General features: G+C 41.7%; 3 protein-coding genes and 2 non-coding genes across 6 annotated transcripts; 1 reads left to right on the top strand and 4 right to left on the bottom strand.

Moving 5' to 3' along the window:
- Positions 1-38,771: 38,771 nt before the first annotated feature.
- On the top strand, positions 38,772-166,163 carry GTF2F2 (general transcription factor IIF subunit 2). 2 transcript variants are annotated; one of them, XM_077811694.1, is made up of 9 exons: positions 38,772-38,947; positions 42,457-42,530; positions 43,030-43,048; positions 44,637-44,781; positions 61,985-62,023; positions 91,719-91,800; positions 141,106-141,205; positions 151,277-151,420; positions 165,331-166,163. In XM_077811694.1, the coding sequence occupies exons 1-9, from the start codon at positions 38,882-38,884 to the stop codon at positions 165,448-165,450; spliced, it is 789 nt and encodes a 262-aa protein (XP_077667820.1). In that variant the 5' UTR covers positions 38,772-38,881; the 3' UTR covers positions 165,451-166,163. The 2 variants fall into 2 exon arrangements, with proteins under 2 accessions (XP_077667820.1, XP_077667828.1); XM_077811702.1 differs by lacking the exon at positions 61,985-62,023.
- KCTD4 (potassium channel tetramerization domain containing 4) lies at positions 78,922-79,695 on the bottom strand. The gene has a single exon (XM_077806836.1). The coding sequence runs from the start codon at positions 79,693-79,695 to the stop codon at positions 78,922-78,924; it is 774 nt and encodes a 257-aa protein (XP_077662962.1).
- Positions 166,164-185,538: 19,375 nt separating the features above from the next.
- Positions 185,539-185,673, bottom strand: LOC144259725 (small nucleolar RNA SNORA31). The gene has a single exon (XR_013344872.1). It is a non-coding gene; the product is annotated as a small nucleolar RNA SNORA31 (small nucleolar RNA).
- Positions 185,674-186,523: 850 nt separating this feature from the next.
- Positions 186,524-191,605, bottom strand: TPT1 (tumor protein, translationally-controlled 1). Its single transcript, XM_077811683.1, has 6 exons — positions 191,443-191,605; positions 191,095-191,168; positions 189,989-190,176; positions 188,777-188,882; positions 188,056-188,172; positions 186,524-186,749 (listed from the first exon to the last, which is right to left on the bottom strand). The coding sequence occupies exons 1-6, from the start codon at positions 191,468-191,470 to the stop codon at positions 186,747-186,749; spliced, it is 516 nt and encodes a 171-aa protein (XP_077667809.1). The 5' UTR covers positions 191,471-191,605; the 3' UTR covers positions 186,524-186,746.
- LOC144259787 (small nucleolar RNA SNORA31) lies at positions 186,803-186,934 on the bottom strand. The gene has a single exon (XR_013344920.1). It is a non-coding gene; the product is annotated as a small nucleolar RNA SNORA31 (small nucleolar RNA).
- Positions 191,606-207,185: the final 15,580 nt, after the last annotated feature.

Genomic DNA, 207,185 nt, shown 5'->3' with positions numbered 1-207,185 from the left:
ATGGCTGGCTAGTCCTGGCTGAGGATCAATTACATAGCCTGAAGTGCTTGGTTTTCTTTGTCTCCTGTGGTGAAGGATAACTTAAGGGATCTCCTCTTCCCCTCCCCCTTTTAATAGTCCAGTAAACATTTGAAATGTATAATTCTGAAGTGCGTCCCCAGATAAAGTTCCTTTCCCCTGCTGGCTCCTCCCCCAGTTGTGACTTTTACAATGCACATGATCTTCTTGCAGTCTACGATACAAAAGGCCGGCCCACTTTCCCTTGCCACACTTGACTTGAAGTGTCAGTCCCTTTCCTTTGTCTGGAAAAACCTATGTATCAATTTCTCCTGATATGCCTGGTGTAGACATTTTTAGTTACTTATTTCCAGCACATTTAGTATAATTCTTTGCAGGTTAATTGTACATACATCATAATATTAATGACCAGTGAGTTATTAGTTTTCTGAGGACATTAAATGCCCCCACTGGATTTAGTGTGAGGTGGACTGAGCTGGCCAGGCCAGCTGAGATTCATTGCTCCATACTAGGGAGCTCCATACCATCTGGCACTGGGGTGGCTCCTAGGGTCAGAGTTATATTAACTAAGTGCTGATTTAAAACTGGCCTTACAATAGCGTTGAAAGTTTTGGGTTTTTTTTCCCTCCTGGGTTCTGAGATACTGGGTCTGATCTGAAGTCCAAGGAAAGGCTTCCATTGATGTCAGTGGGTTTGAATGGCTAGGCAGCAGTTCTGCGGAAAAGGACCTAGGGGTGACAGTGGACGAGAAGCTGGATATGAGTCAGCAGTGTGCCCTTGTTGCCAAGAAGGCCAATGGCATTTTGGGATGTATACGTAGGGGCATAGCGAGCAGATCGAGGGACGTGATCGTCCCCCTCTATTCGACATTGGTGAGGCCTCATCTGGAGTACTGTGTCCAGTTTTGGGCCCCACACTACAAGAAGGATGTGGATAAATTGGAGAGAGTCCAGCGAAGGGCAACAAAAATGATTAGGGGTCTAGAACACATGACTTATGAGGAGAGGCTGAGGGAGCTGGGATTGTTTAGCCTGCAGAAGAGAAGAATGAGGGGGGATTTGATAGCTGCTTTCAACTACCTGAAAGGGGGTTCCAAAGAGGATGGCTCTAGACTGTTCTCAATGGTAGCAGATGACAGAACGAGGAGTAATGGCTTCAAGTTGCAGTGGGGGAGGTTTAGATTGGATATTAGGAAAAACTTTTTCACTAAGAGGGTGGTGAAACACTGGAATGCGTTGCCTAGGGAGGTGGTGGAATCTCCTTCCTTGGAAGTTTTTAAGGTCAGGCTTGACAAAGCCCTGGCTGGGATGATTTAACTGGGAATTGGTCCTGCTTCGAGCAGGGGGTTGGACTAGATGACCTTCAGGGGTCCCTTCCAACCCTGATATTCTATGATTCTATGAATCAGACTGTTATAGGGCACACTCATCCTTGGAGTGCCCCCTTGCCTCAATGCCTAATGTCACCCGTATCCTCAGCTCCAGCACCTCCTGCAGGCTGCCTGCCTCTTGCTGGGTCTTCCATGGTTCAGCCATCCAGCCAAGCCCACAGTTCAAACCCCCTATGAGTACTCAGAGTCCCAGTTGACAAACAAGAGTTCCTTCACCCTTCCTGGGCTCAACTCAGTTCTTTCTCACTCTTGTTGGAGTGTCAGCTCCCCTGGCTTTTCCCTTGCTGGGAGTCCAAATACAACAAACCAGTGCTCTGCCCCTGCTGGCCTTCTTTTCCTGTTCCCTGAAGGCCCTAACTCAGGGCTCCCCCAACCCCAGAAGCCTAGCCTGCTTGCATTGGCCTCTTCTGTTACCCCCTTGGAACACCACCCCACAGCTCTGCTCCTACTCTTGTAGTTCAGCTCTCCAGCCCTAAACTGCTGGGAAGCACCCAAAAGCTGGCCTCCCAGACATGACAACAAGCATCCCCTACTGTCCCCCTGCCCTAGTCCCTCGACCATCTTCCTTTGGGGATCTTCCTCTAAGCCATAACTCAGGGCTCCTCCCTTACAGGAGCTAGCTCTGGTTCTCCCTAGCTGGTAGGCCAAGGCCCTGCGTAGGAAGAGTACTTTCCTTCTTCCTCACACCTGGGATCTCCCTTCCTACCTGAGCAGCTTCCTAATTATGCTGTGCAGGCAGTCTTATAGAACTCAGCTTCTCCCTTGCTAATTGGCTAACAAGCCACCATCTGGAACAGGTACCAGCTCCTGGGTGTAGTTTAGAGGGGCATCATGGGCCAGTTAGGCCTTGATTCTCCCTGAAGATCCGCCCCACCGCCTTCCCGGCTCTGTATCACCTGACTGGAGTTGCCGCTGACAAATATAAAATCAATAGCAGCTTCCACCTGATGAAAAGATACTGTTTTTCTGAAAATTGTGTGTCTATATATAATTCTTAAAGTAGTGTATGTAATCCTCATTTTTCTTTAAGTACTCTTCAAGGTAGGAGCTGAAGAGTGGTTCTGTTAGTCTTCAGTGGGCTTGCCCAGATGTAACAAGGCATAATCTGGTCTGCAAATCTTTGTATTAATCGTGATATATGAGGAAAAAAGAACTGCTTTTAACTCCAAGCCTGTTTTGAGTTTGCAGGATCAAGCCATGGGCAGGGGGTGAAGCTTCTTTTGGGGAGGCTAGCCCCCTCCCCGCCTTTTCCGCCCGAAACCTCACCCCCACTTGCTGCTCGCCTCCCACAGTGGCCTTGACCGGGGCGGGGGTGCTGAGAGCCACAGTTGGCTGGGACCATGGCAGATCTATCTCACCTGGCTGGAGCTCTGAGCCCCTCCCCATTCCGCCCCTTCTACCTGCGGCCCCACTCATGGCCCCACTCTATTCCATCCCTTCCCCCATGATCCTGCTCCTGTTCCGCCCCCATTCCACCTCTTCCCGCCCCTGCGGCCTCACCCCCCGCTTTTTCCTTTCCCCCTGTGGCCCGAGACCAGAAAAAGCTCTGTGCCCCCGCTGCGGCTCAAAGGCCGCAGCAGGGAGTGAGAACTTCTCCAGCCCTGGGCCCATGGTTGGGGGGAGGTTTCTCAGAGGGACCCAGATCTGTGCACCCCGCACCCCCTAGCAGCATTACGTGCCACCCATGGACCAATCTAATTTCCTTGTTTGACAGGGTTAGTGGCCTAATGGATGTGGGGGAAGCTGAACATAAGAACGGCCATACTGGCTCAGACCAAAGGTCCATGTAGCCCAGTATCCTGTCTTCCGACAATGGCCAATACCAGGTGCCCCAGAGGGAACGAACAGAACAGGCCATCCTCAAGTGATCCATCCCCTGTTGCTCATTCCCAGCTTCCGGCAAACAGAGGCTAGGGACACCATCCCTGCCCATCCTGGCTAACAGCCATTGATGGACCTCTCCTCCATGAACTTCTCTAGTTCTTTTTTGAGTCCTGATATTGTCTTGGCCTTCACAACATCCTCTGGCAAAGACTTCCACAGGTTGATTGTGCATTTTGTGAAGAAATACTTCCTTTTGCTTGTTTTAAACCTGCTGCCTATTTTGAGCGGGGAGGGCAGAAATCTGGGACTGGATTTGGGTCTCATGCTGGTAATCTTTAAGGCTGTAACAGCCAAGAGGTGGCTGGCTGGCTGGCTGAAGCACACACAGACATAGCTGGGAGTGACTTGCATGCTGGAGGCTGTTTGATTGTGAGTAGTCCAGGTTGGTTGCTACAGCAGTAAGGCATTGTAAAGGGCATCCCACGTCACACAGCAGGGGTGACGCAGCTACTCACTGGTCTGGATTGTAGTCGGGTATGTCACATCTGGGTCTGGTCCTATTTAATATTTTCATGAGTGACTTGGATAATGGAATGGAGAGTATGCTTCTACAATTTGTGCATGACACCAAGCTGGGAAGGGTTGCAAACATTTTGGAAGACAGGATATAAGGATTCAAAATGACCTTGATAAATTGAAGAACTGGTTTAAAATCACTAAGATGAAATTCAGTAAAGAGAAGTGCAAAGTATTTCACTTAGGAAGGAAAGATCAAATGCACAGCTACAAATTGTGGAATAACTGGCTAGCCAGTAGTTCTGCTGAAAAAGATAAATTGAATATGAGCCAACAATAGAATCATAAGACTGGAAGAGACCTCAAGGGGTCATCTAATTCAGTCCCCTGCACTCAAGGCAGGAGTACATAATAACTAAACTATGCCTGACAGGCATTTGTCTAACTTGTTCTTAAAAACCCCCAAGGATGGAGATTCCACAGCCTCCCTAGGTAATTTGTTCCAGCGCTTAACTACCCTGACAGTTAGGAAATTTTTCCTAATGTCCAACTTAAGCCTTCGTTGCTGCAATTTAAGGACATTGCTTCTTGTCTTGTCCTCAGAGATTAAAGAACAATTTTTCACCCTCTTCCTTGTAACAACTTTATATGTACTTGAAAACTGTTATATCCTCCCCCTCAGTCCTCCACTCTAAACAAACCAAATCTTTCCAATCTCTCCTCATAGGTCATGCTTTCTAGATCTTTAATCATTGTTGTTTCTCTTCTCTGGACCTTCTCCAATTTGTCCACATCCTTCCTGAAATGTGGCACCCAGAACTGTATACAGTACTCCAACTGAGGCCTTATCAGCTGGGAATAGAAATTAATAGGCAGCAGGTTTAAAACAAACAAAGGGAAGTATTTCTTCACACAACACATAGTCAATTTGGGGAACTTGTTGCCAGGGAATGTTGTAAAGGCCAAAAGTATAAATGGGTTCAAGAAAGAACCGTATAAATTCATGGAGGATAGGTCCATCAATGGCTAATAGCCAAAATGGTCAGATATACAACCCTATGCTATGAGTGTCCCCGAGGGACTAGACAGGTGATGGATTTCTCTCTCATTTCCCTGTTCTGTTCATTCCCTTTGAAGCATCTGGCACAGGCCACTGTCTGAAGACAGGATATTGGGCTAGATAACTATTGGTCTGACCCAGTATGGGCATTCTTATGTTCTTGTATTATCTTATGTTGCCTCTCTAAATAAAGTCATTGAACTTTTGAAGATATAAGCAAGGAGAGAGGCCATCTTTGGCATCCATTAGTGGACAGACACAAGGGGCCAGAGCTCTGCAAGCTGAAAAAGATGGGCCCTTCAATCAAGAATGGGCTGAAGCCACTGGAAACTGAATATAGGTGAGAAACCTGCTTAGGCCAAGACCTTTCACCTAAGAAGACAAAAGTAGTAATCGGCTTAACCTGCAGCACAGAAGTTATATATTAATTAGGAAATCCTTTCTAACTATAAGGATAGTTGACTACTGGAATAGGTGACCAAGGGAGGCTGTGGAATCTGCATCATAGATGTTTTTTAAAAACAGATTACACAACTGTCAGGGATTGTGTAGGTTTACTTGGTCCTGCCTCAGCATGGAGGCTGGACTAGACCTCTCAAGGTCCCTATGATTCTAGGTCTATGATTCTATGACTTCCATAAGAAAAAAAACAGTTTGTATTTGTAAATTGAGCAAATTTGATTTGGAAATCAAAACATCATAAACATGAAGCCTTACAATTTCATTCAGTAACTTTAGTACATAATCACACTTTAACCTCAGCAAAGGAAGGAAATTTGCAGTTACATCTGAAAATCCAGGCCAGCACACAAACATTCACTTATGTCCTTTTATCACTCTTACCGCTCTTTCTTGTGTAACAGCATAAGCAAAAGTCAGTGAAATAACCTGTATTATTGACATTAACTCTATTTTAAAATAGCTTATGAACTTGAAGCAGACGTTGTCTTTATTTTAATTCCCCTGATCCTTTTTAAGGAGGCATTGGGAGAACCAAAACTTGTCCATGTATATACTTTGGTAAAAAAAGACTTTAATGACTTATTTGAAGATGATGTGAACTTTTCAATTATTACATGTTAAATACAGCATGGCTCATGCCATAGTTCGGAAAAGTTACTGTGATATACTGTATCTGGGTTTTTTTTACCTCAACAGATCAACAACCTACACACTGCCATGTTTTTAGTCAGTTTATTGAGGTAATACATAGGTCCTGAGAGCGCGGTGAATCTGTGTGCTGACATTTTTTGTCACTTTTAATGCAAAAAGTTAATGTGCACAATAGTTAATTTCTAAAACAATAATTGAAAAAACAATGTAGCCTTATCTGCAGAACATTGTTGTTAAAATAAATTGGTTTTGAGGTAAAGCCTCTTAGTTTTTCAGGGGAAAAGAAGGTTTGTGTTTAAGGATTAAACCACCAAAGAGATTTTTTTTTTTCAATAGGCTTAAATCAGTGGTTCTCAAATTTTTGTCACAACAAATTACACCTCAATAGGCCATTGGCTTCTGGACAATCTCCATTCTCACTAGTGATTGCAAGAGCTACCTCCCCTCCAGTTAGAGATTGAACAACATTCCTGTGGCAACTACAACATTGCTGACATGGAAGTGTAACATTAGGAAAATATTTAATATATTTTAACTTCTTTGGGCATTATTTTTCAGCTAGAAACAAGGAGGAGGAGCTGCATTCTCTGAACAGCCAATTCTTTATGGCCCACAGAAAATGCTCTTCAAACCACAGTTTGGGAACCACTACCTTAGGCAAATCCTTTCTGTATCAAATGTCATTTTATGGCTGAGGTACTTGACTGAGGGCCCCTTAAATGAGGATTTCTCATATGAGTAAGGTTTGCAGGATCAGGTCCTTCACCATAAAAAGTCCCTTGATGTTTTAGCTTGGTTGCCGTTGAAGTCAATGAATAAACTCCTAGTGAGTTCTGTGCGAGCTGCATTTAGTTTATTCCTGAAGTGGAGGGTTATAACAAAAATACTGACAGACCTATAGCTACAGCAGCACAAACAGAGCATTACAGTCATTTTGCACTGCTTCAGCCAGTGCACCTTGAAGTGTAGGGTACACAATTCTAATTATCAAAGCCTTGATATAAATTTGGGAAGTCATTTTCACTGATCTGATTTTTTTTCCCGATGCCTCACTTATTCTGGCTCTGATGAAGCACATGTTATAAACATCAGTGGGTGAAATAGCTGAATTTTTATTGAGAGTTTAAGCTTTTCATTTCTTTGTGTAAATTGAGTGAACTTTCAAGTTGTATTAGTACACAAATTAATCTTCCCCTAGTAATGCCAAATCATCTCCAACCCACTCATTAAAATAAACAGTAACTCACTAAATTAAAAGCTCTGAAAGCTTTTATGTGAAGAGATGAGCTGTTCTCTACAATTTGGGCAAACTGAATAGCATTTGTGCTAAAACTCTACAGGGTGATATTCCGAATCTCATTTAAAAACCAGCGTTTAGGTCATGAAAAATCCCCAGTATAATTTCTGGGTAACATTTGTGGTAACCAGCTCCTAAAACATATGTAATAGCCTCTGTTGCTATTCTATGTTGCCAGGCTGTATGGTAGCATATCAATCTCTGACTGGTCAGGAAATGTCAAAGGCAGGTTTAAATGGACTTATCCTGGGTTTAAAATGCTTATCTCTGTTTTGTGGCGCTGTACAGTATATTTTTAAATGCCTTCATTCAAAACAATTCACAACAGTGGTAGCCTCCTTTTGTGAACTATACTTTTCAAGACATGCTTGGAAATCCAACCATAGTGAAGCCAATAGAAAGAAGCATGCACTGTGTCAGGTAAGATGTAAATGAAGAGGGTTAAGAAGGAATATTAAGGGTGAATGGCTGGATACACAAATAAAATAAGAACATTGTTTATATCAGAAGCCTGTAAGAGCATCCATTGGTGGGTCTCCTATGTTACCAGGAAGCAATAAAGGAGAAAAAGGACATCTCAGAGACTTTAAATAATTTGTTTGCATTGTCTTCACCACAAGGCAGTGAGATACCATGAGGAACAGAATAAAGTAGACTGAGCTGTCGATCTGCATTTCCAATATAAACATGTCATCTCTGGCATGCAGTTACAATGTGTGTACTACTCAAGTCAGTTTCACTGGATATGTGAACTTTACAAATAGTAAAGAGCTAATGAGGAAATGCAGATTTTAGGCTCTGATGGTGTAATTTTGTCTGTAAATAAAGGTTAATTTAAATTTCTCAGGTGAGCAATGTCATGGTGTTTTGTTTTTTGATTATGCATTTCTGTTTAGTAGAATTTCTTCCTCTCAGAAAAAAAGATTGTTCCAGGAATTGCTTGTTAGGGTTATTTCTACTGTGTAGAACTTCTTTCTTTAAATGTGAATTGTAATATTAACTCTATACAAAATAACTACACAACTATATCAACTGTACACGGAGACTGAACATGATAATTAGCACTTAAAATTCAGAATTTGCCAAAGTTAAAGTTGGGCATATGCATTATGAGGCTTCAGTTATATGATTATACATTATTCTCGCATAAAATAGAGTATACATGTTTTTTATAACTGGATGCAATGTATAGTATCTTGTAATATGTTTTTCATTCTTGTATGCTTACATTATTTTAATTTTCATGGTGGTCTGATATTTCATATTCAATTTTTAAGGCTCCGAGCTCAGCCAAAATCTAAACCATTGTTCACGGGAACAATGAAAAGCATGCCTCAATGTCATTGTTCTTTTCCCAGCTATTTGTCAAAAAATATTGCAAGAATTTTGTTGTTTGAATAATATGGAGAATGCTAGTGCTGCTGGCTAGGGCTTGGCATTGTTTTGACAAGCACTTGTAAAGCTTCCCTGTGTGATTCTGCCAGTGCAGATGGTGTCTTTGTGTCTGAGGTCATTCAGGCGTGAATGTACTACCCTAAACCTGCCCTAAAGTTACATTCCTATTAAAGGCATTAGAATCTCCTCTGATGCTCTCAGCCCCATTAACCAAACGGAATTGTAGTTTTGATGAAAGCACAGAAATTCCAGATTCATATGGCAGATTTTGTTTCTGCCACCCGCCCCCCCCCACCCCGACATGGAGCTCCAGGCATTTACCTCCATTTACTCATAGTTGAGTTAGTTTTTCCACATTCTCTTGTGAGCTGCAACCAGCTCTCCAAATTAATTGCTAAAGCCCTTTCTCCAAAAAGAGACAATCCTGTCCTTTGTTACACATTAGAGGGCCTGATTCTCCACTCTGATCCACTGCTTTTAAACCCAGAATACATTCAATTACACTCCTTGAAAATGTAGCAGTTTAAAATCAGTGTAACAGTAGTGAAACAAGACTTTTTTTCCCCCCACCACCAGTCTTTTAGAGTTGAATCTTAAGGCTTCCCAGATACATAGCAACAGAGAATGCTGTCAGGCTACCATGAGCAGCTGCAGCTGTAATTTCTTTCAAATGACAATCAAATTTATAAATATTCCAAGTGCAACTCTCATAAGTGGACTTTGAGAAAGCAGTTATGCCCCACACTCTCAGCTGGTGTCAATCAGCATAGCTCTGGAGCTCCCAGCACTCCAGAACACATGGAATTGCATCAGCTCGGAATAAGAAAAGGAGGACTTGTGGCACCTTAGAGACTAACCAATTTATTTGAGCATAAGCTTTCGTGAGCTACAGCTCACTTCATCAGATGCATACTGTGGAAACTGCAGCAGATGTTATATACACACAGAGAATATGAAACAATACCTCCTCCCACCCCACTGTCCTGCTGGTAATAGCTTATCTAAAGTGATCATCAAGTTGGGCCATTTCCAGCACAAATCCAGGTTTTCTCACCCTCCGCCCGCCCCCCCACAAACTCACTGTCCTGCTGGTAATAGCCCATCCAAAGTGACAACTCTCTACACAATGTGCATGATAATCAAGTTGGGCCATTTCCTGCACAAATCCAGGTTCTCTCACCCCCTCACCTGGGCCTGATCCTGAGAGGTGGTGAGTCAATTTACAGCTACTTCTCAGGATCTGGCCCTCACTAGACTTTCAGAGACAGTTTTTATAATCATCTGCCTGTGGAGCCCTTTCTTTCAATTTGAAATGGCTGCTAAAGAATACTGGTCTACCCTATAAGGTGACAAGATAACCATTGTGTCCCCCTCCGGTATTCAGTCATGTACACAGAATTAGCAGAAACTTGTGATGATTTGTTTAAAAGCATCTTAGCTATATAAATTAAGTGGATGTTTCATCTCACTGTTTCTCAGAGCATCAGATCAAAATGAGATGTTTTCTGCTGTCGTAGCACAAGGGTGACCAAAGTGGAGGCTGTTGGCTACCCATTGTGTTAGTAAAGCTGTCCTGGTAGAGAATTCAGCACTGCATTTAAATGGTCACATGAGACACATGGTGCTGAGAGCACCTGTACTGCAGAGCCCCCCTTGCTAGGGACCTGCTTTTTCTGTGGCTTTAGAGTCAAATCGCTCCTTTTAAAAATCTCTGGATCGCCGCAGAGAGCACCTCATAAAGCACTGTGCTGCAGGGAGCAATCCTGCACAAGCAGCGAGGTAAAGTGGGTGGCCGAACCATCTCTAGAGCCTATTATCCAAATCCTTCCCTCCCTATGTCAAGCCCATGTTTCGCCATGTGAAGAGCGAAACATGAACCATGTGAGTGGAGGTCCCTACATTCCACTGGACATTCCTCCCTAGCGTAACATAAATGTGGCGGGGGTAGGGCTGGCACATAAGCAGACGCCAAGGATTCACGAGCCTCTAATCCAGGTGATTTCTAGACCGAACATGTCAGCTCGCTCTGTCTCTGTATATACCTCCCACTTCCTCCCTCAGTGCTGGAAGCACAGCTGTCACTTGTGCTCCCTTGGCAAGGTGCGCCTATAACCCTGTCAATGGGAGCATATGTGGGGTGTGAGTCGTTGCCAGCAGTACGGCTTTGTACCGCTGATTCCGACATCAGCCACAGCAGTTTGCTCATGGAACATGGAACATCAAACAGCAGTTCCCTGTCACCTTTCCCTTCTGTCTCACTATAGCCTCCCTGTGCTGCAGAACGGATTTGCAGTGGAAGTACAGCAAAGGAATTGTTGGTGGCTCCGTATAGCCACTCCAGCCAGACAGGGTTTAGAAGGACCTGATCAGATGTGCTGGGAGTTGGATGGTGCTCAGCCCTTTGCCAGATTAGGGCCAGTTTGTATTTCCCCTTTGTACTGCCCTGTAGCAGCAGGCTTAGTTGTTGGCATCATTAACATCAGAGCATAGTGCCAACTATTCTATATCTCGCTGCAAAAGGGAGGGGAATGTATGGCCCTATGGTTTCTATCTAACTCTGAATTTAACTTAACTGATTTGACTACGTTAACCATAGAGGGCCTGGTTCTTGTTTAGACTGAAACAACTTTTCACTGTTCTGGTAGTTAAAGGGCCTGATCCTTTCCCCCTCCGTCTGGTTGCTTTGCAATGCTCCTTCTGAGAGCCAGTGGCTTGCAGTGACAGTTTTAGTAAGGCACGAATCAACTTGCTTGCCTTAGGGGATCCAAAATGGTGTCTTCCATGCAGCATGACTCCCTCATATGGTGCATGCGAGGTCATGCTGTGTGAAGGATGCCATTTTGTTCTGGAGGCCAGATGGAATTGTCCGGTGGGCCACCAGATGGACAATGCACAGCCAGTCAGGCACGCAATGCATGCCTTGCTTACATAGATGGCATGCCCCCTGGAAGCAGCTGAGGATTCCCTTTGTCTAGGGAAGTGCCTAGGTGGTGTCGGACTAGCGTAGACAATTCTATACTACCCACTCCTCGTCCCTCCCACCACCCTTACCTGCACTGGGGGCATGTCTAGGGCAGGAGTGCGCCAGTCATCCTGGGTCAGCAGAATGGTCCCTAGGAGGATGGTAGAGCCATTGCAAGTTAGCACAGCCATTTTGTGTAGTATTTCAGGAAAAAAGGAGTACAGTAGGGAACAGCAGCTTCTTCTTACAACCTGTTTCCTGATTTCTACAAAACGATGTCAGCCTGGAGGAAACCGTTCTGCGACCAACAAGGATTCTTTCCAGTTTCTAAGGTAATTTGTATCTTTTGTGAGCCAGATGAGGCTCAGACTTTCAAACCACTATGCAGGCTACAAATAATTTGACTGAAATGAAAAGCAAGAGTAAGGTTTAATATGGATGATCTGCTTTAGGGTATCGTACTGACACAAGTTAAGTATTTGAGTGCCTCTCCGGTAACTAGATTGGAATAACACAGTCTTCATGGAGTTTCTGCTCTTTTGCCTTTCCTTGCTTACAGGAAGCTCTATTTCCTTAAAATGTTTTTCAGAGGTGAGCAAGTAACCATCGAGTATGATTCCAGATATCCAAATTCCCCTTCTCCAAAAATCCTAGTTATCTGAATCCAGAGTGTGTTCCCCCATGTTGCCCTGTTAACTAGTTAGTTCATCACTTATGTTTATCCAAACGCTTGGGTGTCCAAAAGTTTTGGATGTCTCCCAGGCCATTCAGATACATGGGAGTCTACTGTATTTAAAACACTGCATTGCCTGTTACCTTCATGTAAGCACAAATCTATTCCCCACATGTGCAAAGAGACAGACATGAAAAAACCTTCAAAGAGGTTGTAAACCTGCACACAACATTGCGCAGCTTGCTCAAAATTTTACTTAAAATGAAAAGGCCTGAACCTACAAACTGCACAGAGGACCCAATTGTGCTCTGACTGAATTCACTGGGAATTTTATAGAGTACAGCTATAATTTTCCAAGAAAATTTGTGTGATCAGGTGCCATTCTGGTTAAGCCACCAAAACCCATAACTATGAAACATCATATTGCCTAGACAGTACTAAAATGTAGCTAGAATAACTTGACTCACCTATACCTTTACTAAAACGATACTCGAGTTTGGACTAGCAGAATGTGTCATTCAGATATGAAAGGAGCCGACAGAGTGCTCAGATACTGACTGCCTGAAGAATTCCACTGGGTATCTCAGGGAATGAAAAAGTCAAGACCACCAAAACTTTGTGTCAGGCAATATGATGAAGATGACAGTCTCCCTAGCAACCATCGAAAAATTCTGCTGCTATACAATGAAATCTAAATCGCTATTTATTCATAAGATCACATGGGTCAGATGTTGTTTATCTCTCTACCATCTATTACAAAAGTCACTGGGCTTTTAATTGCCTCTTCAAAATCAGCAGGAAAGAAGAAAACAAGAGAGACAAAAGTAGGCACACCTGGGCACAAAGTGAATGTAGTATTTTAGTGAATTTTTTTTGAAGTTTGTACTATTGTAAAATGCCTCAGCACTGTGTTCCCAAGGGTAGTGAAATCAAGGCTAATGCAAAAAGCTTTGCAAGCTTCATACAATGCTTGTATTCATTATTATGCTGTGTACATGAGCAGAGCTTATTATGTGAATGTAAGCTTCTGGTAGAGCTTGTGAACGTACATTCAGTTGTTTAGCAATTATACTGTTCCCTAGTCAAGTGTTGACATTTAATTGCTTTTGTATGGCCTGGGGACTTGGCTGTACAAGGGCAGCAGGTATACAAGCTCCAGTCTGAGTTTTTAAAACAGGAGCCAGGCAATAAGACCAAGGCAATAATACTCCATTTCGGAAATGGCATAAGTCGCAAATGATGGGCTGTGTTCTGGCATTAGTCCACACACAGGACTCCCCAGTTAATTCAATGGAGAGTTCTGCATAAAATAGAGGGGAGGATATAGTCTGATGCATGGGGCTTGTGTCTCTTCATGAATTATAAACAGAACTAGCAGTGATGCCTGTAATTAATGTTGCCTAACACTTTCCATTATCAGAGGGGTAGCCGTGTTAGTCTGGATCTGTAAAAGCGGCAGAGTCCTGTGGCACCTTATAGACTAACAGACGTATTGGAGCATCAGCTTTTGTGGGTGAATACCCACTTCGCGCATGCATCTGACAAAGTGGGTACTCACCCACGAAAGCTTATGCTCCAATACATCTGTTAGTCTATAAGGTGCCACAGGACTCTTTGCCACTTCCCATTATAAGACTGTTTTCAGTTGCTTATAACTTTGCCAAATAACTGCTTGGCCTGAAATTTTCCATGCCTCGGCTGATTTTTTTCTCTTTTAAAGATTTTTGCAGAGAAGAAAGTTGGCATTTTTTTTGCCAATGTTAAAAAAGTTCTTATAACCCTTTCATTGAAAAGTTCTTCCTGCTCCAGTGGATGGAGGTGTAACTACAGATTTGGTGAGGAAGGTGTCTTTCCCTGGAATCCAAAAAGTACCTTTTGCTGTCCATGTGAAAATCTACCCAAATTTGGCCAGGTAAGGAGCCTCTGAAAAAATCTCAGGTTGCACATGCTCAGTAGAGACTGGTTAGAGTTTGGCAGCTAAGTTCTTTTTAGATTCCTTCTGCACTGGGATACTGCAGCCCAGGGTGACAGGCTGAGCAGGACGGCTCCTCCCACTAGCCAGTGTAGTGCTCGGCAGCAGATTTGTGAATGTGGAGACTGTCTCTCCTGGACTCTCAGTGATCTTGCTGCTGGTGCCCATGAAAAAGAAGACATCCCCGCTTATGTCTGGCAACAAAATCTTGTGGTCAGCTGTATCAAAGGATATTGATATATCTAAAAGAATCAGCATGAACAGTTTGTCTTGTCCATTGCTAGGAGGATATAATCAGCAAGCACAACCAGTGCAGTTTCTATCACATACCAAGGCTTATAACCAGATTGCCCAGAGTCAAGGAACTCTGAGGAATCAAGAAACAGCCAGCGTTGCCTTGTCAGAATATTCTCAGTAACCTTCCCTAAAAACGAGAGATGGGACACAAGTTGATCATCAGGCTTTTAACATCAAGAATTGATTATTATTTTTTTAAGTGTAGGCCTCATGAAAGCTTCTGTCAGAGCTGCTGGAATCCTGCCACCCATTGTGATGGGGTGTCCACCAAACCGAGGATTGGAAAGGATTAAGGTGTCCAGGTTTAAGGTGTCCAAGATTAAGGTGTCCTGCACCTAGAGGAAGAGAGCGGGAGCCTGGAATTGATTGCAAGCAAGATCAGCTGGGCAGCAACAGGTAGGGCCTATAAAGCCAGGTACCTTGCAACAGATAGAGCAACTGAAAAAGGCAGCAGTCACAACCTGGGCGGAGGGTTTGGAGCTGATACTCCCAGCGAAATGGGGGAACCAGGAGTGGTAGGAAGTAATCTAGGGAAGAAGCAGTGAGGACTAGAAGAGTAAAGCCCAGAACTACTAGGTGGAGGGTCCCTGGACTGGAACCTGGAGTAGACATTGGGCCTGGATTTTCCTCCCAGCCAGTGAAGGAGTGGTACCTGAGGTAGTGAATGGGAAGACTGCATAGAATTGCTGAAGAAAAGATTTTGATTACCCTAGAACGGGGGGATGCTGAGTGACTGGCTGGAGGGCTGAGTCATGGAAAGGATGCTCTGGTTCATGGGATGAGAGAGGAGCTACAGACCTGAGAGAGAGATGATGTGATGGCATGTGACCATGGGAAGGGGTGTTGGCCTCGAGAGCTAATCCCCAGAGTGATCTGAAGGCGATGCGGTGAGTGGTGCACCCAATCACACCCATAGAGAAATGCTAACACTCATAACAATTCCACTGTGCCACACTTTGCAGGTGCTATGTTAGGAGAAAAGAAACATAGCCCAGGCATAGAATCTTACAATCCCAGGATGCTGCAATTGATATAAAGTACTTCAGAAATTCTAAGTAGTTTGAAAAAATCAGGCCCTAAGTGTCTCATGTTGGACACTCAAAATTAGTATGTACTTTTGTCTACTGGGGCCTTAGTTTCTCCATGAGTCCATTCCCCATCTGTAAAATGGGGATAATATTACCACCTCACTGCAGTCTTGTGAAGACAAATATTTATGAAGAGTTTTTTTATTTAAGCCACAATGGCCAGTTACTCTAAACCTAAGGTTTCAGAGTAGCAGCCGTGTTAGTCTGTATTCGCAAAAAGAAAAGGAGTACTTGTGGCACCTTAGAGACTAACCACTTCATTAGTCCCATCTTGGTCCTGTAGTATGTCATAATCCTCAACTGTAGGGCACAATGCAAAAAAATTATCTTTTTTTATTAATACAACTTTTTGCCATTCCTTTACATTTTTCTATACTAGGCTTTTGAATTCCTATTTATTTAAGGGTATTTCTATGTCAATCCTTCCTTTTCCCCCCCGCCACAGAATTTTTAGCTGCTTTGTCTATCGTTTCATTCCCTGCTATCCCAATATGCTCTGGGATTCAAGCTAATGCTACATGTATCCCCATCTGTACTAACTCTGTTATTACACATAAATTCATTAATTAAATCACATACAGAGACACCCATTTTTATTGCCATATGGCCTGAGATTGAATCTGAAAAAATGACAGCAGCTGCGGGGTGTACATCCCAGAGCCAATTTAATGTTAGCATTATTGCTTCTAGTTTGGCTGTCATGACCACTAAATAGTACATCTAAAAGAATATCTGACGGTTTTGGTATACAATGTGCTGTCCCTATTCTTCCTGGGTTTTCTTCTTCTTTTTTGGACCCATCTGTATATATTTGACAAAAACAACTCCACTTTTCATCTATACACTGATACATTTAATAAAAATACAGTATGTATTAAAAATGAAATTTATAAAATCTAAATCCACATTTGGACACGTGACTTCCCATCCATAAATAGTTTTCCCATGGCTAAAAGTTTTGACTTCATTCAGCTTTTCCTTGTCTTTCAGCCCCTGCATCCACACTTTAACTCAAACAGCATGTAGCGTTCTAACATCGTGTGCTATATATAGTTCACCTATCGAATTCCCAACAATCCTCAAATGTGTTTGGTACTTCATCATTGCAGTTCCCATTAACTTTGGCTCAGAAAGTTAGGTCCAGTAGTTTCACGCATAGCGTAACTGGCATTTCCCTAGATAGCACACATAGGTGTTGTAATAAATGCATCACATGCAATTCATGGTGCCTTGGCTTGTATTAAATCTAATTTTTTAAGTTCTGATTTTGATGCTGACCCAAAACCTTGTCAGCCATAGTTAATAATTGGTCTACTTAAGGCTCTGTATACCATCAGTAGTGTTTTCTTATCTGTCTCCCAATTAGTCCCAGCAGGACTTTTAAGCAGGTCAATCCTTCCTGTATATTTATCTTTAACATAGTTTATATGATCTTTCCAAAGTAATATCAAATATCCCCAGGGGTGAAAGTTACTTAAAGGACTTACCGGTACGCCGGAGTCCTGAGCAGGGGGCGTGGCCTCAACCAGAAGAGGCGGGGCCTTTAAATACGCAGGCCCTTTAAATCAAGATTTAAACTCCCTGAGGCTCTGGCTGAGGTAGCAGTGGCTGGAAGCCCCTGGCCCTTTAAATCACCCGCCAGAACCCTGCCGCCGCTACCCCAGGGCTCCGGCAGCAGGGCTGGAGTGGCGATTTAAAGGGCCCAGGGCTCCCCGCAGCAGCTGGAGCCCCAGGCCCTTTAAATTGCCGCCTGAGCCCCGCTGCCGGAGTCCCTGGGATAACGGTGGTGGCCCGGGGCTCTGGTGGTGATTTAAAGGGCCAGGGGCTCTTGCCGGTACACCGTACCAGACCATACTGGTTTACTTTCACCTCTGAGTATCCCTAAGAACTTGAACCTTTTAACCATATCTATTTGTTCTCCATACAGATAGTTTTATATTCCTTTGTAACTTTCCTTTTTGTAAAGATCAGTCCTTTGATTTTAGCAATGGAGAACTTGAAACCCCATGCATTTCCCCAGTCAGAGGTCTCTCATAACACTTCTGTTTTCTGACACCTCAGTATTCCTGCTCTTAACCCACAGAGCACAATCATCTGCAAATAGAGTAACACCTACCCTAGCATTTATTTATTCTGGGACATCATATATCAAATATTAAATAAGGTTGGGCTGATAACACCTCCCTATGGTGTACCATTTTTAATATTATCTATATTTGACATAACTTTCCCAACTCTGATTTGCATGGCCCTGTAGTGGGGCGGTCACCCCGCTCCGGCTCAGAAGGGTTTAAAAGCCAGCCCTTGGAGAGGGCCGGTGCTGAGAGAAAAGGCTAGGCTGATGGGAAGGTAGCCACAGCTGGGGCCATGCCCCAATCAGGCCACAGCAGGCCCTATAAAAGGGCTGTGAACGGGGAGCTTAAAGAGACTCTCCCTCTAGCTGTAGAGAGAGAAGGACCTGGCTGCCTGGAGCTGAGGAGGGTACTGGAGTGGAGCAGGGCTGGGGAAAGGCCAGAGGAGCTGGAGAGCTCCAGCCTGGAGAACCCCCAGGCTACAGGCCTTGCTGAAGGCCCAAAGCAGGTACTGGGGTTGCAGAGGGGCAGCCCAGGGTTAGACAAAGGCAGCAAGTCCAAACCCTCCTTGCTGATGATGAGTGGCTTACAGCTGCAGTCTGCCTCAGTGAGTGGGGGCTAGATGGTGACTGGCAGTAGCCACTGAGGCAAGGTGGGGATAGAGGGTTGGGGGTTCCCCTGGGTGGGGAAACCCAGATTGTGGGTTACTGCTGGGGAAACCAATAGCATTACAGATAAGGTGCAGAATGGTTTTAGGGGAGGAAGATGTTGAAAAGGCACATGATGTGCTATGGAGGAGAGGCTTGCTATACAGAGTAGGTGTAATAGGGATAAGGAGAAGAATGTATGGGTGGATTAGAGAATTTTGGAGTAAAAGGGCCTATAGCGAGGTGGGACTCACCAGTGCGGTGCCTCCTGCTGGTCATCTCAGGAATTAGCTCTTCCAGCCCAGAGTGCCCTCTGCAGGCCGGTGTCTCACCTGCCTCTGGCCCCCATGTCCCTCCCGGACCTTTTATAACTGCCATTTTGCACTCCTCATTCCACCACGGAAATGAGGTTTTGGGGTACTTCAGTAACCTAGTCTGGCTACAGAAGCTGCTGCTAGTAATCCTTTTGTTACATTATCACTAAAATTTTGTCATCACTCACAATGATTATTCACAAATTCAGTACATTTACTTGTAAATAGCTCCCAGTTAGCTTTCTTAAACTTACAGGTGAGTAATTTTCCATTACCTTCAACCTTACCTTGCCCTTGAAAAGTAATGAGCATAGGGAAATGATTTCTCCCCATTCCTTCTTCCTTATATATTTTCTATTTGCATATACTTCCAATACCTTCTGTTATAATTCCCAGGTCTAAGCAGGGAAAACTACTATCTGCTGCATTTAAATCTGGTTGGGGTACAGCTGTTTAAAATCAGTGACCTCTAAGCATGCACCATTTATCAGTTGTCTTGCTTCCCCACAATTTATTATGACTATTTAGGTCATGACATGTAGTACATGGTCTTTTAGTATTCTTCACTGTTTCTTGTTGCTCTGAACTTTCTAATTCCCACATAAATTAAGGATTTATAGTGTCTATAAAGAAATATTAGTCTTCTGCATTGTGACCTCAACAGCATCATAGTTGAGGCTTAATTCTTCATTCTCTACTGCTATGTAGTGTATTCTTTCCCTTATGAAAGTACAAACTCCTCCTCCTTGTCCTAGTTTTCAGTCTTGCCTAAAGGCAATATACTGTGGAATTTGAAAAGCAAGCTTTTCAACCAACCATGTTTCCTGGACATATGCGCCGACTCCGTAGGTGCTCCTGGGCTGGAGCACCCACGGGGAAAAATTAGTGGGTGCTCTGCACCCACCGGCAGCCAAGCTCTCCTCCCTGCCTCACCTTTGCTCCGCCTCCTCCCCGAATGTGCCATGTCCCTGCTCCTCTGTCTACCTCCCAGTGCTTGCCGCTGCCAAACACCTGTTTGGCAGCATAGCAGGCTCTGGGAGGAGCAGCAGGAACGTGGCGTGCTCAGGAGATGAGGCGGGGCTGAGGTGGGGATTTGGGGAAGGAGTTGGAATAGGAGCAGGGAGGAGCAGAGTTGGGGTGGGGACTTTGGGGAAGGGGTTGGAATGGGGGCAAGGGAGGGGTGGAGTTGGGGCAGCGGCGGGGTCAAGCACCCACCAGCACGAGCAGAAGTTGGCGCCTATGTTCCTGGATACATAAAACATCTGGTTTAGTTTTCATTTCCAGGATATTTTCTTGACCATGTGCTATCAGACTGTGCATTCCAACAAGATTGTGATCCCCATACTAGTCATATTCATGCAATTTTGAATGAAGGTAATGGTGAAATATGGTCCATCGACAAGTTGCTAACATACAAGTATTTTTCCACTGCCCTTGCTATAGTTTTCATTTTTTTATTCCCCCCGACCCCGCTGCCTCATTTGTGATGGACACTTTATCACTTCTATCATAAATGCAATAAACCTTTCTTTTTTTCATTACTGGTAGATCATTGCCTATTCCTTCTGCACTGTTTAGCCTCATTCTACAAAGAACATGGTGTCTGCAGGTCCCCTTTTCCTGTGCTGATTGTCTCTTCCTTCTCCTCCTGATGCTTTGAGTATCCTTACAGCTTCTGCAACTTTTGACTTCATCTCTTTAGCTTCCTTTCCATGATATACCCGCTATATGTTGGATTGTAATTACCACTGCAATTACTAGATTTGACCTCTTTCCCTTCTATGTAATTTTCATAAGAGTATTCTCCCCCACACTTACTGCATCTTGTTTTCCCTTTACAGACAGCTACGACTTGCCCATACCGTTGGTACTTATAACAAGAGCTGGTTTGCTCTGAGTATAGTATTGTCATCAAATTTAAGTACACCATCACCACTGTGAGTCTGAATCCAACCCAGGGCATAAATCTGAAATAAGAAAGAGGGAATCTACCTCTGTCAAAGGGTATATTTTATTTTGGAGACATGTAATCTGTGTACAGCAGATTAGTTAAGAGGCCCTGAAACTACTATTTGAAAAGGGGTGGTGGTGGGGAACAGTACAAGCAAATGCTTACTGGGAGGGGAGAGTGATTGGTTGGAAGAGTAGGTGGGAATGGGGGGAAAGGGATTGGGTGGTCAGGTGATGGGGAGATGTGGGACAGAATACATACGGATGAGTCTTCTCATCCATGGAGAATAGTGGCAGCCCTACATTCCCCTTCTATGTGCCACAATCTGGGGGCACCCAGCTCATCTCCTGAGGTGTGACCCCCCCCTTTCCCTGCTGTAACAGGGCAGGACTCACCACCACAGCACCTCTTGCTGGCAGTACTGGGAATTAGCTCTTGGTTGCCAGTGCACCTTCCTCTAGTGGTGTCTCAGCACTGTCACTTCTGCTCCACCTCTAAGACCCATGTGACTCCCTGGACCACAGCATCCTCTTCTGGGCTCAGACCTCCAGCTGTGCCCCACTCTGCTTTCTCCCACATTCCAGGGGAACTGGCTGCCTAGTCCATCCACCTGCTGCTGTGGCCTCCTGCAGCTTTTGGTCTAGCCCCTCATCTCCAGGGGCAAATTGCAGTCCGAATACTGGCCACACCCATCTGTGGCAAGTGGGGAAAAGCGGGGGAGGGACCCAGACCCACCCGCTACTCCAGGCTCTGACCCAGGGACCCTATAGCCAGCGGTCACATGCTGCAGCTCCTCCAACTCCCACCACCTATTTCCCTGGGCTACTTTCCCATAGCCCTAGCACCTTCCTGGCCCTCTGTATCAGGGGTCTCAGTCTAGCAGTCCTCAGGCTGGAGCTTCCTATTGCTCCCCTGCCCAACACTGTGCTATCTAAGGGCTCTTCTAAGGCAGCCAGTCCTTCTCCCTTACACTCTCAGGAGAGACTGCCCCTGCTCTGTTGAGCAGCCATTCTTACATGGGCTCCCCCAGCCCTGATTGGCTGTTCCAACAATCCTTCTCCTGACTCTCCACAGGCCCTCCTCCCATTGCTTGGGTTTTGCGCAGCCTCCAAAGGGCTGCTTTAACCCTCCATCTACCTGTGTGGGGCAGCTGCCCCACCACACCTGCTTATGTCAGGGGTCTGAGCCCCTCCCCTGTTTTAGCTGGCATCTGGGGGTCCTGAGCCCACTTCCTGCCCTTGTGTGTTTCCAATATAAGGGGTCCCTGCCCATCTGTGGGGGTCTGACCCTCCTTTCTTACTTCACAATGTGAGCCAGGTTCTGGGTGGGGCTTGCCTTTCTGGAGGTGTCTGAGCCCCTCTCCTTATCCCACCTCATGTAAGCTGGAATCTGTGGTGGCTAAGGGGGCTTAAGCCCATCTCTCTATCCCACTCCTGATGTGAGCCAGGATCTAGGGAAGCCCTGCTTGGGGGCAGCGGGAGAGAGATAGGAGCTTAGACTGTAGATTCGTAGATTCCAAGGCCAGAAGGGATCATTTTGATCACCTAGCTTTACCTCCTGTTTAACCCAGACCTTCCCCAAAAATAATTCCTAGTGCATATCTTGTAGGAGAACAGCCAATCTTCATTTAAAAATTGACAGTGATGGAGAATCCAACATGACCCTTGGCAAATTGTTCCAATGGTTCATTATCCTCACTGTTAAAAATCTGCTTTTTGAATATGCCTAGCTTCAACTTCCAGCCATTGGATCATGTTATACCTTTCTCCACTAGACTGAAGAGCCCATTATTAACTATTTGGTCCCCATACAGGTACTTACAGACTGTCATGAAGTCATCCTTTAATATTCTCTTTATTAAGCTAAATAGATTGAGCTCTTTGAGTCTATCCCTATAAGACATGTTTTCTAATCTTTTAATCATTCTCGTGACTTTTTTCTGAGCCCCTGCAATTTATCAACATCCTTCTTGAATTGCAATTATGGGGCACCTGATCCAGAGGGGCTGCAGGGACCATGACGATTTCTTGGAGGCTAGATTATTGTGGGACATAGAAAGAAACAATTCAAGGTGGTGGTTGTTGTTCATGGAGCAGCTGCAGATGGTGGAGTACCAGTTCTGTACCTGAGAAACAAGCACTGAATGGTGGGATCACATTGTAATACAGGTTTGGGACGATGAGCAATGGCTGCAGAACTCTTGGATGCATAAGGCCACATTCACGGATCTGTGTGCTGAGCTCGGCCCAGCCCTCCAGTGCAGTGACACCAAAATGAGATCTGTCTGACAGTGGAGAAGTGAGTGGCGATCGCTCTGTGGAAACTTTCAACGCCAGATTGCTACTGATCAGTTAGGAATCAATTTGGCGTTAGGAAAATGCACTGTGGGGGTGGTTGTGATGTAAGTGTGCGGGGCTATTCATCGCATCCTGCCATAGAGGACTGAGACTCTGGGCAATGTGCAGGACCTAGTGGATGGTTTTGCAGCAGTGGGGTTCCCAAACTGTGGTGGGGTGATAGATGGCATGCATATCCCTATTTTGGCCCCAGAACACCTTGCCACAACGTACATCAACAAAAAGGGCTATTTTTCTGTGGTACTGCATGTGCTGGTGGGTCACTAGGAATAGTTTACCAACATCAATGTGGGCTGATCAGGGCAGGTGCATGATCAGCTAATGTAGTGCCAATCTTTAAAAAAGGGAAGAAGGAGGATCCTGGGAACTACAGGCCAGTCAGCCTCACCTCAGTCCCTGGAAAAATCATGGAGCAGGTCCTCAAAGAATCAATCCTGATGCACTTGCATGAGAGGAAAGTGATCAGGAACAGCCAGCATGGATTCACCAAGGGAAGGTCATGCCTGACTAATCTAATCGACTTTTATGATGAGATTACTGGTTCTGTGGATGAAGGGAAAGCAGTGGATGTATTGTTTCTTGACTTTAGCAAAGCTTTTGACACGGTCTCCCACAGTATTCTTGTCAGCAAGTTAAGGAAGTATGGGCTGGATGAATGCACTATAAGGTGGGTAGAAAGCTGGCTAGATTGTCGGGCTCAACGGGTAGTGATCAATGGCTCCATGTCTAGCTGGCAGCCGGTATCAAGTGGAGTGCCCCAAGGGTCGGTCCTGGGGCCGGTTTTGTTCAATATCTTCATAAATGATCTGGAGGATGGTGTGGATTGCACTCTCAGCAAATTTGCGGATGATACTAAACTGGGAGGAGTGGTAGATACGCTGGAGGGGAGGGATAGGATACAGAAGGACCTAGACAAATTGGAGGATTGGGCCAAAAGAAATCTGATGAGGTTCAATAAGGATAAGTGCAGGGTCCTGCACTTAGGAAGGAAGAACCCAATGCACCGCTACAGACTAGGGACCGAATGGCTAGGCAGCAGTTCTGCGGAAAAGAACCTAGGGGTGACAGTGGAGGAGAAGCTGGATATGAGTCAGCAGTGTGCCCTTGTTGCCAAGAAGGCCAATGGCATTTTGGGTTGTATAAGTAGGGGCATAGCAAGCAGATCGAGAGACGTGATCGTCCCCCTCTATTCGACATTGGTGAGGCCTCATCTGGAGTACTGTGTCCAGTTTTGGGCCCCACACTACAAGAAGGATGTGGATAAATTGGAGAGAGTCCAGCGAAGGGCAACAAAAATGATTAGGGGTCTAGAACACATGACTTATGAGGAGAGGCTGAGGGAGCTGGGATTGTTTAGCCTGCAGAAGAGAAGAATGAGGGGGGATTTGATCGCTGCTTTCAACTACCTGAAAGGGGGTTCCAAAGAGGATGGCTCTAGACTGTTCTCAATGGTAGCAGATGACAGAACGAGGAGTAATGGTCTCAAGTTGCAGTGGGGGAGGTTTAGATTGGATATTAGGAAAAACTTTTTCACTAAGAGGGTGGTGAAACACTGGAATGCGTTACCTAGGGAGGTGGTAGAATCTCCTTCCTTAGAGGTTTTTAAGGTCAGGCTTGACAAAGCCCTGGCTGGGATGATTTAACTGGGAATTGGTCCTGCTTCGAGCAGGGGGTTGGACTAGATGACCTTCAGGGGTCCCTTCCAACCCTGATATTCTATGACGAGCACAACTTCAAGGACGCAGGCCTGTCCAGAAAGCTGCAAACAGGGACTCTCTTTCCAGACTGATGGATTACGACTGGGGATGTTGAAAAGCCAGTAGTGATCCTGGGAGACCCAGCCTACCCCTTACTCCCATGGCTCATGAAGCCATACACTGGCCACCTTGACAGCAGCAGAGCTTCAACTCCAGGCTCAGCAGGTGCAGAATGACAATTGAATGTGTCTTTGGCTGTTGGAAAGGTTGCTGGCACTCTCTAGTCATGAGATTAGACCTCAGTGGAAAAAAATATCCCAATGGTGTGTCCTTCATAATACCTGTGAAGCAAAGGGAGAAAAGTTTCCGTCAGGGTAGATGGCAGAGGTGCAATGGCTGTCTGTTGATTTTGAGCAACCCGATACTCGGGCTATAAGGAGAACTCAACGCAGAGCTATTTGGCTCAGGGAGGCTTTGAAAGACTATTTCAATAGTGTGCTGTACCTGGCATTGCTGTTTTGCATCCCGGTATAAACCTTGTAATGAGTACTGTGTGTGCAGTATTCTAACATTGCAAATGCACCTACTGCTATTATCAGTGAATGATGTCAGCTCCAACAGCATATGTTGTGAACTAATGAGGATGAATTAAGTTTCCATAAATAGACTTTTATTCCAAACCTATGCAAACAGACCCGCTCATAACTGAATAAAACTTAATAAATAAAGGAGAAAGAACAGTCCTTTCCATTTCACAATCACATACGCTGACCTGTGAGACATGGTTGGTGTATTTGCAGCTGTGATTGCCTGTACTCTCCCCCGAGATGGAGTGGAAGGGGTAGTGCAGTGGCCCTGGACACCATGAGGAGGGTGGAGGGGCATCCGGGAATGCTATTCTCTGTGGGGTACAGAGGGAGGATAGCACGGGACTGTTAAACCAGAAGGTTAACAAGAGTCTGCAGCATCTCTGTTTGCTGCTTGAGAAGCATCTCCTGATGCACGTTCTTCTTTTCCTGTGCCTTTCTCCTCTCCACGCTATCCTTGGCCATGCTCTCTGTAAGGGCAATTCTCCAAGCCCTGTGCTCGGTATCCAAAGCACCAGAGGCTTGCAGGCTCTCTTGGAATATGTCATCCCACTTCCTCTTCCTTCTCTTCATTATCTGACTGAGCTGCTCTACAGGCATGGATGGAGAGACCCTCAAGGCCACATTTCCAGCTACAAAAGGTACAATGCACAGAGGTACTACTGTGAATGTATTCACGAGATAAATGGAAACTTAGTACACTGAACTCGCTCCTCTTGATCCACACTAGTTACAAACATTACATTTTCACCTCTTCTTGGGATTGATAGCGCATGGGGACAGTCCCAGCCATGGTGAGTAGGGCCCAGAGGGAGTGCAGGGGCGAGTTGATGCAATAAGCTGGGGAATTGGTCATTGGCCTGAGTATATGTGGATAGGACAATTGAACTGAATACTAGCACCGTTTTCCACAGGCAGTGGTGATTTTAGTGGATATCTCACTCTTGAGAGTAACGGGGGCTGAAAGGGAGCAGCTCCTGCATATGTCTGGCTGCAGATCGGGTCCGCATGCTGCTAGCTTGTGTGCTGCAATGGTGTCTGAAGTAATTGCTGAGGGGCATGGGAAAGCGTCCTACCGTGATGGAAGAAATAAGGCAGCCCTCCCCAGAATCCTTTGACAGAGAATTGCCGATTACCTCCAGGAAAGTTTCCTCAAGGGCTCCATGGAGGATTCACGGGACATCCCAGTGCACATTTCTGCAAGAACCCCCTCTGCCTAACTGTACAGGGGAATGAGAAGCAGATAGCAACTCTACCTTTATTTGGTTATTTCACTACCTCTTCTACCATGATTAATAAAGAGTAAATGAACAGATGTGTCCCTGCAATATCAAAGCAAATTGCTTACTTACTAGAGGTTCCCTCTCTTACATGAGGCTCGCCCATGCTGGACTGTAGGGACTGACTCAATTGCCCTGAAGCCAAAAACAGGTCCTAGCTCGCTGCGCCATGAATCCCTGGTTGCCTGTCCCCCATACTTCTCTTCCTCTTTGTCCAACACCTCTTCCTGACTGTTCACTCGGGGGACCTGTGACTCTGGCTCCTCTGAAGTAGCCACAAGGCTTTTGGGGGTGGGGTCTCTGCCCAAGATGGCATGCAGCTCTTTGAAAAAGCAGCATGTCTGCAGCTCAACACCAGCATGACTGTTAGCATCCCTCGCCTTCTGGTACACCTGCCGTGGCTGCTTGGCTTTCATGCAGCACTGCTGCACATCCCTCTTGTAGCCCTTCTCCCCCATGCCCCGAGCAATCTGCTTGTAGATGTCCATGTGTCTACGGTTGGCTGGCTACCTGCACAGCATCTTCTCCCCACAGATCCAGCGGATCTACCTCCTCCTGTGTACTCCAGGCACGAGTGCATCTGCAGCATGGAACTGGCATGAGGAGCTGGGTGAGCTCTCCACGCTGGGCAAACAAGAAATAAATTTTCAAAAATTTATAGGGATTTAGAGGGAAGGGGTGTATATCTGTATAGCTGGCTGCCGGGCAGCAGAGTTCAAAATGGTGATCAGAGTGGTCACAGTGGGGCATTGTGGGACACCACCTGGAAGCCACTAAAGTCAACGTAAGTAATTCAGTGTCTACTGACACTGCATCAGTCTAACTATTTTGACCTAATCACTACACCTCTCACGGAGGTGGAGTTATTAAATTGGCATAGTATGTGAGTTACATCAGCCGGAGCAACATTGTAGTGCAGATGCTTACAAAGTTAGGTCTTCATAAGCTGCCTTATGTCGATCTAACTCTGTACTGTAAATCAGGCCTAAGCGCTCTAAAGTCTGCCTGCTTACACAGCTTGCCTTGAAATTTGTTATGCCTCATGGGAGTGCAGGGTAGGGTTAGTAAGCCAAATGGGAGATCATTTAAGAAAGAGTTTCCTAAGATTCAGCCCCCAGGAAAAAAAAAAACAAGCATTTCATTAAGTTGAAGTTTGAAGACCACCCTGGGCAGAAATCTGAGAATGCACTGTAATCATTTGGGAAAAATCTACCTCTGTGAAGTCCGTTACATTTCTTAAAAAAATATCTGAGTACAGCAGAATATTTGGAAGGCAGCAAAAATATTTTTGAAAGGACAATATATTATACATGCAAACACTTGCTGGGATGGAAGGGGTGATTCAGGATGCAAGAGGAGGTGGGTTTAGGGGAGAGGAGTTTGGGTGTGCAGAAAGGACAGGAGTATTAGGGCAATGAATGGATGGTAGTTGAGGGAAGAAGGGTTAGGGGTTCAGGTAAGGGGTAGGGATTGGGGAAGTGCGAGGGAAGAGGCTGGTGAATAGGAGAAGTAGTAGAGGAATTTGGTGGGTTAAGGGAGAGGGCTGTCTGCTCTGAATTCTCCCCTTCCATGAGTGTTCTGAGATATGAGGGATCCTGCTCCTCTTGGGGTGTCGGAGCACCTCTTCCAATCCCTCTATGTGAGCTGGGATCTGGAGTGAGGGGAATTAAGGTAACACAAATATAAACTTCATTTTCAGGATTTCAGATGTTAAGATACATATTCCTCTGGGTGGTGGTGGGGGACAGGGGAGAACTGGCCAGTGTGTGTGCGGGAAGGGTCTGCTTTGGAGGAGGCACAGACTGGGAGGACCTGGGGTATGACTGAGGAAACCTGGCTGAAGCAGGAGTCCCAGCTGGGATTGGGTAGTGGGAACGAGGGGCCCAGCTCAGTGTGCAGCTCAGGCTAAATAACCAAGGTACCATGCAGCCCTCCAGTAAGCTGCTGCCTGTGATGTTTGTATGCAGCAGCATAGGGCAGGAGACAGAAAATAGCAACTTATATGTTAATGGCTTCTATAGATGGGAAGGGGAGCAGGAGCTGGAAATGTTGGTGGGGGAGGTGCACTACATGGTGCAGTGAATAGTGGGGTAGGGGGTGGAAAAGGAGAGAGACACACACTAGACTTCTCACATGCTTAAAGTCACTGTAACAAACATTGTTACTGTTTTGGGACCATAGACCATCGATAAGAACATAAGAATGGCCCTACTGGGTCAGAACAGAGGTCCATCTAGCCCAGTATCTTGTCTTCCAGCAGTGGCCAGTGCCAAGTGCCCCAGAGGGAATGAACAGAACAGGTAATCATCAAGTGATCCATCCCCGGTCGCTCATTCCCAGCTTCTGAAAAACAGAGGCTAGGGACACCATTCCTGCCTATCCTAGCTAATAGCCATTGATGGACCTAGTTAGTTTTTTAACCCTGTTATGGTCTTGGCCTTCACAACATCCTCTAGCAAGGAGTTCCACAGATTGACTGTGCGTTGTGTGAAGAAATACTTCCTTTTATTTGTTTTAAACCTGCTGCCTATCAATTTCATTGGGTGACCGCTAGCTCTTGTGTTAAGAGAAGTAGTAAATAACACTTCCTTATCTACTTTCTCTACACCAGTCATGATTTTATAGACCTCAATCATATCTCCTCTTAGCCCTCTTTTCCAACCTGAAAAGTCCCAGTCTTACTAATCTCTCCTCATACAGAAGCCGTTCTATACCCCTAATAATTTTTGTTGCCATTTTCTGAACCTTTTCCAATTCATCTTTTTGGAGATGGGGTAACCATATCTGCACATAATTTTCAAGATGTGGGCATACCATGGATTTATATAGAGGCAACATGATATTTTCTGTCCTATTATCCGTCCCTTTCTTAATTATTCCCAGCATTCTGTTGGCTTTTTTGACTGCCGTTGCACATTTAGTGGATGTTTTCAGAGAACTATCCACAGTGACTCCAAGATCTTTCTTGAGTGGTAACAGCTAATTTAGACCCCATCATTTTATATGTATAGTTGGGATTATGCTTTCCAATGTGCATTACTTTGCATTTATCAACATTAAATTTCATCTGCCGTTTTGCTGCCCGTTCACCTGGTTTTGAGAGATTCTTTTGTAGCTCTTCACAGTCTGCCTGGGTCTTAACTATCTTTAGTAATTTTGTATTATCTGCAAATTTTGCCACCTCTCTGTTTACCCCTTTTTTCCAGATCATTTATGAATATGGTGAATAGGACTGGTCCCAGAACAGACCCTTGGGGGACACCACTATTTACCTCTTTCCAGTCTGAAAACTGACCATTTATACCTACCCTTTGTTTCCTATATTTTAACCGGTTACCAATCCATGAGAGCCCCTTCCCTCTTATCCCGTGGCAGCTTACTTTGCATAAGAGACTTTGGTGAGGGACCTAAGATGAGACTTTTCTCACCAATCCTGAATAATTACACATTGTAAACATTTCAATGCATGACCGTTATCCCCATTCCACTATTACAAAATGTATAGGAGGTGGGAGGAGCACTGAGGAATCACACAGGCCTGGTTGACACTAAAAATTTTGATCAACTGTCATACCCCTGAGCACTGTAGCTACACACCGACCTAACCCTTTGTGAGGCTGCAGCTAGGCCAGTGGAAGAATGCTTCCATTGAACTAGCTACCAAGGCTCGGGGAGGAGGAATTCCTACAGAGATAGAAAAACCCCTTCCATTGGTGTAGGAAGCATCTGCACTATGTTTTTATAGCCGCATAGCCACAACGCCATAGCTGTGCCACTCTATTCCTGTTGTGTAGAGATGGCCATAGCAACCGCGTGGCCTAAAGATCACTGGACTGCAACTATTACTAGCTCTGCCACTGGCCTTCTGGGTGACCTTGGGCAACTCACTTCACCCCTCTGCCTCAGTTCCTCTTTGTTAAAAGGGGATAATGATGTAAAGTTCTTTGAGATCTGCTGATGAAAAGCACTATATCAAAGCTAAGTCTTTTGATCATTACCTAGCTCTACAGTAGCATATCAACTGCAAACCCAGGTGAAACTACAACTGCCTAAATGTCCACTAACTCCTACCAACAAACATTTCCCTTTCTGTTTAAAAAACCTAGGAAATAAAATGGCAAAAAAGTTCATTAGTGCAGAGCTAAGGTTGCCCAGCGGGAGCTCATGCCCTTCCACAATGCTGAGTTCAGCAAAACTCAAACTTCTGAAAATCAGATAATACAGAATTAAGGTAAATACCCACACAACCTTAACTCTGCCCTCTTTGAGCCATACTCCAATTGCCCATAACACACACACTCCTACTCTCCCTTTTCACTGTAATGGACAGGCACAACCTGCACTTGCCCAACTACACTCAACCATTGAACCTATCCCCCGAGATCATACCACAGTTGTAAAATTTAACAACCATATCATAACCTTTTCCAATCCCTTCATATTTGCACACAAGATACCTATACTATACCTAAACCTATACCTCCCCTACCCATCATTAAATCCACACACTGTTCTCATATCTCAACTCAGTACTCAGAATAGCCATGGCAAGAAGACCCCAGTGCCTTGCTATTGACACAATCTATCCAATTCAATTCTGTATTGAAATGATGCAGACTGGAACCTCAGGGTACACATGCACCTCAAAGGAAAGATCCTTTGATAATACACAGGCGGGTACTCAGACCCAGATCTTCTCAATCACACCTCCTTCCTACCTGCTCCAGCTTATTCCTCCATCATTCAATACACCTATACTGAACACAGTAAATGCAGCTGCACTGAATGTAGATAACTCCCAGTGGCTCTTGCCAGCTGGGACGTGGAGGGGAGAGAGTTAAGGTTGTGTGGGCATTTACCTTAACTCTTCATTTCCTGACTCTTGGAAGTTTGAATTTTGTTGAACAAAATATTCTGGAAGGGCACAGGTGATTGCCAGACAACCTTAACAATGCACTAACAATATTTTGCTATGTTTTTTCTGCTCCAGCTTCCTTCTGCCCCTCTCTCCCTTTCCATCGTTCCAATGCTAGCTTCACTCTCCCTTCTCCCTGAATTACTGATCAGAAGCTTAAACCCTATTTAACATAATCTGTCAACAAAATCAAATAAGATGTCATGTGATTTTTAAGTAGTTAAGATTTTTCATTATTTCACATATATCCAATTTGATTTTGTAGGAAAATACTTTCTTTTTTAGGGTAGGGAGAGTGGAAAGTTTTACTCCTATCATTAATACCAATATTAGCATATGGAACAAAGAGATGTAGTGCTGTAATTAACAATATTTAATAGACTACGAGTACCATTTTAGAAAATTACCACCAACACACACTCAGCAACAACAGCACTAAAAGCAAAAGATCATTAGGCTCCAGAAGTAGAAATCCTAAGAAAGAAGCTGCATTTAGTTAGCAAGAATGATTCAGATTAATCATCTCACTTAAAACAAAGAAGGGGAAAAAATCTATTGAAAATAGATTTACTTTGCAGCTAAACAGAAAATGCCTCTCATTCTATCATTACTTAGAACTAAAGATTGTTGTGTCATCTGAGACATGTGACTTTACTGCTCATGGTGTATAAAAATAAATTATCACAAAACTACTGACCTATTATGTTCGCAGGCAGTATCTCTAAAGAAAAAATGAAAATCAAAGGAAATGTAAATGAATCAAGAAGCCAACAGCAGATAGAAGAGAATTTAGTTATATAGCATCCTCCATACTTACAGTACAAAAAAGCACTTTAGAAACTGATAAGCTACATAGAGCGCACATGATCAGCCAAATAATAGCACAAAGAGAACGTTGGACTTTGAAAACCTCTTAGTGAGAGAATGCTTGTTTGGCCAGTGAACTTTTCTTGAGAAGTGCTAATACTTTTAACAGCTAACTGGACATACACCAGAGAGAAGCAGAGGAGAACTTGATTAAAAGGGACACTGTCAACTTGAAATCTAGTCACTTTTAAAAAATTGGATAAAATAAAATTCAGATACGACACCCACCCTTTTAGTCCCCCTGATATTTTTTGTGATTTTTTTACAGCCACATCATCCTACTTTTAAAAATATTTTTTCTCTTCCATGCCGTTGTGTGAAAGATTCATTCAAACAACAAGGTAAGTTATTTATAGTAAAACTGATTGTACACAATGCCCCTGATTCAGGGAAGTATCCCTAGTCAAGAAATCACTTAAGCACATGCTTAAAGCCCCAATGAAGTAGTCCATGGCATCAGAGTTCAGGGCAACTGCAGTGTTATTCCCCTTCTTTGGTCCAGCAAGGGTACTCACTCTAGGCTTCTGGCTTCCGAGCTCTTGGCTGTCTTGGGTGGAGACATGTGTCTCTCTCTCTTCTGTTCGCAGTATTTTCAGGCTGTACAGTCCCCTGATTGTATTGTGATATCCCCAGCAAAAGACAGGTTGCCTAAGCAGGCTTCTTTTGCCTTCTCTTCAGAAATGGTACACAGTGTAATTGTCATGGGTATACATTAAGACACATCATTTTTTTTTTTTTGGATATTTTCTACATTTTCAAATATATTGTTTTCAGTTACAACACAGAATACAAAGTGTACAGTGCTCACTTTATATTTAATTAATGCATTCTTTTTTTAACAATTATCATCAGCATGGAAGCATATCCTCTGGAATGGTGGCCGAAACATGAAGGGGCATACGAATATTTAACATAACTGGCACGTAAATACTTTGCAACGCCGGCTACAAAAGTGCCATGCAAATGCCTGTTCTCACTTTCAGGTCACATTGTAAATAAGACGTGGACAGCATTATCTCCTGTAAATGTAAATAAATTTGTTTGTCTAAGTGGTAGTTTTACATTGTTTTGTTTTTGAGTGCAGTTATGTAACAAAAAAAATCTACTTTTGTAAGTTGCACTTTCATGATAAAGAGATTGCACTACAGTACTTTTATGAGGTGAACTGAAAAATACTATTTTGTTTGCCATTTTTTAAAGTGCAATTATTTGTAATAAAAATAATATAAAGTGAGCACTGTCAACTTTGTATACTGTGTTGCAATTGAAATCAATATATTTAAAAATGTAAAACATCCAAAAATATTGAATACATTTCAATTGGTATTCTATGGTTTAACAATGCAATTAATCGTAATTAATTGTTTTGAGTTACTCACATGATTTAACTGTGATTAATCGACAGCCCTACTAATATTCTGTACTGCAGAGTCAGCTCCAGATATGAACTCAATATCATTCCCTAGACTGCTATGCAAGTGCTGTTTGGATTAAGTATTACTACTTTGTGTTTGATGGGAGCAGTATTGTTAATGTACTGGTGACAAGCAATCCTGAAAATTCATGGCTGCAAAAAATATTTCCACTACCTCTAGAGGAGCATCCTGAAAATCCTTGGTTGTAAAAGGATAAGAAACAGACCCAAGGTTAGATGGTCTATATTCTGTGCTAGGAGTTAGTTACTTTGGGACTCCTCTCATCCCAATGTACATGATCATACTCTACATGGACAGACTGTTCTCTCTTGGTAGTTTATCCCCTTCTTATTCCACATAATATAGGGTAAACACAACAGCTGAAAGAAGAAATGTCCTTATTTTGGCTTAATAACACAGCTGTTACTCTGACAGCTTTAAGAACACAGGACTGTTCAGGAAGCTGCAAGTGTAACCCACACACCTCCTGGGTGTGGTGTTCTGTCCCATTTGGTGGCACCAAGACCACTTAGAGCAGGGGTGGGCAAACTTTTTGGCCTGAGGGCCACATCGGGGTTCCAAAACTGTATGGAGGGCCGGGGAGGGAAGGCTGTGCCTCCTCAAACAGCCTGGTCCCCGCCCCCTATCCTCTATTGGTCATTGTGAGACAGCTACTGAAGCAGTGTTAGGGTAGCGTGTAAGATAAGAATAAGGATAATGACACCTGAAGATCTGCCCCACTGTCTGCTAAACCAAGATGATGAGGAGGCAAAACCTGGCATATTTGATTGAGGAGGACATGAAGCTCTTTGGCAGCCAAATTCCATTAGTTTTTTTTCTCTGAAACTGCTCAGCACTTTTTTCACTTTAATTTGTTCATGAGGAGTTTGCTGACAAGAATGAATGAAGTAAGAGCATCAGCTGTCCCTGGATCAGTTTTCTTTCTGATAAAATGCCTGTATCACTCCTGCTTTGAATGAAAACCTATCATCTCTCCCTTTTCTGCTTTGGTTAGATATTTGCCTGAGCTGTGGAGTTCAGATCCAGACCCAAATCTGAATTTTCCCAAACTCTGGGGTGTTCAATTTCAGTGCCCTTTTCACAGGTCCCTTACAGAGATATGCCTCAGGCATGACAGCATCCAGAACCAGAAACCATTCAGATTCCACAGCAAGAGGTAATGTATAAAAGCATAGATAGATCATCAAAATTCATGAAGAGGATGGGTGCATCTAGTGTTCTTGTCCTGACCCATCCCTAGGTCTGGTGAAATTTTTTTAACAGCCCTATTAATAATAATATCTTACATTTAGATAGTATCTCTCATCCTGAAGTTGCCAAAAGCCTTTATGAACTATATACATGCACCAATCAATCAATTGATGCAACCACCTTTGAGATGAGAAGCACCAAACAGACAATTTGCACACAGGAATAAATGAGGGAGGAAATAAAATATTGCCTAATTGGTGAGCAGAGGAAAGTAAACTGCCAGGAGATCCTGAATGTCCATGTTGAGTAGACAGGACCCTCAGGTTTTAAGGGAGGGGTATGAAAAGAATTAGACGTAAGTGAAGAAAACATAGCTTGTTGAATGTTTGAATTTGAATTACCCCCGTACTTTCCTGAAATATATATGGCTATCTTCCAGGAACTGACAAAATACAATTCCTCTGGTCTGGTCAAGCTGTACTTGGCACAGGACCCAAAGGAGGGAATAACAAAAGTGGCTTTTTGTTGCTTCTCAATTGTGGGGCTGGCTGGGGATGCTTTGGACCTCAGCACAACTCTAAGCAGCTTCAGAGCTGCTCTAAATTGCCTGTGGTCTCCAAAGCTGTACTGGCAGCCATAATCACGGAGGTATAGCAATACATTGGCCATGCCCCCTTTTGTTCTGGGAATAACCTTTACAGTTAGCACGGGGGGGAGGGGGGAGGGCGTAGTGTAGAACCGGTGTAGTGGTTCTACAGCACCCTGGAGGTTTTCTCTACATGGAAAAACTCATTTGGCCAATAAAGTTGAATTCACAGTCCCTCTGTGCCAGTAAAGCAGTACAAATGAGCCAGTGGGGCTATGAATCTGTCCTTCTGTCTCTTAGAGCAAGATTCTTCTGTTCTATTATTACACACCCACTTTATGGAAATATTTTTTCATTAATATTCACTGAGCACCGCCTGCTTTGCTTATAAATCCAAACACAAGTCAAGAGACATCTGTTTAATATAAGTCAGCACTTACAGGTTTGTGTGATTATATCTGATCTGTTTGATCTACCACGTCAGCACTGTTTGTTAACTGTAATTTTATCTGATGTGGAAAACTCTAGAATGCTTGCAAAAAGAAATCTCTCTATATATGCATTCCATTACATTGTAAAATAACAATTACTGTATGCTATGTTTTATTTCCTTTCTACACACAACAGCTCACTTTCCTGGGGAGTCCTCTAAGTAAGGGGAAATACTGGAAAGGTATGTTTGATTAAACATACCAACATTTGTAAAACAAATCCTCATTGGTTTTTTTTTGGGGGGGCGGGGCTAGACATGGGAGTACAAGAACTATATTTAATCATCCGGCAGCTAAAATTTACAGGACTGGAATAAAGAAATCTTGGACACCACAAGGGTTACCTTGTGGGGTTTCCTCTGTATACTGCCCCCCAGGAGCAAGGAATTTTGGAGCCCTTGAGGAGGCAGCGGGCCTGGTCTCCAAACTCTGGGGATCAGTACTAGGAAAGGAAGCTGCGACCCATGGTGTGCTATACCTTCCATTGTGATAGCTGAGAACTGCTCCCTCTCTGTTGCCATTGCCTTCTCTGCCTGCATCTATGCCACCCCTTCCCCTCTCCAATGGGGCTGCTGACATAGTGCAGGTTGGACAGTGTTAATTCCTATAAGCGTATTTTCCCTGATATCCTCTTGGTTCTGAGGGAAGCATACATAAATTTGTGGTCCACAACAAAACTCCTATTCATTTTAACGGTACAGGATCAGGCCATTTATGTCTGTAGATTATTTTTATTTTATAAATCAGCACTGCCAGTCCTTAGACTTCAGGCAGCACCTGAAAGTGACAAAGGGAGGTCCTTCTCAGAGGCTTGCTACAGTGCAATCTATTGATCCCACTAGGTGGGATGAAAAAAATCAGAAGCAAATGTTCTGTAATTTAAAACCTTGTAATTTATTTCCCCAATTTGACATCTGTTGCATATAAACAGGAGCAGAAATGGAAACACAGAGCTCCAACTCTCAGCTATTGCCGACTGGTTTCTGATTCTTCATCCATGGAAAGAAACACTGGAATGGCAAACATAAGGTTAGGATTTTAAATGAGGCATTAATGAAAATGCTTCTTACTTTGTTGCTGCCCTTAATGTAGTTTCCATGGAAACAGGACTGGAAAGGCTGCCTGTAGCATATAGCTGGGAAGGAAATCTCTGCCTTGTCAGTTTCAGCTCTGAGCTGGTGATATTGCCAGATTTTTTTCCCTACTGTTTTTAGCACCTTAAATGAGAACAATGATTTCTCACAGGGCAATTTAGGTAACAATCATGATTTGGCCAGTTATGTTGGTTACTTGTGCACTTGGCCTACTTAATTCCTCTTTTTAAATTTTTACATTAGTTTGGTAGTGTCAGTAATGTATATTAGAACTATTGACTCATGACACCAGATTATTGAAAATGTCACTTGAGTTGAAGACATTCATTCCATGTCATTTTTAAGTAGCGGCAGGTGCAGTCTGAGCATATGGCATGAGCTAGACACAACTCTGCCATTCATTCGCTTTTTGATGAATCACACTGGGCCTGGTGTTGAAAGGCACTGAGCTCTTCCTACCTTCTTGTGCTCATCACTTCACACTCAGTCCCTACGCCTCAATTAACAATCATCTGTAAATCCTGCCGCTTGCAGAACTTCGAGATGCTAAATATCCTCCCCACTGAGTTCAAATAAGAGTGTCCACACAAAGACTTGCACTGAAATAACTAAAAGTGGGAATTACAAATAACTTAGTTGTTAGGGTTCTAGTTTCCAGGGAGACAAGCCCTGCATTTCACTTTCAGGCTTTTAGAGTTGCAATGCTGGGGTTTCAAACACAGCAGTGGGTGATTCTTTGTTTAAATATACGTGTACCTAGTGAGGTTTTACTTTAATTTGGGGAACTGTCACCAAAGTGTTCTAGTAAAAGCTTGCTTTTAACGTGAATTTTGGGCCAAATCTGAATTGACAGTTCGAGCCTGATTCCACAGTCCTACCCATGTTCTGGGGATGCTGTGAAGTAGCTGACTTTTACACTATTGACGTAAGGGTGACCAGATGTCCCGATTTTATAGGGACAGTCGTGATTTTTGCACCTTTTTCTTATATAGGCTCCTATTACCCCCTATCTCCTGTCTCCATTTTTCACATTTGCTGTCTGGTCCCCCTAACTGATGTTAACCATTATTGATTAAAACGGCATGCATGTGACTTCCTCCTGCTGGAATGGCTACCTCGGCATTTCTAGAACCCTTGCTTCGTTTGTGCCAGGTACATCCCGGGCACCTCTAGGTGTGGCACTTCATATCCCACCACCTCTGGGTGGCCACATCAGTTATGAAAGTAAACCATTGCTTCAGCCCTGGCACCCCTTTCATTACAAATTAAGCACCGTCTATAGCCCAACTCGTCCAGGGGCCTCTCACTCAATCCGCCAGGGGCAAGGCCAGTGCCTGCTTTTCACCTCCTCCCTACCCGGGCAGCTTGGGTGGCGTCAAACCCGGCGCTAGGGCTTACTGCAGCACGCCGGGCCTCCCCGCTCCAGGTGCAGCCCGCAGCGAGGGAAACACCCAGGCGGCCGCCGCCGCGCGGTGTCAGTCACCACAGTGCCCCTGGCTCAGCCCTTGTTACTGCCCCGCCCCTACGCCTGCCAGAGGAAGCGCGAGGGACCAGGTCCCGGAGCGCGGGAGTCCACGCGCTTCCCTCTTCGCCCTTTCCCGGGGGAGGCGAGGAACGCTCTCCTCGCTCCGCTTTACCGCGGAAGTTTGGCAGCCTGGGGCCGCCGTAGACGGGTGAGCTGCTGATTGTTGTCCGGGTGGATGCAATCGCCGTGGTGGGTGCGGGCGCCTCGAGCTCGTTCGGCGTGTCCCTGCGTCCCCGCCCGCGTCCCCCGCCCGGGCCCGGGCAGCCATGAGTGAGCGGGGGGAGCTGGACCTGACCGGGGCCAAGCAGAACACGGGCATGTGGCTGGTGAAGGTGAGAGGCCGCCCGGGCCCGGCTAGCGACTCATCCTGTCCCCCCGCGAGGGAGGCCCCGCCATGGGCTGGGGCGGCTCCTTCCCTCCCCGGGGCCAAGACCCGGGCTCGCCTCGAGACTACGCCGGGGCGGGAATCCCTGCGGCGGGGGCGGGGTTCCCCGTGGGGGCGGCGAGGGGAAGGTATGTGGGGGCGGGGATCCTCGTGGGCCGGGGCGGAGCGGGGGAGAGATTCATCTGGGGGGCCCGAGGAAGCGGGATGAAGGGCGGGGGAGGGGGGTGGCAGCAGTTCCCTGGTTCTCTTGCTTTTGGGGGGGTGGGCGGAGTGACTTTCCCACTCGCCTTGGCGGCCTCTACGGTCTCCGCAGGAAAGCAGGGGCTCGTCTGGTTTCCCTGGAGCTGCGGAGACCTCGGCGGGCAGGTCCCACGGCTGCTCTCTGCTCTGCCAGTACCGTGCCCAGAGAGCTGCGAGACTCCAGCCCCTTCAGTGGCTGTGTGTTACCATACACACTGTAACGAGAGTGATCAGCTAAGGTGAGCTATTACCAGCAGGAGAGAAAAAAAAAAAAACCTTTTGTAGCGATGATCAAGGCGGGCCGTTTCCAGCAGTTGACAAGAACGTGTGAGGAACAGGGAGTGGGGGGGTGGGGAAATAAATCTGGGGAAATAGTTTTACTTTGTGTAATGACACATCCACTCCCAGTCTTTATTCAAGCCTAATTTAATGGTGTCCAGTTTGCAAATTAATTCCAATTCAGCAGTCTCTCACTGGAGCCTGTTTTTGAAGTTGTTCTATTGCGACTTTTAGGTCTGTACGATTACATTAGGCTTGAATAAAGACTGGGAGTGGATGTGTCATTACACAAAGTAAACCCCCCACCCCGTCCCCCCAGTTCCTCACAAGTTCTTGTCAACTGCTGGAAATGGCCCATCTTGACTATCACTACAAAAGGTTTTTTTTCTCTCCTGCTGGTAATAGCTCACCTTACTTGATCACTCTTGTTACAGTGTGTATGGTAACACCCATTGTTTCATGCTCTCTGTGTATATAAAATCTCCCTACTGTTTTTTCCACTGTATGCATCCGATAAAGTGAGCTGTAGCTCACAAAAGCTTATGTTCAAATAAATTTGTTAGTCTCTAAGGTGCCACAAGTACTCCTTTTCTTTTTGCGGATACAGATTAACAGCTGCTACTCTGAAACCTACAATTAGTTGGGCATTTTTACCACTGTGTAATCACAGGCTAGATGATACAATGGTAAAAACATGTAAATTCTGCCCAAGTTAAATTTTTTACCATTAACATAAGAACATAAGAATGGCCATACTGGGTCAGATCAAAGGTCCATCCAGCCCAGGATTCTGTCCACCGACAGTGGCTAATGCCAGGTGCCCCAGAGGGAGTGGATATAACTGGTAACGATCAAGTGATCTCACTCCTGCCATCATCTCCACCGTCTGACAAAGAGGTTAGGGACACCATTGCCGCAACACTTGTGAATTACAGCTATAAAGTTTGCTAGTGTAAAAGGGTTATGCATGGTTTTCCCCTACTGTCCTGGTTTAAAATCCAATTCAGACCCGAAGGAGAGATAGCAGACCTGCTTCAGGTCTGAACTGGAATTTTAAACCAGGGCAAACTTTTGTAAGTAGGTCCCCCAACATGTTAAGAATCACAACATAGATGGGACTTAATCAGTTTTGCTACAATAATATGATCATTTGGTGGATTTAATTAAAAAAAAAAAAAGACTTCTCTTTAAACAATAGAATGTTTTGTGTAGTGCTGCTTTACCACAACAGTTCACAACACAATTTCCCTGGCTAATGAAGAGCAGGCATAACAATGTTGAAATTGTTAATTAATTTCTGGGGAAAAGACTTGCTGGAAAAACAGTTCTGGCTAACCTGGTTTCCCTTTAGAATGTGTGGAGCTAATATAGAAAGTATCCCAGAGAGAGACAACTTAATAGGTAATAATAGCCCAGATATTACAGTGGTGGGTGCTTTAGGAATATATGCAATAAAAGTAAGTACAACTAAGGCTGTGAGGTTTTAGAGTGCAAAATATAGAAAAGTAGGTTGTGCTAATTAGGGAGTATTTTATTTTGAAATGGTATTGCTTTATGTCATCTCTTTTCCCACATGGTCATGGTGAGGGAGAAGTATTATTCCTACCTACACAGCCAAGAATAAAGACCATGTCTCTAGAATCTTAAGTATTTTATATATGTTTTGTTCAGATGCTGTGAGTTCATTCGTGGCCTCGGGTCAGACCTTAACTGGGGAATCCCTTTTCCAAAATCCAAGTTAAAATTATTTGAATTCTGTTTTTGTTTATAGAAACAAATTGCAATGTTTCCATACACTATATTCGGGATTGTTAAAGGATTTTTGAAAACTGATCCTCCTAATTGTTCTTGCTAAAATTAAAAGAAATCCGCCATAGTGGGTGTTGTATTGTGTAAAACATTTCCTGTCTTCCTGTAGATTGCATAATCCCATCCACTATACAACTACAGATTTAGCTGAGTGAAGTGAGGCCCTACACTTAATGGCATCTTTTTTTTGTTCTGTGTGTAACGTGACAACTTTTGAACATGTTGTATCAATTCCAAAATTTCAGAGAATGTTCTGAACAGCAATAGGCAGAACCCTGTTGAGGTTGGTGAAAATGTAAATCTGGAAAAGCTTGATTTCTGCCGGTATAAGTGAGGGAAAATCAGGCTCACCAAGTGCCTGATTGGTGCTGCAGGCAGATAAATCTTACTGATGCCCCCTGATACTGCCTATACATCACAGGTTGTGGCTTAATATTATTATTTAATATTTGTATTCCATAGCACCTACGAGCCATAGTCATGGATCAGGATCCCATTGTGTTGGGTGCTTCTCTCTCTCATTGGGTGTGCAGCTCTTCCTACATAAGCAACAAAGTAGGCAGTCCTTTAGTTGTATATACTTTCAACAGTGGCTATAAATGCAAATATGGAATGACTTTACTGTACTAGTAAAACCCTAGAAAGTGATTGCTACAAAACTAAAAATAAAAGTGGATTTTCTGGAGTTTCTGATGCATTGTGAGTGTCAAAAGAAGAGCATAAAAAGAACATTGTACATCAACGCTTTTTTAGTGTATGGCTTTGGGGTTAGTAAAACGTGACTTCCTTTTTTGTTCCACAAGTCAGTCAGATGTCCTGTTAAGTGTTAAGGCTGCAATATGTAATCACCTCTTTTAGTTTCATTTAAGTCATACATCTTAGGCTATGCTTGGTAGGTTTTGGAAAGTTTAAATATGATCAGTTTTTGGTGCTGACTTCTTCTGTTTGCCTTCCCTAGCAAAGAAATACACTGGAGATTAATATTTTGATTGTTGTAAAGAAAGCAATACAAAAAAGATGTTATTTTTTTAAATTAAAAAAAAAACAATAATAAAATCTTGGATATAACTATCTGTTGCATAGTTACCTGAATTTCTTTTTCTTTCTTTCTTTCTTTTTTTTTTTTAGGTCCCCAAGTACTTGTCACAACAATGGACTAAAGCTTCAGGAAGGGGTGAAGTAGGGAAGCTGAGGATTGCCAAGTAAGTAGTTCACCATACTTTTTTTTGGTAGGATTTCTTAGAATTATTACAGAAGTAGAAAAAGTTATGTTTAGTGTACAGTAGTGTATTGCAGTGAAGTACTACTTATATTGCATAATATTTATTGAAAGTACAAGTTGGGTTTATTTCTATGAAATTAATAAGCTTGAAATATAGCTGCCTAGTGATTATCATTGTATATTCTAAACAATATGAATACAAAATATTATACTGGTGTGTGTGGATATATTTTAGAACCCCATTTCTGATTTCATAGACATCGGCAATAGGCCCATCTAAATAAAGAATCTCCATCAATTTATTTATATGCTATTGTGTTGCTTCTATTTGCTCCTGCTGATTTTCCCATTTGTCCTTGGGTAGCTCAGGAGTGAAGACAGTAACAAAGCTAGAATTTGAGGTTGCTGCTGTTATCAGAGGAGCCAAACCTGTGAAATTAGATTATGGAAACTAAAATATTATATATTTTCTTTTACAGAAATCAAGGAAGAACAGAAGTAAGTAATTACCAAATCCAAAGGCTATCAATGTGTTATATTTTGAACTTTAGTGTTGCTTAAAGTAGTGTACATTTCTCTTATAGTACTTGTAATAGAGCACTGGACTGGGAGTTGGGAGATCTGGGGGACTGGCTCTGTCACTGGCCTACCGTGTGACCTTGGGCAAGCCACGTATCGCTTAATGCCTCAGTTTCCCCATCTGTAAAATGAGGATAATGATGCTAATATCCTTTGTAAAGCGCTTTGAGATCTACTGATGAGAAGTGCTATATAAGAGCTAGGTATTAATATTAAGCAGAAAAAGTTGGAAACAAAGGAGTAAGAGTTCAGAAATATACCATATCATATTTGGTATTAATTCATTAGTTTTGTTAAATATAAAGTATTAGGGAATTTGAGGGTCTTTTCATCTGCAAAGGCAGTTGATTAATTTCTTTTATTAGCAATTGAATGAATAATAGCTTTACCAGGTATTTTACCTTTCATGTTAGATGGGAAGGTAGCAGCATGATTCAGTAAACCCCAGAGCCAACCAACACATTGAATTGGAAGAGACTTAACAAAAATTCAGCAGTGGGGAAAAGCTGAATATACCATCTTAAAGTCTGATTTAACTCTCATTGGAATACGTGGAGAGACTCCAGTTGTCTTTGGGATTTGTTCAGGCTCATAGCTGGCTGTAATATATGCTGCTGACACTTTCTCAAAAGTGAAGGTAGCTGTGTGAAATGTTTAAAATATCTACATTGAAAGGTATAACTATCTTAGGTTCTCAAACATTTTTAAAAATAATGAAATGCAATTAATTGTTCTCTGACATCAAGAATCATAGAATATCAGGGTTGGAAGGGACCCCTGAAGGCCATCTAGTCCAACTCCCTGCTCGAAGCGGGACCAACTCCCAGTTAAATCATCCCAGCCAGGGCTTTGTCAAGCCTGACCTTAAAAACCTCTAAGGAAGGAGATTCTACCACCTCCCTAGGTAACGCATTCCAGTGTTTCACCACCCTCTTAGTGAAAAAGTTTTCCCTAATATCCAATCTAAACCTCCCCCACTGCAACTTGAGACCATTACTCCTCGTTCTGTCATCTGCTACCATTGAGAACAGTCTAGAGCCATCCTCTTTGGAACCCCCTTTCAGGTAGTTGAAAGCAGCTATCAAATCCCCCCTCATTCTTCTCTTCTGCAGGCTAAACAATCCCAGCTCCCTCAGCCTCTCCTCATAAGTCATGTGTTCTAGACCCCTAATCATTTTTGTTGCCCTTCGCTGGACTCTCTCCAATTTATCCACATCCTTCTTGTAGTGTGGGGCCCAAAACTGGACACAGTACTCCAGATGAGGCCTCACCAAGAGGAGATAATAAAAATCTGTTGAGTAAATTGTATAAATAATCCTATGTGAAAATGTTGAATAAAATATTTCAGAAGATTAGTATATTAAAAATTAGATCCCCGATGTATATTTGAACAATTCAAAATTGTATTGTACTATTTCATTTTTCTTTCGTTTCCTGTTTCCTAAGCTCTAAAATCTATGTAGTTAAAAGGTCTATGTACTAATATTATGTTCATTGTGGGTGTTAGGTATCATTTACTTTGAATGAAGATCTTGCAAGTATCAGTGATATTGGAGGAAAACCTGCTTCAGTCAGTGCACCCAGAGAACATCCATTTCTTTTGCAAAGTGTGGGAGGACAGACGTTAACAGTGTTTACAGAAAGCTCAGCAGGTAAGTTAGAATGAAAATTATTTGTTAATATAATTCCTGTCATGCATGTTTGCGTAGATTCATAATCTCAGCATGATAGTTGGTTAAAAGGACACCATCAAACTGACGGATCTAAAATAAAGACCTTTCAGCTTTGTTTTATGGTCACATGCATGCACATAACACTTCATTCTAGTTGACTATTTTTCTTCTTTTAATTGAGTAAGAGCCTGAAATGTCTCCAGAAAGGATTGTATTGTACATTCCAATACCAGCCTGCTGAACAGCTCAGAGAGGAAGAATGGAGTACAGTACAAAACCTTTGGGTTTCATCACAACTTGTGCTTCTGATAGGATGACCCAGCAGAAAACTGCTGCTTTGTTCAACACTTCTTTTGGAGGAAAGGATAGATTTGTCAGGAATCTAGCTACAGTGTGATGAAAATCAATTTTGAATTATGTTCATTTTTTTCTATCAGTCTTGATATAGTGTCTTGTTGACCAGTGAATATTAACGGTTATTCATCGAACTTTCCAGTTGTTTACTTTGTCAGAAAGTGTAATAGTAGTGTGGTATTTGGCATGCAGGAAAAATAACTGTATTTTTGTCCATTGGATTCAAATTCCTTGACCTACATTATGTGTAGGTCACTGATATTAGAGTAGCAATACATGGTAAGTGTGGGACATTTTCAGGATACCACATTCTATGAGCATGTTAGGCCTAAATTATATGATGGAAACATCAAAATTATGATATGCCCTCCCTTTCACTGCTCTCCTTCCTCTTGTGGAATAGTCAGTATATTTTCCCTTTGCTGGTTGGCTGTTCTGATACTAAATTAATGTTATGTAGTCCCCAAACTTTGTGTGCTGCAGATTTATGTACTGTAAATGTATGGCAGCATCATAGAAAATAAGGCGGGGGAAAAGAGAGATTGGATGCCTTGAAAGCTTAGTATAAGATGCTAAGGCATCTTGGAATGTTTGGGAGTCCCCATCAGGCAAATAAAGTTTATGATGCTTTCCCTCCCCTTTTTGGGCAGGGTCAGAGGAGTACATTTGGATACGCTAGATTTTTGGATGGTTTGAATTCTTCGTTTTCGACTCCCGCAAGGCTGGCCAGGAACCAGCTGTCCCTGTTGCATCTTGCCCAAATATCTGTCACTATATCTTAGAGTGGATAAACACATTCCCTGAATATGAATGCTCAACAATGGAATAGTTAACAGTGACATTTGAAGTGTAATAATTAGGCTTCAGATTTGACATCATAAAAATATGGGATCGTTCACAAGTCTCTGAGATACTGTTTTGTTTTTTAAAAAAGGGTAAGGGACAGACCTACTTATTGCTATGAACTGATGGTGATACAACATGTCCCTGTAAGGCACACATTTATGATTGCATTGTGTCTATCATAAGGCAATGAAATGGAAAAATTTAAATTTCCGCATTAGAATGGGTAATTATATGAGAGTGATTCCTATTACACTTTCCATCTGCTATCTGACTAGGTGTATCCTAGAGACCGTCAGATAGATTAGACAATAAGGTGGGGTAAGAAAAAAATACCTGGGGATAATACTGATTCTCATTTTTAATGGAGAAGAATGTGTAGAAAGGCTTTTTGAGCCACTTTCTCCCCTGATTTACGTCTTGTGCAATCTTGAAGTGTAAGCCAGACCAGAACTTGGCATTAATGTTTTAGCTAAATCTGAGGAGTCTTTCACGATAAAATAAATGATCATCAGCTTTACTTCTTATGAAGCACTGCTTGCCATAAATACACAATTCTGATCTCTCAGAATGGGTTATGCCCTTTTGAAAGAAGGGAAGTCCACTGAATTGCTAAATATTCTAAGTTTTACAGTCTAAGTTAGTATAAAGTGTATAGTTAGCAGCAGACTGGGTGGGTTCCTTTAATATCCATTCGGTGATTAGTATGCTAAGTCAACATAATGGAAAATGTAATTCGATAAACCCAAAATCAATTGCTAGAGGAATTGTGCTTCGGTTAGCAAAGACAGCATGGTACGCAGAAAACTGATTTACAATGTATACAGAAAGGTTGGTAGAATGGTTTAGTTTTCTGTAAATTGGAAACTAAATTCATTTATTCAGTAGGTGAATTTTTTTGTTTCATTCAGTTGTCAACACTGATATTTTTTTTCTGATGTGATCACCCCTAAGTACTTACATCATAATTGCTCTACCATGCATTGTTTCTGAGTATGAAAAAGTTATTCCATTTCATACTTGTTCTTTAAGGGAAAAAAGTTCTGCAAACAAGATAAGGAATCTATATCCCTATGCCTTTTTGTTTAGGGGCAGTGGGAAGTCCTCAACGTCAATTTTAAGAGCCAAGTTGATTAATAAACTAAGAGCAGCAGCAACCAGTATAGTTAAAGTTGTGAAATGGTTAATGTTCTGACCCCCTGTTTTTCAGACTCTTACAACTTGCTGTAATTTTTCAAGTTTGGTCTGTACTTTAAGATGAATATTTGTTTAAACATCCCAAAATAAGATTCAACTATTTTTGCTTATAAGTGGGGGGGAGGAAATCCTTGTTACTGGAAAAGTAAAAGAGAACCCTTGCAACCCTCTCTTGTACAATTGTAGTATCAAAATGGCGTGGGATATTAAACTGAAATTTGGCATGGAAATAGCTACCATTGACAGTGCACCTATGGGTGTTCTGCTGGAAAAGTTAGTTTTGATTTAACCAAATTACAAGCCTTTGAAAATTCTTTGTGTATGATGCAAAGAATATCTTGTGTGACTTTTCTTAAAACACACTCTAGCAATATTCTGAGTAAAGCTGGCTGCATTGTGTATTCATGTATGGCTAACTTTAAAATTACATTTTTTTTTCTACAACCCAAGCTAGCGTCTTTTGATTGTGTATTCATCTGTGTATGCTGTATGAACTGAATCCATGAAAATCATTTATGTGAAACTTAGTTACATCCTGATTCTGTAAAGTCTTAGCCTGTGTAACTCTACTCATATGAGTAGTTCACTGAAAGAAGCACTGTGACACATCATTCCACTTCGGTCTATATATGCAACCACCAATAGGATCATCTTTGATGCTCGTCAGGTGATGTGGTCAGAATCTATATGGGAATCCCTCTGTCTTCTATACCACATCAAGCTCAAGCTTCTTGCAATAGCCTTCAAAGCCCTAAATAGCCTTGACCCATCTCTCATGACATGAACCCACCTCCCCACCCCCCTGTGATGTGTTGATACACAATTTGTCCATTTACCCAACAACAGTCTGTGCTTCTTCCATGGCACTCTCTATGCATGCAATGCAGTTTTCTGGGTTGGTTTGTAAAGTCACTAATGTCTCATTTAAATCCTTCCTGAAGACCTACTTTTCCCACAATGCCTATTTCATTATTTATCTTATGTATGAACTGCTAATTTATTTGAAGAGAGTGGCCTACAGACACTGGAGCTGAATCTAGAAATTACCATGACAAATGATGTGGATTGAATTGTGGAGGGAGGAAAAGAGGGTAAGGGGTAAGGAGTTTATTGCCTTGTTTAATTTGAAAACAAATGTAAGTAGCAAGAGGTACCTGTCATCAGCCAGATTAGTTTGCTTGGGTATTGTTTCCCCCCTCCACACACTTCCTTTCATTGTCTTCTTAGAGTGGTGGATGCTCTTTGGAGCAGGGAACTCTATTTCCTCTGTGTTTGGAAAGTAGCTAGTGTATTTCATAGAATCATAGGATTGTAGGACTGAAAGGGACCTCAAGAAGTCATCATATCCAGTCCCTTGTGCTGAGGCAGGACCTTGTCCAACCTTTTCTTTAAAATGTCCAGTAATGGAGATTCCACTCCCTTAGCAGTCTAGTTCAGTGGTTAACTACCCTTATAGTTAGAAAGCATTTCCTAATATCTAACCTAAATCTCCCTTGCTGCAGATTAAGCCCATTAGTTGTCCAGTCTTCACTGGACATGGAGAACATTTGATCACTGTCCTCTTTATAACAACCCCGAAAGTATTTGAAGACTGTCATCAGGACCCCTCATCAAGATGTTATTCTTTTCTCAAGACTAAACATGCTCAGTTGTGGTTTTTGTTTTTTTTTTAAATCTTTCCCTATAGGTCAGATTTTCTAAACCTTTTATATTTTTGTTGTTCTCTTTTTAACTCTCCCCAGTTTGTCCACATGTTATGATTTGGCACCCAAAACTAGATACAGTACTCCAGCTGAGGCCTCACCAGTGCCAGATTGAATGGGACAGTCGCCTCCCATATCTTACATTTGACACTCCCATTAATCCAGAATCATATTAGCCTTTTTCACAACTGTGACTTTTTGGGCATTGCTGCAGTTGTGGAATATGTCTACACTGGGACCAGGGATCTGATTTGCAATTTGTATAGACTACTCACACTAGCTTTAATTTAGCTAGCTTATAAAAAATAGCAGTGAAAGTGCAGTGGCATGGGTGGCTCAAGTGAATATGTACCTACGGGGTTAGGTGGGCTTGAGCAGCCCAAGCAGAAGTCCACATTACCTCTTCCTTGCTACTATTTTTAGCAAGCTAGCTAGATTAAAGCCAGCACTGGTATGTCTACGAGAGTTGCAAATCACACCCCGATCTGCAGTGTAGATGTACCCTTCACAGTAGTAATTTTCGTCTGTTTTAAGGTTTGTCTGTGTTCAAAAGGATTTTAATGATACAAGCCCTGATCATGCTTCTGTTGACTTCAGTGGGACCTAACAGCATGTCTGTCTGACTAACACTGCTTAGTGAAGAAATAACATAAAAAATATGTGATAGGCTTGTATACGGATATGTATTATGTTAGAGCCTGCAGGTGAGAACCCAGTTGTCAGAGGCACTGTGTAGATTTATAGGAAGATATCCCCTGCCCCAGTGAGTTTATACAAACTTAGTTTAAGAGGCAACAAATGGGTGAATTATGTGAGCATTCATAAACAACCCTGATTTGTGCCTCTCGCTAAGCCCAGACCATTGAATTCTCATGTGTGGATTTTTTGTTACATGCTTATAATAAGTTGTGTGATGATATACACTTAAGCCAAAAATGTGCTTATTGGAATTACTGTTATTTATGTAGGGTATTACCATTGCACCAATTTAACCATAAATTCCTTTATTAAACCCAAAGGCTGTATGGTATTTACACAGTTGCGCTAAACACGCCTAAATAATAAGCAATTTACTACCGCCAAACAGTAACAAAACACTTATAAGTATTTGATTAAGATACTTACAAATGGGGAAAACGCAGGGGTCCTTAAATCCATATTGGTCAGCTCTGACTTGGGCAGCAAGTATTAACCCTTTTATGAGTTTACTTTTTTATACCCTTTAACAAACAAGTGGTGTCGTTGCCAATTATTAGACCCTAGCTAAGGCCAGATGAAGGAGTTTCTTATACATCCAATTATTTACTGGACCTGGTACCCAGTTAACCATATTTATTTCTGTTACTTTAGCTATTTTGAAGGCTCATTACAAGTTTAACACAACAGCTCTTCTTTCTCATGACTTCTTTGGTTGCATGCCGTGAGTCTATTGCTCAATTCCCGCTATTAATCCCAACTCAATTTAAAGCCAGGGTTCATCCATATCTAATGTGGGCCTACATTCCTGCCATGCGTTTTTTTGTTGTACTTTAATTTTATTTTATTAAGTTTAAAAATCAAGTAACTTTGGTAAAATACGATGCTTATGAAAACTGGGGACTGATAGCACTAGTTGGTGCCAGGTATACAAACTATGAATGAGCGTTATGTCAGCTTCCAGAAACAGTTGTGCTAGCTGACCTCAATCTAGATTTAAAACAGCCCTTCCATGGTACTCCTGTTCTGGGTCTCTCTTGACAAGAGATCGCCAGTTCTTTCACATTGAGTAATGTAGACATACGTCCTCTGGCATCTTTAGGTAATTTCCATTAATTTTGTAACTGCGCCATCTTTATATCCACTTCATCAGAAGTGTCTTGTTTTTATTTTTTAAAGGAAAAATAAGCTAGTACATCAATCCTCTGTACCCATTTCTTCAATTGGAGAAGAAATGAGGTGCTTAAGATTTGTTCTCTTAATTTGTTTAATCTTCAGGAGTGCATGCTAGAGATTATACACAGTTATAAGGTCATCTTTTGTTCTTATACTGACAAATAATTTGGGGGATGCTAATCTGTTCATATCAAGTAATTGAGTAAAGAAATATTAAAGCTGGCTGGACAGAGTTGGAGTATTCAGACCTTATATATTGAGTGGGCTGAACTAACATTTAACTTATAACTTCGCCACTTTTGAGATCCATTGATATAAATACTTGTTTTATTCATTAATGTGAATTGTAAAATGTAGCCAGTTTGCCATACAAAGGTTTGGAAAGACGATTTCTTACAGTTAACTAGAATTCAAGCTTTCTTTGGCTTCTGCTGTTCCTTTCCTTGAAAAACTAATTAATGTGTTTCCTCTTAAAATATACTTATTTTCCCATTGTTTTTAGGCTGGCTCACCAAAAATTTGCTTCTGAACTCACTACCATTATAAAATTTTGCCCTTGGCTTTCCTACAGCCCTAAAAGTATGCAATGAGTAATCGGCAGTATTGGCTCAGACTTTGGGGAATCAAGTATATCTAGATAATTAACTGATTTGGACTTGCACTCATAAACCATTGGAGAAATCCTAAGGAAGAATATGCAGTTTGTTTCAGGGCTGGTCTATGCTACCAAGTTAGGTTGACTTAACTTCATAGCTCAGGATTATGAAAAATGTCACACCCTGCGTGATGTAATTAAGCTCCAGTGTAGACGCTGCTGGGGTGACAGAAAAATTCTTCCGTCAACCGAATTAAGGCATCTCGTAGAGGTGGATTTTACTACAGTGATGGAAGAACGCTTTCCGTTGCTGTAGTACATGTCTACACTGTTGTGGCAGAGCTGCTGCTGTAGTGTTTCTAGTGTAGACACTAGTCCCTGGGCTTTAGGTTTTTATATGGGTAGAGCTACAGTATTTATAAAATTGTGTATCATGCTGGTAGCCTATGGAAATCTGTACAGAGAATATGCTGCACTCTGTACCTGTTTGGTGGATTAGATTGTGTATAGTTAAACCTCAGCAAAGCTATTTGAGGATATTAGGGATTCACTGTAGGGCTAAACCAGCATTGATAGTCTGCTTCTATAATTTGTCCATCATAGAAATCTATAGAGTGCTACTTGGAGTTCTTTTCACACTTTTACACAGTACTACTCTCTCAACTTGGTGGTTTTTTAATAACTGCATAGTGTTTGTTGAAGGCATATGGCTCTACTGAGTAGAATTTGCAGTGTTTATCAGGAACAAACAGTCTAGTGGAACAAGTGTTCAGGGTGATGAGTGAAGAGAAGAATTAAGTCATTGAATGACTTTTATTTCCAGTCTCACTGCTGGGAAGAAAAACAGGCACAAGCACATAGTTTTATCAGCCACTTGGAGACCTGGCAAACTTGTATAAACATTGGGCAGTTAGGACATTGCTTTTAATTGCAGCTTTGGTCACAGCCTTAAAGCAGTGTTGCAAAATACACAGTTTTGGCTGGGTAAGTGAGACTTTTATTAGCCAGAAGGAAAATGGAGAGGGATAGGAAAGAGAAGTAGTAAGGTGGGAAAGGAAAAGATGGGAAGGGGTAGGAGACACACTGAACTTCTCACATCCCAGGTGGTGGTTGGGATACATCTGGAGCCAGTGGAAGCAGAAACGTCATCTGAGTCCCTCTCTTGGCCTGGTTTGGTCGGGACATCTCTCAGGATTAGGATGACAAATGCCCATTGGTGTCATGATGGATCCCAATGTCCCAGGAGGTGGTGAGGGTGGCAGCCATAATGGTGAAGCTTCCCCCCCCCCCCTTTTTTTTTTTTTTTGGAAAATATGCATCTGATGAAGTGAGCTGTAGCTCACGAAGGTTTATGCTCAAATAAATTTGTTAGTCTCTAAGGTGCCACAAGTACTCCTGTTCTTTTTGTTTTTAAAGTGTCTGTCACAAACTGCACTACAATTAACAAGAATGCTGGTAGAAGTGCCAATCTGAGCAGGTGACCCAAAAACAAAATTAGCATGGAGATCATTCTTCCATTTGAATGCTCCTTCTGAGTCCGGGTTAAGACATTAGTAAAACAGTGTGGGTGAAATGCATTTGTTCTGTAGATAAATGGAGTACTTCATTTTCCAGTGCTTTCAAGTCAACACCTTTCCTAAACACAGTACTAGTTTTAAAACAAAATGAAACAAAAAAACTTATAAAAACCCAATTGATTAAATGTACAGTACTTCCTCTTTCTTTTAGAGTATGTTCATAGCCCAAAGATATTTCCTTATTTCTCCCTCCTCTTCCTGTGGACCTCAGGAAAGTGACCATCCTTTCTGGCTGAGAAAGGAGGGATGGAATATAGCTGCCTCTGAATTCTGCCATTGCTACTTTTAACAGTGGCCAGAGAGAGGTTACTACACAGATTTAAGGCACTTCAGCCACTACTTCACCTTGTTATTTCTCTGTGGACCTCTCTGAACAAGGGATCAAGGGGTAAGGGATCAAGCTTGAGGAATAATAGATGATCCTCCACATAGTATCATGTTGCATAACTCCCGGACTACTGCGAGAGATTTCCAGTTCTTGTTCTTGTCATGATAAAGATGGTTACTTAAAATCTGTTAAAATCTGGAAGGTGAAAAAAAGTGAACCCACTTTGATTCAGACAATGTGTCCATATGTAAGTCTGCTTACTGATCATACGTATGTATCCATGTAAGTTGTATGTAATGGAAGTTAGGTGTCTAAATCCTTGTGAAAATCCCATTAAGTGCCTATCTGCATCTTGAGGCACTGAAATACCTTTAAAAATCTAGCCCATCCTACCTGTATGCTTCCAAAAAGCATATTAGGCTTTGTGTGTTGATGCATTTCTGGGACCTTCCCTGTCCCAATCAGTTTAGTTTTGCACATATTGTCTATTGTGTTGAACAATATGAAGCATTGTACTGCATTCCAAAACACCAGGTACAAAATACCAACCTAATTTGCTGTATTGTCCAACTACAGAATAACAATTGAAATATCTATTTAGTGTAGGTTGATACCTCTCAAAAATGTTATTTGGCTGGTTTGGCTTATGCAGCCTTTTTTGGTAAGGATACTAGTGTATGTATCCTACTGCTCGGTAAAACACTAATGCCTGGGTAAGGTTCCTGAAGATCAGTTTACGAAACCTGTGTAACTGGAAGGTGTGGTTTCTATGATTGTTGCACAGGGAACCCAAAACACAATTGTTTCTCTTGCTGCTTGCTGTCTAGGCTGATTTTTGGTCTTATTTTTGCAATAAATATGAACTATATCCTGTTCCATAAACATCACCATATGTACATCACTAGTTGCTATGCAACAATGCTATTTGTGTTTCCAGTCATTTTGTCTTATCTTTGTCATCAGTTATCATAGTTGTAATTTTTTTGGGGGGGTGGGGTGGGGAGGGGAAGGTGTGGGGGGGTGTTTTTGGAGGTGTTTGCATTCCAATATGCTACACTGAGCAAAATTAGTGTGTTTTTGTTTTTTTTAATATGTGGGTAAGTTTTCTCTTTTAGATTGGACATGTTTGATTAAAATTGTCATTTCTGAGCTTTCTCCTGACAGCCACCATGGGGCTAGAAAGCAGCATTATTTGACAGTTTCAATCCTGGATCAAAAATTGAAAGGTGATTGTGTTAAATATTTAGCAGTACACTTTCTTTTCTGAATGTGAGTATAAATCAGTTCCCATCCTATTTTAGTAGCCCCTTACATCATTTTGTGACAGCAGGTAGCTCAGAAATGCTGACTCTAAATTTTAACATTACTTTCAAATATTTGATTTATGGATGATGAAAAGTGCTTTTCTTACTATGTTAGATCTTGGGTAGAACTGCTTTGAAAAATGTGCTACTTGTGTGATTCAGAACAGCGGGATCAGGCCCAACATATGGGATATGTGTAGATTTTACACTATGGGCCAATTCAAACCTAGTACAAGGTGGATAGTTCCAGTAAATTGGGTGGAGTTGGTCCCATTTACATGGAATTTTGAGGTTTGGCTCCATAGATCCTGGACTTTCTCTTTCTAATGACCTGTTCCTAGATGCAAGTAAAATGCTACTTTTTTTTTTTTTACTCTAAACTTACTATATGTCTGAAATATTTGTAGATCAAGCTGCCACATTGAGTTATAAAATGTGGTGTTAATGTTTCTTTTTAAAAGTGGGTGGAAAAATCTAGGAAATAGCTTTAGTTTTAAGAATTTGGTTGTCTAGGTTCTTATATGGCTTAGTGTGGTTTCTGAACACCTATCAGTAATTTCTACCTTCTAATCTTATGTAAGAAATTGTTTCTATTGAACAGTCATAGTACAGAGAATTCCAACATAAACAGCACAGAAAATAACTATATTATCTATTTATCTCCAAGAGCCATTCAGTGTTCTATGGATTGATTATGTGTACTATCATGATCTCCAGTCCTTAACAAAAATGCAGCTGCTAATATCATCCATGCCAGTTTTTTCTGACTGATACTCCTCTCTTAGAGACTTTCCAGTGCATCAAATTCAAGCTTTTTGTGATTGCATTCAAAGCTCCAGGTAATTCTGTCCCTCCCTCTTCATCTGGCCGTGTCTCTTAATATGTCACACTCAATGTCTCTCCACCCTCACAACGACTTAATTTTCTTTTTCCACAACTGACTTTGTCTCTTTTTCCATGCTAATTCCCACGTGGAAAGCCCTTTCTGAGCTGGTATGCAGAGCTGCTACTGCAGTATTAGATTCTTCACATGCAATTTTGTACCAACCAGAATTAATATTCACAGTTTGTACTTCGGGTTTGTTGTGACCAGTTGACATCTTTGAAACCTCAGACGTACCAACCATTTTAAGAATTTTGGAGAAAAGATTTCCTTATAGAAAGTGATTACAGTCCTAGAAAAATGTTTCTTCCCTCTTTCATTAAAGTAATGCTGCTAACATGACTGTAATTACTTTTTTTTGTTTTCTATAAATTCCTCAGTTTTCAAGATTTTTAGCATCTTGTGTTATTATTTCAAACCACAGTTAAGCTAAATGATGGTCTGTGATTTTTCAGTTCAATTGTTGTTGCTAAACAAAATAACTTCTGCCGCATTATTGAAAGCTGCTGTTTTTCTTGATACCTGTCTAACCCCCTTGGAGGGCAGGACACTCCCCACGTCTTCCACCCAGGATAAAATGAAATATGAAATTTCTGAAAAATAAAACAAAAAGTTGTAAAAAAGAGAAAGATAGAGCGCCATAAAATTATATCCTTCCTGCTCATGCCACCGTTTCCAGCTGTCTGTACTCTTGTGATTCTAGCACTTAGCCACACATTCTGTTGTCCAAGATACCTCTGAGGTCTCATTTAATACCTTTTTGTTACTTTATGTACTTGAGTTTTTTACTGACTGTGGAGCTGTAGCAGCAGGAGGAGAAAACCTATTGACAGCCAAATGATTAAAAGAAATAGAAGCAACAGTAGCCTTTTAGATCTATCTCGTAAATGCAGATTACAAAATATTTGCAAAGATCATAAAGAAGTTGCATTCTATTATCAGAAAACCAAAAATACTACTCCAACTGACTTCTTTACAGACTGCATTTTGGATGACACCAGGCCTTCACTCACTTTGGGCAAGTCACCAAATCTCTCTGCCTCAGCTTCTCCATCTGTAAAATGGGGATGGTGTATGCTCACCCTTCCCGATGGGTGTGGTGAAGATTAACAGATGTTTATTAGCTGATCGAGTGTGGCTGACTGTCAGGGGTAAGCTATTGTTTCATTGCATTTTAGTTTTTTTAACTAGAATGTCCTGAGCCTTGGATAGGCAACCTCTTCAATTCTTGTATAAGTCCAAATAAGACATTTTGAGGATATAAAGTGCAAAATAAATGTTAGGTGGTGAAGGTTGATTCACTGAGTGGGGAATGGGGTTGGCAACTTCTTTACTGCAGTAACTTTAAAGATTATGTAGCTACTTTGGTGTATGAGAGGTTCCCAGAACGTTGGGCAATAGGATTTGGCATTTTTTACTCCTACATCAATGAGACTGAACAAATCTGCAGTGATTAAAATATACTTAGTAACTAGGCAGAAGAGCTACTTCCTCCAAGGTCTGTCTGAAGTTAGTACTGAAAGAGGTACTTTTTCTAAGACCGGAATTCTAGTTTTATATCTGCTGTTAAGGGCATATTCTGTGGCTAAGTAAAAGCAAACCCACTCATCCCGTTTGTAGAACTTGATTGCTTAATCTAGAATCTAAAACAGGGATGGGCAAACTTTTTGGCCTGAGGGCCACATCGGGTTTCCGAAATTGTACGGAGGGCTGGTTAAGGGAGGCTGTGCTTCCCCAAACAACCAGGCGTGGCCCGGCCCCCGCCTCCTATCTGACACCCCCTCCCCCCCCGCCTTTCGCCTGCTAACGGCACCCCCCAGGACTCCTGCCCCATCCCCCCCCCCCAGCTCCCTGTCCCCAGACCGCCCCGGGACCCCCGCCCCTGACTGCCCCCCCTGCCCCATCCAACCCCTCCTCTCATTCCTGACACCACCCCTTCTCCCTGTCCCCTGACCACCCCCGAAACCCCTGCCCCTGACTGCCCCCAGTCGCCCCATCCAACCCCTCCTCTCCTTCTTCCTGACTGCCCCTGCCCCCATTCAACCCCCCTGTTTCCTAACCTCTGACAGCCCTGCCCCCTATCCACACCGCCACCCCCGTCCACTGCCCCGAACTCCCCTGCCCTCTATCCAACCCCCCCCGCTCCCTGCCCCCTTACTGCACTCCATGAAGCACCAGTGGCTGGCAGCGTTACAGCTGTGCCGCCCAGAGCACCAGGACAGGCAGCCATGCCGTCTGGCTGGAGTCAGCCACGCCACTGCGCAGCACAGAGCACCAGGACAGGCAGCCATGCCGTCTGGCTGGAGTCAGCCACGCCACGGCGCAGCACAGAGCACCAGGACAGGCAGCCATGCCGTCTGGCTGGAGTCAGCCACGCCACGGCGCAGCACAGAGCACCAGGACAGGCAGCCATGCCGTCTGGCTGGAGTCAGCCACGCCACGGCGCAGCACAGAGCACCAGGACAGGCAGCCATGCCGTCTGGCTGGAGTCAGCCACGCCACGGCGCAGCACAGAGCACCAGGACAGGCAGCCATGCCGTCTGGCTGGAGTCAGCCACGCCACGGCGCAGCACAGAGCACCAGGACAGGCAGCCATGCCGTCTGGCTGGAGTCAGCCACGCCACGGCGCAGCACAGAGCACCAGGACAGGCAGCCATGCCGTCTGGCTGGAGTCAGCCACGCCACGGCGCAGCACAGAGCACCAGGACAGGCAGCCATGCCGTCTGGCTGGAGTCAGCCACGCCACGGCGCAGCACAGAGCACCAGGACAGGCAGCCATGCCGTCTGGCTGGAGTCAGCCACGCCACGGCGCAGCACAGAGCACCAGGACAGGCAGCCATGCCGTCTGGCTGGAGTCAGCCACGCCATGGCGCAGCACAGAGCACCAGGACAGGCAGCCATGCCTTCTGGCTGGAGTCAGCCACGGCGCAGCACAGAGCACCGGGACAGGCAGCCATGCCGTCTGGCTGGAGTCAGCCACGCCACGGCGCAGCACAGAGCACCGGGACAGGCAGCCATGCCGTCTGGCTGGAGTCAGCCACGCCACGGCGCAGCACAGAGCACCAGGACAGGCAGCCATGCTGTCTGGCTGGAGTCAGCCATGGCGCAGCACAGAGCACCAGGACAGGCAGCCATGCCGTCTGGCTGGAGTCAGCCACGGTGCAGCACAGAGCACCAGGACAGGCAGCCATGCCGTCTGGCTGGAGTCAGCCACGGTGCAGCACAGAGCACCAGGACAGGCAGCCATGCCGTCTGGCTGGAGTCAGCCACGGTGCAGCACAGAGCACCAGGACAGGCAGCCATGCCGTCTGGCTGGAGTCAGCCACGCCATGGCGCAGCACAGAGCACCAGGACAGGCAGCCATGCCGTCTGGCTGGAGTCAGCCACGCCATGGCGCAGCACAGAGCACCAGGACAGGCAGCCATGCCGTCTGGCTGGAGGCAGCCATGGCGCAGCACAGAGCACCAGGACAGGCAGCCATGCCGTCTGGCTGGAGTCAGCCACGCCATGGCGCAGCACAGAGCACCAGGACAGGCAGCCATGCCGTCTGGCTGGAGGCAGCCATGGCGCAGCACAGAGCACCAGGACAGGCAGCCATGCCGTCTGGCTGGAGGCAGCCACGCCACGGCGCAGCACAGAGCACCAGGACAGGCCATGGCTTTGCAGCTGCGCTGCCGCCCGGAGCATTGCGCCAGCAGCGCAGTGAGCTGAGGCTGCAGGGGAGGGGGAGCAGCAGGGGAGGGGTTGGGGGCTAGCCTCCCGGGCCAGGAACTCAGGGGCCTGGCAGGAGGGTCCCACGGGCCGTAGTTTGTCCACCCCTGATCTAAAACCTCTCAGAACGATGTGAACTACCTAAGTGTGTTGCCTTTTTATGCAGTAGTCTTAGCTGAATAACAAACCTTACATTGCTCAAATGCTGAGAAATGACCTGTGGTAGAGTTTACTTGAAGACTTTAGTAGTATGAAGACTCTGGAATTGTGAAATAACTTTCTCTAATGACAGGTTTCAGAGTAACAGCCGTGTCAGTCTGTATTCGCAAAAAGAAAAGGAGTACTTGTGGCACCTTAGAGACTAACCAATTTATTTGAGCATAAGCTTTCGTGAGCTACAGCTCACTTCATTGGATGCTTATGCTCAAATAAATTGGTTAGTCTCTAAGGTGCCACAAGTCCTCCTTTTCTTTCTCTAATGATCAGTGCTTTAAGAAAATTGCAGGCCATAATTTTGTTGAAGAAACTGCAACTTTTTATAGTTGCTGTAAATTTGACTGGCATTGTGGCCCAGTGCACCAGGTCACAAAGCCACTCACTCAGATTTGGCCTGTTTGCCCTCCATCATGTTTGCCTTCCAGCGCCAGGTGGGGGGCACAGTGTTCTGTTCTGCTTTACTGTCGTGGAAGGGAGGCTGTATGGCTTAGTGCGCACCAGAGCTGGTGCTCCTTCTGGGGTTCCCTGGGGGAGAGGGGGCGTGTCTTCATTCCTTGTCAGGAAACAGGTGAAGAGGAAGCCTGAGACTTAACCCTCATGGGAGTGTTGTCTTGTGAGTGTCTCCATGCTGATGTTTCACTGCACTAAAACCACAACTTAAAAGTTTCTGCAACAGGTGAACCAAAAATCATGACTCTTACAACCTTAATAATGACTTTCCCCTTATTTTGTAACCTAGTTAGGGATAGATTATCTCTTAGTTTGTCCACTGAGACTTCAGTAAGGCTCGTACATTGTTGTGCTTACAGAATTTTTTGGAAATAAATTACCTGTACAACCAAATTGGGATACTGTTTACTTTAATGTTTGGGTAGTACCATATGTTAGGATATAGATATTCAGGCCTATCTGTAAAGGCCTATACTCTAAGAATTTAGGTGTATTCTTATCACTTAGCTAGTTATAGAGGTATAAAAGAGAGAATCAAAATCACTGTCTGCCAGTGTAAGGTCCTTCTCTTACTGTGACAGTCTGAGTCCCTGTTCTTAGGCTAAGGCCTTTGGCTAAGCAACAGAGGCAGCCATAAGCTGGGAAGCGAATGGTCAGATCCTCACATTCCAAACTAGTCACATTGAAATTGCTATTGGTCCTATTGGGCTGTTAGGAATACAATCCTGACCCGATAACGTCTATCGCCTCCAGAGAAAGGGAAGTGCCTAGAAGATGTAAAAGGAAGCTTAGTTTGATAGCATCCTGTCTGGCAAAAACTCACTTATCAATAGCTGGTTTCAGAGTAACAGCCGTGTTAGTCTGTATTCGCAAAAAGAAAAGGAGTACTTGTGGCACCTTAGAGACTAACCAATTTATTTGAGCATGAGCTTTCGTGAGCTACAGCTGAAGTGATGAAGTGAGCTGTAGCTCACGAAAGCTCATGTTCTATCACTGTAGTCCCCATTTCCCCATTGTTTGTATAATCTCTGTCTGGTTCTGTGATTGTTTCTGTCTGCTGTATAATTAATTTTGCTGGGTGTAAAGTAATTAAGGTGGTGGGATATAATGGGTTAAATAATCATGTTACAATATGTTCGGATTGGTTAGTTAAATTTCAGTAAAATGATTGGTTAAGGTATCGCTAAGCCCAACTCAAGTTTTACTATATAGTCTGCAAAAAGAAAAGGAGTACTAGTGGCACCTTAGAGACTAACCAATTTATTTGAGCATGAGCTTTCGTGAGCTACAGCTCACTTCATCGGATGCATTCAGTGGAAAATACAGTGAGGAGATTTAGATGCACAAAGAATGTGAAAAAATGGGTGTTATCATACACACTGTAAGGAGAGTGATCACTTAAGATGAGCTATTACCAGCAAAGGCGGGGGGGGGGGGGGGGGAAACCTTTTGTAGTGATAATCAAGGTGGGCCATTTCCAGCAGTTAACAGGAACATCCGAGGAGCAGTGGGGGGTGGGAAATAAACATGGGGAAATAGTTTTATCCCCTCCCCCACCCCTCTCACTGCATCCGATGAAGTGAGCTGTAGCTCACGAAAGCTTATGCTCAAATAAATTGGTTAGTCTCTAAGGTGCCACAAGTACTCCTTTTCTTTTTGAGACTATAGAGACTTAACCTGGTTTAACTGTATCCAGTCATCTTCCCATTTCTACTCCTTGCAAACTGCATGAGTGCAGATCAACCTGTATTTCTAAACCTACAAAATAAAATGAGTTTTGACTGGCATGGCTTAGTGAAGTAGAAGCTTTTCTATTCATTATTTAAATCCAGTCTTGTCACTGACTCCACATAGGCAGCTGCCTGCACTCAGATGGAGCCCTATTAACAGGAGCTTAGGGGTGCTCCTGCATGGAGTTTGTTGTAGGCTTGGACTCCAAATGAGACTTTTGTTGTTCTTTGTGAGGAATTGCCTCTTTCAAAGTATATTAATAAACTCTAAGGAAATGACTCCTGTGTTTGTGCTATTTCTCATCCCTTTTATCCACTTGTATATTCTTGGATTTTTGCAAGTCACTTCTTAGACATACTTTAGAATAATTTTTATCATACTCCAAGATCAAAGAAACATTATTGTTCTTTTTCTGCAGAAAGCCAGCCAGAAGAAAAATCTGAGAACAGCAATGCTGGTAAGTGTTGGACTCGACTGCCTGGTACACTTGAGAAATGATTTGCATCTAGTAAAGAAATCCTCGTTTTCAGTTTTTCTATTTTACTTTTAGTTTTAGTGTGCTAATTTCTTAAAGGTTTGTTCAGGGTGACTAGATAGAGAAACACATAAAATTGAAAAATTACTTAAATTGCTATAATCAGAGACTTAAATTATTCATAGATTTTATAAGAAATGTAAAGTTACTAGGAAAGGAAGAATAGTAAATCCTTAATATTTCTTAGAATCTTTTTTTAAATGTTTGGATTTAGTATTTCTGTTTTTGGGTTTTTATTTATTTATTTTATTTTGTGGTCTCATGTTTGATTATTTTTAGTTTATGTTCTGACTTTTTGATGGGAAAGTATTTTTATTCTGTCTGATTCCCAAAACGTGGTATTTGAGTTTAACCCCTACAGAGTAAGAAATCAAAAAAGGTCATTCGATTCTGCATACTTACCTGTTGTGCACAGGATATAATTGTCAAGAAAGGAAAAAATAATACTTGGATCAGTAGTAAGGCGGTTGTTTCAAAAGTGGCTTATCAAATAGGGTTAAAGATGACAATGATATTTAAATCAGTTCAAATTGATGGAGCACACATCAATGATCTTTAGTTCAGAGAGCCACTGGGATAGGAAGTTTAGCACAAGAAATATCTATCAGTTAATGTACAACATGAACACTAATAAAATAAAATCTGCACATACACATTTTGAGAAGGTGGGATCCATTGTCTCTTTCAAATTGTGTGTCAAAGCAAGCATTTTAAAGAATTATTTTGTATAATAACCATCTGTGTATATTAAGATTTCTTTTCTAATCGTGGGAAAACTACATTTTCAAATGATGAGCTGTAGTTGCTACAATAAAGAATGTAATAAGTATAGAAATAGTCTTTTGTGCTCTTACTGAAAGGTAGAGTAGTATGGTACAAAGGAAGTCACACATACATTTGGACAACCTCTGATTAGTCACAGAAAATCAGATACGGCTTGCCTAGAAACAAACTGTTCTAATGATTTTACTAAGGTCAGCAACATGTTTATATATTATTACGTTGCTGGAGTTTCAAAATGAGCACACGAGAGCATGATAGGGTTAAGTGTTACTTATGAAAAGGTCCAATTCCTCTTTTTTGAAATGAAAAGCTTTTGTTTGATGGAGAACAAAAATATCATTAAAATGCAGAAGCAAATAAGGTCCAATACTAAGCAAGAACTTGGGGAATGGGGATATTAGACACAGCTAGGATAAAATTTGGAGAGAAATGTAAGTCTTCTCAGAACATGGGTTACCATTTACATGTACAAATAAAGTACAGTAAGGGCTATGATGACACTCAGTAAATGGTAACGAAAGGGATTTTAGATTTAGATGGCTTGCAAAGACTGGCTTCTTCCTTTTCTTCCCTCAAAACAATCCTTAAACACATGTCCAATATTAACTGTTTCAGAATGACTCACCAGAATATTATTTTTCATCCACCTCCATATAAATCTTTTAATGTTCCAATATTTTGACTTTATTTGAATCACATCTTAGCTTTAAAGGTTGTTGAAAGAGCATACCATTTAGTTCTGGGTTCTGGGAATAATTATTTCTGAGAGGGGATAGATTTCCAGTACTGAGCTGATTGAGATGCTTTCTGATAAAATGGACTAACCATGTCAAAGGGATCATGATGAGTGCTTAGAAATGTTTGAGTTGGGAATGCATTTGTACAATTCCATAGTGTGTTTATAGTTGGGAATGTTGCATGATTATTTGTTAAAATCTATTCATTCCGATTACTGTTTTACTCCTGTATTTTAACTGTGTTGTGACTTAAACAACTGGTCTGTAATGAACTTAGAGGTGAATGTTTTATACTATCTGGAAGCTGAGATTTGCTGCTTTCAGCTGGTGTATGTACAGCAGCTAGTAATTGCTAAAATCTTTCAGAATGGTACCATTTATGTTGTATTCTTTTAACATTATTGGAGATTTTTTTCTTTTTTTTTAAAAATTGGACTGCAGTAGAACTGTCACACTCCATTCCTCTTCTGGGGAATTATTAAATTATTACCTCTCCCACCGTAGGCACTCTACGTGACCTACCCCTATTGACCACATGCTTACATAGATTCATAGATATTAAGGTCAGAAGGGACGATTATGATCATCTAGTCTGACCTCCTGCACAACACAGGCCACAAAATCTCACCCACCCACTCCTGCGAAAAACCTCTCACCTATGACTGAGCTATTGAAGTCCTCAAATCGTGGTTTAAAGACTTCAGGGAGCAGAGAATCCTCCAGCAAGTGACCCGTTCCCCATGCTACAGAGGAAGGCGAAAAACCTCCAGGGCCTCTTCCAATCTGTCCTTGAGGAAAATTCCTTCCCGACCCCAAATATGACTGTCAGCTAAACCCTGAGCATATGGGCAAGATTCACCAGCCAGATACCTAGGAAAGAATTCTCTATAGTAACTCAGATCCCACCCCATGTAATGAAGTAAATAAGTGCAGTAGTTTGGGATTTTGTTGTGCCACATTATTATCTGTATTGCAGTAGTGCTTACAGACTTCTATCAGGCATTGGAGCCCCATTATACAGGCACTTGTGTACAAATAATGAAAAGATGATCCCTAACTGAAGAATTTAGAATCTAAAAAACTAGAGAAAGGGGATGGATACTAACAAATTGATGGATGTTTACAGAAAAAAATCTTGGCAGTCACATTTATCTTATTTGGTTAACACTTCTACATACAACATACAGTACAACTATACATACAAAACGATGGGGCCTAAATTAGCTGTTAACATTCAAGGAAGAGATCTTGGAGTTGTGGGTAGTTCTCTCAAAACCTCTGCTCAGTGTGCAGAGGCAGTCAAAAAAAAAAAACCCTAGGTGTTAGGAACTAATAGGAAAGGGATAGGTAATAAGACAGAAAATACCAGAATGCCACAATATAAATCCATAATGTATCCACACCTTGAATGCTGCGTGCAGTTATGATCACCCCATCTCAAAAAAAGATATGTTAAAATTGGAAAAGGTACAGAGAAGGGCAACAAAATTTATTAGGGATATGGAACAGCTTCCTATGAAGAGAGATTAAAAAGATTGGAACTGTTCAGATGGGAAAAGAGATGACGAAGGTCTGTAAAATCATGAATGGTGTCGAGAAAGTGAATAGGGAAGTGTTTTACCCTTCACATAACACAAGAATCAGGGGTCAGCTGATGATATCAGTAGTCAGCAGGTTTAAAACAAACAAAAAAGTACTACTTCACACAGTGCACAGTCATCCTGTGGAACTTGTTGCCAGGAGATGTTGTGAAGGCCAAAAGTATGAATGGGTTCAGAAAAGAATTAGATAAAAATATGTCCATCAATGGTTATTAGCCAAGATGCTCTGGGTGTCCCTAAACCTCTGACTGCCAGAAGCTGGGACTGGATGACGGGGGGTGGATCACTTGATAAATTGCCCTTTTCTGTTCATTCTCTCTGAAGCATCTGGCACCAGTCGCTGTTGGAAGACAGAATATTGGCTAGGTCAGGGGTGGCCCCTCACTCTCTCCCCCTCCCCACTAGAACTTCCTGCGCACTGTGTAACAGCTGATCGTGGCGGGCGGGAGGCGTGGGGAGGAACGGGAGGCACTGATAGGTGGGGCTGCTGGCGGGCAGGAGTCACTGCAGGTTGGAGTGGGGGGAGCTGATGCGGGGCTGCTGACATATTAGTGTGGCTCTTTGGCAATGTACGTTGGTAAATTCTGTCTCCTTCTCAGACTGAGGTTGGCCGCCCCTGGGCTAGATGGACCGTTGGTCTGACTCAGTATGGCCATTCTTATGTTCTTATATTCTTCTCTTCCAGAAAAGTCATGAATCTAACATGACATTTGCAAACTACCTTTGAATCATTCTGCTTGTGTATAGCATCTCTCTTCACCCTTCCCTTTGTCTGCCATGTTTGTCAGTTTACGCTAAGCAGTTTTGAGATAAGGATGATTTCTTATATATGCTTGTACAGTGGTTAGCGCCACCCTTCTTTTATTGATCTAGACTAGCAGCCTAGATACAGGCTTCAACAGAACATGAATAAAATAAGAAAAAGTGAAATAATAAACACATTTCTATTTATCCGTTTTACCCACTCGTAATAGAATTATTTTTCTTTTTCCTTTTTTTTTTTTTAAATGAGGAAATTACATGGGAAGAAGAGAAAAAAGCTCTGCAAAAATAAATGTTATTAGGTCTGCAAGGGCAATCACTCAAAAGTTAGGAAATACCAGAAATAAGGTTGCCCACTTAACCCTAATCTAGTCCCTTTTTGTGTACACCTTATGAGCCAGTCTTCAATTAGATTGATCACATACTATTTTTTCTATAGGGATCCTGCCTCATTCGGTGTGTAGTGCTGTCAATGCTCAGGGACTGAATCATGAATTGTGTATTGATCGAGGCTGTTGTCTGTAGGTCCCTAACTTATTCACTTGGAAGGTGTAAAGCAGATTAAGCAGATGAGTGTAGGAAAAGAGTACGTGGTGTCATGGTTAAGGCTTCTGAATGACACGCAGGAGAACTGGCTGTTCTATTGACTTCTTATGTGATGCGAGCAAGTCACTTAACCAGACATTTTCAGAGGTGGCCACTAATTGTGTGTGATTTGCTTTCTGTGTGCTCAATGTGAGACACCTTTGCCTGACGTTCAGAAGTGCTGAGCGCTTACAACTACTGAAGTCAATGGAAGCTGTGGATGCTCAGCAGTAACACACCACTGTCTCCAGGAATGAGCACTGGGTTAGGAACCGGGAGGCCCTACATTCGAATCCTGGTTCTGTCATTGGCTTTTTACGTGGGTTTGGGCATGTCACTATTTCCCTTGCTATAAAATGAGGATTATAATACCTACCCACCTTCCTCACATGGGTAATGAGAATGGTTTAGTTAATGTATATACCGTGCTTTGAACATAAAAAGTGCTATTATCAAAAATAAGCAGTTGGAAGAATCCATCCCTAACTGCCTTAAATTGGAACACCCCAAATTAGTGGAAATTCTTGTGAGATTTGGCCTTAAAATCTGTGTCCTCGTTTCTCTTGTGTAAAAGCACTCCTTAACTTTCAGGGGTGCTGCAAAGACAGATTCATGAATGTGTTTGAGGCTCAGATACTATGGAGATGGGTGCCATAGAAAACCTCAGGGAGAAATCAATTCCATATGTAATGCAAGGTATGGGTGGTGTACAGGAGAGAAGGTATAGGGCCACGTTGGTGAGAATAAAAAGAAATACTCAAAAGTAGCCTCAGTCCCTGAGTACCATCCATCCTTTGTGAAACAGGTGCTGTGGAAGAAATGTGTGGTCATATAATTGAAAACCGTGACATAATGCACTTGTGTAGGTTAAAGTTGCATGGGCAACCTTAGTGCTGACATTTTCTAAATTTTGAATGCCTAACTTTGCAAACTGAATATTCTTTTCACACAGCTTTTGTATGTAATGGGTATACACAGATGTTATCTATTGATGAAAATAAAATTACTCTGTTCTTTTAAATTGATATTGTTCCTTGAGAGTATGTGCATGTCTGTGACTTGCGTGTTTATTCACTAGTTGATGTGAATTATAAGTTTTGTATCTATGAGATACCTGGAGCTGTAGCAAGCCGATCATACACTTAATAAATCTAAATTCAGGTTTCAAAATCTTGACATGAATTCATAGCAAGCCCTGAACAACTGCTACTTAACGCATATATTCCTTTTGGACAACTTGTCACTCGTATTCTTTTCCTGAACTTGCCAGTGGGCAATCTTGATATCTTCTGTTCTGGTGGGAAGAGATGCATCCTCTTTATAGTTTTCCTTGTGCATTCAAGCAAAAGGAGTTAATTATTTGATATACCTCAGGCAGTACAGCGTGAACCTAGTGTGTAAATTTTGTCTTCCACAGATATTCATGTGCTGGCAAATTGTAGACACAAATACTTAATTCTTAAACTGTCTGTAGATGGATAAACCTAATATAGTAAAGAATGTGAAATAATGTGGAAAGAAAGGAAATGATTTAGAGTATTTTGATGATATTTGCGCTGGAAAATATGCAATACAGTGCAAACTTTTTTGTAGGGCAGGGAGAACAGTAAAATTTTTATGGAAATTTGTATAAAGTTATGTAATTTTGTGCAACAATTTAAGAAAGATTTGCTGTTAGTTAGGCTCAAATTAGATTTCCTTTCTTCCACTTAAATCTTTCAACATATATTTTACTAATAACGTTTTGAAGGAAAGCTGTAACTCTGTGAAATATGGTTATCAACAAGAGTTATGGTGCAATACTCAAATTAATTACTCTCCAAAAACACACACAACCTAATTGTTAAAAAACCCATTCAAGTGTGAAATGTACCATTTTCCAGCTTGTGACGTTATATGTGACAAGGATCCCTAATTGCCTCCTATTTAGTGTCTTCAGGACTGAGCAGATACACACAACATTTATATTATGAACTTTTCACTAGTGCCTGGAAACTCTAGTCAGGATTGAGGCTTCATTTGCTATACAAACACAGAGTAGGATAACAATCCCTGTCCCAGAGTGTATACAGTCTAGATTAAAACATGGAACAACAATGGATATTACAAACATTAGGAAGAAGTAGGGAGGGAATACTAGTAATAAGGACAAGAGCATGCATTAATATGGGTCAGCAATTATAAATATCAGAAGTCCCTAATGGCCAACTATACATTTCAGTATACTATGAATATTTTATTATATTTGTTTGCTTTAACAGCACTGTCATGTTTTCAGCTTGCAGTGGTTTTCTTTCAGTAGCAATTAATGTTTACCTTAACTGTAATTTATTTCAATAATAAAAAAGAAAGTTTGTGCCTCATGCAGACAATTTGACTTCACTTCAGAGCTTTCAATCTAGATCACTACTCTTGGCATGTGCTGTCTGAACTGAAGGCCACAAGGTTCTGTTCTAAGTGCAAAGTTTGTGTTCCTTTTCAGAGTTCCCTGCCTCTATAGACAAGTCAGACGTGCCTAGGTTGTTGATGTAGTAGAGTAAACCAAAATACTCTCCTCGCTCAGAAACTGCAGGATCTTCCTCCATTTCCTTTGTGATGAATCCCCAGAGTGAGCCTCACGTTACAAAACCAGGCTCCACAGACTAGATAGAGGATTATAATGCCTTGTCAGTGACCACTGCTACTTTAGGTGGGGCTCCCGGAAGATAAGGCATCTTCAGCCTCTGTAATTTTTTCAGAACAAATGAACATCTATTTTTCTCCTGTTTTTTCAGTTCTGTGATGCAAACACATTGTCCTCTACTGACTTCAGACCTGATGGTGGAAATATTGTGAGAGCTGAAAGCCTTAGACAAAGCACTCTTAGTATTAATAAGACTAGAACCCTCAAAGGCCTTTTCTTGATTTTACTGATTTTTTTCAACCAAGCTTGCAGGATCTCTAATTTATTTCTCAGTGTCACTGGTTTCAACATTGAACAAATATACTGCTTCCTCCCCCGTACTTTCCAACAGGGTTTAATATCTCTGATGTATGTAAGCACTAGGGAGGCAACAAACTATACTAAATTTGGTGTTGCAGTTGCTTATTCTATTTGTTTCTGAATACTTATTCCCCTCATCACTCGTTTGTTTGCTTAATTCTCCTTCCTTCTTCATCAACAGTTTCTTTATGCACTCCTGACCTGTTCTCTTTCCTCAATCTATTAATCATCTCTCAAATTTAAGATCTGTTTCTAAGGTGTGGGGCTGCAGTAGCATGTCTGTATTTAGTACTTTATATTAAAAATACAGTTGTGAATTTCCCATTCCCCAAACATCCACAAAAAAGCACTTTCTGCCTGCAATTTTGCATATGATAAGCCAAAACAGAATTTTTTAGTAGTTTTGAGATTAATCAGACTCATCTATTTGAGATACGTGACTTCAAAGAAACAACTGTTGTTTAATATTTGGAAAGGTCTTCTATTGTGTGTCTTTGTCATTGCATATCTCAAGAGTGTGGTGTCGGAATGCCAATTTCCCACATTTTCTAGGCGTCAAGTAGAACTAGCATTTAAGAGTATTTTTAATTACACTGTTTGGATAATAGAAAAGGTATTTGCTATTGGAGAAAAACAGATTTCTGGTTGCTTCTCTAAATGTCCACAAAGATAATATATTTTGAGATGACCCATGAGCATCTAATATAGGGATCTATAGCAGGCTGTGGTCTGCTCCTGCCTTCTTGCATCACAGAAACCTGCTCAGAAACCTCCACTGGTTAGGTATCCACACTGTTGTTTATATGTGCTCCCTCCAACAACATCTTTACGGTCCTGTGCAGGAATGCTATTTACAGTGTTCCCTGTGCTTTTGGCCCTTTCTCTAAGGCCTGAGGAGCAGAGGTCTCCCTTCTCTAGGATCTTTGTGAGAGTGGGCTCAGTTAGCCTGTTCACCCAGTCCCTTTCTTCCTTGTGCCCTTCTTATCAATCTTGAGCTGATGGGCTAATTGTATCTTTAGCTCACCCAGCCCTTGCCCCCCCTTGGGATAATTGAATTTAATTATCTAATCAGCTTTCTCTGGGGAACTAATTGGTGGCAGAGTGATCAGAGTGCAGACTCACCTGTTAACTCCCTGCACTCTTTCACAGGATCATACAAACAAAGACTATGCTATTGTAATTCTCATACTCACCAGAAAATGCAAACACATTTTTCAAGGACCAACTAATAGGGTTCCCGCCACCATAATGAGTGGATAAACCAAGGTAAGGGTGTGTGTGTGTGATTTTCAATACCAACATTAACTAAATATTTGCAGACTTTTTGGGTGGATTATTTTTAAACAATCACCTAATTTTTTGACTTTAAAATGTTGGTGTGTTAACTTGAGCTCAGATGTCTTCACAGTCTAGGAGTGATTTAAGTGAAAAGCTATTATGTACAATTGTAATTAACAGTTTGGGGACCTTTTTATTTCTGAAGTAGCAGAGTAATGCTCTATTCTAGAAGTTTTTAAATGACATATCTGTAATGGAAATGATGTTAATCTATTGCCACTACAGGTAGAAACTATTTTTTTAAAAGACTGTTTCTTTAGCTGCATGTGGTACTTATACCACACTTCAGTAAAATCATTCTCCAGAGTCTAACGCTGCTGTTAGCAGGTGACTGTACTTTCCTCTACTGTTCAATTTACCTGATTATTAGGACTCTACAGCTCTCACACTGTCATCTACCCTCCTTAACATCGAACCCTAACTTCCTTCTGGAGTTCTCACCTCACTTTTCATCCATGCTTATTTCTGTGTAAATGATGATCTCTGGAGACAAACATTTAAGTTTACATTCCATATATTGATATGTAGTATTTTTATCTTAAAAGTGCTTTATACACGTTAATTTACTAGTTTCAAATGTCTTCTTCCTTCTCAATGACTTTAGTGAATGTCACACCCTTATCGCCTCTGTGATAGGGTTGGGCCAGATGGCTACAGGAGAGGGATAGAAGGCAGATATATTAGCCCCAGTTTAAGTAGGTCCCTTTTCCCTGGGTAAGGTAACAGGGAAGGTTCCAGAACAATCAGGAACTTTCTGGAAACAATTAAGGCATACAGGCTGATTAGAACACCTGCAGCCAATCAACAAAGCTGCTAGAATCATTTAAGGCAGGCTAATCAGGGCACCTGGGTTTAAAAAGGAGCTCATTTCAGTTTGTGGTGCGCATGTGAAGAGCTGGGAGCAAGAGGCACTAGGAGCTGAGCATGAGAAGGCATACTGCTGGAAGACTGAGGAGTACAAGCATTATCAGACACCAGGAGGAAGGTCCTATGGTGAGGATAAAGAAGGTGTTGGGAGGAGGCCATGGGGAAGTAGCCCAGGGAGTTGTAGCTGTCGCACAGCTGTTCCAGGTGGCACTCTAGACGGCTGCTTTCCACAGGGCCCTGGGCTGGAACCTGGAGTAGAGTTTGGGCCCGGGTTCCCCCCAAACCTCCCAACTCCTGATCAGACACAGGAGGGGTTGACCTGGACTGTGGGTTCACAAAAACGGCCAAACTGAGGGCTGCCGTGAATCTCCGAGGTGAGCAAATCCGCCAATAAGCTCAAGACCCACCAAGGTAGAGGAGGAACTTTGTCACACCTCATAAACTTGTTTTTAATTGACATAGCAGAATTACCTCTCTTCTTCATTGAACTGCTCTTGGCTTCACTATTGGTGGCCATCTCCTTGTCAAGTTTAGCATTTCTCCCTTAGGGTTGTCTACATTAGGAAGGATTATCTAACAAAAGGCTAGCCAGCCCCAACCTAATCAAAATCTTTTCACTAGTATAGACATAGGTTAAAACCTTATTACCCCTCAGTTTAGCTGGTCAAGGTATAATGTTAGCTAAACCTGACCCATTTTTCTAAGCTAGACAAACTCTTAAACAAAACAACCTCTACATCTCTTTCTCCAGCTGACTACTCAAAATTTTTATTCTTCCCTAATTTAGATGGGACAAATCCCCCTGTGATGGTTGGTTATCTAAGTTCTGTTCTCTTGCTCTTATATAGCTTACTCCATTTATCATAAATCTGGACAGTTCCTCTAGTATGACAACCACCACAGGGCCTATAAAACTACTGTCTGGTACCTTGAGGACTCTGGTTTGTATGTTTGCTCTGACATTTTCAAATCTTGCTTGACTCAGTATAGCACCTTTTTCAGAACGCTTAAAATCCAATATTCTGTGTCTTAAGTGCAGAATTTGCTGGCAATCCTCAATTCCTATTGAAACGTAACCTTCCTGTTTCACCTTAAATCTTCCATCCCTTTCCACTTTGAACGAGAGTAATTTTGTTAATGTTCTATGAAAAGATAACTACCACCACCACCTGAGCTACCTTTTAATATCTCTGATTTCCCTCCCCAAACCAATAGCTTCCTCTTTCCATTCACTCAGTTTGTTTTCTATCTGCTTGCTTGTTCTAGTCCAGTCTCTTAGAACCCTTCTGGACGTTTTCCTTTCAGTGAATAAATGTACCTCATAACATAATGCTGTTCCTTTTTGTCTTGTTCTCTCTTGCCTCTGCCTAACCTGTCACACCAATTAACTGAATCACTACTGAATTTTCATAAATTAACTTTTCAGCCATGCATGTTCACTTGTTTGGGGCACAAGTGAGATGTCATAAAAGCTTACATGGTATTCTTTAAATTCATTTTTTCCTCAGATTAGGAATTAAATAAATCATATCTACCTAAAAGATATTTTAATCTCAGACTAGTTGACAATTATTCAGTTGTTATAGTTACAAATGCAATGATAATTTAACTAAGACATACGGATGTTTAATGCAGTGTTAAGGTGATGATATAAAACATGGTCATTGGGGAAGCAAGCATTAAAGTTGATCAACTCCTGCAGCGTTAATCTCTCTGGAACACTCCCACACTAACATCAACTTCCTGGACACCATAATCAGCTTCAACAATGGAACCCTATAGACAAGAAACCCACTATCACCATACCTACCTTCAAAGATCCAGTAACCACTCCAAACACACCAAGAAATCTGCTATCTGCAGCCAGGCACTGAGATACCACAGAATATGGTTTGAGGCGAAAGTCTCAGATAAACACCGTAATACACTCAAAAGCACCTTCACCAAAAAAGGACACTCCACCAGAGAAATAAATCTCATAATGGAATGCCCCAAGAGAACCTGCTTGGGTACAGAAATAGAACCTCCTCTGACGGCAGACCTCTACTTGTCACTTACCCGATATGGATTCTATACAGGTGGTATAATCAAATAACTACAACCCATACTCAATGGGGACCCCATCCTGAAAGAAATCGTTCCTGAACCCCTACTTCTGGCCTTTAAACAACCCACCAACCTCTCCAAGCTCATCATCAGAAACAGCTTCCCAGGACACACCAACTCACAGCAGCACCAGACCCTGCCAGAACAACAGATGCAAAACCTGCAGACACATTTCCACTTCTGCAATGATCAGCACCCCCCACAAACGCATCTTTCAAGAGGCATGTGTAGGATCCATGGATATCACATGTGGTATACCTCATTAAATGCCCCAATAACAATTAAGTGGGTGAAACCATTTTCTTATCACAGGAAAATAAGACAAAAATACACTGTCACCTGTGGGTGAACACTTTTCACAAAGCAATCACTCTGTATCAGACCTATCAGTCCTCATCCTCAAAGGAAACCTGCACAACACTGTAAGGCTATGTCTACACTGGCAAATGAATGACCATTCAGAGGTGTTAAAAAAAACACACACTCCTTCCCCCAAAAGACAAAAGTTTTGCTATGACAGGCGACGGTGTGAACAGCGCTTTGTCGGCAGGAGCGCCCACAAACAGCGGCTACACTGCGCCTTTTAATGTCATGGCTATAGCAACACAGCCGTGTCGCTAAAAGTTGGGTAGTGTAGACAGAGCCTAAGCTCGCTAGTGTAGACATGGCCTGAGTTGCAATTCCTTTTGGTGAAAAAACAGGAGGACTTGCGGCACTTTAGAGACTAACAAATTTATTTGAGCATAAGCTTTCATGGGCTACAGGGCTACTCCTGTTCTTTTTGCGGATACAGATTAACACGGCTGCTACTCTAAATTCCTCCTATGGTGAAGTTATATTCTGCCTAATATTTAGAGCTGAACCTAACAGTTCAGTCTAATTAGTAGTATAGTCGAGGGTGAACTTGGGTAAACTGAGTTTACTCCTTATTTAGGGAATATGGAGTTTAGGGTGGTTTATTTTTTTTTTTTATTATTATTTTTTTTTAAACCATTACACCATTAGTCTAACCCTTAACAAGAAAAAGAGGAAAAGAAAATACTTCACCTGTACTTAGTGCCAAAGCTAGCATTGCCAGAACAATCTTAACTTCAGGTATTTTCTGACCTTTGAGCACTTGATTCTGTAACTCCAGTGTTGTATCAATATTAACACTTAGCGTGCAATTTTCTACTTCTTCTTTTTTTCTTCAGGATAAAAGGGGGAAAAATCCCTGAAGATAACTGGGTTGCATATCTTACTACCTTCTCTGGCAAAAGTCAGCTGTGTTTGAATTCAAATGTACACCTAACTAGCTGTGCACACATGCAGTGTATTGATCTATTGGTGCATCTGTAGACTAAAAAGGAAACCTTTTCTACTTGAAAATTGCATACTGTGAATATCCAACAATGTTTCAAACTGAGCAAATGTACAGGTCTGCCAGGTCTGTATCCAGTTGCAAACAAATTGTTCTTACTATAATCTTGTCTAATGCAATGTCTCCAGTTTTTAAATGTGGAGAGGGAGAAAATTCTCTTGTCCCCCTGCATAAATCCTTATTCAGACAGCTGAAGGGATTTTGCATAAACTTTTTGGAAAATACACTTTCAGAGACAGAGCTTGACACATTTCAGACAGGAGGTAGACGTCGATATGGCAGCAGGTGCTCTCAAGTGCTTGTATGAAACATTGATGCCAATGATATTTTAAATGAGAATTGGGAAGCTTTCTAATGAGAATTGTTTAATAGCCTGAATCCTTGAGACTTAAACCCACAAATTTTGTAATATAATGGGTAAAATTTGTTTCTTAGTCCTGGGCATAGGATTCTTTTTCTCCCCTGGGCATATCTGACCTCAAATACAACACATGTTTGTGGTGAAGCTTCTTGAATTATTTCAGATAGTAATGTAATCAGCTGCTAGAAGGCAGAGTGCACCCTGGACTTAGGTCTTGTCAAGTAAAAAGCTTTCATTTAACCTTTTTAAAAGCATTGTAGTGTGATTTACTCTTTTTTGTAAACGTATTTGTGATGGGGTTGGGTTTTATGCTATTATGGGTGGGCTGGTGTGGTAATTTAAGTATGGACTACCATTTTTTAATAGTGAAGAACAATTTCCCTTAGTAAAGACAGAATCACCAGATCTGCGCTCTCCCTTCCCCCAGTCCCTTTTTTTTGGGTGTGAAATCTTAAGGTAAAGAAAATAGTACTTCTCTGACATTAAACCACTTCAATTTCTTTAAAGGTCAAATGCCAAGAAGTCAGTTGAAAAGGTAAAAGACAGTATATCTTTTGTATTAATGACTGTTACAATCAAAATAAATATTTACTATTTTCTTTATTTAAAATTCAATAGTCACTTTAAATCCCAATCAGGCATTCAATAGAACTATATCCAAAATATACCTATATCCAAAAATGTTTAAGAAAATGGATGATTTGACATCTTATGAATGACAGCCTCCTCCAGACTTTGTGCTTATACAGTTTTTGTTTTGACAGTACTGGAAACAAACTTCTTTATGATTTGTAGGGCAGTTATGGTGCTTTCTTAGGTTGTCTGCCTAGTTACTATTTATTACCCATTCTAGTATGGAGATGACAAGTCCACTAAAGGTTTTCTTACCATTCGTTCACAATTATTTTGTGCCATGGTATCTCTTTTTGCTATAGTTCAGAGTCCATTAAAAATCAGAAAAATACGGGAATGGAGTTTGTTCGTAACTCTGAACAAAACGTTATAGGTCTTTCAAAAGTTTACAACTGAATGTTGACTTAATACAGCTGTGAAACTTGATTATGCAGAAGAAAAATACTGCTTTTAACCATCTTAATTTAAATGAAGCAAACATGGAAAGTTTCCTTACCTTGTCAAATCTTTTTTTTAAACTTTCTCTTTATTTTTTAGTAGTTTAACACAGTACTGTACTGTAGTTTGCTTTTTTAAAAAAATTTTTTTTTGGTCTCCACTGCTACCAGACCGTGTACTTTCAGTTCCAAATGCGGTGTATGGTTGACCAGTCAGTTTGTAACTCTGAGGTTGTACTGTATCAAACTTGGTGCATGTAAGTTTTCACAGTCACTTCAAACAGGAGTCATTGACAGCGCTATGTTTACTAATTTAATGGCTAATGAGATTTCTTGTAAAGTATACTGATCTGAAAACATTTTGTGAAAATGACAATGTAGTGATCTATTAGAAACTACTTCAGTTTAAAATGGTAACTTTCCCACATACCACTATGCTATAACTATTCCCGAGTGTTGTACCTATAAGCTAAATAGAAAAATGCATGGTTTGGAGTGGTGATCTTATACATTTTGGGGAGGAATTCCAGAGAGATTTCAATAAAAAAATTGTTTTTTCCCACATAGAAATACCATTTGAGTCATTAAGTGTGTCTGTTTTCTTGTCTGGAAATTTCAGTCCTCTCTATATTGCAAATTATGTCTAGTGAGACACACAGTTACTCCCAGTTATTGTTGAAGTACAGTTCCAAGTTACAGGATAGACACACAGTGTATTCCCATTTCTTGTTAAAAATTGGTTTGGTCCTGTCTAAAATCCAAGATAGAATGGTGCTTTAAGCTTGTCTGGTGACAGTCGTGTTGTTCAACATGATTGAAATTTTAGTGTAGTGAGAATCCTATTTTGCATGAAAACTTTTTTATTTTTTCCTATGTAGAATTCACTTTTTATACTAATAAAGCGAAGAACTCCAGTCTTATTTAGTAAAAAACTACTGTTTTTAAAAATTTAATGAGCATCAGTTTCTTCACAGTTGATTTCAGTTGAACGGTGCATGGTTGATAGAGTCAAAGGGCCAAATTCAGACCTTGCATAAGCTGGTGCAACTCCAACTGACCCAAAGGTGAGGTGAATAGGAATTGCACCTGCTTACATGAAGGTTGTGTTTGGTCCAAGTTTTCTTACTGACAGATATTTAACTAATGTTTACTTCTGGATTCATTAATTCTAGTTGCACTGTGGATGATGTAACTTGTTCCCTTACTAAAAATTGTATATGAAAGAAAGAACTGGATAAATATTAAGGAAGTGAGAAGGGAGAGAAATGCTTTATCTGCCCCTTACATTAATGCATTTTAAATATCAGCAGGTGATCTATTCAGAATTCAAAGTTCCACTTACTGGTTAGTAATACATTATACAAAGCAATAGATCTGTTCATTTGCCACTCTTTATGAACAGCAACAACAAGTGGAAAATGTCAACTTCAAAATTTGAATGTAATATGTAATTGAAAACCTGTTACATTAAATTTTATGCAAAACCTTTGAATAAACCATTCAAAATATATACTTTTGAAATATATCTAGTCTCTACCTACCTTTATGCATTCACATATTTCCTGTAATAAAAAGTAAAGTAAATTAAACTAGCATTATTTGGCTTTTGTTATTGGAGGCATTTTTTCAGGGATTCTCAGCAAATGAATGATGTAGTTGTAAATTTGATGATTCCAATACATGAGCTCTGAAATCTGTTTAATTTTAAAATCAAATTGTTGGCTTTTACAGCCTTTTGCAGTCTTCTATTGTAATTTCAGTATAATTCAGCTTTGAATAGATTTGCAGAAACTGTAATGAACACTCAAAATGTTTTATTCCAGTTAAAATCCAGTGTGAATTTTGTCATAAGCAAAACATGTTTCAAGCTTGCATATTATATGAAAATATTTTCACCACTGTTCAACTGAACAATAAGGTGTATGCATGTTAATCACACAAGTACACAAACCATTTCAGCTAGACTCTCTGGGTGAAAGACAACGTGAAGGAAAAATATATGTAAATAGTAGCAGCACTCAATCTGTATTTACAATGTTTAGCAGACATTTTTATTAAATTTAAACATAAGATACTTGTTCAGCCTAAATAACCCAGAGATGAATGTCATTATGGAATTTACATACCATTAGCTCACATTAATTCATTAGCAGCAGAGCTCTGTGGTACAGGGCTAGTTAGATACATTATTTGTGATGTCTGGATGCTGCAGTTTAATGAGGTTTACTGGCTGCGTGCTTGTTGCCTTTGTCTGGTGATAGAAGTAATTACTTGATAAAATGAAGTGCATCGCTGTGAACAATTGACCCTTTGGAACAATCCAGACTGGTCAGCAGTCTAAATCCACATTTTAAAGCCATCATTATAGCCTCAAACTTAAGAGTTTCCAGGGTGCAGACAAAGGTGTTGTCTTCTTTCAGTACAAGTCGTGTACCATTTTCTGACTTTATGAAGTATTTGAATTGAATAATATTTGAAGATATTGAAAACTCCTCTGGAAATCCATCCAGCCTGCTTTTTGACACCAGAACAATGCGAGATTTGATTTTTGCTATGAAATCAGGAGCATTACAAAAGATCCTAAGACCTTGTGAACGGTCGTGGCTATCAGTTATTTCCAGGAAAGTAGTCTCTCTGGATGCTGTCTGTTCTTTCTCCCACCTTGATTTCACTGCATCAGCTAACATCTTAAGCTGAAAAAAATCTGCTTCTTGTGCCAGAAGTTGATTTTCTCGAAACCCCTCTGGTAGAAGAAGTTCTCCATTTCGTAGGAAGTTCAGAATGTGCCTGAAAAGGAGTCCATCCCTGTCTATGAAATAATGGCCATCTGCATCAAATGGACAGACGATTTTTCCATTTATCACACCTTCAAGAAAAGAGTCTGGGTACTTGGTTAGTGTTTGTTTTTGTGTAATGTACAGGTATCCACCAACATTGAGAGTAATCAGAGGCATTTTACAGTTCTTGCTTTCTTCAGTACCCTCAGAGTTGATGTGCTTTTCTTCATGTTCCTTTTCTCTTCTGTTTATTTTTCGCTCCATTCTTAAAGCCAAGTTAAAAAGACAGCTATCTTGCCTTGTTCTTGTGTGCTTGAAAAGAGATATTTTAAAAGCACCTTTATTCTGCTCCAGCACGGTGATGGAATGGAAGTGCTGCTAGCATTGCATGGATTGTCAGCTCAGTTTTGCAGTAGGTGGCGTATCAGCTATGTATGCCCTGAGATATCAGGAGTATGGCTGTAAGGAGAATTTGCATTTAACTGTGTAAGGGAAGAGGATGGATGTAAAAGCTGTTTTAATTATTTTCTTTGAAGTCTGGTAGGTTTAAATTATTTAAAAATAGCATTTTGAATTACTCTGTGCAGAATGGACAATACCTTTTTACTGACCAGTTAAATTTTAATATTTACTTTAAAAATGTGTTTATAATGTGGAATTGCTGAAGAATGGTTAGCACTGAGAATGTTGTAGTGGTAGCTTTGTTTCCTTTTTTTCGGTATTTTTGGTTTTATACGATACCTTTACAAAAAGCAAATTGTGTTACTGTTTGAAGTACTTCACCTATTTAATGGAAGGTAGCTGAAAACAGAGGATTGTGTGTGTATACCTTATGTATGAAACACACAGTGGCTTAAAATTTGATCAGAAAATGTTTCAGAGTGGTATTATAAAGCATTTCTGATCTAACTGGTTTAGCATATAGTGAAACTATCATTTTTTGTTGACTCAGCTACCCTCAGCGAGGCAAAAAATATAGCCTTTATTAGATTTTGTATCCTTTTGATATTAAAAAGTCTCTCTTTACCATAGATTAAAAACTATTGTAGAGAAAAGGCACATTTACTACTGGTATTGGTAATTTTAAAATAATCAATGTTAGATTTCACAGATTATCTTATATTTAATCAAAACAATTCTGTTGCCGTGCGGAACAAAGGGCCAGTGTGCCTATAGAAATCTTTGAATATCACATAACACTATAGCTTAGCAACACTTCAGTAAGGGAGAAAACATTGACAAAGTATACTTGAATCAAATGGCTGTCTCATTTCTCTGTATGAAGCTGAGATTAAAGGTTCATTTGAAATTACCTTTTTAAAAAAGGTTTTCCCCTTTAAACATTTGCAGCTGGGGAGAGGAAAAGGAAAGCTGAACAAACCTTTGTGTATTTCTTTAGGGAGTGTGCAGGAGATGGAGGGTAGTGTATGCAGCATGCATTCCAAAGCAAGGTAGAGATTTAACACTTATCTTAGCCTGAACATGGAAATCAGAGATTCAGATTTTTTTTTTTTAATAATGTATTTTTTAGTCTACAAGCAGATGTCTATTGCTTTGGCCTGTTAACAACAAAGTCAATTGTCCTTTTGTGAAAAGGATTATCTATACCTCTGTTTATGTTAAGACTATCTTCATACTACTCCCAATAGATATATTAGCAATTACTTATAGATATTGTAGAAACGTTGCTTTAATGATGTGATTTTTTTATTGATTAATATGACTGTGTGCCTGTTGATGTAAATAACATGCTGATTCTACTTGTTGCCCCCATACTTCAATATCCCCAGTCCACAGAGCTGCTCTTCTAAATCTTTTGTCTGCTGCTATGTATAACATATTGAGCATTATTTTATTAATTAGACTTTGTGTATCAGGCATTACAAAGTCAGTGTTTAAATTTAACACTTTGATGCCCTCATTGTGTTTAGTATCACTTCAATTTGAAGAGATTTTAATAATTTAATAACTTGAATATACTAACCTTTTGAAAATCAACTCTTATGGCAGTTAGTAAGAGTTAATAGAGGTATTTGGAGAGAGAGAAAAACAGGTGGTGTATTTTTGACATAAGCTTTATGGATAATATTTTGCCACTGTGGGAGACTTTTGCTCAAATCCAGTTAATAGTCAAGTGTCAAACTCCATTTGATTTGTTCAAGTTTGATGTGGGTTTTAATCTTATAACCAACTGTAAGAATCGTAGTGGTAATTGATAAACCCTTTGATTGACACTGGCGTCATTCTATCTTGCATGGTGATCTTGTCATCTCTTTGAAGCTAAGCTGGATCACTGCTGGATGGGAGATTTCCAAAGAAAGCCCAGATTTGTAAAGGACTTGGAAATCCTTCGTGGCAAACCGAGCTGTATAAATTTAGGACAGGGCAGCAGCAAAACAGTATCCATTCCTTAGCTTCCTATGCTCATCTTCTGAAACCTCTGTGTTTGGGGCTGAAATTTTCCAGGTTTGGCTATAGTTAAATATTTTTGAAAGGTCAGGCTAAATCTCTTCAGCTGTTTAGAGAGTAAAAAATGCCAGCAAGCTGTTAGCTGCCATCCCCAGGAATGGGGGCGAAGGAGTGGGAGGAGAAAGAGAATGTGAATGTGTCTAGATACAGGAATTTACAGGTTCAGCTGCTGACTCAAGGTGAATGTCCAGTGTGCCTATCCTTAAACTTACGAAAATTGCGTAAAAGAGTTAGTCTTCCACACCATACCCCCCACACAACCTTAACTCTGCCCCCTTGCAGTTGGCAATAGGCAGTTCAACAAAACCATACCTTACTTGTCCACAAAATCTGCAATTTTTTGTGGTGTTTGTTCTCAACACAGTGTTATGCCATTCTTCAGACACTCCTTACTGAATTAGATGTAGTTGTATTGATGCAGAAATTAGTTGCAGCAAGTTGCTAGATATCAAACTGCCATCTGAGCAGAGGAGCAGCTGCAGCTAGAGGAATCAGGGATCTTTTTTTTTTTCCCCTGGGCTGTGATATTCAGGAGATCAAACTGGATGAGCACAATGGCCCTTCTTGGCACAAAAATCCAAGTGTTTATGAAAGAGTTTCTGATGATGTCTGTAGGGTTTTAGGACCACTAGAATGACTGTGACCTCTGGAAGTTGACATTCCACTGGGCATATCAAGAAATAGGGGAATGTAAGAGTGCTTCACCCCAGTCTAACTCTTGCATATTCTCAGTGCTCAGCACAAAACCCATATCTACACTGGCATTCATACAGTAACCTGTATACTCTGTGCTGTGCTATTTCCCTGAAGCATTCTAGCAGTGTGATGGCATGCTTCACAGTGCACCATGACCCTCAGTTGGTGCTAACCTAAGGTGAAGTCTGAGAAAGAATAACTTGGACAAGGATTGAATAGCTATTGATATTGAGCAACTCTTTGGTGCTTTGTCTGGAGTAAGTGAATTGGTTGCGTGAAGGTCATGCCTAGCTAGCTCACGTCCACTAATTCTGACCTACACGTGATCTTGATTACAGTGAATATGAGGCCTAAGTGTTTCCCCACACTACTGTTGTTGAGGCCTAAGTGTTGTTCCCCACACTGCCTGGGAAAGGTACAACCCTATAATCTCTCACAGGGACTTGAGACATCGCCAAAAGGAGACTGAGTTAAGATTGTGTGGTGTGAGAGACGTTACCTAAACAATGTGTTTCCTGGTTTTCAGAGATCCAGGCATAGGTTCATTTGACATTCTAAGGGTACAGATCACTGCTGGTCAGTCTGAACCATGTGTTGTTAAAGTTTTTTGGACAGTGTTTTTTTGAGGAAGTGGTGACAGTGAGGTGGGCATGATTGAGGGCGGAATGAGTGGTTTTCCTGGGAACACCTTCCTGTCTTTCAGCTACCTGTTCGGCCTTTCATGCCCCTTGGGCTGACGGGTCATGTGGAGGAGGGAAGGTGGTAATCATTAGGTTGTTAAGGTATCATATACAAGCTGGAGGCGAGCTCCAGCCTCCTTAGCTAATTCAGGGGCTAGGGAACAGGTCTCTGCACAATCCTCAGCAGCACAGGAGCATTGCAGTGAAGTGGCCCGTACATCTCAGTGGGATGCTCTCAGGTGAATGAGAACATTTCATGGAGGTGAATGCAGCCTGACATCCAGTTCTGAGAAGTGCAAACTGCACTGTTCATCTCAATTAGTGTTCTCCTTCCCCCTCTCCCAAAGTACACAAAACCCTGTTGTGGCACACCAGTGTTCCAAACAAGTTTGAAAGCTCTTTGGGGTGGGGACTGTCGTTTTGTTTTGTTCTGTTTTTACAATACCTAGCACAATGGGCCCTATTTCATACCTAGGGCTCCTCAGTACTGTGGTAATAAAAATAAATAATAATCTCACTGTGCGCCTGTATTTTAGAGCACTTAGGTTATTAAAATCAGCTTCTTGTTGGGAGAGGTGCATCTAAGGAGCTCTTTGACCAAATGTGTCCTACTAGCTAGACTTGGCCCTAATATGGAACAGAAAATTTCATGGTAGTTTGAGAATCCATGTGGATTGTAGAACACTTAGAAATATCTACTCTTAGACAAGGCAAAACTTGACAAAGGAACCCCTTCCCCAAAACAGAATGAATGGCAAAGTGTAGTAATGTCCATAGACATTTTCAGGAAACTGCTGGGGAGAGGCGTTGAGCTTGCTAGGTTCAATGACGACAGCGTGTTGCCTGAGCTGCTCTGGCAGGTGTTCCTGTATACACTCTTGCTCTTCACAAGAACGAGTCTCTCTCATGATTCATGTGCTTATCATGGTCTGTAGTACATCACCCAGATTCTAGCCACTTTGTACAGCTAACTTTAACACTTAAATATTGCTTTTCATCATGGCAGTGTGTGCTGGACTAGTTGAGTTCAAACCTAATCAGGTGATATCAGCTTGAGGTGAATCAATGCAATAGTTTGAACCCCAGGTGTGTGCAAAAATAAAAGTTAGAAGAACCAGACAATTTTATTCAGTTCCTTTTTTTTAAGGGTGCTGTGTCCTGGGAATCACTCAACCAAATCACTCTAAGGCCACGTCTACACTAATACTTATGCTGGCAAAACTTATGTCGCTCAGGGGTGTGAAAAAAACACACACACGGGAGTCATAAGTTTCACCGGCATAAGTGATAGTGTGAATAGAGCTATGTCTGTGGAAGAGCTTCACCCGCTGACATAGCTACTGCCACTCATTGAGAAGGTTTTATGTCGATGGGAGAGCTCTCTTCTATCGGCATAAAATGGCTACACAACCAGCCTTACAGCGGCACAGCTGCATCGGTACAGTTGTGCCGCTGTAAGTTTGTTAGTGTAGACTGGCCTAAATTTGCATCACTAACCCACCATGAACTCTGGTGAGGTACTGCCATTTTCAAGACAATCTGAGCATGTGTGTGTGTATTAGAGTACTTAGGGCTTGTCTATACATGGAGCTATTCAGGGACAGCTATTCCTGAATAACTCTGTGTAGACAAGCCCTTTGGAAGATCAGCTGTTAAACAGTAAGTTCATCTCAGTCTTAACTATAATGTGGCAACAGTCCCCCTATAATGCCTTCAGTACAAGGCGAGGTGGATCTTGTAAATGTGGTATACCTGCTGCACACCAGAGTAAGGAGTTTATACCATCTAAAGCACCACAAATCCATTGCTTCCAGAACAAGCTCATTGGTAGGTATGCAGTGCTTGTAAACTAGGAAAGCTAAATAGCTCACAATTTTTCCTCCTTTTTTTTCCTTTAAAGCAAAGAAAAGGGTATAGGCAAAGAGGTATTAAACTAAAAAGACTAGCTTTAATGCATTATTAAGATTGCAATATCTAATGCTCAATATTCAGGAAATTATTAATAAAGAAAACTTAAAACCCTCCTCAATATGAGGTTATTATATATATGGTATCTTTGGTGGTTGTAGACAGCTAAAGGGTCAGAAAGGGAGCAGGAACTGTCATCACATTCTTCCATCCCAAGGAATATGGGGAGGGTGGTGCATCTTTGCTGCTGCAGGCTTTATCCAGCTCTCTAGCAGACATCTTAATTTAGGAGTGTTACAATTCCCAAGAGAGCACGAGAGAGAGGAATTTCAGACTTTGCCCTCTGGACAGTGGCTTTGGCAGTATTATAGGTGCTATACATCTGCCCCAAGAGGATTTCCCCTTCAGGATATATGTAGTCCATTGTGGAATGCAGTTAGTGAAGATTTTGCTTTGTTAGTGAAAGAATGGGGAGTTAAAACAATATTCCTTAATATAAGTTGTGGCTGTTTGGGGAATCATACAGCTTATTTATTCCACTTTGAAATTGTGAACTCTATATATCGTTGTCAAACTACAAATTCCATTTTGAATGTGGGGCTTGTCTGCCTTCTATTTTTTTTTACCTTCATGTTGGACTGAAATTCCAAAGGATAATGACACAGGGCTAACAATGGAGGGTTGTTAAACCTTTGTAGTCCTCTATTCATATAGAAGCACTCTTGGACAGAGTTGGCTATTGCCCCAGAAGGACCAGACTGCCCAGATGGGCTTGGTAACTGAGCAGTGGGTCACTTGCTGTTGGACATAAAACACCTGATGAGGCTTGGCTTAGGGCATCACTGGACAAAGGGGACTGGAGGTTATAAAAGAAAAAGGTCTCTGACTGACATTTTAGAGGGGGAAGGAGAAGAGACCAGAGAGATTGTAAGTTCCAGATGAGAAGCCATGGGCTGGGGGAGAGGAAGGATCCTGGACTCTCTAGAAATACCAACCCAAGTCCAAAGAACTCGCCAGAGTGGTGAGGAAGCTCAGGCAGGGATGTTCTATAGACCTGGTGGTGGTCTGCCTAGATCTGTATATTTCTTGTGTTGTCTAAAGAGTGATAACTTTTGTAACCTTTTCAAAGTATCTGGGTTATGTTCTTCACCTATCATGTGATCCTAAACGGAAACTGTAAAGCAGAGTGCCCACAGTGTTGGAGTTCTGAGAATGGGTGGGCTTAAGCAACTGGGGTGTCTTGAGGGTCAGCACAGGGTTTTGGTGACCAAGAGTAGTGGTTCTCAACCTTTCCAGACTACTGTACCCCTTTCAGGAGTCTGATTTGTCTTACAGCCCCCAAGTTTCACCTCACTTAAACTACTTGCTTTCAAAATCAGATGTAAAAATACAAAAGTGTCATAGCACACTATTACTGAAATATTGCGTACTTTCTCATTTTTACCAGATAAATATAAAATAAATCAATTGGAATATAAATATTGTACTACATTTCAGTCTATAGTATATAGAGCAGTATAAACCAGTCATATGAAATTCTAGTTTTCACTGACTTTGCTAGTGCTTTTTATGCCACTTGTTCTAAAGCTAGGCAGAAACCTAGTTGAGTTGATGTACCTACTGTAAGACCTCTGTGTACACCCAGGTTGAGAACCCCTAACCTAAAGCAGCTGTCCATTTAAGTTAAGGTGTAACAAACAGAGAGCCTGTGCCCAGGTATTGTGCCAGAGAGGCCAAGGAAAGAGTGCTGAAGCCTAATCCAGACCAAGGGAAGCTTAAAAGCACACAGATCCACTGTGTTGGGACTCGGACATAGCAGTCTGCTGCATGTCCAGCCTGGAAGCTTTACCAGGGCTTTCATGTGTAGGCAGTGAGGTGGGCTCATTATGGTAGTGTGTAAGCATTTTAAAAGAGGCTTTTTCAAGGGCCTAAAATTTTCTGTTTTTAAACTGAAAGCCAAGAGCAGATCTATTAGTCTGTTCTGGATAAAGCCAGATAGAAGCTGAGCTGTTCATAATACATGCTTGCTGAGGAGGATGTTAGACAACATCTACTAGGTATAAACATTTTAAAATCCGCAGGTCTGTATAACTTGCACACAGGAGTTATAAAAGAGTTGGCTGAGGAGATCTTTGGCCCACTAATGTTAATTTATAATAAATCTTAGAAGACTGGAAAAAATCAGAAGACTGGAAAAATGATAATATTCAAAAAGGGCAAGCAGGATGACTTATGTAACTGTATGCTGGTTAGCCTGACATCAATCCTGCGTGAAATAATGGAAAAGCAGAAATTGGATTTAATCAATGAAGAATGAAAAGATAGGAATATAATTAATACCATTCGGCGTGGTTTTATAGAAAATGGGTCCTGTCAATTCTGAATTCATTTTTTGAGATTAAAAGTGTAGTTGATAAAGGTAATTACGTTGATTTAATATGCTTTTACTTTGTAAGGCGTTTGACTTAGTACTACATGACATTTCAGATAACGAATTAACACTATGCTATATCAATAAAGTATACATTAAATGGATTAAGAACTGGTTAGCTGACAGATCCCAAAGTAGTTGTCAATGCGGAGTCATCACTGAATGGGGGTTGCAGAAGGGTCATACTAGACCTGATGCTGTTCAATTTTTAATCAGTTATCTGGAAGTAAATATAAAATCACTGCTGATAAAACATACAGATGATATGAAGACTGATGGAGTGGTAAGTAATGGCAAGGACACCCGTCATACAGAGCAGTTTGTAATGCTTGGAAAACGGGGCCCATTCAAAGAAAATGCATTTTAATACAGCCAAATGCAAAGTGATGCATTTAGAAATAAGGAATGCAGGCCAGATATACACAGTGAGGGGACTGCATCCTGGAAAGCAATGACTCTGAAAAGCATTTAGAGGCCAGAGTGGACAGGGGAACTCAGTATGAGCTCCCAATGCAATACTGTGGGAGAAAATAGACTAAAGCGATCCTACGATGTATAAACGGGAGCAGTGAGTAGGAGTTGGAAGCTGATTTTACCTCTATACGTAGCAGTGACAAAACTGATACTGGAATACTACATCCCTTTCTGGTTCACACTTTAAAAAGGATGTTGAAAAATTGGAGAGGATGTAGAGAGAAGCCATGAAAATGCCTTAGGCTGAGAGCTTGCAGAGCTCAGTCCGTCTAGCTCAGTGGCTCTCAACCTTTCTAGACTACTGTACCCCTTTCAGGAGTCTGATTTGTCTTGTGTACTCCAAGTTTCACTTCACTTAAAAACTACTTGCCTACAAAATCAGACATAAAAATATAAAAGTGTCACAGCCCACTATTACTGAAAAAGTGGTTACTTTCTCATTTTTACCATATAATTATAAAATAAATCAACTGGAATATAAATATTGTACTTTTCCGTGTCTAGTATATAGAGCAGTATAAACAAGTCACTGTATGAAATTTTAGTTTGTACTGACTTTGCTAGTGCTTTTTATATAGCCTGTTGTAAAACTAGGCAAATATCCAGATGAGTTGATGTACTCCCTAGAAGACCTCAGTGTACTGATTGAGAATCAGTGGTCTAGCTTATTAAAAAGATTGAGAGGTGACTTGATTACAGTGTGCAATCACCTTCAGGGGAGAAAATTCTGAGTACTGAAGGGCTTTTTAACCTAGTGGATAAGGGCATAACAACCACTAATTGCTGGAAGCTGAAGCCAGTCAAATTCAAATTAAAAATTAGGCTCAGATTTTTAACAATGAGGGTGAATAACCATTGAAACAAACTACCAAAGGAAGTAGAGGATGCTCCTTTTCTTGATGTCCTCAGATCAAGACTGGATGCCTTTCTGTAGTTATGCTTTAGCTAAACACAAGTTACTGTGTTTGCGGGGGGGAGGGGAGAGGAAAGGGGGCTGGGCGGGCAATGAGCTTTGGGTGGGTGGGTGGGGATTCATAAGGAAGGGGTGGGCTGGGCCAGGAACTAACCTCCCCGAGCCCGTAGTTCACTCACCCGCCATACAGCCTCAGCTCTCCATGCACAGAACTGTCAGAAAAGCCAAATTCTACTTTATTGTTCTTTTGAAGGATTTAATTCATACCTTAAGCAAAGCAAAAACGTATAAATGCAACCATGTTAAATGCCTGGCGTCAGATGATTGTTCTCTGCAGTGTCATTAGGGAGATCAGAGTTAGATTTTTAGGTTTCAGTAAAAAATAATTCAGTCAGCAAGGCACTGAAAAAACAACAGATGTAGTATACTTATAAAGAGAGTAGCCTGTGTTGCTTAAAATCCCTCTAAGCATTTTTTTTATCGTCAGTGCCATCTGAATGGGATGGTGGCACTGCAATGCCCTAAAGCAAAGACAAGTTAGTGATTCTTCGGGCTATCGAGGCTGGGGGGTGGGGGGGTGACCTTACCCTTATTTTCAGATGTTCTTCCAAAGGAATGAGTTTGGCTTGATACATCAAAGTTAGGACACTCAGAGCTGAGAGTAAAATTCTGTCCTTACCATATCCTATTACATCTGGTGTTTGGATGGGCTGTCCAAACAGAGGGTGTATTTGGATGTATTGTGCTGTCTACCTGCAATAGGGAGCACTGGAGTGAAAAGGACATAGTTAGGAGGGTGGTATTTTAAGGATATTCTAGATGTAGTCACCTATGTTTGCTTTCTGTACAGTACTACTTTTGGGATTTGAGTCATTTTTCATTTCCCACAATTGGAAAGTGCCACTGCATTGCTCTGTCAGTCATTGCTATTGCTCCGGACAATAGCTTGTTGCCACCAAAGCACCAAGTGGCTGTGTGTTGCAGACAGCTGGGTAGAGAACACAGAGTTTATTACAGTTGACAACTGAGGAAGGTAAACTTACAGTACAATCTGTTTTTTTACAGGTTTAAAATAAACAGTGTTAGTTTTAACTTTGTTCTATTACATTTCTTTTTGGAAAGGGGATTGTTTCATTATTTTAGAAGATTAAAAATAGAGAACTATGTTCTAGAAATTTGTGAGTTAACACACAAGTATCTGAAACAACTTTGGCCCAGGATTCAAATTGGTAAGAAGACATAGTACCACTTTTCTGGTGATTGCTGCTTCAATTCTACTCCAGCACAGTTAATCCCTTTGATGCTGTACAGCTTTTCCATGCTTGTGTGGGGAAGTGGGAGGTAGTGTAAGTGTGGTGGGTTAGTAGTCTAAGCAGCACAGCTCCTGTGTTGGCAGCTCCTCTGGTTCTGTGAGGCTTGGAGGCTCTCAAACCCTTCCCATCCAAGGAATTTTTGCCCAGAAAACTCCCTGATGTTCCTATATCAGAGTTTTCTGGAACCCCTCCTGAAGAGGGGACAGTCTGGCGCCACATGGGTTGTTAAATCTATATACCTGATGTTGCTATATACTTTATTTGCTCTATCCTTGCCCGATAAAAGATATAAATGAAAACAGTCCCTACCTGAAGGAGTTCACATTCTGAAATGCAAAGGAAATGGGGGGGGGGGGGCAGAGAAATAGTGATATAAGTAGAGGTGTGTGTGCTTTACATGTATAAAATTGAGGTTTAAAAAATAGAAATGATTGATTGAGGTGAAAGCTGAGGTTTTGTTGTGTTCTGCCACCAAGGCCAGCCTGTATATCATGGTGCTTATGGAATTAGATAACTGTCCAATATTTCTTTTTATCCTCACCATTCCATGTGCAGCTGCATGCCTTATTTACTGCATACCATCCATATGCTGCACTTAATACAGCATTTTAAAATTTGTCATAGTATCATAGTGCCGTATAAATATTTAATGAATATGCCTTCACAACACCCATGTAGGGTAGGGAAGTATTATGCCCTTTCTATAGATGAGGAAGTTAGGCAGAGTAAGGCCAAAAGTTTTGTAGAAGTGTGTCCACTGATTTTGGGTGCCTCAGTGATTGGGCGCTCATCCTAAGACACTTACAGTATTTCTACACTGCAGTTAAAAACCCATGGCTGGCCCATGCTAGCTGACTCGATCTTGCAGGGCTTGGGCTAAGGAGCTGTATAATTGTGGTACAGATATTTGGCCTTGAGCTGGAACCTGGGTGTTAGGACCCTGCGAGATGTGTCCCAGATCTCGGGCTGCAGCCCGAGCCTGAAGGTTTACACTGCAATTAAACAACCCTGTAGCCCGAGTCCCATGAATCTGAGTCAGTTGGTGTGGGCTAGCTGCAGGTTTTTATTTGCAGTGTAGACGCATCCTCTGGGTCTAATTTTTGACAGATGCTGTGGGCCTGGAGCTCCTGTTGGCCACTAGTGAAAACTTTGGTGTCAGTGACTTGCCCAATATCACATAAGAGATCTGTGGGAGAGCTAGGAATGGAACAGAAGTTCTGTTTCACACAAGGTACGGATATCAAGTGTATCATTCTTCAGCTCTCTAAATAGCTGAATAGTACCAGACAAAAGGATTTATATTATGTTTTCTAAACTCTGAGCATAAATAGTAAGACAGTAGTTGAAAAGGTGAATGATGTACAAGTCTGTGTTTTATAATAAAGTGTTTCTTTCTATTCAAGACAAACTTTCATTGGAAGGAATAGTGGTTCAACGTGCTGAATGCAGACCTGCAGCTAGTGAAAATTATATGAAACTGAAAAGGTAGGTATATCTCTTTTTATTATCAATGAGTCCGTAATGTCTTGTTTTGATATTTTATCTCCTTTCCAGGTAAGATCCAGATTATTTTCTAAAAAGTAAAACTATTTTATTTGCCTGATTTTGTTTAGGGTTTAAAATTGGATTTAGGTATAACAGAGTGTGTAGTGCAGCAGTTTTCAAACTTTTTGAGCTGAGCTTCCCCTTTACAATTTTTGGTTGTTCCCCCCAACCCAGACAAAAAGAAATGAGTCAAAGGGTGCAGGTGGTGCTCCCTCCCTGATCCCCACCCGAACATTCCTCTGCACCCCCCTGGGGTGGGGGGCACGCCTCCCAATTTGAAAATCTCTGCTATAATGTATATATAGTGTATATAAATATATCTAAATTTGTGCATATACATAGATGTTAAACTGTAATATAGAAAATAAAAAGGAATACACAAAGATGTGGTTTCAAGGTTTTCGTTGGCATGGGTAGGATGATCATACTAAATGGTGGTGCAGACTGCCCAAAATGAGTGCCAATAATACCTTATGCTGTACTGTTCCATTATGTGGTGAGCACATTTAAGAACATGAGAATGGTCACAGTGGGTCAGACCAATGGTCCGACTAGCCCAGTATCCTGTCGTCCGACAGTGGCCAATGCCAGATGCTTCAGAGGGAATGAACAGAATGCAGCAGTTTATCCAGTGATCCATCCCTGGGTGTCCAGTCCAAGCTTCTAGCAGTCAGAGATTTAGGGACACCCAGAGCATGGGGTTGCATCCCTGATCATCTTGTCTAATAGCCACTGATAGACTTATCCTACATGAACTTACCTAATTTGTTTTTGAACCCAGTTATACATTTGACCTTCAACATCCCCTGGCAGCAAGTTCCACAGGTTGACTGTGGGTTGTGGGATGAAATACTCTCTTATGTTTGTTTTAAACCTGCTGCCTATTAATTTCATTGGGTGACCCTGGTTCTTGTGTTATGTGAAAGAGTAAATAACACTTTCCTATTCACTTTCTCCACATCTCTCATGATTTTTTAGACCTCTATCATATTGCCCCTTAGTTGTCTCTTTTCTAAGATGAACAGTCCCAGTCTTTTTCATCTTTTCTCATAGGGATATGGAATATTGTCCATAATCATTCTTGTTGTCCTTCTCTGTACTTTTTCCAATTTTAATATACCTTTTTTGGGATGGGGCAACCATAACTGCACAAAGTATTCAAGGTGTAGGTGTACCATGGATTTACATAGTGGTATTACATGATATTTTCTGTCTCATTATCTATCCCCTTTCCTTGGTGCTTCCTAACATGATTAGTTTTTTTGTCTGCCCCTGCACACTGAGCAGATATTTTCAGAGAACTATCCATGATGACTCCAAGATCTCTTTCTTGAGTGATAACCTCTAATTTAGACCCCATCATTTTGTATGTGTAGTTGGGATTAAGTTTTCTAATGTGTATTATTTTTGTATTTATCAACATTGAATTTCATCTGTCTTTTAAGTTGCCAAGTCACCCACTTTTGAGAGAACCCTTTGTAACTCTGTGCAATCAGCTTTGAACTTAAGTATCTTCAGCCATAGATAAAGTTCATCCTTCCAGTAAGAGTCTGAAAACTCCATAGGGCTATTTTAATTAAATGGAGTGCAACTTTCTGATCATCCTAAGTGGCTTCTGCGGGTGATCAAAGAACACAGGCAATGAAAATTGTGGATCATTTTAATGCTAGCAGGAGTTTCCTTCCAAACCAAAATTGAAAAGATTTTTCAAGTTATAGAAATAGTAAAGGCTTCACAGAGAAACCTTATACTTAAAATGGGAAATATTGCTAGGAAAAGTAATAGGTAATATTTGTGGAAGTGGTACTTAGGAGCCTACCTAATTGAAAGTCACTCAGAAGGTTTTGAAAATGTTACTTCATCTGTAGAATCCATCCTGTAATTCACATTGGAGAGAGAGAGAGAGAGCTCTGCTGGTTAATTATGCATTTTAAAAAAAAGTGATTTTTTTTATCAGTTCTAAGTTTATCCTTCAGTTAAATTAAATATCCTCTTAGTCTTGTATTATGAGGGAGGTTAAATAGGTCAGTTGGATTTACTTTCCGTATATCATTAATTAATTTTGTGTAACTCTGTTATGTCCTCTTATTTATCTTCTCTCTAAACTAAACAGTCCTAATCTTTTCATTATTATGTGTGGGTGTCCATGTATACAATTTTTATACACTGATTTACTGTAATTTCCGAAGGCTCACTATTGCAGGTACTTCATGTGCACTTCACAGTGCTGCCATGTTTTCTGCCATTGATACAGAATGGAATTTGAGCTACGCTGAATCTTCATTGAAGGGAATTCATTTTAATCTGGCAAATTTAAATATAGTCTTTATCTGTTTCAGAATTGTTTTAATCCCATTTCCTGAGCTGAACAGTTTCTCATTTTTTGTAAACTATCACCTATTAGTTGATCATACCGGGTTCATATGGGAAGGTCGCAGAAGGAGGCCAAATGAAACTGACAGCTTTAATGAAATACTGTCCTAACTTTGAATTTGTTGGCATTTTACATTCTGATGTCTTGCCTGCAAACACCTACCTGCCCCAGACTATCATTTGTGTCTCTTGTCACAGTGAATACCTGCAGGAGCAATAGACGCAGAAAGAATAAATAAATGAAAACAGTTTTTCTCCTGAGACATGCACCTTGGCAAGCTGAAAACTGATTGTAGCACTGGTTTTTCTTGTGGAAAGGTTGTGTCAGGCTTTCTCTGCTTAGATTTGAACTTCTCACATTATTAGAAAATTCTTATCTTTGAGCATTGAGTGGAGCTAAAAATTCTGTCCTAGTAGAACTCAGTTTGATATTTAGCAGACCTGGTTATCACAACCTCAGAAGAAACTGTTCATCTTTTGTACACTTTTCCTAATGGGACCAGTAGCAACATCTAAACATTTTTCTCTAACTTCCTTTGCTCTCTCCAAGTCCCCACATGCTTCAGAACATATTTAACGCTGTTATTTGTTTTGATTTAAGTGTAAAGATTATGAGTGTACAGGTTATGAGATTAAATTTCATAAAACTTCTTTCCTTCACATTTTTTATTTACTACTTTGCTTTAGAGGAGATAAGCTTCCCAGAGGTAGAATTTAATATTGATAAAAAGACAAGAAGGGACAAACAAGTATCAGTTAAGCTTTAACTTCTGTAGTAACAAGGTCAATGCAGGAGAGAAGTACAAAACTGTAAAGTAATCAAAAACAGAACATCTTGAAGTATCACTAGTGAAAATGGTTTATTTGTGTATCTTACACAGACTATCAATATCAGAAGAGTTTATCACTGGGGAAAAATGATTGTTTTATGAAAATTCTCCAAAGAGAACGTGATTAAAATCATAAGGAAAAGCTACTGGAACAAAAAAGCAGTATAAACTAAAAGAAAAAACGGACATTAAGCCATTCCAAAATAGCTCGCCTCCTGCTATATTTAAAAAAGCTAAATTTCTGCACAGATATTTTGAATGTCTGGCAGTCTGTGCCAACCAAGAGCATGCTGAGTACCAGTGAAATTTAATTACTGCTTACCCGACAAGTTGCTGACCTCTTTAAAAATTCTGAGTGCACTGAATGACTGACATTTCAATTTATAGCTGAAAATGAACACTATATTTTGATGTCAGGTTCTTTGCAAATGCCAGCACAACAGTAGAAGACATGGATAATTTGCTTGGTCTGCTACTTTGTTAAATTTTTCCTCTAGCTCTGCTCAAGCAGTTTGCTTTTCTACTTCCCTACACAATAAATGCATATGATTACCTATTCATGCACTTCCGCCTCGCCCCCCCGCACCAACATGCAATGTGTATCACAACTGCTGATCAGTTATTTGAGGTAGGCCATTTTTGTGTTCAACCTCAGGTTTGATCTGCTTGTCATTCAGTGTACCCAGGATTTTTAAGCACATAAATGAACATCTTGTTCTTGAAGTGAAATTCATTATATGTACATATAACAATTTATTGGGTTTTGGGTTGTTTGTTTTTGTTTTTAAAATCGTAACTCATTTTTATGCCAAAAATGAGGACAATATTTCCAAGTTGTATAATAACATTTTAGCTCCTTGTTTTACTTAAGCATATTACCTTACAGGACTTGCACAAAATTGTCTGAAGTTTGGGTTTGGTAGGCAGAAAAACTATCCTTGGGAGATGTATGCGGTCTTCTACGAAGTGCCTGGGCAAACAACAACAACAAAACTACTACCTCTAGCAGTGAATACTTTAAAGATTTGCAGTGCAATTAATAAGCAGATAGTACTTATGCTTCCGGTCTCTAAGTCATGGTGATAAGAGCTTTTCCTTACTATATTACTATATTCTATATTTCTATTAAAATATAGAAAGAGAGGGAAGCAAGAAATTTGGAGTAGTATTTAAAATGTTAAAATAATGTGAATTTAATAATAAGGTTGTGTGGATAAGTACTGGACTTGGGGGGTCAGGATCCTGGATTCTCTGTCTGGTTTGTCGCTGACCTACTGTGTGAAATCGAATAAGCAACTTTACCTTTCTTTGCCACTTCCACCACTCACTCTGTGTCTGTCTTGTCTGTTTAAACTGTAAGCTCTTTGGGGCCGGGTCTGTCTCTTACTATATGCTTGTACTATAATACAAATAACAGTTATCGGTCTTTTTAAATGAAATTCAAAAAATATGAAGATGCAAAAACTGGGAAACGTTTACAGAAGGGGGACTTGGTTAGGAAGAAGTATCTTCTTGACTAACTGATGGAGCTGTGTACATCAAGATCCAGAAAATCTTCAAGTCTGTCTTGTCTCAAGTATAATCACTCCAAAATATTCTGATCTTTCAGAATTCTCTGTTGTTCAGCACAAGACTCATGAGGCCTTATGTTCTTTGAAGGGCTCTCGTGCATCCCTAAAATGTTTGGAGTTTGTTTTCTATTTCTGTTTATTTTGCTATAAGGAGGAAACCAGCTAGTCACTAGTCATATCTAAGGCAGCCTATTATCATCAGTATAGACCTTCTGAGCCTCCCAGGAAGCATTAAAAGTACTAAAGGAGGAAATTGTCAGCATCGTCTAGGTCGTCTGTGCACCCAGCTGCATCTTCAAGGTGGAAAATTTGTCTCGTATGGAGCTCCTAACAGACGACGTCTAGTGGATTGTTTGATATCTCCCCTTCCTTTGGCAACTGCTTTTTTTTTCAGTTTCATGGGAGTTGGGGTTCTATAACAGACTTGGATAATGGAAGTTCTTTGAGTGCTTCCTCATGTTGATTTCATTCTAGATGTGCATGCCCACGTGCACAGTCATCGGAGATTTTTGCCTTCGCGGTATCCATAGGGTCGACTGTGGTGCCCCCTTGAGTGGTGCACTCATGTGCTGGTATATTAGGTGCCCGCCAACACTACAGTCTCTCGGTTCCTTCTTACCACCCATGATGGTTGGTCTGAGTGCCTCATCTTGCATTGTAAGAGTGGTAGACAATGGGCTGTAAAGAACCACTATCTTCTTTCTATATAGTTTGTAGGTACTTGGCCAGTAAGTGTTAGGTTAGTTTGGTAGGTCGTATGACCTCTTTAATATTATATCCTCCTCCACCCCAGCCCAGGTCGCGCTGCCCGTTCACCCGTGGGTCCTTAACATTGCCAAATCACTGTGGCAGACTCCCTCTTCCATTCTGCCTACTTCTAAGAAGGCAGAAAAGAAGTACTATGTCCCTGCAAAAGGGTTAAAATATTTGTACATGCACCCTCCAGTCGCATCACTGGTTGTGTCCGCTGTTAATGAAAGGGACAGGCAGGGCCAAGTCAGTGGCAGACTGAAAAACAAAGACACCAAGAGACTGGACTTGTTTGTCAGAAAAGGTTATTCGACAGCCAGCCTGCAATTTCAGGTGTCTAACCACCAGGCCCTGTTAGGCAGGTACAATCTTAATCTGTAAAACTCCCTTAAGCAAATTCAAGGAGGCCCTCCCACAGGACCAAGCCCAGGAGTTTGCCACTTCAGTGGAAGAAGGCACAGCAGTAGCGAGAGGGGGCCTTCAGCTGGCCTGGGACGCTACAGACGCAGCAGCCAGGACTCTGCGGAGGTCATGAGGCGCAGCTCCCGGCTGCAGTTCTCTGGGTTATCCTAGGAAATGCAGGCCACCAATCAGGACCTCCTGTTTGAGGGGGCAGGGCTCTTCTCCGAGCTCCTGAGCAAAGGCACCACATCCTTAAAGACTCTCATGCCACCCTCTGCTCTTTGGGCCTTCATACGCCTCAGCAGGCCAGGAAGTCATTCCGTCCTCTGCCTCCCCCACCTCCCAAGTCTAGATCCTTGGGAACTCCCTGGCTGGGCACCTGCAGGAGAAAGGATAGAGACAAAAGGTCTAAGCAGTGACACCCGTTGTCTTTCCATTCGTCTGCTCAGCCTGGCCCTTCCAGGTACCAAGGAGGCCAGAAGCAGGCGTTTTGAGGGTACCCTCAAGGACGGCACCCCAATCACTTCCCAGGATCCATCCTCCCACTCTTTTCTCAACTGCCTGCACCCCTTCCGGTCGGCCTGGTCACGGCTGACCTCAGACCATTGCGTGCTCGACATAATATCTTCAGGTTACACCCTGCAGAGCAGTTTGCCTGGCCTATCAAGCCTTCCTACCTCACATAGAAAGCAGGGTGGTCCAGGTCCTGATGGACAATACAGCAGCTATGTTCTATATCAACAAGCAAGGTGGAGCCAGATCATCTGCTCTTTGCCAAGAAGCCCTCAGGTTCTGGGACTTCTGTGTACAAGACAACATCCATCTCGTAGCTGCGCACCTCCCCAGGGCCAGGAACACTTTGGCAGAGCACCTCAGCAGAACCTTCTCATCTCACCACGAATGGTCCCTCCATCCAGAAGTGGTCAGTATCATCTTCCAGAGGTAGGGAACTCCCCAGGTAAACCTGTTGGCATTTCCTGTTCTGCCTGGATGCGATGTTTTCTGCTCGATTCAGTGGATCAACAAAGGCCCTCTGTCAGACGCCTTCTGCTCCCGTGGTCGGGGTCTTCATTCTATGCCTTACCCCCAGTGCTGTTAATTCACAGGGTCCTCGTGAAGATGATCCTCATAGCACCAGCTTGGCTGTGCCAGCACTGGTTTGGCATGCTGCTGGACCTTTAGGTGGCTGCTCCATTACAGCTACCGTTCAGGCTGGACTTGCTGTCCCAAAACCATGGCAGTCTTCTGCATCCGAACCTGACAGTACTGCACCTGATGGCTTGGCTGCCGCATAGTTAAATGCGGAGGAGCAGGGGGGCTCAGCCAGTGTCCAACAGGTCATTTTGGGCAGCAGAAAGCCCCTCCAAAGAGCAACCTACCTGGCTAAATGGAAGCAGTTCACTTGTTGGACCTTGGATGAAGGCATCTGGCCTGAGCGGGCCTCACTGCAGTTAATCCTGGACTACCTTTTGCATCTCAAACTCCAAGGCCTGTCCCTTTCATCTATCAAGGTCCACCTGGCCACTATCTTGGCCTTCCATCTGCTGCTCCGAGGGTAGGTTGGTTTTCGCCCAGGACATGACTGCCAGGTTTCTCAAGGGCCTCGAGCCCCTCTACATGCACATCAGGGACCCCATTCCTCCATGGGACTTGAATCGTGCTGTTGCGGCTCATGGGACCCCCCTTTGAGCCTCTGGCTTCCTGCTCTCTCCTTCTCCTTTCCTGGAAGGTCACGTTCTTGGTTGCAATAACATCTGCCCGCCGGGTCTCTGAGATTAGGGCGCTTACCTTGGAACCACCCTATACAGTCTTTTACAAAGACAAGGTCCAGCTGTGGCCACACCCAGCCTTCTTGCCCAAGTGGTCTCGCAGTATCATATGGGCCGGGACATTTACTTATGCGGCTTTGGAAAAAAGACAGGTAAGTTGGAGGAGGACTGTAGGTTGCATTCTCTAGACATCAGGAGGGTGCTAGCCTTCTACATTGAAAGAACCAAGCCATTCCGCAAGTCAATACAGTTGTTCGTCATGGTGGCCAATAGGGTGAAAAGTCGTCCAGTTTCCGCTCGAAGAATTTCTTCTTGGATCACTGCCTGCATTTGCTGGTGCTATGATCAGGCAAAGGTACCCCTTCCGGCGATTGTAACCACCCACTCAACCAGGGCACAAGCCTCTTTTGACAGCTTTCCTAGCCCAAGTGTCAGTCCAGGATATCTGTAGGGAGGCCACCTGGTTGTCCATCCACATGTTCACATCCCATTACGCACTTACCTAGCAGGCCTGAGATGATGCTGGCTTCAGTAGAGCAGTGCTGCAAGCTGCCAGACTGTGAATTCCATACCCAACTCCAAGCATACTCTCAAACACTGCTTGAGAGTCACCTAGAATGGAATCAACATGAGCAAAGACTCGAAGAAGAAAAAACGGTTACCTACCTTTCCGTAACACTTGTTCTTTGAGATGTTGCTCATGTCTATTCCATTACTCACTGTCTTACACCTCTGTCAGAGTTGCCGGCAAGAAGGAACTGAGAGGTCATAGGGTCAGTGGCACCTAATATACCAGCGCATGAGTGCAGCACTCCAGGGGGCGCCACAGCCGACCCTACAGATACCACTAAGGCAAAAATCTCGGATGACTGTGCACGTGGGCGCACATGAACCTGGAATGGAATGGACATGAGCAACACATCTCGAAGAACAACAGTTACAAAAAGGTAGGTAACAGTTTTTCATAGAACTGGGTTACTCCATTCAGTTTCATACCTTCCCTGTCCCATTTCAGGACCCCTCTTGGAGAAATATGCACATAAAAGAGAGACGAAGGGCAGCTCCGCTGAGCTCAGCACACACCTTTTACTCTGCATTACTCCTTTGTAGGAGCATTGTGTTCTTAGGCTTCTTTTGGCATTTGTCTTAGTCGTTACTTAGACTCCTAGCACCAACTTCCATTACTGCTTGTGAGTCACTATCAGCAGAATGTACATGGGCAAGCACTTGAAAAATAAACTATTATTTACCTTACAGTAACTGTGGTTCTGCACAATGTGTTATCAAGATACATTCCATACGCATCCGCCTTCCCTGCTCCTGTGTAGAGTAGGAACTGAGGGGTGGTTGTGGTTGACCCATCTTTTATACATTCATTCAGGAGCATGAGAACTCTCAGGGTGCAGGCACAGCCCCAGTGGACACTGCTGCCAAAAGAATCTGAACTTGAGTGCACAGGGCACAAGAACACCATCAGTGGAATGTGCATGGACAACAAGTATCTTGAAAAATCCCAGTTACTGTAAGCTAAGTAACTATTTATTGTATTACTTAAACTTAACCTTCCTTGCCAGTTGGAATAGGTCCCACTTGATCCAGACAAAGACTAACTTTATATTATTTCCAGCAAAAGGCCACAGAACCTCCTAAGAAAAAAAAACAGAGAGGGAGAGGTTTGTCTTACTTACTGGTATCGACTCTCACAACATTTGGCCTGAGATGACAAGTTTGACTCCATGGTTTAGAGACCTGAATTGATCTACAAGGGACTACATCCTTTCCTTCCACCTTTTGGCAACTGCCTCTCTTTTTGGTTGCTTAGACTTGAATACCCATGGACAGTTGGAGCCTCAGAATCACCCACAAAAGCTATGGGGTCCAATTTCATTCATCTGTTGCTTCAGGTTCCGCATGGTCACTCTGTCTTGCATAATTTCCTCCCTAGATCAGTTTGCAACTCATGACTTCCAGAATACTTATTTTCATGTCCAACCATCCAGCCCACAGAAAATTCTTCTGTTACATAGTAGCAGACATGTATTACCAGTTCAGGGTACTACCATTCAATCTTTCCACAGCACCATTATCAAATGCCTGTCAACCATGGCAGCTCTTTTGTGAAGACAAGTGATTCTACATTTATACTCATCTCAATGATTGGTTGATACAAGGCAAATCCCCACAGCGGGTCACCAATGCAAATAGTTTTCCACTGCTTCTCCTTGATAGGTCTCAGAATCAATTAGGACAACTCAAACCCTTGGGGTTCAGACACCCAGTTCTCCCTTCGGGGTGTCTGGACCCTGATTGTCCCAGGAAGTAGAAGTAGCAAAAACTTACCTGTAGCTTATCTTTTCCTTGCTGAAGTCCAGTCAAACATTGCATACGATTGGACTAAGCAGTTTTAATCTTTTCTGTGAGAGAGTGCATTTTTCCAATTGCAAAATCTAGATTTGATACAAACCATATCAGCTCCCATTGCACCAGCATTGCCAGGGTGTGCATACATCCAACAAGGAAAAGAAAAGGCCTTATCAGCTTTAACAGAGATGGTACTCACAACCCTGTTACCTGTCAATCTAGTCATTCCTCTTGACTCAGCAGTAGCATCACAGCCCCTGAATAGTCAATCTAAGGTTTCTTCTGGACTCTAGAGTAGCATTCAAGCTCTAGTCACCCCATTCACACACACTCATATGCTCCAAAAGGAGCTTTCTCATGTTTGAAAGGAACTCTCTCCTATTCTCTCTCTTCCTGGTAGGCAGAGTCTGGTGGTGATGGTCACAGAAACTCTAGCATGGAACCCTGTGTCCCCACTTTGCTACTTTGAATACTTTGTCAGCCTCCCGGCAGAGGCCGTCTCTGCAGACACTTTCTTACCAGGGTTACACATCTTTAATTATAGCAGCAACGTAATGCAGTTGCAAAAAGAAAAGGAGTACTTGTGGCACCTTAGAGACTAACCAATTTATTTGAGCATGAGCTTTCGTCACGAAAGCTCATGCTCAAATAAATTGGTTAGTCTCTAAGGTGCCACAAGTACTCCTTTTCTTTTTGCGAATACAGACTAACACGGCTATTACTCTAAAACCTGTCGTAATGCAGTTGCTATACTTAACTTAAACATCGTCCATAACATACATCCACCCCCACCTGCCCAATAGCTACCGGAATTGAGACTTCTTTTCTGTGGCTTTAGGACTACAATCACTCATCTGAGGAAACTCAGACTAAAAAACTGGGGCTGGGGCGGAACTCAGACATTTTATTTTTATGTGGGGAGGGGGCACAATTTCTAGGGTAAGCAGTGCCTGCTTCTGCCCCCCCTTAGCTGTGGGACTACCTAGGACTAAAGGAAACAAAACAGAGAGGGAAGCAGAGATGTTTCCTTCAGGAACATGGCTCAAGGGAACCCTGGCTTTAGCCAATCTGAACTCTCTTAACCTTTGCTTCTCTATGTTAAACTAAGGACTTTCAGACTCTGTATGCCAGGTGATTAATACATTGTTACCTTGTTTTTGAAAAAACTGCTTGGTTTCACTGCAAATGCTTACTGAGACTATTACGCCCTGAAGGGGTACAGTACAAGCCTCCTGCAGAGGAGTCTGGCTTGGCTAGATTTGCAGGAAGCCATGGAGAGAGACAAGGATCACTAGTCCCAAAGGCCCAATTTTGGAGCTGTGGAGGCAGCAGACCTATCCTTATGGAACTGTGTGGACCCTACATTAAAGGATTATTCCCAAGGGACTGGTTACATATTAGGGCATAGATCAGACCTGTGAATCTGTGATGGGGGGCACAAGGGCTCCATGGTGCAATTGCAAGCTCAGCGGACACTGAGGCCAAAAGAATCCAAACTCTCACTCAGTGGGTACATTTGCACCTATAGTGGGATCCATGTAGGTAAAACATTTTCGAGAACTGCAGTTACTGTAAGTAACTATTTTTTCTTGTACTGATGGGTGATGTAGATTTATGTCTAGGAGAATTCTTATCACTCGTGTACTTCAGATAGCAGTATCACAGGCACATAGAGGAAGTTGAAGGACTGGAAAATATACCCTTTGTTCTCAGGCCAGGTCTATACTAAAAACTTGCTGGTATCGTCACTGGGGGTGATTTTTTGTGTGTGACATTTCTGTATTGTTGAAAGCCTAATATAGATGCTTTTACACCAGTATAAAAGTACTTTTCCTGATGTAACTTATTTTGCTCCCTGAACCTGTGTAAGTTATACTGGCAAAAGCATTCTTTCACTGGTACAAGCTGCAGCTACACTAGGAGGGTTTGCCTGCATAGCTATATCAGAAAACCTTTTCTGGAGTAGACAAGGTGTCAGTCTAGCTGTAAAAACAGCAGCCAACCACAGTGGTCAGAGGGTCCCCACCTCTGCCTCCCTCCCTACTGCCTTGGATCTCTCTGTTACAAACATTTGGCACAGAGCAGATGCCTCTTCACTCTCAGAAGCAGAAGGAGACTGGGTTCAGAGCACCCTCGAATTGTCTGTGCCCCCCCATCTGGCTTGATCTAGTTCATGTTATCTGCCCCTCTCAGCGTAAGAACTATTGCTTCCTGCTTCTCTTTTCAACAAAGGAAATGTCATCTTGTTTCCACCTTAACGATAGCGTATGTGCAATACATGTTTCAGAGTAGTAGCCGTGTTAGTCTATCAGCAAAAACAATGAGGAGTAAATCTGTTAGTCTCTAAGGTGCCACAAGGACTCCTCATTGTTTGTGCAATACATGTTATGGAGTGATGTAAAAGTTTGACAGGTATGAGTGTAAGATGGCCACATTACCCTGGAGAGGCAAAGTTGTGAGAGAGTTTACACAGGGTTATCCCAAATGTCTGTTTAAAAAAATAAACCAAAAAACTTCTTATCACACCTACTCATAATGTATTTTATTTATCCACAGATTAGAGGGAAATTCATACAAATGCTTTAGAAAAGAGGTGTCAAATACCTGGCCTGCTTGATGTATTAATTCAACCCCTATGATACAGTAAGATCCCACAAAATTTATACTTTCACTTGAAAAAAAGTATCTAACCTGTATGGTTACAAATAGAACTATTCAAGCATTAACAGATGTAGTATTGTCCTGTTCCTGGAGACAGACTGGAATAGTTCTGAGAAGCATAAACTGACTCATTCATCTCAATGACATCTGAAACTTACTGCCAAATGATGTGTCCACATTGTGGCTTTTCCTTGTGGCGTGAGTTCATTTTAGCAGAAACATCCAGCTGATGTTACCAGTTTTTGATAGTAGTAGCAGATTTAGTACCTGCAGCAGACTGCACTGCTGCCCTACTGCTCTATGTTTCACTGTCATGGCCTGCCCTCTCATTGAGCGCTTGAGAGAGGAAAAGGAAAGATAACAGTGATCCAGGAAGAGAAACCATCCACCAGTGGACATTCCTGCCCTTTGCTTCTGGGCCATATTGAATTCTCATCTTTTGTACAAAACTCCCATTGATTTAAATGGGAATCCACTTGTGAATAGATGGTAGTGTATGGCCTTGGTTTGGTAATACCAGACCACAGGCTCTGTATAAAAAATGTAGTTCAGCCCTTTCTACAGAACTAAACGCAACTGTTTCAGAGTGTGTTAAACATTTGACTGAATGCAGCAAATCCAAAACTGAGGAAAGGGGGGGTGGAATTTAATGTCCTGCCAGAGCTAGAAACAAGTCGGCAGATTTATTGTTGACATTGAATAAATTACTTATAAGTCCCATTTGAAAGCAGGAAGGGAGAGATTTCTTGCTATCCAGTAGTGTAAAGCATGTTTCTGTCCCCAATCTTAGAAGTTAAACCTAATTCAAATATAGAACTCAATCTTGTCCATACCGCACCTTACGTCAGTATACTGCTGTCTTGGGGAAGGATGCGTGAAAGGGAAGGCAAAAATATTTGTTGTGTTGTTGTTGTGGGGTGGTTTGGTTTTTTGTGTGGTTTTTGCTTTTTAAAAAGCAACTTTTTGAAAGCTCCTGAAAGGTTTGGAATGTTAGAAGAAATCCTAGCAAGATGTTTTAGTGGATTTGAGTGCAGGTGACACGATCAAAAATTCAAGATAAATGCACGGGGATATTACCCTATGTATGTTGATGCATACATGTACATATGAATGAGATTGAGTAGTAAGAAAAAATATATAGGTTAGGCATACATTTATATAGCACCTTTCAATCAGAAAGAACCGCCTGACTTTCTAACTATACGTATGGGAATCATTTCATCCTGTGCTGTAATACCAACGCTGATACTAATTGCTGTTGTGGCTTTTAGGAAGCCTCTTAACCTCTGTTTCTCAGCTGGAAAAAGGGATTTAATTAATTTCATGCACCTTGCGGGTGGTGGTGAAAGTTGCTAAAGCACTTCTAAGATGTAAAGCAACATGCAAGTGTCAGATGTAACTGTTTTTAATTTATGCTTTTGTGTAAGTGTTTACAATACTAAAATCTGAGTCATAAAAAACTGACCTTTTCAATGACAGAGATTGATAGATTAACACCATTGTGTTCAAATCAGACTACTGTCAGCCTTTCAAAAAGAGCTACTATGGATAGAGTAAATTAGTAGTCCATACTACTTTTCAATATGCAAATTGAGAACATGAGACTTTTAGGCTGGTAAAGCGTGCAGCCTCATGATGGTGGAGAAGGTGAATCTCTTTACAATAAAATAAGACAAACTGTCCTTTAAATAGCAATGGTAAATCAGTTGGGAAAACCATCACACCTTTAATTTGGCAGCATTTAATGATCCTCCTACTTGTACCTAACATCTTCAGAAAAATACATTTCAGAAGACTTGAGTATCAGTGGGTCTGTGTTTGTTATCAGCATGGTGCAGTTGCGGCATCTGTCTGTTCAAATGCAATCTTTGATAAAGTATTGCTAATTAAATCCTTGGAGGATTTATCTTCAAATCCTGTGAAACTGAATCATACAAATGTAGTCCATTAAATTGTTCCAGATTAGATATCTGCTTTTTATTTGTCTTTGCATCAGGAGTGAAATGTCGTCTTAAAATCTTTGAGTTCTTTCCATATTCTAGTAGAAATAAAAAGAAACCTAAAGCATCCTTTTCCAATGTCCTGAAAAACAATTCTCAGAGTGGTATGAGGAGAAAAAGCACAGCTCATCTATGTTGCTATGTGTTGGAGTGAGTGGCAGTTTAGTGGGGTATTTTAAATTTATGTCTAAACTGCATTCTTATTCTATGCAGTAGTTTGTTAAAACTGTGTATTTATTACTCTTTCCTTTTTCTAGTCATTAATTTACACAAAGGTGAAATGATGAAAAGGAGGTAGGGTGCAGATCTGAAGATTTATCAGCACAAGCATTTTTTTTTTCAGTACAAGTGATATTGCTCCATGATTTAACAAGCTGCTTCCCATGGAAGGTGCTAGTTTGGAGAGCTGTATCAAGGGCAGCGCTAACAAAATGACATTCCACATTTAACCATTTACTTCATTGAGGATACCCTTTCATTACAAACGTAAAACTATATTTTATTTTCCCATTACAGTTTGCCTTTCCTTTTACTCCTGCCCATGCCATACTTGCTTTGTTACCAATAAATCTCCAAGTCTTGGGCACTTACATTATATATATATATATATATATATATATATATATATATATATATATATATATATATGAAATGGTTCTTACATTATATATATATATATATATATATATATATATATATATATATATATATATATATATATATGAAATGGTACCTACCTTTTGGATGTCATATTAATGTACTGTAACTATTAGGAAGGCTTTTTAATACATATGATAGTTAAAGTAGCTTTTGCTCTCCATTTTATCGAGTTACTTTTGTAGAAGTGACTATGCAAATCAGATGGTGCAATGTTAGAATCGGAGTGAGTATACTAATCTGTGTTTCTGAGCATGCCCAGTATGAACTAGATTTTTCCAGAAGCCAGAGCATGTTGAGAGTGAAATGACTATTTATTTGTGTATTTAGTAAAGTGATGTGTCTTCTCTCTTGATGAACCCGAGTAGTTATTAAACATGGCAGTTCTGGAATGCTTTCTCTTTTTCATTTGACTTTATGTACTGCAGCTAAACCTTCAGAGTACCCATAAAATCAGTCACTGTGTAGTCTGTGCCCACAATGAGGGTGGTGTGATTAGTGAGCAGTTACCATAATTGAAATAAGGAGTCTGTGTTTTGTCAAAATATAGACTGGAGTCTTAGCACTATTTGGCTTTATTATTTTGCTCTTATAATTTAGGAAATGCAGCCATTTTCCATTACATACAGTACTTCACGTTTATAGATGTGCACAGTGTAACTAGTGGAGAAGATTCATATGCTGCAATTATTTAAGTGTACAATTTGTTACAGTATAGAACTTGGCAAAGCCATATATAGGGTTTGATAAAGGGATTGAAAGGTAGAGGAAAATAGCTTCTTGGGTATTTTTTCCTTCTATTTATACAGTAAAACATAGGATTTATAAGTACAAGGAAATAAGATTTGTGGAGATTGCTTTAGAAGCAGGTGGTTGGTCTAAAGAAGAATGAACTCCTTGCATCTAAATTGGTAAAGCAGATTAATTGGCACTGTTTCCTTTCTAAAATATCTACATTTTCAAATGTTGGATGCAGGGTATTTGTAGCCATGTTTGTCCCAGGATATTAAAGAGACAAGGTGGGTGAGGTGTAATATCTTTTATTGGACTTACTTCTGTTGGTGAGAGAACTTGGCAAAGCTTGTGTCTCTCACCAACAGAAGTTGATCCAATAAAAGATATTAACTCACCTACCTTGTGGCTCTACATTTTCAAATGTCTATCAGATGCTGAAAATGTGGATATGAAGTGGATATAGGGAAGTGTAACTATTCTTTTTTGTTTTGCCAAATTTAGACCTCTGCTTATAGTTATTTTACTCCTGGAGGAGTTCTGTGCCAAAAAATTAAATTCTGCACACAATATTTTAAAATTCTGCAAAATTCAGCATATTTTGTGTCAAAATAATGCAATATAATCACACTAGTTTCAGTTAGTTAGGTAACTTATTTAAACTACAATACAATGGATGGAGAATGGGAGTGGGGAGCTTTGGAGGAAATCCCCAAGTCCCGTTGCCGAATAGTAAGGTAGCTTGGTTTGACCCCTTATTTCTAGTTATTAGTCAACAAATACATGCATCCATATGCTCAGTGTTACATTATAGGCAACTGAAGAGCAAGTGAGGGCTGGGGAATCAAACTTACAATTTATATTAGCTACTGACCATCTCCAGAAAGGTTAGTAGCAAACAATTCATGAAGTAGATTTTGATAAGAAATATTTTCAGTCCAAAAATTTAGACCAGTTCTATTCACTAAAGCACTGTAAGCATTTATAAAGCCATACTGTCCTTTACACCACTCTGGCCATGTAAAGGAGCCATAAAACTTATATGCTTCTGGGGGAATTCACAAAGACAATGGGAACAATTCACTAAGTAGGCAGGCTGCTAGCCTGTGCCAAACCCACCTCCTCAGACACACGCTGAACCCCTGCCCCTACATGCCGAGCAATCCACAATAGTGAGCGAGAGGGACAGAGAGTGTGTGTGTGTGTCTGTCTCTCTCTCTCTCTCTGTCATGCACAACTGTCCACCCCTTCACACACCCCTGGCGGTGATTCACGTCTCTATTGGCTGCTCTGGGCTCTTGAACCAACCTGCCTGTGCTGCCGGGGAGGGGCACCTGACTGTTCTTGCAGCTCCCCTGACAAGTCATTTTTCTGCAGGGAAGCAAAGAAATCTGCAGGGGACATGAATTTTGTGCACATGCAGTGACGCACAATTCCCCCAGGAGTATTATTGCGTATAAATGTATAGAAGTTAGAAAATAAAGGAAATATTATGTACAATGGATGCAATATGCAATGTGTTCTCTACTTCAGGGTTTCTCAAGCTGTGGGTGGGGACCCAAAATTGGATTGCCAGAATGCTTCAAAGGGTCACATGGCAGCGCCTGTGGCTCCTGTCCCACGGGGCTGGGTTTGCTTGCCTCCCTACTTCAGGCACTGCAACTTCTGGGGTCCCAGTGTAACCCAGGTTTGGCTCAGCCGTCATGATGATGTAGGTAGGCCAAATTTGTCTGAGTGGCACTGCAACCCTATGAGCCAGGTCACAACTCCACTCACACAAATTTGGAGGTTGCAATGCCTGCAGCAGAAAACCAACCTCATCCAGCCCCGCAGCACAGGAGCTGCAGGGTGAGTGCTGGACAGGACCTGACAAAACCACCCCAGGGCTTCCACCCTTAGACTATTTACTGGGTTGCAACAGGCCATACACATTTACAAAAGGGTCCTGAGCCCAAAAAAGGTTGAGAATCCCTGCTCTACTTAGTACAAGGGTGGGCAAACTTTTTGGCTTGAGGGCCACATTGGGTTTCGGAAATTGTGTGGAGGGCCAGTTAGGGGAGGCTGTGCCCCCGCTACCTATCCACCCCCCCCGCCTGCTTCTCACCCCCTGATGCCCCCCCCCGGGACTCCTGCTCCATCCAACCCCCCCCCCGTTCTCTGGACCTCTACCCCATCCACACCCCCCCCACACTCCCTGTCCCCTGACGGCCCCCCACTGCCCCATCCAACCCCCCCCTCCTTCCTGACTACCCCCCTGGGACCCCTGCCCCCATTCACCCCCAGTCCCATCGACACCCCCACCCCCGACCACCACCTCGAACTCCCCTGCCCTCTGTCTAACCCCCCCTGCCCCCTTACCGTGCAACACAGAGCACCGGTGCCTGGCGGCACTACAGCCATACTGCCCAGAGCATTGCGCTGGTGTAGTGTAGTAAATTGCTCTCCATAACTGCTACCAGTAGCACATTCCTACGTAGAGCAGTTTAGTACACTACACCAGCAGCATGGGGTGCTGAGGCTGCAGGGGAGGGGAAACAGCGGGGGAGGGGCCAGGGGCGAGCCTCCTGGGCCAGGAACTCAGGGGCCAGGCAGGAGGGTCCCGCGGGCCAGGCAGGAGGGTCCCGCGGGCCAGATGTGGCCCGCGGGCCCTAGTTTGCCCACCTCTGGGACTTAGTATCATTATACTTGTGTTTTCAGAACAAAAAGGAGAGAGGTTATATCTCCTAAAGTCACAAATAAAACTTCCCTTTAGGCTGACAGGAATCTTGTAGTTGTGTCAATTGGACCGATGCATGTAAATCTTCTGCATGTAAATGGCAAATTTTATCCCTCAGGCTTGAGCCATAGTAAAAGGTGCCTATTTCCCTGATATTTAAGGGATGATAATACAGTGTATTTCTCCAGTGCCTTCTAGCCTAAGATCTCAAAGCAATTTACAATCTTGAATTAATTTAGCCTCACAGCACTCCTCTGAGGAAAGTAAGAGTTATTCTCATGTTACAAATGGGGAAACTGAAGTACCAGAGGAGTTAAGTGATGTTACATGACCTTGATGACCTCCCACTCACTGAACATCTGTGTGTGTGGTGAGGAGATTGAAATTAACTAGATCCCTTGTAAATGTACCCAACCTAATTAAACAAGAGTGTAGTAGTGAGGAGTCATATATGTCCCATTCAGTGTGGCACTATATAAATATCTGACTGATAAGCCTGCTTAATGAAAATTATGACATGTCTGGCTGCCCATGAAGTAATTTAGAGTTATGTGGATTATGTGTAGATTGGTTTTTGAAACTCATATTAGTAAAGTATGAAACTGTTCATGCTGAGGCGATTAAAAGGATATACAAAAGTCCATGCAATTACTGCATGCACAGTCTGTTTAAAAAAGAAAGAAAGAAAGAAAGAGTTGGCGTTTGGGACTCAGGAGTTCTGATGAAGGAAAAAATGAAAGTAGGACTTGACAGGTGTATGTGAAAGGTTGCTAGACTGTGGCGTGAGAGAGAGAGTGTTCTCTTTCAGATGAAGAAAAACTCATCTATCTTTGCACGTGAGGGGAAAATATCTGGTTAGGTAATATGGCTTAGATGAAGATGTTGGCAGTTCTTAATGATTTTGTGTTGTTGCTAAAAAGAGAAGTGGCACCTGTCCAGGAGACTTCTGTGGTAAAAATCAAAAGGCATACTAAACTAACTGCTGAATATTCTGACATGACAAATGCCAAAAAAGTTCCCATTGAGGCCAGTTAGGACCTGATCCAAAGCCCATTGAAATAAGTGGAAAGACTCCAGTTTACTGCAGTAGGCGTCGGATCAGTCCCTTAATGTCTGTATAGATTGGCTTTCACTCAGTTGTGTTCATTATCTTGTATGTGTGATCTCAGATTGTGATTTAAAAAAACAAAACAAAAACAAAACGTATTTTGCACCTTCTAGTGTAATGCAATACTTCCCCCTGTCCTCCTCCTCCCCCTTTCTCCCTAGCCTTTTTCTGCCTTAAAGACAAGTAAGACATTCCTGCTGTTCCTCTCCTGAAACAGAAACGGAAGGGAAGAAAAACCCATTCCGGAGTGCCACATTCTATTCTATTCTATATAGGTTCTTAACCATTGAAAAAGATTATGGGTTTCGCTGTAGGGCAAAATTCTACTCAGTGAGATGGCCACTCTTACAAGCTTCACAGCTATACTTTTTTCCTTCAAAAACCACCTTGAAAAGCGACGAGTGCCGCAGTCTCCGTGGCCTCCATTTAAAAAAAATAAATGGAACCTGGCTTTGGTTTCAAATTTGAATGGGGATGAAAATGTCTCTGAAAATGAGTTCCTCTTGGTCAGAATCTCTCATCAGAACTGAGCTCTCACAAAGACCAAACAATTATCACTCTCCTTATTCCACTATGTGAAGAGAGGCCAGCACCTCTGGATGTAAGAAATCACATTCGCTGCTCAGAAAAATTGAACCTAGCTTCGGCTTCAGGTTTGTACAAAGCTTTTGCTAAATTTAAAAAAGAAATAAAGGAAAAAAATAAAGTTGAGGGAAATAAGAGGAAATGTAAAAGTACTTCCAATGTGTGTCTATATTAAAGAGGGCGGAGTGGCGGCTTCAGTGCCCTTAGGGTTGATGGCTCTGTAAGAGTCAATTGGCAGAAAAGATGGACTTATTCAACTGTTAGTCCGGACTGCCATAGCTTGGAACCTTTTGGTTTATGACTCTTTCAAAGTAAATTAATTCAAAATAGTCTTCTCCACCTGACTCCCAAAGGCCCTCGCTCTGGCAAAATGATCAAGTGGGTGAAGTATTAACTGCTGCTCTTCATGCATCTTTTATCTCAGGGGCTCCTATAGTCTTGTCTTCAGGAGTAATAGAAGTTTTGACTGGGGTATTTATTAAAGTATAAAAATGTCAGTTTATACGTAGTGTGTCTTGAATTGCATCATTCTTGATTACAGCCTACTGATGAGGGAAGCTATATTGTTTAAATCATGGAATAATAGTTTTGATCACAAAGTTAAGGGTTATAGTCCTTCCCTTTTAAAGGTCAAAGATTATTTGAAGGTCTAGACACTAGTGCCTAACCTAAATGACTAGAGCTTTTAATGACGTGTTTGGAAAAATGTGTCTGTCCATTTGGAAATACTGATGCAGATTTAGATTTTATTCAGATTTCTTAAGTAACTGTAACTATTTTCTTAATAAAAGCACATAGTATCAGTACTCTCGGGGTGGAATTCTGGAAGAACTCTGGGCCCAAGATCTAAATTGTTATGAAACCAGATTGGTTTAAGAGGGCTGCTGGTAAAGGTGCTGCTGCTCATTTAGTAGACCTTCTGTTGAGGGCCTGGCTGGGCATTATAATCTACTTCTATACAAAGATTGATAGAGTTTTAGACCAGAAAGGACAATTTGAATCATCTAATTCAATCCCCTGAATATCATAAACCATTAATTTTAACCCAGTAACAAATATTTTACAAAAACATTTCTTCCAGAAGGGCACCCAGGCTTGATCTGAAGACCTCAAAGGATGGAGTATTCAACACTTCCCTTAGTAGTTTGTTTCAATGGTTAATTATCCTCACTGTTCAAATTAGAAATTGGGAACGGATTTTTAATTTGTCTGGTTTTAACTTACAGGCATTGGTTCTAGCTATGCCTTTCTCCACTAGATTAAAGAGCTCTTCAGTAATCAGTATTTTCTCTCTGTGAAGATACTTACACACTGTAATCAAGTCACCTCTCACTCTTCTTTTTAATAGACTGATCAGACCAAGCTCTTTATGTCTCTCTTTGTAAGCCATTTTCTCCAACCCTCAAACCATTTTTGTGACTTTTTCTTTCCCCTCTGCAGTTTCTCAACATCCTTTTAAAAATGCAGACACCAGACTTGTACATAGTAAATCATCTCACCAATGCAGTGTACAAAAGTAAAACGCCTTCCTACTCCAACTCACTACTCCCCCACTGCCTCAGAAGATCTCGTGAGCACTGGACTGGGACTTGTGGGTTCTATTGCTAGCTCTTCCACTGGCCTGCTTGGTGACCTTGGGCAAGTCACCTCCCCTCTCTGTGCCTCATGCCTCTGGGCTTGCTGACTTTAAAAATAGTTATACCTAGTAGGTGTTTAATATCCTCCTCGATTATTAATGGACTTGATTTCTGTCACAGCTCAGCAACCATGAATTTTAAAAAGATGGTGCATTCAGTGTTTGCATAGATTTTTGTATATCCTTTTAACCTCCTCTGGGTGATGTATGGTGTGAGGTTCTGCGGGGATGGGATGCTTCTACGCACTACCCAGCAGCCATGGTAGGGTCACGTATTTAAACACCCCAGGAAGTGCCATCTTGAAAGGCCAGACTGTTAGTTTCTCTCATAGTCCCTGATTTAAGACCAGGAAGAGTTCCAGGAAGTGTCCATGCAGCGAGGTTGACTTTCCCGCTAGCCATAGCAACGAACCTGTCTCTTGGCTCACTCTTGGACTCCCAGTTTCCTCCCTTAAACTCTGACTCCAGCTTTGCCCCTTGACCTCGGTACTTGGACTCTGTCCCTGGCTTTTGGCCCCTGGCTTCAGTACTTGAACTCTGACTTTTGCTTTGACCCGGGGCTTTGGCACTTGAACTGTGACTCTGGGTGTGGACCCTGGCTTTGGTCCTTGAACTCTAGCCCTCTTCCTGCCCCATGGCATTGGTACTAAGAACATGACCGTGGTCCTAAACTCAAGCTCTCGCTCTTAGACTCTGACTCTGGTTCTGACCCCCAACCTAGGCCCCTGGACTCTGGCACTGGCCCTGACTTCCTGACTACTCAAGCCCTGGTCATGACATATGAGACAGTTTTGTACTTTACTAATTAGTTTGGGAAATGAATTTACACATAATCCGCACAATTTATATTACTTCACGAACAACCAGCCACTGTATAATCAGCCTCACTAAATCATCTCTTGCTTTTAAAAAATTAGCAGGGGAATTGCATTTTAGCCTCACTGAATTCCTAGATATTGATAAGCCAAAAGTTCTTCTGTGGTTAAATGTTCACATTTTACATTTTAAACCTCCTGTAAACAAGTAAGTAGAGCAATAAGAAGATTATGCCCTTCGGCCCTGGTCCTTCAAACTTGTCATATGAGGGCTTGAAGCCTTTGACACCTAAGCAACATTGTTTAGTATTATTGTATTTGAAGAGGTTATAATAAGCATAAAAAGTGATTAGGTAAATTTTGTAAAAACTAACTATGGACACACTGATCAAAGTTCCATCATTATTCTTGAGTTTTCCACTTATAATTTGATCCACTTTTTTATGTATGAAGAATACAGCATCCCCTCCCCAAAATTACAACATGTACTGTTAGGGCACAGAATGAATTTTCTGACAATTTACATCTACATCTATTAATTAGTTTGAGTTAAAATTAGTTTTAAAATGGATCCTTTAGGAAATTTAACACCCAATGCCAGACCACTTTTTGCCTCAAATTATCTTAATATTGGAACAATGCAGACCCTTCAAGCTTCCCACATAGTTAAAACCCACTCATTAGCTGCATTTCAGTATTTGTTTTTAGGATTAAGGGTAACTTTTTTTTCTTCATAATTGACATTTTCTTCTTAAGCCCAGGCTGATGAATAATGTTCTTCCACAGAGAACTGCCCACTTTCCAAATGTCTGCCATCTCCCATTCTCAATAGAAGTGACACTACAGGTGACTCAAAGGAAAGATGCCCTATTTCAGAATGTCCCTGGCCTTCCCTTTCCAGTGGGAGTGAAGATAGGCTCACCTCAGAGAATGTGACAGCTCCTTAACACACAGGGGGCCACCATCTTCCCCAACAGCAGTTTGGCTTCACTCACGCTGAGAACAAGGTGAGGCAGTGATCGTTTTGGAAGAGGGCATCTTTGTTCAGAGTAGCCTGAAATGTCCTTCTCAGTGAGTCCTCCTTTTGAAAGAGGATAATTATTTTTATTATTTATTTGTATTATTGCAGTGCCTAGGAGCCTTAGTCATAGACCAGGAATCCATCATGCTAAGCACTGTACAAACGCAAAACAAAAAAGACAGTCTCTGCGCTAAAAAGCTTACAATCTGAGTATAATAAGCAGGAGACAATATGGAATCAGACAGATGGGGGAATACAAGGAAACAATGAACCAGTATTGGTCGGTGAGTAGGCAGTTGTCTCAGGGAATTCCTTGTGGCAGAATTTTATTTGTCAGCCTCTGCTGAAGAAGAAAATGTCAGCGATAAAGGACAGCAAAAATTATGATTGATTTAAAAAAAAATCTACCCATTGCAGATCTATTAAATAGGGAGAATAGGGAAACTGGAGGGTAGTGATATGCAGGGAAATGAGGAGTTAGAAGAGACGGAACAGGAGGATGGGGACAAGAGGGTATGCGTAGAGGAATGTATGGCACAGGAGCCAGGAAAAACTAGACAGTATGCTTTAGCTGCTTTGTGCTACTCAACAGTGGACTAAAACTGCCAGAGCGTACTGGTGAATCTGGCTCTAAACGTTAAAATTATTAGAAGTTGATATTACATGTCTTCTAATTAGAAATATTACATGGTAACATTCGCACGGGATATCTTGTCTTTAAAAAAGATCCATATCTGAGAAATAAATTTTTTTATTTGGATATTTAACCTAAACTCTGAACTTCCTCGGTTTGTAATGCTTGTTTTGGGGATCATTGCAACATCCCTATAATGTTTTTCCCCTTAAATTATTGATATGTACTAAACCATAACTCAAGTTTAACCTAGTTTGTATCTGGGAATAAATTAAGAGTTGAGGGAACACAATCTGAAAAAGGAGCAGGAATAACTGATGGTGGTATAGAGGTCAATTTTAGAGGGCTAATCAATTGGGAAGCAATCCTGAAGGGGCAAGTTTGCATGCTGTATAGTCTCAGGGTATATTGTCTAGATGTACCAGAGATCATGGAATAATTATGGAGTTGCTTGTTGGGAGTAGGATACATAGGGGCGTGACAGGGTGTGCCGGGTTAGTGAGGTGAAGGGTATGATTTGGAAGAGTTGTAGGCAAGTGTGGGACTGCCCATGTCCCTCTGCCAATACAGGATTGTTCACTATTGTGGATTCTTGAGTTCTTGATTAACTCTAATTTTAAATTACTCAGGTCATGAGGACTTAACACTTCAGTTGGGAGACTGTTTCCCCATCTACTAGATATTGCAGGCATATTATTATGTCTATTTTTATTACATTTGTATTGTTCCATCAATATAGTATCTCAATATTCAGTTTAACTTTGAATCATTACTTTTAGATATACAGCCCTGAACCATTCTAAACATTTCCTCCCTATTGCTGTTTACACCCTGAAATCCTCAACTGCTTGTTCCTCAGTCATTCTTTAGCCAACCTATACATATTTTTCTTTTAATCTCCTGATTACAGAGTTACAGAAAACACACACATTCTCTAATATACATTCATAGAAGCAAACTGTGCAATCCGCTCATTGATGGAGTTCAGTTTTTAAAACTGTGATCTGGTCTTGATTGCAGCAAACATCACTCCAATGCCATCTGTCATGAAATGTGAAGCGGGAAAGAGCCCATTACAGAAAGTCTTTTATTTAAGCTACTATACTATGGAATAAATATAAATATTCCATGGCAGAATACCCTGTGTTAAAGCATGTGGCTTAAACCCACAAAAATCTGTTTTTCCTACTGGTGTTTTCTTGCATTATCATGTCCACCAGTTTTTCACTGTTCCTCTTCTACTTGAGACCTGGGGATTGTCAATCAAGCTCCGAGTTGCAAGCTAGATTCTTCTGCATCCTCTAACAGAATTTATATCAGAGATGCGACTATAGCAAAATTGTTTCCAAATTTTCTTCAAAAACTTGATTTAAAACATTTATTCTGAAAGATTTTTTCTATAATTTGGCTTTTTTTTTGTTCCCTCTTTTTCTGGAAAATGGTTCCTGTGATCCTGCTTGGTTACTCCTCAGGCTCCATAGTAAGAGAGCAGCTCCTTCCTTCAGAATGCAAGACTTTCTCAGAAAAGCAAGAGCCTAAGTCCACAAAAGCTTTTAATGTGCTGTCTTTCCTGAGCCAAATGTAGGAGAGGGTATTGTGTGTGAAATGTCTGTTCTCAAGTTCAATGAGATTCCCTAGTATCTGTGGCAGCTTTACAGGGTGAGGTAATGAATTGCCACAAAAAGGCAGACTTCCTGAGCATGTGAAGCAGCAAGGCCCCACCGTGATCACTACTTTCTGCAGTCAGAGATACAGACCCTGCCTGCAAGAAAGGGCTGGAGGCACAGATATTTGTGTTCCATTCCGTTCTTGACTATAGGATATGAGAATCCTCTGACAGTCTTGCAGAGATGATAAAGTGAGGGGTGGGGATTTCTCCCCCAGAAATGACAGGTTTCAGAGTAACAGCCGTGTTAGTCTGTATTCGCAAAAAGAAAAGGAGTACTTGTGGCACCTTAGAGACTAACCAATTTATTTGAGCATGAGCTTTCGTGAGCTACAGCTCACTTCATCAGATGCATACCGTGGAAACTGCAGCAGACTTTATATATACACAGAGAATATGAAACAGTACCTCCTCCCACCCCACTGTCCTGCTGGTAATAGCTTATCTAAAGTAATCGTCAGGTTAGGCCATTTCCAGCACAAATCCAGGTTTTCTCACCCTCCACCCCCCCACACAAATTCACTCTCCTGCTGGTGATAGCCCATCCAAAGTGACAACTCTTTACACAATGTGCATGATAATGAAGTTAGGCCATTTCCTGCACAAATCCAGGTTCTCTCACTCCCTCACCCCCAGAAATGTGAGGCTAGCTAACAGGGTTTCTGAAAATTAATGCTACTGTAGCTCATCTTATTGTGGCAATATTTTTGGTAGTACTTGTAAATCAGTCTTAGGTTCTCTTAATTATATTCTCTTAACTATTTCCTTGTGTCTGTTCAGATGACTTTTAAGAGATTTTGCTTATCCATTCTTCACTCATAGGTGTCCTCATCTTCTCAAGACTTGGGGACAGAACTTGAAAAACATTAACCCTAATAGGATGAGCCCAGCTCAACAGTTCCAAACCAGCAGAGTTCTTCCAAAGGTGTAAATATTGTGACTGAGACAAAAGTACTACTTTTCAGTTTTTCTAGAAAAACATTACCTTTCTGTTCAAGCACAGAGTCAACAATAAATAAGAAATAAACTTATTTTGGGTTGATAGAATTGGGAAAAGGAAAGGGACCAAACAGAAGGGCATGATACTTAAGGGAAATAAAAACTTTTCTTTTTGATGTGTAGCGGCAGGTGGATATAATATAAAAAATAAATTATTTAAAGGCAGTGTTATTCACAGACTTTAAAGTAAGAAAGGGCCATTATGATGATTTAGCCCAGGGGTTCTCAAACTTTATTGCCCCATGACCCCCTTCGGACAACAAAAATTACTACATGACCCCAGGAAGGGGGACCCAAACCTGAGCCTGCCCAAGCCCCACCACTCTGGGCGGGGGAGGAGGCCACAGACAAAGTCCAAGGGCTTCAGGCCCAGGCAGGGGGCCTGTAACCTGAGCCCCACCACCCGGGGCCGAAGCCTTCTGGCTTTGTCTCTGGGCCCCAGCAAGTCTAATGCCAGCCATGGTGACCCCATTAAAACAGGGTCGCGACCCACTTTGGGTTCCTGACCCACAGTTTGAGAAACACTGATCTAGTCTGATCTGCACAAACACAGGTCATAGAATTTCACCCAGCAGTTCCTGCATCAAGCCAACAACTTCTTGTTGAGCTAGCGTATATCTTTTAGAAAGACATTCAATCTTCATTTAAAGACTTCGAGTGACAGAGAATCTACTACATCTCTTGGTAAATTGCTCTAGTGGTTAATTACCTTCACTGTTAAAAATTTGCCTCTTATTTCTAATTTGAATTTGTCTAGTTTCAGTTTCTAGCTACTGGATCTCATTATGCCTTTGTCTTCTAGATTAAAGAGCCCTGTGCATCAGAAATCTCCTATACATGTGTAGATCTTTGCAAGATCAAGCCACCTCGTAGACATTCTTTGGATAAACTAAATAGATTAAGCTTCTTAATTCTCTCACTGTAAAACAGATATTCCATGCCGCAAATCATTATTATAGCTTTTCTGAACCACTTTCAGTATTTCAATCTAATTAATGCTGTGCACAGAGGCACGATAATAACCACCTCACTACTCCTGTTTAATATTCCTCTGCGTATTGACCCACAGCATTGCACTGGAATCTCAAATTCAGCTGGTTATCCAGTAATATTCCTGAGTTCCTTTCAGAGTCTGCTTTCCAGAACATAGGTTCTCTCACCCTGTAAGAGTGACCTACATTATTTTCATCTGAATGTATGGCCTTGTATTTGGCTCTGTTAAAATGCTTGTTACTCAAATGAGCCCAGCATACCAAGTGATCCAGACTGCTCTGTTGACCTGACCTGTATGCATTATTTACCGCTCCAACAATTTTGTGTTTTCTCTCGGCTGAACTAGTATGCATACTATTCAATATGAAGTATCTACTACTTACTTTAAACAAAAATAAAAAAGTATTTTTGAAAAATTTTATAGCACAAGGGCTCTCCAATCCCAGAAATTTTTATAGCACAAAAGCTCTCCGATCCTACCAAATTTTTAAAAGGCCTAAATCTTTTAGAATTTCTAAAATTTATACCATCAAATACATTTCAGTAGTGTTTTACCCTTGAGGATATGGTGATATGAGCACATGGAACTGAAAATTGTTGTGATTTTAAATATATATTTTCAGCCCAAGTAACCAGTTCCACAGTGTACTATAGTTCTTGTTTGTGGTGTTGTATGTCAGATTTGGTCAGAACATGTTTTATGGCAAACTAGTATAACCCTGAAAAACAACACCAACGTTTTAAAAAAATAAATAAAATACTTGTAACTGTAGCAGTGTGAGTGGTGGTGCTGTAATTTGAAAAAAATTATGCATGAAAGGTTTTGAAATATAAAGGTCTTGTAGCATCTTACAAGCTTATTACTGTATAGGGGTTACTCAAGTAAATTATGTTTTCATGGAGACTGCTTTCACACAGACGTTATGGACAAACCCAATTATACAGCTTCCTATTTGGGAAACAAGAAAATGGTTGTGCTTTAGCCATTGGTAAAGCCATTAAGTAGTTTTGGGATTTGTCATGCCAGATGAATTCATAATCAAATCTTTTCTTTTTATTTAATAACAGGATAGATATTGTTTCACAAAGCCTGGGTAAAACATTCAGTGAGTCTCATCTTATCTACTAATGAGGCACTTTCTCTGTCTAAAATTCTCTAAGGGGGAAAACAGTAGCGTTGAAGAATTCAGATGTATATCATATTCTTTAATAAACAAACCTCACAGGGAGCATGCAAAAGTTAGCATGTTGAGCTAGAACCCTATCCTGGCAGTTTTATTACAAACAAAAAGCAGCACATTCCCTTCAGTCTTAAAAAAAGATATTTTTAAAGTCTTAACAATTAAATTTTATATAAATGTACAATTTAATTTAATTACAGATAATACTTAGTTATGGGCTAGTTTGCAGATTGTCTTTTTGACAACATCTTTTTAGGTAATCGGTGAAACTGTATATTTAACTGACAAACATATTGTAAAGAGTTTCTAATGGATGTAAGTAGAACTGGTAGTTAAAGGTATGGCAGAGCCTCAAAGCTAAGTGTTGAGTCATGGCATACAGCCCCTGAGGGTATTGTCAGAATGTTGTACTATAGCTCTTACCCAACATTAAAGATGTGATGTTATGGCTGTTGCCTTAAGCATTAGCAAGTGTGGCAGCCTTTATTAACAGGTTTCAGAGTAACAGCCGTGTTAGTCTGTATTCGCAAAAAGAAAAGGAGTACTTGTGGCACCTTAGAGACTAACCAATTTATTTGAGCATGAGCTCACGAAAGCTCATGCTCAAATAAATTGGTTAGTCTCTAAGGTGCCACAAGTACTCCTTTTCTTTTAGCCTTTATTAAGAAAATGAGAACAAAATCTCCTCTCAGTGAAATGGGATGTGATAGCGTAGAATGAAATTAAGGTGGAAACTAAACCCAGCAGCAGAATGTTATGAAAATGGCAAAAGAATATGATAGGCTGAGATGAACAGTGGCTGAACATATAAACAAAACTAGGTATTGTCTTGGTTTGGCTTGATGTAGGAATAGTTTGCTCTGCAGAGAAGAGGTAGAAGCCCTCAAGCAGTCTACTTTTTAGCATGTTTGAGCTTCGGTGCAGGCAGACTCCATAAGTAGGAGAGAGGCAAAGGAAAACCTTGAGCACTCAAGCCAATTAGATTTTCAAGGAAATGTTCCAAGTGATTCACAGATTGCTACAAACTAACAAGAGAAATTGCTTGTTGTAAATTTTAGCTGCAAGAGCAACAATAATTGACCTAGACTCTAGTCTCTTGTAGAAGTATCAGGGTGGCAGATGAGGTATTTTGGAAGTGGAGTGCTAGGTATGAATGCTGTTCAGTGCCCAGAGTATGTAGTTAAATGTGGATGGTGAAGTTGTTGTGTGAATATAAAGAGGAAGGAGAGTGCTGGGAGTTGCAACTCAGTGGTAATGAGGGTTAAAGAAGAGACTGAGATGGAGCAGGGAATGCCAGAGTCCCTCCCAGAGGTGCTTTGTGAGAGACTGGGAGTATTGCTTTCAGAGTCACTTGGTGAGAATGAAACAGGTTTAGGTTGAGAGGTCAAGGAGAATTAGCAGAGATGCTGTAGCTGCCCTAATTTTTATTTTGGGAATCTTTAACACCAATCTGACTCTTCCTTTCCTGCTGATCTGTAACTACTCTCTGAACAACTCCGTCACAAGATTTTGCAAAGCAAAATAATTGAGCTTGTAAATTAACCCTCCTTTACTAAAAAAGAAAAGGAGTACTTGTGGCACCTTAGAGACTAACAAATTTATTTGAGCATAAGCTTTCGTGAGCTACATCCGATGAAGTAAGCTGTAGCTCACGAAAGCTCATGCTCAAATAAATTTGTTAGTCTCTAAGGTGCCACAAGTACTCCTTTTCTTTTTGCGAATACAGACTAACACGGCTGCTACTCTGAAACCCCTCCTTTACTGTTACCTTAAACCCCAGGCTTTGCAACAGATGCAGCAAAGGGGAGTGAAAGAGCTAAGAGCTTTTCTAAACTGGATTCTTCCTCCTAAAATTTCTCACCATTGCTACCACCAGCAAAATGTTCCACCATTTCTGGTGGATCTGTACCAGGAGCAAGAAATTTTAGACTGTCTTCCCTAGATGTTTTGCCAGATCAGTCCCTGCTTTTAGTATTCTTGGTAAATAATAAAAGTGACGGAGGATTTTATTATTTGAGGACAATGGAGTTTTTTTTTCATTTTAATGTAGAAATTATTGTTAACAGCTAAAAATTTCAAATGCCTTTTCGACAATCTGAGTTCAAATAAGATCTAACAATAAGGAGATACTTTTATTTATTGTAAAGCAGTCTTAGGACTAGTTTAAAGGTGGAGGATTTTATTTATTTATTGCTTTGTAATGTTATGATTTCCTGAAAAAGGCACCTTGGTATGTAGTGGATTTTCCATCACTTCCAGTCTTTAAATTAGAGCTTTATATCTTTCTATGCTATGGCTCAAACAGAAGTTATGAGCTTGATGCATGAGTTATTTAAAAGATTTATTTTGGTTTGATTTTACATTAGGAAGTCAGGTCTTGTCTACCCTGTCTTTCCTGGAAGTCTTTATGGATCGTGTGAGAACTAGTAGGTTTATGACCTCAAAGCAACTATTGAAGTAAATTCCTATTGAGATAAAAGGTGATTTAAGGCTTGATCCTGCAAGTTGCTGAGCTCTAAGGGCCCCAGTCCAGCAAAGCACTTATATGTGTTTAAGCACATGAATGACTAGTCCCATTGATATCAGTGGGATGTGCATGAGTGCTTTGCTGGATCAGAGCCCAAGGGCTAAGTGTAACCCACACACCTCCAGGGTGTGGTGTTCTGTCCCATCTAGTGGCACCGAGACCATGTAGAGAGAGAGAAAATGAGTCTGCTCTACAGCTTTAGCTAACAGCCAATTGGCTTTTAGCTCATGCAGTAGAGGCTCACGCACTAAACTCCAGAGGTCCCTGGTTCGATCCCACCTGCCGATTACTGGGGTCTGTCAGCGATACACTAAGCACCTTGCAGGATTGAGCCCTTACTTTCATATTGAAAATGTTTAGATTTATTTTGTTTTGATTTTTATCTACAGGTATTTCACTGAAATACTTGGGAAAAAAACTTTGTGTGATTGATTGATTGATTGAAAGATTCAGCATAAGCTCCCTTTCAAAAAGGAGTGAAAGAGCTCCCAGTCCATAACTGTGAGTCAACCAAGAGTGAGTAAACAGGGAAGATAAGACTTGATATTTGTGACATTTTGAGTTTAAAAATAAACAAGATAAAAACAAAACCCAAGCAGCATAGCATAGAAACATTTAATATATGTATTTGGGCTTCCTTCATATACTTTAGCAAGAAGTCACAAAAAAAAGTATTCAGTCATTCTTATTCTTTTAAATAAGATGTGCAAACGCAGATTTGCTAGTTCAGTTTTTCTATTCAGTGAAGTATTTTCCCTCACAAGAATTCTCTTACAGGTATGCTGCAATTATTATTATTAAGGAATTGAGTTAAGAAATGTTTATGATAACATACTAAGCAAAAAACCTGTTTCCTAAATAAAAGTCACTTGTTAAAATTTTGTTGTTTGATCCTTTCTGAAGAAGTTGAAAAAATAAACTTAAAAGGATGTAACTGTGGTGTTTAGATGCTGCTTGTAATTATTAGAACTGGGAGCGCTGGCTCTTGGGAGTCTGAAAGGACAGGAAACAGGAAGGGGGTGGGGAGTTGAGGAGGCAGAGCGAGAGCTACAGAGGGTGCAGCAGCAGCTTGGTAAAGAGGTTTCCACTTTAAAAATAAAGTCCTGTTGAAGTTTGTTAGTACCTTGTCTGGTTGCTACAACAGTAACCTGCATTTTAGAATAAAAAGCCTACAAAATTGTTAGCTATCCTAATTAGGTTGCTAATGATTCATAGTTCAAAAGGCTCCAACTTTATGTAGGCTCTAACCTAGTCTCTAATCAGTAATTGTCCTGTGAAAATATTTGGCGCTTACTCATGCACAAGGAGCACCTCATAAACTATTGCAGTGATTAACTCACTCTATGCCTCTTCTGAATAAGTGCTGTGAAAAATATCTTGCAACTTCCTCCTTTCTCGACTCCCTCTTTCTCACCTCCTCCTTCCCCAGTCTTTCAAAAATACTTCAGTCAGAATCATTTTCCTTTTTCTACCACTCTGACTCCACTACTCTGCACCTCAAATCCCTTTATTGGCTTCCTGTCTTTTTCCACATAAACTGAAGTTCCTTACCTGTAACTTGATGGCTCTTCAGAACGCTGCCCCAACATCCTCTCCGCTCTAGCTTTAGCTTCTTCCTACACGCCATCTAATCATTTCTTTTTAGTGTTGCCTTTAACTTCTCCATCTGCCAACTTCATGCCTTTCTCATGCAGCACTCTGTTTAGAACAGCCTCGCTCTTTTCATGCACAAATCCCAGCAACTGGTTTTTAGTTTGAATTTAGTTTTAAGCCTTGTCTACACTAGAATTATAGCTGCCAGTGTGACTGTCCCAGTGCAAACCCTTAGTTTAGTCATGATTTGTACCAGTGCAGCTTAACCCAGTTAGAAACCAAGGTCAGCTTCATTGGTGCAAATTGTGTATATGCTAGGGGGTTGCTCCAGTGTAGCTGCACCGGTGGATAAGGTTTTAAAAGTTTACTCATCCCTCCGGTGTTGTCTCTTCGCCCATTCTTGAACCTGATCTTTGAGTTATATTGAAAGCTGTGGAGGGCAGATAAATTTTTGGTTTCTATTAATCACAAAACATTTAATTACAATCGCGACCAATACTCAGGGTTTTGGAGCTTGTTTGAGTGACTGAATATGGTGTTTTCAGTATGAAGAGGATTGCAAAATCCTAATCTGTTAAACAAGTACAGGAGTAATGTTGCAAACATCCCTGCTTTGCCAATATAAATAAACTATGTAATAAAATGATACTCCCTTCTTTGTTCTGGGCCAGATTGTGACTGGCCCACACACGGGTGCAGTGAGTGGGGTTTGTATAAGGAGCCTCTTACCCTGGACAAAGGCCGTACACAGTTACGCTAGCCCATCAGTGAGGACCCTTGGGGGCAAGGAGAAAGTGGGGTTATAGCCTCGCCTCCCAACTGCACTGGTCTGCAGAGAAAGTCAAGGAGGAGCTGGCCACATCATTCATAGATTCCTAGGCCAGAAGGGACCATTGTGATAAATAGTCTGACTTTCTGTATAACACAGGCCATAGCACTTCCCCAAAATAATTTCTTTTGAACTAGAGAATCTCTTTTAGAAAAACATCAAATCTTGATTTAAAAATTGCCGGTGATGGACAGGTTTCACTGTTCCAGTGGTTAATTACCCTCATAGTTACAACTTCTGTCATCATCATGTGCAGGATGGGTTTCCTTACAGAGTCACAGTTCCTCTCCAGGCTACCCCTGCCATGTTGCAGCTCCACAGCATCGCGAGCGTGGGCCAGTGGCTAAATGTCACAATATGGGCCCTGTGTGTAATACATACAAATGTTTCATAGACAGGTGTCTAATAGACACAGACAGATTTGATTAAATATGTGTGTTGCCAAGGAAATCTAATAACTTTGTTCAAATTATTGATTAAAAGCACCTGCCCAGCTTTAAGCTCTTGAGCACTCTCATCAACTTTAGTAGGGCTATTTACATGTTTAAAGTTAGGCATGTGCTTAAATTCCTTGCTGAACTGGGGGCACTAATAGGTAAAGTGAATGCAGTGGATACGTTTGGGGCAAGGTAATACCATCCTGGGATTTTGTCACTTTATTCTGGGATGCTGAAAGTCATGTATTTATACTGATGGCATTCAATCTTTACCTTGAATGTAAGCATAAGTTATGGAATACTAAAAAACTCAGACATAAAACTAGGGATTTAGCAGGTCTACTGAATCACCCACATTTTATCAAACAGGGAACAAAACAAAGCATTGAAAAGAGAATGTTGTATAGTGTTCAACTGTCACTCATTTCACTTCATGGGGTATGTAAAGCAAAAATATATAGAATTGGAATAGTCAATCATGCCAGGGGATGCTTGTTGTCTCAATAACAGACATGAAAATGCCAAAGACTCCAGTGATTCATCACTCGCTCTTTAATATACACAAGATGCCAGCCTACAGAATATACACAAGATACCACCCACATTAGTAGGTGTAATTAACATAATGTTGTCACAGTATGTTTCTTGAAATGCTGGGGTTTCAGCATTAAAAGTTAGTTTGAAATCCCACTCCCTAATCAGAGCATGAAAAATTCAGTCATCCATTTGGTGTTGGAGAGTCAAATAATAAAGCAATGGCTCTTCTTCCCCCACCTCCTCCCAGCCAGCTCCATCCAATGCCTGCTCCCACTCCTCTATTCTTGCCAATTGGGGTTTCGTTTACTCTGCCTTGTGGTAGCATGGGTATCAGGCTGACACTCCAGTATGTGAAAGAGACTAAAGAATTCACCTGTGGAATTAGACTACAATTCATGAATTTCCATTGTAGGTGAAACAATGGCACTGTTCTCCCACCACCAGGAAAGAGTAGGTTGTCTGGAAAGTTATGCACCCCTTTCATAAAGAGGGAACATATGTAAGAAACAGCAGGGCTCTTTATGTAGCTCCCAGCAACCAAGAGAGAGGTGGGTGGGACCAGAACTGGACTCAGACCAATTAATTTCACATGCAGCAGTCATTGAACAGCTATCCTGTGAAAATGACTAAGTTGCATTAGAACCAGAGGCCTATGGTGAAAATGTTTGTGTACCAGTTCTCTAAACCCTCCTGATTAGAGTGACCATTTTTCTTGACTTTGACTAAGAGTATGTTATTCTACCAAGCTTATTTCATCTTTCAGAGAGCTGTTGGCCTATGTTTTAGGAGCATGAGTGTTTGAGTAGTGTCTAGTTCCTTACTGAAGACAGATGAATTAAGATGTAATTTATTTCTGCGTCACCAAATCTCAATCTGCTATTGCAACAGCTTTGATTTTTGGAAAATTGTCCTGTTATATACTTTCTTCCATGATACAACTATGTTAAGGGGGGGAAGTTCTATGATACAACTATGTTAAGGGGGAAAACTTCTGCCTCCAAGTTGGGCCATGATGCCAGCCTCCGTCACTTGTTAAATTTTCAAACGGGCACCTTTGTGCTTTCTCTCATGCTGCCCCTCATGTTTGGGTATAGCTCCCTGTAAACATCCACAAACTCATTATCCTTCAAATCCCTCCTTAACTCTCCTCTTCCCACGATACCTACAAAACAACTTGACCACAGTTAGGCTGCGAGGGTGCCAAGACCATTGCCTATTGTGCTAACCAGTGTTGTCTCATTGTTTCCTTGCACTCCTGTGTTAGTCTGTCTATGTTCATCGGTTGTCTCATCTTAGATTGTAAACTCTTTTGGTGGGGGATTGTCTTTCTGTTCTCTGATCGTACAGCTGCTAGCACAGTGGGGTTTTAGTCCACGACTGAGGCTCCTAGGCACTACAATAATACTACTGCTAATAATTAATGATTAACTTTTAGGATTTGATGATTTTCCATTGTGGTGACTTCTCAACTTTCACATTACATGAATGCTAGTTTATGAAGTAAAATTTAAAGTTGGAGAGTCCCAATCCTTGATTCAATCTGGTACATCACAATGCCAGTGAATATACTTGGATCTGATGGGCTCACTCTCTTGTCTATCACCTGTATGTTTCTAGCCAAGACATACAAAAAGATACAATAACAAGAAAGACTTTCTTTCTTTCTAACTGGGGAGAGAAATTAACACCAAAGAGAAAACCATGGCATGAGTATTGTGATTCTTTAAGACCACCAGTTAAAGAAAGAATAGGACCAATGAGGAGAGTAGAAGGCAGAGGAGAAAAGATGAGTGAATCACAAGGCAGAGAAACAGTTCCAGGCTAAGGCTCTGACTTCAGTAAACCTTCTTCAGGATAGCATACAACTCTGAGCACAGGTTTAAATGCTTTTCTGAAGTGGGGTCTAAACCAGCACACTTGCAATCACTTACTTCTGGGGCCTGGTAATACTTGTTAAGAAAGCAATACTAAAGCAGTAAGAGTCGTTTAAGTTTGGAAAAGACTGAGAAAATTCAAACTATTTTGGTAAAGCAATTCTGTGTCTGAGACGCAAACAGTGAGGTGGTATTAAGAAACTAAAGTAATGGTGTGCATGTGCTGGTAACAAAGGGAAAGAAACACTTCAGACAGTTCTGGTCAGTGAAAAAGCAGTTAACAGCAAAGAGGAGTCACAGCGGGAATCAGAACTGAAGGTGATTATGTGTCAGTACAAAATAAGTAAAACCTTGGTTTGATGAAGTAGTGGAGTGTATAGAAGGGGAAAAAAGAGAATTATTAACTTTATGTTATTACATGGTATATCCTAATAGTTGCAGTTGCTGTTAAATTGTGCAGAGGCGTATGTATCTTAGAGGTCATTTATTTATGAATTATTTAGTATTGGATGAGAACCATGTTGAGTTATTTTAAATTATGAAAGGTTTATATAAGAAATGTCCAAGATTTTATTCTTTGGAAGCATTTCAGCCCTTGTTCCACACCCCATTAGGCTTTCAAATGATGGGTTTCCAGGTAAACTTTGATCCTTTGTGACAGTTGGACCTTAAAGTAACTTGATTGATAAAGTGGATATTAAACAGGTTAGGATTCTGTATCACGTTGCCTGTAAAAAACAAACAAACAAACTTGATTTGTATGTTTTGACTGTATATTTAAAATATATATTTAATTTTCATGTTGATAATTTTAATGTCTTTGAATTTAGAGTAATCATAGTGATAAATCTACAACAGGGACAGTCTGACAGTATTATTATTGTTACGTAATAAGCATTGCTTACATTGTGTACCCATTATGGTAATTTATCATACAGTTTGTAATTGGAAATTTTTCTCTAATAGAGTGATTTTATTAAGGTCTGTCCTGCAAGGTGCTGAGCTCTCTCAATTCCCATTGAATTATGGGAGTTGAGAGTGTTCAGCATCTGTCAAGAGGTGTTCATCCCCTTGTATGATCAAACCCTTGGTGTACTGTATAATTAATAGGCTTGTTTCAAATATTAGTTAGAAAGGACTAAGTTAAAGAAAACATGGTACATGAATCTGAATAAGGTATCTGTAGTCCACTATAAACACAAAAGGAAAAGAAGGTGAAGTTATACTTTACATGCATTTAGATAATGTACTATATTGCTTCAGAAATGATTATCCAACCAGAGAACAGAATCAAAAGGAAAACCTGCCACTAGTATAATTGGAGTGCAAAGCAAAAAGGTCATTTGGTTTCTTTTGGCAGATGTCATCGAAACATTGTGTAAGAAAGCTGTGTGTGTTAGTGCCCTGCATAAGTAAAACCAAATACAAAATCAAGGGTATATTAAAGCTCTTCATTCCTATCTTTGCAATATTACTCTCAGAAATTTTATTAATTCCAAGCTGTAGCCTCAGCTATAACTCTGATTAATACCTTACTTCAGAACCTGGAAATTCTTTTGCAATCAAAAATTAATCAGGCCAAATCATCTGTCTAGAACCATAAGTTTATTTTTCCAACAGTGGAAAATACTATTAATGCATAAAGTGATGAACAGTTATTTATTTTCGTGTGCATACTGCCCTCAGTTATTTGCTACTTTTTTATGATATTGAGAAGTAACATACTACAATTCTAACCTTCCTGAAACTTTTTCTTCTTCAATCATAGTCGTAACAACAAATCAGTTGACATATACAGCACATTGACTTGGTAATGATGTGAACAATTTGATGCCACACTGGCATGACGCAGAGGAGATCCATTTGATCTTGGACGGTGGGGGAGAAAACTACAGTGCACGCTCTGGTGGAAGCTTTACATAATTTAGTGGTGACTTTGGAAAAAGTCTGCATTCTGTTTTCTTGGCCAGACACTAAAATGTGCTATGGTGGCAGTTATTTTAACTAGAAGGAATATGGAAACGCTAAATCCAAAAAGATTGCCTTTGTGTAGCTCCTAGCACAATGGGGTGCTTGTCCATACCATAGCACCTTGGAGCCCTAGTTAGTACTTCTGCTAAAAGGAGTGTTATGGTGAAAAGTCACTGGTCCTTTACTTCATTGTCACCAGTGATTCTGACTGTTGACTTTTTATTCCTGCCATCAGTATTTCAGTTAAGTTTCAAAATAGCATCTCTGAGAAAAATGTCTATAAAACCTATACTTTTGTGTGTCATTGTTCATAGTCTTTTTCAGGCTGGTATTAGTTTCTTAGTTTACTTTCACAAAGATGTATTTTAAAATAATTATCCCTCTAACATGTTGAAACTTCAATCTAAAAGGCTAATATAGTTCCACATGGAAAACTTCTGTTACCTCATTTAAAAGACTAATTACTTGAATGTGGAAATGTTTTTTTTTTTTTTTTTTTTTTCAAAATGAGCAAAAATAATGAAATATAGGAATGTTAGCTTCAAGGATGGGTTATACCGTCCAACTGTATTTCATCAATATAGGAAGATTGTATTTTGCTCTGACAAAATCTGCCTTATTTTGTGGTTGAAAGCATGGTCTGCACTGTTGCTCCTGGGGGAATTCTGCGTCAGTGTGTGTGCACAGAATTCATGCCCCCCACAGATTTCTTTGGTTCCCCTCAGAAAAATTACTTCTGACAGGGAAGCAAAGGGAAGCCGCAATAGCTGTCACTTGCCTCTCCCCGGCAGCGCAGGCAGGTCAGTTTAGGCGCCTGAACCAGCTGGTAGAGATGTAAATCACTGCTGGGAAAGGTGGGGAGTCGTGCCTGTAAGAGATGGAGACACACTCTCCCTCTCGCTTGCTATTGCAGCATTCTTGGCAGGGAGGGGCAGGGCTTCGGGGTATTTCTGAGTAGGTAGGCATGAGGCAGGCTTTGTCCCCTCAGGCAGAGCAGAATGTAGCAGTCTGCCTGCTTAGTGAATTGTTCCCATTCTCTCTGTGAATTCCCCCAGGAGTATAAAACAGGTGTAAAGGTTTTAAGGCTCCCTTACATGGCCAGAGTGGTATAAAAGACACTATGGCCTTATAAATGCTTATAGTGATTAGAACTGGTCTAAATTTTTGGACTGAAAAATTTCCTATCAAACTGTGCTCCATGAATTGTTTGCTACTGACCTTTCTGGAGATAGTCAGTAGCCAATATAAATTGTGAGTTTGATTTCCCAGCCCTCACTTGCTCTTCAGTTGCCTATGATGTAACACTGAGCATATAGATGCATATATTTGGTTACTAATAACTAGAAGTAAAGGGTCAAACCTAGCTACATTAGTATTAGGAAAGGGGATTTGGGGATTTTCTCCAATGCTCCCCACTCCCATTCTCCATCCACTGTATTGTAGTTTAAATAAATTACCAAAATAGTTAAACCCAATATGATTATATTGCATTATTTAGACAAATAAAATATGCAAAATTTTAAAATATTGTGTGCAGAATTTTTAAAATTTTTTTATACAGAATTATGTCAGAGTAATGCACTGGAGTTTATAAATATGTTGGGTAGAATTATTCCATAGAACTGCTTTTACACTATTATGGGCCAAACATGGTTTAGTTCATCCACACTGCAAAGTTCTGTCAACTACTGGAACAATATTAGTGTGTTTGTATCTATCATGCTTCTCAGCTGTTCGTAACTGCACGTTCTGGGGCTTCTGAGCAAAGTGACAGAGCAGCTGGCATCAGAGTACCAGAGGAAAATATTGTGAATGTTATCCAACATGGACCCCCGATGATTCAAAACATCTGGAGATGTGTTTGGATGCCATAATTCTACAAGACAGTGTGAAGACATAAGAAAACAAAAAATGGGAAAGATGGTCCAATGGGGCAAGAGATGGAAGGAGCAGGTTGTCCATCATTTTCATAGTGTGGACACATATTAAAAAGAATATCTCATGGCTCACCATTCCTCCCACTTACAAATGCAGAACATCTTTGTGGCAAGTGCAATAATTGCTTATGTTAAAGAGTGATTTTAGGAAATTGATATATTTTTAGCTTTCTGTACTGCAGTTCAGCAGCTGGAAACAGGAAGAAAAGTTAGCCCCTATGTTATCAGCTAGCTTTCTGTGGACCACCAGTGGTTCATGGATCACACTCAGGGAACCTTTAGTGCAGAAATCAGAAGAAACATTGAACTACCACATTGATATTTCTTAGACCTTAGTGGGTGACAGATACAGTGATTTCAACTGGAGAATTGCTGCCAATGGAAGGTGGTACATCTTGGAAGTGAGCTTGCCAACATCTGCTCAAACAAGTTGACTTGGCTTGCAAGTTCCATTTGGTAGAATTCTCTCTCATTCTCCATAAAGGCAAGAATTTTTTCAACCTCTCCTTACAAATACTCTGTGTTGGAGGCGGGGGCTTCACATTACATTCATGACTGCTTTTCTTTTGCTTAGTATTGAAATGTGGCGCTCAAAACGTAACGATTACAGACATATATTTAGTCAAAACAAAGATCCCACAAGGCCTGTCACTCTTTGAAGACGGCAGACATAGGTATTCTGGAAAATACCACTGCTCTAGTGTTAACATAAAAATACTAGACTGCATGGCAACTGTTTTTAAGAAATGTAAATGTAAGAAATTACTGTCTTGCTTGTATGCAAAGTAGGTTAATTTTTAGAAGCTTCACTGAAATGGATAGTAAGAGTTTGTGCATTTTAATATAATTTTAATTAAAATGTTGAAACATGGAAGTGCTCTTCTTTGGCCTTAAATGGTCTCCAATCCATAACAGGTACTGTGCTTGCAGATCTCTTGATTGCATTAACTATGGTCAAAATTTCTGATTAATTGAGCAGCAGCAATTTTGGCATAACAACCATAAGGCTATTCCCCGTGTATTATGAGGTGTTCAAACCCATACTTTCAGTTTTATTTTGAAAGTAGTGTTATTTTATCAAGATTATATTCATCTGTGCAGAAGATTTATTATTCCATGGCTGTTTTCCTCTCAGTGCAGCGGCTGGAGGTGTTGAAAAGCCATAGTGAGTATTTCAGTATTGAAGTCACATATCAGTATGCAGGGTTTGATCCTGCAAAATGCTAAGTGCCCTCAGTTCCCACTAACCCTAGAAGAAGATGGAGGTATTCAGATTGATTTTAATATAGCTATAGACAAATATATTTACCTGATAAATGTACTGTAATGGGGAATTGTTGGTAGGAAGGAATGTGCAGAATGGAAAGGCATTGGTTTACATTTGGCCTATTACCACAATAGCAGTGAGATCTAGTGGACTTGAACACAGGGTTAGAAGCAAGGAACCAATGAGTCCTAGTCCTGGCTTTGCCACAGACTCAGTATCCAGTTCTGGGCAAGTTATTTAACTTCTATGCCTCTGTTTCCATATCTATAATATGGGGAAACTTCCCCGCATTGTTGTTAGGCATGCACAAGCTGGACATGCGCAAGTCCATGAGTCTGGATCTAATGCATCCGAGGGTGCTGAGGGAGTTGGCTGATGTGATTGCAGAGCCATTGGCCATTATCTCTGAAAACTCAGATGATTGGAAAAAGACAAATATAGTGCCCATATTTAAAAAAGGGAAGAAGGAGAATCTGGGGAACTATAGCCTCACCTCAATCCCTGGAAAAATCATGGAGCAGGTCCTCAAGGAATCCATTTTGAAGCATCTGGAGGAGAGAAAGGTGATCAGGAACAGTCAACATGGATTCACCATGGGCAAGTCATGCCTGACCAACCTAATTGCCTTCTATGATGAGATAAGTGGCTCTGTGGATACGGAAAAAGCGGTGGATGTGCTATATCTTGACTTTAGCAAAGCTTTTGATATGGTCTCTCACAGTATTCTTGCTAGCAAGTTAAAAAAGTATGGATTGAATGAATGGACTGTAACATGGATAGAAAGGTGGCTCAATGGGTAATGATCAATGGTTCCATGTCTAGTTGACAGCCGGCATCAAGCGGAGTGCCCCAGGGGTCTGTCCTGGGTCCGGTTTTGTTCAACATCTTCATTAATGATCTGGATGATGAGATGGATTACACCCTCAGCAAGTTTGCGATGACACTAAGCTGGAGGGAGAGGTAGATACGCTGGAGGGTAGGGATAGGGTCCAGAGTGACCTAGACAAATTGGAGGATTGGGCCAAAAGAAATGTGATAAGGTTCAACAAGGGCAAGTGCAGAGTCCTGTACTTAGGACAGAAGAATCCCATGCACTGCTACAGGCTGGGGTTCAACTGGCTAAGCAGCAGTTCTGCAGAAAAGGACCTGGGGATTACAGTGGACGAGAAGCTGGATATGAGTTAGTAGTGTGTCCTCGTTGCCAAGAAGGCTAACGACATATTGGGCTGCATTAGTAGGAGCATTGCCAGCAGATTGAGGGAAGTGATTATTCCCCTCTATTCGGCCCTGCTGAGGCCACATCTGGAGTATTGTGTCCAGTTTTGGGCCCCCCACTACAGAAAGGATGTGGAAAAATTGGAGAGAGTCTAGCGGAAGGCAAAAATGATCAGAGGGCTGGGGCACATTACTTACAAGGAGAGGCTGAAGGAACTGGACTTGTTTAGTCTGCAGAAGGGAAGAGTGAGGGGGGTTTTGATAGCAGCCTTCAACTACCTGAAGGGGGCTCCAAAGAGGATGGAGCTACGCAGTTCTCTGTGGTGGCAGATGACAGAACAAGGAGCCATGGTCTCAAGTTGCAGTGGGGGAGGTTTAGGTTGGATATTAGGAAACACTATTTCACTAGGAAGGTGGTGGAGGAGCACTGGAATGGGTTACCTAGGGAGGTGGTGGAATCTCCATCCTTAAAGGCTTTTAAGGCCCGGCTTGACAAAGCCCTGTCTGGGATGACTTATTTGGGGTTGGTCCTGCTTTGAGCAGGGGGTTGGACTAGATGACTTCCTGAGATCTCTTCCAACCCTAATCGTCTATGATTATTAGCTAACATCAGTACAGTGCTTTAGAAATGTAAATAATTAGATGATTATTTACTAAGTGTTATTAAATTGCTCATGTGGGGAATCCTAAAGAGGAGACCATATCTCAGCATTTGCCCGCAGAACACATTGTATCTTGGCAGTGCTACTGGGGATGTGTTATGTTCAGCAGCATAGGTACAATCCTCCACTATTGCAAGGGTGCTGTGTGGTGGTGTGAAGGGATGATGGGAACAAGAGGAAAATTTAAAATAACCAGAAAGAGAAAAGTAGAGACACTGAAATGGCCTTGAGGAGGTTGTTCTAGTAGCCTAATGGCAGAGCATCTAAATTCAAACCTAAGCTATAGTCACGTATTTCCTGAGAAATGCAAATTTAGCACACAATACCTACTTCATCTCTAGAAACCGCTTTGGCAAAGACAAGGAACAGCACTGAGCGATTTTGTCAGGAACTGTCTCTTGTCCTCCTTTTCTAGGAGGAGGATTGCCTAAAAGAGGGGCCTTGTAGTAGACAAGTGAATCGGGAAAAAATCGGGCATGAGGAAGACTCAAAGACCCACATTGCCAAATGAGAGGAAAAGGGGAAGAGAGACTGACATATAATGTCCTGAATTTCACCGTGTTTAACCTCACTCACGTATGGGTTACATGAAACTGAGAACAGGGCAGAATTTGGGTTATGATGTCCATTGGAGCTGGGGAGAAGACATTCAAATTTACTTTCACTGTTTTGTCCTCCTCATCCCTTCTGCAAAAATCAGTCTATGCACTTGAGAGTGCTTTGGTAACCAAATCAATAACATGTAACAGTAACTGATTAGACCAGAAGACAAAAGAAACTTTTAAAATTAAAAAATGCTGCTTTCATTTGAAAGAACAGGAGCTGGGGGCAATAGGCAAGAATTAAATTAAACCCCGGGGGAAAACTACTCCCAGACAGTTAGAGGAAAAATTGGCTAATACTTATGTAGTGAAGGTGTTTTAAACTATGTTTTTTTCAGGGTTGGCTTTAATTAGGAATGTTGGCATACTTAACTCGGGTTTAGAGTACAAGGCAGATGTATTTTTAAGACACCCTGAAACTATTAAACAAATAATTTACAAAAATCCCAAAGGAAGTGGAATATATATCTCTGTAGAAGAAAATCTGACTGCGACCCGGTGCTCAGAGATGCTAGATTTGAAGGATGATTATTGAATCTCCAGCAGCTGTATATAATAGATCTTAACTTATTTTCCTTCTGAAATTCTCTAAAATAAACACATTGTTTCTGTCATTATAATTTATTTTTCTATTAGAGACAAAAAGAGCAGATTCTCCCATTGTCAATGTAAACTGTAAAAGTCTATGTTGGATTTAATCTTATATATCTGACACAGTGGTTTTCAAATGTATCTTTTCAAACTATATTTTACAAGTGCATGGATAGGAACAAGCAGAACTAAAGAGATCAGAGAACTTTGACGTTTTTAATCTCATGATTTTTTATATTATCTGGTGGTTTTTCAGGTGTTGTATTTTGTGTTGCCTTAGTGTCAGTGTTTTTCCTTCAGTACCAGACAGACGTCATGGTTCACTTACTATTAGGGCTGCCAATTAATAGCAGTTAACTCACGCATTAACTCAAAAAAAATTAATCGTGAGTAAAAAAATTAATTGCGATGAACTGCATTTTAATTGCACTGCTAAACAATAAAATACCAATTGAAATGTATTAAATATTTTGGAAGTTTTTCTACATTTTCATACATCTTGTATTCTGTGTTGTAATTACAGGTTTCAGAGTAACAGCCGTGTTAGTCTGTATTCGCAAAAAGAAAAGGGGTACTTGTGGCACCTTAGAGACTAACCAATTTATTTGAACATAAGCTTTCGTGAGCTACAGCTCACTTCATCAGATGCATACTGTGGAAAATACAGAAGATGTTCTTATACATACAAACCATGAAAAAATGGGTGTTTACCACTACAAAAGGTTTTCTCTACCCCCACCCCACTCTCCTGCTGGTAATTACTCTAACTGTTTCTTTTAGGGTAACAGAACTTTAATTATGAAAGTAAATCCAGGAAAAAATGTAAAGAACTATAAAAGTTTTATGAACCACAAAAGCAGTAATTATCTGTTTAGCGACTGCTTAGAAGGCATATAACATTTTTTGGTCTTTTGCTTTCAAGCACAAAATCAAAACAAATAAATACAGTAATTACCAGCAGGAGAGTGGGGTGGGGGGAGAGAAAACCTTTTGTAGTGGTAAACACCCATTTTTTCATGGTTTGTATATATGAGAACATCTTCTGTATTTTCCACAGTATGCATCTGATGAAGTGAGCTGTAGCTCACGAAAGCTTATGCTCAAATAAATTGGTTAGTCTCTAAGGTGCCACAAGTATTCCTTTTCTTTTTGTGTTGTAATTGAAATCAAAGTGTATATTATTTTTTATTACAAATATTTGCACTGTAAAAATGATAAGAAATAGTATTTTTCAGTTCACCTCATACAAGTACTGTAGTGCAATCTTTGTCGTGAAAGTGGAACTTACAGATGTAGATTTTTTTTTTTTTGTTACATAACTGCACTCAAAAACAAAACAATGTAAAACTTCAGAGCCTACAAGTCCACTCATTCCTACTTCTTGTTCAGTCAATCGCTAAGACAAACAAGTTTGTTTACATTTACAGGAGATACTGCTGCCCTCTTCCTATTTACAGTGCCATTAGAAAGTGAGAACCGGCTTTTGCATGGCACTTTTGTAACCAGCATTGCAAGGTATTTACATGCCAGATATCCTAAACATTTGTATGCCCCTTCATGCTTCAGCCATCATTCCAGAGGACATGCTTCCATGCTGATGACACTTGTTAAAAAAAAATGTTAATTAAATTTGTGACTGAACTCCTTGGGAGAAAAATGTATGTCCCCTGCTGTTTTACCCACAATCTGCCATATATTTCATGTTATAGCAGTCTCAGATGATGACCCAGCACATGTTGTTCCTTTTAAGAACACATTCACCGCAGATTTCACAAAACGCAAAGAAGGTACCAATGTGAGATTTCTAATGATAGCAACTGCACTCGACCCAAGGTTTAAGACTCTGAAGTGCCTTCTAAAATCTGAGAGGGATGAAGTGTGGAGCATGCTTTCAGAAGTCTTAAAAGAGCAACACTCTAATACGGAAACTACAGAACCCGAACCACCAAAAAAGAAAATCAACCTTCTGTTGGTGGCATCTGACTCAGATGATGAAAATGAACATGTGTCTGTCCGAACTGCTTTGGATTCTTATCGAGCAGAACCTGTCATCAGCATGGATGCATGTCCCCTGGAATGGGGGTTGAAGCATGAAGGGACATATGAATCTTTAGTGCATCTGGCACGTAAAACCTTGCGATTCCGGCTGCAACAGTGCCATGAGAATGCCTGTTCTCACTGTCAAGCGACATTGTAAACAAGAACCGGGCAGTATTATCTCCTGCAAATGTAAACAAACTTGTTTGTCTGAGTGATTGGCTTAACAAAAAGTGGGACTGTGTGGACTTGCAGGCTCTAAAATTTTACATCGTTTTATTTTTGAATACAGATTTTTTGTACATAATTCTACATTTGTAAGTTCAACTTTCATGATTAAGAGATTGTACTACAGTACTTGTATTAGGTGAATTGAAAAATACTATTACTGTTGGTTTTTTTACAGAGCAAATACTTGTAATCAAAAATAAATATAAAGAGAGCACTGTACACTTTGTATTCTGTGTTGTAATTGAAATCAATATATTTGAAAATGTAGAAGACATCCAAAAATATTTAAATGGTATTCTATTTTCGGTTAACAGTGTGATTAAGCGTGATACATTTTTTTTTATCACTTGATAGCCCTATTTACTATTATACAATACTTGGATCATGTATGATTAAAAATTGATATTTGTATCTGTAAAGTGTGCCTTTACGGAAAAACTATTTCACTGCTTGAAAGGTTTTGTTTTATTTAAGTGGTGATGTCAAGCAGAAATTAATTTAAATTTTCTCTGGGGGCAAGTTATCCTATAACTTTCTACTGCAGGGTTTCTTGCACCTTCCTTTGAAGCAGTTGTTTGTGCCAGTGATACTGAATAAGATGGAGGGCTGGGTCTGGCCCAGCACAATAATTCCTTTGTCCTTAAATTACTTTTAGTGTGATGGAATTAGCAAAAATTGTGTAAATTTGAACCTTAGACTAGGCATTCAAAAATTGATGTACAGTAACTTTGGACTAAGAGACTGCTTTATGGTCACTTTTGTTATATATCTTAGCATGCTGACTGATCATATGTTGTTCCAAACTTGGATAAATGTATCCCTGCATTCATGCCTTTTACAAGTGACTTGCAAAAAAAAAATTGTGCTCTTTATTGCTTCTTTGTCATGCAAGATGAAGGCCTGAAAAGTCTCTTCTGCATGTTTTTATATTTATCTTTAAAATACTAGGGACATTAAGACTATTCTTTCCTAGTTGTGGTGGAAGGCTCCTTGGAGGACTGCATAGCTGAAGTGAGTGTTTTCCACAGCCTTCCATTGAATGAACTAGAGGTGTGGATTTGAATCTTTAACAAAGAAAACTTTTTCTCTCAAGAGTTCGTCATGCTTTTGAGTTAAATTATGTGTTAATAAATCTGACCATCCCCACTCAATTGTTTTTAATATCTTCTGGATGGCTTAATCCCAAGATTTCCTAGCAGTCCATAGAGTTCTCGAGCAAAAATAGGATAGACCAGACCTGATTTAAAAAATAAAAAGATTTATGATTAATCTGGTGTTATGGTATATTTGATGTATTTGAAAAAAAATAACAACAATTATAAATATTAAAAAGGGGGCAGAGTGTACAAATACTACTTTTCTTTGCAATTCACCTTTGATTAGAGTTGGTCCATACTTGTTGATTCTTAGAATAAATTCAGTAGTGGTGTACGTATTGTGAAGTTTTTAATAATTATACTCTTTCTCTATTGAAGGCTACAGATAGAAGAATCTTCTAAACCTGTAAGACTATCACAGCAATTGGACAAAGCTGTAACAACCAATTATAAACCTGTGGCTAATCATCAGTATAACGTAAGTTACTTTAATCTTTTTCCCTGCTAATCTTAATCACTACAAGTCTCTCAGGAATATAGTTGATCTGTGCAGTGACTCCTCTGTAGGTCCAGGCTTTGTGTGTCTTTTTTTCGTTTAGAAAGTCTTCGCCTTTTGAAAATCCTTTTTTCTGTGGTATAAAGATTCTGCCTATGTTTTGTTTCCTGGATAACTTCCTTCTCTCTGGAGTCCAGCACCAATCCAGTGGCTAAGATCTGCTGATTCTAATTCCCCTTTGTTGCATGGCAGAGGCATAGCAGAACTCTCCTTCCTGTTTTTCCTTCCCCAATCTCTTTCTGCTGTTTTTATTACCTCTCATCTTTAGTCATGTCTGAAATTCAATTTTGTGGCCTTAAGGGCAGAAATACTGTACCCTGAGATTGTACATTCCACTTTTGCATCATGCATAATAACAATAATGTATTCTGCAGATGTGAAAGGCTAAGGAAGTATCTTTAACTTCTAATCCTTTGCAGCAAGTTTCCTGAATGACAGGAAACAATTGGTAAATCTTTGCATCATTATTCCTTCATAGTACATAGAATCATAGAATATCAGGGTTGGAAGGGACCTCAGGAGATCATCTAGTCCAACCCCCTGCTCAAAGCAGGACCAATCCCCAATTTTTGCCCCAGATCCCTAAATGCCCCCCTCAAGGATTGAACTCACAACCCTGGGTTTAGCAGGCCAATGCTCAGACCACATACTCCCTTATCAATTACTCTAATAATATTACATCCACATTGCAGGTCAGTGTCATTTGATATGAATACAAGCTATAATGCCCTCCTTCTTAAAAGATCCTTTTTTGTGTAATTTGTATGTATGCATGTATAATAAGCAACTTAGATGCTGAATGGAAGGAACGTTGTTAAAATTAAGTCACACTAAGAATTAGTCACTGTATGAGTCATTTGCTCTTTTGTACTTCTGGTTAAGATTTTATTTACATAAAACAAATGACAACATGTATGGTACACAACCATTACTGTAGAATACAATCCAATTTAAGACCTGGTCTACACTTAAAATTTAGATTGATGTAGCCACATCTCTCTGGGTAGGAAAAACTCACTCCTCTTTGTGGCATAGCTATGCCAACCTAATCCCTGGTATAGATGCAGCTAGGTCGATGAAAGAATGTTTCTGTCAACCTAGCTACTGCCACTCAGGGAGGTGAATTACCTACGGTGATGGAAAACCCTCTTCTGTCACTATAGGCTGTATCTACATTATGAGGTTAGTGCAGCGTAGCTATGCCATTGTATTCCCCATAGTGTACACAAACCCTTACTTATTCTAAAAGGTCACAAAATAATCATTCCTTTCTCAGCACACACTGCTTTTATAGTAGCTATAGTCTAAGGACTGATCTACGCACAGATTTCATTCCAGTATTTCAGTTAAGAGTGTGACTTTTTACCAAAATAGTTATACTGGTAAACTCTTTAGTGTAGATGCAGTTATACCAGCATGCATGTGCCTTATCCTGGTATAACTTATTCCTCTTCCAATACTGAAATAAGCTACAGCAGTAAACGTGGATCCATACAACTGTAACCGTTTCTTTGTGGGTCACAAGTGAGAATACCAAATTCAGGACAAACTCCTGAGAAATAGGGCAGACACACCCCAAATTGGTGGTTATTCCTCCATAAATATACTAAACCAGCAACAACAGTAAACTTCTCTCTCACCACACTGGCTAACAAGAAGTCAGGTAAGCAGTTTCCTTAGATATTCCAGTCCTTTTATCACCCCCAAAAACACTGGATTTAAAGATGAGTGGTTCTTTACAACCAGTCTCATCAAATAAAAGGTTCTTCTGATCCCAAAGAACCAGCCACATACCCAGGTCAATATACAACTCAGATCTTACCCAAAAATCACGCTGATGTCAGTCCTTAAGTATCTAAAATCTAAAGGTTTATTTATAAAAAGAAAGAAAGAAAGGTGAGAGTTAAAATTGGTTAAAGGAATCAAATACATACAATAATTGCAAAGTTCTTGGTTCAGACTTGTAGCAGCGATGGAATAAACTTCTGGCTTGTTAAGTCTCTGGGTGCTTTCAAATCATTGGAAGGACCTCAGTCTCTTGGTTAGAATGCTCCCATTAGTATAAGTCCATAGTTCAGAGGTTTGAGCAGGAAAGAGGCAAAATGGAGGGATTTCCAGGGCCTTTTATAGCTTCTTCCATGTGGAAGGAAACCCATTGTTTCAAACAAAGCCCTCAGCACAGCTAATGGAATATTGCAGGTAAAAGATGGGAGTGTGGAGTCAGATGGGCAAGTCTCATGTCCATGCTTCATTTTGCTTAGTCATAGCAGGCAGCCATTACCTATACTTCAGATGGAACATCTACAGGAAAGTCCATTCAGTTTGGATGGGCTTCTCCCATGGTCCATTGTGAGTTAAGTGTCCTTTTGATGGGCCACTTAATTTGAATAGTCCCTCTGAGATGTGCTGGGTAACTACCTTGTGGGCATTACCCCAGGAGCAAACGTTTGAAATACAGGCATAGAGCCAATACTTATAACTTCAAATACAAAAATGATACATGCATACAAATAACATAATTATATTCAGCGAATCATAACCTTTCCATAGACACCTTACATGCTACATTTCGTACAAGATTTGTTGCAAATATATAACAGTGGTTGTAGCAATGGTCTGTACGGTCATATTTTAATAAGATAACATCACACCATATTAGGGGGTTATACTACTTTGACTATATCACTATAATTAAAGCGGTAACTTTTGTGTGTAGACTAAAGTTTTAGTCTAGTTATAGATTACAGTCATGATGCTATTGATACTACAGCTTTTAACAGTCTTGTTACACAGTTGTCCCCCCAGGCTGTTACTAGATCTCCTAGGGGATGTCTACACAGCAGAGAAAAACCCAAGTCTGGCCCATGCCAGCTGATGTGGGCTCATGGGGCTTGGACTGCGGTGCTGTTTCATTGCTATGTAGACTTCTGGGATCAGACTGGAGCATGGGCAGCGTGTGAACCACTGGCTGGGGGAGGCTAGCCCCCAGACTCACGCCTCTTCCACCCGAGGCCCTGCCCCTTCTGTGCCCCTGGAACCCACATCCTCCCCACCGCGACCGCTGGTCCCTACCTCGGGCTGGCTAGTGCCCGCAGCCCCCTCTCCCCAGCCCCGGAGTGGCAGGAGAGAGAGCGCATAGCGGTGGTGCTGCAGCCTCCCCAGCACGGCAGGAGGGAGAGCACGTGGCACCACCGCAACCCTGGGAGGCGGGGCCCTGGGGGCGGAATGTGGGCAGAATGTGGAATGAAGCTTGAGCTCTGGGACCCTCCCAGCTCACAGGGTCCTAGAGCCCAGGCACCAGCCCAAGCCCAGACGTCTACACAGCAATGAAACAGCACCGTAGCCCAAGCCCCGTGAATCTGAGTTGGCTTGCCCATATCTAGTTGCTGGGTAGGCGTACCCGTAATGAGTACATGGTTGTAATATGGGAGTACCCAAATTGTAACATTGTCAGCAGTTTGCACAGCTGTTCGTGTTGATATAAACATCCAGAAGACGTACGTATCCAGTATGGTTAGTTGTAGAACTTTTGATGGAAAAAGCCTATTAAAATAGATCATGTACATCATATCATCCCTCCTTCATTTCCCACCCCCAAATGCCAGTGCAGGATTGTTTTCTTCAGTAACTTCTCCAGTCTGCTGAATCTAGGTTTAGATGTCCCAAATGATGAGTCTTCTCCCATTTCTCTTAAAAGATCATTCCACAATCTTTTAAAATCTCACAATTAGATTTTTCCTGACCTTTTCAGGCTGAAATTATTTTCTTAAGCTCATCACAATAGTCTCAGTTATACCACACTGCTCTAATAAGGGCAGCAGTTATCAGAGGAGAGGAAAGAAAAAGGAAAATATGAACTGATGTGGGAAGGGGGAAGAAGGACAATCATCTACCATGGAAGAGGGAGAGTCCCAAGAAGGGTAAAAATGAAAGGAACAATAATACAAATGAAAGGGGTGGAGCTGCTGACGGAAAGGTGCATAATAAGTGAGACAAGAGTATAACTCCACCTCTTCGCCCTCCACTACCCCATGATGGGAGGTACAAAAGGGAAGGGTAGGAAGAAGAACTAGAAGTGGGCAGGGGAAGTGATATCTGCAATCTCTTTTCTTCATTTTTTTGAATGACATCCCTCATCCATCAGTACGAGAATGGAGGGGGAGAGATTCTTTCTCTCCCAAAATGAAATTAAACCCTGCCTTCTCACTAGAATATTGTAAATTATAAAATTTATCATGTAACTGGTAAATGTAACTTAGAGTTTTAGTTCTTTGGGGAAGGGAATTTCTCCTTATGTATTTATAAATGCCATGCTTGCCTGTAGTGTTATAACAATGTTCTCACGGCTATGAGACTTCTGTTGCTTTACTGTCTTTTATCATATGCTAACAAAGCTCTCTAGGCTCCACTAAAAGTCTACATCACTTTCAGTTTGTCTGTTTTAACAATGCAAATAAACAGAATAATATCTGTTAGGTGATAATACAGTCAATAAGACCACCTCTGAGTTAATTTTTTAAAAAGTTATTACTTTTACGTGCAGTGCAAAATAATTAACTTTACCTAATAATCTTCAACCATTTGTACCACAACAAGAGTGATAAACACCTAATATATGGAGGAATCTATTATCAAATCATGGTCAAATAGTATTTATTTTCATTTTCCCAAGTCTCTTGAAGTCTTAAATTGAATCCTGCAGATATTGCTCTGTATGGAGGAGCCTTACCACGGCCTCGTTAGCAACAAGACTTGTATAGTCTGTCAGATGCTTTTGCAGCAATATTGGTCAATAAGTCAAGCCTGAAATCTGACTGACTTTAAGATTAATATAATTTTGCGAGGCCTGAGCCCTAAGAGTGAGATTGTAGCATGTAAGTTATTGCCTGCAGTGATGGGGTCCCGAGACATTTGTTTCCCTCATAGAAACAGAATGAAAAGCTCTTGGTTTGGGGTGTCTTAATTTTGTTCAGCCCTTAGAAACTATGATGATGGGCACTAAATTAAAAACATAGGGAGGGCATTTCAGAGGCATTGTCTCTGATGTTGTAGCATGGGCTGTGGCAGTCCTAGATACATCCTTTCAAAAGGTGCTGCATGCTCTTCCCGCAATAAGAGCCCAATCCACTCTCATTCCCTCTCCTACTTAGAGTGTCACTGAGCAAAGTGGTGGGAAAATATCTTGTCCCTTTCCCCCTCCAAATACAGATCTATTCACCATCTAGCTCTAAACATCTTGATGTTGGTTTAATAACTATCCCCATTTCCTTGTTGAGAAATTTCCTGAAGTACTCACTATTTATGTAAGCTTCAGACAATATTTTAGGAATTTGTGCTCCCTTTAGGTGTCTCTGCAGACTAACAGACCACATTAATTTCAAGCGCTTATAAACACGAGTGGGAAAATAGCACTTTACAGTACAAAATATAGTGATGGGAAATTAAATTGTACGTAGAGAACCTTAGCAGTAAATAGTGTTCTTTCTTTAAAGGGTATTCATCCATATTATTACCAGTCCCAGACACCTGTCCCACATACATAGACATCCCCTGGCCCTCAGGTACTGGAGAACTTCCAGTCAGGCTGAAAGAGTTGGGCCCCCAAAGCCCTTCACCATCTTTCTAAGACCATTGCTTCCCCTTGTACTGCCGTCACTCCCCATTTCCAGCATCCATCACTGTTTACCACTCTCTTCCCTCACCTGTCAGTTCCTTTCCTTTAGTAGCTTCTCTCTCCGCTTTCAAATCAGCTGCAAGCCCTGCCTGTCACTAGCCTCTCTTCCCCTGTGACTGCTCCTATTTGCTGCTGCTGTCTTCCATGGAGACCTCTTTTCTGTCCTTTGTTGGCATGGACCTTGCTTACCCAGTCCAACCCTATAATTTTCCCAGTCTCTCTGCACAAAGCCTATCACTTCCATTTTTCTGCTTATGCATATCCACAGAACTCCTCCAGCTTGACTCAACCTGATTCATTTTGGCTGCATTTACACTGAGAATGTCTGAAACTCTCCCACCTGTGGTATAGTATTGGTACAACTCCACTGTACCAACAGTGAGAGTACTAAATATAGGCTGATCTCATAGATTTTTACCACCCTGCCATGTAACCCTGCTCACAGCCTGGCTAGACTACATGATTGAAACACCAGAAGTCGCAAGTACCATGTCTTACACTGGTGCTCCTGCTCTTGCTGAAAAAGTAGAACAATTTTCAGAAAAAGTTGAGTGTAGACAAGACCTTACTTCAACACGCAGCGTGGAATCTCTTCAGCAAATGCACATTTTGTTGAACTTCAGAATACCAGGCAGACCAAGAAAGCCATTTTGAGTTGGACTGTGAATTTCATTGTTTAAATTAATTGCGTTTATTTGTTCGCTAGAGTAGCTTCTTTGCAGGATGAAATGATAATTGTAGGGGTGTTTCACTGACTACAGAATAGTTCTTTATTTTAAAAAAAAAGAGTTTTGAAAAGAATATAGAACCTTTTAAAGCTTCTTTCAAATGTTTTTTTAGAGAAAACTTTTTACTTTCACCTAACACATCTTTTTCATCATCTTTGTATTAACCATCTGCTGAAGAAATATAATACATGTCTGTATTAATGACGCCTTCAAATAGGGCATCTTGGCAACCTTCCAGCATGTCTAGTGACACACTGTGAAGGTAAACAAAGAAAGAAAAATTGATCTTGTATAAAGGATTGAAGGGGATGAAACAGCAACTTCAGTGCTTACCAGCCCATCCCAAAACTACACCCCATGGTATCCAAATATACTTGGGGCTAATTTAGCTACAACTAATCAGGAGAAAGATGTTGGAGTCTTCGTGGATAATTCTCTGAAGACATCCACGAAGTGTGCACCAGCAGTCAAAAAAGTAAATGGAATGTTAGGAATAATTAAAAAAGGGATAGAGAATAAGAGGGAGAATATCTTATTGCCCTTATATAAATCCATGGTATGCCCACATTTTGAGTACTGCGTACAGATGTGGTCCCCTCATCTCGAAAACTATACACTGGCATTAGAAAAGGTTCAGAAAAGGGCAACTAAAATGATTAGGGGTTTGGAACAAGTCCCATATGAGGAGAGATTAAAGATAGATAGTGTTCTATCCCCGATAATGTCACGGCTAACCTGGTGGCTGAACTTTGTGACTTTGTCCTTACCCATAACTATTTTACATTTGGGGACAATGTATACCTTCAGATCAGCGGCACTGCTATGGGTACCTGCATGGCCCCACAGTATGCCAACATTTTTATGGCTGATTTAGAACAACGCTTCCTCAGCTCTCGTCCCCTAACGCCCCTACTCTACTTGTGCTATATTGATGACATCTTCATCATCTGGACCCATGGAAAAGAAGCCCTTGAGGAATTCCACCATGATTTCAACATTTCCATCCCACCATCAACCTCAGCCTGGTCCAGTCCAGATCCACTTCCTAGACACTACAGTGCTAATAAACGATGGTCACATAAACACCACCCTATACTGGAAACCTACTGACCGCTATTCCTACCTACATGCCTCCAGCTTTCACCCTGACCACACCACACGATCCATTGTCTACAGCCAAGCTCTGCAATACAACCGCATTTGCTCCAACCCCTCAGACAGAGACAAACACCTACAAGATCTCTATCAAGCATGCTTACAACTACAATACCCACCTGCGGAAGTGAAGAAACAGATTGATAGAGCCAGAAGAGTTCCCAGAAGTCACCTACTACAGGACAGGCTTAACAAAGAAAATAACAGAACACTACTAGCCATCATCTTCAGCCCCCAACTAAAACCCCTCCAACGCATTATTAAGGATCTACAACCTATCCTGAAGGATGACCCAACACTCTCACAAATCTTGGGAGACAGGCCAGTCCTTGCCGGGAGACAGCCCCCCAACCTGAAGCAAATACTCACCAACAACCACATACCACACAACAGAACCACTAACCCAGGAACCTATCCTTGCAACAAAGCCCGTTGCCAACTGTGCCCACATATCTATTCAGGGGTCACCATCACAGGGCCTAATAACATCAGCCACACTATCAGAGGCTCGTTCACCTGCACATCCACCAATGTGATATATGCCATCATGTGCCAGCAATGCCCCTCTGCCACGTACATTGGTCAAACTGGACAGTCTCTACGCAAAAGAATAAATGGACACAAATCAGATGTCAAGAATTATAACATTCATAAACCAGTCGGAGAACACTTCAATCTCTCTGGTCACGCAATTACAGACATGAAGGTCGCTATCTTAAAACAAAAAAACTTCAAATCCAGACTCCAGCAAGAAACTGCTGAATTGGAATTCATTTGCAAATTGGATACTATTAATTTAGGCTTAAATAGAGATTGGGAGTGGCTAAGTCATTATGCAAGGTAGCCTATTTCCCCTTGTTTTTTCCCATCCCCGTCCACTCAGACGTTCTGGTTAAACTTGGATTTATGCTGGAAATGGCCCACCTTGATTATCATACACATTGTAAGGAGAGTGGTCAGTTTGGATGAGCTATTGCCAGCAGGAGAGTGAGTTTGTGGGGGGGGGGGGCGGGGTGAGAACCTGGATTTGTGCTGGAAATGGCCCACCTCGATTATCATGCACATTGTAGGGAGAGTGGTCACTTTGGATGAGCTATTACTAGCAGGAGAGTGAGTTTGTGTGTGTATGGGGGTGGGGGGGTGAGAGAACCTGGATTTGTGCTGGAAATGGCCCACCTTGATTATCATACACATTGTAGGGAGAGTGGTCACTTTGGATAAGCTATTACCAGCAGGAGAGTGAGTTTGTGTGTGTGTGTTTTGGGGGGCGGGTGGGGGGTGAGAAAACCTGGATTTGTGCTGGAAATGGCCCACCTTGATTTTCATACACATTGTAAGGAGAGTGGTCACTTTGGATAAGCTATTACCAGCAGGAGAGTGAGTTTGTGTGTGTGGTTTTTTGAAAAAAAAAAAAAAAAAAAAAAAGGGGGGGGGGGTGAGAGAACCTGGATTTGTGCTGGAAATGGCCCAACTTGATTATCATACACATTGTAAGGAGAGTGATCACTTTAGATAAGCTATTACCAGCAGGAGAGTGGGGTGGGAGGAAGTATTGTTTCATGGTCTCTGTGTATATAATGTCTTCTGCAGTTTCCACAGTATGCATCCGATGAAGTGAGCTGTAGCTCACGAAAGCTTATGCTCAAATAAATTGGTTAGTCTCTAAGGGGCCACAAGTACTCCTTTTCTTTTTGCGAATACAGACTAACACGGCTGTTACTCTGAAACCTGTCATAAGAATGTCGGAAAGCCATAATATCTCTTCAGTATTTGCAGGATGTCCTAGCTCATTACCTGTTGGATTTTCAGTGGAGTGCTTTGGATACAAATGTCTGTGTACTGTTTAAAACAAAAAAGTAGACTGCCTGGCTTTTTGTTCGCATTCTGTAGTTTCTGTGGAGTCCAGCTGTTATGCTATAGGTCTTGGCAATCAAGATGGTATTTTATAACCCACTTTATTGACTGGTGCAGTTTGCAAATGTTGCTGACTTGCTGCTCTTTTGAAGATTTCTCAAATTTAAGAAACATAGACTTTCAGAATAATTATAGTGTAATAAATCACCAAAATGCACCCGAGAATGAAAATAAGTTGACTGCGTCAAGAGGTGTACACTGAGAACTTCTGAATTCATATCCCTGTTCTGACACTGGGATGTGAACTCTCTCTAGCTTTGGACAAGTCACTTAATCTCTCTGCATCTGTTCCTTTATTTGTGAAGTGGAGTTATTATTTATCTATGTGTTAGAGGTACTAAGGATTGATTGATCATTCACATGTTGATTTTTTGGAAGGGAAAAGCAGGAAGTAGCTGCAAAATGTTTTATTAAATAGATGGGTTTTTTACAAAATAGATACTGTAGTACTCTGTATAGAGAAATACCCGGAGATTGTGTTGCATGTACATCTTTTTTTAAAAAAAATATTTTAATTCATAGATTGAGTATGAAAAAAAGAAAAAAGAAGATGGAAAACGAGCTCGGGCTGATAAACAGCAAGTGTTGGACATGCTTTTTTCTGCCTTTGAAAAACACCAGTATTACAACATTAAGGACTTGGTGGACATAACCAAACAGCCTGTGGTATGTATGTGTTTATAATAGCCTTTGTAACATATTTTTCAGTAATGACCACTACAAAATATATTGATGATTAGGAATATGTCTTTTATACTTACAGTACATAGTCTTAAAAATATACCTTTTAAATGTATTTATTGTGTGTTTATAGTAAAGAGAGGAAAGTTGGCACACAATTTTAAGATACATTTATTCAGAACTAAATAGATATGAAATACTGTGGAGATTAATTCCTCCCTTGGCAAAGAGATGGCTAAAATAATAGATCTCTTCTATGTTTGGCTTCTGTGTTTTTGCTAGAAATCAGACTCTTTATCTATATAAATAGGTAGAAAAAAGTCAAGTATCATAATATCAGGCCCCAAATACATTTAATATTAAATTCTCATTATTGCCTACATTCAGACTTTTAAAATTCCACTTTGGGGAGTGGGGGCAGCTTTTTTCTACCTCATTTGTGTGTGTGAGACTGTTTAGGATGAAAATAAAACAAGAAAAGAAACACAAAAATACATACTCAAAAATGGGCTTTGAGGGAGTAGCCCTGTCCCTTCTTTCCCTTGATGAAATGACATTCTACAACCTCACTCCAGCCCTCGGATTTCTTTTCTGTTTCCCTTTCCCATCCTGGCAGATCCCAACCGCGCCTTCTGGCAAGTGCCAGCAGCCTTCTGCAGGGGAGAGACTGCCTTTTATGCCCTGCTAGTTCTGGCAGCGGAAGTGGAAAAGGAGTTTCACTTGTAGGATTTTGCCTCTTTCTCCAGTTCCCCGGGATTTCTGTCTTTATGGATACCCTCAACAAAGCACCATGAAATGCAGAGCTGCTGTTCAGCCTGTCTAACTCCCTAGTTCTCTCCCTTGTGCACCCACCCCCGGAACTGTAAATAGCCTGCTGAACACAATAGCAATCCCTGAAGACCAATAGTAGGAACTGCAGCAGCTCTGGCTAATTTCCTGAGCTCCTTCCAGCACTCCATGTTATATACACAACACAAATAGTGGCCCAAATTATAACCTAAAAGTATTAGATCCCTATATTCCTTATTATAATACACTGAATACACATCAGTTTTGCTCACTTAATACGTATCAAATGTGGAGATATGTAAGTAAATAGACTGTCTGTGTGATGCTTTTGCCGGAGACAGAACAGGAATGGAGTGTTAGAACTTAGTAAGTAATCTAGCTAGATATGCGTTACATTCTGTTTGTTTAAATGGCTTAGAAAATAAGCTGTGCTGAATGGAATGGATATTCCTGTTTTTGTGTCTTTTTGTAACTTGCCTAGAGGGATTCTCTGTGTTTTGAATCTAATTACCCTGTAAGGTATTTACCATCCTGATTTTACAGAGGTGATTCTTTTTTACTTTTTCTTCTATTAAAATTCTTCTTTTAAGAAACTGAATGCTTTTTTCATTGTTCTTAAGATCCAAGGGTTTGGGTCTGTGGTCACCTATGCAAATTGGTGAGGATTTTTATCAAACCTTCCCCAGAAAAAAAGGGGTAAGATTTGGGAGGATTTTTTGGGGAAAGATGTTTCCAAACGAACTCTTTCCTAAGAATAATAATAATACCGGTGTTAAGACGTTTGGTGGTGGCAGCGAAAGTCCAAGGGCAAAGGGTAAAATAGTTTGTACCTTGGGGAAGTTTTAACCTAAGCTGGTAAAAGTAAGCTTAGGAGGTTTTCATGCAGGTCCCCACATCTGTACCCTAGTGTTCAGAGTGGGGAAGGAGACAGTTATTTAAAAATTTTAACCAGTTAAATGATGGAATGACCTCCTTGAGCAAGTCCACAAAGCCATGATTCTCTTATTCAGGCACCTGAAGGCTGAACACATAGAAGAAACAAGCTGATTAATTCATCCATTTCTCTGTTTCATTTATTTATTATATGAGTAAACTCTTCATCTGTTTGGAGTGGGAGGGTGTAGGGACACAAGCTGAGAGTTGGTGTGGGAGGAAGATGGGGGCTGAGTTGTGTGGAGGGAATGGGGAAGGGAATCTTGTGTTCTCAATTTAAAAAAAAAAAAAAAAGATAAAAATATACCAGTAATACGTGACCAATCATCATCTTGATTGCTTTGCTTATATGTTGTGCCCCTTAGTCACACCTTTTTGTCCTCATCTTTTCAGGCTGTTCTTATTGGGAGCAGGGACTTTGTCATCTTCTGTATTTGAAAAGCACATAGCACAAACTGGGCTCTACACCAATCTAAATAATATCTGTCACTTTCGTTTTATTTCCATGAAAGAAATTATATTCTGCTCATAGTGTGGTGGATCTACATTAATTAATTACTCTAATCTCAGTGAGCTCTATTGCTTTTAACCGTAAAACTCTTAATAATGATACAATCTACCTAAATTTATATTTTGTTCCAACCCAGCACCACGTTTTCCTGTTTACTTGCACTGAACCTGCCCATTTCTCTGAAGACTACCAAGATTTTACAGCTGTTAAACCCTTTCCCTCTCAGTGTGTTCTGCAGTGTCCATTCAGAAGAACGTGATATATAGTTGCCTCTTCCTGTTTACTTTTTTGATGGATGTTTGCCATCTTTGTTTGCTGATTCCCCTACACCCAAATATTAGTGGGGATAGTACAGCCTGTGCTTGGCTGCCTTCCTCTTTGTTCACATGATATCCAGTGTACTGATAACTTAAAAACATTCTTTCAATATGCCACCGACCCCACCCCCTCCCAAATTAACATGCTAAGTTTCTAACTGTTTCCTTTAAGTACTTCTCTAGTAAGCATTTTCTAAATGGAAACAATTCCATTAGCAGCTATCAGCTATTTGTTTCCTGCCCTTCAGCCTATTTTCATTCCAATGTGCCAATTTTCTCGGTGCCCCGTAGACATTAATCTCTAGTGTGAAATATTTTTTCCAAAAATATAGTATCTGTTCCTATTTCCCACTGTGGCTTCATTGTTGTCATAGCAGCTCTGCTTTCCGCCCGCGCGTGCAGACATGCACGCCAACAGGTCCAATAGGTATTTTCTCCTCTTACTTATTGTAAAGAGGTTGGCTGTTAATTAAACTCTGCATAAGTGTTCACTGCTTGATTTTCTAAAATAGCTTTTAAGACTTTCTTGGTATGTAATTTTTCCTCTAGGTTTCTAAATGTTGTGGTTATTTTCAGAATTGACTAAAAGGTTTTGCCAATTCTTTTTTTCAGCTGTGTTAGAATTAATCTATTGATGCTTATCTCACCGGGTGTTAGTGTTTAAACTTCACTTAGCAAAACAGTCAAAAACTTCGTGAATCAAATAGCAAATAAATGCCAGTATTTTTGGTGTGATTGTAAATAGCATCCTTCTGACACTTTTGAAGAGTACATTTGTATATGTTGGATCTGACATTATATTTATTCTGAAGTCCTGTAAACACAGAGCAGGTCTCTTGTGAATTCTAGTACATTTTATATTTTTACTTCAAAATAATATAAACACATGCAAATTACACTATGATAATAGTCAAATCTACTCTCCTTTACCCTGATCTAAATATAGAGTAACTCCATAGAGGTTGTTGGAATTGTTCCAGACTTAGACTGAATAAATAACAATGAACAGAATTTGTCTGGTGTGTAAACAATAAAATATTCACTAAAGAATAGGACTACTGTGTCTAATTTGAACTGTATTTTTTTATAAATGGCTAATAGTGAGGACTATTTATAACTATTTCTAACACTTAAGCTCAGTCCACTTGTTCTCGAGTATTTTTGCATTCCTCATAAGTTTTGGAAAACATTTTTCAGAGCTTAGATGTTGATGCATTTTGCAGCTTCCCAAGTATGTTCTCACTATAATGCCATGCTAACATTTCACTCTCCATTTAAAAAACTGCACTGAGGCTTCTCAGACCTTAAAAAATGCAGTAGCAATAAGAGCGTCTTATGCTGTAACTCCAGTCTTTGAAATTTTGGAGACAGTTTTCCCGAACAAAAAAATTGAAAGACCTTGTGTGCGAATGGTTTACTAGGTGGGCTCCTTTTTACCTGTTTTATTGCAGAATATTTGAACAATATTGGTGCAGTAATGTCTGATCTCATAGCTCTTAGTGTATGTAATAAATGTCATGGGGTAACGTTAAAATAATGGATATTGCTGAAGAACAGAAAACAATGAGCAGGAGTTGGTGATTTGGTTTATTTTGAGTTTTTTCAGACAAACCTCTGGAAAATACTGTGCGAGGACATCAGACTTCCTTACCAATGCAGCCTGAGCAGTGGGAAGTTCAAAAGTTGCTCTGAAATCACATTCTTCTCATTACTGTTTATTTTTCTGTCAGTGGGGATTGGTTTTCAAATACTCTGTATTGCTCTAAACTAGAGGTTTCCAGTTTAACTTTTTAATAAAGTTCTTTTTTGTTTCTGTTGCCCTTTTTTAAATTTTGCTGACAGTGGTAGCATTCACTGGTAGTAGCATTCTCCCTCCCATACTTTTCAATTGCTCTTAATTTTCTCAATTTAATGTGCCACAAGTTTGAGATAATATTATATTTAGAGGCTTTAACTTGGTGAGGTTGCACAAATATGCTGTATTTCATTTTGAGAGAGTTTTCAAATATACAGGACGTGCAATGTTGCCAAGTTAACACTATGTTTTAAAAAAAACTTAAATTTTGGCATTTCCTGACTTTTTTTCTCTGCTTGTTTTCCTTCATATTGCATTAATTAACTCTTGCACATAATATTGAATATGCTTGAGTGTTTTATAATAATCTGTAAGAGATAGGCAACAAGTTTCTTGGAGAAATTGCCCTTTTAATTATGTTCTGACACTTGTATACGTGCATATAACTCCGACTAGCTTCAGTGGGTTTAGAGCAGGTTTAATTTCATTATCGCTTTCTTCACTTCAAAAAAGTTGCTTTTATGTTAGGGAGCAAGATCTGAAGCAAAGGGCAAGGGTAGAGAGATAAAGAAGGATGTGAAAAGCAAAGAAGGGGGACAGAGAATGTGGGACACTGAGGAAAAACTTACTGTGTCACAGCAAAAAATCAATGTGAAACTGATAATCAGTTGGCCTTAAGAACATTTGAGACAAGTGGCAGATGAGGCCATCCAGATATCAGGAGCATTTGCAGGTGCACTTATGCTCAAAGAGAAGTCTCTCTAAAAAATATACCACTCACTTCTGTCCCTGTGGATTTAAAAGTGGACAGAGCCATCAAGCAAAGGCTCGGGGACTAAATCTTGGGCCTGAAGTTGAAAAATGAATTGAAGATACACAATTCATGCATCTAAGAGCATCTGAACACTTTTGCCTTATCTACTTATGTACTTACATAGAAAATAATCTAGCATCCCCTTCCACAAAAGTACGTGAATCCCTAATAACAACAACAACCACCAGATTCAAAAAATAGTTTTAACATCAATTACGAGTGTGGAGATGAAGGTTGTCTTTGGTTGAATGATGACTACTTTTTCAGACTCAGCGGTGAGATTCAGTAATGTTATCTACTTATTGTTTGTTGCCAAGTAATTTTGTAACGAGTGCTGTGTATTCAGTGAAACACTACTAGTTAATTTATTGACGTCCTTTTTATGGTACGGTATCTGCCCCAGAAGACTCTTGCTTTTGTTGTTAATTTCAGCTCCAGCATTTTCAAGGCATTCTCTTCACAAAAGGAGAATATTTATGGAAGTTGTCTTGAATCCCTGATCACTTACAATTTTGCTTCAGACTGCAAAAAAACCCAACATAAAACTTACTTGTGGTGATATGGGAATTCTAGATGCAGACTGGTATATTTATTATGCTCACTTGTGTGTTAATACTTAGACAGTCAGGCTAATCTAACAGTGTAATTGTTCCAGTGGAATAGAGCTGTTTTGGGAGGTACTGATCACAGAGGGAGAGGTGATCTTTTAGGGTAGGCTACGCAGCCAAAAAAAAAAAAAATTTCCATGGCAGCAAGTCTCTGAGCCCGGGCCAGCTGACTCAGGCCCAAGCGACAGGGCTAGAAATATCAGAGTAAAGGTTCAGGCTCAGGCTGGAGCCTGGCCTTCCAGACCCTCCCCTTTCATCAGGTTTCAGAGCCCAGGTTTCCACCCAAGCCCAAATGTCTACACTGCTATTTTAGCTCTTCAGCGTGAGACTCATGAGCTTGAGTCAGGTGACCCAGGCTCTGAGGCTGTGGATCTTTTTTTTTTTTTTTTTCCTGTGTAGACATACCCTGAGGCAGCCAGGGCCAAAGCCCGGGAGGGTTTTAAATATCAGAACAGAGACCTTGAATTGGACTGTATAATCAAAGGGGAGCAAGTGCAGATGGTAGAGAATGAAGTGATGGACTCATGATGATAGGTGTTGGTAAGCAGACAGAAAACCGGAGCATTTTCTTCCAGTTGGAGCTTTTTCAGGGCACGTGGTTTCATTCCAAGCGATGAGTTTCGCTAATCAGCCTGAAGGTCACTAAAGGCTTGGATCTCTTGGCCAGGAGCAAGTGCAATAGCAATCTTCTGGCTAGTGCAGTCTTCAGGCCACTCACAGATGAAAGTGGGTGGCTTAGTTACCATGCCTATTTGAGCATCCAATAGCACTGAAACTGTCAATAGCACTGAGTAATCCAAAGGATGCTTAGGCTATAATATGACAGGTACCTTTGATAGTGCAGGATATTAGTGAGTAGATGAATTCTCTTTAATGACTCCATTGTGCCATCTGGATGCTAATTTCCACTAGGCATTGTGAAAGCTGGGAGATGGAGTTAGGTTAGGTGTAAAGGAGAGGAGGGGGATCAGGTTGTAATATGCTTAATCTTGACACTTCAGCCCATGTCATTTCATGCTCTCCCACCACTAATAATAATGTGGAGTCTTGAATTTTGTCTGACTCTGCAGAAGAGGCTGTTAGAGATGGGGGAATAGTTGCTTGTAATGACCTTCTGGACTCAGACCGTGAAGAAGGATCTGAGCCAAAGGGGGATGGCGTTTTATTTGTAATTTTAACTAAACTACTTCTCTGCTCAATATTTCACAGTTGGAAGAGTTGTTCCAGGAATTTAAATTTTCTAGGTAACAGCAGTAGTTTTTGTATAGTAGATCCATTATGATGGAGGGGTGACAGCACCTTAGTTAAGATTGTGTTACAGAGTTGGGTTTTAACAGAAGCTTTAAAACCTTTATTTTTGTAAAAATCTCTTTGAAATGGCAAAACCCAAAAGATAGAATATAACCTTTGAGCAAGTCTGACTTGTTCATGGTGATTTGGTGAAAAGTGAATTGATACAGTGAGAATAAGGGTTTTAAAATAGCGTCTTTTGGCAGTATTTCCCCTACGGGATTACCTTTTCTTTGTACCCCTTTTGCAATAAATCTAAAAAACTCTTGAGACCTGTCCTCTGGCAACATTGTTGCTCCTCATATGCTGATTCCTAAAATTTCAGTTCTACATTGACAGTGTTTGTCAACAGAATATTTTATAACTTCTTAGCCGTAACATAAAATATGTGCCAAGCTGAACCCATCACATTTTAATTTGATGACAAATCTGCTGCAGTGTGAATGCCAAAAACTACTGGCTGAGGCTAAAAATAAAGAGGTTTGCACACTCTCCCCCCACTTCACCAAAGACACCCATAGCCATGGGGAAATTACTCTGAAGTGGGAAAGGACACTAGGGATTCAAATCTCATCTCTTTGGTGCCTTAAAGGATTTAAATGTCCTTGCTGCTTACTACCCTTATATCATTCACTACAACAATGAATCCCAACCTAGAAGACAGTGAGGGAAGAGCTGCTGACTGTTCAGGTAGTCACTGTTAAACATGCAGGGCTGCTCTTGGTGTACTTGCTTTCAGTAATTTTAATGGGCAAATGTTATATTGACCCAAGGAATACACTGAGGCATATCAGTCTCTCTCCCTTTTCCAGGGGGTCAACATATGAACAGCCTGAACATATTTTCGCTCTGAGTCATAGAGAGTAGCACCACTGCTTATCTCTGACTTCTGGAGGGCTTTTCCACTGAGGTACACCAAAGCTGTGAGGAAAAACTAGGAATTTAGCTAACAAACACTGTTTTGTGATAGCTAAGCATGTGGCAGGACACACCTCAGCAATGTTACAGCAAAATGACTTCCCAAAGGCATGCAATGTGTGACAGTCAGATGTGTTGATCTGATAGTATATAAATGATAGGAAAGCATTTGAGGTCTCTGTTAAGGATTTGTGCTAAGTGCACAAATTTGATGGCGATTGAAGGAAAATTCAAATGCTTTTCTTTTAAATGTAGTGTTGATTTACATTACGGGTAGTTGAGGTCTGTGAGTTTTTGATCAAGGGAGATAATATTGCATCTATACTCCCCCTTAGTTTCTCTTGACGAGAATAAAAGGTGGTTTCTAAAATATGTTAGTTAGAACATTGCTACCTAAAACATTCTTAAAATACACCTTTCTATTCTAATCAAAAGAAACCTTAGAATCAGCGCTCCTATGAAGTGTTTACCTTTTACCCTCTGTTCCCAAACTTCCTGCCCCCTTTCCGCAATTGTGGAAGAAGGGAGAGGTTCCCCTACCAGTTATTTTTTCTCTTTAGTCTAACTCAGGACTCACTGAAAACAAAGGGAAGTTTCTCAAGCAGGGAAGTGCAACAAAAACAACCTAATGAACTCAATATCAGTCCTGTTTTGCATTGTTCTTGTGAACTTGTTTTTACTGTTCCCACAAGAGAGACTTCCTTTGTTACTTTCTGATATAATTTTGAGTTATACTAAAGAGAGAGACGCTAGAATTGGCAAATAATCTCATTTCTACTCATGCCCAAATCTCCCAGCCCCTGCTCTCCAGTCTTTTGGCCCTGGCAGGGAGAAGGGTATGTGTACGGATATGGAGAATGCTTAGTTGTTTTCAAAGGGTTTGGGGGTGCAGCGATTTCATCTACAACTTATTTACAAGGTAAACAAAACAAACTCATTTAAAACAATTATTGACATTTTTAAAAACACATCTTGTTTTTTAAAAATATTAAGCTCTAACAGTTTCTAAATTCTGTTTAAACTTCATTTTAATTTTAATCCTATTCACAGTGTCTTTAAACCATGTTTAAATTGAGTTTTAAAACCATGCTTCAGGTAACAGTCTAATCCCACAGTAGACAGGGTCTAAATTCCCTTAAATTTCCTCACAAAGATCAAATAAAGTTAATCAAATCTTGTTCTCGGAAAAACCTATCTGTTCTGTTTGATCCAAAAAAATAAAGTGCCTAGTTCTTTGAATTCTGTTCAGAAATGCCCATAAGTATTGTATTCCTCACGCTATGCTTTCTGTTCCACAGAAGCATTTTGCAGTTGTGTGACCTGTCTTCTAAGCCATAAATACATCAAATCAATCCAATAACTGTCTACATATATTTGCTTAATGTGGTTATGTGGGTATATAGCTTTTGTTGTGCTTCATTCCCATGGACTTCAGTGGTAGCTGTGCACGTCTTCAAGAGCAGAATTTGGCCTTGATTCCATAAATAGATCTTAGTCCCAAACACTCTTAAACCATGCTATGAAGTGCAAAGTTGCCTGTGCACGGGTGCACAAGAGTTGAAAATGAATGCATGCCTAATTCCATGTGTGCATGCTTCAGTGTACTTGCATGCAGTTCCTGTTAATTGTATGTATGGCATGCATGTTTTTGAAAAGATTTTGCACGCTACCAGTATCATTTTAACAAAAAAGCTCACATCATTGATCTGCACGATCTAGAATCAAATATGAATACTCACTCAGGCTGCTGAAAAGTCTGTCTAGTTTGTAATATGAAGGCAGCTGTATATTGTTTGGAAGGAAGCTCATCTGTTCTCACAGATTCAGTAATGTGCAGATTCAGATTCAGTTTCCTTTAATCTGTTGCTGCCACCTGCTGGGGTTAGTTCTGTACAGCACTTAAAACTCAGACACTGAAGAGTCATCCATGCAGTACAAAATGAACGCTGTGTTCTTTGTTTGCCATTTGTACCAATGATCGTTTTAATTGCAGACCTGGAAAAGGATAATGAAAAAGCAGCTTGTTTGTATGTGTGGTTATTAATCCAGGTTTATTTATAATCATTACATAATAATCATCAGAATGGATTTTAAGAACGATTTTCCTACATAAATCTAATTAGAATAACATTTTTTACAGAAGTGGTGGTAGACTATGCTTTGCTTAGGGCTTGGCTACACTTGCGAGTTTACAGCGCAATAAAGGAGCCCCAGGTGCACTAGCTCGCTATCCGTCCAAAACTGGCAAAGCACGTAGAGCGCTCTGACTCCGCGGCTACAGCGCTGCTGGTACTCCACCTCGGCGAGTGGAATAACGTTTGCTGCGCCCTGCTGGAGCGCCGAGGCGCCAGTGTGAACAAGGTGTTGCCTTACTGTGCTCTGATCAGCCTCCGGAAACGTCCCATAATCCCTTTAAGTCAAGTGGCCACTCTTGTCATTGTTTTGAACTCGCTGTAGGAATGTGGATATGTCCTTTCAAAGCTCCGTTTCTGACAGCTGGCTGCTTATCTGCTCTGGGACAGAGGAACCGTTACTGAGGAATGCTGCTTGCTCTGAGTGAGAGAGAGAGAGAGGCGAGGGAAGGGGAGGGAGGGAGGTCTGCTGCTGTCTGAACTTACAAGACAGCATGCTGACATGCTCTCAGCCCCCCAAAAACTCACTCTCTCTCCCCCCACATACACACAACACACTCCCTGTCATTCTCCACCCCACCCCCTGCATTTGAAAAGCATGTTGCAGCCCACTTGCATGCTGGGATAGCTATCGCAATGCGCTGCTCTTTGTGGCTTTGCAAGAGCTGCTAATGTGGCCACGGCAGTGCGCTTCCAGCTGAGAGAGTAAACACTCAGCAGGGTTTTCCCTGCTGCTGTCTCCGAAGGCTGGTTTACTCCCAGTGCTCTACAACTGCAGGTGTAGCCATGCCCTTAGTAAAATGTTGATGTGGGAGAATACTAATGATCAGAATCTGTAAAAGATAGAGAGCACATCTTTTTTAAGTTTCTTAAAGCCAAAAAATAAAGTTGGCCAAATCTTTCTTGCATACGTTCACCTCAGGCTCTGCTCCAAGTAAAACTTGGGAAGGAGATAAAATTGCACAAGGATGAGAGGGTAGGCTGTTGTATCAACAAATGTCTGCTTTCCATGGGCTCAGCTGTAAGAGAAGGATCAGGCAGACGTTATCACTTAGTGTCACTAGAGATGTAAAAAGCTGTAACAATTCTAACAAACGCAGATCAATACATTTTGTAGAATGAGTTTGAAAGTGCTCACACTATACCTGTGTCAGGGTATAAATCTTATGTAGTGATTCTCAAACTATAGTTGCTATAGTATTCCAGGGTAGGCAGTACCTGAATATCTAATCCTTTTAAAAAAAAAGAAAAAAGAAAACAAGCCAACAGCAAAACTTTCCAATATACATTATGAAGAAGCAAAAGAGGCCACAACCCCAATTTTTTTCTTTGTACTTGATCTTTAGATGCAATCATTGTTAACTGTTTCACGGTCAAAAAACTGATTAGCTTTAGCCAGCTTGTAAGCTCTTTGGGGCAGGGACCAATATCTACTTCTGTTTGTACAGTGCCAGAATAATGGGGCCATGATCTTGATTGGGGACTTGGGGCACTGCCATAATATAAATGGTAAATATTTTCATAAAGTCAGGGGTAAATTATTATGGACCAATAGCCACAATTTAAAAATGTATATCTGGAACAAATGAAATCCTAACAATCGTATAAGTCTGTTAGTAGGTGGGGTTGGTAAAATGTAAGTAATGATGAAGGGAAGGCATTTTTCAGTACATACTTGTTCTTTATTTGGAAGAAAACAAGATGATATACTCACGTCTTAAAGGGATGACTTTGTTTTATCACAATTATTCTGACAGTAATTAGGTAGGATGTTAAATAACTACTAAAGTTAAACATTTTAAAATCTGCCAGACCACGTAACTTTCACCCAAGAGTTTTAAAATAATTGACTAAGATGCTTTCTGAGGTATTGAATGTTGATATTTAACAAATCCTGTGGAGTACTGGTACTAAGTACAGACTTGAGGTGACAAAAGCAAGGATCATTGTAGCAATCTGAAAGAAAAGGTTGCAACCTCTGGCTAAAAGTAGTGAGGAAAAAAGCAGTTGGTCACTGGTATCATCTGCACATCCAGAAGCAGCTGAGGATCCAGTAAATGAGCAGTACTGCCAATAGGCTTGAGTCATAGTCACAGAGTTTAAGGCCAGAAAGGGACCACCAGATCTGATTGCTTGTATATCACAGGCCACCAACACTAAATCCAACAACCAAAATTAGATCAAACGATAACAGCCTACAAGAGACTAGACCATTATGCGCCACAGGCAGGGAATAGGAGGGACCAAGGTGCACCTGTGCCTGAGGCCCCGCCATGGCAGGGAAATGAGATATACCCAGATAATCTTGGCAAGTGAGCCGCACTGACACCACAGAGGAAGGTGGAAAATCCCCAAGGTCACTGCCAGTCTGACCTGGGGGAAAATTCCTTCCCAATCCCACATATGGCGATCCCTTAGACCATGACCATGTGAGCAAGAACCAGCCAGCCAAGCACCTGAGAGAGGATGCTTGATGCCACCTCAAAGCCCTGGCCCTCCCCATCCAGTGGCCCATCTCCAGCTGCAGCCATCCCTGCTGCTCCAAAGGAAGGAGATTTAAAAAAAAAAAAAAAAAAAATTCCAGAATACATGGGGGGTGGAGCGGGAAATAGTTTTTTGAACCCCACAGGTGGCTGGCTGAAACACGAGCTTTTAGGAGCATAAGATATAAAGCACAAATTAGTTCCAAGGCTGCTAAGCCTGCACCTTGCCATCAGAAGCAACACGGTCATACAGTTGGACTCATAAATTTGTCCTGCTCTCTCAAAACTAATTAAGGTATTTTCCTCCACAACTTCTATTGGGAGGCTGTTCCAGAGCCTCACCCCTCCGATGCTTAGGAACCTTCTAATTTCCAGCCTGAATTTGTTCGCAGCCAGTTTTATACCGTTTGTTCTTGTGCCAACAGCGTCCTTTAGCTGAAATATCTCTTCACCCTCTCAGGTATTTACTTCCCTAATGTATCTATTGAGGTGATTGGGACAGCTTGCAGTAACCTCCTGAAACTCCTACACTCAGAAGCTCACCATCAGCACATGTGACTTCCTGCCATATTTCCGGGCCTCTGAAGTTGAAGGCGCTTCGTCACTTGGACTCCTTTGTAGCATTGTAGTACTGTCCAGTAGAAAGATAAAATTGTCCACTCTGAATTTTGGTGTAGGTACATTTGTAAAGCACATGGTATCTTCGGCATCTTGCAGCCTTTTGATTTTTCTAATCTCCCAACAAATCAGTGTGCCGTGGGATCCTTCTTGCCTCCCGACCTCTGGGTATTAATGCTTTGCATTTACATGTGCTCTACAGATATTATATAATCCTCCTTCCTGGGATGTTAAGAATACTGCTTCTGTGACACTCCAAGCACCTGCTGCCCCAACATCTGACCCTTAGTTCAGCTCACTAGAGGTGCTGCACTTCTAAACTAAACAATGAGGCCAACTGAAGAATTGTCATAGTTGGGACTCAGTTGTTCCTTCTCCAGTTCCAAGGATGCATTCTTGACTATTAAATCTACTTCTGCTTTAATATGTATTGTAGTCAAGGGATTTAAAACCTGTCAGACATTCATTCAAAATGCAATTATTGCACAACTAATCGCACAGAGTGTCAGAAGTTAGTTCCATTAAACTATTAAACCTTATAAAGAAATTGTTATTGGTAGTTGTCAGATTATTTCATTATCATTTTTATTAACAGTGTAAATGTGGGTTGGCAGATCGTGTGTTGTTTTCAATTAGAACTACAGTAATTGCGTGTCTTTCTAATTTAAATGTTTTGTTTCTTTTCAGATATACTTGAAAGAAATTTTAAGAGAAATAGGCATCTACAATGTTAAGGGGACCCACAAAAACACATGGGAGCTGAAGCCAGAATATAGACATTATCAAGGAGAAGAGAAGAGTGATTAATGCCACTGTTAATGAAGCAAACACAGAGGCTATAGAATAATGGGACTGCGCTGAGGGAACGCTGCAGTTAAACAGACTGGACTGAGCACAATTCAGTACCAAGAGATCTTAAAAAGAGTAATACTTTGTAATTTGCCTGGCTTCGTTTTTAAAAGCAAGTTTCTTGGATGTTTCTATACGTTTGTCTTGTTTCTGACAAAAAAAATTACAGAATAAACTTGTATTAGATTTATCTTTATTAGAAACCTTTTGAGTTTTGGCTTTGTTTTTTAAATAGTTTTGAGTTAAGTATTGATCGCTTTAAAGTAAAACGTACTTTAGAGGGACCTATAACTTTGTGTTTTGCATCCCAGCAGTACTGCGTTTTTACTTCCTATTCTACTGTGTTCCTTAGGGGCCTGATCCCGTGAGGTGGTGATCATCCATAGTTAATACTAATTGGGAATTTATGGGCACTTTGTGCTTTTTAGGATCAGTCTTTAGTCATGACACTCATGGTGATCCTAAGTCTTCCTGAGAACAAATAATGCTTAGTTTAAAAAAAGCTCTTTACTAAACTGGTTAATGGGGAGAGGGGAACCACTACAGTTGATCACTGAGGAAAAATTACTATGGCCCCATAAGACCTTTAATATGTTTGTTTTTTAAAATGTGCTCATGTTTTATGTTTAAGCATATCAATAAAGAGAGCATTTAATTTGTACCAAATAAAATTATGTATATTATTGGGTGAATATTAGAGCTCTGATCAATTGAATTATATAGATATGAAAGGCTATTTTTAGACATAGTTTCTATCCCTGAGTTTGCCACTGGATCTCCCTGCAACATTGAGAAAGTCACTTAACCATTCTGTGCCTTGCTTTCCCCATTTTTAAAATGGAGCTAAATGCCCACTTTTGTAAAGCACCCAGCTGACATGTACTGTTGTAAGTGTAAAGTAGTCTCCTTTTATTTTTTTTTTTAAAGAATTGTTATATTTTGGCATCCCAAAATTTCAGGAAAAATAATGTGAAAACAAAAGTAAGGATGCATATGAATTAACTCAGTTATAGCAGTAGTTTCAGGTTGGGTGGAGGTTAAAGACATTTTGTTTTTAAGCAGGGTCAATTTAACTTAATCTATGCCTTGGATATTTTTTCCCTCAAAACATTTTCCCTCAAAACATCACTAAAATCTATATGTCACTTGTAGACAGATGTCAATGAAATTGGAAAGATCTACTTTAAAAAAAATTTTTTTTTAATTGTTAGTAAGAGTAAATACCAATGTTTTTATTACAGAGACAAGGGGGGTGAGGTAATATTTTTTTATTGGAAGAACTTCTGTTAGTGAGAGAGACAAGCTTTCGAGCTTACACAGAGCTCTGTTTCAGAATGTCACAGCTAAACAGGAGGTGGAACAGATATTTTTATTGTCATTATTATGTTGATTATGGAAGAAATGCTTTATCAGAGAGGAGAGTCTTTCAGAATTGCCTGAAGGTGATGAGATTCTGTATTGTTCTGATCTGCACTGGAATTTTGTTCCACAGCTGAGCTCCTTCAGCCAAGAATGCTTTATCTCCAGCTCTGCAGTGCTTTTTTTCTGGACTTTCTGAGCTGCATTAGCCATGGATGGGTGTGGCCCATGGATACAAATGATGACACTGATGTGGCAGAGTCCTAGGCCACTTATTGCTTTGAAGGTCAAGGTGAAGGTAAAGGAAGTGGAGTAGGAGCCAAAGGAAGGACAGTAGCTCAGAGGCAAAGTTTCACAGTGGTATATCCAGTTGAGGTAAAAAAATATTTATTTGGAGTGAGCGCAGAGAAGAGGACTGTATACAGTTTACCCTGCTTACTTACCTTTTGCTTAAGAAAGGAAGAAAAAGCCTGATTAATTTTTCCAATTTAAGTACTTTCTATTGATTACCTTTATTTGATTGAACTCAGTTCTCCCTTATTGTTGTTTTTGGAAATATCCTGATTTCTAAAATCACAATCCTAGTTATTATTTATTTGTTGTACTGTAGTGCCTAGGACTGTCATGAAAAGGATGCCATTTGCTAGGTGCTGTACAAACAGAACAGAAATACATGTCTCTGTTGCAAAAAGCATGCAATCTTGTTCTTCTATTTGTAATTTGCCAATATTGATATAGAAATTAAGTCCAGCCATTGGCGTAAAATGCTCTTAATGGCAGTCCTGTGTGATTCGCCTAACAATTGTATTTTTGATTTTGATGCATGTTAATTGCTGTTTCATAATCTGTCTTCAGCTGCTCAGTGGTTTAGCAAAATATTATAGTTATAGTGAGATGAACTGATCAGTCACAGTAATACAAAAGAATTAAAGACATTCAGTTATTTTAGTGATATGCAGAATGCCTGTTACTATAGGAACTAGGCACTGTTTACAGAAATTAAAAGCATATATGAGATAAATATGTATTATAGTAACCTATTCAGAATAGGCAACTAATGTTGCCAGAAATAAATTAATATCCATATCTTTGCAAGTTGATCCACCCAGGAGCCGGGCCACTGTGTTGTTCACAGGCTGAAGCTTGCAGGTGATCTTAAGGCATTGACCTAGAGACAGAAAAGACTTCAATCAGCTAATTCATCCATTTCCCTCCCTCTCCCTGGTTTCAGGGTTCTTCCGTATGGTGTAACACATGGTACTAAGCACCTCAAGTTTGTCTGAATTAGGGATGGGATGAATAATCCCTTCATATACAAATACCTACTAATCCCAAAATAGTGTTGGGATTCTAGTTTTTACTAGCTTTTTCTCCAGGGAGCTCCACCAACAGAAGGGGGAGAGGAGTGCCACTTGCCCAGAGCAGTCTGATGGGAGTAGCCTGGCTTTAGGCAGTCTGGTCTGATGCCCTGGTCTCCCTGACTACTTATTTATTCATTTAACCAGAGAGTTGCAGGAATGTTGAATATGATTGTTCCTCCACTGACTGTCTTTTCCTGCTTGATGGTGATGTCTACAATAAGGCTGCATTTTTCTCTAGTGCAGAGGTTCCCGAACTGTGATTCGCAAAACACATCCTTGCTTGGTCATCCCTGGAGAACTGGCCGGTCACGTGGTGCTGTTTCTCCTTGTATCTGCCTGCTAAATTTCATTAAATAAACAGATGTATTTTTAGGTTTATCAGTTTCCCAATGTCACTTCGTGCTGGCAAGTTCTGTAGCTGCCACAGGGATATTACATACTCCTAAACAGAGGGAATATGGTGGCACAATTGCGTGGCCTGTGCAATAGTGAAAGAGAAGGGAGATGATCCATGGGAAGACCACTGTTAAGATACGACTCAAGCACTGAAAAATTGGGAACCCCCCCTGTAGTTCATGCCATGACATATGTTTTAGGCTGTGTAGTAGACTAAGGATCATGTGCATGTGAAGTAAAATAAACATCAACTGGAAACGTCTGAAACTGCACGTTTTGCATTTAGTTCCTAAAAACAGCCTCTGAATATTTCAGACAATAAATGTTGAAATCCATAGCCCTAATTCCAACCCCAACATTATTTGTCACATGTCAGCAGTGTGCTTGGTACTTCAAAATAAGACAACCCAGTCTCTGTCCCAAGTAGCTTACCCTAAAGATGACAGACAAATGGGATGCAAAAAGCTAGTCATCAGTGTTAGGGATATTGCACCCATTCAGCTGCACTGGTATAAATCCAGAGGGTAAACTCAGAGCAGCAGCTTCAAGCCAGGGCATACCACATCAGTGCAGTTATCCCAGTGAAAAACTCCCTAGTGTAGACAAGGTCCAAGCATATGTGACTCATGATGAAGGCAGTGCAGGAATCTAGCAGTAGCAGTCTCCAGAAAATTATGTGGAAGATGGGCAGGTCTAACTTGGAATGTGCATATGTAAGTCTGTATATTCTAAAATATAAACTCAGAACACCGGGTTGGAGTAGATGATGCTAGACACTGTCAATTCTGGGAAGTTGTCGTATAAATAAGAGATGTTAGTTCTCTTTGTTGCACCTCAAAGGGAGCACCATGTGAATATTAAAAGTGTGCTGGCAGAAAGTCACACGTGTGTCTATTGGAACAGTGTTACTGATTCTTTGACACAGGTATGAGCATCCTCATTTGGAGTGGGAACAGTGCAAACTAGCTGTTAAAATTCCAGTGAGTGCTCCTCAAAGCCTACCCTGTTTTGAGTCACTTCTGTATTGTCTTCACCAGCTGCTTTAAATTGGCTTTGACTGAACATACCTCCTGTATGTGTCAGTTCTGCCTACCCACGTTCAGATGTCACCATCACTAAGATGGCATTTGGTGAGTCATCGTATTGACTCCCAGCAAATCATTTTCTTTGATTATTTATTATTCATGATTGAAAGCACTTCTGCAGGCTCATCCCGGTGAGGGTCCTTTCTCTGCAGTTTCCAGAGACAGTTCAGAGCTGTGGTCAACATGAGACACCTCACAGGGGCAGCCTGCCCCTTTGGTACAAACAACAGTGGGAACACTTCCCCAGAGCTTCTCTGCCTTTTGATCTTTAAACTTCTGTGAGAGGAGTTGTGAGTTTTCAGATTTTTCTACCTTTCAGCTCTAACCTTCTCCTCCCTTGGCTTGTTTATCCTCCATCCAACCAGCTACTTCTCCAACCAAGATTTTTCAAGCTTATTGTGCATAATCTGAGATACTCCCCCTTGCCCACTTCTCTCCCTGAGTGCAGAGGATAGAGGCTGACCTGCCATGAGCAACCCATGAGTCCTCTCTCCAGAGTAGAAATGGGGAGACTGGGAGTGGGTGACGGTAGCTAGAGATCCTAACGTAGACTAGAATCTGGGATAAGAAGAGGTCCTGGTGCCTCTCTGGGGAAGAGGTAAAGGAAGAAGAAATGCAGAACATTAAGGCCTAGTTTACACTACAATACTAAACAGTTGCAGAGCAGTTGTCAGTGATAAGCTTAACACTGAGCACCACTGAGTTGCAAGGGTAGACAAGGAAAAACCACATTCAGCATTGTTTCAGCTAACCACTTACACCTTGTGTTATGAGCAAGGTTTGAGTACAGTCATCTGAAAGAATGCTGAACACAAGTGCTCTTGTAGCTAGTCTTTGCTCAATACCAGTTCAGCTAAACCAATTGCAGACAACCATGTTCTCAGTGTTTTGATTCTGAAGCAGAGACGAGGCCTAAATGACCATAAAGAGAAAAAGAATAAGAAAGGACAAAGGGTTGAGTTAAAGTGGCAACTGAAACAATGGAAGCTTCTTTAAAACAGTTGAATCTGTGTCAAATTGTTGCTGGGCAGCGTTTATTTAAATTAGTCAATAAAATGAATGGAATGTGCCTGTCAAGGCTACCTTGAAAATCAGTCAGTATAAAGGAAATGGGAACTCCCAGGAGTGGAAGAGCTCAGTAGCTTTACATTTGCTTTTGAAAATGATGAAACAATGATCCCCACACAATTGTGGTGGGACAGGTAATGAAATGCCCTACTAGAATTAATGGCCCAGTATGGGGAAAGAAGGGGCTTGACCAAGGTCTGTTTACCTGCCTAGTAAGTTCTCACAGTGAAAGGGCTCTGCTCTTTTGTTAGCATGATCAAAGGAACCAATGGCTGCGTTATACAGAGAATTTTAAAGTATCTAATTAATGCAGTAGGCTGAGGGGGATGGGGAGAGAGAGGGATGCTCTCTGATAGTTTGCTCAATGGTGAGGCAGACATTTCTGTGTGTAAGACATCTAATAACCTGGAATCACTTAAAATCTCCTGCTTAATTCCAAAAGTATGCAGCAATGCCTTAGAAGTGAGGGGTGAGAAGAGCAATGTTCCCTGCAGGAAAAACCCTTCCTAACCCAGTCAGCTGCCATCACACACTCAAAAAGCCTGGAGAAAAATATAGCAATTAGTTAGTCAAAATGATGATGTGCCCCTAGACCTGGGCAGACCTTTCCCTCTCCTCTCCACCTCTCTGGAATCCACCAGGATTTCAGTTTAAGACGGAATGAGCATTTTTCCATTCAGCTCTCGACAAAAATCATGTTAAAAATGATGGTGGGATTTCCAGTTTCAAGAGAAGCTGTGGAAGGCCTCAGCTGCTGGACATCACAGGGACAAGAGCTTGCACAGAAATGTCTCCTGTCTATGGCCTGTGGGAGCTCTAGCCGTGCATCTGACCTGGCAAAACTCCAGCATTTGGACTAGGTGGTTCTTTATTCTGTTAGCTGAATTTCTAGACAAAATTGTCCTGTCTTCTAAGTGCTGTGGGAGTAACTGGTGAGATGTCGGTGGCTGCTGGGTAGCTCAGAAGAGAGAAGGGGCCTACCTAGATTAATGTTTGAAATTTTTACAGTTTCATTTGTGTTTCTGCTTCTTTGGTGTGTGACAAACAACCCAGTATGTGTGGACTGACCTGTCCCAAGTCAGAGGGACAGACCTTTTACAGACACCTCGCATTTTTCTGCTTTTCTCCTATCTTTAATGCTATGATCCTGTTTTTTAAATAACATCTGAAGGCCCTTATGCCTTGTTTGAACTAGTGTTTAAGGATCTGGTAACACAATATTTACTTGGGCAAAATTCCTATTAAAGTTGATAGGAATTTTCTGGGAGAAAGAAGCATTATAGGGTCACATCCCAACTGTTGTAAACCTGGAAAGCAGCTTACCGTTGTAAACAGCAATGACTTTCCATAAAGTTTTCTAGTAACCTTTAAGTAGCAAAATGTTTCTCAGAGATTGTTGTCTGTAAATGTTATATGGTGATACAGTCCATCGATACGTTATATCTATTGGCATTATTCCCTCCCTCCAAACGTCTACAGTGACAATGTATTGTGACATCTGAAGAAGTGGGGTTTTTACCCACGAAAGCTCATGCCCAAATAAATCTGTTAGTCTTTACGGTATAACCTAGTGTCCCATCACAGAGTGTGGTGAGTTTTGTGTAAAACTTGGCATGGAATCTTTGGGAGCTATTTATCTTGGTTGTGCCAAGTCCAGATCAGGAGCGTCCCATGGAAGAGGCTTTTTACATCTGACTTAATAGTGCTACTTTGTTTGAGGAGGAAAGCCTAGGACAAACACATCTGTTTTTGTAGTACACCTAGTACAATGAGATCCTGATCCATGACTGGGGCTTTGTGGTACTGCTACAATATAGATAATGCAAAGTAATCAAGTGCTAAGTGAAAATGCTGCACACTTTTCCACCGGAGTGTAACTGCCCCAAGTGAACCATTCTGTCATTGAGCCAGTCACTCTGCGGCTGAATCTGGCAACGGGGTCAATAGCTAGTTTTTACTCAATGTTCGCTTTCAAATATATTCAATAAAACTGTACCACGTGAAGTGCAACATCAAAGCATCAGGAGTAGGCCTGCTTACCTGTCCCTAATCCAGCCCCAATTTCCAGCTACTCCTGGGGAACTACGTGTCCTAGCAGCCCCCGCTTTCCACTCAAAACTGAGCAGTAGTTTGGTAGATTGAGCAGACTAGGAGATGAGACTTTGAGGTTCTGTTCCTGTCTTGCCACTGGATTACAGTATAACCTTAGCCAAGACTCTTAACATAGATACCTTATTTCTGTAAAACTGGGCTACTAGTGCTTAGGCAGATTTGTAAAGCACCTGTTTGAAATGTGCTGTATAAGGCGACAGTAATAACACTAACTGGTCCCAGGGCCCCAGATACAACTCTCTCAGCCTCCAGCAGCAGTTGGGTACCAGGAGTGGACTGTACAGCCCCACACACCTTCTGCATCACTTGATGAACATTCTCATCAAATTTCACCATTCTCCTCCACTTTGACAATTGATCTGCTTCCTTAATTGTCCGTGGCTGTTACGAGTTCCCATTACCAGCTTCTGACTAACCCTTCCCAATCTGCTTAAAAAAAAAAAGCCACCTATGCCCAACTCAAATAACTATAAATAAATACCCTCTGTCCCTGAAATGTTGGATATTAATGCAAATTCTAAGTATAAAAATCAAAACCTCCAACAAGAAAGCAGACCACAGGGTTGACAGGACTCTGCTTGATTCACTGATGAATTGCTGGACCTGGTTAGAAGCCTCTCTCTCTTCTTCCCCCTTAAATTTTATTTGTCCACATATGTGCTGAACTGGGGGTGTATTCCTTTATCTTCAGACTGGAATCCACCAGCACAGGTTCTTCACAATAATCTAACCATGGTATTCAAGGTGACCTGCAAAGATCTTTTTTTAAAGTGTGTGACTCTTTTGTTTCTTTATGATGTAAATGTTCTGGATGTTTTTTGATTCGTCGGTTTCTTTTCTGCTTGTTTGTTATCTTGGAAATATTATGAAGATGAAGCTTTTCTTTGGAAGAGGGGAGAATTGGAGGAGGCAGAGCTTTCTCAGGCTTTCCTTTGAGGAAGTGAGTTGTTTAAATCTTTCCTAATGAAAGCTGTCAGTTTAATATTTTTTTAAAAAGCTCATTTAAATGAAAGAGTTTAAACCACCTGACTAAAAATCTCTTCTCCGCTCTCCATCAGGGGTTCTCACAAGGCCACTCATTCTCCAAAGTGTCTTCCAGCAAAAGAGAAGTCAATATGTGATATTTCTTATGGAGACGGGGAGTATCCAAAAAATTATTTGGGGGGAAAGGGAGGTTAGGGGGAAAAAAGGGGTGGGGGTGGGAGGAATGAAGACTTCTTATACATTATAAAGAACCGAAAACAAACAAACTAAATGAAAAACGGTGTGTGGGAGGGACAGATTGCATGGGGGAGGGATAGAGTATTCACTGGTTTCTTTTACAGGTCACTTATGCAGTTACCTTTATTGTTGGGAACTGTACTCCAGCCAGCCAGCTGGCGTGTTTCCAGTGCACAATTGCCAGTTGGCTCCCACCATGCAACAATATGGCCCTATATCTCCCACATCACCTCTTCTGTCAGGTATATGGCAAAGCAGCACATGGGAGTAGGTGTTATCCACATCATATGGATGGGGAAACTGAAACACAGGAATGGTACATGAACTGTACAAGGTGACACACCAAGCCAACAGCTGAGTAGGGAATAGAGTCCAGATTTTTTTATTGCCAGTTCCCCTACTTTAACGCCATGGCAATGCTGCTTCCTCTAACATAGGTAGACTCTGTTATTACCCACACAGGGATTTGGCCAACAGTGTTAACACTTCACTCTTCTCATGCATGGTTTTAAGTGGTCAAGAACTTGATTGTATGTCTCATCTGACAAACCCTAGCACAAGGCGGAGTCATTGGTTAGGTACTGATTTAGAAGGAAGTGACTCACCAGCCTTACTTGCTGCATGTAAATGTAGCTTAGGACTTGTCTACATCAGGGAAATTAACCTGCAGAGCTATACCAGACTAACTATGCTGCAATAGCTCCCCATGTGGACACTCTATTCAGAAGAAATTTGGTGTAATTATTCTGAAATAAATACAGAAGGGAATTATTCTGAAATAAAATCTCTTATTCTTGAATAGCATCCACACAGGAATAGTGACGCTGGCTAATTTCCCCTAGGATCTGACAGGATCCTAATGAAAGGCTAAATGGCTACAAGCTAATTTGTATGAGAGAACTTGTATTTTGAATCATCTGGACATCCTCTCATCCTCTTGTGTAAGTTAACACAATACTCTACTGACCCCGGGCATGGCCTCCTTATTAGTCATCAGAGGCCATTAGAAAACTAACCTAGATATAAAACTGCCAGGCTATATCAGCATTGCAGTAGTCACAGTGCAGCTGTTAACTTGGGGTTCTGTCTGCCATATTTAGGGGACTTTTTGTGGTAATGTAACCATTATCCCCAAAGCAGCTGACCAGTAGAAATATTTGCATACATTAATCACGAAATGACATTCTGGCTATTTTAATTCTTAGGAAAACTGAATAATTGCCCAGTCTTTGGGTGTGTGTGTATGGGGTGGTGGAGGGGGTTATCTGATGTGCAGGAAAAAGGGAAGGGCTTGGCTGATGAGATAGGGCCAGGAGGAGTCTAGAGTGGAACCAGTACTTTTGCCTGTGACCTGTATGCCTGACACCTACTGTCAGCTGATATCTTCCCAGTTAGGCCAGGAAGATAACCGGGTGAAAGTGGGGAATTTGAACTGGAGCTTTCAGGAAAAGGCAGGAAGCCCCATGCATATCTGTGCTTGGGCTGTGAAGGCTAGTGGCCAAAAGGACACAGCCAGGCAGCATAGATCTGTTGGTCCATGGGACCTTCCGGCATGATCAGAGAGAGGGGCAGGAGTGCACCAAGCCTTGGGGAGAGAAGAGTGATTGAGGAGGTATTAAGAACAAGTGTACTCCTCTTCAGAACCGAAATTCTGCAATCCCATGCTCTGAGTGGCCCTAGCCTGTTTACCAGAAGCTGGGAGTGGGCGACAAGGGATGGGTCACTTGATGATTATCTGTTCTTTTCATTCCCTCTGGGGGACCTGGCATTGCCACAGTTGGAAGACAGGATACTGGGCTAGATGGACCTTTGGTCTGACCCAGTGTGGCTGTTCTGATGTTTGTAAGTGTGTAAAACAGAGGACAATCCTCTTCTCCTTCAGCATTGTAAGGCTTAAGTGACTCCCGCCTAGCCTTGTGAATTGGATGACAGGCTGGGTTCTTGTTATCTTATTCGCAGGGTTTCCCTATCCAACTTCTTCCAAAGGGCCTGGTCAGAAATGTGTGTGAGACACACGTTGGCTCTACTGAAGGTGTAGAATGGTAGGTGAGAGATGTGATAAGCATGACTGATGTGATTGCAGGATTGTATCCCACCGCTGGAGGGAGGTGAAATTTCCCCAGCCATCTCTTGGGAGAGGAAACAAAGTAAAATGAAGCCATTTGTGATGTGGAGAAGGCCGGGTAAAAATACAGCTACATGGGAAAGAATGTCCTCTGTACAAGTTGAGAAGGAAATGGTGCATATGCTAGTGGGGTTATTTTACAAACAGGAGTGGAATGCAAAAACACCCTCTTGGTTTAAAAACAAACAAACAAAAATGGTTTCCCCATAGTCCAAAAGTCTATGTTTGCTGATAAACTCCCTCCCTTAGATGGCAGGAAAACTGTACAAGGCCCAAGCTTCCCTGGGCAGAACCCAACATTACCCTGAGTCCTATCCGGCCCTTTGGCAAGGCCTGGGCCATTGTAGCTGCTATTCCCCAAACCAGAGCTGTGCATTAGAACTCCCTACAGCCATTTTAATCCAGTTCCCCTGAGCTTCAGACTGGGAATCAGTGGCGGCTGCTGGGAGTTGTCACTGCATGGCTGGGTTTTTGCTGTAGCATTCAAAGTGGAAGCATCTGAGTGATCAGACGGCGTCCTCCCAAGCTATGACAGCAGCTGGTCCTCTAATGAGCACGTGGATGGAATGTCCAGGGGACAGCCACATTCCCTTTTACCTGGCATTATTCTCCAGCTGGTGGCTGACAGCTGCAGTCCCTGTGTGAAGGTCCTACCACCTCCCTTCCTGTTATATACCAGTGGTCCTAGCACAGACTATAAGGATGGTACCCCCTCCATGTTTCCAGCTGCTTCTCCAAGCCATACCTTGCAATGAAGAACCTAGCCAACCCGAGAAGCAGCTGGAAATGGAGGAAGAGCTAGCAGTATGTGACCTCCCTGCCCTCAATGGCCCATGGACCAGGATGGGAACTGCTGAAATTAGAATCCCTGCATGTTTCCTGTATTGGTTTCCAGACTATTGGGTGGGGGTAGAATAGATGTATGTAAATAAGGAATTAGTGGAACAAAATGACCCCAGTGGTAGCTCTTTGCAGTGTTGTTGTGGCCATGTTGATTCCAGGATATCAGGCTATGTCTGCACTACAGACCTTACAGCGGCACAGCTGTGTCACCGTAAGGTCTCCCAGGTAGCCGCTCTCTGCCAGAAGGAGACAGCTCTTTGGCCAGTATAATTAAGACACCCCTAAAAAGCAGCGGTAGCTATGTTGGCAGGAGAGTGTCCCCTGCTGACATAATGCTGTCCATGTGGGCACTTTTGGTGATCAGGGGTGTGTTTTTCTCATACCCCCGACTGACAAAAGTTTGACCGAGGAAAGTGCTAGTGTAGACAAAGCCTCAGAGACAAGGTGGGTGAAGTAATATCTTTTACTGGACCAATTTCTGTTGGCAAGAGACAATCGGTCACGCTACGCAGTCACCTGAAGAAGAGCTCTGTGTAGCTCAAAAGTTTGTATTTTTACCACCAACAGAACTTGATCCAATAAAAGATCTGACCTCACCCACCTTGTCTCTCGAGGGACAGTTGTTGAGGCATAGCACTGGGGAGTGAAGAAGCCAAATTCCACAGGAAATTAGATACTGGAGGACAGTTGTTCTTGTCTCATCACATACTAGCGAGAAGACATGCAAGTATAGAGAATATAGACAAGGCTTTGCCTTTACTTCCAAAGTACTTTCCTACCAGTTTAATTACAGCTGTTTAAAAATCAGTCTAGTTAAATTGGTGCAAATCCCTAATAGATGCACTTAAACTGGTTTACCATGTTTATACTGGCATAAATCAGCCACAGGAGGCATCACTGGTGTACCTATCTCAGCTGCCAACCACTGACAGCTGAATTGGGGTCAATCTCCTAGTCAGTAAGGCCCAGATTTTAAAAGGTATTTATGACCTGAATCCTGTTGATTTCAAAGGAAGTCAAGCACTTAAATATCTTTCAGAGTCTGAGCCTAAGTCTTTGTACACAAATCTTTAAAGACTAGTAGTAAATGGTGAATTTTTGTAATACTCTCTTCTTCTGCCATATATAAGTAATTTAACAGGTATGGTAATAACCCCCCTTTTGGGGAGAATAGAACGCCAGGGCATTTTATGTTAGACTCCAAAATAAACGTTTGTAATTTCCCCTCCCTGTTTCAGCCTATTTATATTATAGCACTCTTCACCTTTATCTTGTATTTTTATTATAGTGTATTATAAAATCTTAGAAATGCAATATATAAACAGTAACATTCTGGTAAATTGCTAGTAATTAAGGAGGTGTGGAAGCAGTCAATTATGACTACTCTTGAATAGTTACTGTATCACAAAGGTGTCAGGGAGCTAAATCATAAATGAAAGGAGGTTCTTTGCTGGCAGCCTGATTCATTAAATATTCTTTCTGGATGTAAACCCCCCACGTTCCTTTGTTATGTTCAGCTTTTGGGTCCACGGGACCCGTCCATGATACAGTGCCAGAGAATTTGCAGGGTCTTGATGTGAGGGCAGGCAACGGGGTGATGAACGAAGACTTGAAAAGAAAAGATAGTTGCCCTCAGAATGGAGGCAGGTCTCTCTTTTCTCTGAGCGTGCAAGTCTCTGCACTCACACAATGTTCTGAGTCAGTTACTGGCTTTGAATACAAGGAGGAGGAAGTGAAGAGGTTACTCATCTCTTTCCTCTCTCTGTGTGCAACTGCTTACTCAGGTTCACTTTGAACTGATGTCAGAAGGGGTATTTCCAAGGGTGCTGATGCAATGACACTGCCTTAGAAGCTGCAGCCCAATCTGTGCTGTCTGCTGCTCAATGAAACGCCAGGGTTCTAGTAGCCGCATAGATACTCACTAGTCAATACTCAACTAATACTGGATTGAAAAAACCCCACCCTTTAGAACACCAATTTAAATTAGGCTCAACTTCTCTTGGCACAATGGAGACCTGTGAATCTGATAATATGTTAGTTGCTAGCTGAAGAGCTCCTGCCAGTTTACACCACAGCTCTGGGCAGCCTACGCTACTCTTCAAAGAACGACCCTTGTATTGCTGTTACCCACATTTTTTCACTTCCCGTGTTTGTGATCATTACTCTTCAAGAACCATCTTAACTTAGGGCCTGATCCAGCAAATACTTAATACAGGAGCAACTTTACTCATGTAATGCTAGTGAGATTCTTAACATGGCTGCTTTTGTAGGTTAGACAAGGCCAAAGAGATTGACATCTTGAATTAAACCTTGCCCTGCTTAGAGCACCTGACGGGGAACCCTGGGAAAGTTGCCAATGCTCAGAGGCTCAGACTACTCATGTGAGTAAAATTATTCACGTGCTTAAGTGTTAGCAGGATTAGGCCATTAGCTTGAATGGTACGTGGCACAGGCTGGCTTCTATATGTAAGGCATTAGTCACATTTATAATGCTTTATCAACAATAACTTGGTGCTTACTGTTCATACGGGGTTCATACAAAGCTCTTTAGCATCCACTTCACCCTCCGTCCATTAAAATCAATAGTACTTCAATAGTAGTCAGGCCAATGCTGAGTATTTTTTGACAAATCCCCCACAGGATTTTTGGGGCTTCGATCACTTTCTTCTGAGCGTTTCTTGTGTCACTTAAGTTTTTCATTTTTTACTTACAGAACACTCTAAACAGAGGCATCTCACTCCAGTATCAGTGATGGGAGCCACAGAAGCCTTAGGATAGCTGCCGGTCAATGGGATTGTATATTAACAAAACCAGCCACAGCACAGCACAACTCTCGAATCTGTGTGCTGCCAGTCTTGGGTGCAGTTTGACACAGGGGTTGGTTAAGCAAGATGAGCAAGTTTCCAAGCAGGGCTTGTCAAATTGAAAATCCAGTGAAAATGAAATAATTGGAGCAGGGACTAATTTAGCAAGATTTTTTGCCAAGACCTGCAGGGATTTTTTTCTTCTTCTATTGAGACATTTACATCATGGGTAGAATGAGAGGCTTAAATGCACATATCCTGTTGTAAGGTATCATGGAAGCTGATTTATTTGGCGGCTAGTGTAGGATTAAGAACCCTAGTTTATAGATTAAGGACCTCTTAAGATCCGTAATGTAGATATAGCCTCAGTGTACGCTGACAGGAGGGTTTTTTCCCCATTAGTGTAGGAACACCACCTCCCCAAACGACATTAGCTATGTCAACAGAAGTCCTCTCCCCTTGACATAGCTCCTAGCATAGATGCAGCTATGTTGGCAGTTGTCAGTGAGGGGTGTGGTGGTTTCACACCCCTTGACTGATACAGCTGCAGCTAAGCTGATATTTTTCAGTATAGACCAGGCCCCATGAAAGTTAAGACTAATCAACTGAAGTCCAATGCACATTGAAGTGTGTTAAATCCGGGTGTGGACACTCTCATTCAGGAGCCAAGTAGCCTCAGAGCATTGTTACAGAGAATGATCACAAGATGTGATGTACTCAGTCACTGCATTAAATGCCCCAGTAACAACTATGCAGGTGAAACCAGACACTCACTATGGGCTTGGCTATGCTCACGTTTTATAGCGATCTAATTTGCTGGCTCAGGGGGGTGAAAAATCACCCCCGAGTGCAGCAAGTCAGAGCGCTTTAAAGCACTAGTGTAAACGGGCTCCGAGCGCTAGGAGCCACACTCCCAGCACTTGCAGCTAATCCCTTCATGGAGGTTGATTACCAGGAGTGCTCTCGTGTGACCACACTCACACTCTCCCAGCGCTCCCGCGACAGCGCTTTGAAGTTTCCAGTGTAGCCATGCCCTTTGCTTTCAAGGGAATTCACCCAGAAAAAATAACAACAACAAAAATCCTATCACCTGTGGGTAAACACTTTTCACAAAGCGATCACGCAACATCTGACCTACCAGATCTCATCCTCAAAGGAAACCTGCACAAAATACAGGCCTGGGAGCTTAAATTCAGAACTTTGCTACACATTAAAAATCATGGACTGAACAGAGACATTGGATTTATGGCTTATTACAACAATCCCTAACCCACGAACAACTACCTTGCACCCCTCCATCCATGACTGCACAGGTGTTAACAGGCCACTTAACTTAGAATGGTCCCATGAAACATGTCCTAACTACTTGTGCTAAATAATCTGTTCCACCTTGTATTTAGCTCTGACAGTTTCCCAGAGCTGAAGAGCTGTGTGTGGCTCAAAAGCTGGGCTCTCTCACCAACAGAAATTGGTCCAATAAAATATATCACCTAACTAAGCTCACTTCACTCCTGAATGAGAGCATCCACACAAGGTGTCATAAATATAAAGGGAAGGGTAAACACCTTTAAAATCCGTCCTGGCCAGAGGAAAAACCCTTCCCCCTGTAAAGGGTTAAGAAGCTAGGATAACTTCGCTGTCACCTGACCAAAATGACCAATGAGGAGACAAGATACTTTCAAAAGCTGGGGGGGAGGGAGAAACAAAGCCTCTCTCGGTCTGTGTGATGCTTTTGCCGGGGACAGAACAGGAATGGAGTCTTAGAACTTAGTAAATAATCTAGCTAGATATGCGTTAGATTCTGATTTCTTTAAATGGCTGAGGAAATAAGCTGTGCTGAATGGAATGGATATTCCTGTTCTTGTGTCTTTTTGTAACTTAAGGTTTTGCCTAGAGGGATTCTCTCTGTTTTGAATCTAATTACCCTGTAAGGTATTTACCATCCTGATTTTACAGAGGTGATTCCTTTTACTTTTTTGTCTATTAAAATTCTTCTTTTAAGAAACTGATTGCTTTTTCATTGTTCTTAAGATCCAAGGGTTTGGGTCTGTGGTCACCTATGCAAATTGGTGAGGATTTTTATCAAACATTCCCCAGAAAAAAAGGGGGTGTAAGATTTGGGAGGATTTTTGGGGGAAAGACGTTTCCAAACGGACTTGTTCCCAGTAACTGGTGTTAGATGTTTGGTGGTGGCAGCGAAAGTCCCAAGGGCAAAAAGTAAAATAGTTTGTACCTTGGGGAAGTTTTAACCTAAGCTGGTAAAAGTAAGCTTAGGAGGTTTTCATGCAGATCCCCACATACGTACCCTAGAGTTCAGAGTGGGGAAGGAACCTTGACACAAGGGTTTAATGCGCTTGAACATGCACTGACTTCATTTAGCTGATTTGCCCTAACTTTCCCAAGTGTTCCCATGTAGACAAAGCACTCAGGGATGGCGACAATGCCAGGGAGTTCTGAAGGTTTATTGTGTTTGCTCAGTCATGGAAGAGGTGGAGCCTATAGCATTACTAGGTCACTTAGATACTTAATTACATTTTGTAAAGGTGCTCAATGGCAACATGGGAAAACAAAGGCTCACTATATTCCAGCTGGCATAGTTTATAGTCTTAAAAAGCATCTGCTATAGAAAGCCATAGATCAAAATAATAAACATAAAAGCAGAGCTAGAGTCAAACAGTCTCCGTGAAAGGTGACTCACCTCCCTGAACTTTCTCAAAAAAACCTTTTCTTGCTTTTTCCTCACTTCCTCGGCACTTGCCATGCCCTGATCTTCCTGGGGCATCAGCTGGCCACAGTCTAAATGTCCAGCACTACTTTCTACCTCCTAAAGACCCCAAACCCCTCTGTCCAAGCTTTTTTATGTTTTCCTTTGTGGGTTCCCTTTAGCAGTGCTCTGGGCTAATGCAGCAGCCTTTGGCTTTAGCCAAGTGCATAGATGGGATTGTCATTTTTTACATTCCAAGACCGACTGTACTAGGCCTCCACCTTCCACACCTATAGTACCAGGGTTAGTACAGACCAAAAAAAAAAAAAAAAAAAAAAAAAGCCCCGTATCTATTGAGAAGTACTAAACACCTAGATTTTTCTACTTTCTATGGAGGAATAAAGTGACAAGACCTAAAAGTCATCGCACTGGGACTAGCTACAGTAACACACTTCAGTTTAGTGAGATGTTACAGAGTCCAGATAACAGGAACTGACTGAAATGTATGTAACAACTATATTTTTCAAAGGGTCGAAAGCAGACTAGTGAAACAAAGCCAAGAATCTAGCTCTTCTCTAGCACCTGTTTTCTGACTAAAAAGCTACAACATAATGGAACCACCGCCCTCCAGCAGTTTATTACAACCCAAATCTTGCTCTTTTACAAAACTGGATTGCGGGGGGTGAAGTTAGCAGGTGCTGTGGCATTTGGATTTTAGGAAGCCAAGTAAAGTATCTGAGACTCAATTTTTCAGAGGCACTTGGATTTTAACTGACTGAAGCACTAAACGCTAAAGGAACTGCAAAGCACCAAGCATAATTTGTAGGGCTGGGAGATGAGGGCAACAGGGCTATCAATTGGCAGCGTGCACTGAGTCAAGACAAAGACACAGCTGTGGTGGAAAGCAGTTAGGCTGCTTAGACAAATGCAGGGTATTCATTGAAAGGGAGAAAATAACAGAACTCTTAGCATATGCACAACGTGCCTTGGGTGGCACATGACTAGGATTCATCAGAGAATTTGGTCCAGTGGTTGGGCCATTCGTTTCCCTGGCCCAGGCCAGGCACTGACCAGGAGTGCAATGTGAACGCTGAGCCGTGCCCCCCCCTAAGAGCACTGAGCAATACCAAAAGGACATGATGCTGACCCTACACGCACAGCACTTTCTCTGGCTACAGCCTTTTTAAAGAATAATTTCCCCCAACAAATAACCCTCTTTACATCATGATAGATGATGAATGTGGTAAGATAAAAGGAGGGGAAGGGACATAGTTTCAGGGTCTACATGCATCATAGACCTTGAAGAAGTCAGTCCAAATTGCTTTGAATTTTTTGGGCATTCACCTTCTGCAGCCTGCCAGCCTTTGCTAGCTGCAGAACAGCTGTATCACTGAGCCAGGCATCAGCACTTGGCAGTGATTGGCATCTATAGTTTGCACCATTCATTTTTTAGTGACCCAAAGCTGGATTGTGGAACCATTCTGGTTTGTTACCAAGTAAGTTCCACTTCTTAGGCCTATAGCCAAGAATAAAAATGCAAGGAAATAGGGTTTCAGTTCAGCTGCTCAACCCTCTTTTATTCAAACTTTTGACAAAGACATAGGGGGAAAAACCCCCCTTCAGTCAAGGGCTCAGGTTGTCTAAGGAATCCTCCACCAAAGCATCACACTTGATATCCCACATTTTAGAATGGGATAAAAAATGTGTTTGTAAGCAGAGGGGTAGTCGTGTTCATCTGTATCCACAAAAATAATGAGGACGCCAGTGGCACCTTAAAGACTAACATGTATTTGAGCATAAGCTTTCATGGGTTAAAAACCATACACAAAGTGGATATTTTACCCATTAAAGCTTATGTTCAAATACATTTGTTAGTCTTTAAGGTGCCACTGGACTCATTGTTTTTGTAAGCAGAGTTTAGACTGAACGTACACTTAAGCTACATGGTGATAATTGTCACTTTGGGGTGTGATTTACTACCATTGTAATTATACAAACCCATGCTGTTATAAAGGAGATTTATAGCAGATGAGTTTAGTGCTCATCCTTCACTGCAATAAACTATGAACTTTTGTACCCATTTAACTGTATTCACATAAGGGACCTGCTGCTTCACATAGTGGGTACATCTGATGCTGCAAAACTTTTGATGATAGACAGCCCTGAGGCTTTCATTATTCATCACTGACATCACTTAATCTGACTACATGCTAAGTGGGGGAGATAGTCAAAAGAAATTTGACTGGAGCAAAAATGGTAACATGAGGAGTAGTTGGCTGGACATTCTATGAAGTGTTATGAAGTCCTGCTGTACAACCCATCCCAGCTGTACTGGGCCATGGTGTAGCTTCAGACTCCCATCTTGGGTACGCACACTAGAAAATAAGAAATAGGTTGAACAGAAAGAGGTCTAACAACAGCTGCTTCAATGAAGACAGATTAAAGTCACCCACTCCAGAAGGGAATGAGTCAAGAAGCCCCTCGCAGTTCATGGGGCTACCATCCCATTGCTTCTCTCCATTAAAAGTCTGCTAGCATCCAGGAGAAACATAACTTTGTACGTAGGGGAAGGGTGAAAATCTAAGGTAACAGCCTTCCCCCATGAATAAAGCTGGTGACTGTAGCCTAGCTACTAAGTCCCACCTCATTGTCCACCCCTCTATGCTAGACTGAAAATTGAATGAATAACTACAAGATTGCCACTTAGACTACAGTATCTGATTTACTTTTGTTGGCAAAGATAAGTCCATTGTGGGGAAAAGAGTAAATCTTATTTCCATCACTGTTTACTATGACAGCTCTATTCTGATCTAACAACCACCTGCTCTGAAACAACCTAAACTGATCACAGGTAGCAGAAACCCTTTGACGAGACTATTGTGATTGGAAAGATATACCCAATTCTTCCAACTATTGACAAGCTTGTTAATGTCAAGCTACTTTAGTTTAACAGTAATTGCTCTAGGCTAGTTATATTCCTTTATTCAATCTGGACTGTCACATGACAACAGGCAGAAAGCGCAAGGAACTGTTTTACTCTTGCATCCTAGTGAGGACCAGAAAAGCAATGGTCACATGCTCCAGGTCTGTCAAGTAGATGCATTGTTAGTCCCTGCTAGAGGATTGTCACTAACACCCAAATAAAAGCTCAGTACAACACTATTGAAGGGGTTGTAAGGTCTAACCCCAACCCTGCCTCCTTTACTTAAGTAGCAAGGTGGTCTATTGCCTTTCTCCAACACTTACTTTCCTGTCAAAACCTACTTCATATTTTCATTGGGAATATTTTAGCTAGTTCATGTATATTCAGTGTCCCATCTATCAAGCCAGTTGTAAATCTACCACTTATGCACTGCTGCTCACAGTGAGAATACTGCTCTATGGTTTGGTGGTAACCGTAGACAGTCCATAAAACTATATTGTAATTTTATATTAGCTGCATTTCCCACACCATCCCCCTGTACACACATGCACTAGCTCAACAGCTGCATTCTGGTGTTGTTACTCAAATCTTCTCCCCCCGCTTTAAGATTGCTGTGCAATGTAAAGAAACCAAATATCCTTGCCTGATAAAGAAGCTCAGCCAATACTCCATATTAATAGCTTTGAATTCAGTTTTGTTTTATTGGTTTTTGGTATCTCTTCCAGAGAGTTAATTACTTCAGTTTGTAGAACTGTGAGAGATGCAGAAGGTCCACTTCATTATGATGGCACTTCTTTGGACATTTCCCTTATTCACCTCATACTGCTAGGCAGGCAGAAGTTAGGAGCCTGCACTTGCATTCCAGTGTCTCAAGTAGTGACTTGCATGAAGTCTATCTGAAGACAGTCTTAAGTTGCAGTGTACTAGGATCAGGCTATATTACTGACAAGTATAAAGGTCCTTGGGCACAAGACTTGCAGCAAGCTTACTGTAGGAGTTCAGCTCAAGAAACACATTAGACCAACAGGCATTACCTAGAATGGGTTTAATGAGTTTTATTTTAGACAACCTACATGACAAGTTTTTTTTTAAAACAATGCCTCCACTCCAAATCAGGGTCAAAAATAAGTGAATAAAGCTCAAGATGGTATCAGTCCAGTTGGTAGACACTGCTGAGTCCTGGTGTTCGTTGATGAGGAAAGAGCAGCAGCAAGTTATGATGACAGGTGATCCAAAATAGTTGCTCGGTTTTGTTACTGTAACAAGAATACAATGGTTATTTCAGGTTCAGTCAAGCAATGGTGTCTCTGCATGTGTTCCCCAATTCAGTCTGAACTGCCACGTGATCAGGCAGGCAGAAAGCACAAGGAAGTTCCTTTTGCATCACAGTGCAAACCCAGGAGCAGCAGGAGAATTGCTCAAGGTCTATCAGAGGATGCGTAACATTTCTACAAGCTTTCAGAGCTGCTGGTGCTCTGAATTTCTAAAGGTACTCAACAGAATAGTCACCTAGATTTCTCCCCCACCTCCATTGCTGGAAGGGTAATGTGATGGAGTTCATCTTATGCTACCTCCTGAATACACCTTTAAAAGGCTCTTGCATACCAGAAAATTTACAATAGACTTTAGTAAACGTTTAAAGCCTTGCATCTAGTTTTCCTGGACTAATATTGTTCACAGCCACTGTAATATATGATCCTGCAGTACTGGCCCCAATCAAAGTAATCTAAGGGAAGGGATTTGCTGTGGCAGATTATAATCAAATACTAGCTTCAGTGTAGGATCAAATTAATTCCACCCTGGATACTTTATGACTAGAGAACAGTAGTCAGTATTTGCATCAGTTTCATCACAATGATCAACAGCAATTCTTCTCATGGGTTGTGGCCCAGTCCAGCACTCTCCAAAGAGCACTTCAGAACCTGCAGGTATTTAACCTGCCAAGTTGGGTAATTCACTATATTTGAGGCCAACTGAATTTGAAGGGAAGGCGTGAGCCAAGCTGCAGTTAGAGTGTAACGGGGGCTGCAGCAATCCAGGGTTTAGGTACTGGAATATAAACTAAGAAACCACATCACCTGCATTAGAGGTTTTATCTCATCTTACATACTGCCCTAAATACTGTTAGGCAAGAACCACTAGGATTACCAGAGGAAAGGGATGGAATCTGCTCTATATGGGGACTACCACTGTAATTAACACACACCATGAAATGTATCAACCACTGCTCTGATTTACTCTCCCTGTAGTGGGACCACATCTTTGAAAAGAGATGCCTTCCAGTACTGTTTCAGCACAATTAATAGTCCCTTCTGGCATTAAACTCTGAGATCTCCTATATATCAGAGGCTGTCAGACTAGCTATTAAATTTCACCACCTACCCCCTGTATGGAGCCCAATAACCAATGTGGTTACATCTACATTTTGACAAGTGATTCTAGTTCCAAAACTACTCTGAATTAGTAACTTGCAACATTTATATTGCAACAGGGAACATTTTATACACAAGGGAAGTTAACATGAGTCAAACTAACATATTTGACCAAGAACTCGGTACTTACACACTTCTCAGTTTCTAAGCCATCCTTAAAGAAAATCATATATGGAGTTACTCCATCCTCACGGAAGTCCAGGAGAGCCACCATGCCATCTGGATTCATGTTTTCACCTACAAAGAACTTTGAAAAAGAACTGGTGTTACTACAATTATGAATGTACTATGAGGTAAAGACTAACTATGAGTAACCAAAATACTCTATGGACAGTGTTTGGGGGGAGGGGGAGAACAAAAACAAAAAACCATTGTCATCCAGATCCAGAAAGTTTTCTTGGGCAAGTGCCATCAACTTCTAATGAATTATGCCCAATTTGGAGAAGCTTTCTCTCAGGGTTAGAGCCTTCCAAATAAGTCAATACAGTATTGTCTTTTTAATAAAGTTTCAAAGCCTCCACTGTACATTCAACTGCTAGGCAAAGCTGTGATATTTAGACTTTGGTCAACTGTACTATTTCTCTTTAGAGCCTTGTAGGCAGTGAAAGTCTAGAGTCAGGTCAACTCCATTCTGTTGCTGCTCAGGAAAGCCATGAGCAACAAGCACATTAGAGCCATTTATAAATTATGACAAGACAGCCTGGAAAAAGGTAGATTGAAGGCTCCCCCAAGCACTACCCTTACAGCAGTCAGGAGGTTCAAAGTCTATAAGGTGTCTAATAGTAAGACAACTCTCAGTTGGTATTCCTTTGTTTCATACTACAAAAATAGTTAAAGCTATTTAAGCTTACCTGGTAATTTTTGAAGTTTGCAAGGATGTGTTTGACTTGTTCTGCAGCCCCTGTCATGAAAGGCTTCACTCTGTCTGGCTTGTGTTCCTCAAGTCTGGCTCTGATTCTAAAAGAAGTCAAACAAGCTCTTAACTAGAATGTAACAAACAAAGGAGTTCAGCAGACCAGGGTCACTTCATGTCAAGGTGAAGAAGTTTGCCTCCTGTTGCTGAACCTCTATTCAGCAGCATTCCTAATACCACGAGCTCCCTGACACTATTGGCATCTGCAAGGCAAAATGTTCTGGCTGCTAAGAAAAGCTACTAACAGTACTTTCATGGATGTGTAGAGAGTAGGCAGAGTTCCATATCAGCAAGAGCACTGTTCCAAGCAAAAAAGGGGGAGACAGAAGGGGCCCAAGGTGGGACTCCCAAGTTGGAGGGGACATCTTCCACTTGGAGGGAAGAAAGTTATGAGTCTGGATGCTGGACAGTTGGATAATTAGACCAGAGAGTTTATTAACATACATAATTTTAGGCAATGAAACATTGTGTTGTGTCAAATTAAACAGCCTCCTGGAAATCTAGAGCAGTTTATAACACACAAGAATTTACCTACGAATACACTAGTTCTAGAATGCCTCATCTAAGGCAATGGGGCCTAATAAATGTTAGCACAGTGGTTCTCAAACTTTTGTACTGGTGACCCCTTTCACATAGCAAGCCTCTGAGTGCAACCCCCCCCCCCCCCATAAATTAAAACCACTTTTTTATATATTTAACACCATTATAAATGCTGGAGGCAAAGCAGGAATTGGGGTAGAAGCTGACAACTTGAGACCCCGAGGGATCCCAACCCCCAGTTTGAGAACCCCCGTGTTAGCGCACCAAGCCTCACTCTGTGTGGTAGAGGAAACATTTCTGTTTTATACATAAAAAGCCTGCAGCACTCAATGGAACAGGAAGGCAAGGGTAAGACCTACACCTCATGAACAATTCCTGTACCTTAGCTAAAACCATTTTCTGAAGTGCTCCTCTATACTCAACCATCAGGAGTCTCAAATGATGAGACACTATTGGAGCACTGAAGTTATTCAAGTGTCAAACTGACCACACCACATATCAGCATCTACCATGACTCAGACTTACTTTTGGGACTATGATACCTAAGGAGGTGAAATTCATGATGTACCGTTCACAGAGGAGTTCCAGGGTAACACCAGTTTTCACTTACGCTTTCATGTAGTCCTTGATATACTTCTTGTAGGACTCTTTTGTAAAGCTAGTTTCCTGAAGATGGTGATTCATTACTATATCGACACCAGTGACAACTGTGGGATCTGTTCCTTCTTCAATAGCTTCAGAGGAGGCATTGCCACCAATTAAAGCATCAGCAATCTGACCCTCTGTCCTGGTGACCATCTGGATTTTAAAGAGAACATCAAAAACTTACTAGAGAAAAGCACCACAGAATCAAATGATACTTACACTGTTGAGAAAAGCACCATTAACTCAGCCCTACTGCTGCTGTCAGTCAATTCAGGAACTGCTCATTTTAAAGCTGAAGTGGACTACAGAACTACCCCATTATTTAACAATAACAGCGCTGAATTCTTCGCCTGTCCTATCAGATAAGCAGGGCTAGAACTTCCACACAGGTTCAGATCTCGGTCAGTACTGGGATACTAGTCCTGTACCCAGTCCTGACAAGAACGATGAACCACCAACAAAAGCTACACAGACTGCTGAAGTATTCTCAGATAGGTCAGTCTTCTAGCTGGGGTACTCTCAGACATGCCAGTCACCTCAGTGGTTTGCTTCCCCTCACTAGCAACAAATCAAGCTGCAACCGTGTCAGCAAAGAGCTAAAAAACACAGTTAACTGACCTGCTAGCAGGCGGGACCAAGATAAGGTGAGCTACCGTCAACTGTAGGTGTCGCCAAGCCCTGCCCTTGTTACTCCAAGCGTGGGTACCCCTGTGAGGGCCAACAAGGCTTGGCCACAGCTGCCCCCCCCCCCGCCACCGTAGCAGCTTCGCTCCTGAAGCTGCCTCTTGTCGCCCAGCAGCCCCGAGCAAGCAGCGGGGGCTACGGGCCGGCTCCGACCAGTTACCAGACAGCCTCGCTGGTTACACCGGGCCTCCGCCGAGCAACAGGCCGCTCGTGGGCCGGGGCTTGGCCAGGGAGCCGCGGGGGGGGGGGGGGGTAAGTGCCGAGCTCCGCGGCCGGGCCACGCGCGCCGCGGGCAGGGAGCAGCGTCCCCAGCAGCTCCCGGGCTGCGGCGCGGGCAGACTCCGCCGGGACACGTGTCCCCGGGCAGGCCCGGCCCCGGTGACTCACCTTCCCCTCCACTTCCAAGCAGAGCCCGTCGGCGACCTCCCGGATGCTGTAGATATCGGAGAACATCTCATCCTCTGCGGGGAGAGCGCGGCGTCAGCCCGGCCCGGCTGCCCCGCACCCGCCGAGCCCGCGCCCCCGCCCCCACCCCCGGCCCGGCCCAGGCCGCTCCGCCCCGCGGCCCAGGCACCGCCCCTGGCCGCTCCCGGCCGGGCCGCGGGCCGCTCCCCTCCCCCGCCGCAGAGCTCCGCATTCCCCGCCCGGCCTGCTCATGCGCGGGGCCCGGCCGGTCCCGCAGCGCCCCGCCGCGCGCGCGCGTCCGCCCGCCCCTCCCCGCGGCCCGGCGCTCACGGCTGATGCAGTCCCGGTAGATGATCATGGCGGCGGCGGCGGCGGCGGCGCTGCTGCTGGGCGGCGCGGCTCGTTGTGTGCGCGGCGAGCGACCCGAGAGCGGGCGGGAGCGAGGCGGAAAGGGCCGAGTCAGCGGCTTCCAGAGCTCATATAGCGGGCACGTCCCTGCCGCGTCACCAATCCCTGCGCTCCTCGCAGCGCCGAAAAGAGTGACGTAGCACACCGCCCCCCCCCTCGCGGCGCGGCGCCACCTGGCGGCCAAATCGGAGGCGGCGACACGGGGAAGCCCCGCGCCGCACCGCGCCTGCGCGCCTGCTGGGCTCTCTGACGCAGGGAGTCTCCGGGAGCGCTGCTGCCAGTGGCAATGGGCGAAGCGGTCAGTGAGTTCAAGGGGCACGACCCAGCCCTGCGCCCCGGGAAGGGGCTCGGGGTTGGCACTGAGAGCAGTGTGAGCCTTCCTGCAGCCTGTGCTGGGGCATCATCTCCCAGCTGGGGCTGCAGCTGCACAGGGCGCACCAGATGGCAGGTCAGAAACAGGCAGGTGGCAAGTCGAATGTGACCCAAAGCCACAAACTAAATAGACTCATAGACTATCAGGGTTGGAAGGGACCGCGGGAGGTCATCTAGTCCAACCCCCTGCTCAAAGCAGGACCAATCCCCAATTTTTGCCCCAGATCCCTAAATGGCCTCCTCAAGGACTGAACTCCCAACCCTAGGTTGAGCAGGCCAGTGCTCAAACCACTGAGCTATATAGTGAAAATAGTCACAATTTTTCATTCTTTCTTCTAGCCAGTTCCGCTCAGCGCCCAGGGCTACGTGGGCCAGCCAATACATAGGCCTGGTCGACACCTATCTTAAGTCACAGCTACATCGCTCAGAGATGTGAAAAGTTTCATCCATTGTAGTTAGGTCGACCTACTCCCCGCTGTGGATGTAGTGGAATTCTTATGTCGACCGAGGTGATGGCAGCCTCTCTGGGGGTGGATTTAGTCGAGCAACAGAAAAACCTCTTCTGTCACAATAGCAAGTGGCTGTGCTTCAGGGACGTAGCTGTAGTGCTTGCAGTGTAGACGCACCGCGGAGAGAGAGTCGGTATATATTTGCTAACAGGATGACCACAGGCTCCTTTGCCTGCCCCTCGGCAATAACCCCACCTCCCCTGCTTTGGGGGGGGGACGACAGGCAGGGTATGAGAGTTATTGCTACTATTATTTATTTGTTAATATTGTTTGTTTATTTATACAGTGTCCCACCCCCAAAAGCCAGGTCCTTGCCATAAGGAGTTTACGCTCTAGGACTGAAGATAAGGAAAGAGCATTTTGCACTCAACTTTGCACTGGTACAAATGACTACACAAGTCACAGGACAGTGGAGAATTTGACTCCTTCTTTTTAATGTAGCATGTAACTGGAAATGTTACATTTATACACTGCATACCTGTTGTTGTAGACCTGAGGAAGAGCTCTGTGTAGCTTGAAAGCTTGACCCTTCCACCAACAGAAGCTGGGCCAGTAAAAGATATTACCTCACCCACCTTGTCTCTCTAATATCCTAGGACCAACATGGTTACAACAACACTTCAAAAAACAATTAGATTAGAATGACAAGTGATAGATGACAGTAGTTATTTTCTTACTCAGTAAGAGGTACATTCTTAAGACACCACACAGTTCCCATTCAATTGCATCTCTCACTGACAACAAAGGACAGCTATAGCTGTGACTCTGTAGGGCAGGGGTGGGCAAACTTTTTGGCCTGAGGGCCACATCACGGTTGTGAAATGGTATGGAGGGTCGGGTAGGGAAGGCTGTGCTTCCCCAAACAGCTTGACCCCTCCCCCCATCTGTCCCCTCCCACTTCCCGCCCCCTGACTGCCCCCCTCAGAACCCCCAACCCATCCAACCCCACCTGCTCCTTGTCCCCTGACCACCCCCTCCTGGGACCCCCTGCCCCTAACTGCCCCCCGGGACCCCACCCCCTATCCAAACCCCCCTGCTCCCCGTCCCCTGACTGCCCTGACCCCTGTCCTCACCCCCACCCCTGACAGGCCCCCTGGGACCCCTGACCCATCCAATCCCTGCACTCCTTGTCCCCTGACTGCCCCCTCCCGGGACCTCCATTCCTAACTGCCCCCCCAGGACCCCACCCCCATCCAACCCCCCCGCTCCCTGTCCCCCCCATCCCGGGACCCACCGACCCCCCAGGACCTCACCCTCTATCCAGCCCCCCTAGCTCCCTGTCTCCTGACCACCCTCCCCAAACCTCCACCCCATCCAACTGCCCCCTGTCCCCTGACTGCCCCCTGGGACCTCCTGCCCCTTATCCAACCCCCCTTTCCCTCCGCCCCCTTACCATGCTGCTCAGAGCAGCAGGACAGGCTTATTGGAAAGCCTGGGAGGTAGGTGGGTGCAAGCCATGCTGTCCGTGCGGAGGCGTGGCTGCGGGGGATGGGGGACAGCGGGGGAGGGGCTGGGGCTCAGGGGCCAGGCAGGACCGTCCCGCGGGCCACATCTGTAATTTGCCCACCTCTGCTGTAGGGTTTGCTCCAGAGGTGAAAGTAAGCCGGTCTAGTCTGGTACGGTGTACCAGCAAGAGCCAGTATGCCATGCCAGACCAGACTGGCTTCCCTGGCGGTGATTTAAAGGGCCCTGTACTCCTGCCACTGTGGGGAGCCCCGGACCCTTTAAAGCACCACCGGAGCTCTGTCTGCAGGGCTCCAGCAGGGATTTAAAATGCCTGGAGCTCTGCGGCGGCCGGAGCCCCGGGCCCTTTAATTCACCCCTGAATTAACCCAATTCACCCTGAGCCCCGGGGCTCCCAGCCGCCTCTGCAGCAGGGTGATTTAAAGGCTCCAGGGCTCCCAGCCAGAGCCCTGGGACCTTTAAATTGCCTCTTCTGGTTGAGGCCATGCCCCCACTCAGGACTCCGGCGTACTGGTAAATCCTTTAAGTTACTTTCACCCTGGTCTGCTCCCTGGAAAAAAAGTGATGTGGGCTTTGATTAGAGGAAGTGGGGACTCTGAGATGGAGATGAGTGAGTTGAAAGACACAAGGGATATTAAGACTGCAACCCTGGAGGAGCAGGTGCAAATGAAACTATTTGTTGTTATACCAATATTGTACACTAGTGTTTTGGGTGGAAGTGGGGGAGTTGAAGGGAGGGATTTTAAAATGTAGCGCCTGTGAGAAAGCAGTTAAAAATTTGAAGTCCAAAGTCCCAATTATCACTAAGCACACTCAGTGTATAGTTACACAGGGCCCAGGATTCAGTCTGGAGAGGCACTCAGTGGCTTCAACTCCTGTGGAAGGTACTGGAAGTTGAGGGTGCAGAGCACCTCACAAGAATGAGCCTGTGTCCCTAGAAACTCTTTGTTCTCTACTGCTGAAACTCAGGGCTAAGACAGACTGTGACTTTGTAGCCCTGACTCTACTTTGTACATAAAATTGAAACATTGTAGCCTTAACTGGGCATTTTAAACTTTTTACAGTGAGGAGTTATCAGGAGGTAAGTAGCTTGTTTTTTTCCAGGTGCTGAACTACGGTAGCCAATGGGAACTGTTTGTGGTTAGCACCTTTGAAAATCAGACTACTTGTTTGTTTGTTTGGGGTGTTTTAATTAAGCCTGCATAATTCTAGTCTGTCTCTGTCCCTGTCAATCATTGGGGAATTTCAGATTTGGTCCAGAACCTGAGCTGAGCTTCATAACTCACGTTTATCTCTACAATGAGCCAAGCCAGAACCCTGGATCTAAAGACCCTGAAAGTTTTGAGAAATTTCAGATTTGGTTTCAGTGTGACTTGGAAGCATTTCTAATCTATTGATATATAACAGATTATATTAGATAAAATATTAGATTATTTTAGATAAATACCCAAGGCAAAGGCTTCATTTATAAGGTATAGTGAAGGCCTTTACCAAATAAACTGGAGTTTGCCTCTCCTGCAGTCTAGGCAAAGGTTACGGAACAAATGTATGTATCATTGTTCTACAGTTTATTTCCTTTCCATTGCCTGCTTCCTTGTCTGCAGTACCATTAAGGTTACTGAACAGTGGCATTAGGCCTGTGGCATGAGTGGTAAACTCATTAGGTTGTTTTTTTTTGTTTTTTTTTTTAAGATTCTTAGTCAGAACAATCATTGTTTGTATATTTTTGGAAGGGGTACTATCCTTCCCATGGCTGTCAGAGCCATGAGGGTTGTCTCATTTTTCCATTACTTTACACTGTAAACCACCAAAAAAGAAAATCAACCTTCTGATGGTGACAGCTGACTCAGATGATGGTAATGAACATGCATCGATCTGCACTGCTTTGGATCATTATCGAGCAGAACCTGTCATCAGGATGGACACGTCCTCTGGAATGGTGGTTGAAGAATGAAGGGACATATGAATCTTTAGCACATCTGGCAAGTAAATATCTTGTGGTGTCAGCTACAACAGTGCCATGCAAATGTCTGTTCTCACTTTCAGGTGACATTGTAAACAAGAAGCGGGCAGCATTATCTTCTGCAAATATAAATAAACTTGTTTGTCTGAGCAATTGGCTGATCAAGAAGTAGGACTGATTGGAGTTGTAGGCTCTAAAGTTTTACATTGTTGTATTTTTGAAAATAGGATTTTTGGACATAATTCTACATTTGTAAGTTCAACTTTCATGATAAAGAGATTACACTACAGTACTTGTATTAGGTGAATTGAAAAATATTATTTCTTTTGTATATTACAGTGCAAATATTTGTAATAAAAATAAGCACTGTACACTTTGTATTCTGTGTTGTAACTGAAATCAGTATATTTGAAAATGTAGAATGCATCCAAAAACATTTAAATAAATGGTATTCTATTATTGTTTAACAGCGTGATTAATCGCACAATAAATTTTTTTAATCACTTAACATCCCTCATTTCTGGGTGACACCCCCAGCCAGATTGGCATCAGCATTATCCATCCAGCTTAATAGCCTATCAAGGGCAATCACCTGTACAATGAACCAAAGGAAAGAAGCCTGTGTCTGTACCTATGAGTTAGCAGGACATATAGGGACATGCCTGTGGACAGGGGATTCCAAGTACTTTTCCATGCCCATGTGCCGTTAGCTTGTGTTTGGGACAAAGGATGTACAAGCCACAAGGGAAAAGATATAAAAGGCAGCTGCATCTTCTCCATTTTGTTTTCAATCCAGCTTCTTACCTCTGGAGTAACTTCTCTACAAACTGAAGCTTTGAACAAAAGACTGACAGACCTCTCCAAGCTTTGGATGTTTTCAAGGTTCCTTTCCCACTCTGAACTCTAGAGTACAGATGTGGGGACCTGCACGAAAACCTCCTAAGCTTACTTTTACCAGCTTAGGTTAAAACTTCCCCAAGCTACAAACTATTTTACTTTTTGCCCTTGGGACTTTCGCTGCCACCACCAAACGTCTAACCGGTATTATATTATCAGGAAAGAGTCCGTTTGGAAATGTCTTCCCCCCCACCCTCCAAATCCTTCCAAACGTTACCCCCTCTTTCTTGGGGAAGGTTTGATAAAAATCCTCACCAATTTGCATAGATGACCACAGACCCAAACCCTTGGATCTTAAGAACAATGAAAAAGCAATCAGTTTCTTAAAAGAAGAATTTTAATAGAAGAAAAAGTAAAAAGAATCACCTCTGTAAAACCACGATGGTAAATATTTTACAGGGTAATTAGATTCAAAATATAGAGAATCCCTCTAGGCAAAACCTTAAGTTACAAAAAGACACAAAAACAGGAATATCCATTCCATTCCGCACAGCTTATTTTCTCAGCCATTTAAAGAAATCAGAATCTAACGCATATCTAGCTAGATTACTTACTAAGTTCTAAGACTCCATTCCTGTTCTGTCCCCGGCAAAAGCAACACACAGACCGAGAGAGAGGCTTTGTTTTTGCCTCCCCCCAGCTTTTGAAAGTATCTTGTCTCCTCATTGGTCATTTTGGTCAGGTACCAGCGAGGTTATCCTAGCTTCTTAACCCTTTACAGGTGAAAGAGTTTTTCCTCTGGCCAGGAGGGATTTTAAAGGTGTTTACCCTTCCCTTTATATTTATGACAGATGTGTTCCAGAGAGACTCATTGAGCCAGCAAACTCACCAATGCTGCTAAGAACCTGATATATGGACTCTGAAATCATATGTATGTATCTGATTGCTTTGACCTCTTCTCTTTCTTTTCTTTTATAATAAAACCTTTAGTTTCATATACTAAAGGATTGGCTGGCAGTGTGATATTTTGGATAAGATCCAAACAAATAGTGATCTGGTAATGGTGGCTGGCTCTTTGGGTATCAGAAGAACATTTGTATAGTGAGTAGAGTTTTAAAGAACTCCTCACCTTACTGCACCTGTTTGCTGATTGGGAGCCAGAGAACTTGAATGCAATAAAGGGGGCTGTGTGATTTGTCTTTGTTTTTAGCTTCTTAATAACCAGGAATCAGGAGCACAGTTTGTGACTGATTGGTGAATCTAACTACAGTGTTAAACACCAGTTTTGGGAGAATCTGCTCTCTTTTTGCAGCCTGCCCTGACCTTGACATTTTCAGTGTGGGCTACCATGGGCACCTCATGTCACACAGGGCTCACCAGCCAAGGGTCTGTCTGGAGAGATTCCTGGATGTTCCATAGCATGAGAAAATTTACATGATAGACCTTAATCTCCTTCCTTTTGCCAGGTAGATAGATCTCATAATCTACCAGGTCTGTTTGTCTAAAAGTATCACATTGTAGCCAATTATTCTAGTTTATTGTTCATTTACTGTGTGGTTATGATTAGCTAACATGCTGTGTCATCTATAATCATTGTATGTTAAACAGAGTTAAATTGCAGGATTGTGAAAGTATAAAATCAGTATGTAGAAGGAATAATCATTGTGATGGGTTGTCATGCCCAGGATGCAGTCTGGGAGCTGTGGGAATCGCTGTGCCCCCTAACCCACCAGCTGGGCAGGCCTCTCTCACACTTCTTTGCTGATGATTCAGCCAGCCTCTCCAGGCCCTGTTGTCACCCAACACGACAGCAGGTGGTGCCACACACTCAACTGAGGTATCTGAGTGCTTTACCTAAGCCACTCAAGGACAGACAGGATACAAAAGCCAATTTCCCAGCTCCCCAGCCTTGCCACCTTGCTGGAGTATAAACCCAGAATTCTACTGTCTTGCACTGCACAGGGATACGTACAATGTAAGCTCATTAATATATTCGCTTTCCCCTCATTGTGGGAAAGATATGCAACAGCCTTGGTTCACAGAGCTGAGATTTTCCCAGACGCTTCACTCAAAACACGCTGGTTAAGATAAAGCATAACACGAGTTTATTAACTAAAGAAAGATAGATTTTAAGTAATTATAAGCGATAGCAAACAGGTCAAAGCAAATAAACAAAAACACAAACTAAGCCTAAAATATTAGCTAGGATTTGAATCAGTAATTTCTCACCCTGATTGATGATACAAGCAGTCCACCAAGTTTTCATTCACAGGCTAGAAATCCCTTTATCCTGAGACCAGCACTTGCCCCCAGTTCAGTCTTTGTTCCTCAGGTGCTTCTAGGAGTTCTCTTGTGTGGAGAGTGAGGCCAAGAAATGATGTCACTCCCCATCTTATATAGCTTTTCCATATGGTAGGAATCCTTTGTTCCATGCTCAGTTCCCAGTCCAGTTTATGGAAAAATACAGGTACCGAAATGGAGTTCAGTGTCATGTGGTCTGGTCACATGCTCTAGCATACCCTGCTGAGTCATGGCACCTTTACTCATAGGCTGGCTGAAACATTCACAGGAAGGCTAAGCTCTTCCATGGTCCTTTGACTCTGTTGATGAGCCATCAGCACTGTCTAGCTTCTTCATTGTTATACCTGAAAGGCTAGTTGTGGGTGTTACCCAGAGTAAGCACATTTGAAATACAGATACATAGTCAATATTCATAACTTCAGCTACAAAAATGATACATGCATACAAATAAGATAATCATATTCGGCAAATCATCACTTTTCCATAGACACCTTACAAGACATATCTTGTACAAAATGTATTATAATTATGTCATAATCATATCATAATCATGCCACTATGATTAATATGGGGTATAGTGTCACAACCATGTATTAAGTATCTAAGAAAATAGAGCTGAAACACAAGGCCTACAGGCTAAGGCCTGTAAGATTTTAGCTTAGCCATACTAGGCCATAGAGTTAAGAAATGCTGTAAGTAAGTGACCAAAGAATAACCTGATGCCCTAAGATTATGGAAAAAGATGTTCCAGTGCGTGATATTGTGAAAAATTAACAGTAAGAGTAATTTTTTGCTTACAAAATAGGGCATGTGTTAGAAAAATGTGATGACCCACAGGGTGCACGATATGCGTAAATACTAATGAGGTATAGTCAGAATCACATTATAAAAAGGGGGTGCCCAGAGTGAGAAAATTGAGTTCTCTATGGGAAATTCCAGCAGGAACCGTCCCTCTACTGATGATCAATCCATGAGAGACCCATCAGACCATAACCCTATTGTTAAGGATGTAAGTAACTATATTTGTAACCTGTGCATGGATCTGTATAGAATTTCTATATGCTTAGGTAATCATAACTTTAATAAAACTTGTATATCAGACTAGACTTGTACTTGTGAATGTATGTGTGGTCACTACCCTGTCTTTATGTGTTCCTAGAGATTCTAAATCTAAATCAAGTAGCAGAGGTGACTTTCACACAGTTTAGCTTGAAACTGTAGCCACCAGAGCCGAACCCAAAGTGGTATAATACCACATTACAAAATTCACTTTAAATAAAATGAAAGGCTACAACGTGGGCCCTGCCAATGAGTCATCAATTTTGACTCCAAGGATGGTGATAGCAACAGAACCCTGTCTCCCAGGTGGAAAATTTGTAAGTGTGCTTTTTGGTTGTACTGCTGTTCTTGCCTTTGTAGAGAGCCCAGAAGAAGTTCTCCTTTGCACAAGTGCTCAATGTCTTAAGGTGCTCTGGTAGATGTATAATGTACTGGGTTGTGCTGAGTGTGTTTGCATATTGCTTCTCCTAACCTTCTTGATACATGATTCCTCATGCCTGGTGTCCATAGAGAAGTTTGAAGGATGAGCACCCCACTGAGGCTTGGGTTACGTCACACACAGCAAATAACAGCGATGGGAGGAGTTGGTCCCAGTGCCTAGGCTTGGTCTCTACAAACAATTTTAACATCTTCAACATTTTGTTAAATCTTCCCATCAGGCCATCCATTTGCAGACGGTACACTGGTGTTGTCAGAGTCTTGATTTTAAGGTGGAAGCCCTGTCAGTCAATATTTCCAACTGGAAACCTGCCTGGACAAAGAGTCTCATAAGCACAGGAGCGATCACTGTTGTCTTAGCTGAATGCAAGGCTATGGCTTCTGGATAGTGAGTGGTGTAGTCCACCACATTAGTTTCCGGAGGAGTTCTTTTCTAAAGGCTCCACCATGTCAACCCATATTCTTTCAAATGGCATTTCCAATAATGGCATTGGGATGATGGGGGCCTTTGGGGCATTCTTAGCTGCAGGTGTGTCCCATTTCTAGTGATCCAGCCAGAAAAAGGAACTGCTCCACAGTCTTCTCCCTCCCTAGCTGCCGCATGCAGAGAATATTCTGAACTAGCTACATTATAGCTTGGTGTTAGTTATGAGGTACCAGTAAGTGAGTTCTTACTACCCCCGACTGTGGGTTCTGCTACACTCTGTACAGCCGCTCTTTCTCTAGCACAAAGTGGGGTACGTGGCATATCTGGCTGTGACTGTTGTTCCAGTGGGGGATAGCTATGGTCACTCAATTAGGTGAACTGCAAAGAATGGGGCAGACAATCCCCATAAAGCTGGTGGATAGTCCAATAGTTATAATTTCACATACAAAAATGAGACATGCATATGGATAGCATAATCATAACCAGCAAAACATAACCTTTTCATAGACACCTCACTTGACAACCTTTGTATAATATTTGCTGCATATATATAACAATGGTTGTAACAATGATCTATATGGTTATATTCTAATTAGATAACATCACAACAAGGTAAGAGTTAAGGTTATGCAATCCAGATGATTTCTCAGTTGTTTAATATGTTCGATGGGAAGTTACAGTATTACTTAATTTTAATTAAGATGATAATATAAGAACATAAGAATGGCCACACTGGGTCAGACCAGTTGTCCATCTAGCCCAGTATCCTGTCTTTTGACAGTGGCTGGTGCCAGATGGTTGAGAGGGAATGAACATAACACGGAAATTTATCAAGTGATAAGTCACAAGAGTGAAATGCCTGCAAGCTGCATAGTAACTTTTTAAAAACACCATAATAGAGCCTCAAATTAAATTTATACTCCCAAATTAAAAAGAATAGTGAAAGGACCAAAAAAAATGCCACCATGGCTAAACAGAGTAAAAGAAGTGGTTAAAGACAAAAGTAAAAGAAGTGGTTAAAAAATGGAAGTCAAATCCTACTGAAGAAGATAGAAAGGAGCATAAACTCTGGCAAGTCAAGTTTAGAAGTATAATTAGGCAAGCCAGAAAAGAATTTAAAGAACAACTAGCAAAAGTGACCGGGATCCCGGGGTGGGGGGGCACACTGAGGATACTCAATCAGGGTGAACAGCAAAGAATGGGGCAGACAATCCCCAATGCTGGTGGATATTCCAATACTTAGATTTACCAAGCCAGCACAAAACAGCTTCTGTAATACCTTACTGGTTACTCAGAAGCCTACAACACAGTTCCCTTTGTGACGGGTTGGATCACAGAAACCCCCTTGGGGACTGCCACCTGATGTGCTGACACTACCTCTAAGCCTGTTTTCCCTGGCAGCTTGGGACTTCAACCCTGGGTTTGAGTCAGACATGCTAGCCTGCTACAAACACAGACCCAGGTCTGAACCACATCCCCTGAAAGCTGCTGGCTTAACTGAAAACAGCTTAAGAAGTGTTCCTGTCTCCAACACTCAGATGCCCAACTCCCAGTGGGGTCCAAACCCTAAATAAATCTGTTTTACCCTGTATAAAGCTTATACAGGGTAAACTCATAAATTGTTCACCCTCCATAACACTAACTGCGAGATATGCACAGCTGTTTGCCTCCCCCCACCAGGTATTAATACTTACTCTTGGTTAATTAATAAGTAAAAAGTGATTTTATTAAATACAAAAAGTAGCATTTAAGTGGTCCAAGTAGTAACAGACAGAACAAAGTGAATTACCAAGCAAAATAAAATAAAACACACAAGTCTAAGCCTAATAAAATAAGAAAACTGAATACAGATAAAACCTCACCCTCAGATGTTTCAATAAGCTTCTATTACAGACTGGATGCCTTCCTAGTCTGGGCACAATTATTTCCCCTGGTACAGCCCTTGGTCCAGCTCAGGTGATAGCTAGGGAATTTCTCATGACTGCAGCCCCCTTTGTTCTGTTCCACCCCCTTATATATCTTTTGCACAAGGTGGGAATCCTTTGTCCCTCTCTGGGTTCCCATCCCTCCTTCTAAGTGGAAAAGCGCCAGGTTAAAGATGGAGTCCAGTTCAGCTGACATGATCACATGTCACTGTAAGACATCATTACCCACTTGCTAGCACACAGGTATTCAGGAAGACTTGCAAGTAAACAGAGCCATCTACAGTCAATTGTCCTGGTTAATGGGAGCCATCAAGATTCCAAACCACCATTAATGGCCCACACTTTACATAATTACAATAGGCCCTCAGAGTTATATTTCATATTTCTAGTTTCAGATACAAGACTGATACATACATACAAATAGGATGACCACACTCAGTAGATTATAAGCTTTGTAATGATACCTTACAAGAGATCTTTTGTATGAAGCATATTCCAGTTATATTATATTCACACTCATTAGCATATTTTCATAAAATCATATAGAGTGCAACCATCACACCCTTAAAGCAACCCAGCCTCAGGCCTCCACCCAGACACCCAGTCAAATATGATGAGAATTACTGAAAATCTTATTCATCATATAAGAAGGTTCTACCAGTCCCAAACGATTGGACATATTACCTCCCAGGTTAATGAATATTCCAGATTTTACCCAAATACTTACAGCCAATCCTGATTAACTAAAGCAACATTTGTTAAAAAAGAAAAGAGAGAGAGTATTGGTTAAAAGATCAGTATACATACAGACATGAGTACAGTTCTGAAATCGGAATCATAGTAGAGATGGTGAGCTTTGTAGTTGCAAAGGGTTCTTTCAGAATTACTCCATAGGTTCTAGTCCAATATCCATATTCAGGGTGATCCAGATAGGAATGGAGATCTCAGTCTTATGGCTTAAGCTTCCCCTGCATGAAGCATCAAGCAGATCCGAGATAAAGAGGATGAGGACCCAGGATCAGACATCTTTATACAGTTCCAGGCCTTCTTTTGATAGCTTGGAATCCTTAGGCGAACAATAGGCAATCATGCAGACTTTGAAATAGATCTATTTCCTAAGCATCACTGGTAATTAGCTACAGGGATTAACATAAAGCAATTGCCTGTTTTCCACCATTCGCAGGTGATTTGCTATGCATTTCAAAGAGAGATGAACACAATGATATCACTATGTTTATAGTTCATTTAAATGTTAATATTTCCTTTTGATCTCTGAATTAACAGAATACAGGATAGATAGGGACTGCTCAATTACATTGTTAACCTCTAACCATATACATGTAAACACACAGAACACAACCATTATCTACCAGCATGTCCCTAAAGGTTGAATCTAGGTCATTTATTCTGCAGGATGCTTAACCCTTTCTGGCCATGCATCACACTTTGCATAAGGTTTGTTGCAACCATATAACGGTGGTAGCAACAATGATTTGCATGGTCATACTCTAATCAGATAATGTCACACTAACAGCAACATTTTTTTAAGTACATAAAATCCAGGAAGCCTGCCAAACAATGGGTGGGGCCACTGGATGATCGAGATGCTAAAGAAGCACTCAAGGAAGATGAGACCATTGAGGAGAAGCTGAATAAATTCTTTGCCTCAGTCTTCACGGCAGAGGATGTGAGGGAGATTCTGACAACTGAGCCATTGTTTTCGGGTTTCGAACCTGAGGAACCGTCCCAGACTGAGATGTCAGTAGAGGAGGTTTTGGAACAAATTGATAAATTAAACAGTAATAAGTCACCAGGAACAGATGGTATTCACCCAAGAATTCTGAAGGAGTTCAAATATGAAATTGCAGAACTACTAATTGTGCTATGTAACCTATCACTTAAATCAGCTTTGTACCAGATGGCTGGAGGATAGCTAATGTGACACCAATTTTTTAAAAAGGCTCCAAAGACAATCCTGGCAATTACAGGCCAGAAAGCCTAACTTCAGTATCAGGCAACTTGGTTGAAACTATATTGAAGAACAGAATTATAAAACACATAGATGAACATGATTTGTTGGGGAAGTGTCAACATGACTTTTGTAAAGGGAAATCATGCCTCACCAATCTATTAGAAATCTTTGAGGAGGTCAACAAATATGGACAAGGGTGATCCAGTGGATATAGCGTACTTGGACTTTCAGAAAGCCTTTGACAAGGTCCCTCACCAAAGGCTCTTAAGCAAACTAAGCAGTCATGGGATAAGAGGCAAGATCCTCTCATGGATCAGTAACTGGTTAAAAGACAGGAATCAAGGAGTAGGAATAAACGGTCAGTTTTCAGAATGGAGAGAGGTAAATAGTGCTGTGATGTGTTCTGGGACCAGCGCAGTTCAATATATTCATAAATGATCTGGAAAACGGTGTGAAAAGTGAGGTGGCAAAATTTGCAGATGGTACAAAATTACTCAAGATAGTTAGGTCCAAAGCAGACGGCAAAGAGTTATAAAGGGATCTTGCAAAACTGGGTGAGTAGGCAACAAAATGGTGGATGAAATTCAATATTTATAAATGCAAAGTAATGCACAATGGAAAACATAATCCCCAACTGTACATACAAAACGATGGGGTGTAAATTAGCCTTTACCACTCAAGAAAGAGATCTTGGAGTCATTGTGGATAGTTCTCAGAAAACATCTGTTCAATGTACTGCGGCAGTCAAAAAGGCTAATATAATGTTAGGAACCATTAGGAAAGGGATAGATAATAAGATAGAAAATATCAGAATGCCACTATATAAATCAATGGTACTTTCACACTGGGAATACTGTATGCAGTTCTGGTCACCTCATCTCAAAAAAGATTTGTTAGGAATGGAAAAGGTACAGAGAAGGTCAACAAAAATGATTAAGGGTATGGAACAGCTTCCACGTGGGTGGTAGGTGAAGCTTCCCCTTGGGGAGGCTAGCTCCCTTCCGTATCTCTTCCGGCCAAGGCCCCACCTCTTCCGGCCAAAGCCACGCCTCTGCTTGCTGCTCTGAGCCCCCAGTGGCTCCAGCCAGGGCGGGGCTGAGAGCTCAGCCCTTCCCCCCATGGCCAGTGTGGGCAGGCCTGAGAGCTCAGTTGGGGCCACAGGGTGAGGGACCTGAGAGCTCGGCCCCAGCCCGAGTCAAGCTGTCAGCTTTGGACAGGACTGCTGTGGAGCTCTCGGCCCTGCCTGGAGCTCTGAGCCTGGAGCCTTTCTCTATTCCCCGCCCCTGTTCCGCCCCCACTCCAGCTCTTCTCCCCGAGATCCCACCGCCCACTGTGGCTCTGAGATCGGAAAAGCTCTGGGCCCCCGGGACCATGGCAGAAGGAGATTTTTCTGGGGCCCCCAAATCCGTCACTGCCCCCACCCCACCCCTCCGGCAATGTGAGGTTTGGGGAGGCTTAGCCTCTTGCAGCCTCCATTACGCTCTGCCCATGAGCTTCCATATGAAGAGGTTAAAAAGATTGGGACTGAAAAAGAGATGACTACTTTCTCCACACCATTCATGATTGTTTAGACCTCTATCATATCCCCTTTAGTTGTCTCTTTTCTAAGCTGACCAGTCCCAGACTTTTTAACCTCTCCTCATACGGAAGCTGTTCCATATCTCTAATAATTTTTGTTGCCCTTCTCTGTACTTTTGGACGAATGCTTAATGGACTAATGGCTGAGGATTCACATTTCATTCTGTGTAAATGTTGTGTTAATGTATGATTTCCTAGCTTGTCAGTGTTTGCTTTGTGAGGAAACACACTTGAGCTTGCTTAACACTAAGCATGGTCTACAATATGATATCTTACTATTTCTGGACTGTAACAACTGCATTAGCTGACGTAAATCTGAACATGGCTTGTGTTGGTCGGTATTGACAGTGAAACCTTGTTCAGCATTGTGTCAGCTAACCTGTTAAGACACTGTAAATTAATGAAGTTGTGTGTGGGAATTATATCATTAACTTGAAACGAAACAGTTTAAAATTAGAGACAAACACAGAAACATCTTTACAGAATCCTATATTTGCTCTGCAAACAGAGGCAAAAATCTTTGTAACCTTCACTAATACTTTCCACAGATTTCTTGTGATCTTTGTTTGTATTTTTTGTTTAGTTATTATCATTAATAACCGACACATTAATCAATTAATCTAAGCACTGAGGTGTAAAGCCAAAAACATCAAGCTTAATTTTTAACATGCCAGTACACAGTGTGCCAAAATAAAGTCCAACTATTTGAGCTGGCTTCAGCCTCTAGTCAGGAGAGGCTTTTTGGAATCAGGTTTTAGAATCTGGCGCAAAGTTGATCTGTCATGTGCTACAGGGGGAAAAGTTCAAGTTTTAAACGTGA

Source organism: Eretmochelys imbricata, chromosome 1, assembly GCF_965152235.1.
Source record: "Eretmochelys imbricata isolate rEreImb1 chromosome 1, rEreImb1.hap1, whole genome shotgun sequence".
NCBI lineage: Eukaryota > Metazoa > Chordata > Testudines > Cheloniidae > Eretmochelys > Eretmochelys imbricata.
Note: the sequence above shows the minus strand (reverse complement) of the source record. Positions and strands in the feature narration are given on the sequence as shown.

Coding starts and splice junctions, on each gene's coding strand:
- GTF2F2 (XM_077811694.1), top strand. CDS start 38,882: ATGAGTGAGCGGGGGGAGCTGGACCTGACCGGGGCCAAGCAGAACACG. Junction 62,024..91,718: donor ATCTGAGAACAGCAATGCTG/GTAAGTGTTGGA, acceptor TTTCTATTCAAG/ACAAACTTTCATTGGAAGGA. Junction 151,421..165,330: donor ACATAACCAAACAGCCTGTG/GTATGTATGTGT, acceptor GTTTCTTTTCAG/ATATACTTGAAAGAAATTTT.
- TPT1 (XM_077811683.1), bottom strand. CDS start 191,470: ATGATCATCTACCGGGACTGCATCAGCC. Junction 190,177..191,094: donor GCTTGGAAGTGGAGGGGAAG/GTGAGTCACCGG, acceptor TTTAAAATCCAG/ATGGTCACCAGGACAGAGGG. Junction 188,173..188,776: donor CAAACTTCAAAAATTACCAG/GTAAGCTTAAAT, acceptor TCTTTTTCAAAG/TTCTTTGTAGGTGAAAACAT.
- KCTD4 (XM_077806836.1), bottom strand. CDS start 79,695: ATGGAGCGAAAAATAAACAGAAGAGAAAAGGAACATGAAGAAAAGCAC.